Source organism: Cheilinus undulatus, linkage group 4 (assembly GCF_018320785.1).
Source record: "Cheilinus undulatus linkage group 4, ASM1832078v1, whole genome shotgun sequence".
NCBI lineage: Eukaryota > Metazoa > Chordata > Actinopteri > Labriformes > Labridae > Cheilinus > Cheilinus undulatus.
The window spans coordinates 54,886,165-55,109,528 of NC_054868.1; the positions used below are offsets into that span (position 1 = coordinate 54,886,165).

Consider the following 223,364-nt stretch of genomic DNA (forward strand, 5'->3'; position numbering starts at 1 on the left):
CCGGGCTCTGGGCTCTCCTCCACCCTAAAAAGGGTTGCCTCCGGCCTCCGGGCTCTCCTCCACACTAAAAAGGGTTGCCTCCGGCCTCTGGGCTCTCCTCCACCCTAAAAAGGGTTGCCTCCGGCCTCTGGGCTCTCCTCCACCCTATGAAGGGTTTCTTCCAGCCTCCGGGCTCTACTGCGCTCTAAAAAGGGTTGCCTCCGGGCTCTCCTTCACCATAAAACGGGTTGCCTCTGGCCTGCAAAAAAGAAAGTACCTCAATATAAAGTTAAACTGAATTCAAATAAAAAACAAAGACTTAAACCTTTCAAGGTTCCAAAAATGTGTTTAATATCAATGAAAAAAGCTCTTTCCTGTTACCAAAAAATCAATACAAAACATAGAATATGTTCAACACAATCATAGAAACAATCAAAGGGATAGCAATGTTCTTCCAAGGGAAACCAACAACTGAACAACAAAATTCAAAGTGCTCCGATAGCAATTACGTGGGTAAAATACTTTTCAGGAAACAATGAAACAACAGCAAAAAAACACTCTCAAAGAGCTTTCAAGGAAACTTGGACCAACTATGGAACAACATCAACAAAAAAACAATATTCTCAAAGAGCTTTCAAGGAAACTTGGACCAACTATGGAACAATGCTCTCAGGAAAATGTCACATCATTAGCAGGCTTTTCAAGGAAACTATAGAACAGAAAACATTCACAAGGTGCTCTGGAAGGAACTACAGCCCAACACTGAGGAAGAATTGTGACAACCAGCGAGGCATCAGACCTTGTCCCAGTAGGTCGTCTTGGTCTACAATAAGACCCAGAAGCCATGGCGTACACTGATAACCTGTCTTGTTTGTGTGTGTGCTGTACTGGTTGTGTTTGCAGTCCTTTGTGTATTTGTAGATCTCTGCTGGTCTTAAGAAGTTGCCAAAATGCCCAGTGCTGCAGAATTGGGCATTTTGGCAGAAATTTCAGGGACGCGCTGCTGCTGTTTTACATCATGGGGTCTACAAGGAGGCGGTCTTTGGTTCCTCCGTCCATGTGAGAAGTTGAGCCAGGCATCCTCGTGCTGGGGACCATAGCCAAAGGTAAGAGGAAGTTAGACTATACACACTCATGTCATGTTTCACTCAAATGATTTCTAACTTGAGCCAAACTTTGGATGGGTTGATGATGTACAGATGCTGTTATGATGCACTTTTGAAACATCTTTGTTTTGTCCAATCTAAGGTCAAGATTGCATCTGCAAGTCAGCCTTTGGTGACTCTGGACTTGTCTCTGGCCATAGGCTGCAGGAGGGTATGAACCCTTGCCTACAACTGAAATTTCTTCTCCTCATCCCCAGTGTTCATCCTATAAGAAGACCCCGATGCCCTCCATCTCCGATGGGATGCTGAACCAGGATTCAGACTGAGTCGTCAACTAACCACCGGATACCTGAAGCCATTGGAGGCCAGAGCTGCTCTAACGTACATCCAACAGAAACAAGTGTTTGCAGGTGAGCATCACATTCTGTTTTTGAAGTCTTATTTTAGGCCTCAACTTTACAACCATATTCTAATGTTGTGATGTTGCACTCTTTGTGGAAAACTTAGTCATACTGCCATTTTTTGAGATTTCAGCTAAATCTTTAGAAATCTGGGTGTTATTGTCCATTACTTTACCCCTAAAGCCAGTTAAAGATGTTTTAACCTTCCTCATTAATGGTTTTAATCTTTTTTGGAAGTACTGATTTCAATCATCTTTGGGAAACTGTGAATACTAAATGTAACTCCTAAAGGGATCCATCTTTTACAGGTCCTGCCAGTATCAGCCCTGACTCCTGGGGGACTGTGCAAACTGCAAGAGGCTTCTGGTCATCTTCAACCTGAGCCCGAGTCTGGAGAGGATCCCAACTTTGTGGAAGACTTCCTGCATGGTTCCAGTCCTGAAGACGTTGCACCTCAGGGAGCTGAACCACTCAAGACCCATGCATGCCTGTGGAGTACAGGCAGATCATTTTTGGTAGAGACTGGACATTAAGAGGGTGATGTACAATACCTGGGTGTTGGACTGGTCACACCTGCACCTGCTGAGGGGACAGAGGCCCTTCGGAGCGTGCAGGACTATTGTTACGGACATTTTACGATAGTGTGATGGCGTCTGCTCTCCTTTATGCTGTGGTTGGCTGTGGAGGAGGGAGCACAGAAAAAGACTGAACTGGTCAAGAGGGGTAGGTCTGTCTTGGACTGTTCCCTGGACTCTGAGGAGGATGCTGGCCAAGCTGGCATCTTCTGCATAACACTGTTGGGGCCTGAGCAGCCCCTTCAGCCAAAGACTGTTACACCGTCCCTTTAAGGAGTGCAAGATAATTCAAGCCAGGGACGGGCAACTTTGGTTACCAAGGGAACCACATAAATTCTGTTTTTCCTTCCTGAGGGTAACGTTGTTTTGAAAAGTCAGACAGGACTGTTGTAATAACTTATAACCAGGGATTATGAGATTAATTATGGTTAATTTGATGCATAATTAGTGCATTATTATTTTAATCCAGAGTAATCTCATACTCGTCTCTTTCAACACACTTTGGTTCAGCCGCTTCAACGTCTCCCTAGAGCCACAGTTCTGAAAATCAGTCGATCACTGATCCTCATTTTTTTACTTCCTTTTAAAAACTCAGACAGCTCAGTGGACAAGTCAAAAGTCATCTGCACCTTACGTTATCAAATGTTTACCTTCACCTGGAATTTAAGTTGTGATTAATGTGATTAAACATGATGTGATCAATTACATTTAACTGCAGGGATTCTAAGATTAATCCTGATTAAAAATGTTGATCATTTGACAGCCCTACTTACAAATATATTTCATCAAATTTAATGAACCAGCGTTTGTTTTGAAAGCTCGAAAGCAAACAGAAAATCTTAATGAGTTAACATGAAATAAAACAGGATTTCAGCGTCTTCTTAAATGGCATGATCTGTTTTTTTTTTTTTTGGCCAAAGTTTCTTTGACTTGTCTCTTTTCTCCCAAATGCATCTAGTAATGCTTCTTTGAAGGGTTTTACTGAAACAAATACAGTCGGTTCCCTTCATTAATGTCCTACAAAGAACAAAACATGCACTAGAAATCCTTTTTTACAAGATTCTGTTTAAATATTTCTGTTGCATATTTTTCTAAACTGTGCATGCTGTTGTGCAGGTGGATTTATTTCTTGGCTGATGATCTCATGTTTACAGTTAGTTGACAGTAGAAATTTTCTCCAAGTTCTCTTCTATTTTAACTCATATACAGTAGATGTAAGAGCTTACATAAATGTGATTATGCTTTTGTCTGTACAAATATGTATGTGAACACAGTCCCACGGATGTTACAGCCAGCTATCCAAACGTCTTTGCTCATCAGCATCTTCAATTATTGATAATACTACTACAGTTTGAGATGTGTAATGTTACCTGGATATTTTTCCCCTCATTTAAATCACTACCATTCACACTGTTTTCTTCAGATCTGGTCTTGATCCTTCCACAAGTCAAAGTGTGCATGTGTACATTTGTAAATAAGACTATTATATCACTTTTTGTCATATGGTATTGAAGTATTGTTGGCACTTTTTCCCCTTACTTTGGGTTTTTTGTATTAATGTCTTGATTAAAGAGTGCAAGAGTTACAAACAATCCTAGTTTACATTTTGTTTTTGTTAAATATTTGCTGGTTATGTTTCTCTCTACTTTGAGCTGTTGTCATAACCAAATTTACCCCAGTGGAGGCTTAATAAAGGTTTATCTTTAATAACAATGGGATGAAATGTCATTATTTTTACTGTGGCTTATAATTAAATGTTAAAGTATTCAACCATCTATCCAATTTCTCTTTAATCATTTCAGACCAAAAACCAAGAGCAAATAAATCCAACCACTGAATTTGTTTCCATATAGTCAAAAGCTCTTTAAATAAATACTACCAGGACCTGGGGTAGCATGGAGAGTATTTTAATCAATCTATACGCTGCTATTGTGTAGTTCTATAAACTATTTAGCAGATTAACTCTTCTCTGTGCTGTTTGGTACTAGGGATGGGAACAATTCATGGATCGATTAATTGCTCATTAAGAATTTGGTCGATTACGGGGAATTTAGTCTTTCTGATGCCGGTATCTAATAAAGAGACTAAACACGTCTTACTCTGCTCTACACAACAATATCTACCGTCATGACATTGTGAGTGGCTTTTAACAAAAGCAATGAGACATCTTAGGGGACGATATAACTTAAGGAGAGAGGGAGACGCAAACAGAGGAAGTACTCGAGCAGCGCAATGCAGTATCTCAATTTGCGGAAACGCAAAATGGAGAGTGCAAAGCGGAGTGTGTTGTGAGACTATTTCAGTTTAGAGAATCATTGAGAAACACACTCATTAGTTACCAGTTTTTGTTATATGGGAAAATGTTACACATACACACGTGGACAAAACTGTTGGTATCCCTCTGTTAATGAAAGAAAAACCCACAATGGTCACAGAAATAACTTGTATCTGACAGAAGTGATAATAAATAAAAATTCAATGAAAATTAACCAATGAAAATCAGACATTTCCTTTGAATTGTGGTTCAACAGAATTATTTAAAAAAACAAACTCATGAAACAGGCCTGGACAAAAATGATGGTACCCCTAGAAAAGACTGAAAATAATGTGACCATAGGGACATGTTCAACCAAAGTGTGTCCTCTAATTAGCATCACAGGTGTCTGCAAACTTGTAATCAGTCAGTCGGCCTATTTAAAGGGTGACATGTAGTCACTGTGCTGTTTGGTGACATGGTGTGTACCACACTAAACATGGACCAGAGGAAGTGAGGGAGAGAGTTGTCTCAGGAGATTAGAAAACACCAGTCCTTAAATCGAACACTGTCCTAAAACCTAGATTGTAGGTAGTGGTTGGAGTTATAGTAGTAATGGAGTGGTAATAGTGGTAATAATAATAGCGATAATAATAACAAAAATACTACTACTAATAATAATAGTTATATTTCTGCTTTTAAAAGGCAATTAAATAAACATTATTTAATTTAATTGTTATTTAAAAAGTTAAAGTGTTCAGTTCCTCATGAAATCATTTATAAATCACTGAAATGAGAATGAACTTTGAAGTCATTTGTTTCAACACAAACTTCAGATATGTATTTATTGAACCAGGATACTTGATGTATGAAAATGCAGATTTAACATTGAAATGACGGTTTTTCTGCAAGAAGCACAAGTTGCAAATAAAAGAACAGAAAGCCAATAACAACCTAAAACAACACTATATATATGTGTGTGTATGTATATATATATATATATATATATATATATACATGTATGTATGTATGTATGTATATATATGTATATGTATATATATGTGTATATATGTATATATTTATGTATATGTATATATGTGTATATATGTATATATATGTATATGTATATATATGTGTATATATGTATATATATATGTATATGTATATATGTGTATATATGTATATATATATATGTATATGTAAATATATGTATATGTATATATATATATGTATATGTAAATATATGTATATGTATATATATGTATGTATGTATGTGTATATATATATATGTATATGTATATATATGTGTATATATGTATATATATATATGTATATGTATATATGTGTATATATGTATATATATATGTATATGTATATATATGTGTATATATGTATATATATGTGTATGTATGTATATATATATATGTATATGTATATATATGTGTATATATGTATATATATGTGTATGTATGTATATATATGTGTATGTATGTATGTATATATATGTGTATGTATGTATGTGTATGTATATATGTATGTATGTATGTATATGTATGTATGTATGTATGTATGTATATATGTATTAGGGGTGCAACAATACATGTATCTGTATCGAACCATTCAGTACAGTGGTGTACCGAACCGAGACCACTGAATGGAACAATTCACTATTTTATATTTATCTCATCCACTTCTGATGAGGCGCTCTGTGCTGAAAGCTCGGTGGATATGTTCTGCACAGCAGAACATGTGTCAGATATAGCTGCACCAGACACATTTAATTTTTAATAAACACATTAAAAAAAAAAAAAAGGAAATGACAAATGGAAATGTCTCTATTTTTGTATTGATAAAGTATCAAACCGTGACAAAAACGTATCGAACCAAACTGTGAATTTTGTGTATCGTTGCACCCCTAAAAGCATCTAAAGCCCTAACGGGCATGTCATTATGTTTATCTACCAAAGGGGCATCCAAGAGGGTTTTAAAATCAAAACTCAGGTGACAAGCTCAGGCAGCATGGTGCGTCGCTCTTAAAGAACAGCATTCTAAAACTGAGAGTCTTTAGCGTAAATAAACAGCAGCATATTGTTTACATTGTGTGATAGAAGTGTGTGCTGCACTCATGTTTATTACTAAAACTATTGAATGTAGAAGCTTATACAGAGAGGGAACAGTCAAAATGTTTGGAATTAACAGACAAAACCATGATCTGGTGCTAAGCCTGGATCAACAGTGAAGTTAAATTAAAATCTCTAAAAATCAGGTTTTTAGTCCTTTATGGCAGTCACAGTGAAGAACAGATGGAACGTGAGGTTTTTCCCTGGTCTTCTTTGGTCCATGCACTACAGCCGGCTCTCAGGTGGCCTCCATACCACAACCACTTCTTGCTGACCCCTGTGTTTGCAGCTCTTATAGATTTTCTCTGTATGAAAAAAGATGCTGTAAATATGACACACAACCATACAAATGACACAATTCAACATGATTCAACAGGATATGTTATAGTAGAATACCACACAATATGAAAAAACATAGACCATAGATAAGAACCTGAAAAATTTAAAAAAAACAAAAACAAAAAAAAAACAAAACAAAAAAAACAACAAAAAAAACAACAAAAAAAACAGGTAGACCATGGATAAGAAACTACAGAAGGTAATAGGAATATGAGACCGGAGCTCTACAATCAGCCCTGAACAACGTTTCACCATCAGTGGAGTTTAATGTAACTGCTGCAGGAGTCAGAGAGGAGCAGAAAACAGCACCAAAGTCTGTCAGTGTGGTTCTTTGTTCTTATCTAAAACCCATCTTTCAAAGGCAAGGATGGAATGTTTGATAGGTTTTAAATTATGACTGCATCTTTCAAAGGCAAGGATGGAATGTAAAGTAAGGATAAATAATGGCCGCATCTTTCAAAGGCAAGGATAGAATGTTGGATAAGATTTAAATAATGACCGCATCTTTCAAAAGCAAGGATGGAATGTTGGAGAAGGATAAATTATGGCTGCATCTTTCAAAGGCAAGGATGGAAAGTTGGTGAAGCTTTAAATATGAAATCATCTTTCAAAGGCAAGAATGGAATGTTGGATAAGATTTAAATAATGGCCGCATCTTTTGAAGGAAAGGATAGAGTGTTGGATAAGATTTAAATAATGACCGCATCTTTCAAAAGCAAGGGTGGAATGTTGGATAACGTAGGTTAATGACCGCATCTTTCAAAGGCAAGGATGGAATGTTGGTGAAGCTTTGAATATGACCGCATCTTTCAAAGGCAAGGATGGAATGTTGGTGAAGCTTTAAATATGACATCATCTTTCAAAGGCAAGAATGGAATGTTGGATAAGATTGAAATAATTACCGTATCTTTCAAAGGCAAGGGTGGAATGTTGGATAAGATTTAAAGTAATGACGACATCTTTCAAAGGCAAGGACTGAATGTTGGATAAGATTTAAAGTAATGATGACATCTTTCAAAGGCAAGGATGGAATGTTGGATAAGATTTAAATAATGACTGCATCTTTCAAAGGCAGGGATGGATTTTTTTCAAAGCTTTAAGGATCACACCATCTTCAGTGGCAAGGATGGAATGTTTTGTATGCTTTAGAGGATGACATTATATTTCAAAGGCAAGGATGGAATGTTTTTTTGGCTTTCAATTATGACATGATCTTTTTTAAGTCTTACAGGATGACATCATATCTCAAAGGCAGAGGTTGGAATGTTGGTGAAGCTTTAAATATCACATCATCTTTCAAAGGCAAGGATGGAATGTTTTATTACCTTTAAAGCATGAAATATTCTCTAAAGGAAAGAGTGGAATGTTGGTTAAGTTTTGGATGTTGGGGACATTTTTCTCCTTAAATTTTGCCAAACAGTGAACCATGGGAGGCAACTTTTGGAAATGTGTGTGAAACTGGCGAGCAGAGGGGGTCTCCAAAACCCCGTTTAAACTCCTCTTTACATCACATGACTGAGAGGAATGGTGATGAAAATGATGCATGGTCTCCTTCAGTTGCAGCGGTGTGAAACGATCTGCTTTTATTACGTTGCAAAGTGGCTTGTCCTGAGCAGTTACGAACTTCAGCTCATCTTGTTGCAAAGTTTTGGTCTGAACTGGACCTAGGAGCGCCTTCAGAAATATTTAACACAACAAGGAAGGAGTCTGCTGTTTTCTTTTATTATTTAGAATACTATATAATAAAATACAGGTGACATTAACAGACTAAGTAAAAATGAGATTGGATTTTCAAAATTTATCAGAAAAGCCTTCTTTCAAAATCCAACGACTCAGGAACTCAGCCAGATGACTGCAGGATTAAATGTAGTTTTAAAGTCTTTGGTAAAATGATGTGAAGCAGCTCTGTTACTCACGGATTATTTCTGATTTCCACATGGAGTAGATATAAATGACAATACCCATGATGCCCATACAAATGAATACAGTCTTGAACCAGAATGGCATCCTGAACTGAAAATCTGAAAGAAAGCAGACAGAGCAGAGAGAAACAGGAAGAGCTGATCATAAAGTCCCTAAAAACAATTCACCTAAGGATGTTTTAACCTTTTAGTGATTTCATAAATCAGCCATCTTTAAGGTCAAAGTGAAAACAGACTTCTACAAAGTAATGTCAAAAAAGTCTAATTATATGGACCGTGATTGATTTTATAAAATGAACAGAAAGGTAAACGTGTTTCTAAGCAGCAGGAATTAACTTTTTTTTTTTTTTATCTTCCATCTATTATAGTCTAGAGCAGGGGTTCTCAAGATTGGGGCTGGGACCCCATTGGGGGTCGGGAGACCCTGGGAGGAGGTCTCAAGTTGCCTTATGTTTGAATTACACTGTTGCCACTTTACACTAATTTTACCAACTTTAACACATTTTTGCCACTTAAACCTGTCTAACCTGAGGGCCGAACCAGAACTATCAACCTCATTTTCACCAGTTATAAAATATGAAAAAATAGCCCTGATGATAAGTCACTGGAAATTCAAAAAGTAAAAGTGATATGTTTAAAGGCTTAAATCTGAGATCAAAATTCCAGTTTATTAGTTCAAAAGATCAGAACACAATATTAAAAGGAGTTGAAAATGTCAAAATATGAGCTAGAATTAAAAATAATGACACAAAAAGTTAAAAATTTGACTGAAATTCAAAATTGGGAGTGTAAAAGCTCAAAATATGAAATAAAAAGTAAAAACTATTAATTTAAAATGCAAAAATATGAGAAAAAAGTAAAATCATATGTTAAAAGTCAAAATATGGGATTAAAAAGCCAAAGTAAGGAGTTGAAAAGGTCAAAATATGATTTTTATGGCTTAACAAGGAAATTTGAAATAATCAACTTGAAGTTTACATTTTTATATTGGAGGAAATGTGCAGACTTCACACTGGTGGGACAGTTAGAATACAAATATGATATGATCTCGTGGGCCAGATATAATCGTTCCACGGGCCGAATTTGCACCTAAACACCTAATGAATGAAATGAGATACTAAAAATAAATTTGTGAAGTTTTATGGAAATTTGGATTTTTTAAAAATTTCAGTAGAGAGTTAAATGAACATTTCAGTTTAAAAAAAAGGCTATTATTTGGGTTTTCAGGCTTTAAGGGGTTATTTTTTGGCATTTTAACCCATCTCTGCTATTTTTAAAATCCAATTTCACCACTTTTCCCAGCTTTTTTGCCATTATTAACCCATTTTAGCTATTTTAACATATTTTTAATTCTGCATTTAACAAAAGTCTATTATTTTCTGTGTTTGAGAATAAAGGGAGGATGTAGTCTGATTCCAGATTCGCCTCAGCTGAAGGCGGAACTAACGTCGATGAACGTTCACCGTCGGTGGTTCTGAGTGAGACACACAGCGGAAGCGGTGCAAACAGGAGTAGTAGAGTGAATGAAGCCGCAGCACCATGGAGACCTGTCTGAGGCTGTAGCTCTGCTGTTTGTGCTTCATAAATGAACGGCTAATATGTGTTCAACAGACGGTCTGAGAGAGTTCGTCATCGAGCGGCTAACCGCTGCAGCGGAAGACATCTTTGTAGTTTTTAAGAACACCATCGTCCAGTATGAGGCGGAGATTGACCGACAGCGCAGACAGCTGGACATGGTGTGGAAGCCTCACATCTACCTGGAGAGGATAGGTGAGAGTTTGGTTCACAGTAGAGCAGAAACGACACATCAGATGTTTACGGAGACATTTTAACATTTATTAAAATATTAGCTCAGTCTGAATCTGAAGGCAGCAACACATCCCAAAAAAGTAGGGACAGGACCATGTTTACCACTGTGTAGCCTCCTCTCCTCTTTAACAGCAGTCTGTAAACGTCTGGGAAGTGAGGAGACCAGCTGATGGGAGAGGACTGTTGTCCCATTCTTGTCTGATGTAGAATTCTAGCTGCTCAACAGTCCTGGGTCTTATTTACTGGGTTTTCCCTTTTCTGATGTTTCCAATTGGTGAATGCTCTGGACTGCAGGCAGTGTTCATTTTGGCAGCTATTTTTCATTTTAGTCTATAAATGAAATGTTTGTGAGGCTGAATGTAGTTTTAGTCACATTTTAGTCATTTCTATCCTTTTAGTTTAAGTCTAGTTTTAGTCGATGAAAACTGAAAACATTTTAGTCTAGTTTGTACGACGGAGTATTAGAGCCACAGGAAGAGAGAAAAAATAAAAGAATTAAATTTTTCTTTTTGGACATTACTGGACTGAAGTCATAATATTCTGAGAAAAACTTGTTATATTACGAATCTAGTCTAGTTTTAGTCATCACAGATCTATTTTTGTTAGTCTCAGTCTAGTTTTAGTCATCACAGATCTATTTTTGTTAGTCTAAGTCTAGTTTTAGTCATCACAGATCTATTTTTGTTAGTCTAAGTCTAGTTTTAGTCATCACAGATCTATTTTTGTTAGTTTTAGTCTAGTTTTAGTCATCACAGATCTATTTTTGTTAGTTTTAGTCTAGTTTTAGTCATCACAGATCTATTTTTGTTAGTCTAAGTCTAGTTTTAGTCATCACAGATCTATTTTTGTTAGTCTAGTCTAGTTTTAGTCATCACAGATCTATTTTTGTTAGTCTCAGTCTAGTTTTAGTCATCACAGATCTATTTTTGTTAGTCTCAGTCTAGTTTTAGTCATCACAGATCTATTTTTGTTAGTCTAAGTCTAGTTTTAGTCATCACAGATCTATTTTTGTTAGTCTAAGTCTAGTTTTAGTCATCACAGATCTATTTTTGTTAGTCTAAGTCTAGTTTTAGTCATCACAGATCTATTTTTGTTAGTTTTAGTCTAGTTTTAGTCATCACAGATCTATTTTTGTTAGTCTAAGTCTAGTTTTAGTCATCACAGATCTATTTTTGTTAGTTTTAGTCTAGTTTTAGTCATCACAGATCTATTTTTGTTAGTCTCAGTCTAGTTTTAGTCATCACAGATCTATTTTTGTTAGTCTCAGTCTAGTTTTAGTCATCACAGATCTATTTTTGTTAGTCTAAGTCTAGTTTTAGTCATCACAGATCTATTTTTGTTAGTCTAAGTCTAGTTTTAGTCATCACAGATCTATTTTTGTTAGTTTTAGTCTAGTTTTAGTCATCACAGATCTATTTTTGTTAGTCTCAGTCTAGTTTTAGTCATCACAGATCTATTTTTGTTAGTCTCAGTCTAGTTTTAGTCATCACAGATCTATTTTTGTTAGTCTAAGTCTAGTTTTAGTCATCACAGATCTATTTTTGTTAGTCTCAGTCTAGTTTTAGTCATCACAGATCTATTTTTGTTAGTCTCAGTCTAGTTTTAGTCATCACAGATCTATTTTTGTTAGTTTTAGTCTAGTTTTAGTCATCACAGATCTATTTTTGTTAGTTTTAGTCTAGTTTTAGTCATCACAGATCTATTTTTGTTAGTCTCAGTCTAGTTTTAGTCATCACAGATCTATTTTTGTTAGTCTCAGTCTAGTTTTAGTCATCACAGATCTATTTTTGTTAGTCTCAGTCTAGTTTTAGTCATCACAGATCTATTTTTGTTAGTCTAAGTCTAGTTTTAGTCATCACAGATCTATTTTTGTTAGTCTCAGTCTAGTTTTAGTCATCACAGATCTATTTTTGTTAGTCTCAGTCTAGTTTTAGTCATCACAGATCTATTTTTGTTAGTCTCAGTCTAGTTTTAATCATGGAAAAAAGTAATGAGAAAAGACATACCAATATTCGTGGATCCATTCTTGAACCATGGTGGCACCTCATCTGGAGAGTCTGAAAGAAAGCAGACAGAGCATAGAGAAAGAGGAAAGGCTGATCATAAGTCCTGACAAAGAATTCATAAATTATAGGGCTTCATAATCTTAAAAATTCTTATCCAGGGTTCAGAGATATTTATCGCTTTTAAAGTCATAAAAATGTATTTTTCTTTGAATGAATTAATTTTTTAAACCTGATTTTTTTTTCCTTGTAATTAGTCTTTCTTTTTTCAAGAGTGGTTCTAATGCACTGTAATAATAATGGCTAGTTTGGACATCGATCTTTGGTAAAGGGGGTAAAAAGTGAAAAAAAAAATGGGTGAGAAGTGACAAAAAAATGAGTAACGGCAATAAAAGTAGTAAAAAAATGGGTAAAAAGCAGTCAAGAGTGGCAAAAATGAGAAAAAAGTAGGAAAAAAGTGGTATTTAATGACAAAAGAGTGCTTTAATGGGCAAAAAGTGGCAAAAAAAAAGTGAAAAAGGGCAAAAATTGGAAGAATTGGCAAAAATGGAAAGAAAGTGGCAAAAATGGGTAAGAAGAAGGAAAAAAGTGATATTTGATGACCAAAGGATGCTTAAATGGATAAAAAATGTCAGAAAAATGGTTTAAAGGGGCAAAAAAGTTTCAGTTTTTTAAGGTTTTCTGAGGGAATAATATTTCAAATGAAGACATCAAAGAGCCACTAATAATCACGCGTTGAGCATCACTGCCTTCAAGTTACTGTAAGTCTATTCATTTTGCTTCATGCAGCAGAAGTTAACAAAGAAAAACATGGTTCTGCGCCGCCCCTGAAGTTCTGTGGCGCCCCCCAGGGGAGGCCCGCCTCACACTTTGAAAACCACTGCCCTGACACATTCTGGTTCTAAGTGTATTGTTGTGTCCTATGATGGTGGTAGCTTCATGTTTTTGTCCTTTGCTCCTCCAGATGCCCACCAGTATCATGGCTGTAAGGAGGAGGGCTCTGAGGATGACCAGCAGGTCTGTAACCAGGAGAGGAGCTTCAGTCTGGACCAGGAGAGGAGCTTCAGTCCAGACCAGGGGGAGCCAGAACCTCCACAGATTAAGGAGGAACAGGAGGAGGCGTGCAGCAGTGTGGAGGCAGAGCAGCTCGTACTGAAGCAGGAGACTGACACATTCATGTGGACTATTACTCATGATGAAAGCGACCACGATGAACCTGAACCACAGCAGCTCTTCTCTCACTACCCCCATGTTCCTGAGAATCCCCCGGGAAGTGAGCATGAAGACTCAGAACCAGCACTAAAGAGCAGAGTTATGGAGAGAAACGTCCTCCAGACGAACCCACGGGAGATTGCCTGTAGTCCTAACCAAAGTCAGAGCTCTTTGAAATGTGACACGTGTGGCGAAGAGGTGAAGAATAAGACCGAGTTACACATGCACCAGCGCGCCCACACGGGGAAGAAGATGCTGTCGTGCTACATCTGTGGGAAAATGTGCAGCTACAAGTCCCAGCTGATCTATCATATCAGGTCCCACACAGGTGAGAGGCCGTACTCCTGCAGCACCTGTGGGAAAGGATTCCTGCGCATGACACATCTGAACACTCATATGAAGATTCACTCGGGGGAGAAGCCGTACGCGTGTGCTACCTGTGGGACGACGTTTACCCAGAAACACTCTCTGGATAATCACAAAAGAATTCACACAGGTGAGAGGCCGTACTCCTGTGCTACCTGTGGGACGACGTTTACCCATCGAAGGTCTCTGGATAAGCACCAGAGGATTCACACAGGCGAAAAACCCTACTCCTGTGATATATGTGAGCGGACTTTCACGTATCGCTGCGACTTAACGGTTCACATCAGAAGAGCTCACACAGGTGAGCGGCCATACCTGTGTGTGACCTGTGGGAAAAGATTCTACGACTCCTCTAGTCTTTCACAGCACATGAAGATACACGCCAACAAATAGCCATGTGGACGCTGGCGTTGAGGAGAGGATCCAGCTCCAGTAAGACTTGTATTGACCACAGAACAGTTTTCCGCTGAGTGGAGGTTCACGGTACAAAGATGGAGCTCATTTTTACGCCTTTAGCAAAATAAGCTGTTCTTTTAATGTGACTAAACCTCAGCTAGGGACGCGCCATGCTGGATTTTACTGATATTTACAAATACAGACATTAAAATGTAGTTCAGACATAAAACTCCTATTCCTAAAACACACAATTTAAAGTTTGAGGGTGAACAAATAAACACATTTTAGTCCTGAAAATACACTTTAGTGTAAAGAATGATGATAAGTAATAAAAAACCAACAGCCTTAAACTCCACTAACCTTATTTGTTTGTATGGCGAGTACTGACAGCTGATTAAGGCAGATTTTAATAGCCTAAATATCTGCTGCTATCATACCGATAATATCGTACATGCCTAACCTCAGCCACAGGACTGATCAGAATAAATATCATTCATGTAAATGGTCGTGTTAATTTGGACGGATCCAGAATGATTCCCCTCAGACTTAAGAGACATTTTTGGATCATGTAACCTTTAGACCAGGAGGGTCAAACTCAATCACAGCAGGGGCCGGATTCTGGATTCAGGACTAACCTGAGGGTCTAACTGGGTCACCTTTTTAACCAGAAACTACCAACCTCATTTTCACCAGTAATAAAATGTAAAAATAAAAAACCGTAGCACTGATGAGAAACGATTTTGACATGTAAAAAGTTAAAAAGATAAGTTTAAAGGCTCACAATCTGAGAAAAGTACATTCATTAGTTCAAAAAGATCAAAACATGAAATTGAAAAATGTTTTTAAAGGCAAATATATTAGAAAGGAAGTCAAAATCATGAGTCTAAAAGGTCAGACTATGGCATTATTATGTCAGAGTTTGGATTTGGAAATATGTGGTAAAATACAAAGTAACTGGTGCAAAAGGTCAAAATATCACTTAAAAATGAGAATTATGCTCAAAATATTCTATGAGAAGTCAAAATTATGAGTTGAAATGCTCAAAGTATGAAATTAAAAGTCAAAATCTCACGTTTGAGTCTTAATTATGAAATGATAAATTGAAAATGATAAATTAAAACATAAATTAATTTATTTTCCCACATTCCTGACTTCTTATCTAAATATTTCTACTCCTTTTTCAGATTTTGTGACTTAACAAGGATATCTTCAATCATCAGGATAAGTTCACATTTTTATACTTGAGGAAATCTGCAGACCTCAGACTGATGGGACAGTTAGAACAGAACTGTGAGATCATCTTGCGGGCCGGATTTAACTGTTCCACGGGCCAGATTTGACCCCTGGGCCTTGAGTTTGACACCTATTATTAATATTATGAATATTGCTACCTCCACCAAGGAGGTTATGTGATCGGTTGGGTTTGTTTGTTTGTTTGTTTGTTTGTTCATTTGTTAGCAACATAACTCAAAAAGTTATGGATGGATTTTCAGGAAATGTCAGAAATGGCATAAGGAAGAACTGATTAGATTTTGGGACTGATCCGGATCGCCGTCTGGATCCAGGAATTTTTTTAAAAGGATTCTATACTATTGGGAGATAGGGCTAATGGCGGAGGTCTGCGCTGTTACCACTTTACACCAGGAGATGGCGGACATGAGTAACTTATTCAAAGTTTTGAAGTTTATAGAGTTTGAAAGACGCACGCCCAGTCAAGGAGATGTGTCAGAGCATAACAGAGAGAAAGACAGTGAATTGTAGTGAGAATACTCACAATGCTGGGAGGAATAGAGGAATATTCACCCTCTGCCATGACTTTCACACGTAGTGAAGCCAGTGCTTTGCCTCACCGTGTCTCCACCCCATCAGGGAGGGAGTAATTGGCAAATTAGATTTTGGGAGTGATCCAGATCACTGTCTGGATCCAGGAATGTTTTTAAAGGATTTTTCACTATCAGGAGATAGGACTAATGGCAGAGGTCTGCGCTCTCTGAGTGCTTTTCTAGTTTTGACTGTGTTAATGCTAATAACAAACATTTTGAACATTAAGGTTTTTTTCAATAGAACATTTTAATTTCAATATCAGAACCTGTAACAGGTCAATAATCATGTCCGTAGACTTTTTGTAACACTCACGCTGTTGGGGACCAAAAATGTCCCATTAAACCCATTAAAACCACCATCGTTATTCTCCAGCCATCACAGTAAAAAAAACATGAATTTATGATATCAGGCCTTCATTCTGGAGTCAATGCTTCAAATTTACAGTTTTTCCTGATCTTCACCAAATAACAGCCATGCATGAGGAGAAATTACATGCTTTATTCCTTGTTTCCTTTAGGGCTGGGGTGTCAAACTCAAGGCCTGGGGGCCAAATCCAGCCCATGATACTGTTATACCTGGCCCGCAAGATCAGATCATATATTTATTATAACTGTTCCTCCAGTATAGAAATTGTAAACTTAACCATGATGATTTAAAATATCCTTATTGAATCATAAAAATATGAAAAGTAAATTATTAGATTAAAAGTCAGGAAAGAGGGAAAAGATGTTAACTTGTGTTTTAATTTTTTTTTTTACATATTCTGACCTCTTTATTGCTAAATTTTTGCTTTTTATATAATATATTAGCCGTTTGGATTCATGGTTAAAAATTCTAAGTCATATTTTGACCTTTAAATTCATTATTTGAATTTTGACCCTCATATATTTGCCTTTTAAAAATGATTTTGACTTTAAATTTCGTGTTTTGCCCTTTTGAACTAATACATTTGATGTTTTATCTCAGATTTTGAGCGTCTAAATTTTATCCTTTGACTTTTTTAATCTTTAAATGATTCATCATCAATGTTAAGTAGTTTTTTCACATTTTTTACTGGTGAAAATGAGGGTGACAGTTTGTGGTTAAATGTTGACCCTGTTAGGCTCCCAGGTTAGAGCTAAATTCAGTATCCAGCCCCTGCTGTGACTGACTTTGACACCTTTGGACCAAATAGTTTGATCCTCAGGACGTCCCATTGGAGCAAATCTGGTCCTTGACTCAGTATGTTTGACACTCTGCTTTAGGGACTCGATTAAAACGGCTGATTCAAATCCTAAAATCTAAAAAATAATAATGCATAAAAATCAAAGCTGTTGCTCATTATTAACGTGTTCAAGGCTGCGATAATCCCCTTTAAAGAAATCCAATTTCCATGTAATTATGAAATCATATATATTTTTTACATCACAGTCTCCAGGGTTTTGCACTTTAATTGGCATTGAAAGGGTTAAACTTTGAAAATTAATGTGTAGGTGATATTTATGATCAGGTCTGGTCTTGATTTAGAAAATTAATGCCAAAAAGTTTCCCATTTAATATAAGTTTTTTGCTGCTATTTCTGCATGCTGTAGTTTTCCACTTACACCCTGAGTGTAATAACTTATTTAGATTAGTATTATTTAAAAAAAAATAATGTATGAATAAAAAAAAAAAAATTAACATATTCAAGGCTGTGATTATCCCCTTCACGGAAATCCAATCTGCATGTAGTTTAAAAAAGTATCTATTATCTTTTACATTCCTGCCAGGGTTTTCTTCTCTTTAACTGGAGTTTAAAGGGTTAAATTCCCTCAAATACATTTATATGTGATATTTATATTTATCATCAGGTCTATCTTAAATAAAAAATTAATGCAAAGGAAGTTTGAAAAAAATATTTTAATGAACATCATTTTTAATCTTTATGTTTGATGTCCATGTTTGGTCACTGACATACTTGCTTAACATTTATTAAAGTCTCCAAACTAAAAAAAGACATAAAAATCATTATGAACATATTCAGGGCTCCAGCAGAGGGCGCCATTCTCCATGCTGAGCACGCCGCCTCATTCATCTGACTAAAGGGCATCAAACACTAAACAGAAGCTTTTCTGAATCTTCCTGAGGGGCCAACCAGACTTTACTGAGGCTCATGAAGGGTTAAATTCATAATATTTAAAAGTTATGATGAGAGCTGATCTAAATTTAGACAATACAAAAAAGTGGAGTTTTTTTTATGGTAAATTATTTTTACTGCTATTTAATTTATGGAGACACACACCCTGAGTGTGACCATTTATTTAAAATCTTATGAAAATCAAAGTTGTTGCTCATTATTAACATAATCAAGGCTGTAATATTTCAAATAGTAAAATATTTAATCTTTGTGTGTTTTACATTTCAAACGTCAGGGTTTTTGCACTTAGACTGGCATTCAAAGGGTTAAATTTCCCAAAAACAGTTTATATTTTGATATCTATGATCAGGTCCGATCTTGATTTAAAATAAATGCAAACAAAAATGGAAATAAATATTAGTGTATATTATTGTTATTGATATAGGCTGGTCATGACCGCCCACAGTAGAACCTTTCTGTCTACAGCGGTTTGTTGTGATTTGTTTACAACATATTTTTGCACCTTTAACATTTCCTGTTTTAGAATAAAAATCTGCTCTCAGCTCATCGTGTCACTCCTGCAGGAAGTCAGTCTTTGCTCCAGTGTAGTTTTGCTAGATTGTGTCTGTGTGGATAGGATTAACTCCTTAGAATCAGTTTGATCAGAAAAATCTAAAACGGCCCTCTAGATTTCTCTAAAATCTTCTGGTGCCTTTACATAACAGCTGAATGACTGTATTATAGCCAAAAGTAAAGCATGACCTGTACAGATCAGATCTAAGGCTGGTTTTGTTCATGTATAATCAACATATTTGATCTTATTGAAGGACATGACGTGTTTGACTGATTGTGTTGATTTGTATTTGATCATTTCATTTTTCTTCTGTATTGATGTAATGTCCATCCAACTGTCTGAGCCTTTATAAAGTGATACCTGAGTGTATTTCAGCCGAATGAAGAGCTGTTTTTATGTATAAGTGTTGACATTTTGCAGCTGGATATTAAAAGTGCCTGTTTGCCTTTTCGAGTTGACTTACAAACGTTGTTTTCATTCTTTACAGAAAATATGGACATGTATATGGTGAACTGACATTCAGTTAAACAGAAGTAAATCTGATTTATGATCTGTATTTTCCAGCCCTAAGTGGAGTAAAAGAATAAGAGTCCCTTTAAGGCCTCCATAGTTCCCAGAATAAACGTCTTGTTTATCTAACATAAATATTTTCCCTGGTCTGAGTCAGAGCTGGCTGAAGTGTTTTGAATTTTTATACTGAACATTTATGGGCTTAAATGTTTTTTTCTGATGACACTGTGGAGAACATGTTTTCCCTCTTTCCACAGTTTTTTTATGGATAACATTGTTTGCAAATCTGTTTCATACAATAAATTGTAATGTAAAAAGGTTATAAATAATATCTATTGTTAAAAGCACTGATTGTAAAAGATGCTCATTATCACCACTTAAAAAGGAAAAATATAAAATTGGCTTATTGTTTTTAAAGTAACATCTCAACTTTGATTTTAGAATTCTGACTTTCCTCTAGAAACTCTTAAATCTCAGAATTCTGACTCTGATCTCAGAATTCAGACTTTGATCTCATTATTCTGACTTTGATCTCAGAATTCAGACTTTGATCTTGGAATGCTGACTTTGATCTCATTATTCTGACTTTGATCTCAGAATTCAGACTTTGATCTCATTATTCTGACTTTGATCTCAGAATTCTGACTTTGATCTCAGAATTCTGACTTTAATCTTAGACATTTGACTTTGATCTCAGAATTCTGACTTTAATCTTAGACATTTGACTTTGATCTCAGAATTCATTGATTGTATTTTACATATTTCTGGTACCGGACGGTAAAACCCTGCGGACATAGCTGTTAAATGATGGTCCCGTTAGTCTAACGGAGAGAGACTGGACTTACCGGTGGTCAGACAGGAAGCAGAGACCAGGACCAGGAGGAGGATCCAGACTAAAGTCCCCATTAAAGCCATGATTGGATCTGCTCAGATGTTTCTGATCAATAATCATCGATAAGAAGAGAGGAGAGAAGGCGAGCCAGCTCTGAGCATCCTGAGGAAGAGGGAGGGTCAGTATGAGGGATGTCCGAAGGTCCGGGTCCTCCTCCAGGAGATTTAACCCTCAGCTGCACCATTTACCAGGACCTCTCTCTCTACACAGATGTTTTAGGTTTATTTCTGCAGATAGGATTTGTCATTTATTGTGTTTAATTTTGACTGTTGTTGTGAATGATTTAAATCCCACCTTATAAAATAATCACAGATGATTTAGGCTGAGTCACTTGCAAGACAATTTTCATAGAGTAAAGTTTCTAGAAAAAGGCTTGTGTTTATAAATGCATTTGGTTTGGAACATTTTACAAGGCAAACCACCCACCATCTAAATTCCCAAAAGATTTCAAGTCATTTCCCCAAATTTCTATGAAAATACAAAACAGAAAAAAGAAGATTCCCCCAAAAAACACAAATTAAATTTCCAAAAACTACAAATACCATGAAAATGTCCGAAAACATTCAAAGCAGTTTTTCATCAAAACTTACAATGAAACTTTCCAAAATAACCAAACATCCCAAAATTCTTAATATTAAGAATTCCTTAAAAATAATACTTAAAAATATCTAAACAAATTCCCTAAAACTTCCATAGAAACCCTGAAAATGTCAGTAAATGACTGAAACTTCAGTGTAGGGCTGGGCAATAATCGAAATGTAGAATAAATCCTAATGTGAGCTACTGCAGTTGAGGGTGAAATGTTTCTTTGACCTGAAATGTGTTTTGAAATACCAGTTTTATACATTTTTTAAGCAGAGGGGTTTTGCTCAACAGTAAAGTGTCAATATTTTCTAGAATAGCTGACAAAAGTTCCTTCACTCTTTGTTTTAGTATATTTTTGTCTTCTTCAAAATAAGAAATCCATAAAATCATCACCACTTCATTACAATTCATATCAAATTTGCAATATAGGACAAAATAATTGCAATAAACATTTTTGTTGGATTGATTTGAATTTTGGGGGGATTTTTACTTAGAAATTTTTAGATATTTTTTTCTGAAATTTGAGAAATGTATTGTCACATTTTTTGGAATTGTATTTTATTTATTTATTTATTTTTTATTTTATTTTATTTTTTTTTTTTGAAAAATTTATTTGTAAATTTTCCAGAATTTGATTTGAATTTCTTTGGAAATTTGTTTTGAAAATTTTGGGTATTTTTATGGAAAATTTTAACATTTACTTGTGAATTTTGGGGAATTTGATTCAAATTTGTAATATAACTAGCTTTGATACTTTTCAGTAATTTCATGAAGATTTCAGAAATTTCTTAGTAAATTTTTAAGAAGATGATTTGATTTGTGGGGGGAGGGGTTATTGTTATGAAAATGTGAGGAATTTATTTCTAAATTTTGGAGAATTTGATTTTTTTTGGGGGGGGGGTGATTTTTAATTATTTTCTTAGAAATTCTGAACATTTATTGTAGATTTTGGGAGATCTGATATACATTTCTGGGGGAAATAGCTTTGTGTGTTATAATATAGAATGGCTAGAAGATGAGGAACCTGAAGAATAATTATTTATTTAATTTTATTTAACCAGGAAAACCTCAGTGAGATCAATAATCTCCTTTACAAAGTGTCCTGGCCAAGAAAGGAAATAATCACATGTTGAATTGCAATCGCAATGTTGGGTGAAAAAATCGCAGTTACACCATTTTTCCAAATCGTTCAGCCCTACTTCAGTGGCCATTCTGGACAATGCTAGCAAAATTTCTGATAGTAGTAGTCGTCTGTTATCTGTGTCAGTTAGCAGAGTAGAGGTGTGACGGTGTTTAGAGGCTAGAATGAGTCTTCTGAACTGGACCAGCCTATGTGGTCATCTCCATCACCCTGATCTCTGACATCTTTATAATCCTATCGTCCTTCAGAAAGCAGAGCTAAAGGAGCAGCTCTACTCTGGGTGGGCCGGATCTGATTAGTCCTTAATTCAAAGAATCAGACCAGAGCATTGGGCAGTGATGAAATTATGACCAGAATAACCACTCTATCACCGGCTTTATTGGGTTTCTGAGAGCACTGGAGTGGGCCACAAGTCCATACTGACTAGCTCCTTCTGATGGCTTGAGGCTTCAGTCCAGACTGCCCTGGCAGGTGGAGGCCCCTCTGTGTGGAAGAGGCCTGATGATTGGTTAGTGATGCCCATGTCGCTGTAAAGTCCTGACATCAGGTCTGAGGTCTTCTGCCCATCATGACTCAGGTTAAACTCACCAAAGGAGCAGAATCCTCAGAGATGTCATCACACCGCGGAGACGCCAGTCCAAAACAAACTCCTGGTTTAAGCAGAACACTTCAGTCCTGTCCCCGTGGGGATGAATCTGATGGATTCAGGGACAACAGTCTGAAAGGCACATGTCTGGTCTAAGGGGCGTCTTCGTGTCTTCAACAGGAATGTAAACCACTGAAGCTGGAATCCTAAGCACTCATGAAGAGTCCATTCTCATGCTGGTCTACGAAGTCTGGCCCTGGTCTTCTGTCAGAGAGACGGTAGCTCTCCAGGAGTTCAGACTTCAGCTTTAATGATGTCTGACCAACGCTTTAGTTTAGTTAGTGTGATTATGGAGAAAGAACAGCAGCAGAGAAACAAACCAGGGTAGGAACAGGGAGCTGCTGGGAGGATGTTGAGGCCATTTTAAGGTTTTTCCTGTCTTTTTGTGTGTTTTTTTATTATTTTGACTGTGTGGATACTAACAACGTACATTTAGGACAGTTTTTTATGTCAGTAGACTTTAAACATTTGAATATCAGAGCCTGTTACAGGTCAGTAATAATAATACTTGCTGTCACATGTTCAAGGCAGTGATAATCTCCTTCACGGAAATCAAATTTGCATGAAGTGTAAGACAAATATTTCATTTTTTGTGTTTTTTGACATTATACTAGGGTACTCGCACTTTAACTGGCGTTGAAAGAGTTAAATTCATAAAAATCTGATATTTATGATTAGGTCTGATCTTGATTAAAAAAGAAAATAAAAGTGGAAAAATATGAATTTATATCATTCTTATTGTTATGTATGTATGCTGTCCATTTTTGGTCATGAACATGCTCAGTGTAAGAATTTACTAAAATCTAAACATTATAAAATAATAATAACCAGACAAGTTATATCTCATTATTTACATGTTGAAGGCAGTGGTAATCTCCTTTAAGGAAATCCAATTTGCATGAAGTGTAAGAGAAATTATTTCATTTTTTGTGTTTTTTGATATTATATTAGGTACTCGCAATTAAACTGGCGTTGAAAGAGTTAAATTCATAAAAATTCTTAATATCTGATATTTATGATCAGGTCTGATCTTGATTAAAAATACTGCAAATAAAAGTAGAAAAAGCAGCATCTATAGCATTTTTATTGCCATTCATGTATGCCGCCCATTTTCAGTCATGAACATGCTCAGTGTAAGAATTTCCTAAGATCTAAACATAAAATAATAATCAGACAGGTTATATCTCATTATTGACATGTTAAAGGCTTTTATAATCCCCTTTAAGGAAATCTAGTTTGCGTGTACTCTATGAAAAATATTTCCTTTATTACAGTAGGGTAGCTGAACTTAAACTGACATTGAAAAAGTTACATTAATGAAAAAAAAAAATCAACATTTGATATTAATGATTAGGTCTGATCTTGATTTTTTTTTAAATCATCACACAAAATACTAACGTATAGCATGTTGATTAGCATTTATTTATGCTGCCATTTTGTTCACAGACATGCTAGATTCAACCATTATTAAAATGTTAAAATTCAAAACTATAATAATGCATAAAAATCAGAGTTATTGCTTGTTATCAAGGCTGTGATAATCTCCTTCAAAGAAATCCAAATTTATGTAGTATATGAAAAACTTTTTGTGCACTTTACATCACAAATATCAGTTTATTTACTTATTCTAGTACTTCAAGGGTTCAATTCATTAAAATGATCAATATCTGATAGTTATGATCAGGTCTGATCTTGATTGAAAACGAAAACAAAAGTAGAAAAATGTGAATGTAAAGCATTTTTATTGTTATTTATGTATGCTGTTCATTTTTGGTCATGAACATGCTCAGTGTAAAAATTTATTAAAACCTTAAATGAAAAAAAAAAGCATAAAAATCAAAGTTGTTGCTCATTATAACCAGGCTTTGATAATAGCTGTAGTGACAATTTTCCAAAAGAGGTTTAAAAGCCACTGTGGTAGAAGAAGCAAAATTCACTGCTTCTTTCTGATGAGTCTAAAAATGAATCATTTCTCACTGATCTGTTAACATCATTCTTTGTTTATATCAGTCCAGTTTCTACGTTCTTTGGCGAAATCCAGAAACTTTGTTTCTCCAAAAAAGAAACATAAAATTTGGTCAAGAAAGGTTGGCTTAAAGCTCCTCCCTACTCTACAACAAACTCCACCCACAACCAAAACATACAAAAGATGTCTAAAATTAATGTATTACTAAACGAAATAAGCAAAATATTTTTTTTTCATTATAAAGTTTGATTTCATAACTTATTCTCTTACACTAATTATCCATAATTATCTATTTTAATGTTCTCAAATGTTATCTGAAAAACTTTTTCCCTTAAATAACACAGACCATCATTTAAATGGTTTAAACGATCACATATTAAAAGGACTGAATTCATTAAGACCAATCAGTATTTGATATTTATGATCAGGTCTTCATTTAAAAAAAATCAATGCAACAAAAAATGAAAACATTTTAATTTAATGTAATGATTTATTTTGTGGCTTCTTACATTAGTCTTGTGACTACTTGTGTTGGCATTGTGGCTACTTGTGTTGGCATTGTGGCTACTTGTGTTGGCATTGTGGTTGCTTGTGTTGGCATTGTGGCTACTTGTGTTGGCATTGTGGCTACTTGTGTTGGCATTGTGGCTACTTGTGTTGGCATTGTGGCTACTTGTGTTGGCATTGTGGCTACTTGTGTTGGCATTGTGGCTACTTGTGTTGGCATTGTGGCTACTTGCGGTGGTATTGTGGTTGCTTGCGTTGGGTTTGTGGTTTCTTGCATTAGTATTGTGACTACTTGTGTTGGCAGTGTGGTTTCTTGTGTTTGCGTTGGGCCACTTAGGTTGGAGTTCTGGCTGCTTGTATTGTTTTGGATCACACACTCTTTTAGGTTGTTTCCATCAATGTGTGCGTCTTCATCCCCTCCTCTTGTTTTGACGATTGTTAACTCTATTTGAGGGTTTTCCTCCATCTCCTCTCCTCTCGACAAATTCTCTGTAAGACAAAAACAGGCATTTCTTACTCATTTATGATCGATGCAATAGATTACAATATGAAACATTACACTATGATTTGTTGTGCTACAATTTGAAATGATACATTACTAAATGATATGTTGCCATGTGATAAATGACAATCATACAGTATGATCAGATATATTGGGAAATGATACATTATAATCTGATATGTTACAGTATATGTCATGGTTTTTGTTCCAATACCTTACAATACGACACACTGTGATATGTAACGATAGGACAATACAATACTAACGATACGAAACAATACGGTATGAAAGGTTACAATATAAAATTTTACGGTGCGGTACATTGCTTTATGAAATGATACGTTATAATACATACATTTTATGTCACATTATGATGTTATGTTGTGATACATTACAATTTGGTATGATGTGCTATGATTTGATACATTACAAAACGGTATGATAGGAAAAGAGATTAAAAGATACGACATGATAAGATAGGATATAGTAGGAGACAATACGATACTTTAGGTCATTAAACATTCATTATGAAATGTGCTCTGAAATGTTGCGTTATGATACATAAGGTTGTGGCACGTTATGAAACTGGTTATGAAAGGTTGAACTGAGACGCTTCTTTTTTTAAATGTTACATTATAATACAGAACACGTTACATTATCAGTTACTTTATGATACATTACATTATTATACATTACGTTATGATACATTACGTCATGATACGTTACATTATGATAGATTACGTTATGAAACCTAACGTTATTCAGCATTACGTCATGATACGTTACGTTATGATACATTACATTATGATACGTTACATAATGACACATTACATTATGATACATTACGTTATGATACGTTACGTTATGATACATTACATTATGATACATTACGTTATGATACGTTACGTTATGATACATTTAGGTATGATACGTTATAATACGTTACGTTATGATACATTAAGGTATGATACGTTATGATAAGTTACGTTATGATACATTACGTTATGATACGTTACGTTATGATACATTAAGGTATGATACGTTACATTATGATACGCTACATTATGATACATTATGTTATGATACGTTACGTTATGATAAGTTACGTTATGATACGTTACGTTATGATACGTTACATTATGATACATTACGTCATGATACGTTACATTATGATAGATTACGTTATGAAACCTAACGTTATTCAGCATTACGTCATGATACGTTAAGTTATGATACATTACATTATGATACGTTACATTATGATACATTACGTTATGATACATTACGTTATGATACGTTACGTTATGATACATTTAGGTATGATACGTTATATTATAATACGTTACATTATGATACATTACATTATGATACATTACGTTATGATAAGTTACGTTATGATACATTACGTTATGATACATTAAGGTATGATACGTTACATTATGATACGCTACATTATGATACATTATGTTATGATATGTTATGTTATGATATGTTACGTTATGATACGTTACGTTATGATACGTTACGTTATGATACATTAAGGTATGATACGTTACATTATGATACGTTACATTATGATACATTACATTATGAAACTTAACGTTATTCAGCATTACGTCATGATACGTTACGTTATTATACGTTACATTATGATACATTACTTTATGATACGTTAAGTTATGATAAGTTACGTTATGATACTTTACGTTTTGTTACATTATGTTACTTTACATTGTTACGTCACATTATGATAGTTACGTTACGATAGTTACGTTTTGATACGTTACGTTATGAAACGTTACATTATGAAATGTTATGTTATGGAACTTTACGTTATAATAAGTTATGTTATGATATTTTATGTTATGTTACATTATGTTTCGTCATGTTATGATAGTTACGTCATGATAAGTTATGTTAGGAAACGTTATGTTATGGTATGTTTTGTTATGGTATGTTTTGTTATACTATGATATAATATGTAATGTTATATTTTGGAATGTTACATTATGATACATTACGGTATGATACGTTACATTATGATACGTTACATTATGATACATTACGTTATGATACATTACAGTATGATACGTTACATTATGATACATTACATTATGATACATTACATTATGATACATTACGTTATGGTACATTAAGGTATGATACGTTACATTATGATACGCTACATTATGATACATTATGTTATGATACGTTATGTTATGATATGTTACGTTATGATACGTTACGTTATGATACATTAAGGTATGATACGTTACGTTATAATAGTTACGTTTTGATACGTTATGTTATGAAACGTTACAATATGAAATGTTATGTTATGAAACTTTACGTTATAATAAGTTATGTTATGATATTTTTTGTTATGTTACATTATGTTTCGTCATGTTATGATAGTTACATCATGATACGTTACGTTAGGAAACGTTATGTTATGGTATGTTTTGTTATATTATGATATATGTAATGTTATATTTTGGAATGTTACGTTATGATACATTACGGTATGATACGTTACATTATGATATGTTACATTATGATACATTATGGTATGTTTTGTTATATTATGATATAATATGTAATGTTATATTTTGGAATGTTATGATATATTATGTAATATGTTATTGGCCATAGGTGTGAATATGAGTGCGCTTGCTTGTCTGTCTCTTTATGTCAGCCCTGTAACTATGTTACAAATGTTACGTTTTGATATGATATGTTATGATACATTTTAGTGATACGTATGTTATGATACGTCACATTATGATTTTACGTTGTGATACATTAGGATTTGATATGATGGTTATCTTTTGGTCGGTGCAACAGAAGTTATGACACAATAAGAGATTGTATGATTTGACACGATGACGCTGGACATGGTTCTATAGAATACGATATGTTACAAACTGTATGATAGATCAAAATACAGTATGATATGAAACCAGCTGGACAGCCAGCTGCTGTCATGTCGATCCAGGATTCTTCACTATCAGTGTAGTGAGTCAGTAAAGCGTTCAGTGTGCTTTTGTTCCTCCTGTAATAGAGAAATGTTGTCCAGTTGTAATCAAACTGCTGCTCTAGCTGCATTCATGCTAATCTCTTCACCGTCTACCTTTGATTACAGGACTGCAGTCACTGCAACAGTCTGAAGCTTTGGAAGATGGATCTGTGTGATGACAGACATGAAACCTGAACAGTCCATCACTTTGGCAGCATCAGCCTCATCTTTTCTCTCAGCTAAACAGACCACTGTTGACCTAGCACGCTGTTATCATTGCTCCAGCTCCTGCAGTGCGAGTGTGCAGCTCACTGGCGCCACACAGTGGAGAAAAGGTTTAACCTCTTCCTCTTTTATCCATGTCTGTCATGACCAGAGGTGGGTAGTAACGCATTACATTTACTCCGTTACATGTACTTGAGTAGTTTTTTTTTTTAAATCCTACTTTTGAGAGCAGTTTTTGAGCAGAGTACTTTTTACTCCTAAACGATACTTTTACTCCGTTACATTGGGCATGCACTGGTCGCTACTTTTACTTGTCTCTAATTTATTTTCATTAAGCATTTTACTCTCAGCTGAGCTCTCACAGCAGCGTGAGGTAAAATCCTCAGCCCCACAGAGTAAACGGAGGAGTGACCCCGCCCCCTTAGATAATGGCTGAAGCTGTGATACCTGCGTCTCCCTCAGAGGAGCGTGTTTATCCTTGGACCAACATCAAGACTCTTTGCCTTTCAAACTACGAGGAACAACAGACACAGACTGTGTCTACCTAAAACGGTGGAAATTACAAGCTCCAAAAATAGCACGTCAAATCTGAGAAAGCACGTTATGTAGGTAAGATAAACAAGCTAACGACTGCTCTGCTAGTTAGCTAGACATATAAGTTCAAATCTCTGTGTTAACCTGCAGACTGCAAACACACAGCTGTGTCAGTGATAAATGACGTCACGTGTCCGACCACCTCTGCAGCTCTGCCACAAATGTGATTTTCACGCCATTATTTAACGTTACGTCGTAGGTGAACTATTATCATGTGTGTGGCATATCTCTGATTATACCTAACATGGTTATAACGTGGGGCCAGAGGGCCAAAGTTGTCTTTAGTTTTAAGAAGTTTCAGTTTGGCCTGCCGAATTTGTTGAGTGATAATCAGGATAAAAATTCATAAATTGGAGCTTAACGATTAAATAAAAAGGGCAAAAAGTCAGTATTGAGGCCAGTTCATAAGATTAATTTTATAAATGCGAGCCAAAAATCATTAACACATGATAAAATGAACATAATGTGATTAAAAAGTAAGAACTGCAAGATATAAATTCATGTATGAGATTAAAATCATCATGTAGAGATAAGATTGACTGCTGCGTTATGTGAAGTTTTTTATTTATTTTACTTTTGGCAAGTTATGCTACTTTATTTATGACAATGTGCAGTTTACATTACTACCCCTGAATAATATGTTGTAGAGCAATATGTTTTAATAAATTGCACTAAATGAAGTTACTCATAAAGTTACTCACTACTTGAGTAGTCTTTTAACAAGGTACTTATTTACTCTTACTCAAGTACTTATTTTTATGAGTACTTTTACTTCTACTTGAGTAATTATTATCGTTAAGTAACAGTATTTTTACTTGAGTACTGTAACTGTGTACTCTACCCACCACTGGTCACGACTCAATATAAGTCAATTTAAGTAACAACATCAAGGGTAATAGAATTTAAAGGAAGTTAGAGGTTTCCATGACCATTTTTTTAATGTTCATGTTAAAATTAACCTGTAAATGTTCAAACCTGTGACTGTAAAACGCTTTAAAGCAGGACTGTTACTTACTAAACCATTTGGAGTTGAAAAAACAGTGCATTATAACAGAAAAGATCACAGATCCAGCAACTCCAAGGACTACCTCTAACCAGAGAGGCGTCTCTCCAGGAGTATCTGAAAGAAAACCAGATGAGAACAGGCTCTGAGGTGGTCTGACATGCAGTCCTATGTAGAAAGAAGGATAACCAAGGGTAGTTTAAGAGGAGAGGACACTTACCGACTGGGTTGGTCACATTATGAGCCTGAGCGCTGGTGTTGTTCCAGTTGGTAACTGCTTCAATGAGGAAAAAACTTCAGACATGAAAAAAAGGGCAAACACTCCTGCAATGACTGAAACCTGATATTTACATCAACGAAGAATGGGGTGATGGGGTGTAAAACCTGCGAAAGCAATAATGCTCCACAAATGTGATGACATTTGCAGGGATTTATGTTTGGGGGAAGATAAAAATCACCGTCTCTCAATGTTCTGTTAACTTCCCTCAAATGTAAAGTGAACATGAAAAATTAAAGTTAACTAAAGTGTTAAAACCCAAACTGTGCCAGTAAACCGTCATGCAGACAGGTTTGTTTTAATAACAGAGGGACCGTGTAGATAGAACAGAGAGTTGAGCTCACCGTCAGCAGTCAAATATGAAGCCATGATGAGAATCAGTAGAAGCTGCTAGGCTAATGTCACTGTCAAAGCCACGACTGTGTCTGCTCTGAGGATGACCAAGAACCAAACAGTAAGACGTCTCAAAGGGCGCTGTCCCTTGTGTAATCATCTTCTTTCCAGCAGTAATAAGGAAGTTGGCTATCTACTTATCAGATGTGCAGTTCAACTACATTTCTAAAGGTCATTCATCCTACATCTCTTGGTAACGGCTCATTTATGCTCCCTTTACGCATGAAAATACAGGACCTGTTACAAGTATAAACCCCCGTGGATGATTTACCCATTTATAAGTCATGGTCAATATATTTTTTTTCTCTTTCGACCAAAAGACAAAAAATCTCTTTAAGATAAGATAATACTTTATTATCTGATTGCTCAGAAATGTGTCTCATTGATCATCACATTACAATCTCATCACATGTAAAGAGCTCATTATTAAAAACATCCTAAAAAGGTTAAAAGTCCAACTGACCAACCCCAGTTTGTCTGTAAATCACAGATAGTGAATCATTGTGCCTAAATGCATAAAAATGTCCTCAGTCAGTGTCAAAAGTTTGAGAAAAGAAACAATAAACAACTAGAAATCCCTGTGTGTTAATGTCAAAGTGAAAACAGATTCCTACACAGTAATACCAATGAAAAAAAATCTCTACTGTATAATAACTGCATAAATATTCACCCCTCTATTCAATATTAGTAGAGTGACCTTTGGCTGCAGTCACAGCTCTGAGTTCTACAGGATTTTCAGATATTTTGCAGCATTCGTCTTCCCCTCCACCTTTAGAACCCTTCCAGGAACGGCTGCTGAGAAGCATCCCCATGGCATGATGCTGCCAAGAAGCATCCCCACAGTAGTAGGGGTGTATAAGTGCCAAAATGGCATGGGTCACCTACACATCTGTGATGGTGTGGGGTGTATTAGTGCCAAAATGGCATGGGTCACCTACACATCTGTGACTGTGTGAGGATGTATTAGTGCCTATGGTGTGGGTCACCTACACATCTGTGACGGTGTGGGGGTGTATTAGTGCCTACATTGTGGGTCACCTACACATCTGTGATGGTGTGGGGGTGTATTAGTGCCTATGTTGTGGGTCACCTACACATCTGTGACGGTGTGGGGGTGTATTAGTGCCTACGGTGTGGGTCAGTTGCACATCTGAAGGCACTGTCAATTCTGGGCGATGTACTTTTATCCAGTTGACATCTTTATAAGAGACTGCCCTGGTCATTTAATTAGACAATGTAAAGATGTTCTGCACAGGTTACAACAGCATGGCTTCACAATGAAGAAGGGCAGAGCCTAGACTGAACTGTACACAGTCCAGACCTGTCTCCTTCTGAAAATTAATGGAGCATTATGAAGCACAAATACAATAATAGGGCTGCAGGGCGACACAGGGGTTAGCGCTCTTGCTTCACAGCAAGAAGGCTCCTGGTTGTAATCCCAGGGCCTTTCGGTGTGGAGTGTGCATGTTGTCCCCCTGCACACTCCAGCTTTCTCCCACAGAGTCCCACAAGTCATGCTCTAAATTGGCTGTGATTTTGCCTCTCGCCCTGTGACAGCTGGGAAAGGCTGTGTAGAAAAAGGATAGGTGGTTGGAACTATAACTGAAACCCATGTTTTGAACAACTTAAGATGTTAAGATCAGTAACACCAGTGTCTTCAGTCCTCAGACGCTGACAGTGTGCTAGAGGAGAAAGTGATGGAACAAAGTGGTAAACACGCTCCTGTCCCAACTTTTTTGGAGTGGTTTGCATGCATTAAGTTCAGAATGTGAGTGTATTTCCAAAACCAATAAAGTCAGTGAGTTTGAACATGAAATATCTTGTCTTTGTGTTGTTATTCACATTTTACACAACATCCTAACTTTTTTGGAATCAGGCTTTGAAATTCTTCTCCCATTGCTGCTTGTACAAAAAAGACAGGAAACAAAAAGACAAACAGGCCATGTTTAGGTACCCTTTTCCCCATATTTATTTGAAATTATTTCAAAAGATAAAAACATGATTGATTAACATGAAACGACCACCGAGTTTGAAGAGTGGGCGAGGTGAGAACCAGAGGGGTCAGGAAACGTGTCGGTGAGCGAACATCTCAGACAGAAGGTGACGTCCCATTGGTCGTTTCTGTGATGTATTGAACAAACATGATCCCCAAAGTGTTGGCGAGAAGCTCCACGCTCACATCCGTCCGGCTCATTCGCTCCGTTTGGCCAAACATCCAGAGAAGTGCTACTGAGAGTCTGCTCGATCAGACCAAAGCTCCCCGCCTGGATCATTGTTAAAATCATCTCTCTTTCCTATATTACAAGCTTTTTACAACATAAAAATAGATCAGTAACTATGATTACCTTATTTCTTAATGTAAATATACAATATTTATTGCATTTCAAATATTTACTTTGTCGTCATCATCTTCCCCCAGACAGAGAAACATAAAACAAAAAGGTACCGATGAGAGTGACAACAGATTTTAGTGTAAGGCATGACCAGCAGGAGGTGCTGCATCACTTAGAATCTGACGTGAACAAGCGGTTCTTTTTGTTCCTCTAACTTTAAATATGCTTTAAATGGAAGAACCTCCATCAGCTTGGACTCTTCTCTGGCACTTAAGTGTTCTTTTTTTTTGTCTTTTTTTTTACATTTTTTTGGTTGATTTCTACCGACTACAATCCACAGAGACGGCTCCTTGCATAGCATTTAAACGATATATCAATATAGCTTCTCTGGCCGTACGGTCCTTCTATCTAAAGGGAACCAGCAGCAAAAGAAAGAAAGGATTAAGAAGAGCTTTAAGAACGACTCCCCAGCATGAAAGTCTATAGATGATCAGTCAGTGTAGTTTATCGCTGAGAGAGCTTTAATTTGAAATGAGAAATCCTAAATGAAGAAACAAGCAGTTTCTCAATCATGGTTTAAAAATAGGAAATAATAACATATTAAAAAATCTGAAAATGGCCCTTTAAGGAGGTTCATGACAAACCGGGAACCAAGAAAATGAAAACCAAACAGGAACCCTTTATTAGAAAAATTTTAAAAAATAAAATTAAAAAAATGTTTTAATCTGTTTTTTTTTTTTGTTCTGATCAAAAAGGAAAGTTTAAAGTATGGACTACCAATGGTATAACATTATTTTTTTATATGCATACCCCATTGGAAAAAAAGAATGTCAAATAACTGTCTTCAGGTTCTTGTTTTCCATAAAAATTAAACTGAAATGAAAAAGAAAAATCACTTTTTTTGTTCTGATTCAGATCAAAAAACAGAACACTAATATGTAACATTCTTTTTTTCACAACATCTGCAGTGTGACATCCAGGAAAAAAGAATGTTACATCACCAGTGTTCCATTCTCCAATCTTCCTTTAATGTTCTGATGAAAAAGGAAGATCAAAGAACAGAACACTTGATGATGTAACATTCTTTTTCCTACATGAATGACCCATTATATGTATTGTGAAAACAGAATGTTACCTCACTAGAGTTAAATTCTTTCATCTTCCTTTTATGCTCTGGTCAAAAAAGAAGATCAAAGGACAGAACTCTAAGAATGTCACATTGGTTTTTTTTTTTTCACAAAACCTGCAGTGTGTCATCAGGAAAAAAGAATGTTACATCACCAGTGTTCCATTCTTTAATCTTCCTTTAATGTTCTGATGAAAAAGGAAGATCAAAGAACAGAAAACTTGGTGAATGACCCATTACATGTGTTGTGAAAACAGAATGTTACCTCACCAGGGTTTAGTTCTCCTATTTTCCTTTTATGCTCTGGTCAAAAAAAAAGGTCAAAGAACAGAACACTGATAATGTAACATTCTTTTTTTCTCAACACCTGCAGTGTGTCAAATATCCAGGAAAAAAAAGAATGTTACATCACCAGTGTTCCATTCCCCAATCTTGTTTTGATGAAAAAAGATCAAAGGACAGAACACTGAGAATGTAACAGTATTTTTTTCACAACATAGCAATGGGTCATACATCTAGGAAAAAGAACGTTACATCACCAGTGTTCTGTTCTTTGATCTTTTTTTGATTAGAACAAAAAAAAAAGATTTAAAAATGTTTCTAATGGTTTTTTCCTCATTCTTTTATGTAAAACAAAAAAAAGGAACTGAAAAAGGTTCATTTTCTGTTTTTTAATTCCCAGTTTAATCTGAACTGCCTGAGCCACGGCGGTTTATTTCCCATGTTTGTTTTCCTTTTTTTTATAGACACTAACTTGTAGACAGCTTGTTTCTTGATTTCTCATTTTAAATGAAAAGCCTGTTGGCTGTAAAGCACACTGACCATGATCCCTTATGAAAACATCCAAAACCCTGCGGCTAAATCCTCCAGACTTGGTCCAATAGAGCTCAACAGTGATCGTCTGATTATCAACAGCTCTGGGTCCCATTCAAATCCTCTGCTAAAGTTTCACAAAACCCTTAAATTAAGAGTCTAAATCTTGAAAAATAAGCAGACAAGCTGCCCGAATTCTCAGAATGATAAAAATCTGATTCAGTTCAAAAATGGGATTAAAAAAGCGAGGAATGAGACTGTTTTTCAACTGCTCTTGCACTGAAGTAAACTGCCCTGTTCAAAACTTGCACTGAAATTTCACAAATCCTTACATGAATATTTTGAATCCTTAAAAAAGCCAAACAGCCACCGGGACACTCGCGACTATAAGACAAATCCCTTAATTCAGTGTGAATGATTTTCAAACATTCTCAGCATACACAGAGCTTCTTCCTACTCCTAACCTCCCTGTGGTGTTTATTTTGTCAGTGATAATGTTGTTTTATATTGTAGTGCATTTATACAAAGACAGCTTAAAATGTGAATTTTAGCTTATGACTATAAAAGCAGTCCTTATCAGTTATTCAGAGGCTAGCCACAAGGGGGCGAATGAGGTATTTCTGACTCTACATTTCTGGGGCTGTCATATAGTGATTGGTGAAAAACATGCAGGATAGAAATCTTTGTTTTAAATTCTCCAGCAGGGGAACTTTCCTCTCAAAGATCCAGAAATTAAAATTAAAAAAAAAAAAAAATCAATGCAGGAAACTGCAGACACTTTAATTCAGGCTGAACTGATGAATGGGCTATGTGTTTATCATGCCAATCATCTTTTAGGGGCCGGTTAGGAAGCTGTGGGGGCCCTGATGTGGCCCTAGGACCACCAGTTGATGACCACCTGTGTAGTGTGTTTGTATTTAGTGTTTATATCATGTTTCTAGCATTGTGTAGCCATCAACTGGCAGGCCCATTAGCAGGAGCTTTAAACATTTTCATGATAGCAGCAGCGGGCTGCAGACCTCACTGAGTGACTCAGGGATTATGGGTAGTGTAGTTCTTCAGTCTGGGATTGTGAATAAACTGTTTTTCTTCAGACGTGGCTGATAAACTAGCTTCTAAATGGAGCAAACACCACTGTTTCACACGCATGCAGCCTAAATTAACACAATGGCTAACGATCAGATCAACTTTAGCAGAAAACAACATGATATTTACCTCCAGAACCTCACTGTTGAGCTCTATTACTTCTATTTTTCTCATCCTTGCTGCTGGACCGCGGTGCGCTTAGAGAAAAAAGCTTAAAGGGAAACTCAGGAATGAACCCTCTGTACATTTTTGGGTCTTTTTAACCGTTAAGTGCATTATAAAGCGTCATGCACAGTGTCTCGGTTTAGCAGTGAAGCTGTCGTGCAACATCGCCTGAAGATGGAAACGTAAACCCCCACCACATACAGGAATGAAAGGGGTGTAAAAACAGGAAATCCTCCCCTTCACAACGTAAAATAAAAGCCCAGGTTTGTGTCAAGTAATGCATCATCACAGGATTAAAACATGCCGATTATAAATATAAAGAACAATCTTTAGAAGCTGTCCAGGCTCGCTGACAATCAACAGACCAAAGTCCCACAGCAGACGTGTTTCTGTGCCTCGACCATCGCTACCCCATCCCTCTATTACATCAACATTTAGACCCCGATGACTGATTTTAGCTTCTGACTGAAAATCAAGGACTGAGACGATGAAAATCCAGAGAGATCGAACCACATCTTCTGTTAGGAAACATGTCTGATAACCTATTAGCAAGCATCCAACTGAAGCTAAGATTAGCATTCAGCCACTTTAGAGGCAAAGACAAAAAAGTGTAAAAATTCTGCTAATTATTTTGCATTGATCCAAGGCTGACTCTTTAAAACCAGCTTCAATAGGACTGAAGTTGTTAAAGCTTCTCAGCAACAAAGCCTGTGGCACAGCAGTCGCTTAGTCTCCATTATCTTGTTTTCATGATCACATGGAGGTAGATTTAAATGTAAATTCAGTTAAATGCCTTGTGCCATTTACTATAGAATAAAGCACTGTTTCTGTTTCATGGATGAATTTAACATACTGGAGGAGAAAGGAGATGCTTAAAAAGTGGTTCCCTCTTCCTGCCATGTGGATAGCTGGAAGGAGGATCCATTTTAAAAACAACCTTTCCCCATCAATGTGTAAAATCCATTTACTAAATGAAAATGTGGATTTTCTAATAAGTGTATATTCACGATTTACTGAAGAGAATCTTCAGGAAGGAAATAGGAGAGGAAGGTAGAAGTCAGCGGGTTGTGGAGGTACTATTAAGCCCAATCAGACCAGAGATTTGTTGCACAAGACAGTTTTAAACATGGCTTTTCAACAATTGCACTAAGCCATCGCTGCTCAAATCAAGCCGTCTGATGCTGTTTCCTGCAGTTTAGCTTGTCAAGTTGCAGACACCTGGTTGTATGATGTTGCAAGCAGATAAAGGTAAAAAAGGGGATATAAATCTTGATTTGAAAGCCTATAAAAATTGATTTGGTTATGAAATGAAAACATCTATCCTCTTCATCTTCAGTGTGTAATCATTCCTCCATCGGCTGCATGTTAGGCTTAAGCACTGCTGACAGAGGAGTGAAAATGGGCTTAAGTTTATGTGTGCAAACTTAAAATAACGTAGATGTAATCATTTCCAAGAGGCTGATAAATGTGAAAAAGGGAAAATATGGTTTTGAAAAGGCTCTTGTTTCTCCAGCTGCACTCATAAGCAGGACTCGCAGCACTTTATGAGATAATCCATTAGAAAGTAAAGGCTGCAGGAGCTACATTTTTCCTGGGAGAATTGATCATTTTCAGTGGATATCTTGGTTATAACAAGACTGGGCTAGCAAAGCATTTTTGTGTGTTTATATAGCCATGAAATTTTACTGTCACATTTTAACAGTGACGACATGTGAGTGAGTGAAAATCAGGACTTGAACAGGCTGACAATATATGCTATAATGATGATAAAGATGCAGGAAATTAGCAATTAATTTGCGGACTGTCTCTATTGTAGAGACAGGGTTATTGCACAGAAACTTTAGAAATATAACACTTGAAACTGAGCCACTGAGGGGAGCCGTGGTTAGGTCGCATCCCATGTACGCATGCGGCCCGGTCAGGCCTGTGGATCCCTTCCAGCACGTCTCTCCCCCACTCCTTCATCCCCATTTATGACTCAGTCTACTGACCTCCTCTCTAAATAAAAGGCATAAAAAGCCAAACTTATGATAAATGTTTTTAAAGGCTGCACCAGTATAATGGGTAATTTTGCAGCGCTGTTTATTTCAGGTGCGCTGGAACTTCAGAACAGGCCTGCATGATTTAACCTCAGCTTTGACTAAATATGCCCACATTATCTTTAATTTAAGTCAGTGGATCTAAAGGTAGCTGAGAGGTTGTCAAACATGTTTACTGACATGAAACGTGGTCCGATCTCTCTGGATTTTCAGTATTGTTGGTTTGTCGTAACTGTTCAATCAGGAAACGATAAAATTAAAACAGCAGTCAGAGTGTTGAAGCTTATGAGTCAAACGACCCGGAGTCCGCTGGTACAGTGGGGTAAAAATGTTGGTATTTCTTATTATAATTTTGGCCGCTGTGGGAATGAGGTCTCCCGACTCCGCCTGCTTTTGGCACAGTGACACAGAATCAAACGCACCCTCACCTGGCACTGATGGAATGGCTATTTAAGACAAAAACTAACAAAAACTAACCATCAACAAGCCCCACATTCATGGCATCGTGTTTTGTGGGGAAAAATACCTGCTGAAATATAAGTTCAACAGTTTCCATCCAAAGTGTTCCCTCCACAAACTTACACCAAAAATAATAAAATCAAACAAAGTAAAAGTTACTCAGAATCATGAAAATCTCCGTTATTACTGTTATCATGAATATGCTCTAAAAACAAAAACCATGGAATGCACAGATTTGGTCCTGATATGTATCACAGCTTCGTCCAGTCAGAGGAGGAGAAGTGGAGCTGGTCGCAGTCAGAGAGGTTGAGTCCGTTCCTCACCTCCAGAGTGTTTTTTTTTTTTTAAATTCACTCGTGCAAAGACAGAAGGTGATCGCTGAGTCGTGTTGAACCTGAATGGCGTGGTAGTGTCGACGTGTCATTCCAGCTGGTGGTTTTAGTGTTGATGTGTGAGTGTGGTGTGTTTGAGTGCTCCGTCACCCTCCGCGGACCCACGGATCCATCGATCGGTTGACGGAGCGTCCGTCTCGTCGGCTGACTGAGAGTTAAAGTCCTGAGCTGAGGGCAGTTCACCTCCCCACGGGCGGGGCGGGAGGAGCTCCTCTCATCATGGCTGAGGGAAGAAGAAACACGGCCGTTAATCCCACACAGATACGGAGACATGAAAATAAAATAAAACGCTGAAAAAGGTTAATGAGCAATAATAACCACACATGGTGCTTTAACACTTCGGGGACCCCTCGACCCAACTAGGTCCTATTCAGACACTTTTTATTTTCAATAGTCAATATGTTTTTTCTGCGTTAATAAAAATGGCATGAGATTTTCCAAAAGTTAATGGTTTGGATCAAGGTTAATCCTTAGAGCTCATGTGGCATGGATCCATGCTGCAGGCACATCCCTTTATAAATCACTTGGTAACGTTTGAACCATAGGTTGTAGGCTCTTAATTATTACTTCTTCTGAAAGCTCTCCATTGTACCTTTCTGACTATAGTCTTCATGCATTCGTAGCTCTTACTGAACATTTTCTAGTGAGCCCAGAACTTGGCTGACTTTCCGGGATCTCTGGGGACGGTGTTGTCGTAAAACAACAACAAGTGACACCATTTATAAAAACATTGATTACTTTTGAACCGTAAGTCATTGACATTTACTCTTTTGTTCATCTGAAAGCTGACTTTCTTGTCGTTTGTTTGCTACCCTCAATGTCCCTGTAGCCCTAAAGGACATCGTTCTAGAGAGCCCGGAACCTCAGTGACTTTTCTGGGTCTTTACAGATTGAATCCACATTGTTAGATCCAATAATAAGCATCTTTTCTTATCAATTTTTAATCACTTTTCAGTCACTTACTTCGGCTTTTTGCCCAGTGTATCACCATGTTTACAGCAATGCATTGTGGGAACTGTAGTTGAACAGTTGCGCCTCTTCTGCTTAAAGTAATGGCACAAATGAATCTAACCGCAAAAAAAGCACATGGACTTTTTAGATATTTTTAAAATCGTTAGTCACAAAATGTTTACCTCCCACTGTTTTGTCCTCAAGAGATGGAGAACAAGCCTGTTCAAAGAAAACGTTTAGACACTAATGTGTGTTATAAATAAAAATCGCTGAGTTTCAAATTCTGATTTGTTTTTTTTCTTTTGTCTTTAGAGTCCTGTAACTTTTTAAAAATTCAAGTGACATTACTGTAGTAGATATATTCTTAAAGCCCAGGTCATCCTGAAAAAAGGATGTATAGAGCTTGACTGTGCACCACAGGGTTAAAGTTTTACAAGCTTTTTAAGACAAAAAGTCCAGATGAGACATAATGGTAAAAAAATAGCTGTGAGCTCTGAGGGTTAAAACCTCATTTTTCATCATACCTTCACAGTCTGGTGATTCAGCACTTTTTCTGATGGGACCTGTTTGGGTCCCTAGAGTCCTGAATGTGAGGTTTTGATATAAACCTGTACTGCTCAAAAATAATCATTCAACAAAATCCATGTTGTTATAATCCATTGACATATAAATTCCACTCTGCAATTCATATTCTATATTCTGCATTTTTCTTGTTAAAATAGAGGGTGCTATTATGACAAAAGGGCATAAAAATGTAAAAAATGTTTTTAAAAAATTAATAAAAACTTTATACTTCTGATTAGGGTTAGAGATGATTAAAAGATTCAAGCTTTGAAAGCGGAAAAAATATCAATTCATTTGATTTTAAAGCTCTTTTTTCTGGGGGACCCTGGAGGGTTAAACAGGAGCAGCTTTAAATATGCAGATATGTGAGGATTTATAGGAAAGAGCCTCATTAACAGCCACTCTCACAGTCAAACATCTGCATGATCACTCCATTCTAGCCACATGGGGGCGCTAAATGACAAATTCCACACAGCTCTGTCTGGTTAAACCTGATAAATCATAACTTAAAGCTTCTACTGGTGCAGAAATCAACTTAAAAATACTTGCTTAACAGGATGCAACAGCTCACAGAGGTTATGGTTCGGTCCATAGCTCAGTTATGGTCACAGGTCGGTACGGGTTCAGTTCATCAAGGAAATAAAAGCATAAAGTCCTGATTTATAATCCTAGGTTTCCCTCAGTTATCACCTGATCAGGTGTCCTTAATAATGAGGAAAGATGCAAAATAAAAAGCAACACAAATGAGTAACCTAATACAAATATATTGGAGTGTTATGATAATGATACATTTCTCTAAAATAAACATCTTAATTTGATTTATAGACTTCCTTTGTATTCATTTGATTTTTAAATCTAAAATACACATTTTAATTTAAATCATAAAGGTGAATTAAGAAGGTTCAGGGAAATGGTCACATAATTGTTAGTTGATTGAAATTTCTAATTTTGGATAATAGTAAATTAGGGAATTATGGAGAAGGGGTGGGATTAAATAAGTGTGTACTTCTTCTCACTTCTTTCTGGATATGTAAATCAAATCGTTACATGTGACATTTGCATTGCACTGTTTTTTTTTTTTGTTTTTTTTTTTTAATTTTGTCTAAAGGCATTAGTTTCTTTCTTTTGTATGACCACCTTGCACTCTGTTTTACATATTCAAAATAATTTCTTTCTGTCTAATAGCATATCAAAGGCCACAGGTGTATAAAACCTGTAGGTCAACTGATTGGTGAAATTTCATCCCTGCTGGATATTCCACAGTCAGATGTCAGTAGCTGGGTTTCCATTACACTTGGAAATGCGTAAAATCGAAATAGCGCAATAAAAAACTGGTAATGGAAACACTTGAATTAAAAAAAAAAACCTAAAATATCGCTAAAAAGTTTTTACGCTTTCATGAGGAGGTTTTTCAGGCGTTTTGATATAGAAATATATTGCAAAAGTGCAATGGAAACACTTTTTCCGCATTTACAAGTCACGGGACATGATGTATGGTGTCACGTGATCAGTCACTCCGAGACAACATGGCGCGGTACGCGTAGACAGAAGAAGAGACGAGACTTTTCTTAACATCATACTTCTACCCTTATACGTGGCTTTTGCCATACATACGGACTTTACCTCTGAACTACCATCTGTTGCCTTCGTCTTTTGTTCAAAATTATCAAAGTAACCACCGTAGATGTAACCAAAACCGTACCAACACACAACAGGTGTTGAGCGTCAAGCTTCCCTGCAGCGGATTCATGCGAGATGAGATTTCACGAGAATTTCACGCCTATGCCCAAAACTCCCTTCAATGGAAACGCATTCAAAGCGCAACAGTACTTAATCGAAATTTAAGGAATATCGCTTTTATTTTGCGAAAAACTGTAATGGAAACACGGCTAGTGATATTATCAGAAAGTGGAAGAGTTTAGGAACAACAGCAACTCAGCCATTAAGCAGAAGACCAGGTGAAACACAGAGCGGGGTCAGCGACTGCTAAGGCTCATGGGTAAAAGTCTCCAAATCTCTGCTGATTCCATCGCTGATGAGTTCTGAACTTCCACTGGCATTAATGTAAACACTAAAACTGCAGCAGGAGCTTCATGACTGGGTTTCCATGGTAACAACTGCATGCCAGCCTCACATCACCAAATCCACCAAGTCATGGGTGAGTCTGGGTGTGGAGGATGCTGGGAGAACGTTACCTGTCTGACTGTGCAGCCTGGTAGAGGAGGGATAACAGTATGGGGCTGTTTTTCAGGGTCTGGTCTAGACCTCTTATCTCCAGTGAAGGCCAATCTTTATGCTTCAGCAGACCAAGACATTCTGGACAACGCTATGCTTCCAACTGTGTGGCAACAGTTTGGGGAAGGCCCTCTTCTATTCCAGCATGACTGTGGCCCAGAGACCAAAGAAGGACTAGAAAGACATGGTCTGATGAGTCCTGCAGAGAGTCCTGACCTCAACCCAATCCAGCACCTTTGGGATGAACTGGAACAGAGATTGTGAGCCAGGCCTTCTGGTCCAGCAACAACATCAGCATTTTTGGGGAGGTCTAGAGCAGTGGTTCTCAAATGGTGTGGCAAGGCACACACTGTACCTTGAGACAAGTCTAGGTGTGCCTTGGGAATCTGGCTGGACCCCTGATAAACCCAGAGAATGGACCCTCCCAGTTGTGATTTATTGATGACTATGTGTGTTGGATCAGTAGCATTGGTGCTAGCATCCTGGCTAACAGTTACCTCATTTGGCAAGCTATTATTGAGTTGAAATTGGTGTTGAAAGGATCATTATTCATGCTACTTTTAACCAAGTTAAACATTTTTTCTACCTATTTTACCACTAATTTTGTCAACTTCAACCATTTTTGCTGCTTTTGTTGCAATTTTGCAACTTTTTAAAAATACTTTTGACCCATTATTTGCTACTTTTTTCGAAATTTTTGCCAAATTTAACTCATTTTTGCTACCTCATTGATGGTTTTTGCCTACTTTTGCTATTATTTGGACATTTTTTGCCAACCTTTTTATTTACTTTTTACCATGTTTTAGCAACTTTAACCCTTTTTTGCCACTTTTCTGCCACTTGTAACCTTGCCACCTTTTTGACACTTTAAACCCATTTTTGCCACCTTCCTGCTAATTTTCACTCACTTTGCCTTTGTTTGGCCACTTTTTTTGCCTAATTTTGCCCATTTTTAAATCATTTTTAAACCATTTTAATCACCTTTATACATGTTTTGCACCTATTAACCAATTTTTTTGCCCCTCATGCCGATTGTTAACCATTTTTGTCTTTGTCTTGCCACTTTTTACCCAATTTTGCCATGTTTTATCATCACTTTAACAAATTATTGCCACCTGTCAGCCACCTTTTGCCCACTTTTGCCACCCCTGGTTGTCTGGGCCCCAGAAACCTCTCCCCTTTATCCCCCTTATGGGCCAACTTGACTGTTATGTTATTTAAAAAGTCTATTTTGTATTGATATGAATATGGTGTGCCTTGAGATTCTGGCTTAACCTTAGGTGTGCCTTGGGCAAAAAAGTTTGAAAACCACTGGTCTAGAGTACATCAGCTCTGTGCTGAGGCCTCTGTGTTATGGGGACCTATGGCGTAGCTTTGACATAGAGAAATATCAGGCTTTAGACAGGGACATCCCTACACAGCAGTGCTCGTACCCTTGTTGTTCTTGCTGGGGTAGACCTTGTTGAAATGCCGGTATTCCTCTGGAGGTGGAAGGTCCTCAATCGGGTGGAAGTTGAACTTGGATTCAAAATCATCTGAAAGGGCAAAAACAAAAAAGAGCTTAATCAACAGGGTGCAAAAGTTAGAATTTTCCAGTCTATTAGGAACGCTCCTTTCTGTACACATTGGTGGGCAATGAAGCTCCATGGTGTTCAGTATTTGTCGGAGGTAAATTTGAATTTATTACAGGATTTATTTGACAGCTGTAGGTGGTGATAAAGAAGAATATAAAACATTAACGATCAGTGAAAATGAAATATCCACGCTGGAGGAGTCGGAGAGAGCGAGATGACGATGACTCACCTAGGATGGACTTGGAGGAGGAGATGGAGGAGTGGCCGTTCCTGATTGGCGGGGGCGGTGGAGGGGGTCCAGCCGGGGTTCGGGAGGAGGAGTTTGATGAGATGGAGGAGGAAGAGGAGGGAGGTGGAGGAGGTTTGCCCACGCGGCTGTGGGACTCTGAGGACCCAGAGCTGTGGACGCGGTACGGAGGCGGGGGAGGAGGGGCGTCACGACCGCCGTTACGGGACCCGAGCTGAGGCACCTGGGGAGCTGAGGACATCAGACATGATCAGGACGACATGAAGGATCTTTCTCTATGAAATACAGTGGTTATCATTATTACAATTCTGAAATATATGATTTAAGGCAGGAAACTCAGAGGATAAGACTTTAAATACCAAAGAATAACCATTATCTCTCCCATAATGCATTGCATCACACTACAGCTGCACATTTAAGAACCTGGTTCAATCGGTACAAGTCTGATTATCAGGAAAGGCTGAGCAATTAATCACAGTTTACAACAGCAATTTTGAATCTGAAATTCAAAGTCTTTATAATCTCACATTGAGGAAAATTCTTCTGAAATTATTCCACAATTTTTGGGTTGTTTTCACACCGGGGACTCGGTCCCTTTTGGAACTGAAATGGCAACACTGTTGCACTTTCCTTTTGTTTGGTTTGCATTCACACTGCTCTCTTTGTCAAACGGACCAAACTGTCTGAACACCTACAGCCTGTGCCCGCTAAGGGTGCTGTCGCCATGAACAAACGGTGACCAAGAAGAAAAGAAGGCGTAGAAGAAGATGAAACTTCTTCCGCCGGTCTGTTCTTCCACATAAACAATGAAAAAACACAGAATTTACAGTCTTGTGGTTTCTGCTCTTGCATTGGGGCGTTACGAGCAGCCAGCAAGGTGGTGAGCTGTCCAGCATGTCGTCCTTTACATGAGACGAACAAATCAGCACGGACTACATGTTGCTATGGCTACACAGACGCCAAGCGAGGCACCAACATGTATTTGAGTGGATTAAATAACATATAAATCTGTATATCATTTCGCTTGATGCCACTTCCTGTCTTTGGTTTACAAGTTGGTCCGCTTTGCTTTCACACCTCAAACGAACCGCACCAGGGTTCGTTTGGAAGAGGACCGAGACCCCCTGTTTTCAAGCGGACCAGAGTCCGCTTGTTTGGTCCACACCGGAGTTCGTTTGAGCTTTCACACCACTCCAAACGAACCGGACTATCCAGGAAAACAGACCAGAGTTCGTTTAAAGTGGATCAAACAGCTCTGGTGTGAATGCACCCTTAGACTCACTTTATCACAGATTGCTGAACCTCTGCCCAACTTTACTTCTGAGAGACTCTGCCTCTCTAAAGTAAATCTTTTATACTCAGTCATGATACTGACCTGTTATTCTAATTAGTATAAAAGTGCTGCTCTGGCCATTTTTCATTTTTCACTTACTTTTACAACCTTGGATAACCCGTCCCTACTTTTTGAGACATATTGCTGCATTCAAATTCAAAATAAGCTTATATTTTTCCTGAAATGGTAAAATGTTTCAGCACGTGATATGTTGTGTATGTGCTATTTTGAATAAAATACGGATTTATGAGATTTGATGATAACTGACTTCTGTTTATAATCACATTTTAGCAACCCAACGTTTTTTTTTTAATTTGGGTTGTAGATTAAATCCCAACATGTCCTACTGCAATTTTGAAATTGCAGATGGTGCAATATTTCTTTACCAAAAATGAGTCAAAATCACAGTTTAAAACTGTTTTAAATCTCCACATATGCAGTCATTCAAGTGTCAGATTGTTTGGAAAAGTGACCAAAAAATCCTGCTTTTTTTTTTTTTTAAATAGTTGAAGCATTGTTGTAAAAACAGAGGAGCAGAGGCAGAGGAAGACATACTGTGTGCTGATATAAAAGTACGGGAGGAGCAGAGAGAGAGTGAAAGTGAGGAGGAATGCTGGAATATTCCACAGAGTTTCAGGAATGCAGAGAAACCAGGAGGCCTTGTGGCATCCAATCACAACACAGAGCTCTGGTTAACAAGTGCCTTCCTGTTTGGTGCGTTTGAATTATGAATATGTTTCCAGTGAGACATAAATCTGCATTATGTAGGGAGGAAAATCATCATCTGAAGGTTTAATTTCCTGAGACGTAGAATTGTGTAATAGCTCTTTTAGAATTAACAAACATACGGTAAACTGTGGACAAACAGAAGCATCTAAAATGTGTGTCATAATCTACAAAGAATCTGCCCAATCAAGCCTGAACACGCTCGCCAACAGAGAGCGGATCTGCTCCATGTGTCGAGCCAACGAGGGTAAAAGTGACAGACAGAGCTCTTCGTATCACAAACATGCATGACGAGTGTTTGTGCAGGGAGCCGGGTAGATGTTACAGTTAAAGGAGATGGATTTAAAAGTCCTGACCTCAGCATAAGACCAAACATCACATCTGGATCATTTTTAGCTGGATAGTGATTAACACCTGCATGTTTTAGATAAACTCTGAGATGATTCTAGGGCTGGGCAATTAAGAGCAAATTAGATTAAATCACAATATGACCTGCTGCCATTTACAAATAGCAGAAGTTGTAATATTTCTTGAACTTGAAATGTGTCAAAATACCAGTTTGATAGCAGCGATTTAATGCATATTACCCAAGCATTCAAGTGTCAACACAGCAGTCCATTTAAATATGATGTCCTTCTCACTAATCCCTGCTTGCATCAATGCTGATGTACCACGCTGCTGCTGGCAAAGCTTCACCTCCTCCACACCAGCCTCCTCCTTCATAGCTTAAAGCTTCACCTCCTCCACCCCAGCCTCCTCCTTTATAGACTAAAGCTTCACCTCCTCTACCCCAGCCTCCTCCTTTATAGACTAAAGCTTCACCTCCTCCACCCCAGCCTCCTCCTTCATAGCTTAAAGCTTCACCTCCCCCACACCAGCCTCTTCCTTCATAGTTTAAAGCTTCACCTCCTCCACCCCAGCCTCCTCCTTTATAGACTAAAGCTTCACCTCCCCCACCCCAGCATCCTCCTTCATAGCTTAAAGCTTCACCTCCCCCACACCAGCCCCCTCCTTCATAGCTTAAAGCTTCACTTCTCCACCCCAGCCTCCTCCTTCTTAGCTTAAAGCGTCACCTCCTCCACCCCAGCCTCCTCCTTCATAGCTTAAAGCTTCACCTCCTCCACCCCAGACCTGAAAACAACTCTCGTCAATCAGCTTCATTTGAGGAGAACGTGGAGATAGCTACGGATGGGGTTTAGTTGGGCTGGAAGTCTCATCTGAGCTGGACCGTATTTCTTCATTTAAACTGGAGTAAAGAGTCACACTGAAAGCTTTTCTTAGCAGGAATATGAGCAACCATTTTGCTTGCCTGTAAAGCTGAGTTTAACACCAGAGTTGTGTGTGGACTACCTCACTAATTGGCCTGTAACGAATGTGACAGAGAGAACGTTCGTCCAATCAGCTTCTCCAATCAGTCCTGCCCTTCCTGAACACTTTCTATGGGAACGTTCCCAGATGAATGTGAATTTTATTAATGCAATGGAGATTTCAAACAGTCTATCTTGCATGTCAGGTTAATTTAATACATCTTTTTTCTTTCATATTTATCTTATTGTGCCTGCTTTAAGTCGAGGAAAACAAGAGCTTTTTTTTTTTTAACATTTGGCACAATTGCTTCACTCTCTGCCTGGACTTGAGGTTCGATTCTCTGCCTGAGTCCAAGACCAGCCCACAGTCCAGATCTACATTTTCCACTATCTGATTAATAGATTTATAGCCCCGGCCTTCCTGACTCTACCTGTGGACCAGTACCCCATATTTGTCCTCAGTTGTGTTCTCTTCTCCCATGCACTGTGCACGAGCAAACATGCATCATGTTCGACACCACCTCTTCAAGCAGTCGGTGTCAGAGTACGGTACGTTTGCATGCACACTGACCAAATGAGCCAGATTTTGGGATGAAGGGAGCTCTGATCTGGGCCCTGGCCCCTTATCTGAGACCATCCTTACTGTCCTGCAGAAGTAGCAGACAGTCTTACTGCATGCATCCACACAGCATGCATCATCATCATAAAACATCTATATTCTAGCTTTGCTCCTTTCTTTCTATCAATATCTTCATAATAAATATTTCAATGAAGCTGGCACTGACCTGCTCTGCGTCCTGGAGGCTCCCTGGCGGGTGGTGGGGGTCTGCCGCCCTGCCCAGAGGATGGAGACGAGGACAGAGGAGGTGGTGGAGCGTGGCTGCGTCCTATGCTGCCTCCTGATGTGTGTTTTTTGTGCAGAGAGTTGTGCCTCTGAGGCAGCTCTGGAGCTCCGCCCCCATCTATATGTGACGGCCCGTTGGAGACGCCGCCGGATGTGTGCGGTCTGTACGGAGGCGGAGGCGGAGGAGCTGAGGATCCACCTGTTGGCGGTCTGCTGGAAGATGGAGGCTTCACAGAGCTGGGAGGGGTGGGGCCTCTGTTGGGCGTGGGTGGCAGGGGCTTCTCTCTGTTGTGAGAAGAGGAGGAGGGCGGAATGTGCGCCTTCTGATTGGGGGTCGGAGGGGCATTGCCGCGGCTGCCTCTGTTGAATGGTGGCGGCGGAGGCGGGGCTGAGGTGCTGTGCTTCATCCCGCTGCCTGTGGAGGCCTGGGTGATGTCGGGGAGAGAGGGGCGGTGGGAGCGCTGGTGCTCTGGAGGAGAGGGCTTGTTCTGAGGGGAGGGAGAGCTGGAGCGGCCCGTCGGGGGACGAGGGGCTGCTGACCGGGACCCTGGGGGCCTCAGGGCCGATCTGCCCACAGAACCTCCGGCTGAACCATCTGAGTGAAGAACAGAGGAGAGAAAGAAGAGATGAAGTACCATATTACCACTAATAAATGCTCAATACAGGGAAAACAACAGCACTACAGCTTATACAGGGTGTTGTCTGATGACAAGCAAACAAAGAACTCCAAATGAGAGACAAGAAGTAGTGCCCAAAAGTTCTGTGCTGTTTACGACTGTTGTAACTGTTCAAACAAAGGAAAAACAATCTTCAGCGTCCTAAAGTAGTGACACATTCAGACAAAAATAATAAAAACCTCACAGAGAAATGGCGGCAGACGTGGATTTAAGGCCTTGCTCTGAAGTCTGGAGGGGCGGAGTCAGACAACGCTCACATATGGTTTCCACCAGGTCATCTGGTTTGGTTCAGTCCAGTTCATAAAATTAAACCCTGATCTTTTTGGTGTTTCCACAGCCGATGTCTGTTAAGCCTCGCTTGTTATGAGGGGAAATACAACTCTTAGAGATCTGGATCCTGTGGTCCAGCTCAGTAACAAGAGCCAGTCTTTTTGGCTCCCAGACGACTATTATCTGGAACCAGTTTGGGTTTTTAAATGTGTATTAAATAACAAAAATGGAAGAAAGGAAACTGGCACTCCACCAGCTCCTGATGTTTATATACAAGGGGCAGCTCATAGAAAAAACAACATCATTACTCAGTCTTTTACTCCACAAGATTTATTTCCTTACTAGTGTATCAGGGTTTCAAATGAGGGAGAAAAGCTGTTAAAGAGTCTCAGCTGGCCTCTTAGCTCAGTGCTAGACTCCCCTAGACTCTGGTCTCCCTTCATCTGTCTAGACCTGTTGTAGGAGGTCTGCAGGACTAAATCATCAGTAATCTGGATCACCTCATCTCCATGTGAATGGGGTAACCTGTGAAGTGTAGGGATGATAGCCGATGGATGCAGAGATGCAGCGCCACCTAGAGATTAAAGTAAATGTTCTCAATTGATTCCTAATTGCTGTTCTCCACTTCCTGCCTCCCATCTGACATTGGCACCGCATCAAAATCATGTGACTGCAAACAACCTACACCAAAGTAATCTGTCGGGACTTTATGGTAAATCTTATCACTTTAAATCTCTGAATGAATAATCTGTTTTCCTTTAGCTTATATGAGCTGCAGAGAAGAGGGTAAAGGTCACTTTCTTCTACATCTGCACCTCACAGCTTCTTGCTGTAAATAATTTACTATAATAAAAACAGAAAGTCCAGGCCTTTAATCCATAATTCATATTCCTCGTTCCTCGCTGCTGAAGCACCCATGAGCAAGCAAAGCCTTCGCCCTGTCTGATTTGAATAAGCAAACAGAAAAAAAAGCTAAGAAACAGCCACGTCCTGTTAAAGATCTTCATTGTGGATAAGTCTTGGGCGAACTAAAGGCCTTTATCTTGATTTTCTTAACCCTATCACTAAAGAAATGATCAAAATAAGGCAGATATCTGTGAACAGAAATGAAAGTAAGAGCTTTGGTGATAGATTTGATGTGCTAAAAGGTGATTTCTGATATTGAAGATGTGATAATATAAAGTTGATCCCTTTTTTAATGGAAAAAAATAAAATAAAATAGTGATGCTGTGAAATTAAAGCCTTACTATAATAAATATGTTATTTACCTCCAACTGGGCGTAATTTTGGCACTCCTCCTTGGAAAAGACCTCCCATTCCCATTGGTCCACCACCTCCAAAACCTCCTCCACCTCCGCCTCCTCCTCCTCCTCCTCCAGATTCTGGTGGAACGATGAGACAAATGTTGATGAGGATTAGTGAGGAATCAGAGCTGTAAACACATTCAGTTTCTATCTGAAACTGTTTATATGTGGATGCAGACAGAAGATCACCAAACAGCAACGTTAAAATCTGAGTGAAATCAAGTCTTTTAGAAACGTTGGAAGAAGTTTGATTTTTCCATACACATCCTCATTTCCTCTTTTATTTTGAAGCTACAAATTGTAGAGTTTTTGCACTGAAATGTCATCACATTGCAGAAACTACTGTTGTTCAGTGACTGTCTTTAACGTTGTAAGTCTGAAAGCTGACATTCTAAAGGGGTCATCATTTAGACCCTGGTAGTTTTAAAGGGGGTCATCATTTAGACCCTGGTAGTTTTAAAGGGGGTCATCATTAAGACCCTGGTAGTTTTAAAGGGGGTCATCATTTAGACCCTGGTAGTTTTAAAGGGGGTCATCATTTAGACCCTGGTAGTTCTAAAGGGGGTCATCATTTAGACCCTGGTAGTTTTAAAGGGGGTCATCATTAAGACCCTGGTAGTTTTAAAGGGGGTCATCATTTAGACCCTGGTAGTTTTAAAGGGGGTCATCATTTAGACCCTGGTAGTTCTAAAGGGGGTCATCATTTAGACCCTGGTAGTTTTAAAGGGGGTCATCATTTAGACCCTGGTAGTTTTAAAGGGGGTCATCATTTAGACCCTGGTAGTTCTAAAGGGGGTCATCATTTAGACCCTGGTAGTTTTAAAGGGGGTCATCATTTAGACCCTGGTAGTTTTAAAGGGGATCATCATTTAGACCCTGGTAGTTCTAAAGGGGGTCATCATTTAGACCTCGGTAGTTCTAAAGGGGGTCATCATTTAGACCCTGGTAGTTCTAAAGGGGGTCATCATTTGGACCCTGGTAGTTTTAAAGGGGGTCATCATTTAGACCTCGGTAGTTCTAAAGGGGGTCATCATTTAGACCCTGGTAGTTCTAAAGGGGGTCATCAATTGGACCCTGGTAGTTCTAAAGGGGGTCATCATTTAGACCCTGGTAGTTCTAAAGGGGGTCATCATTTAGACCCTGGTAGTTCTAAAGGGGGTCATCATTTGGACCCTGGTAGTTCTAAAGGGGGTCATCATTTAGACCCTGGTAGTTCTAAAGGGGGTCATCAATTGGACCCTGGTAGTTCTAAAGGGGGTCATCATTTAGACCCTGGTAGTTCTAAAGGGGGTCATCATTTAGACCTCGGTAGTTCTAAAGGGGGTCATCATTTAGACCCTGGTAGTTCTAAAGGGGGTCATCATTTGGACCCTGGTAGTTTTAAAGGGGGTCATCATTTAGACCCTGGTAGTTCTAAAGGGGGTCATCATTTAGACCCTGGTAGTTCTAAAGGGGGTCATCATTTGGACCCTGGTAGTTCTAAAGGGGGTCATCATTTAGACCTCGGTAGTTCTAAAGGGGGTCATCATTTGGACCCTGGTAGTTTTAAAGGGGGTCATCATTTAGACCCTGGTAGTTCTAAAGGGGGTCATCATTTAGACCCTGGTAGTTCTAAAGGGGGTCATCATTTGGACCCTGGTAGTTCTAAAGGGGGTCATCATTTAGACCTCGGTAGTTCTAAAGGGGGTCATCATTTAGACCTCGGTAGTTCTAAAGGGGGTCATCATTTGGACCCTGGTAGGTGTTAAATAACTGTGTTGCTGTCTGCAAAGTAAAATAATGTTAGCATCCAAAATAAAACATGATTTTAAAGTATACGAACTTTCCTATGTTTCAACCTGTGTAAAAGTTGGTTTCACCTTAGTTCTGATGTTTTTCGTGTTCTAAATAAAGTTGTAACTCACTCTCTAAAACGGGGGCGCTCCGGTCATTGACCACGCCGACCTTCTTTAGTCTGGCTCCTTTGCAGATGTCGGACAGCAGTGCTCCTCTGCCTTTAGCCTCGGAGGAGCTGAGTTTAGGAGGAGTCGTGTTCGCCTGTGGAGGAGAATCACAGACACACAATCACATCTCTAGTTCCTCTGATCTGGTCCAAAGAGGACCGCTATGGATTCTGGTTTGCTTAGCTGTGACACGGCACGTTAAAGACAACAACATGTAAACAAAGTCACATTATGATGTGAGTGTTTACTGGTCAGATCGTGGAGGGGAGATTTCTCTGATCTTGAAACGTCCCTGTCTTTTATAATACCAGGGAGGAACAGGAACATGGAAAACTGATTAAATAAAATGATGCACTTTAGCGATAAGCTGAGTTCAGGACAGAAACACAGCAGCAGAATGAGCCACGTTTGGACCATGTGCACTCTGACTCTCCTTTCCTTCATGCTTTCTTACAGGTGCAGCAATTATCAGAGGTGACAGTCGGATAACTGTGATTTCCTCTTAGACTTTAACTGGGCAGCTCTCTCAGGTTGTGTTAATTTATGGCCTGCTGCTATTTATGACTGCTAATGTAAATACTGATAGGAGCATTGTTTGTCCATTACCCTGTTAGAACTTATTGATACCGACCAATCACTTAAACACCACTTTTGAATATCCATCTCTAACGGGAGTAAAACTTAAACATGACACTGATCTCTGCAGGGATTTGCAGGTTTTGATTCCAGGTCTGCAGATATTTCAGTTACAGTTAAAATTGTTCGCACTAAGACAGAAGAATTTAAAACCTAGAAGAATCCGAGCTAAAGTTAGCATCAGCTGCTACCAAGACATTTATTATTAATGTGAAAGTGCTCTAGTGTAGCTCTGGCTGATGTTATATAACCCTGCAGCCCTGCACTGATGCCGTTTGTTATCAAAATGTAATGAAGCGCCTAAAAGCATCTCTAACAGCGGCTCTATGTGGCAGCAGAAACATCCATGGTAGCACCCAGTGAGACTCTCTAAAGGAGGGACAAGCAGGGGCATTATGGAGCACTGAAAGGGGAGTTATTCCAGATAAAAGGCACAAGTGTTTACTGGTTTCTTGTGTTTTAGACATTTTAGATACTGATAATGTCTGAAAGTGTGCCGGCTAAGTCACCCAGCCCTCTAAGGGAGCCATCTGGTTTGAAGATATTTCTTGTACTAGATCTGTGTTACTCGACCCTACTCAACCAAAAAGCCAAATTGTTAAAAATGCCTTTGCAAGAGCCAAAATCTCAGTGGTGAAAAGTGGCAAAAATGGATAAAGGTGGCAATAAAAACAAGTTAAAAGTGACTTAAAAAAGGTCAAAGTGGCAAAAATGGGCGGAAAGGGGTAAGGTGGGCATAAAAGGGCAAAAACTAGGTGAAAAGTGAAAAAATGGGAAGAAAAGAGTTGCAAAAAAGGGCAGGAAGTGATAAAAATGGGTGAGAAATTACCAAAAAATGAGTAACAGTTGGCAATAATAGTCAAAAGACAGCAAAAACATTGCAAAAAATGAGTGTAATAGTGACTAAAATGGGCAAAATGCAGTAAAGAGTGGCAAAAATGCTGAAAAGAGAGGCATATAATCGCAAAATGTAGCTTAAAGGGAGGAAGAGTGGCAAAAAATAGCAAAAAAGTGGAAAAATTGCAAATAGCAAAAAGTAGGATAAGAAAGGCAAAAACAGGCGAAAAAGTGGTAAAAATGGGATAGAAGTGGGAAAAATGGGCAAAAAGAGATGGCAAAAGTGGGATTAAAGCAGTGAAAATGGAACTGAAGTGGCCAAAAAATGAAGAATTGGCAAAAAATTGCAAGAAAGGGCACAGAGGAAAAAATAAAGTTTAATGATTAAAGGCAACTGTAGACATGTGGAGAAAAAACAGATTAATGTGACCTGCAATGGATAATTTCCGAGGCCAAGGTTTCCGCTTTAGGTTTTCTGAGGGAATAATATTTCAAATTAAGACATAAAAGAGCCACATGTGGCTTTAGAGCCATACGTTGAGTATCACTCCACTAGATAAATGTGTATGAAGAGTCTGTATTAGCTCTAAAAGTTCCTGTTTCATCATGTACCCTACTTCAGTAGGCCCAAAACATTGCATTGTACCTTAAAACATTAAAATCATGCACATGGATTTGTAGGGTGAATGGATTTGCATCCACATGTATAGTTTTTGCAATGCAAATCTATGTGCAAGGTAAAGGACTTACTATGCACGACATTATCAGCATCATATCTGCATGGCAGACATGATCTATTGGCTTTAAATATCAGCCGTGTTTGAGAATAACTGTGGCGTTCTAGGCCGGGCCAGCAGACCTGCAGTACTGTGCAGAACTTGTGGCACGTTTGGGCCAAAAATTAAGGCTGAAGTAAGGTGTAGATGTGGAAAGTAAGCTGCCTTGAGGGAACCATCAGGTGGGAAGGAGGACTGACACAACCCCGGTCACACTGTGATGTCCTCGCATATTACCAGGAGCATGGGAAAATAATGTGTTAAAAAGTCCAAACTTTTAGGGCACAGTAAGGGGTGGATATGGTGGTTAAGCATGGGCTTAGGCTCGTCCAGGTGGGTGGTAGGGTTGCCACGAGCCCCTAGGCGATCTGCGGAGGTCTGACAACAGCTAGCAGTCTCCAGGAACGCTTCCAGGTGTGAAGAGGCCCGGACAGAAGAGATGCTTGACCTTAGCAGCCAAGCCATGTGTGCAGAAATGTGTCAGTACACATTAAGGTATGTTTACACTTAGATTAAGGATTACCACAAGGTACTGGACTGCCTTCAACAGATGTTAATCTGCTTCAATGCAAGGAATTAACACAGGATGCACAAATTCATCTGTTTAACATCAGCAGATCCTACTCCCACTCACATACACCGGCTATCTCCAAATAATGCCGCATTAACAGATTTCTTTATCTGTTGATTCAAATAATAAATGCTGATATTTAGAAACAGAAATGCTGAATTAAATCAGACATATACTGGGCAGAGGTGGCCTACTGGACAAACTCTGAGCTGTTTTTACGGTCTAACAGGAGAGAAGGGGTGCAGATGGCATAGTGGTTGAACAATGGCGGCCTGTGGCTCCTTTCCTTTCTATTTCATTCCTGTTTCCAACTCTATCCACTGTCCTTGTCTTTTAGAAAAAAGACCAAAAATGCATCTTTAAAAAGCAGGAGAGAAAATGTTGGCTTAGTGAAAAACTCCTAACAAAGGAAGTGATAAAAGCATCAGCTATGCTTAATTATGATTCTCAACAGTGGAATAAGTCCCATTTTTCACTATCTGTAGTATAAATAGACTCCATATCAGATCACTGACCTCGCTGAAGGTTGGGGGAGGAGGGGGTCCTGGGGGAGGAGGGGGAGGGGGAGGAATAGGCATCCTGTCCCTCTGTTGGCACCTCTTTACGGGGGATTCGGACCGGTGTCTTCACCGTCTCAGCTGGGACACCACGCGATGAGTCCTGCAAAACAACACAGAATTAGATCTGACTGATAGGGATGAAAAACACCGAGATACCGAAGCATCCATCAGCGTGCAGCTGAACAGATCGGCTCTGCTCTGGAGGTCAGGTTTAAAAATAGAGGAACATATGAAGCAGTCAGCAGTGAATAATGAAGTGTACATGCTGCTGTGGCCTCAGACATTACCAGCTCCAGTCTCTGACACAATGAAAACATTTAGACTTAAACGTTCATCGCTCATTCACTACATATGCACTGTTTTAGTTTACTATAGCTCATCTCAGTTAGCGCTCCATGTGTAGGAAACCTTCCTGACTTCATCTAACTCAGTGGTCCATCCTCAGGACCAACCACCGCCACCTTAATGAGCAACAGCGAGCCAAATGTCTGCTTTAAATACAAATAAAAACTTTTTTTTTTCTTCTCGTGCTTGAAAAGTAAAAGTGATATGAAAAAAGCACCAAAGTGTAAAATATTTGGATAATTAATTACGAATATGTACATTTAAAATTTTGTATTTCTTTCAAGAGATCTCAAGAAATCAATGATTTATCATGAGAAAACTTGAGCTTCACTAAACCAGAGAAAAATGTTGGCTCTCTGAAATCACACCCACTCACCAACCAATCGATTCATCACTAAGGTATAAAAAAAAAAAAACAACAGAATAACCCCTGCATGCGGTCTCTCGACCAGCCTAATCTCTAAGAGTGTCCTTATAACACCCTCCTAGTAATCTAAAGAACTCCATAATAGTCATGATAAGTTTTTGCAGCATAATAAATCAGGAACTAAGAAGTAGAGTTGCTGCTCCTTTGAACTGAAAGACAACTGAGGTGTTTCAGGCATCTGATCTGGACTGGTGCCTCCCTTAGCAGGTCTTCTGAGAGGAGACCTTAATGAAGACCCTGGAGGATTTATACCCCTTGTGGTCTGGGGTTGCCTCAGGATCCCCCAGAGGGAGTCGGATAGATAAATTAGGGATGCACTGATACCAGTACTAGTATCAGGTTCTGGTGCTGACACCCAGCCTGGCAGTCATAAAATGTAGCAGATACTGAACTTGGTGTTATTTTACAGCAGGGGTGTCAAACTCAAGGCCCGGGGGCCAAATCCGGCCCATGGAACAGTTATACGCGGCCCACCAGATCCCATCATATTTTTATCATAACTGGCCCACTGGTGTGAGGTCTGCAGATTTCCTCTATTTTAAAAATGTAAACTTAACTGTGATGATTAAAATATCCCTGTTATGTTGTAAAAATTAGAAAATGTAAAAAGGTAATATCATTAGAAAAAAGGCAGCAATGTGGGGAAATTAATTTCTGTTTTCATTTCATTTTCTTAATTTTGCATCTCACAGTTATGACACAAAGTTATGGTTATGACTTCCTATTTTTTATGTTGTCCTTTTCGATTCACAATTTTGACTTTTATCTTAGTTTTTTTTTACATTTTAGATCCTCAATTTTAAATTCTTAAGTAATATTTTGACCTTTTGAATTCATGATTTTAAATTTTTTCTCACATTTTGACCTTTCAAGCTCCCTACTTTGACTTTTATCTCATAATTTGACCTTTTTAGAGCCTCAATTTTAAATATGAAGAAATATTTTGCCCTTGAAAAACGAAAAAAAAATCTCACACTTTGATGGTTTAAACCAAATATTTTGAATTTGATCTCATATTTTGACCTTTAAAACTCATGATTTAAAATTTTGTCTCACATATTTTCCTTTAAAAAACATTTTTTGGCTTTAAATGCCATGTTTTGACCTTTAAAGTTTATAACTAAATTATTTTCTCAGATTTTGAGCCTTTAAACTTATCATTTTGACTTTTTTCCATGTCAGAATCATTTATCATCAGTTCTAAGGTGTTTTCCCCCCATAATTAATTGCTGGAGATAATGAGGTTGGCAGTTTATGGTTAAATGTGGACCCTGTTCGGCCCTAAGGTTGAACCCAAATTAATTCAGAATTCGGCCCATGCTGTCACTACTTCTGACATCCCTGTTTTACAGCATGACACCTCTTATCTTTACTGAGCAGGTTAGACAATCTGAAGCAGAATTTCATTTACCAGCCAGGCTGGCTGGTAAGTGAAATTTTTTACCGGCCAGGCAGATATTTGACCAGCCAACCAAATAACAATTGCTTTTAAGTGTTGTAATTTGCTATCAGTATTATTTAACATCATTTTGGGTCTTGTATGCGATTCTCAATCAATATTTTAATAGTATGCACTAATACTAGCAATAATGTATGCTAAAAGAGACAAAAAGTGAGTAAAAAGACCCTTATTATGTGTAGAATAACAAATGAACATGCTTCTGTTGATTCTTGTTTTTATAACGTCACAATTCCAACCCTCCTTTATCTGGGCTAGGCAAAATGACTCAACAGATACTCTGTCAGAGTTACTTTAAATTTTATTTATGGTTTATCATTTATTATTCTACGTTTCTTACAAGTTTAGTTTTCTTACGTTCGGTTTAGTTTTAAACCTTATGGTCCACTTAAGAGCCTACAACAAATAAATGTATTTATTTTTTTGTATACGGTCTTCATTAACAATCTAAATGGACCGAAAAGAGACAAGAGAAAAAACTGTCAAGGCGCATTCACAGCGCGGTTTATCTGTAGTCTGGACATGGAGGCGTGAGCATCTCCTGCTCTGACTGCAGCTAAGAGGGACTGCTGCGCGAGGAGTGGGCTGCCTGTCAGTGCTTTGGGATGGGGAGGGGCCCACGGCAGCACCGAGGGGCGCTACAACGATACGTGCTTCCATGTCAGAGTCTTCAAAAGTCTCCAGTAACACCAGAAAAAGTTGCTAGATTTGTCGCTAGTCGCTTTTTAGAAAAAGAGTCGCTAGAGGGTTCTGAAAACTCGCTAAATATAGCGACAAAGTCGCTAAGTTGGCAACACTGCAATGAGGTACGGCTACAGGAACAACCAGCTAGCCACCTCGGCGCGCTGTCAATGACGTCATGACTGACGCACTTACGTGACCAAAGATCATCTCGGCCTGAAATACACATTACTCTACCAGGAAACCAGCCGATACCAGCATCGTTCTCTAGTAACAAAAAAAAAAAAGAATTTTTCGCTGGTAAAAAAATAACTCGCCAGAGTGCCGAGTGCTCTTAAAAATTTACCAGCCAGAGACAAAATCTATCCGTAATTGCTGAATGGCGAGTGTTAGTTTTGGACCCTGATCTGGAGCCACGTCTACTGTTTGGTGATATTTATATAAAAAATTAGAGCAGACTGAAAACTCCACACCGTTAAATCATTAAGAAGAAATGTGAAAAACATCAAAATTACTGATTAATTTTCTGAACGATTCTGTAAAGGCTTTAAGTATTCATAGTTGTACTCGTATGTGTCTGATCTCTTTCTTGATTATTGGTCGTCTGTTTTATGCAGCATGAAAATGTTGAAAAAAAAAATCAACTGTGGTGTCTCAAGTAAAAACCGTCACTGAAGTTTGCATGAAGGAAAGAAACAGGATATAAATATTTAGAAATATTTCCTCATAGGGATAACACATCGTGACCATATGAGATTCAGGTCAGGGTTGCATGGATGTTATGTTAAAGAGAAAACAAGATGTGGAGCAGGATCCCAACACTCTGCTCCGTCTCAGTGGAGACAAACAGCTGATCCCAGCGTGCTCTCGTACAAAACATTCTTGGGAGCAGGAAGCTGTAACTGAGGCAGCGCCTGGGATACACCACAGAAGAAGAAGATAAGCATTTGAACAAAAAAAACGAGGCACATGAAGACATTCTGCCCTGAGCCTTGATAAATATCTACCATAACTCAACGCTGCAAAACTGAAGGGCACCACTGATGCTCTCTGACTGAAACGGCCATACAAAGACCGTAACATGAGGCTGTCCCAAAACCTTCCCACAGCAAACACTGAAATTGTCACCAGTATGCACTCATTGCAGAAACAGTGTGCTAAGCAAGAACATGGACACAGCTGATAAAATGTACTGAGACTAGGGCTGGGCGATTATGGCAACAATCTAAATCATGATAAATTGAGCTCTTTACCTTGATTATGATTACTGAATGATTATTCCACCCCCAACCTCCTAATCCATTTGTTCTGAAAATCTTTTCTTGTAAAAGTCATGTTTTCCAAGAAAAGTAGAAAATAAACAACTTGTATTTCTTGTTAACAAAATAAATTATTTTATACTGTTGTATAAAAAGCAGAAAATAACTTTTCTGCTGCACAGTCGGCTCTGTGTTTTAGTGGACTGGGTGGGAATGAGTGCATGACTAGAACTTCTTCTCTTAGGTTTACAGCAGGCTACATGCCTTGCAACACCTGGCGACCTATCCGTGACTAAACAGCCAGTAGTTTGTGTTTAAGAGGGTGGTGCATTAGTAGAGAGAGAATTACAAGGGAAGAAATTGAAATAATTGACACAACAGGTTTATGTCGACTGTAGGCTCTAAATGTCAGTTTAGATTATTTTTCGATTAATTGCTCAGCTCTAACCGAGACACAAGAGTAAAGAGCAGCACATGTGTAAGGCAGGAATGAAAAGATTTGTATTAATAAGAACAATCTGCAGTACTATGAGGTGGGAATCCTGGGACATATAAATCAGAGAATTGTAGTGATCTTACAAATATATGTTTTTAAAAAAAGTGTGAATAATTTTAAAGTACTGGAAGTCTACTCATAGAGTAATCAAAATGACCTGAGGGGCCCGATCCAGGCCCAAGGGCCTCCAGTTGAACAACCTGGGTCTACGACAAACAGAACCCTAAGAGGACATGAGGGGTGAGGGAAAAAATTGCGGTAAAGTATCGCAGTATTTTGCACTGCAGTATATCATAGAGCTGTGAAAAAATATTGATACGGCAATATATCGCGATACTTTGACATCGACGCAATATCGATACTCCAACTCTTAATAACGATTTTCTGGTAAAAAATAACAATTCATATTTTAGCCGAGTTGTTAGTAAAATACCACAAACAGCGAGTTAAAGAAAGGAAATGCCATTTGCAAGCTCTGTCTTGCTGCCGTGAAATATAGCGGGAACACCACCAACGTATTGTGTGATTTACATATACATCATCTATATTTTTCTTAGTTAACTGTGTAGAATATCGCAATATATCACAATATCATGATATCTTGATATATCATGATACTATTGTATCCTGACCCAAGTATCATGATGCGTATCGTATCGTGAGGTTCTTGCCAATATTCACCCCTAGTATATCATATCGAATCTTTCGCCATATACCCATTATTTTCAAATTAATTTCTAATATGAACTAGGACTGGGCAATTAATCGAAAATTAGATTAAATCGCAGTATGGCCTGTTGCAATTTTCAAATCGCACTAGGTGCAATATTTCTTTGACCTGAAATTTGTGTCAAAATACCAGTTTAAAACTTTTTTTTTTTTTTTTTTTTGCAGCAGAGATGTTATGCATGATTTATCATCCAATCATTCAGGTGCAATTTTTATGGAAGTCTACAAAAAAATCCTACATTATTAATTTTTGTTCTTTTTTTCTTTTCAAATATAAGAATGGCAAAAATCCTTCAATGAAATAATTCAAATCTAATTTGCAATAGGAGTCAAAATCATCAGAATTAGACACTTTTAAATAATTATTCAGCCCTCGTTAAGGAATATCAGAAAGTTAAGGAATAATATCATATCAAATCACAATATTAGGGGAGAAAATCAACTAGATTATTTTCCGAAATTGTTCAGCCCTAATATGAACTGAATTCTATGATACTGGATAAATAGCATCAGTTACTTTTCTGTCCACTTGATGGTTCTGTTGCGCCCTTTCTACCGTGAGGTCGGCAGAGGTCAGTCATAGAGCAGGAGAAAGTACAAACAACGTGGCAGCAGCAGGGAATGGGCATTAGGAATGCAAGCAGGACACCGACAACGTGGACATGACACATGTAAATAAAATACTGCAAAAATACGATAAAAATGAGGGCAAGGCTGATGCTAAATCAGCTAAATGGCTGAAAAAATGGTATAGATCACAAAATATAGTAACGCAATACTCTGTGTATGGCAAAAATGATTAAAAGGGAAATAATATCAAACTGTGGCAAAAGTATCGTGATAATATCTTATCGTTGGGCCTCTAGTGACTTCCACCCCTAGAGCAGGGGTTCTCAACCTTTTCAGCCCGTGACCCTGAAAATAAAGGTGCCAGAGACCAGGGACCCTCACTGTACCTGAAGGTGGGTGAACACAGCCATGAACATTCAAGAATAGTCATGTGGAGACAAGGCCGTCTATAAGGGGGGGAAAAGAGAGAGCTTTCTGGGGCCCAGCCAAACTGGGGGCCAAAAACAAAATCACAGTCTATCGTAAAGTTAAACTGTGATATCCTTGTTTTATATTTAACGTGAAAAAATAACTCTTATCAATTAAACAATTCTCTTTTTTAAATAATTTGCATAGTATATAATCTTCTTCAAAATGTAAATCTATTTTGTAAAAAAAAAAAAAAAAAAAAAAAAATATATATATATATATAAATATATATAATTAAAATGGGTTAAAAATTGAAAAAAAAATGGCTAATAATGGCAAAAGGGGGTGGAAAGGTGGTGAATTTGGATCTTAAAAGTAGCAGAAATGGGTTACAGTGGCAAAAAAATGGGCATAAATAGTAGTGAATGGGAATTAAAAAGTGGCTGAAAAGGCTTTAAAAATGGCAAAAATGGGTAGCATTCTGGTGAAATAGGAAGAAAGTCAATATAAACATATATATATATATAATATTCTTTATTGCACATATTGAACAAAGACAACTAGAGAAAACAGTGCTAACTGAGAAAGAAAATAAGGCAGTTATTGGCAGATGTTGGTCAAACTGGTAACAATGGGCATATCAGATAGTGAAATGTGGTTAAAATGGGAAAAAAAAATTGCATAGAAAGTGTTAAATGGAGTTAATAGTGGCAATAATGTGTCAACAGAGGCAACATTAGGCTTATGTGTCAAGAATTGGTTTAGAAGTGGCAAAAACAGGCAGAAAAAAGTGGTGGAAAGAATTTAAAATGGCAAAAATAAGCGTAAATGGCAAAAAATGTGTTAAAATTTGTGGTAAAAAAAATAATGAAAACTGGTTAACTTTTTTGGCAAAATTGGTGTAAAGTGGCAACAGTGGAATTCTCAAAATATTCTTGTTTTTTTTTAGGGGAATCTGGAGACCCCCTCTTGGTGTCTCGCGACCCCCAAGGTTGAGAACCACTGCCCTAGAAGACATGCATCCTTACTTTAAAATCTTTGGATAGCAAAGCTGGTTTTCCCCAGTTAAGTAAGAAATTCCTGGGAAAATAACCCAAATGTTCCATTCTATCTAAGGAAAATGAAGTAAATACTTAACGTATGCATAACCATGTAAGCTCCATAAGCCAACATTCTTTATCAAATACATCAGTGTGGCTGATTTTTTAAAGAATTAGGGTTGTGGTTTATCTTAAGGAGGTTGTAATGAGTTCTGATACCCAACCAGTTAAGAACCACTAACAACAAACAAACCATAATCTAACAGTCAAGGAGAGCAGCTGGACTGTCGCTAACAGCTAGCCAGGTTTAGCTCATGTACTCATCAATAGATGCAGCAGCTTATCACTTCAAACTCTGTCCATAACTTTCTACAGTGCCTGGTTGTAATGTGGTACTACTGCCAGAGGGGGGGCTGTAGCACATATAAATGCAGAGGGAGAAGGTGGCAGATCAACGTTTGTCCTTTGGGTGACTTCCTCCTACTCTGAATCCAAGGTTCCTAGAAGTCTGTATGAAACTAGACCAGAAACATCAGCTCCTGGTCTCTGTCCAGTCCAGTCCACAGATTTAGAGATGGTTGCTGTTTGTCAACATGGCCGACATCAGCTGATACTGCTGTCACACCACTGCATTAACGTACCCCTCCTAATGATAATGTTTTAGCCATTTTCACATCTGTTTAATCTGCTTCTCATATGAATTAAAGATGACTTTCTGTGAAGATTCAGCCCAGTCCTGAGTTTTCTCTCTGCTCACCGTACCCAGAATCCACCTGTACCTGAAACTGCTTTAAGTGTGTCATCTCTGCACACAATACCGACCGAGGTCACGAGTTCTCCCCAAACCAGTTAGCAGTCTGGGCCCATTGTTGGCTCATGCAGGCAGCTCTGTCCTGCCCCGCCCTCACCCTCCACCGCCATTGCTCCATTCCTCCAGCAGCCGGGCTGAGAGTGGGGCCGGTTTTCACTGAGAGAAACTAAAGGAATCTCACCCAGCAAGCTCGCCAGTCAGCCCGTGACGTGGTTAAGAGGACAGACGCAGAGGCAGACAGAAACTGGGAGTAAGGGGGGTTAACAGTTTTTCTGGAGGAAATGTTAAAAGATCTTTTGTTTTCAGAAAGTCTAAATCCTCAGTGGAGAGATTTTAACGCTTCTAGTGTTCAGTTTTAAGCAGAATTATTCTGATGATTCTGACACGGCTCTATCTGCTTCTCGTGATTAAATCCACTGTTGATAATTTCCTGTTTAATTTCTATGCTGTTTGAACAAAGTGTTGATCTTAAAGGCAGAGATGATGCTGTGAGAAGCATTCAGACTCAACACGGACGTTATCATCCTCATCTGCTGGAATCAGCTGTGAAAACAGCTCCCAACTTTGCATTAAGTCCCACTGGTCAGAAATATCAATCTAATGTTGAAATCAGCAGGATGAAAGTCAGTAGTTAACAAGCTCTCTTTGATGCGTTCAATGTCAGCTCAGGGAAATGACTATTAGGTGAACTTAAATCAAATGTCATGATGTGTTTGAATGTAACTTCAAGAAAAGGTAACTTCAGTTTTTGGGGGTCAATCTGACTAAAGCAGCTGTTTGGGGGTTACTCACTTTTCCTGGTTAGACACAATTTGCAAAACTCCACACAACCTGACTCTGAAACACATTTAGCAATGTAAAGTACTTGTGATGTATAATGGTGACCACTGGGGGCAGAACTGAGGCTGTTTTCACATTAGGCTCAATTGTTCCAAACAACGCCGTGCCACGGCTACTCGCTCTGTCCCGTATCCGGGCACGATTGCATCCACATCTCACCAAAACCGTGCCAGAGTCCACTCAAACCGGACTTTGGGCTCAAGTGCACTCAGATCCAGGATCAGGTCCCTAGTCAGTAAACCAAACCGAGACGAATTTAGGCATATACATAAAAGTCTTTTGTCATATCAGCGCTTCATCCACATGGAAAGGGCGTTTTGGGAGACTGTAAACGCTACTTTTTGAAAACAGGTCTCAGAGTGAACAAATCCGCAAACGATTACCGCTTTGTCTCCAAGTGGATGGCCAACCGCACCTTTCTTGAAACGATTACGTTACACATAGCGTAGCCCACTTACCCCGCGTGCGCATATCGAACCAAAACAACAATGGCAGATTACAGGGTTGTGTTCGTGCTGCAGAAGCTACTGAGCTTGTTATGGCTTTTACAGTAAAACTTGATGCTCCTTTACCACCACCAGAAACACACACACCAGATGTTCTTAAATCCAACGAGAGTTTGGCTGTTTACAAATTGGCCTCCTGCATACTCCTGCCAAACGCAGTATGCGTACTGCGTATTGCGTACTGTGTACTGCGTTCGACAGTAGTATGCAGTATGAATGCCAGTCGGACGTTATTGTGTAGTGTGCTTGGCCCGGTTTAGCTGGTTTCCGGTACACAGAAGTACGTCATACCCTGGTCAATATTAAACGACGCTACAGAGTTTTCCATCCATGTTTCAGGACCCCTCAGAAAAAAACTCTTTTCAACTATTTTCAGTCACTGGCTTGTTAAGTACATTCATATTATGTAGTTTGATAGATTGATTTGTTTTTTTGTGTATAAACAAGTTTTGTTTTTTTTTGTCATTTCTTACTATTTAGTTTCATGTGAAAAGATGAGTCATGCTAGCAAGTGTAGCGAGCTAACCACTAGCCAATACATGTAGCCCTACTGATAGATACACTGCTTAAGGATTAAAAATGATAAGTACACAAACTGTTTTCTGATTCATTTTACATAAATCTTCAAATTAAGACACAAAAAAAGGGTTTGGGTGGGTGAAATATTTTCAAAAAATGTCTTTTTTCCAAGGTGGGGTTAAATGGTATAGGGGCCTCTAAAAACAGCAATATAAGCTAACTTTGAACTTTGAAGAATTTCTTGATAATTCAGAAAGTTTGGCAAAGGGGGGATAACTGTGATGGAAAGTTTTACAGCATATTTAGGCTACAGGCATTTCTTTATACATTTGTTTCATTTTGGTGAGAAAATATTATCTTTATTTCCCTGGTAGTCACTGTAGATCCATTTAAGCCCACCTTATGTGTTTCAATAGGAAATAATGACATTTTGAGGTTTGATAGCTTTTCACTGTAATCCTGTGTTGGATGTTGTTAAACCTCACTAACTTCGTTAACACGAGTACATCACAGATCACACACCGCCCAGAAGAACTGTTCTGTCAGTTCATTTTGCATATTAATTTATTTAAAGTGAGAAAAATGCCAATAAAAAAGAAGAATTACAGCAACTGTCCTAAAATCATTATTGTTACAAGCCAAACATTAAATCCAAGTTCAATAAGATATTGTTGATGCACTTTAATGTCATTTAATACTTTTAAAAACAAATAATTTTTTTTTATTTTGTCAATATTGATTCAAATTTTGTCAATATTAAATAAAATGTTCAATGAAATGTTAAATACTAAAGCCAATGAAAATTAGGCTTAATTAGTCATGTTTGTAGTGGTCCATTGTTACAAACTAAACATTAAAACCAAGTTCAAAAAATAAATTGTGTTTAACATGTATAACATGTTACTGAGTTAATATGTGTTTACTACCTGAAAAATATAATAAGTTTTTATATTTCTGTCAATAAATGTGGTTGTGGGCTTATTTGGAACACACGTTTCAGACTTTTGAGTTTATTCATAAAATGTCTTTAATTTGTTCTTTAAAATATGCATTAGTAAATAAATATACTTTCAAATGACAGATTAACTCTTCATTTTAACAAATGATCATGTTTATAAACCATCTTAGTATCTATGAAAAATACATAAACTTAGATTTTGGTGGGCTTAATGGGTACACTTACCAATGTTTTAGTCAGGGAAGCGTGTCATTAGCCAGCTAAATGGTTGCGTTTAGATCTCTTTGTTGTTGGCACCAGAATTACAAGTTGGTTAAAACAACTATCAGCATAGTTTGACAGCTCAGGCCCACAGTCCTGGTCTAAACCAGCGGCTTCCAATTGTTTCCAACTGGAGATCTACTATAAGGTTAAAGGGAAATCAAAATCCACAAAAATCTGCAAAAAATAAAGTTTAAATACATAAATAAGGGTAAAAATACTTTTTTTTGCTTTAATACATTTTTGTAAACGTTAAGTTTGCATTTAACAGTGCAGACAGACTCATACTGGGTTCACTGGAACATGGGGGTGTGCAAAACACCAAGACAAGAAGTCAAAGGGAGGATGGAGGAGAATTAACTAACTACACTATTTTTGTCAAAACCCCTACATTTATTTGTTCTTTTGTCTAATTTGATCACTGAATATTAAAATCCATATTTCCTTTTTTTATTCCAGTCCTAATGTTTAAATTGAGACCTTATTTATGAAATTAATAATGGAGAGAAAAAGTATATTTACTATCGCTGTGTACTTTTAGTCATGACTTTAATTATAAAGCTGTTTATGCAAAACTTCAATGAACTGGCAAGAATATTAATCATTGATTTAAACGAGGAAAGTTTCTTTGAAGGAAACAGGTATTTTGAAAAGTACTTTTATTGTAAAGTACGTGAAATCTGAAGGAATTTTACGAGGTGCTGTTCCACCAGAAGCTAACAACAAAGGGGGTCCCAAGCAAATATCAGAAACCCTCTGGTAATATCTTTTTATATTAGACAACCATATGAGGCTGAAACAATGCATGCGTGTATAAAACACATGTCTGACTAGCCTTTCCTTACTGGAAACTAAAAGTGTGAAGAACACTCACAGATATAGCTGAAACACCTCAAAGATGTACCAGTAGATCTTGATCCACAGGTGGGTGACCCCTGGTCCACTGAAGTTGCTCTTAAGGACTACTGCCCTGCTGCCACATTGCTCTTTGCACCGGTATAACCAACTGCTCACTGTTTTGGCATGGTAGCATGTCGTAGGAAAAGCACTGTTGACATTATTTAATCCAGAAAACAGGGATGAAGTTGTCCAGGTTATACTCACATGTAAGTGACATACTGAGTGACGATATTCAGCTCAGGAATGTGGATGTTAACCATAGACATTATATATGTAGACGCCTCCATAGTCAGTGGGCCGTATGTCAACTCCACCGCCATCTTGCCAGAGGTATTCCAGGTTAAGATGCATTACTCCTGTGCTGTGTGGGGCTGACAAGATTGCGTGGAATAACATTTCAAACAATAACAAAATCCTACATCCCCTATTTACTTGCATTTGTTTATGGAACGGTCTACCCTCCGGCAATATGGCGGACACGTTGATGTATAGCGGCAGCGTGTCTGCCACAGTCAATGAGGCGTCTACTGTTAACCTGCAAAAAGAACTGAAGGCTGGTGGCGCTAGCGCTGCTAATGTTAGCCACATTCTGCAGACCAGCTCCAAATCTTTATGCTGTGACCTTGTTTTACCGCTGCCGTGTGAAGTTGGTTTACAGAACGTGTTCATTTTACTTTAGATGAGTCGACTAAACAGCTATATATGGTGATGGGAAATAATACACACGGGGGCATCCCTAGTTTCAGTCAGGGATGGGTGATAAATGTCCTCATTGTTTGTTTCTTAGGCTCAAATCATTTTGTAAAAGGACTGACTGAAACTCCCATAGAGTGCTCTGCTCACTGTTGACATGTGCATGGCGGTAAGAGCTTGGTCTGGCCTGCTTCCACCTGTATAATGTAGTTTACAAACTCCTGGCAGTAAGACAACAGGTAAATTTAGGGAAGGTTTTACAATATCATTGTTAAGTAGATTAATTCTTACTGTTATTTTATAACCACTAAACACACCTAGAACATAAATATCCACTGTAATGCAGGGTAGCCTCATGCCATCACTGATACTTCTGCAGTGAGAAACCCCACAGGTCAATATATCTACCCTCTCTAAAAGCAGTGAGGTGACAGCTATACAGGATAAAAGCTCTGAGAGCAACAGGTCCTGACCTTGACCCTGATAATCTGATTAATCCTGTGCATTAAAGATCAAAGAGCACCGAGGTCACAAACTAGGTCAAGATCACAGGAAGCTCTGCTTCAGAACGGTCTATGAACAATAAAAGAGACGGCCATAAACGTCTCTGCACAACAACAGAGTGACGCTGCAGACAGAAACCCAACGAGAGAGTGGTGGGGGTTGAACCAGGAAGTCAGACGCTTTTGTGGTCAAGGAAATACAGACAGCTAAAGGCCTGCAGCTATGAGCCAGGGTTTCGAGGCTTTTTCAGGCTCCGACAGCTCTTCACTGTAAAAACAGCTACAGCGTTTAGTCCTGAAAAAGTCAGGGCAGGATTTTCAATCATTAGGAACAACCTGGCAATGATTCAGTATTAAAGCGCTGCAGGAGAATGTCTGCAGCGCTTTGGTGGACTAATGTGTCTCTATGACAGCTGTCTTATTAAACAGTCACAATCTAAAGGCTCTGATATGATCAGCCATTAAAATACAGAGATGTTTTACAGCATGTGGTTTAAAAATTAACTACAGACAGTTCTGACCACATCAATACAGACAGTAAAGGCCTGCAGATCTGTGTGTTTCTGGACTTCTAAAATGCATACATTTCAAAACTCGTGTTAACCATCAGTGACATGTAGATGTAGTATAGACGGAGAAACTCAGTCCTTTAAAGTCTAAGGAACCAGAAAGAGCAAAGAAAAAACTTCAGCTGACATAGATCTGTTGAATTCTGACTTAAATCTCAGAATTCTGACTTTGATCTCAGAATTCTGACTTTAATCTCAGAATTCTGACTTTGATCTCAGAATTCTGACTTTGATCTCAGAATTCTGACTTACTAGAATCCACATTTTGATCTCTATATTGTAACCTGATCTCTGAATTCATATTTTAATCTTGAAATTTTGACTCAAACCCTGAATGCTGACTTTAATTTATGAATTCTGACTCTTATCTTTAAATGTTGACTTTAATAGCAAAATTTTGACTTGAATCGCTTAATTCTGACTTTGTCAATCGCTGGGATTTTTTTCTCGAACTCTATAAAAAGGTTGTGCTTGGGGAAAAAGAGATTTACGGGGCTGTTAGGTCTGAAGAAATGTGAAAAATGATGAGTTAATGATTAACTAAACTGGGGACATTTTGATTCAATAGAATTTTTAAGCCTCAGGTGACTATTTAGATTTTATTTATTTCTGTTAAAATTGTGCAGCTAGCTGTTAATAAAGGTGTCAATCTTACATTTGGCATCGACCCAGGTGGATTAGACTGTTAAATGTATTTCTTTGCTAAGAAAAAAATAATTTTTTGGTCAGATAAAAATATTAAAATCCGGTTTCTGGTCAATATCGCCCAGCCCTATGTGATATTGATGTAGTTTCGGGTAATTGGGACAACCTTAACGTCCCCAGTCACGCAGTTATTTCTACATGATCAATAATAAAGCTGATAGAAGTTGATGGACAGATGCAGGGGTTTCCTGATGGATAATTAAAACAGAGAGAGTGACTTTAGGCTCGGTGAAACAGGATCTAACAGGCCCAGACAGGTCTCTCCAGCCGCTCCCAGGTAACTCTCCGCTGGATCAGACCTACCTGGCGGCACTAGCTTAAACTTAGGTGGAGTAAAGTTAGCTTCATCAGGATACTCACCCTGGCTTTAAAAACAGGAGCTCGGAAAGTCTCGACCTCCTAAACCACATGAATGGAAAGTGCTGCTGTGGCAATCCTCCGTCCGAGCTCTTTGACAAGAATTAGGATGGGAGGGAGCTGGCAAAGCACCAAACATTCACCCAGGTTAGCCAGCTAACGTTAGCTAGCTTCAGAGGAGCTAGCGGCAGTTAGCCTGTTAGCTGTTTACTTTCCAGCTGTCAGTGTCAGCGCAGTCCTGCTGGCTGATAATTCTCCTCAGTAACCCGTCTTTGGACTACAGCTTCCTACAGAGAGCACGGAGAGTCACTTTGAAGAGCTTCAGCTAGCGACGGAAAACTTCAGCCGCACTCCTGACCTGCGAGCAGAGCCATAACTCCCCGCTGACACCGTTTTTATCATCGGTCCTTCTCAGAAACCCGGAAACCGGAGCGGAGGCACAAAATGGAGGCAGAGCGGGGCTGCGTTCAGGGGCTGTGGGAAATATCCCTACCCTCATATTCAGTGGAACTTCAGTGATGTTTTAACTGACAAACTAGTTCTTGAAAATAAGATTTAATATTGATGTGAATAACTGCACTTCCTCTGAGAAAGATGTTAAAAATATGGAGTATTTATTTTTTGTAAGTAATTTAATCTGCACATTATGGACTGATATTCAGGGCTGGCTAAAGTAGTGACGGACTCAGGATGTTTGAAGGGGAGGGGTGAAAGTATGGGGTTGGGGGAACCAGCACACAAACCATTGTTAAACATTCAACATGAAAGAGTTATAAAACCTGGATAAGAGTCAACATATTTAACATGATTACATTTACTGGAACCATATAAAACACAGACCCACCAACAGAGTTGGCTGGGCCCCTGATAAACCCAGAGAATGGACCCTGATAAACCCAGAGAATAGACCCTGATAAACCCAGAGAATAGACCCTGATAAACCCAGAGAATAGACCCTGATAAACCCAGAGAATAGACCCTGATAAACCCAGAGAATGGACCCTGATAAACCCAGAGAATAGACCCTGATAAACCCAGAGAATGGACCCTGATAAACCCAGAGAATGGACCCTGATAAACCCAGAGAATGGACCCTGATAAACCCAGAGAATGGACCCTGATAAACCCAGAGAATCGACCCTGATAAACCCAGAGAATGGACCCTGATAAACCCAGAGAATGGACCCTGATAAACCCAGAGAATAGACCCTGATAAACCCAGAGAATGGACCCTGATAAACCCAGAGAATAGACCCTGATAAACCCAGAGAATGGACCCTGATAAACTCAGATAATGGAATTTACACTTTTTTTTTGCCATTTTAAATCCATGTATGCCATTTATTTAACTCTTCTAGTCCATTCTTGGATTTTCTTTTACTTTATGCATCCTGACTTTTGTGCACCTTTTTGCCTAGTGATGAAGTCTAACATTACTTTCCTAAACCTTTAGTTCAGTGTGCCCATCCACATTGGTAACTTTACTAATAAACCTTTCAACCAGTATCTTTAGCACACATGTTCTGGGCTGTTCCATGACTTGTTAGTTATTGGAACAGATAAAGATATTCCAAACTTTGTCTGAGGTTTTATAGAAACAGATCTTATCAGACCCAGTGAAGTTCTGTTTGGAGTGAAACCAACTACTGTAGAGCTCTCCAGGAACCAAAACAACCCAATTCAGAAAAGAAACTCATATTTGACTCTATATGGCAGCTTCTTATGGATTATTCTAACATGACAAACCCATGAGGGAGTGAATGACTGAAAGGAGTAATGTTACACAACACATTTTACCATTTTATCTTTCTTTTTTCTTTCTTTTTCTCTGTAAAATAAATACAGACTGATAGACACTATGAAACCGTACAATTGTATTTTATTATCTTTATTGTTAAGAAAAAAAACCATCACAAATAGGTTTGAAAAAAAAAGAACTAAATTTTAAAATGTATACTAAAAAGATAAATAAAAATACATTGAAAAGAAATCAATCAAGAAATACAAAATAAATGCAACAAAAGCTAAAGTAAAATCAATACGTAAATGATTAAATAAAAATGAAAACAAAAAAGAATTTAATAAAGTAAAAAAAATCTAATGAAATATAAAATTAAATAACTAAAAATTAATTAAATAAATCAAATACATTACAAAGAAAATAAAAATATAAATTAATAAAATAGAAATGAAAGATTTGAATGAAAGTTTTAAAAATTTAAAAAGAACTGAAAAAGGTTTTAAATTGTTTTTAATGAAATAAAACGAAGAAACCAGAAGTGTATGATTATTAGAGACATTTACGTGTTTTCATAATTTCATGGCAGATTCAGTACTTTTCTGTTAAAATGTTTAATTTACTGGTATTTAAATTGACTTGGGGGCCACACTGAGTGAGGTGGGGGCCAAATGTGGCCCCTAAGCTGCCAGTTGCCCACCCTGCTTTAAAGCCAGACTCAAATGGATCCAAACATTTTCTGTGATTCTTTGGGAGTTTAAACTTCCTGAAGAAAAAAAAAATCCAAAATCACGGACTTTTAAATGTGAATGATCTGGATTAACAACAGAAGTTCTAACATTGTTGGGCCCCTATTGGAAACTGCCCCCTCTAGTCTCTAGTTTTTGTCCGGTACTATTGTTTTGATTTTGTAAACAAACTTTTTGACAGTAGAACCAGATTTCCATGTCCAAACTAAGACAAACTACCTGGTAAAAATACTGACAACTAAAACAAGGAGATCTCTACACTACCGTCCAGTAGGTGGCGGCAGGCACCTTTAAGTCATGGTTACAACCCTCTATTAAACCAAGAGAAGAAGAATTCTTCCACTTCCGGTAAAGATGGCGCTGAGCAGAGGAGTGTTACTGTGGAGGACATGCAGCAGGGTGATACCCAGACAGCCTACCTTCGTCCCCGCTACTATCCGGACACACAGCACCATTAGCGGACCCCTGGTCCCGCAGACCTCCCTCTCCAACCCACCGTGGCCAGAGCCAGTCCCGGTGTCCCCGGAGGAGGAGCGGAGCCGACACTCGGCCGTAGTGAGCGCCGTGAACCAGAAGATCCTCCAGCAGGACTTCGGCCGGCTGTTCGCTGTGGTTCACATCGCCGGTAGACAGTGGAAGGTGACCCCCGAGGATCTGATCCTGCTCGAGAACCACATCGATGCGGAGTGCGGGGAGAGGATCCGGATGGAGAAGGTGCTGCTGGTCGGGGCGGAGGAGTTCACCCTGATCGGGAGACCCCTGCTGGGGAAGGACCTGGTCCGAGTGGAGGCCACCGTGATCGAAAAGACTGAATCCTGGCCCAAAATCCACATGGTCTTCTGGAAGAGACACCGGTACCAGAGGACGAAGACCATCATCCAGCCACAGACGGTTCTGAGGATCAACAGCATCCAGCTGGCCCCAAATCTGTCCTGATGGAGAGGAGGAGGGGGCCCAAATCTGTCCTGATGGAGAGGAGGGGGCCCAAATCTGTCCTGATGGAGAGGAGGAGGGGCCCCAAATCTGTCCTGATGGAGAGGAGGGGGCCCAAATCTGTCCTGATGGAGAGGAGGAGGGGGCCCAAATCTGTCCTGATGGAGAGGAGGAGGGGGCCCAAATCTGTCCTGATGGAGAGGAGGAGGGGGACCCCACTTCCCTGATAGAGAGGAGGACTGTGATTACCTCACATAGTGACTTTTTCTTTATCAGTAATTATTTAAAGGTTCTACAATCATGGAGCTCTATGTTGACATTCAGAGTTGTTTTTTTATGCAGTTTAAACACTGTAAGAATGTTTTTTTTCTGTAAATAAAGTTTCATAATTTGCAAAGAAGTGACATTTGATTGTTCTGTCAAACTCTGAATGGTAGGGATGCACCTGTTTGGATTTTGGCTGATACATATTGGTGGTTTTAGCATGAGAAAAAGGTGGACATTAACCTCGGCGGGGGTGTCAAACTCATATTGAGTCTGGGCCAGATTTAAAAATCTGAAAAAGTACAGAGTAAAAGAAGTCATTTCATATTCTCAATTTTGCATCACAAAGTTCTGACTTGAACTTATGGTTTTGACTTTCTTCATGTTTTGACCTTCAAGGTTCACAATTTTAAAATTCTAAATCACATTTTTACCTTTCAAACGTGTGGTTTTGACTTTCTATCTCAAATATTTGCCTTTTAAAATCAGTGTTTTGCCTTTGAATTTCATGTAGCAACCTTTTGAGCTAATAAGTGACTTTATCTCAGATTTTGAGCCTTTAAACTTATCATTTTTACTTTTTTCATCTCAGAATTATTTATTATCAGTGTTTATATTTTACTAATGGGGAAAATGAGGTTGACAGTTTATGTTTAAATGTTGATCTTGTTAGGCTCTTAGGTAAGGCCTAAAATCAGAATCTGTGATTGACTTTCACAATCCTAACCTAAATATGATTGCATCTTTAAATGATGATAAAGGAATGTTTTATAAACTTTAAAGGATGACATCATCTTCAAAGGCAGATGAGGGAATGTTTTATAAACTTTAAAGGATGACGTCATCTTCAAAGGCAGATGAGGGAATGTTTTTAAAGAATGACGTCATCTTTAAAGGCAGATGAGGGAATGTTTTATAAACTTTAAAGGATGACATCATCTTCAAAGGCAGATGAGGGAATGTTTTATAAACTTTAAAGGATGACATCATCTTCAAAGGCAGATGAGGGAATGTTTTATAAACTTTAAAGGATGACATCATCTTCAAAGACATGTTTGAATGTTTTATAAAATTCAAAGGATGACATCATCTTCAAAGAGAAGGTTACAATGTTTCATAAATTTTAAAGGATGACATCATCTTCAAAGACATGTTTGAATGTTTTATAAACTTTAAAGGATGACATCATCTTCAAAGACAGATGAGGGAATGTTCCATAAATTTTAAAGGATGACGTCATCTCCATAGACAGAGGAGGGAATGTTTTATAAACTTCAAAGGTTGACATCATCTTCAAAGGCAGATGAGGGAATGTTTTATAAACTTTAAAGCAGTGGTTCTCGACTGGTCCGGGCTCAGGACCCATCACTCTGTCTTATGACAGATCTTGACCCAAGTTTCCAAAATATTTTAAACAATGCATGTTTAGTTAATAGAATATGTTGCAGTTTGGTGTATGATTGGACCAAAACACTTGATATAAAGAATAAAAGGGCCAACACTGACACATTTTATACCCTCTTTCTCCATCATTATGTGTCAATTTTTGCCAATTTTCCAGAGAACTTGTGAAATTACTCCATTATCATGGGAAAAGTAGGCATTTATTGCAAGAAGAGGAGATAAAAAAGTTGAAATATTGATCAAACATTTAAATTTACCCAATTTCACAGTAAAACAGGGTAAATAAAAGGTATCGATGCATGCCAAATAAGGACTTCAGGACTTTTGCCACCATTTTTTTTTTCAGACACCTAGTCGCAACCCACTGAAAACTGTTCCAACCCATCAGTTGAGAACCACTGCTTTAAAGGATGACTGCATCTTCAAAGGCAGAGGAGGGAATGTTTTATAAACTTTAACAGATGATGTCATCTTCATAGACAGAGGATGGAATGTTCCATAAACTTTAAAGGAAGATGTCATTGTAAAAGGTAGAGGGTTGAATGTCAGTGAAGCTGGGGATGTTGGGGCCTTTTTCCCTCAGTTTTTACCAATTGGTAGGCCATATTTGGCAACTTTTGGAAAAGATAGTGGCATACCAGTTCCACATGGAGCCCATCTTCACCATCGTGGTATTAAAAAAGGGTCTGTTATCTTTTTTATACGATATAGTTTTTATCAGTATCATATCAAAGCAAACATTTTGGTATTATTACAACCTCTATCCATCCTTTAACCCTCAGGTTTTTCTAATCAAATCAGAAAGAAAACATCCAGTGAGACAGAGGATTGGTTGAACAGTCTGTATAACAGCTGCTTTATTTAGAAATCAGACTGAATTGCCTCCATAAAAACAGGACGACAGCAGAGGAGCGATCTGAAGGCACTGTGAACATTTCTGCTCAGTGGTTGACAGTTTACTGAACTCAAACGCAGCATCGTGAGCTCGTCCAACACATGGAAGAGAGAGAGGAGAGCAGAAAACAAATTCAACCTTCCTGCTCATGTTAACAGATTGTAGTAAAATCCTTTTAAAGCAAGGGGAGAGGAAATAAGGAAAGAAAAACAGAGGAACGTTAGAGCAAATTAAACTGCCTCCTTTGCCTTTTGGTTCAACTGAAGTTCATCATTAAAGGCTCCAAATTTAAACTATCAAACATGTGTAGGGACCTCCACTTAAATTCACTTTTTTCCTTCATAAGACAGAACAGAGGAATCCAAGTCTGACAAACCCACAATTCCCACAGGGTCCGTCTCTGCGGGGACGCACCTGTGCCTCTGAAGCACGCCCTTGCTGAAGTCTAAGTCACAATTTCACCCAGGAATAAAGAAAACACTGAAATGCCACATTTCTTTGCCTTACTGAGGTTGACTTGGTGTTCATTTGCTTCCTGTTTTGATGTAATGTTGATTTAGTGATGTGATAAACCTCTGGCCGTCTGTACCTAAGTGTTTAATCTTAAAATGACAGGACGCTTCCTGTCTGATCTGCTCAGACTGACGTAGGATGGCAGCAACTCGACTGGAAATAGACTTGGTGTGAGTGCAGAGGCACTTCTTGCACATGTTAGAGGCGGACCATAGTGAGTGCTGGGGAAACACCAAGACTGACCAGAAAAGGGCGTCATCAGCTCCACGCTGCACAGCACAGGCAGCACGCTGCCCAAACGACCATGTGGAAACTGTGGGTTAAGCTGGCTACAAAGCAGATAAATTTAGGCTTGTTTAGAGGTTTGTAAACCAATCTTCCCCCAAAATCAGCCTCAAAGTTGATGCAGTTATTTTACTGCTCCCAATCAAGTAGGAACCCCCTGATCTGGAATCATAAGAACTGAAATGATCAAACATTTATATTTCACAGTATGATCTAACTGCACATGTCAAATCCAGCTTGGTTAGCAGCGCATGTTTTCCTCCTCTGTTTGGAGTCTCTGCTGTGAAATCGTTACTACAAACAGCAGGTGTCGTCTAACAGTCTGGCTACATCTCTTGTGAGTGCGTCCAGAGGATTATAATGTTAAAAATCTGGTGAAACTGTCCTGATGTCTGTGGTCTCCCATGCTTTTAAATTTGGTACATCTCTGAAAATCATCTATGGAGTAGCCAGCCTCAGTCAGGATCCTCTGGTAAATTCAGCCTAGTAATCAATCACCATGTTTCACCTGCATCTTTTTAAACTCGTCTGTTTTAATCTGAATCAAAGATGTTTGTTAAATCACAAGTCAGGACCCGCTAAGATGTGTAAATTCCACATGAAGATTGGCGTGACATTTCTATCATCCTTACAAAATGAAAGAAAATAATCATATTTAATGAATCAAGGCAGAAAAGAAAAATCTCCTCCTTCTGTGACTGCAGCAAGGAAGGAGAGCCATTTTCAAAACAAAATCTCCAGAATAATTTTTAAAAGTCCGATGAGAATCGTCCAGAATATCGACTCCTCCTCCTGAAAGTCCTCCTCTGCAGCCTGAGGGGATTTCTTTTGTGTCTGTCCGTCCTCTGATGTGTACGAGCCCTTATCAAACGGGTCCTGGGGGACTGACTGATCGTAGAAAACCCGCATTTCAAACTCGCTCTCCTTGTGTGACGGGTGGCCATAGATGCCGATGCCCACGGGCCTGGCGAAGTCCCCCGGCACCACCACCACATCCTGTCCGCAGGTGACCGACTGCAGCTTGTAGGTGTTGAAGTTCGGACGCAGGGTTTCATCCGAAATGTAGAGGTCGGCGTCTCCTTTGAGGCTTTGCATGTGCAGGATGATTCTGCCATCGTGGTTGAGCCGCAGGTAGCTGTAGTTCCCCGCTCCGATGTGGCCTTGGACCACGTGCAGCAGCACCCACTCCTCGGGGATGGCGTCATCCTCCGAGGAGTTCAGGAAGCCTCTGACCTGGGACAGCAGGAGGGCGATGAGCAGAGCGCTGCAGCTCAGCATCATGACAAAGGCATCGGTCAGTCAGTCACCGCCTGGACGACACCAGACAGCCTAAAAACAAAGAAGCCCAACGGTTATCAAGAGTGGAGAAGAAACCAAATAGACAGATTTAAGGTGGGATAGTAACTGTTAATGGTCATTACAATTAAATAAAGCCCACTGTATTGGTTTTTAAATGTCTCTGAACTTTACAATACCAATTCTTCTGTTATTCTAATAATCTACAGTATCGAGAAAGCTAACACTTTTGAAAACTTTCATTATTTTATATGAAAAGGGATGAAGAGGAATGAATCCATTAAGAACTGTCAGCAAACATCACTAGAAGATCTTACTGTGTGAGATAAGTGATTTAAGTCTCTCATGATAAATGTGAAGTCTGACTAAAGAAAACAGATTCAATAAAGGGTTATTTATCAAGCACATCTAAAGTCAAATAACATTCATTTTCAAAAGCATATTTTATGCACAGGGAAAACAATGTGTTTTAAATTCAACAAACAAAACAAAAATAAGCAACGAACACAGAATCCAATGAACTAACCAACCAGTCAACAACATCCTTATGTTTAATTCCAATCTTTTGTTTTTTGTGCAATACTTATAAAGAAATGTGAGCTAGTTGTAAAAGGCGCAATGTTATTCATGATAAAAGTATGTCTACAATACATGTCCAAGAAACTTACAGCATACTTATTGCTGATTATGCCCTTTTTTGTTCTTAGTATCACCCTTTTCTAGTCAATAAACCTGCGGACAAACAGATGACTGTCTCCAGAGTTTTGATGAACAGAAGTTGTTTAACTGACTGCCAAGCTATATTCAGCAAGTATATCGAGGGCGGTACACAACCAGTCAACCAACAAACCAACCAGTCAACCAACAAACCAACCAGGCAACCAACAAACCAACCAGTCAACAAATCGACCAACAAACCAACCAGGTCAACCAACAAACCAACCAGTCAACAAATTAACCAACAAACCAACCAGTCGACAAAATCAACCAACAAACCAACCAGTCAACCAAAAAACCAACCAGTCAACAAATTAACCAGGCAACCAACAAACCAACCAGTCAACCAACAAACAACCAGTCGACAAATCAACCAACAAACCAACCAGTCAACAAATTAACCAGGCAACCAACAAACCAACTAGTCAACCAACAAACAACCAGTCGACAAATCAACCAACAAACCAACCAGTCAACAAATTAACCAGGCAACCAACAAACCAACCAGTCAACAAATTAACCAGGCAACCAACAAACCAACCAGCCAACCAACCAACAACCAGTCAACAAATTAACCAACAAACCAACCAGTCAACAAATTAACCAGGCAACCAACAAACCAACCAGTCAACAAATTAACCAGGCAACCAACAAACCAACCAGCCAACCAACCAACAACCAGTCAACAAATTAACCAACAAACCAACCAGTCGACAAATCAACCAACAAACCAACCAGTCAACAAATTAACCAGGCAACCAACAAACCAACCAGGCAACCAACAAACCAACCAGGCAACCAACAAATCAACCAGGCAACCAACCAGTCAACAAATCAACCAACAAACCAACCAGTCAACAAATTAACCAACAAACCAACCAGTCAACAAATTAACCAACAAACCAACCAGTCAACAAATTAACCAACAAACCAACCAGTCAACAAATTAACCAACAAACCAACCAGTCAACAAATCAACCAACAAACCAACCAGTCAACAAATTAACCAGGCAACCAACAAACCAACCAGGCAACCAACAAACCAACCAGGCAACCAACAAACCAACCAGGCAACCAACAAATCAACCAGGCAACCAACCAGTCAACAAATCAACCAACAAACTAACCAGTCAACAAATTAACCAACAAACCAACCAGGCAACAAATTAACCAGGCAACCAACAAACCATCAGTCCATAAATCAACCAACCAATCAAGAAACAAACCATCCCCAAAACACAACAATAAACCAACCCTTAAAAAGAACAACAGACGAGCATCTGTGCCTTCCCCTTTAATATGAATGTTATCCTTAGACTGTTCCAGAAGAGCAGGTCTAGACTAGAGATGGATCTTGATGGCACAGCTATAGTGAAGAAATCTGTTTACTTTGTCATAATTTAGCTTTTTTAATCAAATGTATAAAATCACATGAGCATGCAACCAAAAATAAAATATTTATTGCTGCCTTTTTGACACAAGAACTCAGAGACGAACTAATCCATCACAACATAATAAATACATTTCTGCAGATTATTTTCTTATCCTGCATGTTTGCTTTTGACCTGGATGTGAGAACACTAGCTGTAGCTTAAAATAATTTCTAATAATAAATCCTTTTTCCCTTGAGCTTACTTGTGTTATCTCTGCAGAGCCCCTGACCAGCTCCTCCAGCTCCTGTAGCTCACAGCAGTCTTAGAGATATCACAGCTGAAGCGTTTGATCCCGTTAACGTTAACTGTGTCTCATTCAGGACCAGGTTACCTAATATCCATCAGTAATCCCTGCCAAGTTAACACAGCCGGATCAACCCGTTTATCAGGCCCACGTTGTGCAACACCGCCTGCTCCCTAACACAGCCTGACAATACAGGATTACATGTGTTTATGTTGCCGGTAAAGTGGTGTGATTCCCCCCATTAATTATCCAAAAGCAGCCGTCACAGCAGATTAAACCCTCCTTGGAGAAAACTTAGAGCTACATGTGGCTGTGTATAAAACTAAGACTCTGTTTAGAGGGACTGAAAGGGATAGTCAACAAAGAGGAATTATAACTTTAAAGAAAGTAATGCACGCTTGACAGTAAACCAGCCAAATAGCGTCATTTCCTCTGCACTCAGGAGAAATGGTCGCTTTATCTCTACCATGTTATTTTGTTAGGAAAAAACAGAGATGTCAGCCCTAATGCTTAGTTAAACAACAGCACAGTTTATTGATAATCTGACACAGGAAATCATCACTTCCTGCCCCCCATCTTTGCTGTGACATGACACCACTTCCAAACAGCCTTTTTCCCCCCAGTCTTACTTTTAAGTAGACGTTTATAGACCTATCAGACATACCTGCACTAACCTGAGCAGTAAAGAGTCCACCTTCTCACAGGCCGCTGAAATCTGAGACTAAAACCAACCCGTGATTTAACGCTGACCAAAAGCCCCTCAGCAGGGCTAAAAATAATCTGCCGGTGTCCTCTCTACTCAAAGGTGTTATGGTTTAAAGAGTGACCGTGCTAACGGGGGACTTTTGACTGAATGCATCTGTGGATTTCATAGTAGTTTACTGAGCAGCATGTATTTTATACTTTATTGCTACAAGTACATTACAAATATACACTTGCTGATCATTATATTAGTTACACCTAATCAACTCATTTACACATATCTAATCAGCCAATCACATGGCAGGAACCAGTGTATTCAGGCATGTTCAAAGTCACCTTATCTCCTATTGTGATGCTACGTTTAAGCCTCAGCGATCCTCTTAACCATGTCTAAATGCCTAAAAACAATAGTAGCTGCCATGTGATTGGCTTTTTGCTTTTTGCAGGTATCTGATATGCCAATATTTACAAATCAATTTTAGTCGACTCTGGCCTGAGACCCTTTGCCGCATGTCTCTCCCCCACTCTCTTCACCGTTTGAGTCTATCCAATGTCTTCTATTCAATAAAGGCACGCAAAGGCCGAAAAACAAATCTTCAAAAAAAAAAAAAAAAAAAAAAAACAACAACACAATTTTAAGTTTTGGAGAGAATAAATCACTAAATTTCAGTCTGTTGAATACACTTAAAAGTGTAAGGATGATGATGACTAAAGAAAAAGACTTTAGCTGATGGTTCAGACTAAAACTAACTAACTTATTTGTTCATAGCTGATTATGCAGATTTTTATAGCCAAAATATCAGTTATAAATATCGGTGGATATTTTAATATCTGCTGATGCCGATAATATTGTGCATCCCTACTTATTTTATAGCACCCATTCCAAAGTCAAAGCCACAAAATGCTTCATAAAAACAGCAATGATAAAAAAGTAAAATAATAATAATAATAATAATAAATTTGTAAGATCTCAAGCAACAGAAAATTTAAGATTTAAAAATTTGCGAACATAAAATCTACCTGAAGAACTCTAAAGTAAAAATAAAATCCTCTAAAATTCAGATTTTAAACTACATGCTTCTTTATTTTTAGATGATTTATTTTATGTGATATCCGAGAACAACAACCATCTCCAAAGTCTGCTGTTACCACGACAACCACGGAAGCCTTCGGCCGAAAGTCTCCATCTAACACGGTAACAATTAAATCCGCTACACCAGTGAGTCTGACCTTTGATACCAACGATAATTTCACGCAGAGAAAGCATGGCTTTGGCTTAAATATTCAGCCACGTGACAGCGACAACAGCTGCCTATAACTCCAACTATCATAACTAACTCTGAGTTTTAAAATAACTCTGAGCAATGAAGACAACTCAACAGGGAAATTAGCGATAAATGCTAATATGCTAACACCTGTCCAAAGCGCCACCTGTAACGTTTGAGCTGAACTCTAAAATAAAGTAAAACAGAGACTCCCTGAAATATCATAAACTTCACAGGCTATGTTTGAGGTTTAATCCTGTTTAGAGAAATAAAAACAGCATTAAGATCAGCTAACACCAAGACACTTACTAAGATAAGCTAGCTTCTTAGCATACAGTTCAGTCCCAGCTAACGCTGCTGCTAACTAGCTTCTTCAACCTACCGGCTGAAGTTCCCATGAAAGTGATCCTTCCTATGGAATTAAACCCTGATATTTCACAGACGGATTGATTACTAAAATAGGACTGATGAGCTGATAATAATTCCACTCCGTTTACTCACACAGCTGTCATTTCCTCGCCATCATCTCAGCTCCAAACAGCAACCTGCTGGAAACAAAGTTCACTTCTTCACTTCCTTTTCCTTTACGCACCTTTACTGAACACAGCTCACCGGCGACACCTACTGGTCACGTGTGGGAACCAAAAATCTCCAGACTACTCGACTAGAGATGTGGTGAGGTAAACTAGAGGTGACTCTAAAGTCTATGATGTGCTTTTATTTTGAAGGACAAGTCAACATGTCTTTGTTTCATCACATCTTTAATTTCACCTCAAGTCCAAACTGCCTTATTTCTCATTAAAACTTTCAGATATGGATGAAAAACAGAAGAAATGGGGTTTCCATTTGTAGGCAGTGGGTCCTGATGTCACTTAAATTTTTTTTTTTCAAATCTTAAAAATAATGAAACGTCCATTTGTGATACTTTATGTCAGTGTTACTCAACCCTGCTCAACCAAAGAGCCAAATCGTTGAAAAATACCTGTCTAAGAGCAACAGTCTAGGGGTGAAAAGTGGCAAAAACGACATTAAGTAGCAATAAAAATAAGTTAAAGGTGGCAAAAAGGGTCCAAAAGTGGCAAAAAATGAGAGAAAAGTGACTAAATGGGCCAAAAAGCAGTCAACAGTGGCAAAATAGGGCAAATAAAAACAGGAAACAAGTGGTATTTAATGGTAAAAGGTAGTTTAAATGGGTGAAAAGTGGCAAAAATGGGCAAAACATAGGAAAAAAGGATGCTTAATTGCTAAAGGTAGTTTAAGTGGGTGAAAAGTGGTAAAAATTGGTGGAAAAGCACAAAAATGGGGAAAAAGTGTCAAAAAAGTGGCAAAAATGGACAAAAAAGAGGAAAAAAGTGGTAGTTAATGGCAAAAAATTGTGAAAAGGGCAAAAACAGGATAAAAGGGGCAAAAATGGGCAAAAAAAATAGGGAAAAGGGTCACTTAATGGAAAAAGGTAGTTTAAATGGGTGAAAAGTGGCAAAAAAAATGGCAGAAAAGGGTAAGAATGGGGAAAAATGACAAAAAAGTGGCAAAAATGGACAAAAAAGTAGGAAAAAGTGGTGTTTAATGGTAAAGGTAGTTTAATGGTTTGAAAAGTGGCAAAATGGTGAAAAAGGGTAAAAATAGGATAAATGTGGCAAAAATGGGACATTTAAGTTTGACAAAGCATTCTGTATAAGTCTGGGGAAACAAACGGATTAATGCGATTAATTCTGAGGTCAAAGTTTCCCTTTTTAGGGTTTTCTGGGGAATAATATTTCAAATTAAGACATAAAAGAGCCACACGTTGAGTATCACTGCGGTTGTGATTTAGTCAGCCATTCACCAATGTCCTCTTTACATTTCCTGCAGATTCACTAAGTGCCCAACTCTGCACATCAGCAAAGTAGAACCGCTGATCAAACGACTCCACGCTGGTGAGAGTCGAGGTCTGGGGCATCGTTTTCAGTCCATCTGGGCCTTTCTCGTGGACGCAATATTTCAGAATCTTGGAAGACTTTCCTTCAGGATGAAAAGTGTCTGTCTATCCATCCTTCCCTCCACTTACTTACATTTCTACATTGCCTTTAAAAGAATCCATCCCCTTATTGATTTTATAAATAAATCATGGTCAATATGATTTGGCTTTTGATTAAAAAAACATACAAAAATATGTAATGTCAAAGTGAAAACGGATTTCTACACAGTAATGTCAATGAAATAAAAGTATGAAATTTAAAATGAAGTATTAAATGATAAGTATTAGTAGTCTCCTCTGTCTGCAGTCTCAGCTCTGAGTCTGTGTGGATAGGTCTCAGTCAGGATCAAACATCTGGACTCTGGAATTTTAGTCCATTCTTCTTTGATAAACTGCTCAAGCTCTGTCAGGTTGATCAGGGATCAGGAGTGAACAGTCCTTTTCAAGTCCAGACACTAATCCTCTATTGGATAAAGGTCTGGGCTTTGACTTGGCCACTCCAGAACATTCTCCTTGTTGTCTTTAAGGATTGGCTGTCAGCTGAGAAGCATCCCCATGATGCTGCCACCAGCGTGCTCCACAGTGGGGATGGTGTGTTTGTGGTGATGCCAGTGTTTGGCGTCTTGTCTGATGGTCTCAAAGCTCCATTCTGGTCTCATCAGACCAAAGAACTTTCTTCCTCTTGACCATGGAGTCTCCCACAGTCCTTCTGGTGAACTCTAGTCCAGATTGGATCTGAGTTTTCTTCAACAGTGTCTTTCTCTTTGCCACTCTCCCATAAAGCTCTGACTGCTGAAGAACCCGGCCAACAGTTGTTGTCTGCAGAGTCTCTCCATCTCAGCTGCTGAAGCTTGGAACTCCTTCAGAGTAGTCATAGGTGTCTTGATGTCCTCTCTCACAAGTCTCCTTCTTGCACGCCCACTCAGTTTGTGAGGACAGTCTGATCTAGGCAGATTTACACATGTGACATGTTCCTTCATTTCTTCATGATGGATTTAACTGAACTCTGGGGGATGTTCAGAGACTTGGACATGACCCCTGACTTAGACTTTTCAATAATATTTTCTCTGAGTGTTCCTTTGTCTTCATGATGTAATGGTAGCCATGAATACTGATGAACCAGTGACTGGACCTTCCAGACACAGGTGTCTTTATACTAAAATCATTGTGAGACTACTAGCACCAGCTGCCTGGACCTCTGTTGAATTTGGTCAGTCACTTTAGAGGGGTGAATATTTATGCAACATTTATTTAATCCAAAAACCAAAGTATGTTGACCATGACTGCTTTATAAAATCAATAAAAGGGTTAAACATCCAAAGGGAGGGACTGCTTTTCTATAGGCACAGTGTCTACAGTAAACATTTTTACTACAGAAACCAGCCAGTCCTCCTCCTGACCCACTGTCTGGTTTTCAGAAACTTCACTGAGGCGTCGGCGGTCGTCATTGGTCGTGGTGAAACGTGTTTGAAACATGTGGTATGACAGATACTGTATCATCAAGTGTGACTTTATTGGACTGCATATTTACGTTTGCCTTGGCATCGGTGAAGTCAAAGCTGTCCTGTGTGACAGATCTTTAAACCAGAGCCACAGAAACATCCCACATGTTGAGCTAAACTCAGATTCATTAGAAAAAGACATGAAAACATGAACGTCTGCACAGTCCACACATGAATCTAGCGGCCAAACGCTGCCTGACGATACTCTACAGACACTTATGAAAGCATAAAGACATTTAGCTTTTCTCTCTGCAGTCGTCTACCCGTCACCATGTTTAATTCTCTTTAGGTGGAGCTCGGCTGTCGTATTTACATTTACACACAGACAGATCGGTGTCAGGGCCGCTTTAACCGTTTGTATGATCATCCTGTTGCCTGTGAGATAATTCTAAATGAATACAGATCTGTTTCCAGGCATGCACACTCACTCTCACCGCTACGGATTTCACATGGTTTCTTTGTGTTTTTATCATCCTTTATCACTTTAATGAACACCAACTGGAGTTTAAACAAAATAAAAGAAAACAAACAGAAAAAAACCCAACAACAAATGTTCCAGGACGGGGGGAAGAGTCTCGACAACAGCTTGGATGACTTGGTCGGTATGTTTTCAAAAACCACATCAAATTGTAAATTCTATAATAGATATACTCGCTCAACAAGTCTGCATAATCTGTCACATTAGATACATCTGACGGCATGTGGAAGCCACCTACGATCTCTTCAGTGTTTCAACAGGAACTGCAAACCGGTCGACCGATTTAAGGCTTCCAAAGGTTTGACAGCGGAGTCGATCTGCCACGTCCACACAAAGTCCGCACCGGGCCTCGGCCCTAATTGAGAGGCGTTTCCTGATGTAATTTCAGAATAAAAGGCCCCGAAGAAGTAGTGTTGTGATCTTTTTTTTTTTTTTTCTTCTCTCCTCAGAATATAAGATTATCTCAACATTTAAATAAATCACTGCATCTGATGTCTTATAAAACACGCTGATATCTTCATTTCAGTGAGAAAGAAAACGAGGGGGTTTAAATATGTCGATTCAAACTTTACAAACTTGAGAGGGAGGAGGGAGGGGAGACAGGAAACCATGAACTTTTCTCTTTTTAAAAGGAACATTGTCCGCAAAAAATGCTTGCATTATACAGTTTACAATGTAGTACCATGCTAGCGCTGCTCGCCTCATCCTAACCGTTTATTAGCAAATGGAGAATCAGTGCTGTTGGAAACTACCACAAACACACGCTACCGCTTTTAACCCCAGCCTGCCCGCACGCCGCCGGCTGTCACCCAATCACAACGCCCAAAAAAGAGGAAGGAGGGGGAGGGGGTGTGAACGCTGAGGCTGGCGACATACTGGACCATTTCAGGGCCAAATTACCCTCAATCATCAGGAAAACGTGGCCTGATTGGTCAGAGCATTTTACGGCCAACGGATTTTAAATTTGGAAAGAAATAAAAAAATCATGGAAACATGCCTTTTCTTAAAAGTTCTTATTACATAAGAACGTTTTAAAAATTCAAACAAAACCATTAATGGTTTTCAGTTTGGCTTTCTGTTCCAAAAGAAAATTATGTCATTGTTTTTGTGTTCTGATCAAAAAAGGAAGATCAAAGAACAGAACACTGGTGATGTAACATTCTATTTTCTCGTATGTGACATGCTGCAGGTATTCTGAAAAAAGAAAAGAATGTTACCCCACCTGTTTACTTTTTTATCTTCCTTTGTTGATGAAAAATTAACAATTTTTCCTTAGCGTGTTTTTATTTGGTGGGATAAAAGGAAAACAAAAAACAGAAAAGAAAGAATGTTTTCCTTTGTTATTCATTTTTTTATTCTCAGTTTAATACGATAATATACATTTATGTGTCAAAAATATTATAAGATGAAAAATGAACTGTTTATCTTTTTTTACTAATTCTTATTGGAATATGAAACATTTAGAAACTGTTTCTCCATCTTATTTTTTGTGTCTGATAAAAGAATAGAACATTGGTGATGTAACATCCTTTTATTTCGTGACCTCTGCAGCAGGTCACTGGCAAGGAAAAAAGAATGTTACATCACCAGTATTTTGTTCTCTGATCAGAACCTAAAAGCAATGCGATAAATAAAAATAAAATAAAAATCTAATTTCTCAGTTTTCCCAAAAAGAACTGTGGAAAAGAGAAACAGTTAATTTTTCATCTTTTTGTTTTTGTGTTCTAATAAAAGACATCAAATCAAAGAATCCTGCTGATGTAACATTCTTTTTTTCCCAAGAACACCTGCAGCAGGTCACACACACAGTAGGAAAGAATGTTACATCACCAGAGTTCTGTTTTTTGATTTTCCTTTAATGATCAAAACACAAAAAGCAAGATGGAAAAACATTTTTTTTGTTTATTCCTTTATTTTGGAAAATGAATATGAAAAATATAACAAAAACAAATAAAGTAAAATGGTTTATTTTCTTGAATCCCAGTTTAATAGAGACTGACTGAAAAGGTCAAGGGCAGGTTTGTTTTTTTCTGTTTTGTTTCTTGATTTTAAATTTCTCATTTCAAACTAAAACTCTGTTGGCCGTTAAAAACGCTGACGGGGTCAGGTTAGGTCAGGCTTTTCCCAACAGAAGCCAGCGAGAGCAACAGGCAAAGAAACATCAGCAGCCAGATGTTGTTCACTTTTACACCTCACAAACATGGCGGTGCAAACTACTGTGACTATACCATCTTAGCCAGGATTTCACTATTTTCTCTCTTTTTTAATGTTTTCTGCCACAAAAAGCCCAGACAGCTGACGTCAAACATCCTCTAAGTTTGTTTTTGTCTGGAGTCAGGTTTAATCCTGTGTTTCTGAGAGATCTGTCTGAGGAATCTGTGAAACCATCACTAGGAACAGGAGCATGGTGTCTAAATCCTCTGGTGTACAATCACAGGACTACTGTGTTAAAGCTTGGTTAGGTTTGTCCTTTTTGCCTCTGGTTTCACAGGTTTTTTAAACGTTTTAGTTCTCAAGTGTGTAGCCAGCCTAAATGAGAGAAGGGAGGGAAAAAGAATCAAAAATAACAAATTATTAACAAATGATTTGTTTGTGCAGAAAACAAACAGAAGTAAACAAAGCAGCAAATGCAGAAAAATCACGCTTCATGCATTTTAAATTTAGGCAGTAGAAGAAAAGAGGAGGATGGAGAAGATTCACAGTTTTCTCAGCTACAGCGCAGAGATGGACGAGGAGTGCATACGGGGCGGGTGAAGCAGCGTTAGCGTGGATGCTCGGTAACCTTACTGGAGGGCAGAGTGGGGCTAAAACTACATTCCTGGTCTGACTAAGATGATCGGCTTCGTTAACGTCCAGACAGTCTCTCTGAGTTTCCAAAGCTCCGGGAATCTTGGCTGTGCCGCCGTGTTTTTGGACAGTTTCTGTAGAGAAATGAAGCTGTAAAGTACGCTCTGCTCTCCCGCTCTGCTCCGTGTCGAGGGGGGGCCGAGGCAGCTATGATGCTGGGAGGTCCGCGCTGGAGGGAGGGGGGAAGGGGGCTGGAGGAGGCGGGGCAGTGGGGGAGCGGTGGCTCAGACGGGGGGAGCTTTGCGCTGCAGTAGATACTGGTGGATGTCGTCTGCGTCGCGCTTCAGCCAGGCGGCGTTGAGGAGGATGTTCTCGCAGCACTGCTGAACCGTACGCTCAGCCGCCGGCGCTGGATGACTCTCGAAGAAACTCTGGGGGGAGGGCACGAACACAGAAAGAGAGAGAGAGGGGGTTAAAAGCATGTAATGTCACCTAACAAAACATTTCTCAGGAAAATTAACCCTTTCCATGCAAACTGTTCTTATTGCATCAAACATCTGATGACAAGGACGGTAACAAAATGGCGTGCATTGAGTAAAGATGAGCCTACTGTCTGAGAGAGACAGAGCATTTATGACGGACAAACTTTCCAGAGAACAATTCCACCAATGAACGATTGAGAAAAAAAATGATATAAATGAAATGAATGTAAATCAGGCCCGTAAATTTACTCTGACATTGCTATTACTGAGCCACAACCAGGAGTTAAATCTGATGCTCCATGTGTGGCACTGTTACGCATGATGAGGCCTTGGGCTTCCTCTCCACATCTCCTCCATCTGTCTTCACTGATTTTCAGCACCGTCCAGTCCTGTCCTTTTAAAATAAAAGCTAAAAGCCCCCCACTGACATTAGGCTTTGCTACAGCCCAGTGCTCATGCCCAGAATGTCCATTAAAATGTTGGGAGTATTTGCTATGACACTGTCAGGAATCTGTCGTGGATCTTTGGAAATTTGTTTGGATATTTTGGAGAGTTTAGCTGGAGGATTTGAGGGTAATTTGCATGAAATGATTTCAGGCATTTTCATGGATATTTGAGGAATGCATTTGTAATTCCTTGAAAATTTGATTCAGATTTTGTGGGTGGGGAATTTGACGTCATTTTCCAAGAATTTCATGGAAATTTCAGGGAATGTGGTTAGATGTTTGGTGGAGTTTTCCATCATTTGAATGGAATTTTGCACGAAGTACTTGTACATTTTAGGAACTAGAATTTAATTGGAATTTTGATACTTTATGAAAAAGTTTAAATGAAATATCTGGGGAGTATCTGGAGGAATTTGGGGTGTTTTCGCAGAATTTTTTTGGGGTGGGGTGTGGGGGTGGGGGGTGTATCTTTGAAATTGTATGGAATCTGATTGGACTTCACAAAAAGGAAAATCTATGAGAAATTCAGAACTTTGAGTGGAAATTTTGGTAATGCTTGGTCTAACAAGTCCATGTGGTTCATCATCAGTTATTTGGAATTATTTTTAAGTTTCAGGGCATTTGCATGATTTTTTTTTTTTTTTTTTTCAGGAATTTTCCATGAATTTCAGGTGACATTTTTTGTGGAATGTTTAGGTTTTACAATGAAGTTTGACGGAAACATTTGGGGAAAATTTAAAGAATGTTTGGAGAACTTTTTATGGAATACTTGTTTGAATGTTGGAAAGGGAGAACGTACAATAAATTGTACACTTTTACTGCAAAAGTTAACCAGTCCTGGTGGCCCTTCTCCAAAATTAGTCCCCCCTCCCTTTCTCAATGACTGAAGACCCCCAACAACACTCAGCCTAGACCTCTGCTCTAAAACCGATCCAGGACTAGTTTTTCTGCAGAAACAGGACCTCTGGGAGAATTATGGAGGTCCTTTTGGGTCTTAACTACTTCCTGTAAAAACTTGGCTTAGCTTTAGACTAATCTGGTTCTACTGATCCAAAATAAAGGGGAGAAACTAAAAACAGGTCTCAGGAGGTACAGACAAAAGAAAACAGCAAAAACCTTTTTGCTGGTTACCCAGCAGCTGGCAAATTTATTTTTTAGAGAGTCAAATGATAAAGATGATGTCTGAAGCTTCAGAAGCAGAATTTTATGTTTTATAGTATGACCTTTAGGGCTCAAACTTCCTTTTGGGATGTGTCTGTTTAAATATTTCATTCCTGGATTCATAAAAACCTTCATAGATAAAGTTTTATCTGTAATTATGAAAAATATTAACTAAAAAACAGACAGAAAACCCCTCCCTTAGAATCAACCAGAGAAACAGAATTATTTCAGTGACCTTCAGCTCTGCCAGGTGTCTCACCTTTACTTCAGCCGCCATTTTATCGATGGCAAATCCGTCGACTGTGAGCTGCAGAGACAGAGAGACACACGGGTGAACAGAGACAAAGATAATCTCCAACTACCAGCTCAGCTTGTCTCACTGAGCAAAGAGTCACATGTTAAAGAAATGAAACGCCGTGCCACGGTGTTACCTTGATGAGCCGTGATATGAGGAAGCCGCCCTGGTAGCGGTTGTAAAGCTCCTCCCAGTTATCTTTGACAAACTTCCAGGCAGCCTTCCGGCCTTGTTTACTACTTCCTGCCACGCCCCCGATTACCGACACTGTGTCCTGGGGACGGACCTCTTCCTGTGGGGGCAGAGTCAGCTTATAGATTTCTTTTTTTTAACCTTTATTCATTTTCATCCTGAGGCCAACTTCCCTTTAACCTCACCATCTTCTTCCTTTACTCTTCCCTTCTCGGCTTCAGTTTGTGCATAAACACACTTCTTTATTTGCCATGAAGTGTTGCATGAAGAAGCAAATTCCCAACAAAGAATAAGACAACATTCATACACTGCTAATGAGGCAGTGGAGATAAGATGGAAGTCACCAAAACTATTTTCAGACCCTCAAAGTCAGAATAAGACTTCTAAAGATGCCTTAAGGATCCACAGGAACTCTGCTGAGGATAGAAAACTGTTCTTAGTTATGGGAGAAGTTTTCTTTAAGTTGTTTCTACCTGATATTCTGCATGATGCATCTCCAAAAAGTCATTTTATTTATTTTCAGCCCAGTTTAACACAAGGTTACTGTTATTTGATAATCATAGATCATGAAAGAATTGTAGTTTAGCCCCCCTCCGTCTAACAGTACTGCAGACACGTTTTATCAGCAGTATTGTCACCATGTGCCCACGCTACACTGCCTTTTAGTGGCTAAGCCCCCTTCCAACAGGTAAATGAGCCACCATGCTGTATTTCATGCAGAAGGACGACCTCTGCTGGATGTTTTGGAATAGTCGCTCAATCATGAGTAAATGCCTCTAATGGAATTTTAAGTTTCTTTGTTAGTTAGTCTATAGTTGGTCTATAGATAGTTAGTCTATCACTTGCTGAAGCTGAGGAGCCCTCTGTTGATGCTTTGTTTTGTTTCTTTGCTTGTTCCTTCTAGAAAATCCACCACACTAAATAAAAGCTTTGGTCAGATGTCATTAAAGATGGTAAAGCTGTTCAAAGTTTCTGCTCTCCTCGCCATGAATTTGACCAAACTGAGAAAAGTAGGGCTAAAAATGGCCTCTGTTAGAGCAAAGTTCCAGTTAGATCCTTACAATCATGCACATATGAGATGGAATATTTATAAAAAGGAGTGCTTTAAACTTCTTTGCTATGTGGCTGTTTCTTTAATAACTGCGGATCCTTCATCATCCCTTCATAGGGAAACAGGCGCTGTGCTCTGATTAATGCTGCAGTACAGTTTGGATTTAAGAAATCAAAACGAATTAGTAAAAATAAATTGAAAAAGCATGAATGGAAAAAAAACTGCTCTGAAAATCCAGAATGGCAAAAATTAAATATTACTCAGGTCAAAAAAACCTGCAATGAATGAAACTAGCTTCAGCCACTCAGACAAAACTAAAGCGTATGGCGTTCAGTCGTGGTCAGGCATACCGAGAGGGCGAAGGTGAGGACTTTCTGGATGAGGTCAGGGGCAGAGATGGCGCCAAGCACTCTTTCGATGCGGTTCTTCTCCTCCTGCATGTCGGCCTGTTTGTGGAGCTGAAGGAGGGAAAGAGACCAATTAAGAGAAAAAAGGGAAGGAGCGGAGTTTTTTACAGCTATGGAGTCATTGTTGTTGCAAAACTTAAGAGTGCATTTAAACCTTGGCTCAGATTTTTGAGCTCTAAACTGCCTCCTTGTTTGTTGATTTCCTCTGTGCTCTATCGTTGTTGCTGTGCTTTTCTCAGGAGACATTTGCTTCAATCTCACAAAGAGAGTCCCAACATTCTACCACATACACACATCATCTCAGTTTCTGAAGTGAAATCCTCAAGCTCCAAAATCCAGAAATAAGCCGTTTCACAATGACCATTTAAAATAGGAAAAAAACAAAAACCCTGCCCTTGGCCCTTTAAGGCAGTACTATCAAAATGGGAATCAAAAATGAGAAAACAAAAAACACAAAAAATCTTGTTCTTTTTCCAAAATGCTTAAAAAATATATAAAACAAAAAAAAAAGTTAGTTTTTCATCTTATTTGTTCTGATCCAAAAAGAAGATCAAAGAACAGGATGCTATCAATGTAATATTCTTTTCTGTCAACGCCTGCAGCAGTCACACATATAGGAAAAAGAATGTTATATCATCAGTGTTTCATCCTTTGATCGTCCTTTTTATCAGAACACAAAAACAATAAGATGAAAAAGAGATTTTTTCATCTATTTATTTCTCTCAGAAAACAAACAAAAAAAGAAACATGAAACAAGTGAAAAATAGTCTCACTTCTTTGTTTTTTGATTTGCTAAAACTGCTTAAATTAGCCACCTCAGCTCCTCCTACAGACTTCATTTTGGCTTTAAAAAGTAGAAAAGTTATGACACTATTTATGCTGGATTCACTTTTTTGCTATCTTTTACTGATTTTTAATAATTACTGTTGAAGTTTGATGATGATTTTTGGCTCTCAGACTTTTACAGTGCATGTGTATGTGACAGAATGTTGGGACTCTCTCAGAGAGATCAGAGCAAATGTCTCCTGGAGAACAGCATAGCAACAACGGGCAGAGCTAGCCTGATTGGTCCATCCTCTACCTGTTTCCTATTGGATGGCACATCAAAATACCAAAAACAAAAAAAAACAAAAAAAAAAAACAAAAAAAACAAAAACAAGAACAGAAATATATAAGAGTTTTGTAACAATAAGGACTCCTTATATGTCAGCTTGCATAATTCCTTCCCAAATCTCCCTGTCACATGACACTGCATCCTTACCTTTAGCATTGTATCCAATGTGGTGCTGTCTCCATGCTTCAGGACTGTTAAATACACCTAAAAAAAAACAAGACAAAAAACAGTCAATAATACACAGAAAAGTCTGACATACTAACAGAGAGGTTTTGTTTATTTTTTGTTGTTAAAGTTAAAGTTATAGCTTGGTTTATACTTCCGTGTTGAGTCTAAACTGTCAGAAGCACTACATACTCTGGAACTGTTTGTGCAGATCTGTGATTTTTAGATTAAGACTTCCTCCATTTTCCAGTTACTCCATGTTGAATCTCCCTGCTGAAGCTGTGACTGTATTTTGGTGGAGTTGAAGCCGATAACTATTGGTTACCAGTTCATTACACTGCAGTTATTACAAAGAAAATACCCACAGTAGAGGAAAATCATGGATTCTGAATGTCTTAATTAGAACTTTCCCTTATGCTGACTGTACTTTGTTGGCAACTTCTGGAAAAGTGGTTGAAATGGCAAGGAGGTAATCCCTCACTCCTTGACGTTTCCAACTCCGACTTTTCCAAAGGTTGCCAACTAAGGCCTACTACTTAAAAATATAGAAAAAAGGGTCCAGACATCCCTAGCTTCACCAACATTCCATCCGTTGCTTTTGATGACAATATCATCTTATAAAGCTTCACCAACATTCCTTCCTCTGCCTTTGAAGATGATGTCATTCTTTAAAGTTTCTAAAACATTTCTTATCCTGCCTTCGTAGATGATGCCATCCTATAAAGCTTCACCAACATTCCTTCCTCTGCCTTTGAAGACGATGTCATCCTAAATAGCTTCTAGGGCTGGGCAATTAATCGAATTTTAGATTAAATCGCAATATTACACACTGTAATTTTCAAATCGCAGAAGTTGCAATATTTCTTTGACCTGAAATGTATGTCAAAATACCAGTTTAATAAATATTTTGCAGCAGATATGCTACACTACACATCATGCAACACTTAGCAAAAGTTTCTGCTTTCTCTCTTTTGTATGTATTTGTCTGATTCAAAATGAGAAAGACATAAAATAGTTATTCCTTTCAATACAAAGGTGACTCAAAATGATCACAATAAAATTGTTTAGTCTTTGTTTAATCTGCCAAATGTTGTGTTTTTTATAAAATACAATGATTTATTTCTTTTCTGTTTAGAAAAACACAAGGTGAGGAACTTAAAAAGTAATCATACTTTAAATCGCAATACTGGGTGAAAAATATTGCAATTAGATTATTTTCTCTAATCGTTCAGCCCTAATAGCTTCATTAACATTCCTCCCCCAACCTTTCATGATGATGTCATCCTTTTAAGTTTCAAAAACATTCCTTCCTCAACTTTTGATGATGATGTCATCCTACGAAGCTTCACCAACACTCCGTCCCCTGCCTTTAAAGATGGCATCAAACTGAACAGTTGGAGATTTATCTGTGCTCACCGGGCTCCTGAGGTCTGCAGGGAGAACCTGTTTGCCATCCACATGGTCCCTGAATCTCCGCCGGGCCTCCTCAAGCGTGGGTTTGTGTCCTGCCTTACCAAGCTTCCCCAGTACCAGACCTCTGAGCAGGGCGTCCAGGTGACCTGCTCAGAAAAAAAACAAACATGTCATGTTATTATCGTTCTCTCTTGCTGCAGAGCTCTGATGCACAGAAGGGTTAACTAGCAAAATTTAAACTCTTCAACCATCTCTTCCAGTCCGGATCCTCCTCACCTTCCCCTGGTTTGCTGTCCCAGCCGAGCTCCAGGCCGATGGGGGTGAACAGGTCTCTGATAAACTCCTGGATCTCCTCGTGGAAGTCGGTGTGGGACAGCAATGAGGACAGAACTCCCAGGTTACAGCTGAGGTCGCTCCACACCGTGTAGTTTGGCTCGTTGACGAATGCCTCCATCAGCTTCAGCACCTCCACCGTGCTGATCATCCCTGCACGAGACTGAGGCAAAATAATAAAACCAAACTGTGAATACATGAAGAACAGAAGCATCAGAGCTTCAGAGAAGATACCTGAAGAAATCTCTGTCATCTACGTCAAACTGCAGATTTTATCAAGCAAAAACAGAACAGCCAACTAAGTTACATGCTTTGTTTTGTTTCATCTGCCTGCTTTGTTGGTTTAACTTTGTCCAAAACCCTACCCTAACACCAGAGAGCCTGTTTCCCAGATCCATGGGATGGTAATCTAAGTCTACTTCACATCCAAAGCAGCAGAACATATGATGTAGTTGGCATGTGGAGTAAACTAGATAACAGGAGCTCAACAGGCAGTTGTCATGCCAGGGTTTTCTCTGAACCAGAACAACTGAGAACTGAACTAGACTTGCAGCTTTAAATTTAACCTCAGAAAGACATAAAGGGAAATGTCTGTAGTTTCAGAGCTGTGCTCGTGTTTATCTGCATGTTTGTGTCTGTGAACGTTACCAGGGAGAAGAGGTCGTTCTGCAGGCCCAGCCGGTCCACGGGCTGCAGGCTGAGGTCTCTGACGCCCGGCAGCAGACTCTCCAGCATGGACGAGCTGTACTGGATACGATAGAAGCCCACGGTGCCGGGGTTGATCTGTGAGCAGCAGGGACACAACTGGGTCAGACGGAGGGGGAAAATCATGTGGTTTTAGCCTTTTTACCTCTCAGGCTGAGTGCTTTAGCTCACGGTGTTATCCTAATGTTAATGCAGCAGGCTTTAGCAAACAATGGGCTCGTCGTGGTGGAAACATTTCCCAAAACCAAGCAAACACTGATTATTCTGAGTCTGGCTGGGCAAACATTAGGAGCGAAGAAGCCTGCTCCTTTAAAGCTCCTGTTTTTACCACGTAGGTAGCTCTGAACTGAAGCCTGGTGCTTCATGATTTAGTGTGTAACTGGAGCGTCAAACAAGCCGACTGGTGGAAATCAAAGGTTCTCTTTACACATCAGTATCGTCCGCATAGGGCAGTCTTTATGACAATTCTTTATTTTCACTGTTTACTTCCTTACGACGACTCCTTTTACAGCCAACTCATGGACAGCTGCGCTAATTTACACGTTAGAGACCCAGGAGAGAAGGAGTCTTTTCACATCGACACATGATAACAGCAGGATTTACACCCCCACACAGCAGAAGAGCAGATTCAATCACCAGAATATTTTCCTCTGGTTAAAGCAGAAGTGTCTGTGAAAACCACATCCTCCTCTTCTCTTCCTCCAAACCAACAAACACAAACTCCGTCTGTGACCCGTGGTTGAACTTTCTCTCTTCACATGACTCAGAATTTAGCTTTCAAACATAAGGAAATTAAGATTTTTGGAAAACCATTTTTTAAAACTGACACTTGAATGTTTACATGATATGTGCAACATAACATCTCTGAGCCAAAAATTGAAAAAAAAAAAAAGCTAAACTGGTATTTTGACTCTCATTTAATCCTTAAAAGCTCTCAGCTAATTTTAACCATTGTGTCTCTCCTGGACTTTTTGTCTTTAAAAAGCTTTTAAAACATCGACCCTGTGGTGCACAGTCAAGCTCTCAACATCCTTTTCCTCAGGAAAACCTGAGCTTTAAGAATATCTGTGCTGCAGTAATGTCACTTGAATTTTTAAGAAGTTAACAGGCTATAAAGAAAAGATAAAACTAACTAAAAATTAAAACTCAGGGGTTTCTAAGTATTAAACACAGTAAACATTAATGATTAAGAGTTCTTTGCATGAACTTGTTCTTCCATCTCTTTGAGACTAAAGAATTAAGAAACAATAATTCCAATTCAAAAAGTTTTTAATATTTTTATTTAACCTTTATTTAGCCAGGTAAGTCCCGTTGAGATCAAATATCTCTTTTGCAAGGGAGACCTCACTGAGAATGGCAGCAATGCATAGTTTCAACAAAATTATTCAAATTGTTTACAAAAAAATCCTTGCGCCTTTGGGAATTTGAGTCATTATTTAAAGTGCAGAGACTCTAAAGGTCACGTCACGGCCTCTCTGTGTCTCCTTCTCTCTATTGTGAGTCATTTAGCCCCTCCTCTTCAGTTTATAAATCTGTGCACATGCGCTGTTCGGCAAAGATGACGACGGAACAGCTTCCCATTGGTTGTCACAGCCCATTTGCAATGCATTCTGGGATACAAACCGACAATATGGCGGAAGTCTAGGCAGCTAGCTGCAGGGCTGATCAAAAAATGGATACAAATGGATAAAGAGACCAATATCCAATATCCAATACCCGAGTTACTGGTTGAAGACACCAGAAAGTCAGCCAAGTTCCAGGCTTACTAGAAAATGCTCTGTAAGAGCTAGGAAGGCATTAAAGGCATCATGAGAAAGGCAGCATGGAGAGCTTTCAGAGGAAAAAAGAAGTACCTATGATTTACGGATCAAAAGTTATCAAGCAATTTACAAGGTGTGTGCCTCCAGCACAGATCTGCGCCACATGAGCTCTAAGGGTTAAGGTTAAAGTAATATGGTCTCCCCTGTTGTTTCAAAACTGCAGTAGGCCAGATTTAAATTTAATCTAAATTTTGTTCAGCAGCCTTTTACAAATGGCTTCTAGAAGTCTAAGGCGACTGTGGCTCACAGGTTGAGTCGACCGTCACACCATCAGAAGGTTATGGGTTCGATCCCCAGCTCCTGAAGACACATGTTGATGTGTCCTCTGACAAGAAATTTAACCCCAATTTGCTCCAAAATATCAAAAATATGTCCAAGAAATATTGCAGCTTATGAGAGTTGAAAATTACCTGAGATTTTGTAATTTAATCAACATTTCGATGTTTTTATTTTTATTTTTTAAGGAGGTCCAACCAAGTATTGAGTGCATAAAAATGAACATACTTTTCAGAAGCCTGACACTTCTGTTTAAAATATCCTTTTTTTATTGATCTTACATAATCTTCTAATTTTCTGGGACACTGAGTTTTGGGTTTTCATTATCTGTCAGCCATAATCATCGACATTCCAAGAAATAAAGGCTTGAAATATTTCCCTCTATGTGTAATGAGTCTATATAATATATGGGCTTCACTTTCTGAAATGAGTAACAAAAAATATTGAACTTTTTCATGATATTCTAATTTTTTGAGATGTACCTGTAGCTGGGCTTTATTCATCAGCTGGTTTTTGGATGTTATGAGCAGATCATGGTGATATGGAAATTTGGTTTTAATGGCAACAAATATTTGTTCATAACAATATTTAATTGGAAAAATCATGCTGTTATTTTATCTTTCTACAGAAACTGCAGCCTGTAAACACTCCTGTCTCCTCCTTTAGCTGTGCTATATAAGCTTATACGGGAGAAATTCAAGGCTGTAAGAGCTGAACCTGTCTGTGGAAAATTAAGCAGATTTCTTGAGACAAGACTAAGGTAGCAGAGCATTTTTGTTCATTCAGTTCCACCTCAGTCAGACATAAAAAAACCAGACTTGAATCCTTTTCTCTGACAGCCGCTTGTTTAAGTTTCCTTGTTAAAATGAGGAACAAAGATGCAGAACTGTGATTAGACCTCACCTTGACCCACTGGTCTGAGCCAACCCCGTTGATAGTGATGGTGGTCTCTGGTCTGTCCAGCAGAACCTTGAGCTTGGTGCATTTCGGGTCCTCGCTGGTACAGATACTAATAGGGACCATCCAGCTGGGACAATCCTCACCTGAAGGACAGACACGCCAAAGAGCCAATGAGAGACGAGCCAATGAGAGACGAGTGTGGAGAGTTGCAGATTTCAGCCATGTAAAAATGTTGAAAACCACAGGATGAGGTTTAGAGAAATCTCACCATTGTGAGGTCCACTGGCACAGAACTTCTTCTGAGAGATCTTAAGGATGCGGTCGTCACCTTGCTGTAAAATAAAGAAATAAAAATGTCAAATCTGAGTGAAAATTAAATAAATAAATACTGTGACATGTAATAAATTCTAGTCATCAAAACTTGACTCTGTAGGAAAAGTGGAAATGAAACTTTCTCCCCAGAAAAAAAGGGAAAAGTCATCTGCTTCTATCCTTTTATTAAAGGGTAACTCCATTATTTTTTAATTCAGACCTTTTTGACTCATAGTGACAAAGTTTTGTAATTGCTCCAGCAGATTACTTGATTACTGCAGCAAACACCATCATAGTAATCCCCAGAGAAATCCTGTTACAGTGTGTATAAAAAGTAATCGTCCCCTTACCCTTTATCGGTTTTATAAATCAGTCATGGCTTTCTTGACAAAAACAGTTTCTTTAATGTCAAAGTGAAAACAGATTTCTACAAAGTAACGTCAATCAGACAAGATTCTGTGTTTGGAGGACACCACAAACCAAGCGGCAGCCTCTGGTCCTGACAAATGAAGCCAATGCGGAAGTGCAAAAACACTGCAATACAGCGAGTGTCCACTTGAGGCTGGCTGCAGGAAAACTGGAAGTCCTCATCTGGACACCTGTTAAACAGCTGGTTTTTACACTAGAAATAAACTGGTTTACAGCCTGGTTCTAAATACCAAACATGTCTCATTAGCTAATGTCTCATGTCTCAGTGCATGTGCTCTCAATGTACGGAGGGGTGAATTTTTTTGTACCACAATGGTTTAGATTATATTTAGGATAAACCTCACTTCCCCGTGATTGGTGTGTCTCATTTGATTGACAGATAGCTTTTTGATGTGTTTGAGTCTGCCTATTGTACTCAAATGGCTGACTTCACACAGGCTTTGTTCAATTCTTTCTACAGTCTATGGCAGTGGTTGTCAAACTTTTTTTGCCCAAGGCACACCTAAGGTTAAGCCAAAATCTCAAGGCACACCATATTCATATCAATACGAAATAGACTTTTTAAATAATATAACAGTCAAGGTGGCCCAGAAGGGGGGATAAAGGGGAGAGGGTTCTGGGTTAAAATTGGTTAAAGTGATGATAAAACATGGTAAAATTGGGTTAAAAAGTGGCAAGACAAAGTACAATTGGCATAAGGGGCCAAAAAATTGGTTAACAGTGATAAAACATGTCAAAAAGGTGACAAAAATGGGTTAGAAGTGGCCAAAAGGGTTAAATGTTGTAAAAAGGTGGTTAAAATGGTTTAAAAGTGATTAAAAATGGGAAAAAATTAGGCAAAAAAAGTGGTCAAACAAAGGCAAAGTGAGTGAAAATTAGTAAGAAGGTGGGAAAAATGGGTTTGAAGTGTCAAAAAAGGTGACAAAGTAGGTTACAAGTAGCAGAAAAGTGGCAAAAAAAGGGTTAAAGTGCTTAAACGTGGTAAAAAGTGATGAAAAAATTGGCAAAAAATGTCCAAATAATAGCAGAAGTAGGCAAAAACTGCCACAAAGGTAGCAAAAATGGGTCAAAAGTATATTTAAAAAGTTCCAAAATTGCAAAAAAGCAGCAAAAATGGTTTAAGTTGACAATATTAGTGGCAAAATGGTTAGAAAAATAGGTTAACTTGGTTAAAAGTGGCATGAATAATGATCATTTCAACACCAATTTCAACTCCATAATAGCTTGCCAAATGCTGCAAATGCAAATGAAATCCAGCCTGATTCCCAAGGCACACCTAGACTTGTCTCGAGGCACACTAGTGTGCCTTGTCATACCATTTGAGAACCACTGGTTTATGGTACAAACACACGATCCACACTGTGGTGGCAGCATTATGCTGTGGGGATGCTTCTCAGCAGCTGGCCCTGGAAGGCTTGTAAAGGTAGAGGGTAAAATGAATGCAGCAAAACAGGAAAATCCTGGAGGACAATCTTATTCAGTCTGAGAGAACTACGGCTTAGAGAAGATTTATTTTCCAGTTTGACAACGAGCTGAAGCATACAGAGAAAGCTACACAGAAATGCTAGTTAGTAGTGCTGTCCAGATTAATCATGTTAATCATGATTAATCAATTTTTTTTTAATTTTATTTAACCTTTATTTAGCCAGGTAAGTCCTGTTGAGATCAAAGATCTCTTTTTCAAGGGAGACCTGACCAAGAATGGCAGCAATGCATAGTTTCAACAACACATGCACTCAAACTCACAACAATACACAACAAATCAAGGTCCACAATTAGAGCATTCATTTTTTTTAAATGCAATTAATGGCATGCTTTATTGTCTGTTTCACAGCCCTTTGGTAAAGGCACATCAGCAGCAGCCACAGTCTCACGTCACATTTCACTTTAAAAACTCATAAACAGCTCAGGTGACTAGTCAAAGTCAGCTGAACCTTTTAAACGTTCTCTTATTTCATTCTCAATCCAAAACAAAACAAGTTCCTTTTTCTGTGGTTAAGTTCATCATCTTATAACCTTTGATATGCCTCCGTAAGAAGGTCTGTATCCAACCAGGAAGTCAGTCACCCTTAGTTTAGGATGGTAGAAAAATCCAAAATTAGGAAAAAAAAAAAAAAAAAAAAAAAAAAAAGCAGAAATTTAAAATGCAGGGGGTGGGGGTGGGAATAACAGCAATTCTGAGATTAACCTAGATTAAAAATTTTAATCTTTAATCTTTTGACAACTCTAGTTCATGTTCTTGGTGTGTGAGAGCCCAGATCTCAGTCCAATACAGAATTTGTGGCTTTATTTACAACCTGTTTATTACATATTCCAGGGGTGTCCAAACTTTTTCCAAAGAGGACCACATGCAGAAATATATCAGGATGGTGGGGCCAAATTCATATTCCTCGCCATGAGGATTTTAAAGTTAGTAGGACTAATCTAATGTAAGTTAATACATGCTTAGTGATTGAGTACGCCTAAATTGCTAGTTGATGGCTGACAGGGCAAATAGACAGTCATTTTCAGAGTTTTGGGCAGCCAATCAGATTTCTAGGGAACCCGTTTAGCCCTGGCTACTACTGGCTCTGCCCCTGAAGTTATTGGTGCTGCTATTTGCTGTGATAATTCATCAGGACATCATTCATCAAGATATCTTCTAGTCAAAATGTTTGTTTACAGATTTAACATGGTAGCACTGGCTTGTGCTGAAAAAAAGTACAATACAGTTAAGGACATGCGTCGTGTTTTAACATGGGCCATGTTTCATTTTATCTTTGGAATTTGCTGTGGGCCAATCAAAACTGGGCAGGCTGAAATTGGCCCCCGGGCCATAGTTTGGACACCCCTGACCTATTTAATGAGTATCAATCATGATTCTAGTTCATCTATGCAAACCTTATTTTGACACCCTGAGAGCAGATGAAGTCTTGTGCCCCCGAGATCTTTGATATGGTATTTTAAGAGTTTACTTTTAATATTTTAATGTATATTTTAATCCATCATTTAAATATATTTTTAGTTATTTTATTTTATACAAAGAAAAAGTACATAGTGCTGCTATTTTTATCCCAATATTTGCTTAATATATATCTTGATCAGTGTTACTCAACCCAGTTCAACCAAAGAGCCTAATGGTTGGAAAATACCTTTGAGAGAGCCACGATCTAAGTGGTGAAAAGTGGTAAAAACGGCTTAAAGTAGCATTAAAAAAGTAAATGGTGGCAAAAATGGTCAAAAGCAGCAAAAATGGGGAGAAAAAATGAATAAATGGTCAGAAAGTAGCAAAATGGATGAAGAGTGACAAAAAATAAGCTACAGGTGGCAAAAAATGGTCCAAAGGGGGAAATATACATTGCAAAAAATGTGTGAAAAGTGACTAAAATGGGCAAAAAGCAATAAAAAGTGCCCAAAAATTGTGAAAAGGGGCAAAAATGGGATTGAAAATGTGGCAAAAATTGGGGGGAAAAAGTGGCAAAAAGAAGTGGCAAAAACAGGCAAAAATAGGAAACGATTGGTATTTCATGGCAAAAGGTAGCCTAAATGGTCAAAAAGAGACCAAAAAAATGTGAAAAAGGGCAAAAATGGGATAAATGTGGCAGAAAGAAATGTCAAAAATAGACAAAAAATAGTGAAAAAAGTGGTATTCAATGGCAAAAAAGTAGCTTAAATGGGCAAAAAGTTGTGAAAAAGGGCAACAATGGGATAAAAGTAGATTTCCGCAGATCCAAACCACCTCTTTAACCAGTGAACACTTGTGGCATGGGCATCAAAGTGGTGACATCGTATAAATATTTAGGTGTACACCTGGTTAATAAGTTGGACTGGTCTAAAAACGTAGACTTCATCTACAAAAAGGGGCAGAGCCGCCTCTTTTGCCTGAGAAGACTCTGATCAGTAGACATCTGAAGTAAGATGCTGCAGATGTTTTATCAGTCTGTGGTGGCAAGTGTTCTATTTTATGCTACAGTCTGCTGGGGAGGCAGCGTAAAACACAAGGTTGCAAGGCGTCTGAACAAACTGGTCAAAAAAGCTGGCTCTGTGGTTGGAATCAAGTTAAACTCATTGGAAGATGAGGTGGAGAGATGCACAATGAAGGTGGAGGCCATTCTGAGGAACATGGATCATCCCCTTCATATCTCCCTAAATGACCGAAAAAACAACAGTGGTAGACAGTCCCTCTCTCTTCGACTCCAGACTCCAGACTCCAGACAAATAAATTTCCCTTCAGGGATTAATAAAGTTATTGTATTGTATAGTATTGTAAAAGTGGCAAAAAAATGGGGAAAAAGTGGTATTTAATGGCAAAAGGTAGCTTAAATGTGCCGCAAGGGGCCAAAAAAATTGGGAAAAATCTCAAAAATGAGATAAAAGTGGCAGAAAGAAGTGGCAAAAATGGGCAAAAAAAGGAAACAAGTGGTATTAAATGGGAAAAGGTAGCTTAAGTGGGTGAAAAGGGGCAAAAAAGTGGCAAAAAAGGGCAAAAATGGGAAGAACGTGGTATTCAATGGCAAAGATAGGTTAAATGGGTTAAAAGTGGCAAAAAATTGTGAAAAAGGGTAAAAAGTTTCCCTTTATTAAGGTTTCTGGGTGAATAATATTTAAAATAAAGACATTAAAGAGCCACAAATCATCAAAAAAAAAAAGCCACAGGTGGCTGCCTCTGGCTGAAAATAATTCCCTTCAGAGCAGTTCATCTAAAAGTCTGATCTGACTGTCTGTTCTGCTTCCTGATTGGATGTTTTTGTTTCCAGTTAAGCTCACCTGCTCCTGGTCCACCACGATAATTGGGAAGCCCATCTGCTTGGTCCAAGAGCCCATCACAGCAGCGATGGGTTTCCCACTGGCCTGTTCCAGACAGTCCCATAGGTCCTCTGTGGAGCACAGTCAGGAGTCAGGAGAGGAAGAAACCCAGAAACCAATTTACACGACTGGTGCAGAAACATCACGGGCATGCTCGTACCTGTCGAAGCGTTTTTATGTTGGAACTTCAAAAGATATGCGTTCATTCCTTTCCTAAAATCCTGGGAGGAGAGAGTCAGAGACAATAAGCTTTAATGAATGAAAGGCTGCGAGCGACTTACAGAGTGTCAGGTGACATACCTCATCTCCGATGTAGTTGTGAAGCATGCGGATCACAGATGCTCCTTTGCTGTAGGAGATGGCGTCGAAGATCTCATCGACCTCTGAGGGGTGGCCCACGTTCACCTGGAGCACAAAAACACATCAGAGGTCAACAGTTAGAGTCTGAAGGGAACTCTGCCACACACAACGAACAGAAAATAGAATCAGACTCCAGTGAGGAGCAGATAAGTGATCCACAAGTATAAAATTTAGGAAGTTTAAAAACCCCTCCTCACCTCTATGGGGTGGCTGCTGTCCAGTGCGTCCAGGTCCAGAGCTCTGGTGTAGTCTGCTGAGACGAACTGTGTCCAGATGTCGTACTCTGGGAAGCAGTGATCCACGCACAGATACTCGATCCAGGACGCAAACCCCTCGTTTAGCCACAGATGGGTCCACCATTCCTGTCAATGAACACCCAGAAACAAACACTGAGGGACTGTTCAGACGATGGATTATCAGGGGAAGGTTAGGTGATCTGTTTTGGTTACTCAGATAAAAAGTGAGTGCAGTCCAGAACACACACCCTTCCCCTCCTCTAGCAATCAGTGACAACCTGATATCAGACACCAGATGAAGGCAGACCAGAGTCCAGAGAGTCCAGCACTGAGCTAACAGGCTAGCTAAGCCTCTTTAACACATAAAATCCTTGTTTTGTCACAAACGGGCTTTTAACTGAACTGAGATGTACTACCAAGTGAATAATCCACGTGGGGCAAGCAACTGAATAATGATGAGCCGTTCATGAACGAGCCTGCTCTACTAAACGGCTCTTTAATGTGAGCCGCGGTAGCTAGCTCCTGTTTCCTTAAGCTGAAAGTTGGTGACAAAGACATCAGCTGAGGAAACACAGGTATGATCAGAGTTTAATGCTCTAAACCAGTGGTTCCCAACCTTTTCTCCTCAGGGCCCCCCTACGTGTGTGATGAAAGCTAAGCCACCCTCGGACGCACTTGGAAAAAGTACACATCATTTTTTATTGTTTTCACTGACAAAATCCCAACATAACAGATCTATATAGACTCGTTCATGACTAAAAATCTATGTCCAAACTATCCATTATTATTACAGTACATTAGGACCAGTCTTGAAAAAAGAAAAACTAATTTCAAGAAAAAAAAATCAGGTTTAAAATAATTAATTCATTAAAAAAAAAAAACATTTTTATGACTTTAAAAGCAGTAAATGTCCCTGAACCCCAGATAAGAATTTTTAAGATTATAAAGACCCAAAGTCAAAATCTGACCTGTTTTCAGTTTGATGTCTTGTAAATTTTTGACTTTATACTGTTGTAAAATTAGGATTTAAAAAACTTTTAAACTTAAAAAAAGAGTTTCTACGGTTATTTAAAGACTTTTTAAATTCTGAAATTTTGATTTTTCTTGTAAATTCCTGACTTTTGAAACAGTGAAATGATGTAAATTAAAGACTTTATAATCTCAATTTTTTTTTCAAACAAATTTTTGACCTTCTCGATTAGAAATCTACAGATTCTCCTTATAGTTTAATCTTTTCTTTTTTAGTCTATTGTACATTAGGTTTGTAATCATGATTTTTTAACTCTCCCTGCTTTAACTCCCCCGATGTTAAAGCGATGTACTCATTGACTGGCAGTTCATTCAGCCTTTATGTTTACTCAACATAACACACAGCCGCAGTATTGACCAGGTTATCGATTAAGCCTCAACTCTGATCTACTAATCATGTATTTTAATGAAAATCAGCCAACAGTGGTCAGTTCATGATTAGTTTTGGCATCCGTACTGTCATGACTCTCATTTTTACACTATAATCACTTTAATTGCTTTTATACAAAAGTGTTATTGCAGTTTACCATGGTGACCAAGTTCCCAAACCACTGGTGGGCCAGTTCGTGTCCGACCACCAGCGCCACCCACTGCCTGGAGGAAGAGCAGGAGTTCTTGGGGTCGATGAGAAGAGCGGTCTCCCTGAGGGAAAAAAAGGTCAAAGTAAGCACTAACCTGAGTGTTTGGTTCGAAACCTGCAGAGTTCCTGTAGGAGTCGGCATCTACGGTGGCCCATTTGTTTAGTCTTTTAACTATTTAGATGCTTTATCTGTAAATAATTTATTAAACTTACCAGACTTATGCAGAGGGGAGTAGAGTTCTTTCAAATGAATTTTATGATTTCAGATGTGAGCTGTTTAATTTTCCCTTCATATGATTGTATGTCCATATTTTATTTCAATTTACTTATTAAATGGCCATTAAAAAGGGACAGTTGGTAAGAAGGTTTGCCTAAATATTTTCTGTTTAGAAACCAAATGCTTTAAACCACACAATAGCCTTGATTTTTATGTCTGACTAGGCTGAAAAGAACCAAAGAAAAAACATCAAACTATTACAATTTAATTCAAAAGCTTCTTAATGATCTGAGTTTTTATAAATACCACTACTGATCCTTCTCTGTTGACTGGTGGAGAGAGCCTGAGTTAAAAAAATAAAGATTAAAGTAAATTCCATATGTTAAATCTATATGATACGGATTAAAAACAAGCACTTTTCTTGTCCTCACAACATCTTTATTCATTTTCTCATGAAAAACTGAATTTTCTCTTTCTTGATGTTAAATTTGAACACATCCAAACATTTTATTCAGAGAATACTAATAACAATAATAATATTAATAATAATAATAATGCTGGTAACCAAAATTTGAATGGTTTAACTACCAGTGGAGGAATTTACCGCCGCTCTTATTAAAAGCAGAAACTGTTTTATTCCTAATAGGGTATAAAGGCTATGTTTATACTCCAAGCGGCAACCTCTGGTCCTGAAAAATGAAGCCAATGCGGAAGTGCAAAAAATTGCTATACCGCGACTGTCCGCTTGAGGCTGGCTGCAGGAAAACCACAAGTTCTGTCTGCACATGTTAAACAGCCGGTTTTTACACTAGAAATAAACTGGTTTACAGCCTGGTTCAAAACACCAAACATGTATCATTAGCTAGAGTCTTATTGTGCTCCCACTGTATGGGGGGTGAATTTTGTTGTACCACGATCGTTTGGATTATATTTAGGATAAACCTCACTTCACGGTGATTGGTGTGTCTCATTTGATTGACAGATAGCTCAGCAGGCAGAGGCTCCGTTCCTGTCAACCAGAATGCTAGCTAGCAGGCTGACAGGAAGTCTTGCTTAATGGTCGGGCCATTAGGTTGATCCAAAGTTCAGTTGAGACCGCGATTTCAACATGGAAGCATCCACAGATTGGCTTCAAAAGCCGTTTTACTCCGCCTATTGTAAGCAGACAACTGACGTCACACGGGGTTCGTCCAATTCTTTCTACAGTCTATGTTATACTCCCACCCCTAACAAAGGTAGAGAAACATGGGAAATCACAGCTTCATTTGTCGGTCAAGATTAAACAAAAAAAAAAAAAAAAAAAACAGCAATAAATAATTTCAATGTCAACTTTGAACCCAATACAAGAGACAGTGTGTAACTTTGGAGAACTAAAGAGCTGTAATTTAGGATTATTTTAATAGATGATTAACCTGAAGATTATTTCCTGCAATAAAATAAATTAGTCAGAAAGTTAATAAATTATTGATAGCCATAGCCATAGAAGAGCAAAACAACCCTAAAATATTCACAAAGAAATGTTCCTTCCTAGTAACCAGGAGTTCTTTCCTGTTAAGTCGTATTTAAGGGTTTTAATAAATATAAACTCAAACTCACCTGTAAGTAACAAGGCCCCAGTTTTCCATGGCACCTAAAAAAGAGGAGGACATGTGATTCCAGTTTTAACATTTTTTAGTTTCAGTGTCTCACTGCAGGCTAGCTACACACTAGACCAGCTTCTCAGATTGTGGACCAGACCCTGAGGTTCTCTAGGTAGGCCTAGGCAAAACTATCTAAAAGAATCTTGTTAAATCCTGTTTAACATGATCATTAAATGTTTGATTACATGTTGTTGTTTCAACTCTCTGAAATGATAAAACACAGCCAGACATTTTAACCTGTGTCATCCTTTTATTATTAATTTTGCCTGACGAGGAACCGGTGTCACGGTTTAACTGGTATTGGATTCGCTGGTGACGCTTCATTTAACCTTCTACTGTGTCATTCTCTTGCTAATTTCCAGATTTTTCTAAGTTTCTTTGGAGACATTGATGGTACTAACACAGAGTTTGCTGGGGCACAAAGTACATTTACAAACACACATATATATACAAGAACAGAAAATTTAAGTAACTTTGCCTGATCAATAAACAGTGGCAGTGGCAATAAACTGTTTGCAGTGGCAAACAGTGGCCCAATCAATTTATGAAGATAACCTGTTGGTTAAATGCGTCCATTCAGGCGACGGTAAACCTGACAAGCGTGCGGCAAAAATTAAGAGGCCAATCAGTGGACCATCTTTTAGGACTGTCAGGGATACCGCTATTAGCAGAATGGTTTTTGGAAAGACTCCATTACCCATGGAGGAAATTTTCTTTAGATTAAGATTTTATGGTTTTGGAAGAACTACGTTACATGCTGCCACATTTTTACAAGACTGGACAAAATCACCCTCTAGATTTACTGGACTCCTTACTGCTGTGGTTGGACAAGTGTGGGGTCAGTACTCAAATCAGCATCAACCATAGGAAGTGTATGAGCTGTGAGTACCCTACAAACAGCAGGAAAAGCTCAGTCCAGATTTTCCGTTTACCACCAGCAGTTGTGTGTGGCACATCTGTCAAGGATCTCCTTTCATCAGCGATCCATGGCCTGAAGAGCATGGAGAGTTGTACCCAGTGTGGCTCTTCAGCGCTAAAAGACAGATACTGGACCACCCCGGACATCCTTGCCTTTCACCGGCCAAGAGCAGCGGCTGATGGATCAGAGCACAGAAAGCCTGTGCTTTCGGACAAGACTGTAGCTATTCCTATACAGGACAGGGGATCCGAGAGTTACAGCCTGTCCTTGGTCATCTGCCAACAGGGGAATGAATTACGCTGCAGCCAACTATGGACCTACAAAATTCACGGTAAAACTAACATCAGACTCGAGAATCAGAACATGTTTGTTGTTCCAGGGGAAACAGCTGACAAATGGGAAAACGGAATCATGTACTTCTACGAAAGGATCTGTAAAAAAAAAAAAAAAGGTCCAACAGGGACATTTTAGCCACTCAAGCTCCAAGCTAGTTTTCAACCATTTAGTCACTCCTGGACTTATTGTCAAAAAAAACATTGTAAAACATCAACCCTGAGTGGGACAGTGGACAGAATCAGAAACAGGGACGAGAGGGCAGGAAAGAGCCATAGGCCGGACTTGAACTCAGTGTGACTGCATACATGGGACGAGCCTCTAACCACTAGGCCATCTGCGAACCAAACATCCTGTTTATCAAGACAACCTGGGCTTTATGAATATCTGTGCAGCAGTAATGTCACTGGAATTTTTTAAAAGTTATGGGACTATAAAGAAAAGGAAAACTAAACCGAAATTAAAACACAAAGACTTTTGGATATGACACACGGTAAACAAAAATTACAAGGCTTTTTTTGGCACAGATCTGTTCTCCGATCTCTCATAAGTCCGGCTAAATTACAGCATAATAATCAGGAAGCATTGGCAATGAGTTCATTACTCAAACTAAATACTGACTGCCTGGTAAGATGGATGTTTGAAGACATATGCAGGCCAAAACATCAAAAAATGTTAAAAATGACAATGTGGGGTCCACAGATCTACAAATTACTGTCTCCTTAGAGAGCCTCAATATCCAGTCTTCAGAAACCCTTGGTTTAAACTACTAAAAGACGGATAAAAATGTGTTCAATGACAGATTTAACGGTGAGGATTTCATCTTTCGATACGCCAGAAAGTCCCCCAAGCTCCAGGTTCACTAGAAAAGCGTCTGTAAAGTCCGCAAAGGCATGGATACCATCATTAGGGCGGCGTAATGGCTAGCTTCAAGACGGAAAAAAAGTCTGAGGCCATGATCTATGGTTCAAGAGCCAGAACTTCAGTGGTGCAGATACCCTGAGGCTTAAAAAAAGAAAATGAACTTTTTATAACCTGTGTCTCTTCTTGTTGTAAATGTCAGCGTTGGTCTCTGAGGGTTAAGGTCAGAGCAGACTCCACATATTTAGCCTTGGTGTGCCATGAGGTTAAATACCAAAGCAAACAAAATAAAAATACACAAAAAACCAAACCAAAACAAAACAAAACAAAAAAAACCAAAGAAACCACTAGTAACTCCGCCAGGGTGTCTCTTTTGGATCACTTTTGCCGGTCCCAAGCCTGGATAAAGGAGGAGGGTTGGAATTGTGACTTTTATAAAAAACAAAAATTGACAAAAAAAAGTCCTTTGTTGTTCTTAACATCTTTGTGTTGTTTTTTACTCACTTTGTCTTTTCCATGACTGTAATCATCTCTCCTACAGCATCCGTTACAATTACATGCACATGGCCAATTATGCAAATTAGGCTATGACATCATTAAGTGACTTCTAGTGACTTCTGGGACAGCCAATAGCTACTTTTCTTACTGAGGAGTTGGCAACACTGATTAAGGGATAAATCCAACTCTACCTGGCCCTATGTGGAAAGTAATCGTCCCTTAAACTGGATAACTGGTTGTTCCATCCTTGGCAGGAACAACAGCAAGCAATCATTTGTCATAAATGTCAAGAAATCCATTAAAAAAAGTCCACATAAGAACATAAAACTTTACTATATTTCTTAGTTTGACTAGGAATGCACAATATTGGGGTTTATATTATATAGTGATATTTACAAATTGAATTTAGCTGATATCAATACCAATGTATAAATGTAGTTTAGACCTAACACTTCAGTCCTTGAAACACAGTTTGAGGATGAACAAAGAAACATACTGCAGTCTCTAGAGCACACTAAAGTTTAAGTAATAAGGATGAACACAGAAAAAGACTTCAGCTGTGTGTTGGTCCTGCCAAAAGTAAAAAAAAAAAAAAGAAGATGAATACAAACAAAAGGATTCCAGCAGCAAATAGCAGCACAAACTGAGCTTATTTGCTTCTCTGTCTGATCCGTCTCAAAGTCTGATTTCTAAATCATACTGCTCTAGTCATCTTCAAGCACCATACTTCTGCCAAGTTAGTCAGCTTCCAGCAGTTTGCTCTTGTTTTGTGTCTGAATGTGGAGATGAACCGTCAGCATCTCCCTTCTCTGTGATTGGCTGTTTGCTTTGGTAGACATTAATGAGAGCTGTAATTTAGGCTGTTTTGTTTTTGTTTTTCAAGCACATTCACTTACTAAGCATATATTTTGGTTACATGTTGGTTTTAGAGATGTAACAAACATTTTATATATTGTGCTAGAGGTTTTTGTTCTGTGCTACAAGATTGTCAACCTCTGTAGCACCAGCGCTATGGGCAAAAAAAGTTAACGTACAGCCCTGATATATCCTATATATATCAGTGTTCTTATTTCACATATCGGCCGATATATCGGTTATCGGCCAATTTATCGGATATTGTTTTTTTTAGCCCCCAATATCAGTATTTTTTTACTTCTACTTCTGATCATGCCAACTCAGCATTCTGGCACATCTGGCAACCACACAATCAATGCACACATACTTATATACTAGAAAAAACACCTAACAAGAGCTTGTAAGTTTGTAAATCTTATTTTTTCAGTCGTATTCACTGAAGAATTTAATATCTAACTCAGGTACATTGAGATCAAGGCTAACCAGAGTCCAGATCTAAAACAGTCTTGTGTGTAGCCAGCCTCAGTAGATGTAGGCTGATAAACAGAAACTTACCAGCAGCAAAATCAGCAATAGCTATGAGATCAATTTTAGGCAATGGATAAGGAACACTGAAGTAGTCTTTGTAGAAAGGTAAAGTCTTCGTTGCAACCTGTAAAAAAAGAAAACATACAAAATAAAATGAACAAAGCAGTTTTAAAACATCTGGATCTTTCCTGATTGAGCTAAATGTGTCTCTTTCTCACCTCCAGTGCAAATTTCCCTTGTTCTGCCTTCCCAACGGGTGTATAGACGCGTACCATTATACCGTCTGATGATTGGCTCTCAACATAATCGTATTCACCAATGACAAAAGCTACAAGGTATGTGGACATGATGGGTGTGGTGGCAAACTTCACTTCCACAAGGTTTTCGTCCTCTGGATATGGCTTTCGATCAATGACATTCTGACCAAAACAAAGGAGGGATACAGCAGAAGGATCAATACAGAGGAAACTCATGAAAACAGGTGACTGCAAAGATAAATGCTTGGAATGCTCAGGGTTTCTAGCTTCAATCTCTGAAATCAAATGTTTATGAATTAGAACAAAAACTTTAGTCTGTTATCAAAGATCTGAGATGTATCCAGGCAGTTTTAGAGTTTTACAGGAGACAGCTGCAGCTCATGTTAGCGAACTAGTTCCCACCTGTTACTTCCCAAGCAGCAGCTTTACTGATCCAAACACATGGTCAAACTCTCCATAGTTCTGTTAACATTCATGGTGTAGATGTACCAGTACGCAAACATCCCTGAAGCTGGGACATCACTGATTTAGTGATTTAAATGCTGTAACCCGGTCCAAAAAGGCAAAACCGACAGCTTAAATTAATATCTTTTTTTCAAAGTCATTGGGCATAAATGTGTATTTTTGAGGGGCGGAGAATAAAACACCGAGTGCTGCAGCTCGATGTAGTGGTCAATGGTGGCTGGTACTGTCCCAGACTCTTTTTGCCCTTCAGACCTCTTCATTATCACAACTTTAAGCTACGAATTACAGCCCCCTGCATACTGAGTCTGTTATCTTTGTCTGAAATGATCTCATTTATAAAGAAATGTAAACCAGAGGAACTGGTGGCCTAGTGGTTGTGTCTATGCTCCCCATGTAAAGAGGCTGTAGTCCTCTGGTTGAGCTCCAAGGTAGAGAATCTGCATAAAATCTGACACTCATATGCTATTAAGACATACAGTCATGGACGAAAGCATCGGCACCCCTGGAATTTTCCCAGAAAATTCACCATTTCTCCCAGAAATTGTTGCAATTACAAATGTTTTCGGTATACACATAATTATTTCCTTTATGTGCATTGGAGCAACACAAAAAAGCAGAAGAAAAAAGGCAAAATTGACATAATTTTACACAAAACTCATAAATGGGCGGGACAAAATTGTTGGCACCCTCAGCTTAATATTTGCTGGCACACCCTTGGGAAAAAATAACTGAAACCAATCGCTTCCTGTGACCATCAACAAGCTTCTTACACCTCTCAACTTGAATTTTGGACCACTCTTCTTCTGCAAACTGCTCCAGGTCTCAGATTTGAAGGGTGCCTTCTTGCAACATAATTTTGAGATCCCTCCATAGGTGTTCAATGGGATTTAGATCTGGACTCATTGCTGGCCACTTCAGAACTCTCCAGCTTTGTCTCCAACCATTTCTCGGTGCTTTTTGAGGTATGTTTGGGGTCATTGTCCTGCTGGAACACCCATGACCTCTGACCCAGACCCAGCTTTCTGACACTAGGCCCTACATTGTGGGCCAAAATCTCTTGATAGTCTCCAGATTTCATGATTCCTTGCACACAGTCAAGGCACCCAGTGCCAGAGGCAGCAAAATAACCCCAAAACATCCTTGAAGCTCCTCCATGTTTGACTGTAGGTACTGTGTTCTTTTCTTTGTAGGCCTCATTCTGTTTTCTGTAAACAGTAGAATGATGTGCTTTTCCAAAAAGCTCTACCTTAGTCTCATCTGTCCACAAAATGTTCTCCCAGAAGGATTGAGGCTTACTCAGGTACATTTTTGCAAACTCCAGTCTGGCTTTTTTTATGTCTCTTTGTCAGCAGTGGGGTTCTCCTGGGTCTCCTGCCATAGCGCTTCAGCTCATTCAGATGACCGCGTATGGTCCCAGCTGACACTTTTGCACCCTGAGTCTGAAGGACAGCCTGAATTTGTGTGGAAGTTGACTGAGGATGTTTATCCACCATTCCAACTATCCTGCGTTGCATTCTTTTGTCAGTTTTTCTCTTCCTTCCACGTCCAGGGAGATTAGCCACAGCTCCATGGTTATAAACTTCTTGATTATTTTACACACAGTGGACAAAGGAATTTTTAAGATCTCTGGAGATGGTCTTGAAACCTTGAGATTGTTCATATTTTTACACAATTTTGCTTCTCAAGTCCTCAGTTCTGGGCTCTTCTGTCTCTTCTCCATGCTTGGTGTGACACACACAGGCACACAACAAAAAGGTCGAGTCAACTTTTAGACATTCTAACTGGCTTCAGGTGTGATTTCTAGATTGCCAGCACCTGTTACTGCCACAGGTGAGTTTAAATGAGCGTCACATGCTGGAAATAAAATGAGTTACCCACAGTTTTAAAAGGGGGACAATCATTTTGTCTGGCCCATTTTTTGAGTTATGTGTAAAATTATGTTAATTTGGGATTTTTTTTCTTCTATTTTTTTGCGTTGTTCCAATGCACATAAATGAAATAAACATGTGTATACCAAAAAACATTTGTAATTGCAGCAATTTCTGGGTAAGTGGTGAATTTTCTGGAAAAATTCCAGGGGTGCCAAAACTCAGAGGGTGATTGGATGAATGTTCTGTCACATCTTTACGGGCCAATCAGAGCAACAAAACATGCGACGTAGCCGCAACCGAGGTGCACGTGCGCAGCTACTGAGGATTAATGCGAACCATGGCGACTACTACACATGTCAGTACACGACTTTTTTGAAACGTTTTTGAGAAGAAAACAACTCACTGCTGTTCTTTGTTCTTCTTACAATGAAGAAATGTTGTCAAGTCCTGATAAAGCCGGCGCTTTAGCAGCATCCATGCTAAGCTCTTCTGCCATAATTGCACTGGTCTCTTGTTGCTGTTTGCTTACATCACGACTCTGCCGCGCCTGAAAGTACTGCCCCTCATCGCTGATTGGTCCTGTCACTTTCTAACCAGGCCCAAACAGTTCAGATGGGGGCTTTGCAAGATGGATTCACCAGTGGGAAACAGGTTTATCATAGACTGTAGAAAGAATTGGACAAACCCCGTGTGACGTCAGTCGTCTGCTTACAATAGGTGGACTCAGACGGCTTTTGAAGCCAATCTGTGGATGCTTCCATATTGAAATCGCGGTCTCAACTGAACTTTGGATCAACCTAACGGCCCGCCCACCAAAGGCGACTCCCTGTCAGCTAGCTAGCTAGTATTCTGGTTGACAGAAACGGAGCCTCTGCCTGCCGAGCTATCTGTCAATCAAATGAGATGCGCCAATCACCGTGAAGTGAGGTTTATCCTAAATATAATCCAAACGATCTTGGTACAACAAAATTCAACCCCGTACAGAGGGAGCACAATAAGACACTAGCTAATGAGACATGTTTGGTGTTTTGAACCAGGCTGTAAACCGGTTTATTTTGTGTGTCAAAACTGGCTGGTCTACATGTGCAGACGGAACTTCCGGTGTTCCTGCAGTCCAGTCCATCCTGGATTCAACTGAGCCTGGTGAGTGTCAGTAGCTGGGTTTCCATTACAGTTTTTTGCAAAATAAAAGCGATATTTCTTAAATTTCGATTAAGTACAATTGTGCTTTGAATGTGTTTCTATTGAAGGGAATTCTGGGCATAGGCCTCGCAATTCTCCTAAAATCTCATCTTGCGTGAATCCGCTGCAGGGAAGCTTGACGCTCAAAACCTGTTGCGTGTTTGTACAGTTTTGGTTACATCTACGGTGGTTGCCTTGATAATTCTGAACAAAAGACGAAGGCAACGGATGATATTACAGAGGTAAAGTCCGTATGTACGGCAAAAGCCACATATAAGGGTAGAAGTATGATGTTAAGAAAAGTCTCATCTCTTCTTCTGCCTACACGAACCGTGCCATGTTGGAGTGACTTGTCATGCGACACCATACGTCAGGTCCTATGACTTGTAAATGTGGAAAAAGTGTTTTCATTACACTTTTGCGATATATCTCTATATCGAAATGCCTGAAAAACCTCCTCATGAAAGCGTAAAAACTTTTTAATGATATTTTGATTTTTAATGTTTTTTTTTTCGTTTTTTTTTTTCGAAATTCAGGTGTTTCCATTACCAGTTTTTTATTGTGCTATTTCAATTTTGCGCATTTCCAAGTGTTATGGAAACCCAGCTATAGACAGGTCTTGGGGAAAAAAAACATATTTTGTCTTTTGAAAATCCAAATTTTTTAGAAATTTTGATTTTCTGTCTTCGACATCTCTGGTTTTAGTGATTTAAATTGTTTTTCTGTGCTGTAAAGGGGTCCAACAGAAAAAAAAAACTGACAGCTAAATTAAAATCTCTGTTTTTCTGCAGTTGTCCTGTAAAGTCAATGTGTCATTTTAAAGAGATAGAAAATAAAACATCCAGTGCTGCAGCTCCACAGAGTGGTCATTGGTGGTTGTTACTGTTTTAAGCTCTTCAGCCCTTGAGGCCTCAGCAGTGGCCACATGACTGGTCTCCAACCTTTGTTAATAATTCACTAACATTGTCCTCATGCAGATTGTACACTGTGAGTTACATGAAGCTCCATGACAGGCATAAAAAGCAGAAGTGGAAACAGAAGCAGAGAGTTGTTGCTATGACAACAATACATCGTCTCCTTCCGCTGCAGTGGTGTGAACTGACAGGCTTTCAGAACGCTGCAAAGAAGCCAGTTACTGGTTTCAACGTGAAGCTGTAAAGTTAAAAACTGAAATTTATGTGAGCCAAAACCCATAATTCCCAAAGTCACACCATCTTACATGGCTGCTGGCATAAAACATCTCTATTATTGCCTACCACTGAGGAGTAGGGATGCCCCATATTTTCAGCATTACATCAGTGTGGGAAGATATTAGATCTCCCACACCAGCATCATCGTTCACATTAAAATGCCTCTTTGGACCAGTTTGTTTTCTGCTGACTCTTTGGTTTGAGCTGGGCTCTAGAAGAAGGAAATATCAGACGTATTAACAGTCTCTCTCTGCAGGCACAGTCAGTGGTTTTGATGTTTTATGGTTATTTGTTAACAAAGGGAACATTAAGAGTCCAAACCGGCCCATCCTTCAGGTCTGAGTGCTGACATTTGTGGCGTCTGTTTGGTGCTTTTCTTAGAACCAGCGGATATCTCTCCCCATCTGTGCTGGTGTTTAAACCCTCCTGTTTCAACAGATGAATTAAATGCAGCTTTGTGTTGCAGTGGACTTTAAAGGTCACACTTTACTTGCAGAGAAAATAAATTTCAGCAGGTACACGAACACAAAAGGTTGAGAGCTGGACCGGCATTGATGTGTGCAGAGCTCAGTCCTGCAGGCCGGACTAATCAGATTCCTGTGCTGGATGGCCTGCAAATTGTTTGAAATCATTAATATAATTTTATAACATTACCTCGGGTGAGTGAAATACTAAGGTCATTTATCTTCCATAAGGTCTTTGATAAATGGATGTTTCTTTCTTGCAGACGTGTCGTTTCAGGTCAAAAACCTTACACATAGAAACCGTACACAGCGAGGTTGAAGGGTTTGTTTTTCTATCCAATGCCAACATTCAGTCATCAAGCAGAGGAGAGGATTTTGCAGCTCTTTCACTGCATCAGAAAAGAAAAAGAAAACAGCGGGTCTAGGCCTGGGCATTGAAAAATGTTATCAATAAATCCTATCAAGCAAAAATCCAGATTTTCTTCCTCTGTTGAACCCCTCATGCTTTGCCCAGCTGAGTCCAGGATGGACAGGCCACCAACACCACGTGACTTAATAATAATAATAATAATAATAATAATAATAATATCATACGCTTGTCTGAAGTCATGCAGCATTGCACCTTGGAGGCCAACCAGAGGACTACAGCCTCTTTGCATGGGGCACATGGACACAATCACGAGGCCGCCAGTTCCCCTGGGTCATATTCCTTTAGAAATGAGAGATTATTTCAGACAAACATAACAGACTCAGTGTGCACAGGCCTGAAGTCAAGGCCTAAAGTCATGAAAACTAAGATGTCTGCAGAGCAAAAAGAGCCTGGGACAGTAAGAGCATTCATTGACCACTACGTGGAGCTGCAGCATTGGGCGTTTTATTCTCAGCCTCTTTAAAATAACATGTTTAAAACAAATAATGACATAAGAAAAACTGATTTTTGTTTAAACTATCAGTTGTTGAACCATTGGATCCCTTTACAGCCCAGGAACAAATGCTGACAATATCGCACTTCCCCACCACTACTTGGCAGAAATAATAGGGATGTTTATGCCAGCTGTGATCTAAGATAGTGTTACTTTGGGAATCATGTCTTGGTGTACTGTTATAAATTTCAGTTTTTAAACTTTACAGTTTCAAGTTGAATCTTGTAACCGGCCTCTGCATTGTTCTGAAAGCTTGTCAGTTCACACTGCTGAAGCTGACGGACATGGTGCTTCATTTTCATCGGAACAACTCTCTGCTTCTGTTTCTACGTTTTACGCCAGCTTCATGTAACATGCAGTATACCATAAGAATGAGGACAGAGATGGTGAACTGCATGCTAATGCTGCAATTCAGAGCTTCAGTCAGGCAACCAGCACAAAGGCCCAGGGGTCATAGAGAGATTAGGAAAGTATCAGCTACCATTGACCACTACGTGGAGCTACAGCACCGAGTATTTTCTTCTCCAGCTCTTTAAAATTTCACGTTTACATGACATGAAAACCTTTGAAAAACAGATATTTATCTGAACTGTCAGTTGTTGTCTTTTGGACCCTTCTAGAGCAGAGGAATTTTATTTATATCACTAAAATCAGAGATCAATTTTGAAAAACAAACATCCAAATTCTCTCCAGAACATCCTCTTTTGCACCCCCTGGCTTTACCCAGTTAAGATTGACTCCATGTCTTTAATAGGATACAAGTGTTGGATATCTCACAGCACCACAACTCCAAAACCAACCAGACTGACTACACACGGGCCTGTCATTTATGGCTTAAAGAGGACATATTTTACCCTTTTAAGACAAATTTATACCGGTCTCAGAGGTCCCCAAAACATGCCTGTGAAGTTTGTTGCTGATGCTTGTCGTATTTGTGCAGAATTTTATTTTCATGTAGCACTTCTTGCAAACCTCATGTGTCATGTCCATGTAATTCATACCCTGCTTGCATTCCTAATGCCCCCCCCATTATTTCCATTATCATAGACTTCAGGTCATATTAGCAATATTTTAAAAAATCGATACTTAGTGGACGAGACGACATATCACCAGACAAAATATCACAATACTATGCTGTATTGTTTTTTTCTCCCACCCCTATCCACTGCTATGGTCTACTGTAACCTACAGAGACAGAGGAGAGTCTATCCTCTATCGGATCCTCTCTCTTTCTTTCTCTGATGGCGTTCTGTAGCAGTAGAATCTTGGCTTGTCTCCTCATCAGTCAAACAGAAACTTTATTATATTAAAAATGTAAAATAAATCTGCTAGATGACAACCAAGGCTGTCAGCTTCTCCTCAGAGTACAGCAGTAGGACGCCTCTCCCCCACTGGGGGGTCGGGGTCATGTGACATCAGGTGAAAGCTCTAAATTGAATTTTGTCATCCCATCTTGAGTCAAACAGCTTTGGACTGACAGAACAGGAGCAGACAATAAAAACAAACAGCGTTAGAGAAATGACAGAGTGCATTCATGTCATCAGAGACACAGCCTCATCATCACCCCTCCAATGAACCCTGGGACGCCGCAGGGGGACTGCTGATGGAAATAATCTCAGCCAGATGACGTTTCCTGATGCAATTTAGCAACGAACGCCCTGAGCTGAAATCAGTGACAGAGGAGAGAGTCTGACAAACACATGGAGACGTTTCAGCCTCATTTTACTTGTACAGTAGTTACATTTCACATGGAGTTAAAGAGAGAATAAAGCAGCGGTATAACACGCAGTGACTGTCTGCCCTCTGTTACGTAAGCTTCTAGAAGAAAAGAGAGGAAGCACACTAAAGAACGGCGGCAGCAGCAGCACAAAGTGACTAAGGCGCTCTGAGGTCTGCCGTTTCTCTGAGGGAGGAGTCCGCACAGACACGTACCATATTTGACAAGGCGACCCGGTCCTTGGGGACTATCAGCGTGATGTCAAAGGTGGCTTTGATAGCTGGCTCGTCCCAACACGGGAAAGCTCTGCGAGCATCCGTGGCCTGGAGAGAGAAAGAGAGAGAGTGGTGTGAGATCCAGAGGAGACTAGGGTCTGGGTAACACATCAAGCTTTAAGATCAATCTGTTTTCAAACCAGATGCAGTATAAGACGAAATATTGATATTCCATTCAGCTAAAAATTATGATTAATGATTTTGGTTCAGTATTGCTGGCCCAGGATCCTAAATCTGAGAATGACTGTCTGTGTTCTCTTGTCCCTTCAGGTTTGATTTCTGTATGTGAGACAGCGTGACCTCTGAACACATACGTACTGATACAGAGAGTGGGAGGAAGTGGCTGTTTACATTCTTGTTATTAGAAAAACAAATGAGGAAGAAAAACAGCCGAAACAGAAACGATGTAGGACATGAGGACAGAGCTGAATCATTAATAGATTTGTTAACACTGAGGCCAAGGCTGCCGATAAGGGGGGATAAAGGGGAGCGCTCTCTAGGGCTCATGGAGGTCAGTGAAATCATGGTCCATTATGATACTAATCTGTGATGACCAGATTTATATTCAACCTGAATAATAACCACATTTGTATTGATGCTGTAATGAAATATAGCCTTTTTCAAATGTAAAACCCCTTTCTGTAAACAGAATCAACTTCTGATCAGTGATGTTAATGTGGACGGACACACAGAACTGAATGATAGCAATGTTACACTTCTTAGCTAGGCCATGATGTACACACGTCAGGACGCCAGAAAATAAAGAAGAAGAAACTGAGGCAATTTCTTTGGAAAAGAATAAAATAATTGTGAAAACGGATTTAAAAATATGGTGAAAAGTGGTAAAAATTGGTTCAAATAGGCAAAAAATTGATTTTAATGACTTGGACATAGCGCATGTGGCCTAAATGGCAAACTAAGGTTAAAATGGGTAAAAAAAAAACAAAAGTGGCAAAAATTGGCACAATGAAGCAAAAATGGGGGTGGGGGCAAATTGACCAAAAATTGCAAATATTGGCAATTATGGATAGGAAAATGGTGAAACAGTATGAAAAAGTAAATAATAATTCTAACCCAAGAGGCCAATAATAACTGGACACACTATTTAGCTTTAAAATGGGGGAACAGTTAGCCAGGATGCTAGCATCAATGCTTCTGATCCAACAAACATGAATGATATCATGAATACAACTGGGAAGGGGCCATGGGTTTATCAAGGGGCCGTCCTCCCATTATCAGGGGCCATTCTCTGGGTTTATCAGGGGCCATTCTCTGGGTTTATCAGGGGCCATTCTCTGGGTTTATCAGGGGCCATTCTCTGGGTTTATCAGGGGCCATTCTCTGGGTTTATCAGGGGCCATTCTCTGGATTTATCAGGGGCCATTCTCTGGGTTTATCAGGGGCCATTCTCTGGGTTTATCAGGGCCCATTCTCTTGGTTTTTCAGGGGCCCTGACATTTCTGTGGCAGTCTGAATGAGGCTAAACAGTGGTGGTTTTACAGTGCATTTGGAGGACTGTAGAGGCTGCCTGTCCCGTCTGCCATCACATCCACACAGACAGACGTCTAGGTCTGGTCCACCATAGATGTCATCAAATTTATCAGAAAAAGAGCCTCCCCTCTGAGCGTTTTGGTTTAATCGCTGACCTCCACACTGTTGGCGTCTGAGCGTGTCTGCTATCTGATGCTGACAGCGTGTTGATGAGCCAAGGACTGGAGGTGGTTTAGCGAGTCTGTGACCACTGAGGGGTCAGTGCTGGGGTGCTGAAGCTGCCCTTGTGCTGCAGCAGGTCGACACTGCAGGATTTCCTCTCACTGCAGCGAGTACAGGGTCGATAAATTCAACATTTACAGACTCTTTAATAACCGTACCAAGTACAAAAAAGTCTCAGGTCAGATGAGAAGGTGTTTACAGACCCAGTCTGTGTAGAACTTGGCACCTTTATCCTTAAATGTCACATGAATTTAGTGCACGAGTTGGGCTGCTTCATTATGACAAATATATCTCTACTGTTTAAGATACTGAGATCAGGATTATTTAACATGATTGCTCTGATTTTTCATATGTATTTATGGGATGTAAACCCTCTTAGCAGGATAATATTCAGAGCACTGTGAAACACAAGCAAAGCATGAAAACAAACAAGAGAAAACTGGTCAGTATTTAAAATTAGCATGTGGCACAGTCATCGTTGCATCTCTGCTATCTTGTTTTATGATCATGGGAGGCTTAAATCAGAAACTGAAACCCAATTCATAGATTCCCTTTAGGCACATGTTCATGAACTGTATAGAATTAGATGAAATCTGTCCATCTTACTGGTCATTTTGTGAAGGATAAAGCTCTGATGAGACAAAAATTCTGTATTTTTGAGAAAAAAACTTTTTACAGTAGACACAAAATACCTCAATAGAACAGACAGGCGTTCAGTGAAGAATCAATCACACCCCCATGGTTTTTTGGTTATTTAAAAAAAGGAAAAACCTGCACGTTATTTAAAAAAAAAACACCATCATTAACCTCATTATGTTGTACTGAAATAACGCTGACTTTAGAGATGACAAAGCACGATAACTATTAACCCTCAGTCCCCTTAAAAAACCACACTCTCCCTCTTAAAGCCCTTTTAGGACATTGGATATATTTTAAGAATTAAAAATAAATTTAAACCCTTTTTTTTTATATTTTTGGTCCTCAACTCGAGTCCTCATCATGTATAGCAGATGTGAATTATTTTTCACAATTTTAACCCTATAAATGCCAGTTTATTTACATAATGAATGAAAAAAAAATTATTTTCTATTTGAAAAATGCAAAGCAGATTTTTTTTGTGCAGGGATTATCAGTCGTGCATATGTTAATAATTAGCAGCAACACTGATTTTGACGTACTATTAAGTCTTGTGTAATAACAAAAATAAAAAAAAATAAAGAGAAATCACACTCTCCCTCTTAAAGCCCTTTTAGGACATTGGATATATTTAAAAGTATTAAAAATAAATGAAAAAAATCATTTTTTTTTTTTTTTGGTCCTTAACTCCAGTCCTCATCATGTATAGCAAATATGAATTCATTTTCATAATTTTAATTTTTCACCAGACTCTGACATCCATAGAAAACACCCAAAGTAGTTTTAGTTAGAATAATTAATCCCACTGGCCTACAGTCACTGATATATTCTATCGGTTCGAACAAGGTCATTTTCTCCCACAATGCCTCTCTGCAAACTAAGGATGCACGATAATTATCGGCACCGATAAATTAGCAGCCGATAACGTATTTATTTTACATATTTTAATTCTGCCGATAATAAAATATTAACCGATAAAATCCACCAATAATAAAGGCATTTGTTTTCTTTCTCAAGAGACTACACATTCCGAAACAGTAGGTGGCGCCGCAGTACACGACCCACTGTTAACCACCAGAGAAGAAGAGAAGCGGTCTCTGTACTAAGAGCTAACAACACGGCGAAGTTATTCAGTATTTACTGGGAGGATAACATGGCAGTGTGTGTAGAATTTGCCCTGCAAAGGTCCTGAAGAGTGGAAGAAGTCTTCGACTGGTCTTTAAAGTCACTTAAAGTCATCATCCAAACAACGTTAAAACAAAATGGCAGTAGCCGCTAACGTTAGCCATGGGCATTAGGACCTAGACAAAGGTTAAGATGAGGCAGAGTGCTGATTGAGCAGACAATGGAAACTGCAGAAGGTTCATCAGAGCCAAAAGGCAATGCTAATAATGACAAATCATTCTGACAGTCTCCTGATCCACCGCTGCTTTCATAGACGTATACCTGCCTGCTCTATTTGATGTGCCTTCATTCAGTCTGATCAACGTTAGGAACAGAAGTTACAGACCATGGTGGACTTTACATTCTTAACCTATCTCTGATATGACTTATGTCAGTGCTTATTTTTAATCTTTATACAAAACATCAGCTCTATTTCTGACTTATGCAGCAAAAACAAAAAAGAGACACCCAAACATCTCCATTTGTTAAGCATGAAAGCCTGTTATCATTTGTTTTTATGTCTGATTTGACATGAGTCAGCTGAATCCTGGTTTAATTAATTGAAATGTCAGATTTGACCACTTGTCAAGAATTTATTCCAAGGGAAAAAGGGATTATGTCGGTTAGAATTAGTTTTAAACATCTTTGCTCACTACATATTAACCCCTTCTTACCCCCAGATGTGCATAAATACATGGAATAAACTTATTCCTTAAAATCACACAATTGAAAAAAAATTATCGGTTATTATCGATTATCGGCCATCAGGAGTCGAAATTATCGGTTATCGTATTGGTTAAAAAAAAAATACTTATCGTGCATTACTACTGCAAACATTAAAAAAAACGGGGAAATTTGGCGGCATTTGTTTGGTGTGCAAATATTTTTACCTCTGAATGACTGAATTACGGAGGAATTAAAGGATTTCTTATTTCTGTTTTGCAGTGGCAGTAAAATGAAAATAAGTGGTTTAGATGGTAGTCAATGAGGCCTAAAAGGGCTTTAGGAGGGAGAGTGTGAGTTTTCTGTCTACGCAGTGGAAAATTCTGTCAGCACAGTGTGGATAATGAAATTTAAAAAATTCATTAAAAAATCATCGTCTTTGTCACATATCATCATCTTAGCATGATAACTGCCAAAGTAAGAGCAAAATACACAATCATAAAGCCCTAAAAGGGCTGTAGGAGGGCCTGAGGGTTAAAATCATATTTTCTCCATCAATAACCTCTGATAATTCTTTGATTTGTCATTTACATATATATAACCAGGATCTCTTGTTCCAGCCTGTGTTGTGTAAAATAAAAGCATAAATCAGACAGCAGCGTTTATCTACCAAGGCCCACTGACCTCTGACTCGTGCTGGGGGAGTTTCAATCATGATTTTAGCTTCCCGTGATCATAAAAACAAGCTAATCTAAAGTAAATGATTGCCATATGATTCTGTAATGTGTGCTAACAGAGAGCACATGCCCTCCCTCTGAAGCACAGTGAGTTCTAAGGCAGAAAGATCTGCAACAATAATCGAATTGCAATTTTTTCCCCCAATATTGCAATGTAAAATGCGATTATTCTGGGGTTAATCTTATGTATTTTTCGACAAATTCAAGCAATTAATGGGCTAATTCCAAGACCATCTGTACTCAAAACAATGAAATGATTTCAGAAGTAATTAATCCGTAGTAGCATGAATCTGAATATGGGGGTGCATCAAGCTTTAAGCTATGAAGGAGGAGGCTGGGGTGGAGGAGGTCAGACTGGCTACCAGCTGATCTCAGCTGGGGTATGACTTTAGTCAGGTAACTCTAGGCTTCATCTGTTTAATTTAGAATGAGCTATTTTTGCTGATATTGCAAATGCGATGTCATTTGCTTTGTTTAAGGGTGTTATCATTTTTATGTCGCTCATTTTGATTAAGAAAAACACATAAAACACAAAAAGGAGGACTGTTTGTAAACCATTGTAAAAAATTGACACTTGAATGTTTGCATTATGTGCACAAAATCTCTGCCACTGCAAAAAAATGATTTATTAAACTGGTATTTTGAAAGATTTTAAGTTAAAGAAATATTGCAACTTCTCTGATTTGTAAATTGTAGAAGGCCATATTGCAATTTAATCAAATTTGCAATTCATCACCCAGCCCTGGTGAGTTCCTGCAGTGTTGAACCTTTACGCGCTAAATGTTCAGATTATTGTTAAACCATGAATTAAACAGTCGAGGTCACAAAATCAGCAGGTCGAGACTTTTAAGGTCAGGAGACATCTCTGTCTCTGTCCACCGGTCTGTCACAGACACTACTACACTTAGATGAGCTTATAGAGGGACTTCATGCTAGGGGTGTGTCACAGCGCGATCTGAGATTGTAAAGAAACAGAATTACCGATGATCTGCCAAAGCTGAGACATCAGGAGAATCACATTCTTAACTGTCAGGGAGCAGAGAACCGTTATTTGGACAAAGTGAACAAAGTTTGCAAACATTTATGATGATCTCATCCTCACAGTCAAACAGGTGAGAGACCGGAGACGGGACCTCAGTCTTCATCACATGACCACGTATAGAGGGTGTAGCAGAGGTAAAGCTAGGCCTGTAGTTTAAACTGTTACAGTCCATATGATTCTGCTCCCTCAGAGCTTTACCAAGTTATTACCAAGTCCCTCCTCATGCCTGCACAGGGAGATAACAGAGTCATGAGTGAGCTCTGTCCTACCACAGCTGTTTTTACTGAGGGAGGTGGTGATGTCAACGAGGTGCAAACCTCAGCTGTTATTTAAAAAAGTATTTGACAGTATAATCATAGATTTACATGAATGATTTACATAAAACATGCATACTGCCCTGTGTCTCTCCATCAGAGTGCAGAATGCAGGTGTGACGCTAGGGTCGCCGCTACACGTCCATTTCAAACCCCTTTATGAACAAAAATGAAGACTATAATAAAATAAAATCTGACCACTTCTTCACTGCAGTGAGTTAACACAGACCAGTGTAGATCATGAGAGGAGCTCAGTCTAACCAACATTTATCCTCTGTGCGGTAAAGAGGGTTGAAAACCAGCAGATATGTCCCTGATAACACTGACACATAACAGTGGTATGAGTAAAAAAATCCTTTGAAAGGTATTTATAAAATAAGTGCAAATCTTATTTTTTAAGCTGGAAAGAACATCGATTAAAACAGTGGTTCTCAACCTTTTCAGCCCGTGACCCCCAAAATAAAGGTCTCAGAGACCGGGGACCCCTACTGTACCTGAAGGTGGTTAAACACAGCCGTGAACATTCAAGAATAGTCATGTGCAGACAAGGCTTCCCATTGTGGGGGGTGGGAGCGCTTTCTGGGTCCCAGCCAAACTGGGGGCCAGCAAAATCATGGTCTATTGTAAAGTTAAGCTGTGGTATTTTATATTTAACCTGAATCATAACCACTCTTATCAAAGAAACAAATTTTAATTCATTTATGTAAGTAGTAGGGGTGCCCCGATTGCAATTTTCTGGCCAATCACCGATCACCGATCTTTAAAAAGTCTGACCTGCCGATTCCGATTTTGCCGATACCGATTTTTTTTTTTTTTACTGACAGCATCCACCTTCAATGTTCCAATCTTATTTTATTGAATAACATTGAATAATACCCGTGAAACAACACAAACTTGTTGTTTTAACTGCTCATGAGGTAGTTCTCTCAAATATAAATGAAAAGTTTAAAGCATTGCTGTCTAAACTACAAAATTATATCAGTTCCTTTAGTCTTTCATTTTTCACATTTTAGTAGGTAGAGGCATATGAAACCGATCTCATCCACCGATCTTATTTACAAAGATCGGCCGATCGCCAATCTTCTAAAATTAAGGAAATCAGCGCCGATACTGATCTTGGCCAATCGATCGGTGCACCCCTAGTAAGTAGCCCTCTTTTAAAAATGTAAATCCTTTTGTTGAAAACAGAATGAAAATACATTAAAAATAGCTAAAATGGGTTAATAATGGCTAAAAATGGTGGGAAACGTTGTGAAGTTAGATTTTAAAAAAGGCAGAAATGGGTTAGAAATGGCAAAAATTAGATAAAAGTGAGGAAAATGGGTATTTAGTGGTAAAAGAGGAATCAAAAGTGGCTGAAACGGTGCTAAAGTGGCAAAAAAACAGTTGATCTAAACTGGCTAAAAAGGGTTAGCCAAGGCAGAAAATGTCAGAAACTGTCAAAAATGGGCAAATCAAATTGTGAAATGTGGCTTAAAAAGTGGTAAAAGGGGTTAAAAGAGGCAATAATGGGTCAACAGAGCCAACAAGAGACAGAGTTGCAAGATTTGGTTTAGAAGTGGCAAAAACAGCTAGAAAAAGTGGTGGAAAGTGTTTAAAATTGACAAAAAATGGGTTTTAAGTTGTAAAAATGTGTTAAAGTTGATAAAATTGGTTGGAAAAGGTGATGAAAACGGGTTATAATCTGGCAACAGTGTAATTTAAAAAATGTTCTTAGTTTTTTTAAGGCATCTGGAGACCCCCTCTCAGTGTCTCACGAACCCCAATGCGGCCCCGACCCCAATGTTGAGAACCCTTGGATTAAAACCATAAAATGTGCTGGGTGTGAAAAAATGGAGCTCTTATTTTGGGACTATATCACACAGTCCTGTTCCTTTTATAAATATTCTTTTATTTTACTAGAAAAATAACAACGTTTAAATTCTGATATAGCGACAGCCCTCGCTGCTGCTGATTTTGGGCTTGATTCATCCATGAATAGAAAACTACATGACTAAACGACAGCCTTACACAGTAAAAAACAGTGAATAAAAGAGCAGAATGACATTCTTATATCATCAAACTAAATCCACATTTATCCTTGAGCTGTAAAAGGAGGCTGTCTTTCATCGCTCCATATTTTCATGTGAGCACGCACCATAGAAGAAGAGCTTTCTGTGTAAACAGCAGGTGCATATCCTGCAGGTGAACAAGGCTCCGTCCCTCCACCCCCTCCCCCCGTTAGAAAGCAGACACAACTGACCTGGTTTAAGGCTCAACTTTCCCACAACCACACCAACATTTTCAAAACAAACACATAAACACAAGGATACAAGAGTTATTGCCTCATCTTCAAGCATTTACAGCATACCAATAACAGTCACATGACCAGCACGCCCTCCTCCTGTGTTGCAAAACGGGCGAGCAGACGGTTAGGCAACACGCTGAACTTTCCCTAAAGAAAACACCCCTCTACCCCACGGCGGCCGGCTCACCTCGAACTGTGTGACAGCAGCGTAGCGGATCTCTCCAGCAGAGGTTGTGTATTTACTTCTATAGAATCCCTTCATTTTGTCGTTCAACTCTCCAACGAAGTCTATCTTCAACGTGCCGGAGCCTGGGGGGAGGAGAGATGAATGTTCACTGAGCCACGAGGAAAATCTGTTACTCTTCAGCAGCAGCCATGATGGTTCAAAGAGCGAGGAGAGGGAGGCCTCCTCTTACCTTTCTGTAGAGCGCTAGGAAACGACAGTGTGACTTTTTCATCCTCGTTCTGATAGTTGAATCCTGTGGCGTTAATTTCTGATGAAAAGAGGAGAAGAAGACAAGCTTGGGTTTACTCAGAGCTGGAATGGCATGCTTTTGATATAAATAATGACATTTATAAAGAAATAAGAGATTCTAACACCTCTGGAGCCTCACCTTCTCCTCCCTGTGGTGAAAAGGAAGCTGTGATGATATCGATGTCCGCACAGTTCATCACAATCTGATTTGTGGCTTGTGTAACCTGTAAATTTCGACAGAAACAGGCATTTATTAGGGATGGGAAATTCTTCAGATGAAGTCTAGATATCTGTAACTGTCCACATTTTTAAGTAGGAAGAACCTCACTGAACTTAGAGTCCCTCTAAAGTGAAATCCAAAATTTTTGTCTTAACACTCTAGATATGTTGGAATATGGTTGCTGTAAACATGTGAAAACACTCACCATGAATTCTGGATTTAAACCAGTGTTACTCTACCCTTCTCAACCAAAGAGACAAAATATCTTTGCAAGAGCCACAATCTAAGTGGTGAAAAGTGGCAATAAAGGATGGAAATGGCAATGAAAATAAGTTAGAGGTGGCAAAAATGCTCAAAAAGGGCAAAAAAGTTGCAAAAAAAGGCAAAAAGAGGGAAAAATAGGCATAAAATGACAAACACCGGGTGAAAATTGGTAAAAATGTGGAGAAAAAACTGGCAAAAGATGGCAGAATTGGCAAAAATGGGTGAAGAGTGATAAAAACATAAGTTACAGGTGGCAAAATGGTCAAAAACCGGCAAATATATAGCAAAAAATGGGTGAAAAGTGACTAAAATGGGCAAAAAGGTGGCAAAATTGGGCAAAAGGCAGCTTAAATGGGCAACAAAGTGGCAAATAAAGTGGGAAAAAAAATTGCAAATAACCAAAAGCAGGATACATGGGACAAAAATGGGGGGGAAAAGTAGCAAAGATAAGTGGCAAAATGGGCTAACAGGGGAAAGTAGGCAGAAAATGACAAACACTGGGTGAGAATTGGTTAAAAAAAAAAAAAAAGGGGAGAAAAGTGGCCAAAAACGGCAGAATTGGAAAAAAATGGGTGAAGAGTGACAAAAACATTAGTTACCGGCGGCAAAATGGTCAAAAACCAGCAAATATGTTGCAAAAAATAATTGAAAAGTGACTAAAATGGGCAAAAAGCAGCAAAAAGATGGCAAAAATAGCCAAAAGGCAGCTTACGTTAGCGAAAATGGCAAAAAAAAAAAAAAAAAAAAAAATGGGGGAAAAATTCTAAATAGCAGAAAGCAGGATATACATGGCAATAATGGGAAGAAAAAGTAGCAAAAAGAATTGGCAAAATGGTCAAAAACTGACAAATATATAGCAAGAAAGTGACTAAAATGGGCAAAAAGTAGCAAAGAGCTGGCAAAAATGAGCAAAAGGCAGCTTAAATGGACAACAAGTGGCAAAAAATTGGAAAAAAGTAGCAAAGATAACTGGCAAAATGGGCTAAAAGCAGCAAAAATGTATTAAAAGTGGAAAAAAATTGAAAAAAGGGGCAAAAAATGCAAATAAGGGCAATGGAAATACACAGACAATGAATAAAATTAAAACCTAGTGTATTATTGTGGGATACAACCTGAAAAATGTGACTTGCAATGGCTAATTTCTGAGGTCAAAGTTTCCCTTTTTAAAGTTTTCTGGGGGAATAATATTTTAAATTTAGACATAAAAGAGCCACATATCATCACTAAAGAGCCTCATGTGGCTCCAGAGCCATACGTTGAGTATTGCTGATTTACACAGTTAAAGGTGTTCACCTCTGTCCTGGCTGGGTTTTATTTTGGCAGGGCTAAAATCAAAGCCTATGACATCACCAGCCGCTTTGGGGAATGACCCCGCCTCCCTAATGCTACAACAATATAAAAACCACTGAGCAGTTCATCTCAGTGTGGTCTGTTAGCTGATACTACTGCCTTTATGGAGAGCTAACAGCCAGCTACATGCTGTTTTTTGTTCATTGTGACATAAATTTCCCAAATATATCAGCCACATTGGCCGACAAGTCATTAAAGTTATCATAACAGAGAGATTTGTACCAGAAAAAAGTAAACTAAACCCCCAACATCTGTCTCTTCTCTCTGGCACAGAGCCAGGCAGCCGCGCTCTGATTGGAGGACTTTTTTAAATATTGCGGATTCTATTTCTTGTGAATGGGCGTGGCTTCAACTCATTCAGCTGACACGACCACACCATCCAAAAGCAGATTATACTACCTGATTTTTCATGATTTTAAAGCTTAATTTTATAAATTTATAAAAATAATAAGCTAATAAATTTAGCCTGGTGGTTCATAACACAGTGGCCTATCATACAACAAACCTAAATAAAGATTTTTTTTAGCACTTTACAGGGACTTTAAGATTTATAATGAACCTCAGCGCCCCATGGTAAAAAGCATCGACAGGTTTAAGGCACTGAGACGCATGAAAAAACACTGCAGCCTTTTCTTTGCAGTAGAAGAAAAACAGTCTAAAATATCAAATAGATAACTGATCTATCATAAATTAACAACCATGCCCATCCCTATCATATTTCACAGTTTCTGCATGAACCTCCTATCCTCATCTACCTGGAGTTCTGATATGACATTAATCACACTACCACCTTCCCTTATCTTAGATTGTGTTAAGGAGCAGCATCCTGTTTGAGTTTAAGGCAGCAGAGACAGAAATGAAAAGACTTCCTGTGAGCTAAACCTAAGGAGGCTTAAAGCCCGGACTGCTCAAAGATAAAGAACCAGTCTGGATTTGTAAAAGGGGGAAAGCAGTGACAAAAAACAAAGAAAGGGATGCAAAGAAGGCAACAGGAAGATAGACTCAGGGCTCCTGGATGTGATGTGGAAATAGCGGATGTGCCCGTGAAACACAGCGGCACACTGGGACGCCACACAGTTTTCAAAGAGAGCAGTAATCGTGACATTCACGGTTTGTGGCACTGCTGGTTGGCTGCTGCTGGAGACACTCGGAGGCTGACACAGCAGAGAGAGGGGCAGTAATTATGAAACATGACGGCCAAATGCTAAAACGCCACCTCTACTGGTTTCCTTTACTCAGAGTTTGAAAAGGAGGTGAATGCGGCATTCTGACAGATCTGTGGTCTTCTCAGAATAAAGCTTTAGAACTCTCTGGAAGGCTCTGCTGAAACATGAATCACCACTTTCTAAAGAAGAATGTTGACATGTCTGAGGTGTCAGCACCCTCTAACCACACGGCTCATTCTGGAGCTCAATCTCAGGATTTGCTTCTTTACACAAACATGTTTTGAAGCAATGATGTCTGTATCACTGAAAACACCCATTTCCTCTGCATAATATGAAAACAACAATGAACCAGGGCACATTATTAACTTTAATGTAAATATTCAGAGGTTTAGCCAGAGGGCTAGTTTCTGTCTGCATGACTCTGCCCAAGCAGAAAGGATTCAGTTCTTTCAACAACAGTCCAAATTCAAAGTTTATTCACAGCAGAACTCAGAAGGCAAAAATGAACAGAAGCAAAACAGAGCAGGACGGCAGCATATACGGTCAAAATCATCAGAATAAGGGGAGCATTTTATAATGAAACAGGATGGGGTTAGGGTCGTCATGATACCACAATGAAACCTGCATTTTAAACTTCAATGTGATTCGTACCTGGTTCAATAACATGCAGGTTCCAAAACTAACTTTTTAGGCAGATATTTGACCAGCCAACCAAATAACAATTGCTTTTAAGTGTTGTAATTTTCCATCAGTATTATTTAACATGCCATTTGGGTCTTGTAAACGATTCTCGATCAATATTTTAATAGTATGCATTAATACCAGCAATAATGTATGCTAAAAGAGACGAAAAATGAGTAAAAAGACGCTTATTATGTGTAGAATAACAAATTAACTTGCTTCTGTCGATTCACATTTTTATAACTTCACAATTCCAACCCTCCTTTATCTGGGCTAGGCAAAATGACTCAACACATACTCTGGCAGAGTTACTTTCAATTTTATTATTGGTTTATCATTTATTTATTATTCTATTTTTCTTAGAAGTTTAGTTTTCTTACGTTCGGTTTAGTTGTAAACCTTGTGGTCCACTTAAGAGCCTACAACAAATCAATTATATATATATAAAATCTTCATTAACAATCTAAATGGACCAAAAAGAGACAACAGAAGAAACTGTCAAGGCGAATTCACAGCGCGGATAATCTGTAGTCTGGACATGGAGGCGTGAGCATCTCCTGCTCACCACAGCTGAGAGGGACTGCTGCACGAGGAGTGGTTCTGCCTGTCAGTGCTTTCGGACGGGAAAGGGCTCACGGCAGCACCCGCTGCTCAAGAGGAGCTACAATGATACATGCTTTCATGTCAGAGTCTTCAAAAGTCTCCAGTGACACCAGACAAAGTCGCTAGATTTGTCACTAGTCGCTTTATTGAATAAGAGTCGCTAGAGGGTTCTGAAAACTCGCTAAATATAGCGACAAAGTCGCTAAGTTGGCAACACTGCAAGGAGGTACGGCTACAGGAACAACCAACTGTCCACCTCGGTGCACTGTCAATGATGTCATGACTGACGCACCTACGTGACCAAAGATCGTCTCGGCCTGAAATACACATTACTCTACCAGGAAACCAGCCGATACCAGCATCGTTCTCTAGTAACAAAAAAAAACAGAATTTTTTGCTCGTGGCGAGTGGTCTTAGTGGAGAGTGTTAGTTTTGGACCCTAATAACATGGCATCAAAAATAAAAGTCTTGATTTTAAATCCATCATGAAGAAATGAAGGAATATGTCACATGTGTAAATCTGCCTAGATCAGACCGTCCTCACAAACTGAGTGGGCGTGCAAGAAGGAGACTAGTGAGAGAGGACACCAAGACACCTATGACTACTCTGAAGGAGCTCCAAGCTTCAGCAGCTGAGATGGAGAGACTCTGCAGACAACAACTGTTGGCCGGGTTCTTCAGCAGTCAGAGCTTTATGGGAGAGTGGCAAAGAGAAAGACACTGTTGAAGAAAACTCAGATCCAATCTGGACTAGAGTTCACCAGAAGGACTGTGGGAGACTCCATGGTCAAGAGAAAGAAAGTTCTTTGGTCTGATGAGACCAGAATGGAGCTTTGAGACCATCAGACAAGACGCCAAACCAGACATCAGCAAAAACACACCATCCCCACTGTGGAGCATGGTGGTGGCAGCATCGTGCCGTGGGGATGCTTCTCGGCAGCAGCGTGCCTGTGGGGATGCTTCTCAGCAGCATCGTGCCGTGGGGATGCTTTTTAGCAGCATCGTGTTGTGGGGATGCATCTCAGCAGCCAGCCTTGGAAGGCTTGTAAAGGTAGAAGGGAAAATGGATGAGGAAAATATTAAAATAGTCATCCAGTCAAAGCCCAGGCATCAATCCAATAGAGGATTAGTGTCTGGACTTGTAAAGGACTGTTCACTCCTGATCCTTGATCATCCTGACAGAGCTTGAGCAGTTTATCAAAGAAGAATGGAGTAAAATTCCAGAGTCCAGATGTTTGATCCTGACTGAGACCTATCCACACAGACTCAGAGCTGAGACTGCAGACAGAGGAGACTCTAGGAAAGACTGACTAGAAGGAGGAATATTTATGCACTCACTTATTCTACATTACTGATTTTTATTTAATTGGCATTACTTTGTAGAAATCTGTTTTCACTTTGACATTAAAGAGGATTTTTGTAATATCTGTCAAAAAAGCCACATTATATTGACCATGATTGATTTAATCAATTAAAGGGTAAAACATCCAAGAGGTCAAAACTCTCAGTAATCTTTGCACGTTCTTCCTGTTCTGATCTGTTCTATGTGGACTGATGAGTTTTGGCTGCAGCCTCTGATAAAAACAGACATTTCCCTAGCTCTGGGTCGTACCTGCATGTTGACCAAAGATTAGTGAAATACTCATTTTATTTAACATGTAAACTGCTTAGCAGGAGTGCTGTCTTTGGCCTGTATGAGGGAAATTCAGTAATGAAATAGTCAAAGTCATGTCTTTGGATTACATGGACATTATATTTAACAGTAAGAGTCAAACCAAGCTTCAGCTGCCTTTAAATGAGCTGTAGACAGCTCTGAAACAACCTGCTGACAGACAGCGAGGGATGCAGCGCCCATGGGTGTGTCAGTGGTGTGTGAATGAGTATGGATGGCCGGTCTCCATAGCAGCTTTACCATCAGTGTGTGTATGTGGAGTTAATGTTTGTTAAAGCACTTTAGAGTAGTCAGACAGTTAGTAAAGAGTTGTACACGCTCAAGTCTTTTTCCCTAAAGCTCACTAAATTATTCGGAGAAACTGTACCCGTCTGTGGAGCCCAGCTTCCCTGCTAGTGCCCCCAGCGTGCTCCCCTTAAAGGGCCAACGCTCGCTGAAATCTCTGGAGGATAACGCCGTTACCACTGACAAGAACCTTACACCAGTGGTTCTCAACTTTTTCAGCCCGCGAACCCCAAAATAAAGGTGCCAGAGACCGGGGACCCCCACTGTACCTGAAGGTGGCTGAGCACAGCCATGAACATTCAAGAATAGTCATAAGCAGACAAGGCTGTCCATAAAGGGGGATAAACGGGGGGGTTTGAGTGATCCAGCCAAACTGGGGGCCAGCAAAATCATGGTCTATTGTAACGTTAAGCTATAAAAACCTTATTTTATATTTGATCTATTCATTAGTGTAGTAAATAACCATCTTAAAATGAAAATTAATTTTGTTAAAAACATATTTAAAATGGGTGAAAAATTGCTTAAATTACTTAATAATGGCAAAAATGATGGAAAAGGTGTTGATGTTGGAGTTTAAAAGAACATAAATGGGTCAAAAGCTGCAAAAATCTAGATAAAAGTGAAAAAAAACAAAACAAAATTGATTAAATTGGCAAAAATGGGCACAAAAAGTGGTAAAAGTGGCTGACATGGCTGTAAAGTGCAAAAAACTTAAGTGGACTGGGATGAAAAATTGATATCAACTAGCAAAAATAGGTTAACTGCTTAAAATGGGCAAGTAGGGGTGCAAAAAGTGATTAATAGTGGCAATAATGAGGCAAAAATAGGCAGAAAGAGGCAAGAATTGGTTTAGAAATGACAAAAACAGGCAGAAAAAAATATGGAAAGGGTATAAAATTGACAAAAATGGGTTTCAAGTGGCAAAAATGTACTAAAATTGGTGTTACAAAGTGATGAAAAAGGGTCAAAATTTGGCAAAATTGGTGTAAAATGGCAACAGTGTCATTTAAAACATATTCTTTCTTTTTTTAGGGCATCTGGAGATCCCCTCTCAGTGTCTCGCGACCCCCAATGGGGTCCTGACCCCAAGGCTGAGAACCCCTGCCTTATACAATCCAATTTCAAAAATACAGAAATATCCCTTTAAGTCAGGGGTTCTCAAACTTTTCAGCCCACGATCCCCAAAATAAAGGTGTCACAGACCGGGGACCCACTGTACCCGAAGGTGGATCAACACAGCCATGCACTTTCAAGACATTCATCTGCAGACAAGGTCACCCATAAGGGGGTAAATGGGAGAGCTTTCTGGTGCCCAGCCAAACTGGGGGCCCATGGAGGTCAGCAAAATCATGACCCATTATAAAGTTAACTTGTGATAAACATAATTTAAATCTAACCTGATAAAATAACCACTCTTATCAAAGAAATAAATATTTTTTTAATCATTGGTGTGGTAAACGGCCGTCTTAAAATGTGAATCCCTTTTGCTGGGAAAAAAAAGGATTAAAATGGGTTGAAAATGGCAAAAAAAGAGAAAATAGGCAGATATTTACAGAAATTGGTTAAACTAGCAAAAATTGGCATATCCAGTAGTGAAATGTGGGTAAAATGGGAAAAATTGGGTGTAAAAAAGTGGTGAAAAGGGATTAATAGTGGCAATAATAGGTCAACAGAGGCAACATTAATCTTAAGTGGAAAGAACTGGTTTAAAAGTGGCAAAAACAGACAGAAAAAAGTGGTGGAAAGAGATTCAAATCAACAAAAATAGGTGTTACATGGCAAAAATGTGTTAAAATTGGTGGGAAAATTGATGAAAATGGGTTAAAATTGGTGTAGCGTAACAGTGTAATTTAAAAAATACTCTTAGTTTTTTTTAGGGAATCTGGCGACCCCCTCTCAGTGTCTCGTGACCCCCAATGGGGTCCCGACCCCAAGGTTGAGAACCACTGCTTTAAGTGAGGAAGGACAAACTCCAGGTGGGGTAGGACAGGTGGTTCTGCATTAAGCTGCAGAAATGGTACTTAACGGTACATTCCTGTATTCTGCTGAGTCGTTCACCAACATATCAGCTGTACACATCAGTAGAAAGTATGACATTTTCACATCTGCTGACACTGATATTATTCCACTAACATCACACACCCATGCTGAAGAAAACACTGACAGCTGACAGGTGCATGATATAATGTAGTCTGGCTCTGATAATGTGATGACGGCTGTAACAGACATTCTTCCCTCTTTAAACTCTGTTTATCTGTGGAATAAATGCAAAGTGGACTGGTATGTTTGTTATGTGTGCTAGTTATACAGTAACTACTATCTACACTGACTTTAGAAAGGAAAAGCCACAGGCATGCCAAATGATTCACTAACCTACTGCCACTGAAAGCTAACTTTAGTGAGCTACAGCAGAGTTTTCTTTGACTCTAAGCGGAGCGATGCTGTAAGGCCAGCTGCTCTGAGAATAAGCAGTCAGACGTACTGAATAAACTCGCTCATACATTACATTAGAACAACACAGCCAGAGCTCCACTTCAACTTCACTGTCCCCTAAGGGAGATCTTCTCCTGTTGTAACATTAAAAACAGATTTAAGAACTGTTCTGTGGGAGACCATTAGACTGGTATTTTTTTTTTTTTTTTTAAGATTTATTTTTGGCCTTTTCTTGATAGGACAGTGGATAGAGTCAGAAACAGGGGAGAGAGTGGGGAGAGACATGCAGGAAATGGTGCCATGGGCTGGATTCGAACACGGGTCGCCTGCGTATATGGCGAGCGCCTTAACCACTCGACTACCGGCGCGCCATTAGACTGGTATTTTAACACAAGTTAAAGCAATATCTAAACATCTGCCATCTGTAAATTGCAGCATTTCATACTGCGATTTAGCCTAATTAGAGATGTTATCCACCAGATATCATAAAAGAGATAAGATATTCCTTTATTAGCCCCACAAGGGGAAATTCCAATCGGCAGATATCAAAATTTTTGCCAATATTTACATCAGATATTTTGGACCTGCATATCAGCATATATAAACTGTAAAATTTGGCCATATATACTAATAAGTTAGTGGAGTTTTAGACAGAACTAACAGACCTGTGTAAGTTAAGATCTTTTTCTTTATTCATTCTCATGCTTTAAACTTTAACGTTTTTTAAAGTTTATTTTTCATCATCAAACCTAAAATTTCATTCAAAGGACTGAATTTCTAGTTACGTAAAACATTCAAATATCAGTATTGTATCAGCTAAAATTAATCTATAAATATTGGCATATTGGATATCAGCAACAAATCCAATATCATTCCTAGATTTAATCTTACTTGCGATTAATTGCCCAACCCTAATCTATAATACCTACCAGTACTAATAGTAGATTCACCAGTAAAGGTTCATTACTAGAAGCACAGTCCTCTACTAGTCGGCTAGTTGCTCTACCAGTCAGGTCCAGTCGTTGACAACTGCGTCAAAAACCTCTAAGACAAAATGCCTGTCTACTGGTAAGAACAAACCAACAACTCCAAAACACTCTCGTGGACAAGTTGTGCCCTGCACATTCACCACGCTATGAAATAATCATGGAACATTAAGAGGTGGAGATGTTTTTAAGCTAAATGCAAAGCCAGAACTACACTACAGACATGGCTGCTGCACTGTGTCACTCTGCCCAGTGGTTTACTCAAGAAATAGTTCCGAGTATTTGCTTCATGCGTCCAAATGTTACGCAAGTACACGTTACCATTTCATAGCGTGGTGAATGCGCAGGTCACAACTTGTCCACGAGAGCGTTTTGGAGTTGTTGGATTGTGTATTTGATGAGTTTGATGAGGGAAAGCCGGAATACGGCCTGCTGAAATTGAGTTGGCACAGCAGGTCCAAACTCGGCAGCGGCGATCTAAAAATAGCTTGCACCGACAACTGAAGGTAACGAACCTATTACTAAGAATATAGGAATTATGGCAATGGGCAAATTTGCCAAAATGTTGAAGTATCCCTTTAAGATCTGTATACTGTGACAGTCCTACTCTCAGACATGTTATGGTTCACCAGCAGCTCCAGTATTAACAGCTTTGAATCTCTGAGACTGATCTGAAACATGGATTTATTTCCCTCCCTGTCTACAGCGTTTCTGACCCCACATAAGGCTGTAAAAACGCTGCTCCTTCTACCAGTGAGGTCCAGTGGGTGTATCGGTGAGAAGCATTTCTCAGACACTCCCCTTTGATTCATTCTAACCAGCAGCTTCCTATGATTCACTCCCCACGTGTCGCTTTCAGGTCAGAGCGTGTTTATATTTAACATAACCTGGTGGAGCTGAATGAGCGAGGAAGGAGGAGGGTGGGAGGGGATGGTGGCATGTTGTTATGACTTGGCACCAGCGAGCTTTCACAAGCAGCTAGTTGGCTATTAAACAATGTCAGAACAATCTCAGAGGGCCTGATAGTGAATGGAGGTAGAGCTTTACTAAAACTGGGGCATAGATATGGAGGAGCTAAAGGCCTGAGATGATATCTGGATATTTATTTCTATAAAGACAGAACATATGAGGGCATCAGTCCATCCCACGTACAGAGACAGCTCCTCAAAGTGGTGCCAAAATGACCAACTCTATCAAAATAAAAGCATGAATAAACACTCTCAACAATAACAAAAGCAATACTCTCTCTTAAACAGTTCGAAAGAATTAGATTTGTTTTAGTGAAATGATCAGAGCAGACTACATGTGAATAGCTCCAGCAGTGGTTCTCACTCTAAACTTTTTTGAGCATTAAGGCCTGGTAATTATGGTTTAGGTTTGTTATTTCCTCAGTCATCATCACACATTAATAAACAGTCATTTCTTACTCTCTATCTCATTTCAAACTATATCAGTGTATATGAAAACACCACACACTGCACAGCTCGGCCATGTTTTTCTGGGGTTCCACACACAACTTTAACTAACTGATAAGGCAGCTGCACAGAAAAGAAATGAATCCATCAAAAGTTGCAGGCAACCTTCTACATGCCGTCGAAATCGCACTAAACGTCCAACAGATTGTGCATGCATGAGATAAGCCAACATTTAGAGCTTAGACTTTTATTTTTGTGGCTGTGGTGTCAAACAGTAATAACGACACGAATACACTGATAATAAAAAATGATCCTAAATCAGAGGTCTCAATCTCAATCACAGCAGGGGCTGGATTCTGGATTCAGGACTAACCCGGCCTACAAGGGTCACCTTTTGAACCAGAAACCATCAACTTGTTTCACCGGTAAGAAAATATGAAAAAAATTAACTTAGCACTGATGATAAATGATTCTGACATTTACAAAGTTAAAAAGAAAAGTTTAAAGCTTCACAATCTGAGAAAAGTACATTTATTAGTTCAAAAAGGTCAAAACATGAAATTGGAATTGAAAAATAATGAAACATGAAATTGGAATTGAAAAATAATGTTTTTTTAAGGCAAATATATTAGAAAGAAAGTCAAAATCATGAGTTTAAAAGGTCAAAATATGAAATAAAATTATAATCATGAAATTAAAAGTCAAAATATGATTTAGGCCAGATTTAACTGTTCTACAGGCCAGATTTAACTGTTCTACAGGCCAGATTTAACTGTTCTACAGGCCAGATTTAACTGTTCTACAGGCCAGACTTAACTGTTCTACAGGCCAGACTTAACTGTTCTACAGGCCAGACTTAACTGTTCTACAGGCCAGACTTAACTGTTCTACAGGCCAGATTTAACTGTTCTACAGGCCAGACTTAACTGTTCTACAGGCCAGATTTAACTGTTCAGGCCAGATTTAACTGTTCTACAGGCCAGACTTAACTGTTCTACAGGCCAGATTTAACTGTTCTACAGGCCAGACTTAACTGTTCTACAGGCCAGATTTAACTGTTCTACAGGCCAGACTTAACTGTTCTACAGGCCAGATTTAACTGTTCTACAGGCCAGATTTAACTGTTCTACAGGCCAGATTTAACTGTTCTACAGGCCAGATTTAACTGTTCTACAGGCCAGACTTAACTGTTCTACAGGCCAGACTTAACTGTTCTACAGGCCAGACTTAACAGGCCAGATCATCTTGGATTTAACTGTTCTGGCCAGATTTAACTGTTCTACAGGCCAGACTTAACTGTTCTACAGGCCAGGTTTAACTGTTCTACAGGCCAGATTTAACTGTTCTACAGGCCAGATTTAACTGTTCTACAGGCCAGACTTAACTGTTCTACAGGCCAGACTTAACTGTTCTACAGGCCAGATTTAACTGTTCTACAGGCCAGACTTAACTGTTCTACAGGCCAGATTTAACTGTTCAGGCCAGATTTAACTGTTCTACAGGCCAGACTTAACTGTTCTACAGGCCAGATTTAACTGTTCTACAGGCCAGATTTAACTGTTCTACAGGCCAGATTTAACTGTTCTACAGGCCAGATTTAACTGTTCTACAGGCCAGATTTAACTGTTCTACAGGCCAGATTTAACTGTTCTACAGGCCAGACTTAACTGTTCTACAGGCCAGATTTAACTGTTCTACAGGCCAGACTTAACTGTTCTACAGGCCAGACTTAACTGTTCTACAGGCCAGATTTAACTGTTCTACAGGCCAGATTTAACTGTTCTACAGGCCAGACTTAACTGTTCTACAGGCCAGACTTAACTGTTCTACAGGCCAGATTTAACTGTTCTACAGGCCAGATTTAACTGTTCTACAGGCCAGATTTAACTGTTCTACAGGCCAGACTTAACTGTTCTACAGGCCAGATTTAACTGTTCTACAGGCCAGATTTAACTGTTCTACAGGCCAGACTTAACTGTTCTACAGGCCAGACTTAACTGTTCTACAGGCCAGACTTAACTGTTCTACAGGCCAGATTTAACTGTTCTACAGGCCAGATTTAACTGTTCTACAGGCCAGATTTAACTGTTCTACAGGCCAGATTTAACTGTTCTACAGGCCAGACTTAACTGTTCTACGGGCCAGATTTAACTGTTCTGGCCAGATTTAACTGTTCTACAGGCCAGATTTAACTGTTCTGGCCAGATTTAACTGTTCTACAGGCCAGATTTAACTGTTCTACAGGCCAGATTTAACTGTTCTACAGGCCAGATTTAACTGTTCTACAGGCCAGATTTGGCCCCCGAGCCTTGAGTTTGACACCTGTGTCCTAAAGTCAATAAAATGAATAGACAACTATTTTAAACAGACTGTCTTGTGGTCAAAAAGCATTAATATTAGTGGTTTACCAAGCATTAGGCCTGGTGTCAAAGTTTTTTCAAATTCACAATAAAAAATAAATAATTAGGGCTGACAGCCTCAAGTTGATTGGTCAATTAATTGGTCGATGAGCTGATGTTCGACCAAAATCCAATAGATCCAACCATCACCCGTGCTACTTTAATTGGAAGAATCCATTTTTTGCAGGGGTGAGAAGGAAGACGTCATGTGTTTTTATTTTTTCCACTTATCTAGTGTTACAAAATGTAATAATAATAATAAAAAAAACATGAATATAACTATTTCAACATAATCCACTCGTGCATTTAAGGGTAATTAATTAATTGCAGGTTAAATACCCAGAAGTCAAAACAACATCACTAGGACCCTCCCACCTTAGAGGAGAGCAAAGCCCATGAAGCACGTTTATACTCTGTTTCCCGTTAATTGACAACAGTTGGAAAAAGTCAGCCGTGTGGCAACATTTTGTTAAAAAGGATGATTTTGGTCCGTCCCATGACCAATCGATTAATTGATGATCTGGTGCGATTTTAGTCAACCAAGTTTTTTTTTTGGTTTGTTTTTTTTTGTTTTTTAAAGGTTTATTTTGGGCATTTTTTGCCTTAATTTGATAGTGGAGCACAGTGGATAGAGTCAGAAACAGGGACGAGAGCGGGGAGAGACATGAGGCAAAGGGCCGCAGGCTGGACCCCAACCTGGGCCGTCCGCGCACATGGGGCACGCCTCAACCACTCGGCCACCTGCGCCCCAAGTTTTTCTTTTGTTGACAACAGCCCTATAAAAAATACTGCCATAAACCCTTGGTTCCCTACCTGGGGTCCAGGACCACCTAGGGGGGCTGCAAGGCTTTGCCCACATTCAGCTGTCAAAATTAGATTTGCACATATGAACTAGATACTGTGTTAATTTCATCGACTAAAACTCTGACTAAAAATGTTCGTCAACAGCCTTTCTTTGCATGACAAAAACTAGACTAGAACTAACAAAAATAGATCTGTGATGACTAAAACTGACAAAAACTAAGTTTAGTTTTCATCAAGATGACTAAAACTAGACTACAATGTAACGTAGTTTTCGTTGGACATTCAAAATCTGTGATATTTCTCCACTGTGGGTAAATCTGTCAAAAACAACACATCTGTATCTATTCTGCCTCTCAGCTGTAGAAAGCAGGGACCCCAGGTTTGGCAGAGAACACACTACCATGATTTGGTACCAGATTTAGACAAGAGAATAAATGCTTGGACTAAAACTAGACTAAAACTAAAAAGGACAGAAATTACTAAAATGTGACTAAAACTAAAATGCATTTCATTTAAAGACTAAAACTTAAATTAAAAATAGCTGCCAAAATTAACACTAGATTAATGATAAAACACCTCCTAAGTAGTTAATTCAAAGATCTTTAGGAAAGAATGACATATACAGACATATTTGTTTTACTATTGGTCATGAAACAGTTAAAATGTATGTTGATTTTTTTCCTTCGTGTGAGTCATGGGGGACTCAGCACTTTTAAGTTACAGATGGGGGTCTAAAAGGCTGGAAACCACTGATATAAACCATTTTACCCTGTATCTTGCATCATATATCAAAAACTACATGTTCTGCACATCCAAACAATGTTGGTCCATAGTCTGATATAAAACCAAGAAAAGCTGTCACTATCTGATAAGACAGTTATACAGGACAGGTATGAATCAATCACATTTCCAGCATGCTGTCTACATTATACACAACACTCCACATGTTGGGAATTCAGTAGTGCTGTATCATTAATCTAATCCCAATTGCAATTGTGGTTTTAGACTGTGTAATGACATAATTGTATGACAGGCAGCAACTATTTTAGTATTCACAGTGCTGTAAAGATGTACAGGAGTGCTGCTACTGCACTCTATAGAGGAACCTTTATAACATGACCTCTGTTTTAGAAAATATGTTATTTTAAAGAAGTACTGTCAAACCTGCATGATTTCGGTTTCTTCATACCACTTCATATTTGTATGTTTTGAGTTAATGATGCACACTTCAGAATGATCACTTTTTTCTACATTTTCACTGATAAACAAACCAGAAGATTCATAATATCACTTATGGATTATATCGGAATTGCATTATTGTCCAGTAATATTGCAGTAGCACATCATGCAGCACTACTGTGCAGTTTATGGAGGTTTCAATACACATATACTGATATTGGGCAACACAATTAACATTACATATCAATAAAGAATATTTCTTTCTCTACATTTTGTTTTAAAAATATGTCAATATCCATCGAAAACTCTATTTTTTCCACAGCCCTGCCACATTTGACTGTGGTATGACAATGGACTTACAAAACTCTCACTATTAGATAAGGCAGATGCATAGAAATGGAATAAATACATCCAAAAAACTGCAGGCAACCTCATGCATGCCTTGTCTTAATTGCACAATTACAATGAAACGGTGATAAGACTATGTGCACTGAAAAACAATGAAATTATTTCTGAAGCAATTAATCTATAGCTGCATGAATCTGACTATGGAGGTGCAACAAGTTTTAACCTATAAAGGAGGAGGCTGGGTGGAGGAGGTGAAGCTTTAACCTATAAAGGAGGAGGCTGGGGTGGAGGAGGTGAAGCTTTCGTCTATAAAGGAGGAGGCTGGGGTGGAAGAGGTAAAGCTTTCTGCTATAAAGGAGGAGGCTGGGGTGGAGGAGGTGAAGCTTTCGTCTATAAAGGAGGAGGCTGGGGTGGAGGAGGGGAAGCTTTGCGCTATGAAGGAGGAGGCTGGGGTGGAGGAGGTGAAGCTTTAAGCTAAAAAGGAGGAGGCTGGGGAGGAAGAGGTAAAGCTTTATGCTATAAAGGAGGAGGCTGGGTGGAGGAGGTGAAGCTTTAGTCTATAAAGGAGAGGGCTGGGGTGGAGGAGATGAAGCTTTCTGCTATGAAGGAGGAGGCTGGGGTGGAGGTGGTGAAGCTTTCTGCCATAAAGGAGGAGGCTTGGGTGGAGGAGGTAAAGCTTTATGCTATAAAGGAGAAGGCTGGGGTGGAGGAGGTGAATCTTTCTGCCATAAAGGAGGAGGCTGGGGTGGAGGAGGTGAGGCTGCTATCCAGATGGTCACAGCTGGGGTATGACTTTTGTGAAATAAATCAAGGCTTCATCAGTTTTAGACAGAATGAGCTTACTTTTTAAGCCCTTATTGCAAATGTGATGACATTTGCTTTGTTTAAGGACGTTATCATTTTTGTTTCACTCATTTTGATGAAAAAAATACATAAAAACACAAAAAGGAGGATTTTTGTAAACCATCATAAAAAAATGTCACTCGAATGTTTGCATAATGTGCATAAAATCTCCGCTGCAACAAATATTGATTGATTAAACTGGTATTTTGACACACTTTAGTAAAAAAAAACATATTGCAACTTCTGCAATCTGAAAATTGCAGCAGGCTGGATTGCAATTTAATCTATTTGCGATTAATTGCCCAACCCTACTGCACTCTGAGCCTGGTGTTTATTGTTTTTCTGAGTAAACATTACATCCTGACATCAACAACACTGTCTAAACCTTTCTCTTGCTTTAAAACTAGATTAATATATATTACAAACTCCCCAGGTCCACTACATTCATCTGTGGTTTGACACAAAACATTAAAAACTGTCACTATTTCATAAGGTAGCTGCACACAAAACGTATGAATCGCTCAAAATTGCAGCCAACCTCCTGCATGCTTTCTAATCAATATTAAATAATGAGATAAACAACAATCTTACTCATATCTTCAAAAATATTAATGTGCATTAAAACCTCCATGTATTGCACAGCTCCACCACGTTTTTCCTGTGGTGTGACACTAAACTTTATCTGATAAGACAGCTGCATATGAAAGGATTAATCCATTAAAAACTGCAGCCAGCCTCCTGTTTGCTGCCTAAACTGCACAAAAACTGTGAATATTTAGTGCATTTCCTGCAGCATGTATGAGTTTGGTACTTGACACCAGAGAGACCACAGAATTTGGCGCCCATTAGTTCTCTTTTCGCTGCCGTTGCATTGAAGCATGTATCGATATCGATATATTATTACTAGACTCATATCGAGTTTAAATTTCTGGTATCGTGACATTCTTGCCGCTAACGTCCACGGTCTGGACCTTCGGCTAAGCTAACATGAGAATGCAAGTCTGCTGAGAGTGTTGTGCTAGCCTAGCTTCAGTTAGCCTGTGGCTAGTCTCAGCCGTTATTTCCCCATTCATGGATCTCATTTGGCAAGCCTATGAGACGATTAGCTTGTTAGCAGTAGCCGGCTAACGTTAGCTACCATGGACAGCCTACTTAGGTCACTACTGCCCGGCTAACGGCTAACGATTCTCCGTTACCAGTCAAACAGAGCAAATTAGCTAGCTACTGGTTAACGTTAGCTGGTCAGATTACATAACTAGATCCCCGCCATGCTCAGACAAATCCATCCGAGGATGAAGCCCCGGGCTCGGGTCCACGTACCTCCACCAGCGCCTCCAGCTTGCCCTCGAAAGTGAAGTCGATGAGGTCGGGCTTCAGACATAAGCCGTAGTTGACGGGGTAAACGTCAGTCGGTAACCGTACGAAGGGCCTCCTTTCGGGCATGGTTGCTGTGTTTTGGCCGGCTGCGCTAACGAAGACGGAGCTGTTGGTGACTGTGGTGGTGGCTCTGAGTCTGAGGAGGACTGAGCTGACTACCGGGGGCCTCGGTACTGAGGATGGACAGCAGGTAATGAGTCTGTGTACGGATGACAGCGGAACCCTGCGGCCCAGGAGCAACAACATCAACGGAAACCCTCTCAGCACTGCCAGCTACACTTCTGTCCTCGTAGACAGCCCAAACAACTCAAGTTAAGCAGCGTCGACCTACAGACACAATACGTCATCACGTTTCAGCCTACGTGCCAAACGCGTGCAAACACATACAACCTTAAAGGCTTGGAGGCGATGATCAGGATCAACCATTCACCTTAAAGCAACTTTAACTGAAATAAAGACAATTACATCTACACAGCTCACTGTTCAAAATTACTAAAAAAATATAGAGATAAATTCTCTGATCAACCATTCGCCTTAAAGCAACTTTAACTGAAATAAAGACAATTACATCAGCACAATTAATTATTTAAAATTACTAAAAAATATATACATATATTCTCTGATCAACAGTTCGCCTTAAAGCAACTTTAACTGAAATAAAGACAATTACATCAGCACAATTAATTATTTAAAATTACTAAAAAAAATATATGCATATATTCTCTGATCAACAATTCACCTTAAAGCAACTTCATCTGAAATAATAAAGACAATTACATTTTCTCAGCTCAATATTAAAAAAGAAAGAGAATATATTCATCTTTAGTCTACAGGCTCAGTTATAATAGTTTTGGATTGTTCATTAGTTTTTATTTTTATTTCATTTTCACTTTTGGTGTTGAATTTCGGTTTAGTTTTGACTGGTTCAGTTTTAGTTTTGCTGGTTTGTTAGTTTAGTTTAGTTTTTATTAGTTTAGACTAATGATGATGTTGGAATAAAACTCCATAAAACTACCACTGTGTGAAGTCAACCAATCAGATCAGGCAGTTTTACTCTCCCCAGACTCTGGTGTAGGCACCAGTCAGTCTGGTTGTGTCAAAGACAAAAAATAGGATAAAGAGAAATAATCCTCCGCACACTGAGATAGACCTTACAAAAAAACTACAAATAGGATATTTTGTCTCTATTTTTATTTTAGTGTAGTTAGTTTTGTAAGAGCATAGTTTTAGTTAGTTTTTTCAGTAAAGCTTAGTTTTTATTTAGTTCAGTTAACTAAAAAGATTTTTGAATTTGAGTTTTAGTTATTTAGTTAGTTTTAGTTAACTATTACAACCTTGTACAGGCTATTTTCTTCTGACTGTATAAACCACTCAGAAAGTGTTAACCTTTCTCATGTTTTAAACCCTTATTTTCAACACAACCTCAGCTTTATGAAAGGAAAATATATTGACTTTGACTCTGTATTAGATACAGGACTATGTGACCTGGAAGAACAAAACACAGTTACAGAGTCTGAAACACTTTTAAAAGCCTTTTAACAAATTTACCTTTACCAAAATATTTTTACATTCCATGAAAGAAATTTACATCAGCAAAACACTTAGAATAGACGAAACAAAGGAACGGTTTACTAAATAAATTTACAAACATTTCCAGTACATTATAAAGTCTGAAACTATTTTTAAAAACTTGGAACAAATCTGCAGTCTGATACAAAATGACAAAGTCTGAAACACCTAAAATAAACATTTTTATATTTCATGAAACAAATTTCAATTTTAAAGAACTACATTTAAAATTTTAAATGTACATTTTTTTTTAAACATCAAAACTTTTACTGGAACTGAGACAAATATTTAAACACTTTTACAACTTTAGAAACAACTTGTTTTTTTTTTTTTTTTGTTAAAAAGTTTCAGACTTTGTCATTTCATATTCAGTTTTTTTGTAAAATGTTAATTTGTTTCTTCTTTTGTTAAAGTGTTTTGCTGGATTTGTTTTATAAAATGTAAAAATGTTTTGGTTGTTTCAAGTTTTATAAAAGTGTTTAGACCCTGAATATTAATAAAACTGTGATGTATTTGTCATTTCAATAAAATGTAATCTTGTAAATTTCCACAAACAACTTCTGTCCATATCAGAACCCTTAATCTGTATCCAAACAGTGATCCAGTCTAAAATAACTCTAATAAGTTTACAGAGAACCACACGGCATTTTAACATTCAAAGACTGACAGGGACTCCCAGTAGATAGATGCAAAAACACAAAAATTACATTTACTTTCATAGGCTTTTTATGTTTTATTTAATATCCCCCTGTACAATATTCTGTGAACACAGGAAACATTTAATAACCTGGGCTGCATTTTTACAGAAACAATGATAAACATGTGGTAAAAATGTTAGGAGATTTTTTGTTCTTATTATAAACTGACAGAATAAGGAAATTATGAAAAAATGACCAGCACCAGTCCTGTGTCCTATGAAACACTGTACCCCGTATGTTAAATTATTTTTTACACTATATCAAATTCAAATGATCATATTTCCTGTTTTCCTTGGCCTACTGGCAGCAACCAAAAACTGAACCAGTTTAAAAATCACACTTGGTTATTGTGCAAAATGCTTGTTTACAAGACAAAAACAGAGCAGGGTGACGTCAAACAGGTGCGACAGTGGGCTCTTTAAAGAATACGGCTTTCAATAAGATTCAGGTTCAGCGCATGAGTGGAAAGTATCAGATTAAATTTACTCTAATTACTGTAACTGAGGAGTATTTTTAGGGTACTTGTACTTTTCTGGGTACATTTTGACATCAGAAAAGTTTAGTAACCTTTAATAAAGGTGTGAATTTACCTGGAAAACCTGCTGGAAATCATTATTGTCATGTTGTTAGTAATGAAAGTTCACATTTTCCTCAGTATCTGCTAAAGCTGGGCAGGCCATCTAACTGTAGATTAATATTAGTATTATTAATATTAGTATGTCCAACTGTGATTTTCATACCGCAGCAGTTTGAATATTTCTTTGAGCTGAAATGTGTCAAAAACAGTTCCTAGCAGCAGAGATGTTCTGCTCGTCACTTCATGGAAACACTGAAGCATCCATGTTCCTAGAAGAGTTTGCGAAATTCTTATTTTTGTCAGTGTTTTTCTTATTGAAAATGAAAGTGATTAAAAAATTTAAACTTCCGTCACCAAAGCTTTTTCCAGCCCTAATCCACCAATCAGTTACTGACCAGGAAACGCCTCCTTTACAGTATTCTGTCAGGATACACATGTGCACCAAAGAAATGAATCCCATGAGAAAGTGGATTTTTAATTTAAAAAGTTCAAATATTCTAGACTCATCTCAAACAAACTGAAAAATGTCAAGACCTTTCTTGTTTTTACCCATCAGAGCCCACACCCGTTTCTCCTCACTGCAAAATTACAGCAGGTCATCCACAGACTCAGTAGAGCATGTTCAACACATTCTGACTTAAAATACACCTGTCTCTGATGTCATTATAGGAAATGTTACCTATATGTCACATTTGGCTTTTGTGGTTAATCCATTATCATCTGTTATTAGAAAATAATACAACATAAGTCAAAATCAATTAGATTTAACAACAAAAATCATTTTCAGGGGCTTCTTTCAACACAAAAACCCGATGAATGTTCCCTCCACTGTCATGATTATTGATCACATCAATGCATGTGTGCTGGATCAGTGAAATAAGAGCTTTTTAACCCCTTTTCACCACTGTTTCTGTTCAATTATGCCACTATTTCACAATCTAGGCTCATTTTTTCCACTTTTATTCACTTTGAACCTCATTTTCCTACTTCATCTAGACAATATTTCCAACCTTTTTTTCCACATCATACCCTTTTAGCCACTTTTTATCAGCTTTTCACCATTTTCCAACCATTTTGAAACCCTTTTTGCATTTCTGTAAGTCAGTTTGCCTCTTTTCCCCATTTTTGCCTTTTAAAAAACATTCTCCAACTGTATTATACTTTTAGCCATTTTTTTCCCACTTTGAACTCATTCTTGCCAGTTTTTGACCTGTTTTTACAAGTTTATCTTAATTTTTTTAAATCTGTTTTTGCCTCCTCAACCCATTTTTGTCACTTTTAACCCCTTTTCACCACTGTTTCTGTTCATTTATGCCACTTTTCCCCGGTCAATGCTCATTTTGTCCACTTTTAATTCACTTTTGAACCCCATTTTTCAACTTCATCTAGACAATTTTTCCAGCTTTCTTCCACTTTATACCCTATTAGCCACTTTTTAACAGCTTTTCACCATTTTCCACCCATTTTGACACCCTTTTTGCATTTTTGTAAGTCATTTTTCCTTAAAAAAAAAAAATTCTACCACTGTATTTTACTTTTAGCCATTTCCTTCCACTTTGAACTCATTTTTTTCCCTGTCTTTGACCTGTTTTTACAACTTTTTCTGGCTTTTTTTAAAAATCTGTTTTTGCCTCCTTAACCCATTTTTGTCGCTTTTAACCACTTTTCACAATTTTCTTCACATTTTTCTCTTGCATTTCTATAAGATTTTATTTTTGCCATTTTAATCCCATTGTTGCCTCTTTTGAACCCTTTTCACTGTTGCTTTCACAAGTTATTCCATTTTTTTTTATTTTTTTTTATTTCTTTTTTTTTAACACCTTTTTCATTTTTTCCACTTTTAAATTATTCAACCAATCACATGATCACATCAGAACGTTCAGTGTATTTCAATCTGGGACTTTATTGGTTTAAGTCAAGAAAAAAGGTCTGCGATGTCTTTTACAGGACATTCAAGGTCATGTGACCCCTTGGTTACGGTGGGTCCTTACTGGTTCATCTTGACGATTGCAGCTCACAAACTCAAAATCCACTGTCTCTGCATGTCAGAAAACTGTGGAGAAGTGTCTTGTCAGTTATTCTTCTCACTCTGGTGCAGTACACAACCACAGTCATGAGGAAAACTGCTGACATGACATTTCTCTAGAGGACAGTCACTGACACCCTCAGTGAGGAGGGTAAGCCACAGAAGGCCAGTGCTGAAAGGGCAGGCAGTTCTCAGAGGCTGTATCAGCCAGAGCCTGCCTGCTCTGATCTTGTCCAGATTAGATAAACGTATTAAAAAAACAAAACAAAGGCAATAAATCATGATTAGAAATGTAATTTATAGTCATGTAAGAATCACCTCTAGAGATGGAAAAATGAAGAGGATCTGTGAAAAGTGAAAATTTGGGGGTAAAAAAATATTCTCAGGGTTATAAAGTCAGATATTTACAAGGAAACAATCTCAGAATTTCTGAGTTTATAAGAAAATTTTCAAGAAAAAGAAATTTTCAAGTTTATCAAGTCTTAATCTTTGACATTAGAAAGTAATTCTTTAAAGTTTTAAAATCCTAAATTTAACATTGTAAAGGCATGCATTTACAATAAAACCAAACATTAAAAAAGGGTGGATTTTCAACATTTTTTCGACTTTATAATCTTAGAAATACACATTTTTGGTTCATACAATTTAAGACTGTTTAGTTAAAAGATACTCCAGTTAATGGCTAGCTTGTACTTAGAGCTTTTTTCAAGAACAGTGTCTGTAGGCATATTTATGTCGGGATTTTTAAAAATCAATTAAAATTGATGTGTACTTTTTCCAAGTCTTGGGGGGGGGGGTCTTTGCTTTTCTTAGGGGGGCCCTGAGGAAAAAAAAGCTTGGGAACCACTGATCTACGACATTTTTTCCCTTTCTGGTAAATTAAACGTAAAAAAGACAAAAATAATTCTTCCCGCCATCATTTAGTTTCTTGTTTCCATTTTTATGATACAACAAGCCCGCTGCACTAAAACACTTCCCTGTACGCTGGTTTTGTGCCATTGAAAGTTTTATTTTGAAAGTACAGACCGGAAGTCGCCTTCCTCCCGTCAGTCAAACAGCGGCAAGATGGCGATGCCCATGAGGAGGACGCTGGTGGCTCTACACAGATCAACATGCAGCGGTTCAAAGGTAAGACATCATTCAGAGAGGGTTTACTGTAAAAACATCAAATACAGACACGTTTTAGAATAGAAAACTGTTATTTTAATGTTTTATCGCTTTAGTTTACATTTATTATCAGCGGGGCTAGCATGCTAGCATTAGCTCACTGTTAGGACAGTAACCTCCGTAGAGAATCAGTGAGGATGGAGACCAGGATGTTTTAGGAGAACATGATCGAAACGACACAGTCCGAGTTATTCTGATGATTTTTATAAAGGAATGATCTTAATAAACTGCTCTAATGTTATTTATGTATCAGGAGGAGTTTGTCTGCACCTTTATAAACGTGAATCAGTGAATTATCCTGACCTCTGACCTCTGTTTATGTTAGTTAGGAGTTCAGATGAAGAATCTGAGCCTGGACTAATGATTCTGGTGACTTTATTTATCATCTCTTAACTCTGTTATCCGTGAGGCTCTAAATCAGTGATTCTCAACGCGTGGTTCTTTTGTGACTCTTTAAGATCTCACTTGGAAAAATCATTCCACCAGAAAACTTTAAAAAGGGAAATTAAACCACATAAATGATCCATTATAAGTCTCATCCATCCGTTTGTTCCCCACAGTTATACAGTATGCTTTAAATCAGTGTCATTCAACCAAAGAGCCAAATTGTTGAAAGAAACATCTGCAAGAGCCACAATCTAAGTGGAGAGCAGCAGCAAAAACGAGTCAAAGTGGCAATAAAAATATGTTAAAGGGGCAAAATGGTCAAAAAGCTGCAAAAAAGGGGTGAAAGCAACAAAAATGAGGGGAGGAAAAGTGGCAAAAAAAGGGCAGAAAATGGCAAAATTTGGGCAAGTAGTGACAAAAAATGTCTTACAGGTGGCAAAAAGTGGTAAAAACATGACCAAAAAATTAGTGGAAAGTAACTGAAATGGGAAATAAACAGCAAAGAGTGGCAACAATTTGGGGAAAAAAAGTGGCATTTAATGGCATAAGACAGCTTAAATGGGTGAAAAGTGGCAAAAATGGGGAAAAAATTTCACATAGTAAAAAGCAGGATAAAGGAGCCAACAACTGGGCAAAAAGAAGTGACAAAAGTGGGCTTAAAGCAGTAAAAAATTGATTAAAAGTGGCAAAAAAGGGCAATGGAAATATACAGACAAATTTAAAAGTTGGCCATTAAAGCCAACTATAAGTGTGGTAAACAACCAGAGTAGTGTGAGGATAATTTCTGAGGTCAGAGTTTCCCTTTTTTAAGGTTTTCTGGGGGAATAATATTTAAGATATATTTTAACCTATTTTACATATTTTAAGACATAAAAGAGCCACATGTTGAGTATCTCTGCTTTAAATGATCAAAACATGGACAGCCTTTTATTTTTTCTGTGTATTTCCTCTGGATGTAAAGAAGAAACCCACTTTTATTTCAATATTTATTTTCTTTCTCTCCATAATATCACTTCCTCACAGTCATATCATGATTTTTCACACACAGTAAAATGTGTTACATCTTTATTCTTTAAATTTAAGATGAGTGTCAAGTTCTCAGTAATGTAATTTTAGTATTCAAAAATGATATTCAGTAATATTTTTCCTTTTCTATTTTTTTATCCATCTAAAGTATCTTCTGTCAGAATTTCATGATTTTTAACGTTATCTTTAATAGTAACCATATTAGACCAAAATGTTGCAATTAGCTAATTAGTTATTTCTGCATGCAGAGTAGCCAACATTTATACCAAATGAGCAGAAGAACATTTATATGATTTTTTTTTTTTTTTTTTGTTAAAATGAGCAAAACAAACATCAGACAGAGTTGAGATTGGGGTTAAAAAGTGATGTCTTGGTCTGGCTTTCTAACCCCATCTTATTCTCTTATATGACTAAAGAAAAATCCTGAAAATGAAAGGTGAATCAGAGCTCTCTGCACGCTCAGACTAACATACATGTTTAGTATTGATTAGATTCATGCCCCCAGATTTGGATTGTGGCTCTTGCAGAGGTATGTTTTGTCTCTTTGGTTGATCAGGGTTGAGTAACACTGGTCTAAATTTTAAAACATGGCACAAAAAATGTTTAAAATACAAAATAGTGGAGTTTTAAAAGGCGATAAAAGAGGGTTGTGATTGATCATGATGAACTACAGAAACTCTGAGATTTGTATCTTCTGACAGCCTTAATACAAAAATAACAACTGTAAACCTCAAAATGAAAGTTTTACCGATGTTATTTGCAGAAAAGAAATAAGGAAAATTATGTTTTTCAATTATTTTCCTGGAACTTAGACTAAAGTATCACATGTGCTAAAACCTTGACTGTTGATCTCAGGTCTGTGAAAACAGAGGAAGAGTAAAAACTTCAGATTAAATCAGACCTTGTGTTGAGAAGCGTATAACTGGGTCAGGCTTGATCTAAAATTGTGTCTGATGATAGAAGAGTCAACAACCAAACCTTTTTTCTTCCATCTGTCAGAGTGCAGAGACGTCTCTGGAGCTCAGGCATCCTGGACCACTTTTCCTCCCGGTCCGGACTAAGAAGCGGTATTTCATCCCTCCGGCGGTGGGGATGAAGGGGAAGGAGAACCCGGAGGCCAAGGCCAGAGCGGCAGGCGTCGTCTTCAGACAGCAGTACTTTGAAAGGCCCATCAACATTGCCTGCTCCGGTAATCACACGCTTTTTATTTCCTGTTTGTCAGTAATATTTCCCTGACATGATCCTACCCTGGCTCTACCCAGGCTGAAAGACTGTTTTTATGTTAAAACTCATTAGTTAAGGGGTTTTGTTAGCTTGTCCTCCAGTCATCTCCTATCAGAGAGTTCTGGACCCTGTGGACTTCTGCAATGATCTGAAACTTAGACAGCAGACATCTAGCTGTGAAAAGCTTTCTGTTAACTACATAACTCCACATAGGTGAAGCAGAATTTCACAATAAAAGCCCCAGGATAAAGAGGGGTGTTTGGATTGGTTTTTCAGTAAGCCCTCTTAAGGATTGGAGCCGGTATGCTTTTGCATTTTAAATGACGCTAACAGAAACTAAATTTACTGAAAGTTCTGGGTTTAATAGTCATTTTTTAAAGAACGTCCTTAATTTAACTCCTTTGTTGTCTTTGGGTCAAAAACGCCCTCATCTTTATGCTCATGTTTCATAAACGCCTGTTGTGTTGTTATATTAGGATTAAATCTCATTTTAGATAAATAATATATTTATACCCATTATTAAGTGATGGTCAAACAGGGAGGTTACTGAGTATTTGATGACTTTTTATTGTAAATTAAATAAAAATATAAATGGACTGTCCATTTAAGTTACAAAAGGCTTAATTCTTTCATTTATTAAAATACTTATAATAAAAATTATTATTAAATTAATAATTATAACAGAAATGATTATAAAAAATAATAATTATAATTATTATAAAATAAATATTATCATTGTTACCATTATCATTATTTTCATTATTAGTAAAATAAAATAATAGCAATAATAATAATAATATCAAAAATATTAATAATAATTAATATTTTATTATATTAATGATGTTGATATTAATGATATCAATACTACTACTACTACTAATTGTTATTATTATATTAATAATGGTGTTAATATTAATGATATCAATAATATTAAGAATATTAAGAATAAGAATAAGAATATTGATAACCATAATTATTTTACTTTTTTTTATTAATAATGATATTAATATTAATAATAGCAATAATATTAAAATTACTATTAATAATAATAACAATAAGAATAAGAATCAGAATATTGATAATTATAATAATAATTATTATTATTATTTATTATATTAATGATGTTGATATTAATGATATCAGTAATATAAAGGATATTAATATTCATAATAATAATAATAACTTTAATAATGATAATAATCAACCTTAGATTTAGTAAAGATAACACTTACTATCGGGGTGTTTTAGTAAGAAAAGCACTGTCCATTGATTAACTGCAGTCTGTCTGACCTATAAATAAAGAAACCACAGATATTCACAGCGTTTGAGATTAATCAGAGTTTTTTTCTGCTGTGTGGCAGATTTAGAGCATTAAACCTCCATAGAGCTGCTTTATTTTATGATTTTAGTGCAGACGTGTCCATTTTTACCCTTGGGGCAAGTGAAGTCTAAAGGGTTAGATATTCCTACAAAAAGACAACATTAATAACCTGTGGATAAACAGACGTATGCTGAGCTCTACAGAGTGTGTAGGCTGATGGTTTCTGTGTTCTCTTTTCCCAGCGGGAATCTTCGACCCCTACATTCCCCCAGAGGGCGACGCTCGTCTGTCCAGTCTTTCTAAAGAAGGCCTGAAACAGCGAACCGAGCAGATACGGCAGTCCGCCGCCTCACAGCTGGCGTAAGCTTGTTTTTCTGACTGAAACAAAGGAGTTTAAATAGCCGAGTCTGAAATTAAGGAGACGGGTCCACCTCTCTATCAGCTCTCAGGCATCTTCTCTATAATGATCTGAGTGTTGTTTTTTTTTGGTTTTCTTTTCCAGAATTCGAAAAATCAAAGAGTACGACTCCGACTTCACGACAAAAGGGTTTGCCGAGCGTGCTCAGGAGATCTTTATCGAGGCTCACAACGCCCTGGCACAGTAAGAACCCGATCCTCACAGACAGGGAGGGCCGGCGCTGAATATTACAGTGAGAAATTTCTTATAGAAGTGAGAGGAGGGTGTGTGATGCCTTTAGATCTGCCGTGAAGTGGGAAAACACAGCAGAAAAACAAGCTTTAGCCTTTAAAACATCTCCATAACCACGGCAGAGCTCATATAAGTGAGAGTTAGAAAACAGTGCTCTTTATAAACTCTCTGATTCTTTGATTTCTTTATTTTGGAAGGTTGTCTGTCAGAGCAGCTGCTACACGGTGTTGAATTGACTTATCTGTGCCACTTTTAAAGCCTTTTCAACCACTGTTCCACAGTTTCACCACTATTATTCACCACTCTTTATCCTTTTTTGTAAAGGCAGAGCTCAACCTGTGTTGTTTGTTCTGCAGGTTCAACAAAGAGAAGCTTCACTCCTTGGTGACAGAGCGCTGTTATCCGGTGAGTTCTTCCTCTGAACACGGCTGATCTTTTTGATTCTTTGAGAATCATGTTTTCCTCCGATTTCCTCACTTCTCCTCTGTGCTGCGTTCAGGAGATGACACGGGGAAACCGCTATAAGACGATCCGGTGGACTTTTGTCGAGTCTCTGGAGCTGCCCAAAGTGGTCCACGCCCGCTGCCCCGACATGGTCACTAAAGGAAACCTGTACGGCCAAGTGACGGTCCGCATGCACTCCAAACAGGTACGACTCGTGTCCACTTACTCGTTCACATTAAAGACTGTCGTTATTCTACTCTAGTGTTGTCTACAGCAGGGGTTCTCAACCTCTTCAAACCGCGACCCCCAAAATAAAGGTCTCAGAGACCTGGGACCCCCACTGTGCCTGAAGGTGGATGAACACAGCCATGAACATTCTAGAAAAGTCATGTGGAGACAAGGCCGCCCATTAGGGGGGAAAATGGCCCAGCCAGATTTGGGGTCAGCTTAATCATGGTCCATTGTAAAGTTAAGCTGTGATGTTTTATATTTAACCTGAATCATAACCACTCTTATCAAAGAAACACATTTTAATTCATTTGTGCAGTAAGTGGCCCTCTTATAAATGTTAATCCTTTTGTTTAAAAAAGAATTAAAATACATCAAAAATAGCTAAAATGGGTTAATAATGGCAAAAATGCTGGGAAAGGTGGTGAAATTTGTGTTTCAAAGTAGCAGAAATGGGTTTGAAGTGCCAAAACCTGGATTAGAGTTGAAAAAAATGTCAAAATGGGTTTAAGTGGCAAAAACGGGCATATGAAATGGTAAAAGGGGATTAATAAAGTGTCTGAAATGGTGTTAAAGTGGCAAAAACAGGTGGAAATTTGGTGAAATGGGATGAAAAATTGATATAAACTGTCAAAAAAAAGGTTTAGCTGAGGCAGAAATGGGTTGAACTGGCAAAAATGGGCATATGAAATTGTGAAATGTGGCGTAAAAAGTAGTAAAGAGTGGTTAATAGTGGCAAAAATGGGCCAACAGAGCCAACACTAGGCAGAGAGTGGCAAGATTTGGTTTAGAAGTAGCAATAACAGGCAGAAAAAAAGTGGTGGAAAGGGTTTAAAACAGGCAAAAAATGGGTTTTTAGTGGCAAAAATGTGTTAAAGTTGTCAAAATTGGTGGGAAAAGTGATAATAACGGGTTAGAATTAGACAAAATTGGTGTAAAGTGGCAACACTGAATTCAAAAATATTCCTAGTTTCTTTAAGGCATCTGGAGACCCCCTCTCAATGTCTTGTGACCTTCAATGGGGTCCCAACTAGGGCTGAACGATTTGGGAAAATAATCTAATTGTGATTTTTTTTCCCCCAATATAGCGATTTAATATACGATTATTTCTGAAGTTCCTCATTTTATGTTACTTCCAACAGATAACTTATTGTGTTGATCTTGACTCGTACTGCAAATCAGATATGAATTTTTGTAGTGGAGGGAGTGGTTATTTTTATATCATTCTTATATTCAGTAAGAAAAATGTACAAAAATAAAGAAAGTAGCATTTTTTTGCAGACTATTCTATAATTATGTCACTTGAATGATTACATGATATGTAAAGCACAACATCTCTGCTGCAAAATAAGAGGTGTAAACTGGTATTTTAACACAAATTTCAGGTTAAAGAAATATTGCACCCTATTGCGATTTAATCTAATTTGCGATAAATGGCCTAGCCCTAGTCCCGACCCCAACGTTGAAAACCACTGGTCTACAGAGACTTAAGAAGATAATCAGAGTAAATACAAAAGTCAGATTTAAAATGATGATTTTATTTATTAAGGGAAAAAGCCATCCAAACCTACCTGGCCCTGTGTGGAAAGGTCATGACCCCTAAACCTGATAACTGGTTGTTCCATCCGTGGCAGCAACGACTGCAGGCAAGCATCAATGATAACTTTCACATCACTGTGGAGGAAATTTGGCCCACTCATCTCTGCAGAATTGGTCTAATTCATTCTCATTGGAGGGTTTTCCAGACTTTGACTAGGATTAATTAGTTTGATCTGAAATATTCAAGTGTGACAAAAATGCAAAAACATTATAAATGAGGAAGGGGGACAAACTTTTTCACAGCAGGGTACTTACACTTCCATCCACTAGATGAAGTCTGCCGGTCAGTCCAGTCCTTTTACTGCCTTATTCAACAGTCGGGTGTAAAACACGCTAACCTGCTTTTAAACGACTGAATAACCTTTCATCACGTCTGTTTTTCTCCCAGACTCTAGCCATTTACGACCGCTTCGGGAGACTGATGCTGGGCAGCGAGGAGCAGCCCAAAGACGTCTTGGAGTACCTGGTCATGGAGCGACACATCGTCAACCCCTACAGCCGATGGAGGTTACACGGAAAAATAGTGCCGTCCTGGGCTCCGGCCAAAGACCCCATTATCAAGGTGACCCTCTGCTGCTTTAGCCATTTTTTATATGACTTTTAGTGAGAAGGAGGCAGAAGTCCAAGTCTCATTCCTGTCTAAAGGGAATTAAAAACCCTTTATTGACCAGACAGTTCATAAGTCACTTTAATGACCACAGGATTATGTGGGCTGGGGCATGTGTAAAGGTTTTAATGCCTGATTTTTCAGTAAATGATTCTCCTCTCACTCTCTCCTGATGCTTTAATACATCTGCTGACTAGTCTTTGCTTTTCCCCTAAAATAGTCCCTGTTTGGTTACCGTCCAATGCTGCAGCAGTCCTGCTTTTATGACCTGTCGAGCTCCTCACCGTCGATCTATGAGGTGTTTGACCTCCTCAGAGAGACAAAAGGATTCAATAAGGGTAGCAATAAAACCTGCTTCAATGATGAAAAAGCCCTTAAAATTCTGTTAGAATAACATAACTCTGACATAGAGGTTGATCAGTGCTAAACACAGACCAATAACACCTTAAATCTTCAGGTCAGTCCCCTGCACCCCCCAAAAACATCAGTCATCCATCATGAGCTGGGTAACAAGGACCAGAAATCACACTTTTTTTGTAGGTTATTAGCTATATATGAAACACATCCAGGTATTTATTCTGTAAATAAAAAACACTATGATTCTAATAGAAAAATTAGGGATAATAATATTGTCTTTTTGTCAATGATAGGCTGATATTTGGAAGATCATTTTGGAGAATTCTGGTCTATAAATGCAGCTTGGATGTAAATCTTCAGTCTTTAAAAAAGAACTTAAAGTTTAAGTAATAAGATTAACAGAGAAAACACTTCAGCTGACAAACAGTAGGTCTGTTGGTCCTGACAAAAACTCACAACCAATATTTACACACTATATAGTGAAATAATATCAGCCAATTAAGGCCAATATTTACAGCCAATATAGATCAAAACTACAGCCAATATCGGCCAATAATTATAGGCCAATGTTTGCACCCAAAATATGCCGATATTTACAGTTGATATAGATCAAAAATACAGCCAATATCTGGTGATAATTATTTGCCTATATAAGCCAATATTTACACCCAAAATATGCCGATATTCACAACCGATAAATGCAGATATTTACAGCCGATATAGGCCAACATTTATAGCTGGTTTGGGCCAATATTTACAGCTGATATATGCCGATATATGCAGCCCATTTATGCCAATATTTACAGCCGATATAGTCTAATATTAACAGCCAATATACGCCAAAATTTACTGCTGATATATGCAGATATTTACAGCCGATATAGGCCAACATTTATAGCTGGTTTGGGCCAATATTTACAGCCAATATAGATCAAAATTACAGCCAATATTTGGTGATAATTATTTGCCTATATCTGCCAATATTTACACCCAAAATATTCCTAGCCAATAAAGTTCGATATTTACAGCAGATTATAGGCCAATATTTACAGCTGACATATGCCAATATATGCAGCTAATTTACGCCAATATTTACAGCTGATATAAGCCAATATTTACAGCAGATATATGCAGATATTTACAGCAGATATATGCAGATATTTACAGCCAACAATGCCAATATTTACAGCCAATATAGATCAAAATTACAGCCAATATAGGCTGATAACTACAGCCAATATTGTCTGATAATTACAGCCAATATCGGGTGATAATTATTGGCCTATATAGGCCCATATTTACAGCCAATATAGGTCAATGTTAAAAGCTAAGATAGGCCAATATTTTTTCTACCAATATCTGCAAACACAGGCTGAAATTTATAGCCAGTACCGGCCAATTTTCACTCCCTGTTTTGGGTGTTTACAACTTCTCTTATTGTTACTTTTTATTTTAACTGGTATCTGTAGTTTTTGATTTTAACATCTAACGTAATTATTCCTTAATGAAATAAATGAATCATGATTTCAGTTTCATCCAGTGGTGAATCAGCTCATAACTGTCTGTGTTTCTTTTGTAAGCAATGGACATGAGATTATTTTTTCCCCCAAAATCATAATTAACATGCAAATAAAAATGATGTTTTCCTACCCTAGATTTTCTCTGAAAGTACATTTATATAGTTGAAAAACTCAGTGTGTTGTGTATTGGAACATCACCCCATGTTCTAGTCATTCCACCTTAAAACCAGAATATTTGTTCAGCTGACACAGAAAAACGTGTCACATATGTGATGATTTTATGTCATTTCATTTAAATTTCTCCTGTGTCTCCTCTAGACGGTCATGATCCCCGGCCCCGACCTGAAGCCTGGAGAAGAGTTCGAAGCCCTAAACTACCAAGTTCCCAAACCAGCAGCCGTGCAGTGGAGCAAATAGACCACTGGAGGGCGCTGTTGTTCATGTCAAACCTCAGCAGGACTCAGAGCCAAACGCTGTGGCTGTGGCTGGTTAGTTTGTGGTCTTTGGCAGCGAGCGAAGCTTCTTTTGGAGGCTCTTATCTGTTAGTGAAATGCTGCTGAGACGCCGATGAACAAAACGACTGTAAGCAGCAGCCAGAGAAGCTCGTCTTTGTTTCACTGCAGCAGATTACACAACACAGTGGAATAATAATCACATCACAGCTCCTCATTTCACCTCCTTTCACACATTTCCATGAGAATATTGAACATGCGTATGTGCTAAATAAAACGGACAGATCTCCAGACATTGTATGGTTTATTTCTCTGATGATGCTGTATGTTGACCTCAGGAGATACAAAAATCAAACGTCTCATCTGCTGCTCTTCACATCACATTTCACTGGATTTCTCATATTTAGAACAATGGTGTTTGTTCACATGGACTCGGGTATTCTGGTCTTGACTGAGTTTTTCATGTGGACCAGTTTGTATTTGGTCATTTAAACTTTGGTGCTGATGTCAGACACCAGGGTCAGCTCTTACAGGACTCTGTAAACCAGTCTTTGCTACCTGGAGGACTCTGAAAGTGCTCTGAAAGAAGGTTTGTGTCCTAGTCTGGCCTTTCTGTGTGGAGTTGGCATGTTCTCCCTGTCCATGTGTGGGTTCTCTCTAGGTTTACTTTATTTATTTATTTATTGGTTTAAATACAGAGACAATGCACATTAATGAACATTACTGTAAATAGGCTGGTTTAGCAAAGTTGGCTAATTTTCAGGCCAGAAACAGGCTTACTGGTATCAACAGTCCCTATGCTCTAGTTTGACGGTTAATAAATCTCTGCCATGATCAGAATAGTCTGGACCCCTGACAAACTCAGACAATGGACCCTCCCCCCCTGTGGGATTTATTGAAAATATCAGTGTCTGAGTGTTGGATCAGTAGAGTTGACGCTGGCCTTGGTGCCATTTTTCATCAATTTTGCGATTTTTTTTTTTTTTTTTAACCCATTTCAACTATTCTTACCCATTTAAACCACATAGAAACACTTTTTTTTAGACACTTTTCAACCCCAGTTTGCCTCTCTCTCCCTGCTGTAACCTCTGCTTATGCACTTTTGCCACTTTTAACTCCTTTTAACACTTTTTATGCCCATTTTTGCCAGTTTAAACCAATTTTTGTCACCTGTAATCCGTCATTTACCCCACAACCTTGAATCTAAAAAGTGGTATGGAAATATGTACCGCCCATTTTTTCACATTCAACACATTTTGGCACTTTTAGTCCATGTTGCCCACTTTTTTAAGCCTTTCTAGAACTTTTTAAACCCATTTTACCTCTTTCTGCCTACTGTCACCACTGCTTACCCATTTTTTTTTTCGCTACTTTTAACATGCCAATTTTTTACCAGTTTTAATTGAATTTCACTATTTGATATGCCTATTTTTGCCACTTTAAACCAATCTTTGTTACTGTAACCCGTCATTTACCCGATGGCCCTGATTGGGATAAACAGTGTAGTACTAATAGATGAGAACCCATTATTTACAACTTCTAACACATTCCATTTTTCCACTTTAAACACATTTTTTACACTGTTAAACCCGTGTTGTCACTTTTTTCTGCAAGTTTTTTGCATCTTTTAACCCCATTTTAAACAATTTAAACACATTCAGGTCCTATCAACCACTTTTTTTTGCCTTTTTTATTTTTTGGGTTAATTTAAAGGCTTTTTGGGCCTTTTTTTAAAAAGGGGACAGGGAAATAGAGTCAGAAACAGAGATAAGAGTGTAGGAGAGAGACATGCAGGAAAGGAGCCACAAACCGGAGCCACCAGCTTACACAGGGCTCACTTTTTAATCTCATTCTACTATTTTTGCCATGTTAATGCAGATTTTTGCCAGTTTAAACTGCATTTCACCATTTGATATGCCCATTTTTGCCACTTTAAACCAATTTTGTTGCTTGAAACCCATTATTTACACAGTGTCCCTGAATTGCTAAAGCAATGTAGAACATTTATAGATAAGAGCCCATTATTAACAAATTATAACAGATTTTTACCACTTTAAAATCCATTTTGCCACTTTTAACACATTTGTGACACTTTTTAAATCAAGTTCACCACTTTTATTTCCTGCAAGTTTTTGCATCTTTTGACCCATTTCAAACAATTTAAACACATTTTGGCCCTATCAACCATTTTTCTTTGCCTTTTTTTATTTCTAAGGTAAATTTAGGGTTTTTTTAATCCCCTTTTTTAAAGAGGACAGTGGAATAAAGTCAGAAACAGGGATGAGAGTGTAGGGGAGAGACCTGCAGGAAAGGAGCCACAGGCCGGACTTAAACCTGGGCCACCAACGTACATGAGGCTCACTTTTTAATCCCTTTCTACCAGTTTTTCCACGCTCTTAACCCATTCTTATCTTTTTTAATCCATTTTGATTCACTTTTTGAAGAAGGCTTAAGCATAAATAAATATGTTGTTGCTTCTATAGTAGGGTTTATTATCCATCAATCTTCTACACTGCTTATTCCGTTTAGGGTTGTAAGGGGCTGGAGCCTATCCCAGCTGTCATTGGGCAAGAGGCGGGGCACATCCTGGACTGGTCGCCTGTCAATCACAGGGCTGACCTATAGAGGCAACCAGGCATGCTCACACTCACACCTACGGGCAATTAAGAATCACTGGGTAGCATAACGAGCCAGGAGAACATGCAAACTCCACACAGGGGCTATTATTCAGCTTAAAAATCAAACATTGTTATTTAACTTTACGGTGGACCTCCGTGGACCCCCAGGTTGGCTGGGCCCTAGAAAGCTCTCTCCTTTACCCCCCCTTATTGGCGGCCTTGCCTGGGAGTAGTAGATGCAGTGATCAGAGAGTGGAATACTAGTGTTAATCTTTTCTACAGGGTTATGAATCACTGTAAATGCAAACGCAGCATGATGGACCAGTCTGAGGCTCGGGGATACTCTGGTCCATGTGACGCTCCATTAGAGACATAAAACACTGAAACATTGGCTGTAAGGTCATGTAGATGTTTACAACAGTTTAATTTTCTTCAACAGGACAACATATCACAGTACGTTCATTCAAAAACACGCTGACATGCAAACAATGCCACAAAACTAGAATCACTCAAATGACAAAAATCTTGGTGCAGCTTTCAAACACTGAAACGGCTGAATGGATGGACTGTAGCAGAAAAACACGCCTGGTTTCATGGTTTTACTCCTCTGGCACAGACGAGTGACTTCATTACACAGAAAACTGTCAGGGCTGTGAAACGCCTTCACACATAATTCTTTAAAAAACTGCAGTCCTCTGTTCCTGGCACTTAGTTATGGTGAACTTTTATAACAGTACTCATGAGGGCCAGACACACAAAAAAAGGGCCAAAATATTAGCTTTTAAACAAAAATGTCTAGTAAAAAATCCCCCCACTATTATTCTAGTTTGACAAATTATTGGTAGAGAAACTTAAGCCATTTTCTTCTGATATCAAGCTCAGGGTGGGAAAATGAAATGCTGTTATGGTACTGCTGGATTAAAGGTTAAACATTTTTCATTAATTCATTCAAACAGCAACTGAGAAGGCAATAAAGAGAGGGCATGGAGGGTTTAACAGATTTCCAGAACAAGAGAAGATCATTTTTCAATTTAAAACACATTTGTTCAGCTTTAATGACCTTTTAAAGATGTTTTTCTGTGGCTTTATGCTTTTATTTTGAAAGGGCAGCAAATCAATAAGGAGAAATGTGGGGAAATGACAAGAGGGAAAGGAGCCACAGGTAGGACTTGGACCTAGGTGGTCCCCTTTGAGGGGAACTGCCTCTGCGTGAGGCTACTGGCCCCCCAGGGACTGCAATGTTCTAAATCAGTGGTTCCCAACCTGGGGTCCAGACAACCCTGGGGGGCCACCAAAGATCTCAGGGGGGTGCAGAGCTCTCTGTAGTTATCAAATTAGATGTGCATTTATATTTAATTTTTTTTTTGTGGTTAAAAACATAATGTATGATGTATTGGAGCCACATAAAAATCAGACAAAACAAAAAGTATATTTCTATTTATGTAGTTGTTTTTAGATTTAAAAACTGATTTTTCACATTTTTTTCTGAGATCATAAAGTCAAATATTTACACAAAAATCGAATTAAAATTCCAAGGTAAAATGTCATAGATTTTAACATGAACTCAAAAATTTGAATTTTAGAAATTAAAGTCTGACATTTATAATATTGTTTAGTTTTACATTTACAAAAACCAAAATTAAAATAGTGGTTGGATAACTCCAGTTCACAGAAATGTCTCTTCAAACTCCAGACCATAATGTAAATGTGATGATTCTGGGCTTAAATCACAAGTTTTTCATATATTTTTTACTTTAATCTCAGATTAATCTCGGAGAATTTGATCCTGAATGTCCAAATTTTGACCTTTATCTTGGAATTCTTACTTTAAATGAATTGACCTTTTAAAGGTTAATCACTAAATACTGAAGCTAACTTTTCATTTGCTTGGATACTTTCTTGGCGCTCTGATTGGTCCGCTGATACACCAATCAGAAAGCCTCCTCTCATAGCAACCGTTGCTGGGTTTAAGAGAAATATTTGCCCCTGCTCTTTTCAGCGAATGGCGGTAAAACTGTGACTTTAACTCCGTGACTTCAACATGAGAAATGCCCTCTGTGCATTCAGCTCCACCCAAAGAATATCCCCACATACGCTCTAAGGTAAGAGAAAATATTTTATTCTGTTCAAATGTTCGGTAAATAAAGTAGCGAGCATAACCTAACGTTGACACTGCTATTACTTTACATTAGCTAGTTAGCATTAGCATCAACTGCTAGTCTAGTGAGGCAGATACCACTGTCTAACGTTTCTTTTATCTCTTTTGACATCTTTAGCACCAGCGTTAGGGGATATTTTGAACCATTTTTACAAATGTGAATGTAGGGTATAGAGGAACAAATGTTTCACCTGAGATGTTCTGAGGCTTCATCTCCTTTAGCTCCAGTGTCTGAAGCTCAGTCACAGTGTGGAGCTCCTGGATTTGTACTATCTGTGATTCTTTCTAATATCCATCAGTACAACTTTATAAAACATCCGAGTCTTCCAACCTGAGCTGAAATCAGAGGAAAATGGCGGCGGTGTTGATGTGGCATATTTAAATCATTCAGATAAACTAGAAACAACAATCGTCAACATTTCAATGGTAACAGAGATCTGTCTTTTTTCTATCCATATCTGCATAAACACCCCAATAAAAAATGTCCTGTAGCTGGGAAAAAAAAATCATTGAATTATTTTACTAATTAGTGATTTTTTAAGTAAAACCTGGGACCTTTCCACCATCATAAAATAAAAGCAATGATTTGGAGTGAGTCGAGTCAGCTGAAACCCATAAAATCCTTTAAATGCTCTGTGTTATATTTTGTTTGTTATTACAGCACATTAAAAGTGTGTTTTTATGTCAATCCCAGTAGAGCTCAGCAGCTTTTTCAGCAGCTCTGGTTCCTGAAGTTACTTTCCCCGTTCTAATCCTCCATTGACTTTTCATTAAATCTGCATATCAGTGTTTTTAACTTAGGCCAAGAAAACTAGCAACCTGAAAAATCAGGAATATAAAAGAATGCTGATTTGCGTCTAACACAGGATTAAAGAAACACCAAAGGTACAGGTTTTTCGTACATATTATTTTCTAAGAGAACTTCACATCCCACAATCCATTGCACTTCCTTTACCAAATGTGCTGTTGTAGGGTGAAAAATGAAACATTCTGTCTTGTTATTCGTCAGGATTTTTTTTTGCTTTTATGATCTTATTTTATTCTTTTTCATTGTTGTTTACGCACACAATGAGCAGGAGTAATGAGTCAATAAATGGTTCCCTTTTAAAATGCAATTAAGCTTATTTCAGCATGTTTCTGCAACATTTTTATGCTGTACAACAGCAATCACCATGGGGTACAAATGCGCAAGGGCCAGGCTGTTAATTAGACAGATAAGATCTATTGAGATGTTTTAATTTCCTTTGTAATGTACATATTTCTGTACTATGAAATGAAACCCAGATTCTTTACAAGTATGTGATATATTAGAATTAGTTTTTTTTGTTTGTGCAGGAGATTTTTGGTTTAAAATGTAATTAAACTGCTTATTTGTAGAAACTGATTTTTGCAAGTATGTGGAAAATTAAATCAACACAAGGGTTAAATCACTGTCATCAATCGCTTTTCAAACTCTTAAACATGTAGACAATGTAGACCTTTTTACATTAACGTTATTGTACTGTTTATACTTTGAATAATATTTTCTTAAATAATATCAAGGGATTTTTTAAATTGTGATTGATCTTTAGATTACTGTAGTTAATCTTGATTAATCTCCCATTTTTGTCCCATTTCAAAATGTCACTATTGTCACCTAAAACTGCTTTTATTTTGAAAGAAAACAAAGATCTTTTGGGAGATTGAAGATTATGATGTGAACCTAATCATGGAAAAAGGAGCTTGTTATGGCTCTTAAAGGTAATAAGGGAACAGTAGAAAGGTAAATGTTTGACAACACAAGGGTTAACTAAGGCTGCACGATATTGGATTTTTGCCGATATCCGATATGCCGATATTTATAGATTCATTTTAGCCGATATCGATACCGATATTTAAATATGTTTTATGGAACGAAACATTCAGTCCTTTGAACATAATTTTAGGTTTGATGATGGAAAAAGAAACAAACTTTTTTTCTTAAAACATATTTTAAAGTTTAAAGAATGAAAATGAATAAAGAAAAAGATCTCAACTTACATAGGTCTATTGGTCCAGCCTAAACTCCATTAATTTATTAGTATGGCCAAATTTAACAGTTTATATACTCTGATATGCCTGTCCCAAATTTCGGATGTAAATATCGGCAAAAATTTTGATGTCTGCTGATACTGGTATCCGGCTGATATTATCGTGCATCCCTAGGGTTAACCAAAGTGTGCTGATAGGGAATATAAAGTGTGAGATTAATGCACTAATTATGGATCTGAATTAGGATAAATGCATTAATGCTGAAAGTAATATTGAAGTTTATGTATGTGTAGAGTTTTATAGAGTGAATCTGGTATGATGTATATTCTTGTCATGTAGAGATGGTTAACATTTCCATAACAACAGGAGCCAAAATCAAAGATGTATTTGCGCTCTAGGATTGTGGGTAGTGAAGTTCTTTTCCCTGTGATGCTGAGTAAACCACATTTTTCTTAAAACAAAGTTTAAATCATGCAAACTTTTGTCCTTCTCAGAAACATTTTCCTTCGTTTCACACCAAGGTAGCTCATGGTGAGTCTACCTCGGACAGTTCAGACGTTCTGGCTAAAAACCAAATCCACTACGGAGACAAGAAATGGGACTTTAACTTCCAGAACCACACTATTGAGCCCTACATCCCAGCTCTATGTTTGTAGTTCTTCATGCAACTTTTGCTTTTGTTTCTTGAAGTGTTGGAATGTTACAGAATTAAACGTGAAAATGAATCACTTCAGCAGAGAGGTATGCATAGTTTAATCATAATTGTTATAAATGAAGTTTGACATCCATTAAAGTCTTGGTAGCATGGCTTTAAACTGAATATGCTCTTTGTCTTTGAAAATATAAATTCCATGTAAGAATAAAGTTTGATATGTTGTGACTGCTGGTTTTGCTTAAGGGCATTTTCACACCTTTAGTTGGTTTGGTCTGGTCTGATTTCGGGCTAATTTATTCCGCTGTTGCTGAATTAACTTAAGTTTGGTGTGTGTTCATATGGAGACATTTATAAGTGGATCAGAACATGTAATGCACAAGGAAACATGCTCTGATTGGTTGGAATTTTTGCAGGAAAATTCCGGGAATTAAACAAAAACTAGTTGAGTTGTGTCTGGCTGTGGTTGCTCCAAAGACACTTTCCATTTCCTGCATGGACAGACGACTACACAGACCGATGTTGGCTCTGATCATTGCCTTTACCTAACCCCTAACCGTTTTTAATTGTTTGCATTTATCATGAGGTGCAGCCATGGCCCAACAGTAATACATTGGTGCAGTTGGGTTGCTTGAGGTGCGTATCAAGACAGTAGAGAAGAAGGCGCACGGTAATCTTCCTGAACTATGACCTGTTCACCCACTTGCTTTTCAAAGATCCACCCTGTATGCCTGGCTTACTCGACTGGTCTAGCCCCAGTTAGGGCTTTTTCAGTCTGTCTCAGAACATGTATTTGGTTTGCACCAGGATAAATTCAAAAGCTTTTACAAACTGTGCTGACTTAGCTTAAAGACTAGAGTTTGTTTTAACCAAACCAAATGGGATAGGTGTGAAAACGCCCTTTAAGGCCCTGTTTATACAACAACGTTTTACTTTGTTTTCTGTTTTTGTTTCCAAAAAGTTCCACATTCAGACAGCAGCGTTTTCAAAACAATCTCCGTTCACACCAGACTGCGGGAAACACCAAAAACGATGTAGTGTACATGCCAGGCCAGTAGATGGCGGTGTAATTTTCGTGCCTGCACCAGGTTCTGACTCAACCCATATGCCCTTTGATCGCCTACGGGCTGCCCTTCGACTGCATATGGGTCGAGTCAGAATGCAGGCACGAAATACGTCTCCGTTGATCCAAGCGATGGTGAAGTAAACCAACACTTTGTTGGAGAAGTATGGTTAAATTCAAAAGCGTGAGGAGCACGAACGGTACACTGGTATCAGCCATCTTTGCTTTGGGATTTGCGCATGCGCTATAAGCCTACTTGCACGTGGGTATTTACTTCAGCCGCAGTGCGCATGTTCGTTTTCAGGAAGAGCCATTTTTCCTGTTTACACGGAGGCGGGGTCGTTTCCAAAAACTTCCACTCAGGACAAGTTTCCAAAAAGTTCAATTTTCAGGCACCAAAACGCCGTTGCCGTCTAAACAGACAGCCAAAATGCTACAAAACTTTTACGTTTTCACTTGAAAACGTTGTTGTATAAACAGGGCATAAGTTAATCTCTCAGGTCCTGGGCTGTGTTTTATGATCATGAGAACCGTGGGCTTGTAAAGTCCAGGTATTCACCCCTGCCATGGGTCAAACATACTTTACTTACTTGGCAAGTTTGTAAATTTTCATCTTAAAATATAAACACACAGAAAGATTTAATTGGGAGGGGATGGACACAGGAAGAAAAGGGAGCCCATCTAAATGCTTTAGATGCCCTTCATCTACCATGAAATGTGTGTCTGTAGCTATCGCTGGATCAGTGGCGAGCATACTAAGTTTTCTCAAAGAAAGCTTATCTTCAATCAGGTTCACTGTGTCCACTCGTCACAGTGATGCGTTCTGGCCTTAACTGGTTCAAGTAAAAGTCGTTCTGAAAGGGCTTTTGGCTTTGCCAGCTACATGGTAACCATGCATGAGCTGACCCTGCACTCCAACCTCATCATGGAGTGAAGGAACTCAACAAGTGCCCCTGACTATCAACAGGCACCAACATAAGGAGTTCATTTGTCCCTTATTTGATTGAAGTGAAAGTAAATGTTGGTTAGGTTTTGGTCACAGGTCGGGTGGGAATACGAGAGCCTCGGCAGCACATTCTGCGTCGTCCTCTTCATCTTCCTCAGGAATATTCTCAGGCTCCCATGTAAAAACGTCTGAAGTATTGTCTGAGAATGAGCCAGAGCTGGGCCGACCCACCTCCCATGGACACAAAGCATCGCGTCGACCCAGTGCTAAGTTTTCTTTGGATGCCTCTATCTGCTCTGTGCTCGTAACTGCCGGGGTCTCTTGTACGCTGGGTATCACCTGGATCTCTGTGGCTTGGTCTTTGTCACTAACAGGATCAACGGCTTTGTTTTCAGTCGAGGTTTGCGGATCATTAGATTCCCAGGGACATACATCTCTAGAGCTGTCTTGCTTTTTGACAAGTCCTGGTTCCTCAGTCTCCCATGGACAAACATCTGCCCTTGCACTGTCTTGCTTTTTCAGCACTTTTGGGTCATCCGTCTCCCATGGACAAACGTCTGCCCTTGCACTGTCTTGCTTTTTCAGCACTTTTGGGTCATCCGTCTCCCATGGACAAACATCTGCCCTTGCACTGTCCTGCTTTCTCAGCACTTTTGGGTCATCCGTCTCCCATGGACAAACGTCTGCCCTTGCACTGTCTTGCTTTTTCAGCACATTTGGGTCATCTGTCTCCCATGGACAAACATCTGCCCTTGCACTGTCTTGCTTTTTCAAAACTTTAGAATCATCTGTCTCCCATGGACAAACATCCTCTCGGGCACTGTCTTGCTTTTTGAGAACATTTGGGTCATCCGTCTCCCATGGACAAACATCTACCCGAGAGCTGTCTTGCTTTTTTAAGACTTTTGCTGCTTCAGTGTCCCATGGACAGACATCTTCCTTTTTGCTTTCTTGTTTTTTTGCAACTTTAGTGTCTTCTGTCTCCCATGGACAAATGTCTGCCTTTGCACTGTCTTGCTTTAGAACTATTTGTGCTTCTGTTTCCCATGGACAAACATCTTCCAGGGATTGCTTTTGTCTTTGTAGTTTCTCCGATGAATCTTGTACTACACTTTTGACAGCCCCTGCTTCCTCTGTATCCCATGGACAAACATTTGCATGAGTGGCACCTTGCTTTTCATGACTTTCTGACATTTTGAGCGTCTGCATTACATTTGATTCTGGTGGTCCACCATCCCATGGGCAAACATCTGCTAGTCTTTCCTGTCCTTGGGACATTGTCTTTGTTGCTGTGGTTTTCTCAGGGACATCAGTTTCCCAGGGACAAATGCTTTCTCTTTGGCTGTCTTTCCCACCAGTCTGTATGGAAGCAGCTTCCAGAGGCAAGACAACTTTCTGTGAGTCTTCTGGTTTGTCTGGATGTCCAGACTCCCAGGGACAAATATCTGCCTTGATGGTCATTTGGGAAGTTGAGTCTGTATTGGTTGGCACTGTGCTCCCGTCTTCCCATGGACAAATGTTTTCCAAGTTTGTGGGAGGATCAGGGAATTCCCATGGACAACTTTCTGTTGTCTTGGGTGCTTGCATACCTAAATACTGTGTAGAGGATTTTGCGTGGTATTGTTGCTCATCGCTTGTGGATGCACAAGGATAAACTGCAGCTTTCATACCTTCTTGTCTCAGGGGCACAGCCAGTGCTCCCTTATTCGCCACAGGATTGATGTTTTCATAAACAGCCTCAGCCTTGTCCTGAACTTCCCAAGGACAAACATTTGCATATTCATTATCTTGCCCAGCTGAAGGTTTAGAATCAGCTGTCTCCCAGGGACAAATGTCTGAAGACTGTTGTGTTTGGGAATCTCTGGACACACTAGTGTGGTAAATAACAGGGACATTCTGCACTTCCCAAGGACATACATCACCACGACCACTTCCTTGTCTTCTCACAGTTGCATGCTCTTGAGATTCCCATGGACATACGTTGGATACCTGTGAATCCCAAGGGCAGACGTCTGCCTTGATGCTCTGCTGCCTCTTTTGTTCCTCTCCAGCTGCCTCCCACGGACACACATCGACATGGGAAACGTTACGAGCTGGAGTAATGCGATTACTTCCTCTTCTGTGAGTTGATGGAGTTCGACAGCTGCTGTTAGTTTCCCAAGAACTGACACTACTACGTTTGCTGTTTTGCCTTGATAAAAATACATTTTCATAATTGCCATCTTTTTGCATATCATCAATGTCCCAAGGGTAGACCGCAGATTTTACTATTACAAGCCTTCTTGGACTTCTGTCAGAAGAATCCCCAGATGACAATCGGATGGCATTTTGCTTCACCAGGCATGGTTTTCCATCGGCTGTTGTCAGACTTCTTTTCTGCAAAGACTTTTTTTCTGTGCTTGGACGTCTGCTAGATGCTCCTGATCTTGGTGTAGTTACAGTACTTTCCTGGCTTTTTTGTGAGACGGTATCCTCTTTATTTTGACCATCGGTTTCGGACTTGTTTGCTGAATCCATTGATCCCACGATGGATTTGACAGAGAGCCACTTAGTGGTAGCAGTTCGCAAGGAGAAAACACGTTTATCTTTAGTGACTTTTGGTCTTGGTGAGCCTGGTGCACTTGCAGACACAGATAGCTGTTGTTTTGTAGATCCAGCCTCATCCTGTGACACCTCTTCTGTAGGGGCTTTTTCTACAGGGGCTGGTATATGGTCCCAGGGACAGATAAGTGCTTCTGGAGATGCCGGCCCTTTTTCTGCAGATTCCTGAGAATTTGCATAGGTGACATGCTTCTGGTTCTTGTCCCCTGTTTGTTCCTGCTCCACCTCCCAAGGACAGACCTCAGCCTTGTCGTATGACTCGGACTGGAGGGCACTTCTAGTCTGGTCGCTGATGGACATGCTCTCTCTGGATTGTGCCAGCATTGTGCTCGATCTGTTAACCTTGGTTATGTTCTCCACTGAATGAGCCGGCGTGGATGTTAGACTCCAGGACTTATGAAGCCTGGTATGATCAGGATGCAGGAGATTTGTATCAATTGTCAGGTTTTGGGCACTGGCAGACTTGCAAACCCCTGGAGGAATATCCAAGGAGTCTGTCTCAGAACGCCGGGAAAGTCTCTTCACAGAGTTGGCGTCCAACATGGAGTCTCGTAGGGAAAGGTGTCTCTCCCTGACATAATGATGATCACTTAGGGACTTGTGCAAGGATGGAGATGGGGACTTAACTGAGCTTTTGTAGCTGATACTGGCAGTATCGGGGACCGTCCTGAAAGAGTCAGTCTGATTTACTCGTCTGCTGTGGAAGGATCCGTCTTTCTCTTCGCGGCTACACTGCCGGCTCACGGTTTCTGGGATCTCAGCGATACGTCTAATGATGGATCTCCCCAACGCACATCGAGAACTTCTCTTCTTGGACAGATGAGGGTTGTTTGCTGTCATCTTCTTGGTCTTGTGGACTTCTAACTGGGCATATAACTTCTTCAGTTCGTCCTGGTGCACATAAGAAGGGAGGGAGTTAATGAGAAGGTGGAGGGAAAGATACGGAAAGCCACATGTCAGGGCAGGCAAGGCAGGTTTTTGTTTAAAACAGATTTTAGGGTCAGAAAAGGATAAGTGGTGGAGAGAAGATATAAGAACATGTTCACTTGACTGTTTATTGTATTTCATGTAGATTTATAATTCAGATTATAATAGATTTAAGGTGTATTTAACAGAGTCTTTATGTGTTTATCAGTAGAATTAAGGGACATTTATATTTTTTATTTAAATGTGACTTTTGGGTTTTCATCCACCTTTTGTAGGTTATGTCCCAAAGCAAAGTGATAACATCGTTCTGAGTTTACCCTGAAGTCATCCGGGTCCACACTGGGTTCACTCCAAGCCGAATGAAAGCTGCTGTTGAGGTACGAGCCAGAGCGCCGCAAGTCCACTTCATCTTCATACACCTCTGCTGCAATCTCCTCCCTCCCGGGCTTGGACACGTAAAGAAACTGCAGAACATAACAGTATAAATTTGTATGTTATCTCTTCAGGAAAACTCTGTACTTACAATAACATCCTCATATAATACCATTTATCCTTTACCAAAGAACATGGGGTTAAATTAAGAGTCCACTCTTCCACAGGCACCCTATAGATGCTGGATTATTGGAGAAAATGGAAGATGTGAGGTTGGCAGACAAATGAGCTCTTTCCAACAAACTGCTGAATATTAATCTATCTGGACTCGCCCCTAACCTCCAGTTTCCACATACAGCGACTGGGAAACGATCTGCCGGCGAAGCATTTGTGGAGCACAACCCTTCCTCTCTAGTCTATCAGAGCATTTCCACAGCCGGCACTCCAGACCGGTAGCGGTGCGTGCTTTGAGCGCCACTTCATCCCACTTTGCACCACTTCGTTCGAGATACATGGATTGGCATAAAAACAGCTGACAGTTGAAGTTACGTTATGTAATTTACTCCTTTAGTAAAGCGCAGGGCTACTTCATCACACGTTTGGTTGCTCCGATTGGCCTGTGATGAATGTGACAGAAAGAATGTTCCTTTAGTCACTCTACATTTTTTTATTTCCCAGATGGATGTGAAATATTTCCCGTACCAGCTGTTCATCTGGCTTGTCGGTTTAAAGCTAAGTACCTTAGGAATGAAGAGCAGGGCGAGTGTCACAGTGATGGTCACATGGGTGTGCGTGAAGGAGAGCAGCAGCATCCAATCAGGATGGAGAGAGGGAAAGGTGAACCTGAGGGGGAGACAGAATCATGTCACATAAATGCACCACGACACCACTGAAACATTTCCTTCATCTGAGATGCTCAGAGCTGTGCTGGCCGGTTACCTGAACAGGTGAAACATGGTGGAGAGAAGCAGCTCGTTGTGAATGGCGATGCCCATGTAGCGAGGCTCATGGAAGGCTGAAGGGACCGGCCTGACGGCGGTCCACAGGGAGCTTCCCCAGCACAGGAACAGGAGCTCAGCTGAGGATGAGAGGAGACGATGGTCAGGGAGATGCTTTACACTCTCTTCCTTCTCTCCCTTCTCACTCGTCTTCTGCCAAAGCTGCCGTTTTAACGGTGCTGTTCAACATTACCGTTATATATATACCACACATCATATATTGTCGGAAAGCACAGATTCTCAGCTCTCTGTCAGTGTTGGAATTTTTTAGATTGAGCAAACTTTCGAGGAGTTACAGTGTTGAGAATCCGTGTAGCGGTCTCACGATACTTCTGGTGTTTTGCTATGAATGCCCGTGTCATATGGTTGCGAGTACCGTAATGAACCATATATGTGCACATGCCCACAATTCTCAGCTTTCCAACGCTGTTTGAAAACACAGCACTGGCGCTGGGTCAGTAGGTAAAGGGTTAAAAAAAAAGCAAAAGTGACTGATTAAAAAAAAAGCAATACGTCTTATTAGAGTACTCGATTAATCACCAGAAGCATCGATGGAGTACTCAACTACAAAAAGAATTGATTGCTGCGGCCCTAATGTAAACCACAATAAATTATGATATGAGACAGTTTTAAACGTTGCTGCTGATTCCCAAGGCATTCTGGGAGACATCCTGAAAACACTCAGTTTGGAATGTTCATGAAGGACCACGTGGCTCTAGTTCTACCCCTCCACTCAGCAAGAATCTGGACACCCCTAGAAGTAAATGCACAAACGTGGGGTTGGGTTAAGTGGGAGGGACAAGGGTGGGGATTGGGATTGAGCCAAATTGTTTGACAGCCCTAGTCATTTCTTGTTCCATTAAATTGTCTTCTTAACGACTGTTGGAACTGTAAACTCTGATTACTGCGAGTGGCAGATGATTATTTCTGTTTTTCTAGTGAGGTGTTGTTCACGTCAGCCGGCCCTTTACTGTGAACACTGACGGGCTCCTGTATCTGAGCTGCTTTCCTTCTTCCTCTTTCTGTCATTATTTAATGCAGCACTGAATAAAGGGACTATCTTTTCTCCATGGTCACAGGCACACCACACACTGACTGGATGCTGTGTCAATGTGTGCACTGTGAAACCAAGGTGAGGAGAAGATGAGTCACTGAAGGACTTGTACTCAGATCCATGACTCTACAAAGGCAGAGAGCCGGATCTGAGATAAAGTTACCATGGCTGCATTATTAGAGTGGGAGGATCTGTAAGCTCAGAGCATGGTGATCCTCTTTCTGTCTTTTCTAGTCTCCTCTTCAGGACCGCCGTCACTCACCCACAGCCATCATGTAGTCCCAGCGGTCCAGGTAGCACAGGTTGAAGCCCTGGCCATCTGACGTGCTGGTTGTGATAAACACAGGGATGTTCCTGTCCCGGTTCTGGAGGATGCCAACCGTCCACGCACACAGGAACCAGCTGACGGTCATCAGCATAACCCCCAGAATCCTCAGCAGGTGGAGGCTGGACATGTAGGGGACTCTCTGAGCGGTACGGGAGAGGAACACCTTCAACACCCTGAAAGAGGCAGGAAATGGTCCATATTAGACAAAGTGTGTCGACAAATGTGTAATGCTTCTGTAGAACCCTAATTCCATAAAAGCTGGGTCAATGTGTGAGATGTAAACAAAAACAGAATGCCGGACTGTCAGATATCATAAACATATTTTATTCACAATAGAAAATACTCAGATATTGAAACTGAGACATTTTACCATGTCATGAAAAAAATTAGCTCGTTTTGAATTTGGTTGCAGCACCACCTATCAAAAAAGTAGGGACAGGATAACAAAAGGCTAGAAAAGTAAGTGGTAGTAATAAAAAAGAGCTGGAGGAGCATTTTAGGTTAATTGACATCAGGTCAGTAACATGACTGGGTATAAAAGAAGTGTTTAAGAGAGGCAGAGTTCCTCAGAAGTAAAGATGTGCAGAGGTCAACAATCTGTAAAAAACTGTGTAAAAATTCTGGAACAATTTCAAGAAATGATTAAAATTTTGGGTGCTGGTGAAGTTCAGGCCCTCAGGTATGACTGGCATTGTCTGTCGACACAGTTGGCCGTGGCGTCCACAAATGACTGTCAAAGCTGGATCATACAAAGAAGAAGCCATATGTGAACAGGAAACAAAAACGATGGGTTTATGGGATTTGCAAATCCTTGCATTCTATTTTTATTCACATTTTACATATCGCGCCAGCTTTTTTGGAAAAGGGGTTGCCCTAGGAGGCCAAAATACTAACACCTACCTGTACATTTTCAGAGTAACTGTCCCGTAGACGATGGAGAAGCCAAGCATTCGGACCCAGCGGAGCAGGATACACCTGAACGTACTCGGCTTAAAGTACATGATGAAAACCTGCAGAGACACAGGTAAAGTGAGTCAGACCGCCGTAAATGTCACATTTCATCACCCTTCTCCACCTCTGAACACAGTGAGTCATAATATACCAAACCAGCACTAGAGGAGGTTTTTAAATCCTAAACCACCTCGAAGAAGCCTTTTTGTGTCTCTTTAAATCAGTGGTTCTCAACCCAAAAGTGGTTTGCAAAGGTCTTTCTAGTGGGTCGTGAATGTGTGCCAGAGAAAAAAAAATATGACAAAAACTCCATCTACAGAGGCCTTAAGTCAGTGTTACTCAACCCTGCTCAATCAAAGAGAAAAATTGTTGGAAAAAAACCTTTAAAAGAGCCACTTTAGTGGTTTTAATTGAAAAAATGGCCAAAAGCAGCAAAGAAAGTAGCATTAATGGTAAATTAGAGGCAAAAAAGGGCAGAAAGAGGCAAAAGTGGTGATAAGTTACCAAAAAAATGAGTTACAGTTGGCAAAAATGGTGAAAAAATGGCAAAAAAAGAGTGAAAATTACTAAGATGGGCAAAAAGCTGCAAAACAGTGGCAAAAATGGGAAAAAAAGTGGCAACAAAATGAGTGAAAAACTACTAAAATGGGCAAAAAGCAGCAAAATGGTGGCAAAAGTGGGAAAAAAGGCATTTAATGGCAAAAGGCAGCTTCAGTGGGAAAACAGTGGCAAAAAATGGCAAAATAGCAAATGGCAAACAGCAGGATAAGTGTGGCAAAAATGGACAAAAAGTTGCAATAATGGGCTAACAGCAGCAAAAATAGGTAAAAGTGGCATAAATGGACAAAAAGTCTTGAAAAACATCCAATTAAGGGCATTGGAAATATACAGACAGATAATAAAGATTGACAATTTATGCCTTCTGTATAGGTGTGGGGAACAAACTGTTGATTGTGACTTGCAATGGATAATTTCTGAGGTCATAGTTTCCATTTTTAAAGGTTTTCTGGGGGAATCATATTTTAAATTAAGACATTAAAGGACCACAAATCATCACAGAGGAGCCACATGCTGAGTATCACTGCCCTAAGTGAACATGCAGTTATTTTATACATGCATTTTTTTTGTTAGGTTTTCCAATGATTCCGAGTAAAATTCAGTATTTTTCTCTGAAATAAGACTGGTTTACCCAAGATAACAAGGAAATTCTTCTGGAAGTTACCAGACTTCTATCTTGGAAAACTGGTGTAAATTAAGATGTATGCATGCAAGTCCTTCTGTAATGATGCGCTTTTCTAACGTGTTTGTTTTGTCCTGTCTCTTTGTTCAATACATTTTTTCTATTTAGGGTCCAAATATCAACATTTTTTGGAGTGTTCTTTTGGCTTCATGGTGTAATGGTAGCCAAGAATACTTATTAACCAACATTCATGAAATAAATGAAGATTTTTTTTTTTTTTATGTGGGTCATGATTTCTCTTCAGGAGGGCGTGGTGGGTCCTGATGCCTGACTAGTTGAGAACCACTGTTTTAAATGCAGAGAGCTTCCTCTCATCCTTCTTTTCCCTGAGAGAAGCAGCAACCTCTGTGGTTGAAGAATGAAGCTAATATGGAACTGCAGATAAACTCCACTCCCTCAATGTCCACTTGTACCCACAGTGGACAAATTCAGTGGGTTTTGACAATGAGCAGTCCAGCATTAACACTTAAGTCTTGTTTCAGTCTCCTTGAGGAAAACGAAACTTGATTTTCCCCAGAGTTTTTATCATTATAGATCTATTAATAGTTTGTTCTAGTCTCGTCTTCATTGTGGAGAAGAAGGTAGTTCAGCCAGTCATCTCAGGTTGTTTACACATTTGTTAGGGCACAAAACATGTTTGACATCAGGCTGCGACTTCATCACTCCTCACAGTCTGAGGCTGGGGTGGAGGTGGGTTGAAGGCGAGAGGGTGATCCAGGGCAGAGCAGAGGAAGAGCCTGGAACTCTTGCAGCTTAAAGGTCAGATATTTTACCAAATTAAGACAAGTTTGTCCCCTGAACATGCCTGTGGAGTTTGTTGCTGTAAAAGCACTCCAGTATTGGATTGTTGCATGTCTAAAAACCTCTCTCTTTCAGCCCTGCTCAGAACGAGCTGTTTCTGTCTGTGGCTTTAAATGTTAATGAGCTGTCTGACTCCGCCTCTCTCAGGAAATGAACGTGGCTTTCTTCTTCTGTTTTACTTTATTGGAAACGTATACATTCAAACAATGAACTGGCAGCTGAGAGGAGGATTCAGAGGGCGACACTTTCCTCCAAGCGATGAGGGCCAATCAAAGCTGGGGGCGGGGCTAACTTCCTATGTGACATCATGCAGGGAAAATCTGAGAACGGCTTGTTTCAGCACACATTTTCTGAAACATGGGGGGGGATTCTGATTCTTGGGGGGATTGTGGAGGCCAGGGTACATATTTTTGTTAGAAAAGCCTGAAAAAGTGTGTTTTGCATAAGATGTGACCTTTAAGTAAACCACTGATGAAGGAGGATGTGATTAAGATGTGTGTCAGGTGTGAATCGTCAGGTTGTGATGACTGCCTGAACTAACCTGCGGGCTTCTTTACATTTGGCAGACATTTTAGTCAGAGTTTTAGTTTGCAAAATTAACAGTGTCTTAGACAGTGTTTTTTTTCTCATGTCTCTTTTAAATGATTCTATTAACAATAGGAAGCTTGGGGTGCGCAGATGGTCGAGTGGTTTAAGGCATGCAACGTGTAAACTAGTGGCCTAGGGTTCAAATCCAGCCTGTGGCCCTTTACCCCTTGTCTCTCCCCACTCTCTTCCCTGTTTCTGAGTCTATCCACTGTCCTCCTCTATCTAATAAAGGCCCAAAAATTAATCTTTAATAAAACAACAAACAAAAAAAAAGAACCTTTAGTTAGTTGCTCTGAAGCCCCATGATCTACATTCTTTTCCTTTTATAACCTTGTGTAGCGGTGTTAGTGAGTTCACTTGCCATCACTTTCGCTTTCTTTGTGTAAAAACTGCTCATCACATGTGTAACTATGATTTTCATTCTATAAAAGCACCTTTTAATAAGCTAACTCCTCACTGAGATCTATAAAACATATAGAAACCAGGTTTCCACATTAACCAATCAGATTTATTCTCTGGCCTTGACCTGCCCTCGGGTTCAGACCATCTCTGATTAAACTCTTCTCCTCTGGATGTTTACAGCATGTGCTCTCTGCCTCCATACGTCTCTGTGAGGAGCTGATCCTCTGTGAGCGGTTCGGACACAATGATGTAAATTTGTGTTCACATTTTCAGCTTTAGCCGATGCTCTTATGCGGAGTGACGGAGAGCGACCGTCACAGAGGAACCAGCTTTAATTCCTGGATTACAGCTCTGCTGTTACACTAAAGCACAACCAACAGACTGAAATATACATCACATTTAGTTCAGAGGACATGCTTTAGATACAGGAGTTTATGTCTATTAATGCTGATGAGATGTGTTGTTTATACTCCGCTGAAATATAAAGACTAAAGCCGTTTACTGATCCTGGTTCTGATCGTGGAAAAGCTTCATTGTCCTCATGCTTTTGTTCATCCACCTATATTAGTATCAGCGTGAATTCAGATTTTATTTTGGCGTTACAGAATATGAGAGGAACAGCCAAGCACCAACCTCTGGTGTTGAAAGGTGAAGCCAGTGCTTTAAAATGCTGCAGCTCCTCCATGTCTGTTAGAGGCCGTCTACAGAAGCACTCCTTGGACAAAAGTCCTTTTATACGAGGGCTGTCCATCCTACAAAGGTGAAATTCAGGCACTTTCGAAGCACTTTTAAAGTGAATTTCAAAGTTTTCAACCATTTTATATGACTTTTAACATTTTTAAAGCGTTCAGATGGTATTGTACTTTTCTGTCTGTCATGTTTGGCAAAAATGCAAAAGAAAACTTTGACAAAACTAACATCTACAAAAAAAATAACAATCCAGTTAAAAGAAGGTCTCTGAAAACACGAGGGGGACTTGAGAAGTAAAGGCCGGCTCAGACTACACGATTTTTTGGTTGTTCAAGATGGCACCATGCCAGACTATAGCTGGGTTTCCATGACACTTGGAAATGCACAAAATCAAAATAGAGCAATAAAAAACTGGTAATGGAAACACCTGAATTTCGAAAAAAACCTAAAATATTGCTAAAAAGTTTTTACACTTTCATGAGGAGGTTTTTCAGGCGTTTCATAAAGAAATATTGCTGTGCTCCATTTGTACTGGGAAGTCGGACTTTCCGAGGTCCCAGTTGCAAATTTCATCTGGAACGCCCCCTGAAGTTGGATTTCCAACTCGGAAAGTCGGACGATCCTCACCAACCCCAACTTGCCCACAACGTCATAATCCAAGATGGCAGAGTCGTGCATCAACAGTAATGAAAACTCTATTAATGTATTAATTATTAGCACTTCTGTTTTGTTTTTGTGAAATTAAATCAGCGGTATACGTAGTTCTGTCCAACGTCTATCTGTGGACATGGTACTATGGTGTTTGTATCTATAAAATACCATGTTATGCGTTGTTTTCAACTAGTATAGCTAACAACAGCTAACAACGGCTGAACATAACAACAATAGCAGCAACAACAGCTTTTCCGACTTGATTACTGGAACGCCGGTACGGCAGCCATAGCTAAGCTAACTCAATGCTAAACACTCTACTTCCATCGAGCTCTGCAAAATAGAAGTCAGCAGGTGTTATTTTTCTGAAATGCTTTTATTGTGAACGCCTTCACCAGGAAATATGCTCAAGTCGTTAGCAGCTTAACGCACCTCAGCGGGATAGAGATGAAATGTGAAAGTTGGAGTGCAGTAAGAAGTAAACCTAGAGTGACTTAAAAAAATAAAACATGTTTTCTGTGTTCCTATGCTTAGACACAAATTGAGTGTGCAATCAAAGGCTTGTTTTAAGGGAAGAAGGTGGTTTATAGCACTTGAATTTGGATTGAGAGCATTATCTCTTTTTAATTTTGTAATACCGTGATATAATACTGTTAGCGTCAAAGGCAAGAAAAATACCGTGATGTGATTTTTAGGCCATATCGCCCAGACCTAGCTGGTGGAACCCATAGCTGGAACCGAGATTGTGATCCAGGCCTTCTGGTCCAACATCAGAACCTGACCTCATAAACGCTCTACAGAATGAATGGACGCACATTCACAGATGTGATAACAATATGTTATCATTCATTCATTATTTATTTATGTGGCAGTTTGCATGTGTTCCCTACAGACAGTTTGGCCATTGCCATCTTTATGTGTTGAACATTTAAATGTGATTCAAAAGCAGGTAGATCCGGGCTAATGTAAACCCTGTCCTGTTTGTCAAGATTTTTATGATGGTTAAAAGTCTTCCAGCATGGCTGCCAGTCCCATTAACATGTCCACACATCTGATATAAAACTTAATCAATAGGTAATAATCTTTACAGAAACACCTGTAGTCAGCAGGAAGAGCTGAGAGACACTTTCACACGGCTGACCCACATTAACATCCCTTTAATTGGTAAAATGACTGTAAAGATTGATTTGATAATCGTTATGAAAACTGCCGACCCAGCCCCCATCCCATTCTCACACGGCCCCCCTCCCCCTCCCACAAACGGTCCATTATGATATAATCCTGGGCAGTGCTGGGCAGTGATCTGTAAAGAGTTTAATCTGTCGCTCTCTCACCGGGAAATAGAGAAGCAGAGAGCCGAACAGGATCGTCTCCAGCAGCAGGAGGCCCGACGCCCGGATCCTCTAAGGGAGGAGAAAACACCACGGTTAGAGAGGAGAGGAAATACGTAGGTTTAAAGACCACATAGATGTATTTTTACATTATGACCTATTTACTTAAACCTGTAATCTGCACGTCTCTTTATTTATACCAGAAACAAGTGCCACATCGCTCTATTCTCATGATAAAGGACAGATCAGAGGACACACTCCTCTACTACTGCCAACATCTCTGATTTGAAGTTCAAATCAAACAATTTATTTAAACATGCAAACATGCATAACTAATGTCTTTTAGAGTTGTGGTTCTCAACAGGTGGGTCAGGACCTTAAAGTGGAGCTGTTTCCAGTGAACTGTGAATCAGGGATTTGCACAAACAGCAGGCTCATGGGTAAAAGTTGGATCCCTTGGTCGTGAACACCATAATTATAAGCCTTTTATCCTTATAATTTATTTACATATAAACTTTAAACAAAAAGTAAGGCAATGTGTGTTTGGTACATTATCTCTTTGTTGTAACAATGCCTCTTGGCAATAAATCTTATCCCACTGGAAAGCCTGTTTATTACCCTTTTAAATGATGCCACATTTGTAAGGATCATGCATTTGTGGGATGAGCAGCAGAGTTGAGTATGTGGGTTGCGCCCATGAAAAATGCGCCAGATCTTCTCTGCCAATGCCAAACAGCTGATTCTGCTGTTGACTCTTGTTTGGTGTGGTGGATTGGATGATTGAAGTTTGAAGAAACAAGACATTGACGATTTAACAATTTATTCATTTCACAAACAGGAGCTTCAGTAGCGTGTGGAAGCACCATACACCATACATGGAACTTGGCCTTCAGTTTGGAGATGGTAGTAGGGTTCACTCCAAACAATGCCACAACTTGGTTTTGCGGAACACCAGCTTGAAGTTGCCCAACCGACGGGCCCTATCCAGATCAGTCAAATGTGGCATGCCGATTCTTGAAGCAGACATCTACTGACCACTGTAGCCCCGCCCATGCTCACAGGTGCTGTCAACACCTGGGGGTACCAGAAGCTCAAAACAAGAGTCAATATCAACAGCAGAATCAGCTGTTTGGCATTGGCAGAGAAGATCTGGCGCATTTTTCATGGGCGCAACCCACATACTCAGCTCTGCTGCTCATCCCACAAATGCATGATCCTTACAAATGTGGCGTCATTTAAAAGGGTAATAAACAGGCTTTCCAACGGTATCAGATTTATTGCAAAGAAGCATTGTTACAACAAAGAAATAATGTACCAAACACAAATTGCCTTACTTTTTGTTTAAGTTGATATTATTTTTATCTGTCAAGTTCCACAATGAAAACAGAGTGAAAAGCTCTCTTGACTGCAGTGCAGCTGCCACTAGTAGCCACTAGCGCTCCTGTTAATGGACACTGCCATGCTGCCACAGTGCAGTGAGCTAATAGCACTTAGAGCATATCTAAGAAGCGGTACAGTTAGCTTTATTTGATCTAGAAAATGTGGATAAAGTTGTGTGTTACCAGATTTCTACAAAGTAATGTCAAATCAAAATCTGTAATGTAAAATAAGTGACTGCTTAAATATTCCTCCTTCTAGTCAGTCTTTAGTAGAGTCTCCTCTGTCTGCAGTCTCAGCTCTGAGTCTGTGTGGATAGGTCTCAGTCAGGATCAAACATCTGGACTCTGGAATTTTACTCCATTCTTTGCTGATAAACTGCTCAAGCTCTGTCAGGTTGATCAGGGATCAGGACTGAACAGACCTTTACAAGTCCAGACACTAATCCTCTATTGGATTGATGTCTGGGCTTTGACTCGGCCGCTCCAGAACATTCTCCTTGTTGTCTTTAAACCATTTCTGTGTAGCTTTCTCTGGATGCTTCGGCTCATTGTCTGACAGGAAATACATATTCTCCCAAGCCGTAGTTCTCTGTCAGACTGAAGAAGATTGTCCTCCATGATTCATTTTACCCTCTACCTTTAAAGCCTTCCAGGGCCGGCAGCTGAGACGCATCCCCACAGCATGATGCTGCCACCAGCATGCTCCACAGTGGGGATGGTGTGTTTGTGCTGATGTCAGTGTTTGGCGTCTTGTCTGTTGGTCTCAAAGCTCCATTCTGGTCTCATCAGACCAAAGATCTTTCTTCCTCTTGACCATGGAGTCTCCCACAGTCCTTTTGGTGAACTCTAGTCCAGATTGAATCTGAGTTTTCTTCAACAGTGTCTTTCTCTTTGCCACTCTCCCATAAAGCTCTGACTGGTGAAGAACCCGGCCAACAGTTGTTGTCTGCAGAGTCTCTCCATCTCAGCTGCTGAAGCTTGGAACTCCTTCAGAGTAGTCATAGGTGTCTTGGTGTCCTCTCTCACTAGTCTCCTTCTTGCACGCCCACTCAGTTTGTGAGGACGGTCTGATCTAGGCAGATTTACACATGTGACATATTCCTTCATTTCCTCATGATGGATTTAACTGAACTCTGGGGGATGTTCAGAGACTTGGAGATATTTCTGTCTCCATCCTCTGACTTAGACTTTTCAATAACCTTTTCTCTGAGTGTTCTTTTGTCTTCATGGTGTAATGGTAGCCAGGAATACTGATGAACCAGTGACTGGAGCTCTGTTAGATTAGGTCAGTCACTTTAAAGGGGGTGAATATTTATGCAGTCACTTATTTACATTACAGATTTTTATTTAATTGACACTGACATGAGAACAAACCAGGAGGGCCACTTTTAACAGCTTTTCTCCCTAATTATGTGAAATATTATAACAAATATCAGGTTCACAGTTTAGTACAAGCCTACAGAATAACTATATTACTTTAGAGGGATAATAGTGCAGTGGTGGCTGCTGCAAAGATAATGAAATAAAGATGAATAGGCAGTTATGTAACAGGTAGGTTGATTAACATAACATAGGTGGATTTGTCAGTAACCAGACTGCATGGATTCAGGTCAGATTGACTTCCTGTCACTGTTTTTGTTGCTTAAATAAAGATTTTCCCTCTTGTTGACTCTGTGATTGATACAGATAGTTTGGACTGAAGATCTGGTGATAACACTAGCTCTAAAATCCTGACATAAGGCAGCAATGATGGCTCAAAGCTTGGAACAGCTCTCCAGATCATCTCTCCATCCCAGCCCATCTGTACGGTGGCCCTGTTGAGCCAAAAAACAGCTCTGACTCACCCTGTTCCTCCGATGCCTGTAGGCCACCAGCATGCTGACGAAGATGAGGAGCATGAAGACCCCCTGCACGGCCAGCACGGCGGCCCTGAGAAGCCAGGCCTCCTGCACCCAGCAGGGGGCGCCGTCCTGACAGCTCCTGCACCCCGGCCAGCACGGCAGACAGATGGGCAAGTTTGGGTAACACACTCGTCCGTCCTCGCTCGTGTTCACAGGGCCGCCATCTGCATCGACACCCACGCAAACCCGTGTGAGTTGAGCGTGTCCATGTGAGTGAAAAACCTTCAGATCTCACAGAACACAGCAAGTCCGCAAACAGGGGAGTCTTTACACCGCTACACCATGAAATATTTACCAAGAACCTGGTTTTTATCACATCAACAAAAACATTAGCTTCTTTATTGTTCAGGGAATCTCTAGCCTCAGCAACAATCACATGTACAATCTATCCCAACATTAGAGTAAACATCACTGTAAACTCATGGCTGTATTTATGCTGAATTTTTTAAAGGTTTATTTGGTGATTCTTTTTATGTGTTTATTGATAGAGGAGGACTGTGGATCGAGTCAGAGACAGTGGAGAAAGACATGAAGGCACGCTGATTTTAGATGATGCTGCAGCGCTGTCTTTAAAGTTAACAGCCAATCCAGACTGGGTGTGAGGCAGCTGCATCTCAGCTGTATGAGGGCTTTATTTTCGTTTCTGCACTCATGTTAACAGGCCTGGGTTGAAAACAAATGTTCCACCAAATAAAATTGATTCTCCTATTTTGATTAAGAGATAAAACATATACGTAACTTCATGCATCTTCATGTATCTGTATCTAGCCATGTCATATCACATCATATCTTCAAGCATCATATCATGTTGCATAGAAAGGTATTGTGTCTTATTATCACGGACCGTAGCGTACTGTAGCGCATGGCATTGTCACTTACACTGTATAAAAAAATCATGAATCCTTTTTTGCTGACATTTACAGTCATGGATGAAAGTATTGGCACGCCTGGAATTTTTCCAGAAAATACACCATTTCTCCCAGAAATTGTTGCAATTACAAATGTTTTTGGTATACATGTGTTTATTTCATTTATGCTCATTCCAACAACACAAAAAATCTGAAGAAAAAAGACAAAATTGATATAATTTTACACAAAATGATTGTCCCCCTTTTAAAACTGTGGGTAAATGATTTTATTTCCAGCATGTGATGCTCATTTAAACTCACCTGTGGCAGTAACAGGGGCTGGCAATCTAGAAATCACACCTGGAGCCAGTTAGAATGTCTAAAAGTTGACTCAACCTTTATGTTGTGTGTCTGTGTGTGTCACACCAAGCATGGAGAAGAGAAAGAAGAGCCCAGAATTGTCTGAGGACTTAAGAAGCAAAATTGTGTAAAAATATGAACAATCTCAAGGTTAAAGACCATCTCCAGAGATCCTGAAATTCCTTTGTCCACTGTGTGTAATATAATCAAGAAGTTTATAACCATGGAGCTGTGGCTAATCTCTCTGGACGTGGACAGAAGAAGAAAACTGACAAAAGAATGCAACGCAGGATAGTTGGAATGGTGGATAAACATCCTCAGTCAACTTCCACACAAATTCAGGCTGTCCTTCAGACTCAGGGTGCAAAAGTGTCAGCTGGGACCATACGTGGTCATCTGAATGAGATGAAGCGCTATGGCAGGAGACCCAGGAGAACCCCACTGCTGACAAAGAGACAGAAAAAAGCCAGACTGGAGTTTGCAAAAATGTACCTGAGTAAGCCTCAGTCCTTCTGGGAGAACATTTAGTGGACAGATGAGACTAAGGTAGAGCTTTTTGGAAAAGCACATCATTCTACTGTTTACAGAAAACAGACTGAGGCCTACAAAGAAAAGAACACAGTACCTACAGTCAAACATGGTGGAGCTTCAAGGATGTTTTGTGGTTGTTTTGCTGCCTCTGGCACTGGTGCCTTGACTGTGTGCAAGGAATCATGAAATCTGGAGACTATCAAAAGATTTTGGGCCACAATGTAGGGCCTAGTGTCAGAAAGCTGGGTCTGGGTCAGAGGTCATGGGTGTTCCAGCAGGACAGTGACCCCAAACATACCTCAAAAATCACCAAGAAATGGTTGGAGACAAAGCTGGAGAGTTCTGAAGTGGCCAGCAATGAGTCTGTTTTGTTGCAAGAAGGAACTCTTCAAATCTGAGAGACCTGGAGCAGTTTGGGAAAAGAAGAGTGGTCCAAAATTCCAGCTGAGAGGTGTAAGAAGCTTGTTGATGGTTATAGGAGGTGATTGGTTTCAGGTATTTTTTTCCAAGGGTGTGCAACCAAATATTAAGTTGAGGGTGCCAATAATTTTGTCCAGCCCATTTTTTGATTTTTGTGTAAAATTATGTCAATTTGTCTTTGGTTTTTTGTGTTGTTCCAATGCACATAAATGAAAAAAAAAAACACATGTATACCAAAAACATTTGTAATTGCAACAATTTCTGGGAGAAATGGTGTATTTTCTGGAAAAATTCCAGGCGTGCCAATACTTTCATCCATGACTGTATTTAAAGACCCTGCAAAGTGAAAATAGATCTGTATTCAGGTTTGTTGTATGACAGGTCACTGTGTTATGAACCCCTTAACCACATTTCAGTTAAATAAAACATGTCCAAGTATATAAAATTAAGCTTCAAAATCATGAAAAATGAGGCAGTAAAATCTGCTCCAGGATCGTGTGGGTGTGTCTGCTGGATGAGTGGAAGCCACGCCCACTTAGGAGAAAAATGATCCTCTCCAATAAAACGAATGCGACAGTGTAAACTGAGGAGAGCACTCATGCCATTAGCCTGCCTCTTGACCTTTAATTGACCTTAGAAGAAGAGGTAAAGTCTGTTTTCTATCTCAAATCTCTGTTATGAGGCTTTAAATGATCCACAGACCACTGTGGCTGATAGATTTTGTAAATTTACCTCACAATGAACAAAAAATCAGTATTTTACTGACGGTTAACTTTCAATAAAGGCAGAGACATCAGCTAACAACAGAGTGGACTGAGATGAACTGCTCTGTGATTTTTTGTAGTGTCAGAGGGGCGGGGTCATTCCCCACTGTGGGCTCGTGACATCATGAGTCCACATATTGGCCCCACCCACATCAAACCAAACCAGAACAGAGGTGGAAAACTTTCTAAAGGTCTAAATCCAAAATTCAGTCACATGTTGATCTCAGTGTTTTCACATGTTTACAGCAACCAGATTCCAACATTTTTAGAGTGTTAAGATAGAAATTTTGGATTTTACTTAACAGGGTCTTTAACATCATCATAGTTAGCACTAGCTTTCCAGCACCATCAGGGACTCTCCTACCCACAGCTACGTTAAATCCATCCTCTTCTATGAGATTGTCATTGGATCCTGTGATCCTACTCCTAATGCAGCCCTCTAGGTAAGGGAAAGGTTATGAAGGATATGCTTTACTAATGCATCAATGAAGCATTTATATCTGTATTTATGAAAGATAGATAAATTATATACAAGGCCGACATAGATGATGGGTATGTAAGTATTTACTAATGCTTTATTAATGCTTAGAGCAATGTTACTCAACCAAAGAGCCAAATGGTTGAAAAAATGCCTGTGCAAGAGCCACAATCTAAATGGTAAAAAGTGGTGAAAATGGGTGAAAGTTGCAATGAAAATAAGAGAAAGGTGGCAAAAATGGTCAAAAAACGGCCAAAAAGTGGCAAAAATGAGGGGAATTGGGGCAAATAGGCATACAATGGAGAAAATTGTGTGAAAAGTGGCAAAAATGGGCGCATAGTCAAAAAATTGAGTTAGAGGTGGTTCAAAAGCTGTGAAAAATTAGTAAAAAGCAACTAAAATGGGCAAAAAAGCTGTTAAAAGGTGGAAAAATGGGGAAAAAAATGTGCTTTAAATAGCAAAAGGCAGCTAAAATCTGTGAAAAATTGCAAACAAGCAGGATAAAAGTGGCTGAAACTGATGAAAAATGGGAAAAAAAGTGGCAATAATGATGGAAAAGTTGCTACAAGAAGTGGTAAAATGGGCTAAGAGCAGCAAAAATTGATTTAAAGTGGCAAAAAAATGTAAAAAAAGGGGCAAAAATGAAGGATAAAGGGGCACATAGGCATACAACGGAGAAAACTAGGTGAAAGTGGCAAAAATGGGTGCAAAGTCACAAAAATTGAGTTACAGGCGGTCAAAAAAACTAAAAAAATGAATGAAAAGTGACTGAAGTGGGCAAAAAAAAGATGGAAAGAGGAAAAAATGTGCAATTCATAGCACAAGGCAGCTAAAAAGGGCGAAAAAATGCAAAGAAGCAGGATAAAAGAGTCTGAAACTGATGAAAAATGGGATAAAAATGGCACTGATGATGGAAAAGTTGCTACAGGACGTGGTGAAAATGGGCTCAGAGCAGCAAAAATTAATTAAAAGTGGCAAAACAATGTAAAAAAGGGGCAAAAATGAAGGATAAAGGGGCACATAGGCATACAACGGAGAAAACTAGGTGAAAGTGGCAAAATGGGTGCAAGTCAAATTATTGAGTTACAGGTGGTCAAAAAGCTGTAAAAAATGAGTAAAAAGTGGCTAAAATGCTGTGAAAAGATGGAAAAGTGAGAAAAAAGGTGCATTTAATAGCAAAAGGCAGCTAAAATTGCAAAGAAGCAGGATAAAAGCGTCTGAAACTGATGAAAAATGGGATAAACATGGCAATAATGATAGAAAAGTTGTGGTAAACATGGGCTAAGAGCTTCAGAAATGGATTGAATATGGCAAAAAAATGTTTTGAAAAAAAGGGACAAAAAATGCAAATAAGGGCAATGGATAGAGAAAAAAATAGATGTTGACAATAATGACCATTAAAACTTACTGTATCAGTGTGGGTGACAAACTGGTTAATGTTATGATTAATGGATCATTTTGAGGTCAAAGTTTCCCTTTTTTAAGGTTTTCTGGTGAATAATATTTCAAATGAAGACATAAAGAGCCACAAATCATCACAGAAGAGCCACATGTGGCTCAGAGCCACAGGTTGAGTAGCACTGGCTTAGAGTGTGTAGTTTTCCCCAGTTTCTTTACAACACATCAGAAGTCTACCGGGGTGGTCAATCATTAACTTACCTCGGTCTGGAGGGACGATGTCCGGGTTGAAGTATCCTTCTTTGCATCTGCAGCAGTACTGGCCCAGACGAAAACCCCGACCAGGAACGGGTACACACTGCAAGAAACACAAAGATCACTCTGACTCTAATTTAGGATTTACTGTGGTCTTATTGTTATATGAGATTAGACCTGGACATTGTAGTTAGTAGGTGGTCTTAGTCTGTAATCAAAGCAGTGAAATTTTGACTGAAATTTAACGTTCAATCCAGATCTTAATGTAGACTGAAATTTGAATCTGGTTTGAGATGGAAAAATGCTGACTCAGTCTGTTTATGTGGGACATCTTTGATTATATCTTGGCCTGTTTGTCCAGATTCAGATCAGACTGTAAAGGAGAGATGCACACCCCTACTGATAATTTCTGTTTTATTTGAATATTTACGGGGAACTGATGGCTCAGTGGTTATGTCTGCATGCCCTGAGAGGTTGTTGATCAAATCGGTCTCTTTCCATGGTTATATCTCTACAAAACAGGCATAAAAGGCCCCAAAAGAACCTGAATAATGATATGATGTAATAAAATAAATTCTATAAATATTTACTCCAGGAAAGAAAGCTGTTTCCAAGGTAACGCCCAGTGATGGAGCTCCTAATAAAGATGAACACTAATGTGAAAGTGTGAGAACAGGAGCCGCTCTGCTGCTGCTTCACTTCCTCAATGAAAAAAGGTTAAAACGAGGGGTCACGTTAGCCTCTCTCACTCTCAAGCTAGCTTCACTTTAGCACATCAGGACACACACGCTGACACACAGTCGGTGTGTGTGTTAATCTAAGCTGAAAGCTAAATGGACACATAATGCCTGGACTGAGAGCATTATCCTTTTCTAGAGAAATCCCACTCTGAAGTGAGCACGCATCCACAGACAGGCCTCTCATAGGTATACAGAACCCCCCACCCCCCACTATCAGCAGCTTTAATGCTACACGCTCAACATTAATGTGATATGGATTACACTGAGCGACCACTTAATTCTCCTCATGGTCACGTCTAACCTTGGTGCTGAAGTCATGGTGAAACGGAATTCAGACGGAGCGCCGGCGCCAACATTATCACAGCTGTTATTAAAGAAACCAACAACTGTAGACCAGAGCTAACCGTGAGACACAAACTGAAGTCTCCCTCTCATTGGCCATGGACGTGGAGTGATGCAGCACCAACCAGGGTCTAAATGATGACCCCCCCTATAGAACTACCAGGGTCTAAATGATGACACCCTTTAGATCTACCAGGAAGAAGCTAAAGGAGTACAACCCAAAGAACCGTCCCTACTGCTTCAGGGAGTCTGGAAATGGGAATCTGGTAGAAGGTGGACGGAACCATGAAGAAAGAAGGATGTGTGAAGATTTAGAAAGAAACCCTCAAACTGGGTCTTGGTCATCTCTTTGTCTTCAACACAACAACCCAAAACATCCATCGCTCCTGGTGAAGAACTACCTCCAGAAGACCAAAGCAAACCTTAGTGACTGGGCTGGTCAAAGCCCTGACTGGAACCCCATTGAAAACCTTGGTCTTTCCATTGAAGACCAAGGTCCATCCCTGAAGACCATCAGATCTGGAGAAGCTGAAGAGATTGGCCAAAGAAGAATGGGCTGAGAACCTGGTATCACTTTCATGAACCACGCTCATGTTCTCCCTCATGACAAACCAGTCACCCCAACACTCATCAGTGTGTTCAGGGCAGCGTCGCCCATAGTTCCTCACTATCTGGTGACCTGGTGCCTCCTCTGTCCAATCAGAGAGTTTGAATCCTCTGTGCCAGGTAGGACAAACAGTACCACGTGGATTTGGGGATTTCAGGACTGTTCTCTTGTGTTTCAGACCTCTGTGCTTGAAGGGGAAGTATGTCAGCAGGGCCGGGATTATCAACATAATCCATCAGATCATCCTCCTGCCCGCCACCCAGAGCAACCATCTTTAAATAGATGGCTGAGATGAGAGGTGGAGGATCGGGTCATACAGACGGGCAGCGGGGAAAAGGGAGAGTGGAGCTGAGACAAGACTGAAGTGTCAAACGAGTGAACATAGAAATGAGGCATAGAAACTAAGAGAGAGCAGTCATGTCGTCCAATAAAAGCCCCTTATGCACACGCTCTCCTCCAGCCGTGTGAAAATGGAAGTGATCAACTGAAAACAGAACAACCACCACCAAGCACAGGGACCCACAAACAGAGCTAAAAAACATGTAAAGTGCTAGCTTTGAGAGCCAAACACATGCTAAAGTGCCCTTTTGAGAGCCAAAACACATGCTTAAGTGCCCTCTTGGGAGCCAAAACACGTGCTAAAGTGCCCTTTTGAGAGCCAAAACACATGCTAAAGTGCCCTTTTGAGAGCCAAAACACATGCTTAAGTGCCCTTTTGAGAGCCAAAACACATGCTAAAGTGCCCTTTTGAGAGCCAAAACACATGCTAAAGTGCCCTTTTGGGAGCCAAAACACATGCTTAAGTGCCCTTTTGAGAGCCAAAACACATGCTTAAGTGCCCTCCTTGTTGGCAAAACACACTAAACTGCCCTCTTGGGTGAAGAAAACACACTAAACTCCAGAAGACCATTAGGACCAAGAAATAGTATGAAACATTACTGTTGCAATGACTTATGTTGGGCCCTTTTTTGATCCATATTGAGCTAGAACTATATCTGACAGAACCAGTTTGGATTATCTGGTGCTAATATGGTGTTAAAATGCACTAGAATACAGGAAATGGCATCCACTTCATTGAAAATGTTCTGGTGGAAGACCCCCAGACCCCCTAGGGATTTATTTATTTATTTCTGTGTGTTCTCTACAGTCCAACGTTGAATCTACACAGTTCATGTGGATGCTGATCCTAACTACAAACTAACTTGAGTAGTCTGTCTAGTTAGTCTGCTTTAAGGCTCTATAATGTGCCATTTGTAGAACATATCAACATGTCTAAAGTGCCCTCAAAAACACGCCAAACTTAGTGCCATCTTTAGTGACGAGAACACGCTGTAGGTGCCCTTTTTTTCTTTTCGCCCCTGCCCTTGAAAAAGTCTGTGTATGCCACTGGCTAGCTTGTAGCTGGGGCAGGTTGGTCTGTGGGAGAAAAAGAAATCCACGGAACAGCAAATCAAATGCCTTAACACAGTGGTTTTCAAAGTGTGAGACAGGCCTTTCCTGGGGGTTGCCACAGAACTTCAGGGGAGGCGTAGAACCATAAACCAGAAAACAAGGTGATTTGCTTTGCTAACTTCTGCTTTGCATGGAGCAAAATGAATAGATTTGTAGATATTTTAAGGACTATATCATAGAATCAGATATTCAAGTTAGGATTTTCCTGCATTGATCCCGATGGTGCTCGAGTCACAGGGTTTAATTTGCAAAGATGTATAAGCCAATGAAAGCATGAGGCTGTGTAAACCTTGGGGTCTTCTTAAGACTGAGCAAGAAGTCTAGTGACCAAACTAGGGGAATTTTTAACAGGAAGTGAAAGGAATTTCGGTCACTGATCAAAAACAAGTGCCAAGACAGGCTGAAGGTGGAGCATGGTCTGCATCAAATGTAGAGATGAAAACTTACAGTTCCCACTAAATAATAGCGTAGAGCAGCATTACTCAACCCCGCTCAACCAAAGGGCCAAATTGTTGAAAAAAACATCTGCAAGAGCCACAACGAAAGTGCTGAAAAGTGGCAAATATGGGTTAAAGTGGCAATACATAAAAATAAGTTACAGGGGGCAAAATGGTCAAAAAGCAGCAAAAAATGGTGAAAATGGGGCAAAATCAGCATAATATTCCAACTATTTGGTGAAAAGTACCAAAAGTGGGGTAGAAAAAGTGGCAATAAAGGGCAGAAAGGGGCAAAACTTGTTTGAGAACGGACAAATTAGTAACAGGTAGCAAAAATTGTCAAAAAGTGGTAGAAACATGACAAAAAATAGCATTTAATGGCAAAAGGCAGCTTGAATGGGTGAAAAGTGGCAAAAATGTGAGAAATTCAAATAGCAAAAAGCAGGGAAAGAGAGTCAAAAACTGGGTAAAAATGGGCCAAAAGTTGCTAAAAGAAGTGACTAAAGTGGGCTTAATACAGTAAAATGGATTAAAAGTGCAAAAAATTGCAAATAAGGGCAATGGAAATATACAGACGAATTTAAATGTTGACAAAGCCAACTGTATAAGTGTGGGAAACAAACTAATTAATGTGACTTTCAATTGATAATTCCTGGGGTCTAAGTGTCCCTTTATGTAAGGTTTTGTAGGGGAATAATATTTCAAATGAAGACATTAAAGAGCCACAAATCATCACAAATGAGCCACATGTTGAGAATCACCGGTGTAGAGCAGAATAATCAGGTAGCATTGGCAGTAAATCCATTACTGAAACCAAATAACTGATTACCTGGCAAAGACGGATGTTAACGAACTTTTGCAGACCAAAATATCAAACATATAAAAATATTCAAAATGTTTAAAATTAGACATACATTTTTGAAAATATGGTTAAACTGAATCTTTCTGGGGTTGGGGGTCCACCAAACGAACAAATGTTCTCTTAGGGGAGGCTCACTCTCACACTTTGAAAACACCTGCCCTAACAGATCCATGGAGTGTGTACAGCAAGCATGCAATGCTGTGCAATGCGACATAATGTTGCGTGCTGTTAGACCTGATGTGATGACCTTTATCACTGACCTTTGACCTCCAATATCTGACCAGTTCGTCCATGAATAAGAGTGAACAGCCATGCAGACTTTGGTAAAATGAAGTAAACCAGACCTTCCTTACTCCAGGGCTCACACTACTCTTCTACACAGCAGTGAGGTGTAAACGGACTTTCGGACTGTTTCTGTGTATTTTATTAAAGTTTGTGTGTTGAGCTTCACATCAGAGCCCAGTCAGCTCAGATAATCACTGTTTGATCTGCATCATTAGCAGATGAGACTGGAGGTGATTTAGTCTTTGGCAAAATGGGGATGTCCTGATGGCTGGTTAATCTAAGGTAGAGAACAGCATGTACCGTAAGGTCACAGTCCAAGGTCCAACCATCACACCTCTCCAAGACCCTCTTCTTCTAAACTCAACATCTGTGATACCCAATAAATGAAGACTTAACCCTGACTCTTAAAATTCAAACATCAGTTTACCTCTTTAAACAAACTTTTCTTGAATTAAACTGAGACATTTTACCATTTCATGAAAATTTTAGCTCATTCTGAATTTGATGACAGCAACACATGGACAGGCCATGTTTACCACTGTGTAGCATCCCCTCTTTAACAGCAGTCTGTAAACGTCTGGGAAGTGAGGAGACAAGCTGATGGGAGAGGAGTGTTGTCCCATTCTTGTCTGATGTAGAGTTCTAGCTGCTCAACAGTCCTGGGTCTTCTTTCTGATTTTTCTGGATTTTTTCTGATGCTCCAAATGTTTTCTATCAGTGAAAGGTCTGGACTGCAAGCAGACCAGTTCAGGACCTGGACTCTTCTCCTGTGAAGCCATGCTGTTGTGATGGATGTGGTATGTGGTTTAGCATGGTCTTGCTGAAATAGTCCAGGCCTTCCCTGACAGATACGTTGTCTGGATGGAGCATATCGTTAGCCTCTTAGCATAACTGCCCAGGTCATTTTTGGCCATAGTGTAATTTCTGCCTAACTACTCTCCTAATGCTGCTCTTTCATTGTGCCTTATTGCCTATATCCTCAGCCAATCAGAATGCTTGTTACAGTCAATAATCACTATAAGCCTAAGTCATCTATTGATTATTATCCTTATTATCTTTTAAGACTTTTATTTGTTATGTAGTCCTTGTTGTGGCTTATCTTTTTTAAAGAAACTTGTACACATCGGGTAGAACTGTTACAGTATAAACTAGAAAAGCACTCAGAGAGCACAGACCTCCGCCATTAGCCCTATCTCCCAATACTGAAGGATCTTTTAATAATTCCTGGACCCATGTACCCCCCATCACGGCATTCACCGATTACTCCCTCCCTTCCTAGTGGGGTGGAACACGGTGAGGCAAAGCATTGGCTTCACTACGGGTACCAACAGATGCACCCATGGTCTCTCTGGACGACTGGAAGTCATGACAGAGGCGAATATTCTTCTATTCCTCCCAGCATTGTGAGTATTCTCGCTACAATTCGCTGTCTTGCTCTCTGTTACGCTCCGACTCGTCTCCTCGACCGGGTGTGCGTCTTTCAAACTCTATAAACTCCAAAACTTTGAATATAAACACACCCAAAATGCTGCTGGGATTGAAGTTACTCATGTCCGCCATCTCCTGGTGTAAAGTAGTAACAGCGCAGACCTCCGCCATTAGCCCTATCTCCCAATAGTACAGAATCCTTTAAAAAATTCCTGGATCCAGACAGTGATCCAAATCACTCCCAAAATCTAATCTTCTTTATGCCATTTCTGCCATTTCCTGAAAATTTCATCAAAATCCATCCACAACTTTTTCAGTTATGTTGCTAACAAACAAACAAACTAACCAACGAACAAATGAACAAACCCACCCGATCACATAACCTCCTTGGTGGAGGTAATAAAAAAAAAATCCTTTGTGTTTGCCAAAATATGTGTTTTCTTTTTCTGAAGCCTTAAAATATAACTTAGGAAATATGCTATGAGACTAACGATATGTGTCTCTAAAAGCTCTCTCTACTTTCCAGCATTGATAGTTCCTTTCCAGATGTTAGAGCTGCCCACGCCATAGGCACTAATGCAACCCCATACCATCAGAGATGCAGGCTTTAGACCTGAGCCAGGAGAACAAGCTGGATGCTCCCTCTCATCTTTAGTCCACAGGACACGGTGTCTGTGGTTTCCTCTGGCCACAGAACAGTTTTCCATGTTTCCTCTGGCCGAAGAACAGTTTTCCATGTTTCCTCTGGCCACAGAACAGTTTTCCATGTTTCCTCAGTCCATGTTAAATGAGCTTTGGTCCAGAGAAGACGGACCATGGTGTTTCTGGATCCTGTTCACATATGGCTTCTTCTCTCAATGATCCAGATTTAACTGTCATTGGTGGATGGCATGGCCAACTGTGTTTACAGACAATGATTTCTGGAATGTTCCTGAGCCCATGCAGTGATTTCACTACAGAATCATGCCTGTTTTTAATGCAGTGGCCCCTGAGGGCCCCTTCAGCCTTGCTCTCAGAGATTTCTCCACATTCTCTGAATCTGTTGATGATATTATGGACTGTAGATGGAGGGAGATTCAAATCTTCAAGACTTTGTGTTGAGGAGCATTTTTCTGAAAATTCTAGATGCAGTTGATGCAGATTGATGGTTCTCTGCCCATCTTTACTTCTGAGAGACCCTGCGTCTCTAAAATGTTCCTTTTATACTCAGTCATGACATGTTGATAATTAACCTCATTAGTATTAGTTGTAAAATGCTCCTGCTGTTTTCATTAGTACCACTTACTTTTCCAGCCTTTTGTTGCCCTGTCCCTACTTTTTTGAGAAAATAAGCTATTTTTCATGAAATGAAATGAAAAAAATATCTCGGTCAGTGGATTCATGGGCGAGAGAATGTGCAACCATGGTCAATCAAAAGCCAGCAGCAAAAAACATGAGGAGGTACAGCAACAGGACAGCAGCTTCCTATAACAGTTGATGCTTCATTATGAAGGCGTCTTTGACTCAACAGCCGTAAACATTACGTCTGCCACAGTGACTTTGTCCTCTTACAACTTTACAAATTAAGAATTTCTCATCTTTGAAAATGTTGGAGTTATTTGAGGTAATGCCAGATCTCATTTAGAATATCGTTCAACCTTTTTTTAATTATCGTAGACATTTCAGTGTAAATTCTGCCTGCAGTGATTTTTCTGTTCCTTGGTTGTTTGGACCAACAGAGACTAAAAATAAAGGGCATCTCCTATAAATCTCTTTACCTCCATGGTGGTGCGGTTGCACTGGTGAGTGTCTGCGAACCAGCTGTCTCCAGTGGTACACTGGTCCAAGTCAATGTCCTGAATGTCGACATCCACACGGATCACACCTCTGACAGAGAAACACAAACAACAACAAAAACACAGACGCATGAAGGGTTAACCAAGGCAGGTATGTGTGTGAAATACCAGCGGACATTCTGGAAGAATCTGATAACGCCATGGCATGATGTTTGGTGTTGTATTACTGTAAAGTGGCAGTCAGCGGTGGACTCAGGATGTCTGAGGGACAGGAGACGAGCACAGGTCTCTGTGGTGGGCACCAGTGTATAAAGAACTGTCCCACACTCAGGGCACAATAGTTAGAAATCCTTGTTCAGATTAATCATGTTTTATTATGTGATAACACCAACTATACCTCTGTAATATGACAGACAGGAATTAACTTTGAGGCCGTTGATTTAACCAGTTTGGAGAAGAACCCCTCTACTGAGGCAGCTAAAACTGGAAAAGTGAAATATGCAGTATTTAAAGGGGCTGGGTCAGGGCAGGGACAGAAATCAGATTTCTTCCACTGAGAGGGCTTCAGTGAGGGCACCTTATGGTCTTCCACCTGAAGTCACTTTAGAGAGCCTAACCCGACCATGTTTTCTCCACACCAAGAACATGGTCATGGACGAAAGTATTGGCACCCCTGGTAATTTCCCAGAAAATACACCATTTCTCCCAGAAATTGTTGCAATTACAAATGTTTTGGTATACATGTGTTTATTTCATTCATGTGCATTGGAGCAACACAAAAGAATAGAAGAAAAAAGACAAAATTGAAATAATTTTACACAAAATGATTGTCCCTCTTTTAAACCTGTGGGTAAATCATTTTATTTCCAGCATGTGATGCTCATTTAAACTCACCTGTGGCAGTAACAGGTGCTGGCAATCTAGAAATCACACCTGGAGCCAGTTAGAATGTCTAAAAGTTGACTCAACCTTTGTGTTGTGTGCCTGTGTGTGTCACACCAAGCATGGAGAAGAGAAAGAAGAGCCCAAAATTGTCTAAGGACTTAAGAAGCAAAATTGTGTAAAAATATGAACAATCTCAAGGTTAAAGACCATCTCCAGAGATCCTGAAATTCCTTTGTCCACTGTGTGTAATATAATCAAGAAGTTTATAACCATGGAGCTGTGGCTAATCTCTCTGGATGTGGACAGAAGAGAAAAACTGACAAAAGAATGCAACGCAGGATAGTTGGAATGGTGGATAAACATCCTCAGTCAACTTCCACACAGATTCAGGCTGTCCTGCAGACTCAGGGTGCAAAAGTGTCAGCTGGGACCATATGTGGTCATCTGAATGAGATGAAGCGCTATGGCAGGAGACCCAGGAGAACCCCACTGCTGACAAAGAGACAGAAAAAAGCCAGACTGAAGGTTGCAAAAATGTACCTGAGTAAGCCTCAATCCTTCTGGGAGAACATTTTGTGGACAGATGAGATTAAGGTAGAGCTTTTTGGAAAAGCACATCATTCTACTGTTTACAGAAAACAGAATGAGGCCTACAAAGAAAAGAACACAGTACCTACAGTCACACATGGTGGAGCTTCAAGGATGTTTTGTGGTTGTTTTGCTGCCTCTGGCACTGGGTGCCTTCATGAAATATAGACTATCAAGAGATTTTGGGCCGCAATGTAGGGCCTAGTGTCAGAAAGCTGGGTCTGGGTCAGAGGTCATGGGTGTTCCAGCAGGACAGTGACCCCAAACATACCTCAGAAAGCACCAAGAAATGGTTGGAGACAAAGCTAGAGAGTTCTGAAGTAGCCAGCAATGAGTCCGGATCTAAATCCCATTGAACACCTATGGAGAGATCTCAGAGCTGCTGTTGAAGAAGCACCCTTCAAATCTGAGAGACCTGGAGCAGTTTGGGAAGAGTGGTCCAAAATTCCAGCTGAGAGGTGTAAGAAGCTTGTTGATGGTTAGAGGAAGAGACTGGTTTCAGTTGTTGTTTTTTTTTTCCAAGGATGTGAAACCAAATATTATGTTGAGGGTGCCAATAATTTTGTACGGCCGGTTTTTTGATTTTTGTGTAAAATTATGTCAATTTTGTCTTTGATTTTTTTGTGTTGTTCCAATGCACATAAATGAAATAAACATGTGTATACCAAAAACATTTGTAATGGCAACGATTTCTGGGAGAAATGGTGTAACAGTAATGGTGTAAAAATTCCAGGGGTGCCAATACTTTTGTCCATGACTGTAAATACTTTAACACTCAAGATGAATCTTGAAACCTTAACGCTGAAAAATAATAACATGGATTAATCATTTCACAAAGTTTGACCACAGTCTCTTCCCGTAGTCCTCCAGAGCTGATGTTTACGTGCCTGAGGGTGAAGAGCTGAACGTGATGATGAGGAGCAAGGCCACCCATAAGGGGGGATAAAGGTGAGAGCTTTCTGGGACCCATGGAGGCCAGCAAAGTCAAGCTCCATTGTAAAGTTAAACGGTGATATCCATATTTATTTCACCTGAATAATAACCACTCCTATGAATGCATTAGGATTATCAATGCCATAGCATATGGCCTTCTTCAAATGTAAACAACATTTTCTCAAAACAGAATTCGCATGAGTAAAAAGTCTCAAAAATGTGTTTCAAGTGGCTAAAATGGGTTAACATTAATTTAAAAGTGTTTACATCAGCACAGAATATGCAGAAGTGGCAAAATGGGCTAAAAGAGGTAAAACAGGCAGGAAAAGTGATGGAAAGGGTTTGAAAAATGGCATGTTGCATAAAGGTGGTGAAATGGGATTAAGAAAGTGAGATAAAAGTAGCATAAAGTAAGCAGAAAGAGGCAAAAATGGATTAAAAGAGTAGTGAAATGGGTTTAAAAAGGGCAAAAAATTAGTCAAAGGTGGCAAAAATGTATTTAATTGGCAAAGATGGGTCAAAAATGTCAACAGGACAGAAAGGGGAGTGGAAAAGGTTTTAAAAGTGGGGAAATGGCTTAAGGATGGCAGAAATTGTTTAAAATGGGCCAAAACTTGCAGAAAAAGTGGTGTAAGTGGTTTTGAATGTGGCCAAATGGTTTTAAAAGTGGCACAGTGGGCACAAAGGTGGTAAAATAATATTACAAATTGCAAAAAAATAGGTTTAAAGTAGCAAAAACAAGCAGAAAAAGAAGTCAAAATGTTTTAAGAAGTGGCAAAAAATGAGGTTATAGTAACACAAAATGGGCAGAAAGTTGCAAAAATGGGTTGAAATGTTAAAATGGGCAGAAAAAGTAGTGAAAGGGTTTTAAAAAGTGGCACTTGGATTAAAAGTGGTAAATGAAAATGTTTAAAATGGACAGCAAGTCTATGTGATTAACTTCAATCCATTGCCCGTAATTATACTGTAATAAAAAATACCATGGCCTTTTTCTTTATGTTGTCACACTTTTATTCTGCATTCAACACAAATCATGTATGAAACCATGTCGCTAATGTTACTGGTTAGACTGAATGTTGCATGGAAATAAATACATTTACTGTTAGATTTCCTATTAAAGCAAAGCACAAAAATAAGTAAATTAGTGTTTGTTGGATTATTTCTGTGGTGTAACAATTCTTCTTGTCAATAAATCGTGATATCCCGTAGTAGCGCCTGTTTATTTCCTTTTAAATGGAGCTACATTTATAAGGATCATCCATTTGTGGGATGAGCAGCAGAGCTGAGGATGTGCCCATGAAAAATGACCCAAATCTTCTCTGCTGGTGACCAGCATGAGGAGGAGGAGCCAGGCTATATGGTTCTTCTACTGAGGCTCTTTTTTGCTCTGCTGCTCATCCCACTAAGGCGTAGTCCTTAAAACTGTGGCTTCATTTAAAAGAGAAATAAGCCGGCTTTCTAATGGTATAAGGTTTACTGACAAGAAGCATTGTTACAACACAGAAATAATCTACTAAACACTCATTTATTTACTCGCTGTACTAAGTTTAGGTACCCTGAGATGACCTGACAGCCCCATAGATATGTAGCTGTGGTGTCTCAGTGGTTGGCTGCTGTGTTGGCAGATTTATCTGACTATTACTGCCTAAAAATAAAAATGACATTAAAAAAAGATACAACTCCTGATGTAATGATGTGTGGTTTAGACCATACATCGATCTTATTTTAGTCTATTTGATGGTCCCGCCCCCTCAGTGCGTCTCTAAAGAGTCTGGTCCTTGTACAGATGTAGTTGACCGTCCCTGCAGTAGTTGAGTTAGTGCGTTTGGGTTCTCATGTTTGGTGTCCTTACCTGAACTCTGGGGTGAGGTCGGGTTTGAGCCCATAGAACGGTGCGGACAGGGTGAGCAGCCACCTGGGCACAAAGCGTCCTTCTTTACAGTCCAGAAAGGGGGCGCTGGCCCAGCGAACCCCACTGCGATTGGTCACGTAGCTGTCGCCCTGCCTCCACTTGGGCGTGTCGAGTGTGCTGAGGTCGTTTAGGAGCAGGCGCTTCGACAGCGCTGCTGTTGGCTGTTTGGACTCTGGGAATTTAAAGCTCCTGAACCAGCTGTCGCTGGGGGCAGGGGCGGGCGGGTGCAGGCTCTCCCAGGCTTTGGATAAATCCTGCAGGATGATGGTCTGGATCTTTGCTGTGGGGTTTCTGGAGGCGCGGAGCACCAGTTGTGGCACGGCCGCCAGTGGGTCAGCGTCAAAGGTGAGCAGGGCCCGCTGGATGAGCAGGTCAGCCTCCAGGAGGGCCCGGACCAGAGCGTGGTACCACTCCATGTCCTCCTGCACCGTGCTCTCCCGCAGGTCGCTTGCCTGGAAAATCATGTTCAGGAAGTTGGCGGTGTTGGCCAGCGCGTTCAGAGCTGGCCTCAGGGGGGCGCTGAAGCTGCCAGGCAGGGACCCCGTCTGTGGTGGGGTACTGTATGGGCGTGAGCAGCGCCCCCCCTCCAGAGTGGCAGGGTCTCCTGTGTACATGAAGGTCTCTGCGGGGGACCAGTCGTCCTCTGGTTCTGTGGGCGCCACTGAAGATGTCGCCGCAGACTCGTAGGGCGGTGGTGGTCTGAAGGAGGTTGGTGGGGTGTCTGAAGGTCTGGTACTGTTCGATACAGAATCAGTGCTGTTGTCCGGCTCCTGGGTGACTCCTGACAGGAAGTCCGGGGTCACTTGGGCCTCAAGGAGGGGAGGGAGTAGGAGAAGGAGAAGAAACTGCACAGGACCCATCGTCAAAAACCTCAGAGGAAGAAAAAGTATAGGAGCGTCTCTTTTTGACCCCTCAGTGACCCCTGAAGACTAAAAAAAGAAGTTGTAGGGCTGGGCAATATGGACCATAAATTATGTTTTTATCGTTTTTAGCTGAATGGTGATTCTTGATGTTAATGTGGATATTTATATCTGTAGAGGTAGGAAACCAAAGTCAGATCCAAATAGCTCACAGGCACTTTTACTGACAGCTGGCTGCACCGTGTCAACATGTGCATTAAAAAATGACGCGAAAACAAATCAAACTCCTTAAATAAGAAGGAGAAATGTGGACGGCCTTACCTATACTGATAAAAACAGTAATTTCTTACCCTACGTCTCATTTGAAAATGCATCTATAAATGCTGAGATCTGGATCCGCTGCCCAGCCCTAGTCACATGTTTGCAGAGCTCTGGACTTTCCTCATGTTGCAGCAGCAGCAGGTGTCTCTGCAGCGCTCGCAGCTCCGTCTGTGCGCTCCACCAACACGCACAACCGTGCTCCAACCTTCACTCCAACTGTGGCATGAAGACGGTACAAAAGCTCGGCGTCCTCGGCATGGGAAACGCGTCAGGACCAGTCTCCGCATCTCTGCAGTCTCTGCTGTGCCTCCCGCCTGCGCTGCCGCTCTGTCCGCCGCGAAAAGTCGCAAAGCAAACGCAGCAAGGGAGGAGGAGGAGGAGGAGGAGGCGGGGGGATGCCTCAAAGTTGGGGGAATCCCGTGGTAGGAGGGAGGAGGAGAGCAGGAAGAGGAGGAGGAGGAAGAGTGTCGTAGAGATGGAGGGATGAAGAGAGAGAAGTCAGCTTTCTTCTTCGCTCTCCGTCCGTCTGCTGCTCTCCTATCTGTTGATCCAAACAGCTTCAAGCTGCTCTGATGGAGGCTTCTGATGCTTGTCCGTCCTCTGTCTCTCACCCCTCCTCTCTCTCTCCCATCATCCCCTCCCCACCCTTCATTCACCCTGTGCCTGTCTCCTCCTCCTCCGTATTGACAGGAAGGTGATGAGAGTGGTACATCTGCTCACAGAGGAGAGGATGATGCAGGCAGAGATCCCCGCTAAGCTCTGCTGCGTTTGGGCTCCATCCTGGAAGGTGGATTAACCCTTTCAGCACTCACACAGAGACCCTGTTTACACCTCACATTAACATCCGAGCTTGGTGTTTAGACTCTAGGTGGCTCCATGAAAGCTAGCTGAGAGCGTACAGCTGTTTCATAATAGCTCAGACTGCAGAGGTGGTCTGGGTGCCTTCATCTGGGCTAGACTGGGAGTGTGGTTCACCAGTAAGCAGAAGGTGTGGCTTACCTTCTTATCTAAGTCTGTACCTCGCTGATTGTGGTTTTGATCTGATCCGTACCCTTCAAGGTTATGAACTAAACAGTGATTCTCTCTAGATTTGGGTGGCATCTTTTATTTAAATCAGTGATACTCATCGTATGGCTCTGGAGCTGTTGTGATGATTTGTGGCTCTATAATGGCTTAATTTTAAATATTATTCACCCAGAAACATTAAAAAAGGAAAAATTTTTACCACTTTAGCACACTGTTGCCCTTTTTCACATTCTTTGCCCTTTTTTGCCCATTTAAGCTACTTTTTGCCATTGAATACCACTTGTTTCCTTTTTTGCCCATTTTTTGCTACTTTTTTCTGCCACTTTTATCCCATTTTTCCCCTTTTTCACATTGTTTGGCCCCTTTTGTCCATTTAGGTTACCTTTTGCCATAAATTACCAATTGTTTCCTATTTTTGCCACTTTTTGCTACTTTTATCCCTTTTAAGCTACTTTTTGCCATTGAACACAACTTTTTCCTATTTTTTGTCCACTTAGCCACTTCTTTCTGCCACTTTTATCCCATTTCTGCCCCTTTTGTCAAGAGTACCTTGATGCAGACAAGATGGCCGACATATATCCTATCCATACCGGAAGTCTCAACCAGAAGTCCGTACGTCTAAGGTTAGGCTTAGGCATTAAATCCAGAGTGGTTAGGTTCAGGGTAAGGCAGTGGGGAAGGTGATATATCTGAGATCCAGCACCAAGGGTTAGGCTTAGGCGCCAAAAAGACTGACAGACACTGACAGCTGAGTCCAACACCAAGAAGAAACTTCCGTTGGGACTTCCGGCATGGATTGGATGTATAGCGACGCCCATGTCAGCCATCTTGACTGCAGTTGGGTCCCTCTCCCTTTTGTCCATTTAGGTTACCTTTTGCCATAAAATACCAATTGTTTCCTATTTTTGCACATTTTTGCCACTTCTTTTTGCCACCTTTCTCCCATTTTTGCCCTTTTTCACATGGTTTTTTTTGGGCCACTTTTTTACTCCTTTTTGCCCATTTTAGTCACTCGTCACACATTTTTTGCCATGTATTTCCCCTTTTGGACCATTTTTTTTGCCACCTTTCACTTATTTTTTTTGTCACTCTTCCTCCATTTTGCTACTTTCTGACCCTTTATTCATTTTTTTCTCCCCATTTTCTCCCCCTTTCACCCATTTTTGCTGCTTTTTGACCATTTTTGTCACCATTAACTTATTTTTATTGCTACTTGAAGCCGTTTTTACCACTTTTGACCACTTTGATCGCGGCTCTCTCAAAGGTATTTTCCAACCATTTGGCTCTTTGGTTGAACTGGGTGGAGTAACACTGATTTAAATACTGTTAAACCTTCCCGAAATGTTCCCATGGCATGCCGTCTTCCTGCCAGGTGTTTAAAAACCACATTATACAGGTAGAAGCAGGTGGGAACAAGCACTTGTCAGCATACTCGTGCAAGCACAGCGAGCCGAGCGTGCCTCCCTGGGCATTTCGTTCAATCCTTTAAATCTTCAAGTCTAAAAATGAAAACAATGACGAAATTCATCACGGGGCTGCAGCCCTGGCTATGGGACAGTAGACTAGCTCTGTACCTTGCAGGACTTCTAAAGGGGTCATAGAAGTTTGCTCATTGGTCTACATGTGTTTTGTAGACTTGGAGAAGGCTCACTATCGTGTCCCACATGGGTCATTTTGGGGGAAGGGCTTGATTATGGGGTCCTGGGCCCTGTTCAACCAAAGTGAGAGCTGTGTCCTCATCCTAGGTACAAAGTCGGACATGTTCGGGGGGCCTTTGCCAGGGTTGCCCCGTGTCTCAGATCCTGTTTGTGATTTTCATGGACAGAATCTTGAGAACCAGGGTTCAGGAGGAGGGTTTGGTGACCTCAGAATCCAATCTCTGCTTTTCACTGATGATGCAGTTCTGACTAGCAGGTAGTTTACTGCAAAGTGGGCATGATGAGGGTCAGCACCTCCACGCCAGCTTTGCAGAAAACAGGGGATCGCTTCATCCAGGTGGGGGGACGGTGTCTCTGTCCCAAGGAAAGGAGTTCAAGTATCTGGGGGTCTCGTTCATGAGTGAGGGTGGAATGAATCGGGGGACCAACAGGAGGATTGGTGCAGCATCAGCAGTGTTGCAGATGTTGTACCGTGCCATTGTGGTAAAGAGGGACCTCAATTTACCGGTCAATCTTCATTCCAAGATCAGAAACTCTGGGTAAAGACCAGAAGAATTCAAGCAGTCCAAGTGAGATTGCTCAGGAGGGTGACTGGGCTCAGCCATAGAGATAGGGTGAATGTGCATCTTGTGCATGGGATTCAGGGTAAGTGGTGTAGCGGTGGCTGCAGAACTGGGTAAAGGTCTAATCTACACCCCAACATTTTCTTGTACCTGTGTTATTGACGGATTTCGTAGACTGCAGCCACATGATCCAGATGACAGAAGAATGTCAGATGTTGGACAGGAAGTGATGAACAGCAGTTATGAATGTAGTAAAGTTAGTCCTTCAAAGCTCTAGGTGGCGCTACACGCTGCAGCTATCAGAACATCTGATTTACCTGGAGAGGAGGTGAACCAGAACAATGACTTAGTCCTGCAGACCTCCTACTACAGGTCTAGACAGATGAAGGGGGACCAGAGTCTAGAGGACTGTAGGGCTGAGATCAGAGTCTAGAGGACTGTAGGGCTGAGATCAGAGTCTAGAGGAGTCTAGGACTGAGCTAAGAGGCTAGCTGAGCCTCTTTAACAGCTTTTCGCCCTTGTTTTGTCACAAACATGCTTTAACGAAACGCTGATATGCTATTGATAAAATAATCCTCGTGAAGTAAGAGTCAGATAAATGATTTGAGATGAACAGAAGGAGCTGACTCCTGTTTGAGAGCCAGTTTCCTTTTTAACTGTTTTTGTTGTAGTTTAATCCACGTTTACAAAGCCAAACTGGTATCAAATGAAGAGTCATTCAGGAGCCAAACTGGGAAAGATCTGGCTTTACTGTGACAAACTGGCCTCAACCAAACCACATGTGAGTGTTGTCTGACACTCATCTGCTGTTTCCCTGTGACATTTAAGAGACTGTGTTTCTAGAATATGTCACTACTTTCAACACTCAAAAATAGCCCAAATTATATTTAGGTTATTTTTCCAATTAGATCTTATGGCACAGCCCTAAACAGCATCAAACTTTGGCATTTTGATGGCTCTTCTCCATGTAGAGATCACTCCTCGCTCCTTTCTGGAGCTCTGTTGGGACATCATCTGCATGCATCCTGTTGTAAACGTTGTTTGCATGTACTAAAGTACCGTCAACCATCAGTATCCCATTTTCCAGCACAGATGTTGATCTAATCAGGGTCACTGATTCACTCCCACATAGAAAAACAACAAGATCTGAATTTCCTGGTTGTAGGTTTTGCAGTGTTGGGGAATCCCCCGTTTGCATATGCGTGCATGTGCTCGTGCACGGCGAGAGGGAGAGATGCTGCATGAGAAGAGTGCGAAAAAAAAGGGAAGAAAGAGGGAGAGAGTGTGCTCGCTGTGAGGAGTGATGCAGACAAGGATCCTTGTTTTGGTGACCATGGCAACCAGTTTCTGAGAATCATCCCCCCATCCCCTCCCTTCACCCTGCACCTCCGATCTCCCCCCCTTTACACGTACACATATATGTAGACAAACACCACTCCCACCTCCCACCCTGGGACTTGACTGCAGAGTGTCGAAGGTGCTGCAGTGGAGCCTGAAGACGGCGAGAGAGAGAGAGAGAGAGAGAGAGAGAGAGAGAGAGAGAGAGAGAGAGAGAGGTGTTCCAGTGTAATCATGTTCCTGTCTTCTGTAGAAACAGAGAAACAAACATGGGAATAAGAAGATCTGCTGGTTTACATGAGACTCTTCCTATGCTGTCCTTAATTTTACCCTCCAGCTTCAGAAAGTTCTTTTTGAAGTTTCAGTTCAGGAGTTGAACCAAACCCTAAAGGTACATTACGTAGACTCTTCATGACTAAACCTTTGATAATATGTATGCTTTAGCTGAGTACTTACAGAGCCTATCAAATTATTCACCCCCTTACATGTTTTACCTTTTTATTGATTTTATAAATCAATCATGGCCAATATAATTTGGCCTTTACATTAAAAAAACCCAAAAGACCTCTTTAATGTCAAAGTGAAAACAGATTTCTACAAAGTAATGCCAACCAAATAAAAATCAGTAATGTAGAATAAGTGAGTGCATAAATATTCCTCCCTCTAGTCAGTCTTTAGTAGAGTCTCCTCTGTCTGCAGTCTCAGCTCTGAGTCTGTGTGGATAGGTCTCAGTCAGGATCAGACATCTGGACTCTGGAATTTTACTCCATTCTTCTTTGACAAACTGCTCAAGCTCTGTCAGGTTGATCAGGGATCAGGAGTGAACAGTCCTTTTCAAGTCCAGCCTCAGAGTCTCTGTTTGATTGAGGTCTGGGCTTTGACTCGGCCGCTCCAGAGCATTCTCCTTGTTGTCTTTAAACCATTTCTGTGTAGCTTTCTCTGGATGCTTTAGCTCATTGTCTTCCTCTTGACCATGGAGTCTCCCACAGTCCTTCTGGTGAACTCTAGTCCAGATTGAATCTGAGTTTTCTTCAACAGTGTCTTTCTCTTTGCCACTCTCCCATAAAGCTCTGACTGCTGAAGAACCCGGCCAACAGTTGTTGTCTGCAGAGTCTCTCCATCTCAGCTGCTGAAGCTTGGAGCTCCTTCAGAGTAGTCATAGGTGTCTTGGTGTCCTCTCTCACTAGTCTCCTTCTTGCACGCCCACTCAGTTTGTGAGGACGGTCTGATCTAGGCAGATTTACACATGTGACATATTCCTTCATTTCTTCATGATGGATTTAACTGAACTCTGAGGGATGTTCAGAGACTTGAAAATGACCCCTGACTTAAACTTTTAAATAATGTTTTCTCTGAGTGTTCTTCTGTCTTCATTGTGTAATGGTTGCCAGGAATACTGATGAGCCAGTGACTGGTGTCTTTATACCACAACCACTGAGAAACATTCACAGCGCTGTAGTTAAGATGTGATCCAGGTGAGTTGTTGGCAGGGAGGATGGGAAATCTTTTTATTCTCTTATCTGCAGCACAAAAGGTTAAATTTTTCTGAGAGTTGAAAGAAGCATGCAGAGATGAATGTTTTTATCCTTCTCCCCCTTTTTCCTACATTTCTGATGCTGTTGTCTTCATTTGTAGAACATGTTTTTGAGAATGTCAAGAAGAGAAAAAAGCACAATATCAGCCAAGATGAGAGATGAGAACAAGCGGTTAGATTCCTTCACGTAAACCCTCCACCAGAGCAGAATCACAGTGTGATGTAATGATGGTGCTGACCTCCACCTCCTGGTTAAATCACAGCAATATTCAGCTGTTGTCAGGGTTGTTAGTTTGATTACTCCACACAGAGCTCAGATATGACTGAACACACTAACACAAGCATAATCTCACCCTTAAACTAACCTGAGACCCAACGTCATCCTAGATTTGAATGATTTATGTAATGAAGGCTTGAACTTTTCCCTCTGTCTTCACTATGAAGGCCTAAAAAACACATTAATGTCCTCGTAACAGGAGTAATACCCCCTTTGCACCCACACACACACACACACACACACACACCCACCCACCCACACACACACACACACACCCCCACCCACACACACACACAGTGAGGATTAATGGCCCTCATCCACTCTCATCATTATCTGTATTCTGCAGCAGCTCCACCCCTGTTGGACGGCCTACAGCGCCATCTGCCTGTCTCACAGCGTTAATGCATCAGCGGTCAGTGGCAGTGGCAGCTCGCACTCAAACTGAAGGCTGAAATAGTTCTTTTCAATCTCTAACTGAGTAAAGGAGCCATGTCAGACATGTTCAGAGCTTTATTTATTATCTCCTGTAGGAAACAGGACAGACGCTGTAAAAGTAAAGTTAGTTTAGAAAATAAGGATGTAACTATTCTAAATGCTAAATTGAACCACTGAGCGTTCACAGTGCATTTTTATTTGTTTTGTCATAAAAGAATTAGGGCTGGACAATTAATCACGAATTAGATTAAATGGTAATATGGCCTAATTGCAAAATTTGTAATATTTCTTGAACTTGAAATGTGTCAAAATACCAGTTTAATTTTTTTTTTTGCAGCAGAGAGATTGATTTAAATTGAGATTGACATAAAAATGATTATCCTCTCCAATATGGCAACTGATATCAAATTTGCAATATGAGCCAAAACAATCAAAATTATATATTCATTTTAAGTCAGTTTTCCCTAGTATATAATACTGTGTAACAGGGGCGTCAAACTCAATCCCAGCAGAGGCTGGATTCTGGATTCAGGTCCAACCTGAGGGCCTAACAGGGTTAACATTTAACCATAAACTGTCAACCTCATTTTAACCAATTATAGAATATGAAAAAACAGCACTGATGATAAATCTTTACAAATTCAAAAAAGTAAAAATGATACGTTTAAAGGCTCAAATCTGAGATAAAAATTCCAATTTATGAGTTCAAAAGTTTAGAGCACGATATTAAAAACAAAAAATAATGTTTTTAAAGAGCAAATATACGAGGAGAAAGTTGAAATTATAAGTTTGAAAGGTGAAAATATGACTCAAAATTTTAAATTGTAAGTCTGATAGTTCAAAATATGGGATTAAAAAGCCAAAAAAAATTAGGAGGGGAAAATGTCAAAATATGAGCTAGAATTTAGAATAATGACTGAAAAAGTTAAAACAACATGACTTAGATTTAAAATTGGGAGTCTTACAGGTCAAAATATGATATAAAAAGTAAAAATTATTCATTTTCAATTTTAAAATATGAGAAAAAACTATGAAATCATGAGTTTAAAAGTCAAAATATTGGTTTAAAAAGCCAAAGTAAGGAGTTGAAAAGGTCAAAATATGATTTGAAATTTAAAATTGTGAATCTAAAAGATAAAAATGTGATATACCAAGTCCAAATTATGGGTTGAAAAGGTCAAAGTATGAAATGAAAAGACAAAATCAGAAGTTTGAGTCTTAATCATGAGATGCAAAATTGAAAATATGAAATAAAGAAACAAATTAATTTCTTTCCCCACATTCTTGATGTTTTCTGAAACATTTCTAACTCTTCACTTTTTCAGATTTTTATCGCTAAACAAGGAAATTTGAAATAATGAAGTTGAAGTTTACATTTTTATAGTGGAGGAAATCTGCAGACCTCAGACTGGTGGGACAGTTAGAATACTAATATGATATGATCTTGTGGGCCGGATATAATCCTTCCATGGGCCGGATTTGGCCCCCGGGCCTCGAGTTTTACACCTATGGTGTACAATATAATTTAGAATGATTTATTGAAAAATATATAAAATGAGGAACATAAAAATAATTGCATATTAAAACGCAATCGCAGTGCTGGGGGGAAAAATCGCCATTAGATTATTTTTGGAAGTCGTTCAGCCATAATAAGAATCAGAGTCAGCTTTATGGCCAAGTATGCTTACACTTCAAAGAATCTGACTCCAGCTAGCTTTGCCCTCAATGTAGAGGAATTATAACCTTGCAAAGCAGATGGATACGCCCGTTTCCTTGTTTTTCACTGGCCAATCCATCTTGTTAAGCTCCCATCTGAACCGTTTGGGCCCGATTAGACAGTGTCAGGACCAATCAGCAATGAGGTGCAGTACTTTCAGGCGCAGCAGAGTCGTGACGTAAACAAGCAACAGCAAGAGCTGGTGCAGTTATGGAGGAAGAGATTGGCGTGGATGCTGCTAAAGCGCCAGTTTTATCAGAACTTGACAACATTTCTTCATTAAAAGAAGAAGAAAGAACAGCAGTGAGTTGTTTTCTTTTAAAAAAAAACACAAAAGTCGAGTACCTACATGTCTATAGTTGCCATGTTTCGCGTCATTCCTCAGTAGCTGCGCACACACAGCTCGATAGCGGCTACGTCACGTGTTTTGTTGCTCTGATTGGCCCGTAGAGATGTGACAGACAGAACATTCATCCAATCACACTCTGAGTTTGTTTCAAATCCTCTGCCTTTTTTCAAACGTTTCCTATTAAAGCTTTCCCAGATGGATGTGTGGAACACATCCATCTGGCGTGTCAGGTTAGTGGAATGAAACATCAAATACAAAAGTAAATAAACTCACAAAAGTATTAAAATTAAGGTTTTACTATGTACAAGCATTGTTGGTGTTCTTTCTAGTATAAACAAGTCTATGAGCATCGATAGTATGGTTGCAAGTAGGGGTGGGAGAAAAAATCAATGCAGCATAGTATCGCAATATTTTGTCTGGTGATATATCGTCTCGTCCACCAAGTATTGATTTTTTCAAATGAATTGCTTATATGACCTGAAGTCTATAATAATGGAAAATAAAATCAATTGTTTGTCCAGTGAGGTCAACAGACAACAGATGAGGTTTGCAAGAAGTGTGACGTGAAAATAAAATACTGCGGAAATATGACAAACATGAGGGCAAGACTAATGCTAAATCAGCATATCAGCAATCAGCAAAGGGTGCAAGAATGCTGACTAGACATGATTAGAGCATTAATGAAAGGATGTGGGCAGATTAACACGCGGGAGATAGGATCATTTAGGATGGTTGATCAGTGAAATTTACATTTGAGGTGAGGTATTTTACCACAGACAGCCTTCTTGCTGCATTGAGTTACAGTGAATACATGAACTACTTGCCGTTTTGTAGTATGCTACACAGATTGTATTTGTTAGTTATTAGAGCAGTGGACTAGATTAATAGTAAAATATGCAAAAGAACTGAGGCATTTTACCACAGAGAGCCATCTGACAGTATTGAGTTCCAGTGAATAGATTTATTATCTGCAGCGTTTGAGAGTGGCAAATGGATTTTAAAAGTTATTAGTATGGAAAGTAGATTAATTAGTGCACTATGCATATGAGGTGACACCTGGAGGGTTTTATATCTCTGAATTTGAACTCATAATTTTAGTACAAATTAACCAGTCCTTTTCACTGTAATAAATCTGTCTTATTTATTCACTATTAACTGTTCTTTGATGATCCTTCTAAGCTGATAATATTAATATAACATCCGCTCGAGTCTTTCAGATTGTCAGTTATATCAGACTCACCATGTTCCTCTACAGATGAATATTTTAATATTCTTTATCAGTCTCGGCTGTCATAGGGTGGGAGAAGAACTGGAAGCTAAACAATCACAATCACTTATTACATATTTTTACCTCCGCCAAGGAGGTTATGTGATCAGGTGGGTTTGTTTGTTTGTTAGTTAGTTTGTTAGCAACATAATTTAAAAAGTTGCGGATGGATTTTGATGAAATTTTCAGGAAATGTCAGACTTGGCATAAGAAAGAACTGATTAGATTTTGGGAGTGATCCAGATCACCATCTGGATCAAGGAATTTTTTAAAGGATTCTGTACTATTGGGGGATAGGGTAATGGTGGAGGTCTGCACTGTTACCACTTTACACCAGGAGATGGCAGACATGAGTAACTTCAATCCCAGCAGCATTTTTGGGTGTGTTTCTATTCAAAGTTTTGGAGTTTATATAGTTGTAAAGACGCACACCCGGTCGTTGAGTTGAGTTGGAGCATAGCAGAGAGAAAGACAGCGAATTGTAGCGAGATCATCATAATGCTGGGAGGAATAGAGGACTATTCGCCCTCTGACATGACTTCCAGTCGTCCGGTGAGACCATGGGTGACACTGTCAGTACATCTGTTGGCACCGGCAGGCAATGCTTCCACCATGACAGTCCACCTGTAGTGAAGCCAATGCTTTGCCTCAACATGTTTCCACCCCACTAGGGAGGGAGTAATCCATGAATGCCGTGGTGGGGGACACATGGGGCCGGATCCAGGAATTTTTTAAAGGTTTCTTCACTATTAGGAGATAAGGCTAATGGCGGAGGTCTGTGCTCTCCGAGTGCTTTTCTAGTTATTTAATTGACATTACTGTGTAGAAATCTGTGTTCATTTTGACATTTAAGAGTTTTATGTTTTTTTTTAATCACAAATCCAAATTATATTGACCATGATGGATTTATAAAATCAATGAAAGAGTCAAACTTTCAAGGGGGTAGGGAGCACAGATGGTTGAGTGGTTTAAGGCGCTACCCATGTACGCGGGCGGCCCCGGTTCGAATCCGGCCTGTGGTCCTTTACCGCGTGTCTCTCCCCTCTCTTGCCTGCTTCCAAGTCTGTCCACTGTCCTTCCTCTATCAAATAAAGGCATGAAAAGGCCCAAAAATAAATCTTAAAAAAAAAAAAAAAAACATTCAAGGGGTGAACTCTTTCTACAGAAAACAGCCATCCTCAGACTCACACCTACAGGCAATTTAGAGTCACCAGTGAATCTCAGAAGCCCATCTTTGATCCATGGAAGGAAGTCAGAGTACCAGAGAGAACCCTCAGAAAGGCCCCGTTTGACTGGGGTTCGAACCTTTTCCAGTGAGCCAACAACACTGACCACTGATCCACCGTGCAGCCATGAGGAAACTGGTAGAGAGGAAGGATGATGGGTCAGTCTGAATCAGGAAGTCTGCAGCCAAGAGAAGAGCTCTGTGGGTCGACAGAGTGACTGAGGACTTCATAAAATGTTTTCTTAACTCAGAGATTTCTGGGAGAAAGCCAAAGAGAAGCACTCGGCCTCCAAACAGCTCCTGTAATGTGAGCTGTAAAATAGTTAGAGATGGTTGGAGTAGAGTCAGGCTGTGGTGGAGGAAGGATCCGGAGTCTTTAGGCTCTAAAACCACAGAAAAATACTTCAACTCCTGTATTCATGATCTCTGACTAGAATCAGTTTAAAGAACTTTTTCACCTGCTTATCATTTATAGTTTTTATGTGGCCTTATAGCCATGAGCTTCCCCTTTTTTGTATTGAAATTTTACTGACTGTTCTTCAGTCATTTCTGACTTTACAGGTCAAATGAAACAGTCAGAGCACCACAGTTAAATCCAGGGAAGGCCGAGGGCGCTTTCTCATCAAGCATGACTTGAAGCATGATTGCCGTATAGGTGGCGATACGCACAGTTGGTTTGAAAATCCACCAAGAAGAAAAAGAAGAAGGAGAGGCAACTATGGAGACCACTCAAATCGACTTTTATTAATGCTCCATGTGGACAGAGGTCATGAACTGATGGCCGGACATTCTCCTTCAGGATTTTCTGCTACAGAGCAGAATTCATGGTTCTAGTGGTCCAGGTCTACCCTGACACACCAGACGGATTTGTTTCACACATCCATCTGGGAAAGCTTTAATAGAAAACGTTTGACAAAAGGCAGAGGCTTTGAAAAAATCTCGGCGTATGATTGGGTGACTGTTCTGTCTGTCACATCTCTACGGGCCAATGAGAGCAACAAAACGTGACGTAGCAGCTATGGAGCTGCATAGACATGTCAGT

The 223,364-nt window shown here is 39.4% G+C and overlaps 7 protein-coding genes and 1 long non-coding RNA gene across 15 annotated transcripts in view; 4 read left to right on the forward strand and 4 right to left on the reverse strand.

Annotated features, from left to right (window-relative positions):
- Window positions 1–3,750, forward strand: part of LOC121508030 — a 5,038-nt gene extending 1,288 nt beyond the window's left edge. Inside the window, exons 1-3 of the long non-coding RNA XR_005991777.1 lie at window positions 1–1,085; window positions 1,343–1,495; window positions 1,795–3,750. The exon at window positions 1–1,085 is cut by the window's left edge and continues 1,288 nt beyond it. This is a non-coding gene — a long non-coding RNA (uncharacterized LOC121508030). The remainder of the gene's footprint in view (window positions 1,086–1,342; window positions 1,496–1,794) is intronic.
- A 6,515-nt stretch (window positions 3,751–10,265) lies between these two features.
- On the forward strand, window positions 10,266–15,607 carry LOC121508840 (zinc finger protein OZF-like). The gene is made up of 2 exons (XM_041785948.1): window positions 10,266–10,466; window positions 13,473–15,607. The coding sequence occupies exons 1-2, from the start codon at window positions 10,295–10,297 to the stop codon at window positions 14,477–14,479; spliced, it is 1,179 nt and encodes a 392-aa protein (XP_041641882.1). The 5' UTR covers window positions 10,266–10,294; the 3' UTR covers window positions 14,480–15,607.
- A 23,811-nt stretch (window positions 15,608–39,418) lies between these two features.
- Window positions 39,419–72,452, reverse strand: wipf2a (WAS/WASL interacting protein family, member 2a). Of its 2 annotated transcripts, none has more exons than XM_041784607.1 (8): window positions 72,040–72,452; window positions 56,956–57,100; window positions 53,582–53,714; window positions 51,642–51,755; window positions 49,368–50,021; window positions 45,199–45,447; window positions 44,829–44,930; window positions 39,419–39,868 (listed from the first exon to the last, which is right to left on the reverse strand). In XM_041784607.1, the coding sequence occupies exons 2-8, from the start codon at window positions 57,016–57,018 to the stop codon at window positions 39,825–39,827; spliced, it is 1,359 nt and encodes a 452-aa protein (XP_041640541.1). In that variant the 5' UTR covers window positions 57,019–57,100; window positions 72,040–72,452; the 3' UTR covers window positions 39,419–39,824. The 2 variants fall into 2 exon arrangements, with proteins under 2 accessions (XP_041640541.1, XP_041640542.1); XM_041784608.1 differs by lacking the exon at window positions 39,419–39,868 and adding an exon at window positions 41,023–41,863.
- Window positions 72,453–74,858: 2,406 nt separating this feature from the next.
- mrpl21 (mitochondrial ribosomal protein L21) lies at window positions 74,859–75,845 on the forward strand. 3 transcript variants are annotated; one of them, XM_041785470.1, is made up of 2 exons: window positions 74,859–75,450; window positions 75,484–75,845. In XM_041785470.1, exons 1-2 carry the CDS (start codon window positions 74,878–74,880, stop codon window positions 75,490–75,492), a joined length of 582 nt encoding a protein of 193 aa, XP_041641404.1. In that variant the 5' UTR covers window positions 74,859–74,877; the 3' UTR covers window positions 75,493–75,845. The 3 variants fall into 3 exon arrangements, with proteins under 3 accessions (XP_041641404.1, XP_041641403.1, XP_041641405.1); XM_041785469.1 differs by having other exon boundaries at window positions 74,859–75,481; window positions 75,545–75,844; XM_041785471.1 differs by having other exon boundaries at window positions 75,547–75,844.
- Window positions 75,846–77,952: 2,107 nt separating this feature from the next.
- c4h6orf120 (chromosome 4 C6orf120 homolog) lies at window positions 77,953–85,061 on the reverse strand. Of its 5 annotated transcripts, none has more exons than XM_041786137.1 (2): window positions 84,976–85,061; window positions 77,953–80,146 (listed from the first exon to the last, which is right to left on the reverse strand). In XM_041786137.1, the coding sequence occupies exon 2, from the start codon at window positions 80,096–80,098 to the stop codon at window positions 79,541–79,543; it is 558 nt and encodes a 185-aa protein (XP_041642071.1). In that variant the 5' UTR covers window positions 80,099–80,146; window positions 84,976–85,061; the 3' UTR covers window positions 77,953–79,540. The 5 variants fall into 5 exon arrangements, with proteins under 5 accessions (XP_041642071.1, XP_041642075.1, XP_041642072.1 ...); XM_041786141.1 differs by lacking the exon at window positions 84,976–85,061 and adding an exon at window positions 84,857–84,970; XM_041786138.1 differs by lacking the exon at window positions 84,976–85,061 and adding an exon at window positions 83,182–83,302.
- A 2,864-nt stretch (window positions 85,062–87,925) lies between these two features.
- npepps (aminopeptidase puromycin sensitive) lies at window positions 87,926–151,263 on the reverse strand. Its single transcript, XM_041784778.1, has 23 exons — window positions 150,884–151,263; window positions 133,055–133,139; window positions 132,857–132,934; window positions 132,628–132,749; window positions 123,825–123,932; window positions 115,759–115,959; window positions 115,568–115,664; window positions 111,503–111,536; window positions 109,637–109,751; window positions 108,042–108,206; window positions 107,785–107,889; window positions 107,645–107,705; window positions 107,446–107,555; window positions 102,227–102,290; window positions 101,962–102,101; window positions 98,906–99,040; window positions 98,201–98,420; window positions 97,928–98,070; window positions 96,494–96,550; window positions 95,176–95,283; window positions 93,719–93,874; window positions 93,547–93,594; window positions 87,926–91,629 (listed from the first exon to the last, which is right to left on the reverse strand). The coding sequence occupies exons 1-23, from the start codon at window positions 151,184–151,186 to the stop codon at window positions 91,483–91,485; spliced, it is 2,802 nt and encodes a 933-aa protein (XP_041640712.1). The 5' UTR covers window positions 151,187–151,263; the 3' UTR covers window positions 87,926–91,482.
- A 5,566-nt stretch (window positions 151,264–156,829) lies between these two features.
- On the forward strand, window positions 156,830–167,082 carry mrpl45 (mitochondrial ribosomal protein L45). Its single transcript, XM_041785540.1, has 8 exons — window positions 156,830–156,938; window positions 159,390–159,579; window positions 161,178–161,295; window positions 161,438–161,536; window positions 161,941–161,989; window positions 162,084–162,233; window positions 164,244–164,417; window positions 166,658–167,082. The coding sequence occupies exons 1-8, from the start codon at window positions 156,876–156,878 to the stop codon at window positions 166,754–166,756; spliced, it is 942 nt and encodes a 313-aa protein (XP_041641474.1). The 5' UTR covers window positions 156,830–156,875; the 3' UTR covers window positions 166,757–167,082.
- A 9,246-nt stretch (window positions 167,083–176,328) lies between these two features.
- Window positions 176,329–210,612, reverse strand: gpr179 (G protein-coupled receptor 179). The gene is made up of 12 exons (XM_041786304.1): window positions 209,693–210,612; window positions 205,417–205,525; window positions 197,516–197,609; window positions 192,396–192,631; window positions 189,176–189,244; window positions 183,419–183,528; window positions 182,453–182,691; window positions 181,078–181,216; window positions 180,879–180,981; window positions 180,084–180,230; window positions 177,391–179,730; window positions 176,329–177,177 (listed from the first exon to the last, which is right to left on the reverse strand). Exons 1-12 carry the CDS (start codon window positions 210,610–210,612, stop codon window positions 176,329–176,331), a joined length of 5,355 nt encoding a protein of 1,784 aa, XP_041642238.1.
- Between the last annotated feature and the right edge of the window lie 12,752 nt (window positions 210,613–223,364).

What these genes read in the sequence shown, in the direction of transcription:
- LOC121508840 (XM_041785948.1), top strand. Translation starts at nt 10,295, where the DNA reads ATGTGTTCAACAGACGGTCTGAGAGAGTTCGTCATCGAGCGGCTAACC. An exon ending in CATCTACCTGGAGAGGATAG is followed by an intron (nt 10,467 to 13,472) that starts GTGAGAGTTTGG and finishes TTGCTCCTCCAG; the next exon opens with ATGCCCACCAGTATCATGGC.
- wipf2a (XM_041784607.1), bottom strand. Translation starts at nt 57,018, where the DNA reads ATGCCTATTCCTCCCCCTCCCCCTCCTCCCCCAGGACCCCCTCCTCCC. An exon ending in AAAATTACGCCCAGTTGGAG is followed by an intron (nt 50,022 to 51,641) that starts GTAAATAACATA and finishes TTCTTCACTCAG; the next exon opens with ATGGTTCAGCCGGAGGTTCT. An exon ending in GCCTCCAGGACGCAGAGCAG is followed by an intron (nt 45,448 to 49,367) that starts GTCAGTGCCAGC and finishes TGATGTCCTCAG; the next exon opens with CTCCCCAGGTGCCTCAGCTC.
- mrpl21 (XM_041785470.1), top strand. Translation starts at nt 74,878, where the DNA reads ATGGCGCTGAGCAGAGGAGTGTTACTGTGGAGGACATGCAGCAGGGTG.
- c4h6orf120 (XM_041786137.1), bottom strand. Translation starts at nt 80,098, where the DNA reads ATGATGCTGAGCTGCAGCGCTCTGCTCATCGCCCTCCTGCTGTCCCAG.
- npepps (XM_041784778.1), bottom strand. Translation starts at nt 151,186, where the DNA reads ATGTTGTTGCTCCTGGGCCGCAGGGTTCCGCTGTCATCCGTACACAGA. An exon ending in GCTCAGACCAGTGGGTCAAG is followed by an intron (nt 99,041 to 101,961) that starts GTGAGGTCTAAT and finishes TGCTGCTCACAG; the next exon opens with ATCAACCCCGGCACCGTGGG. An exon ending in AGAACGACCTCTTCTCCCTG is followed by an intron (nt 98,421 to 98,905) that starts GTAACGTTCACA and finishes ATTTTGCCTCAG; the next exon opens with TCTCGTGCAGGGATGATCAG.
- mrpl45 (XM_041785540.1), top strand. Translation starts at nt 156,876, where the DNA reads ATGGCGATGCCCATGAGGAGGACGCTGGTGGCTCTACACAGATCAACA. An exon ending in CAACATGCAGCGGTTCAAAG is followed by an intron (nt 156,939 to 159,389) that starts GTAAGACATCAT and finishes TCCATCTGTCAG; the next exon opens with AGTGCAGAGACGTCTCTGGA. An exon ending in TGACAGAGCGCTGTTATCCG is followed by an intron (nt 161,990 to 162,083) that starts GTGAGTTCTTCC and finishes TGCTGCGTTCAG; the next exon opens with GAGATGACACGGGGAAACCG.
- gpr179 (XM_041786304.1), bottom strand. Translation starts at nt 210,612, where the DNA reads ATGGGTCCTGTGCAGTTTCTTCTCCTTCTCCTACTCCCTCCCCTCCTT. An exon ending in ACAGGCATCGGAGGAACAGG is followed by an intron (nt 189,245 to 192,395) that starts GTGAGTCAGAGC and finishes CTCCTCCCTTAG; the next exon opens with AGGATCCGGGCGTCGGGCCT. An exon ending in ACCATGTTTCACCTGTTCAG is followed by an intron (nt 180,982 to 181,077) that starts GTAACCGGCCAG and finishes TCTCCCCCTCAG; the next exon opens with GTTCACCTTTCCCTCTCTCC.